Below are 288358 nucleotides of genomic sequence, written 5' to 3'. Positions count from 1 at the left end.
CTGGGTGGGTTACTCTTCGAAGGGTCAGTGTGGACTTGTTGGGCCAATGGCCTTTTTCCACGCTGTAGATAATCTAATATCTACATCATGCACAATTAGGTTAGTACTTCCCAGTTTATTTCCACATATCTCCCCAAATGATAGTAACAACTCTTTCAGGTCATTTCAATTTTTCTCAGGAAGGTAATTCAATAACTTATCCCAATTTTTGACAACTTCCTCATTATCCAATTTGATTTGAGGAATGTCCAATTCAGAATCCTCTGAACTTGGTTCTTCCTTTTGTGCTGTAATCATGGACACCTTCTCCTCTTGCTTTCCTTTCTTATCAAAATACCTTTTAAACATATTCACATGACACACTCTGTGAGATTTCTTCCTGTCTTAAGTAGTTCACCTCACTCAATTTCCTTTTGATTTGATAAGGTCCATTAAAACTTGCTTTGAAAGATTCACCTGTTACTGGAAACAAAACAAATGCCTTTCCCCAATAGCAAAATTGTGAAATGGTGATTTGTTGTCAGCTGTGATACATTTAAGTGGCTGTCTAGCCAACTCCCCAGCTCTATTTAATTGTTCCCTAAAATTTGACACACAGTCCAAATGGGTGGAATCTAAATTCTGACTTACTAATTTCTCCTTTATCAATTTTAACGGTCCTCTCACTTCTTGCCCAAAAGCTAATCCAAATGGACTGAATTTGGTCAATTCATTTGGTGCATCTTTGATTGCAAAAACTACAAATGGAAACTCCTTTATCTCAATCATCTGAATAGTCTTGTCTATAAGCCCTCAACATGATCTTTAATGTTTGATGGCACCTTTCTAGCGCTCTTTATGATTCTAGATGGTATGCAATATATTTGAATTGATTTATTCCTAAGCTGTCCATAACTTCCTTGAATAGTTTAGATGTGAAGTTTGACCCTTGATCCGACTATATCTCTATTGGTAGTCCATATCTTGCAAAAAATGTGAGTAATTCTTCTACAATCTTTTTAGCTGTGATATTGCATAATGGGACAGCCTCTGGAAATCCAGTCGATACATCCAATATTGTTAACAAATACTGATTTCCATTTTTTTTGAGCTAGGGGACTTATGCAATCAATTAAGACTCTTGTAAAATGTTCCTCAAATGTTCAAAGAGGTATTAAAGGTTTAGGTTTTATTACTGCCTGTGGTTTTTCATTTACCTGACATGTATAACATGTCTAGAAAACTTCAACTACATCCTTTGTGAAATAAGGCCAGTAAAAATGTCTTTTTATTTTAGCTTATGTTTTACTCACTCTGAAATGATCTCAAATGGTAGCTCATGCAATACCTCCTTTCTATACCCCATTGGCAAGACAATTTGATGAATTTCTGCCCATTTCTCATCTACTTGAATATGTGATGGTCTCCATATCTTCATTAAGACATCATTTTTCAGGTAATAACACTCAGGGATCCATTCAAATTCCACCTGTGTATATGCCTTTTGCTTTAAATTTTCATCTTTCTGCTGCAACTCAATCAGTTTTACAGATCTAAAGATATTTGCATGATTATCTATTTGCTCCTGTTTTATCTCAATCATCTATTCAAGCAAAGTCTCTGCAAATACCATTTCAGCTCTCTTATCTGTCCCCTTTGATTGTTCCTGTTTCAACTGGTGACTTTGTGACCTCGTTGCTACACAATCAGGGAAGATTTCCCAATAAGAGTCTTGAATTGCTTCAGTTGCTGAGTTTCCATGGGCTTGTCAACTTCAGTAGGTGGCACACCTACCAGTGCATCAGCTATATCATTCACAAGGACAAAGTATATTAATGGAGCCGAGAGTTTGTCCAGTATTCCTACCACAAATTCTCCACTCTTTTCTGGACACTCCAAACTCACTTTCCATAATTGAGCGCTATTTGTCTCACCATGAATTCCTGTTATCAGTATCTTTTCTGGCAATAATGTAGGAGTACATACCTCCTAGTCCTTCATCATCTCAAGCTGATAGGATCCTGTGTCCCTTAATATTGTAACCTCTTTACCTGCTACTCCTGGCCTATGTGAATAAACTTTACCTTTGCAGATACAATTTCTAAGCAGATCCAGCACTTCCTCCTTAACCAACCTCTGATTAGCTTGTACAGTCTGGTGCAGCTTTCTAGCTTCCACTGTGCTTTCTGTAATTATTCCAACAAAACTCCCAGACTTGTTCTTTTTTCCTACGTCTGGTGTTTTCCTAGCCCACACTGTGATTTCATGTGGCCTACTTCATTACAATGAAAACACCAGAGCTTTTTGCCTTCTTTGTCCCCTTCAAGGGTTTCCTTTTTACCCTGAGGTAAGTTATCCATATGATGGTCACTGAGATATACCTTTCCCTTTCCACATGAGGATTTCTCTTTTCCCTAACTTCTTTCCTTCCTGGACTGAAATTGATTCTGGAAGCCAAACCGTGTTTGATGGACCAACTCATAATCATCAACCACTTCAGCTGCTAACCTTGTTGTTTTAACTCGCTGCTCTTCCATGCTAAGCTTACATTCAGCCTTCATCCCAATCCTTTTAAACTGACTTTGCTTTCTAATGTCATTTCCTGAAGTTCAAACTCTCTCTCTTTTTCTTTCTCTTCTGCTAAAGTCATTCATTCTTTTTCTTTCTCTTCTGTTTTAATCAAACGTTTCCTTATGTCTCGCTTCTAACTCAAACTGTTTCATTTGCAATTGAATTCTTGCCATCTCTGCAGATCATAATGGTGTTTCCAGCCAATTTAAATGCTGCACTACTGCTGAAATCACCTGATCTTTCCTCACATTATGAGGTAGCTTCAATCCCAGTTTGTCTATTACCTCCCGCAGCTTGGTCTTATTTGCCATTCGTAAAACTCCCAAGGTCACTTCTTCCACCTCCAGAACCTTCTTAGTGACTGAAAGAGCCATTGCTATCCGAACACTGTTTAAACCAATCAAATCAATACCCAAAATAAAATACGCTAACGCTTACCACTCGCTGTTTAAATCCCACAAAGAGCTCCCAATCTGTTATGGACCAGGCATGATGCCTCAAAACTGTCTTAAGCAGGTAGCCCAGGCTATAACTTTGCTATTTGTTTTTGGTAAGTGTACAGTGGATAGTCCCGGAGTGAATCAGCTGGTCCGACTGCCAAGTTTTAAACAAACAGAATTTATCTACAAAATTGCAGAGTGAAACACAAAGAACAGAAAACAGAATACCAGACAACTTATCCTATCCAAACCCGACAGACTATCCTCACTTAATTATGCTGTTCCAAAGACACTTGCAACAATCCCCATAAACAGACCCCTCAGCACAAAGATTAAAAATGACACAAAAAGTTTACAGGTTTCAAGTCAGAGAAGAGAGTTCAGCAGCCTTTTTCACACATCCCGTGCTGCAACTAACTCTTATTAAACGAAGGCTAGCTACAGAGCTAGCTGGGCACTCCCCCTTGATTATATCTGATTTTTTTAAAGACCTAAGGCCTTAGGCCAGAGGCATTATCTGTTAGGGGTAAACAAAAAGGCCCCACTGCACCATTCAAACTTCAGACATGATAGAACCTTGGGTCATTTCAAACATCTCTGAAAAAAACCAAGGGCAATCTAACCTTGTCAAAGGAACAAGTTATCACAAGGGTTTCAATTCACGTGGCCATTTTTAAAGAATTATGCACAAAGTTGTACCATTGAGTCTGTATTATTTACCTGTGTTTCTTCTACCAAAATACATGACCTCACATTTTTCTGTACTGAATTTCATCTGCCAGGTGTCTGCCCATTTGGTTAAGTTGTCAATGTGCCCCTGAAGTCGCTCAGCATTCTCCTCACAATTCATTGTTCTCCTTAGCTGAGCATCACCTGAAAATTTAGTGATTTTGCCTTCAACACTCATCTCCCAATCATTTATGTAAATGAAAAACGGCAAGAGTCCCAACACCAATCCCTGGGGAACACCAGTTTCAACTGGTCTCCAGTCTGAGAAATGCCCTTCTCTACATACCATCTGTTTCCCATCTTTTAGCCAACTTCTAATCCTTGCTGCCAAGAATCCATCAATCCCAAATATTTCTAATTTGCTACCCATACTCCCATGTGGAACTGTATCAAAGGTTTTCTGAAGCTTCAGACTCCATAGCACTACCGTCATCTACTGCCTGTGTCACTTCATCAAAGAACTCAATTAAATTTGTCAGACATGACCTTACCTTGACAAAGGCACCCTGGCAGGCTAGTATTAACTTAGTTTTCACTCAGTGTATGAAGACCTATGCCCGAAACGTCGACTACCCTGCTCCTCGGATGCTGCTTTTCCAGCACCACACTCTCAACTCTGATCTCCAGTATGTGCAGTCTTCACTTCCTCCTGTCAGTTTTCCCACTACTGATATCAAGCTGACAGGTACGTAGTTTCCTAGATTATCTTTTGCTCCTTTCTTAAACAACGATATCACATTTGCAATCCTCTAGTCCCCTGGGACTAATCCTGTGTTCAGAGAAGCCTGGAAAATTTCTGCCAATGGCTCTGTGATTTGCCGTCCTACCTCTAAAGGCATTGGATGGGTATTTGAATAGGAAGGGTTTGGAGGGATATGGGCCGGGTGCTGGCAGGTGGGACTAGATTGGGTTGGGATAACTGGTCGGCATGGATGGGTTGAAGGGTCTTTTTCCATGCTGCCCATGTCTATGACTCTATGACCCTGTCAGCAATCTAGGATGCATCCCATCTGGGCCTGGTGACTTCGCTTCCTGAAGCGCCAGCCTTTTCAGCAACTCTTCTTTATCTATCATCGTCCTGCTCAGTTGCTCAACACCCATATTTTGAATTGTGCTATTGTCATGACTTTCAAATTTGGTAAAGACAGAAGCAAATTACTTATTTCAGGACTGTCATATCCTTTGCTTCAGTGAGTAGCTTACTCTGCTTTCTCCTTATAGGCCACACTGATCTTTTATTATTAATATATTTGAAGAACATTTCCTTTTTTTTTAGTGCCACCTGCCAGCCTTTTCTCATGCTTCCTTTTAGCTTTTCTTATTCCAGCCTTAGCCTCTCTCCTACAGTTGAGATGCTCTTCCTGATTTCTATTGCTATTATTATTCTGGGATGCATCATATACCCCCTTTTCCTTCCTTATTTTCTCATCAATATCCTTAGTCATCAAGGGTACTCTAGCTTTGGATGACCCACATTTTGTAGAAGTTTTTTTTTTAAATTATGAGTGGTCTGGACAGGAAGGATAGGGAGAAACTGCTTTCACTCATTAATAGATTGAGAACCAGTGTTTTGCAAAGGAAGCAAAAGCAAGATGACAAGAATAACTTTCTCACCCAGCAAGTAGTTAGAATCCGGAATGAAGTGCCTGTGTATTCAGACAGCCAGTGCAGACATAATGGACCTCCTTCTTCTCAATTCTGTGACCTGTGAAGTGACATGTAGATACAAATTGTTCCACTCCTGGCAGACGCTTGTTCCCCAGAGAGTATTAGTGAACAAGATAGGTATTTACCATGATGTCATAGTTACAATCAGACTGGTTTCAGATTCATTAGTGAATTTCAAATTTCTCCATCAAGAGCTGGTCAGCTTAAAAGCAGTACATTAACTCTGAAAAGGCCATACAATCCATTTACTTCATCAGATCCAAGGCAAATTTATAAATAAGGGATACCGATCTTTAAATGCCAGGTTCAGGATAAACTGGAACATTGTCATTTGGCTTCCATCTAGTGAATGGTAGAACATGCTCAAGTGGCTGAATGTCCTCCTCCTATTCCAATGTTGCTATCTGGGAACAAGCGTGTTCAGAGAAGTTAGTCACAGTTTGTAGCTGAGCGGCTGCTATAGCAGAAGCTGCTCCAGGCAACAAATCATGCTGTGAGCAGACTCCAGGCAGCTATGCCAGGCAAAATGCTTGGAAGGAATTGATCTTTCAGTGCTGTCGAAAGTGGGGTGAAGGAAGCTTATAAATGGTAGCTATTTGATGTGGCTGAGACAGATTGAGGCTTTAAAAATCTCAGCATCAGCTCAGTGAAGTTAGCTGTTGATAAAAGCTGAAACCATGCTGGCTTTTAGACACTTGTGAGCAATCTCAGGAGTACTGAGGAACGTAGACTCTGCGGAAGAGATTGTACTACCAAGATGTGTAGTCAATGAGGCAGACCAGATCAAAGAGGTTTATGAGGGAGTTCTGAAACCAGATCTTTGAAGGCAAAAAAATGACAATCACGTGTCAAAGCTTTCATGAAATTTGCTTATTCACAGTGTCACTGTTGTCTGGGTAGGTTGCAAAAACAGCTTGTGAGATCTGTATTAACTACATCTGCTACTTGATGTGCTCTTTGATGTGTTAGGCCACAATGAATAGTGTTAGGTAAGGGGTAAATGTAGGGATATGGGTGGGTTGCGCTTCGGCGGGTCGGTGTGGACTTGTTGGGCCGAAGGGCCTGTCTCCACACTGTAATGTAATCTAATCAAAGTAATCTAATCTAATCTGAATGCATGAACTCATATTACCTGATAATTCTTCATGTTAGTGTATAAGCTGCTTAAATATTCTGAATTGTTATACTTTTCTAATCTTGAAAAGTAAAGATATGTTTGTTTGTTTAAAAAATGTGGAACCATGTGGCTTTATTCTTTTAGTAAGTACCTGGTGTAGTGATTATAATGAGGTCAGCTAGCATAGAATATGAGTTCCCTGATTGGGGCTGTTAATTTGGTCCAATCAGGGAGCTCCAGCTGACATATAAACAGGTAGTGTTAGAGATGCTGACTCTGAATGAGGCAGTTCTAAAGTCAAGGTCTGTTCATATATTAATAAAGGGTACCTTGGTGATTGATACCAGTGAAGTTATTTCATCCAGGATCCAAACTTTGCTTTCGACAAAAAGGAAGGTACATGTCGATAATTAGTTCATTACATTAATGGTGTGGTCTTATCCTGGATCATAACTAAAATCAGGGAAGGTCATTAACTTATTTTATTCTGGAGACATCAAATTTGTTGTCTCCAATTACAGGATGCAAAATTCAACTCCTTCACAACTGTTTTTATTGACTCTTTGAGTGGCACTCTAATAATGGCACCTGTGTCATGAGTGCAAAGATGGAGCGTCTGCTGAGTTTGTGGAGAGTTGGCAGACTGTAACGGCAGTCAGCATGTAACATTAATTTAACATCAGTATTGCCATTTGCAAGCATAAAGCTCTAGCAAAGCTATTTTTCAAACACACACCTCTGAACAGAGCCAGTGGCAGGAGTGTTCACCCCAAACAGATCTATGGAAAGGGATCATCAACTACTTGCCGAGTTGCTTATTGGCTTGTGATGGCTGATATTGCGATTACTATAGAATTTTTTAATCTGAGAATTATTTTAAAGTTGACAGAGAATGGAATGTGATGCTGGAATTTTCCCTGACTTCATGGATTCTGTGTCACACATATGCTCCCAGATTTGGGTGAAGTAGCAGGCATTTCCCTTGGGCTAGAGTATGATGCCTTAGTAGAGTTGATCCAAGGGACTTCGTAGCCTCCTGTGGATAGATCACATCTCTCTAGCTCCAACAATAATACATCCAGCACAGCATCGGGCTGTCTAACAAGGTGGCCAAGTAATTCATTCTCCTTCCAACCCAGAATTTCCCACAAGCATTTCAGGATGTATTCACTTTTAAGGCTGACTTTGTATTCCAGGCCAGCTTGAAGTGAATCTTGCCTCGTACAAAGCTGGTCCCCCTGCTGAGGAGTGCAGCTACTCAACTGAGTATTTAGCTCTGGCTGCGTGCAGCAATCATGCAAATTAACAGGCAGGCATGTAGTTGGCGGGTTTCCCGTGGTGGATGCAATAGCCGAAGATTAATCATTCATTGCGATCGCTGTGCACATTTTCATGGACTATCAATTTTTTTCCTGTGTGTAGTAAAACACAGGGGGAGGCCGTTTGGCCCATTGCAGTTTTGCTTATCATGGCAAGAGCGTAACCCCATGCTCCAGCTTCATCCCCATAACTCTGCAAATGAGTTCCCTTCAGTAACACGCACACCAGACAGGGAGCAGTGGACAACGATCAGGTTCAGGAATCTTGCTTTTCCTTCAGTTTGTTTTGTCAAGTATTCTCACCATTCTTATCCTGACTGAGATTCACAAACACAATATGAACTAGCAATTGAATCTGCCACTTTAATGGTATCTAAACATCTTACAAACCATCATGCCATTCTGGATAAAGGAGAAGGATCTAGGGCTGATTTTCCAGGAATTCCGCTCTGCCTCAGAGGTGTGGCATCTGGGCCACATCTGATTTGGTCCAGAATTATTTTGATACTCTCCCAAGTTCTGGGGATGGACTAATTCTAATACTTCCTCAGCTTGCACCAGGAGAGTTGCGAAATAGGTGCCATTCCTGAAAGCTCAGCAGGACCTTGACGTAACAACCAGCCAATTGCATGGATGAAGGCAGTGATCCCCAGTGGTGTGAGATTTGAAAAGAAATGCATCAATGCATACTGGAAATGTAAAGGGGAAAAACCTTTCCAAGCTGTTCCCTCCATCTATTGATTTTGGGGTGGTTAACCATGCTTACAATCAACTAGGAGAAAGTGAGGACTGCAAATGCTGGAGATCAGAGTTGATAGTGCAGTGCTGGAAAAGCACAGCACGTCAGGCAGCATCCAAGGAGCAGGAGAATCAACGTTTTGGGCATAAGTTCTTCATCAGGAATGAATGAAGTCAACTATCTGAAATATAGCTTCAACAGGGACAAAAACCACGTATACTAACAAGGGTAGGCTAAGATCATCACCAGAATTTCCTCAAAGTTGGCAATGGAAGAAGGGGGCTGGGTATCAAAGTCACCTATGTCACCTATATCACTGGATATTAAAGTCCAGTAAACAACCCGTCTGAGTTGCTCCTTCCTTGTTTGTTCTTTGGGAACTTCCTTGGTGTGGTTTAGGGATGAACATGACCGGAACATTTCTTAAACTCCTGAAAGACATCTACGAGGTGCAGTTAGACAATTTGTATGATGTAGACAGTATATTACAATTCTGAAGTAACACTCTTTAAGTTTCCAACTGATGGAATGCACTGCCACCTAATGGACAGCAGAAAGAAATGGACAACATCCTGATTAAATAATAAAGGAATGAAATATGTGTTACATTGAATTGTGGAATGAAAAAAGGGTTACAGCACCGAAGAAGCTCATTTGGCCCATTGAGTATGCGTTGGCTCTCTTTAAAGAAAACTTTATGAGCTCACTCTCCATTTGGCAGCATAAGATAAAAGTGAAATGTTTCACTATATCTTCTATCATTCCATTGTGTTTGTAAATGAAGGAATAAAGAGGTTTTTTGAAGAATGTATCTTCTTTCAATGATTAACTGAGGTGATTTTATACCTGTTTAACAGTTATCTTATCATTAATATCTAGGAAACATCTGTAATAAACACAGAATAAACGATAGAAATACACAAGAAGTTAGTCAGCACCTGCCAGAAGAAGAAAGGGAAGCATTACATTGGAATTAATTGGTTCAGAGTGGGAAAATTCCTTCACAAATTTAACTAAAATGAAAAGAAGTGAGTATATCAGTAGGTGGAGACCAAAAGTTTAAATGTGTTAACTGTTTTAATAAGTTTGCAATGAACAGATTTAAAAGCTTATTGACAGATGCAGTTGTCTCCCATTTTATTAGTTGAAACTTTATTGCTGGAACAGCACAGCAGGTCAGGCAGCATCCAGGGAACAGGAGATTCGACGTTTCGGGCACAGGCCCTTCTTCAGGAATGAGCAGAGAGTGTTCAGCAGGAGAAGATAAAAGGTAGGGAGGAGGGACTTGGAGGAGGGGCGTTGGAAATGTGATAGGTGGAAAGAGGTCAAGGTGAGGGTGATAGGTCGGAGTAGGATGGAGGCGGAGAGGTCAAGAAGAAGACTGCAGGTCAGGAAGGCGGTGCCGGGCTGGAGGGATTCGGCTGAGACAAGGTGGGGGGAGGGGGGATGAAGAAACTGGTGAAGTCCAAGTTCATCCCCTGTGGTTGGAGGGTTCCCAGTCGGAAGATAAGACGCTCCTCCTCCGACCGTCGCGTTGTTGTGGTTTGGCGGTGGATGAGTCCAATGACCTGCATATCTTCGGTGGAGTGGGAGGGGGAGTTGAAATGCTGTGCTACAGGGTGGTTGGGTTGGTTCGTCCGGGTGGCCCAGAGGTGCTCTCTGAATCGCTCCGCAAGTAGGCGGCCTGTCTCCCCAATATAGAGGAGGCCACACCGGCTGCAGCGGATGCAGTAGATGATGTGGGTGGAGGTGCAGGTGAATCTGTGGCGGATATGGAAGTTTCCTTTGGGGCCTTGGAGAGAAGTGAGGGGGGAGGTGTGGGCGCAAGTGTTGCACCTCCTGCGGTTGCAAGGGAAGGTGCCGGGAGTGGAGGTTGGGTCGGTGGGGGGTGTGGATCTGACAAGGGAGTCGCGGAGGGAGTGGTCTCTACGGAAAACTGATAGGGGAGGGGAGGGAAATATATCCTTGGTGCTGGGGTCTGTTTGGAGGTGGCGGAAGTGACGGCGGATGATGCGCTGTACATGGAGATTGGTGGGGTGGTAGGTGAGGACCAGTGGGGTTCTGTCCTGGTGGCGGTTGGAGGGGCGGGTCTCAAGGGCGGAGGAGCGGGAAGTGGAGGAGATGCGGTGGAGGGCACCGTCGACCACGTCGGGGGGGAAATTGCGGTCCTTGAAGAAGGAGGCCATCTGTGTTGTACGTATTTTGAACTGGTCCTCCTGGGAGCAGATGCGACGGAGACGAAGGAATTGGGAGAATGGGATGGCGTTTTTACAGGGGGCAGGATGGGAGGAGGTGTAGTCCAGGTAGCTGTGGGAGTCGGTTGGTTTGTAGTAGATGTCTGTGTTGATTCGGTCGCCTGAGATAGAAACAGAAAGGTCTAGGAAGGGGAGGGAGGAGTCCGAGACTGTCCAGGTGAATTTGAGGTCGGGGTGGAAGGTGTTAGTGTAGTGGATGAACTGTTCAACCTCCCCGTGGGAGCACGAGGTAGTGCCGATATAGTCATCAATGTAGCGAAGGAAAAGATGGGGGGTGGGGCCAGTGTAATTGCGGAATTACACTTCCGCAATTACACTGGCCCCACCCCCCATCTTTTCCTTCGCTATATTGATGACTGTATCGGCGCTACCTCGTGCTCCCACGAGGAGGTTGAACAGTTCATCCACTACACTAACACCTTCCACCCCGACCTCAAATTCACCTGGACAGTCTCGGACTCCTCCCTCCCCTTCCTAGACCTTTCTGTTTCTATCTCAGGCGACCGAATCAACACGGACATCTACTACAAACCAACCGACTCCCACAGCTACCTGGACTACACCTCCTCCCATCCTGCCCCCTGTAAAAACGCCATCCCATTCTCCCAATTCCTTCGTCTCCGCCGCATCTGCTCCCAGGAGGACCAGTTCAAAATACGTACAACACAGATGGCCTCCTTCTTCAAGGACCGCAATTTCCCCCCCGATGTGGTCGACGGTGCCCTCCACCGCATCTCCTCCACTTCCCGCTCCTCCGCCCTTGAGCCCCGCCCCTCCAACCGCCACCAGGACAGAACCCCACTGGTCCTCACCTACCACCCCACCAATCTCCATGTACAGCGCATCATCCGCCGTCACTTCCGCCACCTCCAAACAGACCCCAGCACCAAGGATATATTTCCCTCCCCTCCCCTATCAGCTTTCCGTAGAAACCACTCCCTCCGCGACTCCCTTGTCAGATCCACACCCCCCACCGACCCAACCTCCACTCCCGGCACCTTCCCTTGCAACCGCAGGAGGTGCAACACTTGCGCCCACACCTCCCCCCTCACTTCTCTCCAAGGCCCCAAAGGAAACTTCCATATCCGCCACAGATTCACCTGCACCTCCACCCACATCATCTACTGCATCCGCTGCAGCCGGTGTGGCCTCCTCTATATTGGGGAGACAGGCCGCCTACTTGCGGAGCGATTCAGAGAGCACCTCTGGGCCACCCTGACGAACCAACCCAACCACCCTGTAGCACAGCATTTCAACTCCCCCTCCCACTCCACCGAAGATATGCAGGTCATTGGACTCATCCACCGCCAAACCACAACAACGCGACGGTCGGAGGAGGAGCGTCTTATCTTCCGACTGGGAACCCTCCAACCACAGGGGATGAACTTGGACTTCACCAGTTTCTTCATCCCCCCTCCCCCCACCTTGTCTCAGCCGAATCCCTCCAGCCCGGCACCGCCTTCCTGACCTGCAGTCTTCTTCTTGACCTCTCCGCCTCCATCCTACTCCGACCTATCACCCTCACCTTGACCTCTTTCCACCTATCACATTTCCAACGCCCCTCCTCCAAGTCCCTCCTCCCTACCTTTTATCTTCTCCTGCTGAACACTCTCTGCTCATTCCTGAAGAAGGGCCTGTGCCCGAAACGTCGAATCTCCTGTTCCCTGGATGCTGCCTGACCTGCTGTGCTGTTCCAGCAATAAAGTTTCAACTTTGATCTCCAGCATCTGCAGACCTCACTTTCTCCTCTCCCATTTTATTAGTCATCCATGCAAAATAAGCTTTGTTTCTCTATATATTCCACCATGTCCCTGCTTCCACCATGTGTCCTCCACACAATTTTAATTTCCATCGTTTACTCTTTCCATGTCCTCCTCTCAAAGTATCTCTTATTGGTATCTCTGCAATTTCCATGCTGTACTCTATGACTCTATGACTTATTCTGTTCGTAAGACTCAAAATAATATATTTTGTGTGAGAAATGAGTAGGAGAGGATAAAAGAGGTGGATCTACCTATAGTGGTGGAGTGATATCATGAACCACAAGATTAAATATTACATGACATCAGGTTATAGTCCAATATATCAGGCAGCTAGTTGGGGAGGATGCATAGGATACAAAATTTATAAGTAAAAGATCAAAGTGTCATACAACTGATGCGAAGCATTAGACAACCCCAGATGGCTGTTAAGTCTTTAATCACTTAGAATGGAGATGCAGATTCCGATTGATTAATGTGTAAATCCCAGAATTTCTTTCAATTCTCTGCCCCAAGATAACTTCAGGTTTTATCAGTATATATCAGATTGTGTGTTTTTTGAATAAAATAGAATGTACCTGTAAATACAAATCTGCAATGGTAAATTCACACCATAGACGTGTGTGTGTGTGTGTGTGTGTGTCTGTGTGTGTGTGTGTGTCTGTGTGTGTGTGTGTGTGTGTGTGTGTGAAGGGGAGAGAGAGAGAGTGTACGTCGTGTGTGTGTGTGTGTGTGTGTGAAGGGGAGAGAGAGAGAGTGTACGTGTGTGTGTGTGTGTGTGTGTGTGTGAAGGGGAGAGAGAGAGTGTACGTGTGTGTGTGTGTGTGTCTGTGTGTGTGTGTGTGTCTGTGTGTGTGTGTGTGTGTGTGTGTGAAGGGGAGAGAGAGAGAGTGTACGTGTGTGTGTGTGTGTCTGTGTGTGTGTGTGTGTGTGAAGGGGAGAGAGAGAGAGTGTACGTGTGTGTGTCTGCATGTGAAGGGGAGAGAGAGAGAGAGAGAGAGAGAGTGTACATGTGTGTGTGTGTGTGAAGGGGAGAGAGAGAGAGTGTACATGTGTGTGTGTGTGTCTGCATGTGAAGGGGAGAGAGAGAGAGAGAGTGTGTACGTGTGTGTGCATCTGTATGAGAAAGAGCATGTGTACAAGAGTGGGTCCATGTGAGTGTGTTTGTGTGTGAGAGTGCATGTGTATGTGTACTTGTGTGTGAGAAAGTTTGGTGTGGTGGGGTCACCTGTAGTGTGACATGAACCCAAGATCCTCGTTGAAGCCATCGCTGAGAAAACAGCTAATTGTTGAAGGGGTTTGATGAGTATTTATGATCTTTAAAGTAAAAGTAAAGATCTCTAGTCATTTTCTCTCTTTTTCTTAAAAATTGCATGTGAAACATAAGATTGATACTGGTGTGAAAAGAGATTAATAACAATAAAACGCAAAGCACAAGAAGATTAGAGTAATAAACTTATAATTGCTCCTGGAACTAGTCTCCCTCTCAGATTAGGTCATTCAAATTAGCTCTGTGGTCAGGGACAATGGAGTGTGATTGCACATGGAGCAGATACGGACACCCTGCAGGGGTTTTGGTGGGTGGGGGTTTGGGGAATGTCGAGGGAAGGGGGCATAACATTTGTAGTACTAAGGATAATCTCCAAGAATCCTTAGATTTTGTAAAAGTGAGTGCTACATTACACTAAGCCACAATTTTTGTTTCCAGGTGGGTGCACGGAAGCAGGAGAATGGCTTGCCGCTGTGAACTCGATCTTTGAAACTGGTTAACTCAGCTTAGCATTTCGGTGTGAAAGGGTTTGTAGGCTGGTCTGAAAACCCAGGACGGTGATGCGAGAAGACCTGAAGAAGAAGCCTAGTGTGGCACATATTATAACTGGCCTGGGGTTTCTGGCACTCTGTTCAAATTTGAAATATAAGTATTAAATCATAAAACATCCCTTTTGCAATCACACAATAGGTGCCATTTATGCCAAATCATCTGCTGACTTCTCTCAGGTCTCCATACCTTCCCAGTCCAAGTAGCCATCTCTTGGCTCTTTGTAGCCTTTATGTCAACTCATGCTAACCCATACACTCACCAACCTTCCTTTCCTCTTTCATCTACCATACTAATTAAGCAAGTATCCACCAAGGGCAATACACTGATGAGAAAAAAATGATGTAAGTGTACTTGCACTCCTTTGAAAAGTAGCACTCTCAGTCATAAAAGTACCTTACCATTTGGCAAACCCCAACTTCTAATTCAGCAACCTCCACATTGAAAACTGGAAAGATAGGCAGCTATCTTCAAAGCTGAGGGTGTGGAGCTGGCAATTCTCCCATCTCTGTGCACCGGATCCAAGAACAAAATATCATGGCCTCAAAGTCTCCTGGAGTAACCTTCTACCAAAGCAATTTATCAGAGCTTTGTCCCTTAATCTTTGAAACAAATGTGTATCTTGTGAACTGAAATGCAGGCTTTCCATCAACAGGAAGCTAATGGTTGCTCAGTGGTTAGCACTGCTGCCTCGCAGTGCCAGGGACCCCGATTCGATTCCAGCCTCTGGAAACTGATTGTGTGGAGTTTGCACTTTCTCCCTGTGTCTGTGTAGGTTTCCTCCAGGTGTTCCGGTTTCCTCCCACAGTCCAAAGATGTGCAGGTCAGGTGAATTGGCCATGCTAAATTGCCCATAGAGTTAGGTGCTTTAGTCAGAGGGAAATGGGTCTGGGTGGGTTTCTCTTCAGAGGATCGATGTGGCCTAGTTGGGCTGAAATGCCTGTTTCCACACTGTAGGGAATCTAATCTAATAGAATCTAAATATTTCAGTACAATACTAGAGGAAAGGCAAACTTCCCTATTTCATTGACTTTTTGCAGTTAAAGGACAAAGTTGCATTTTTGTAAAATTTGATTGTGATCTTTGTTTTTCTGAGAAACGCTTTCAATGTTTATGAGAACATATACAAATTTAAACAGATCCATTCCACGCCTCACAGCATCGTTTGTGGTTTTTGTTGAAATGCAGGGAAATCTGATGCATAATTTGTGCACTGCAGGTTCCATAAATAAGAGGAATGGTCAGATATTATTTTAATGTTGTTGATTCGGGGATAACTATTAGCTCGGACATCAGAGGAATTCCTTGCAATTCTTCAAATAGGACAATGAGATCTTCTCTATACAAGTGAGGCCACAATTTAGCATCTTAATTGAAAGATAGCATCGCTAATGTGCAGCAAAAATGCATTGAAATGCAACTTAAATTATGCATGGTCAAGACTTTGGAGTATCACTTGAACTTAAATACTTTCTGACTAAAGGAAGAGACAACTATTAAGCATTTGGAGAATCACAGAATCCCTACAATATAGAAAGAGGCCATTTGGCCCATCAAGTCTGTACTGATCCTCCATAGAGCATACCACCCAGACTCAGTCCCCCTACCCAATACATATAACCTGGCATTTACCATGGTTAATCTACCTAGTCTGCACGTCTCTGAACTCAATGGGGAGATTTACCATGACCAGTCCACCCAACCTGTACATCTTTGGACTGTAGGAGGAGACTGGAGCACCTGGAGGAAACCCACGCAGACACGGGGAGAATGTGCAAACTCAACACAGACAGCCACCCGAGGCTGGAGGCGAGCCTGGCTGCCCACTAATCACGGTGGCTAATCACTGAGCCACCATGCCTTCCAAAAAAAAAGCTTATTGCTGTCACCAAGTCAACAGCATTAACACAACAAACAAAGATAGCTGAATCACAGAGACGCCCACTTAACAGCCTCATGCCAACACAGCTGGTATGAACCCAAGACAAATAGAGGAATTGTTACACAGAAAACTCGCAAAGCAAACCCATTTCAGCTGAGTCCCTGGTTCAGGGCCCTGGCATCAGGAAGTGGGGATGCCGCAGAAAGTTACCACATCCCTCCACCCTTGCAACTGAATCACGTCTTCCTCTCCTCTGTACAATTTATATCCTGCCCTCATTTCGCTGACGCCAGGCTTTCTCGATGGTCCTGGGCCTCTCCCCAGTTGCATTGCTGGCAGCTGCCATTACTACCTCTGACCCAACCTGCAAGTTGCCAGCCTCTGATTACCTGGCAGCTCCCCCGTGGGTGGAATTTTCTCAGGAAGGCTTACCTCTGGCCTTTTTCAATTTCAATACATTTGAATACATAAAGGAGGCTCCCACCAGCTCTCTGGCCCCTCGTCACCTCAATTAAATACCACCCAAGATGTTTTTGACAGTGCTCATATCCTGCATTTCATCTTTTGTAATGCCTATGTTTATGCATTGAAGTCTCATGAAGTAAATCCATCCTCCTAGCCATTAACTGTTGTTGCCATCAGTTCCTTGAAATCTGGTTTCCTGGGCTGCAGGATCTGAGCCATAAGTATACATCTCTCCTTCAAGAGCAGACAGTGCACAATGCCAAGGAACACCAGGCTACATCTGGTATTTGACACCCCATGAAGAAGAATTAATGGCTCTAATTGACTTCTACTCTAGCCTGGCAGTTGAAGATGGAAGTGAGGATATTTGTACCCTGAGTAAGCAATTTTTTTTCATGTTACAACGCACTATTCACTGCCTAGCACCTTGCTTATATCTACAAAGTAGTCAATTATGACAGAGGTCTGCTCAAGCGTGCCACAGTTAACTACACTGCTAAATCACTGCAGCTGTTACAGGCTAGACTACAGCAGAGAAAGATGTTGAAGACCAAGATTAGCAGTTCCGAGGGGATACAGAAAGCATAGATAAGCACCCAGAAACCTAAGGAAAACTGTAGAAATATTTGGTGCCAGTAGAGAGGCTAATGAGTGCACCTCATACTCAGTGTTACCTGGCACTCCTCCAGAAAAACACTCCGTTAACCGTCTGTTTTGGCACCTGTGTGCCCAAGAGCTCATGTCAAAGGTTTGACACGTGTCATGTTGATCACAGAACTCCCTCAATGAAGTACTGTTTCTATTACGCTAAGCTTTTGCAGTAGCCGAGGACTTCATCTGTTGCAAAGGATATGTCGGTGTCCCTAAGTGCTGATGTTATAATTCATGGTATGAGGTAAAGGCTTTGAGGAGTATTGGTTTCATATTGATCAATGAGACTTGGTGAGATACAACCATTGTTTGATGGCCTGAAATTTTCAAATAGCAATATTGTGAATGTGATGAGAGGAATGCACTGATAATCGAGCCCACTATCCTGCAATCTTACCCTAATTTGGGTAAGAATATAGGGGGCATGGTTAACACGTTTGCCAATGATACCAAAATTGGTGGTATAGTGGACAGAGAAGAAGGTTATCTAAGAATATAACAGGATCTTTATCAGTGGGGCCAGTAGGTCAAGGAGTGGCAGATAAAGTTTAATTTAGATAAATGTGAGATTAGATAAGATCACTTACAGTGTGGAAACAGGCCCTTTGGCCCAACAAGTCCACACTGACCCACCGAAGAGCAACCCACCCAGACCCATTCCCCTACCCCTATATTTACATCTTCACCTAACACTACGGGCAATTTAGCATGGCCAATTCACCTAACCTGCACATTATTGGACTGTGGGAGGAAACCGGAGCACCCGGAGGAAACCCACACAGGCACGTGGAGAATGTGCTAACTCCACGCAGACAGTTGCCTGAGGCGGGAATTGAACCCAGGTCTCTAGCGCTGTGAGGCAGCAGTGCTAACCACTGAGCCACCATGCCACCCATGATGTTGCATTTTGGTAAGACAAATCAGGGCAGTACTTATACAGTTAATGGGGAGTCTTGTCAAATATAGAGCCCAAGGGATACAGGTGCATAGTTCTTTGAAAGTAACATCACGGGTAGACAGGGGGTGGTGAAAAAGGTTTACAGCATGCTTGCTTTCATCCATCAGATTATTGAGTACAGAAGTTGGGATGCCTTGTTACAGCTGTACAAGACATCAGTAAGGCCACATTAGGCGTACTATGTACAATTCTGGGTGCCCTGCTGTAGGAAGGATGTTGTTAAACTGAAAAGGGTGCAAAAAGGATTTCCAGGGATGATACCGAGACAGGAAGGCTTGAGTTGTAAGGAGAGGCTGGACAGACTAGGACATTTTTTCCCTGAAGCATAGGAAACTGAAGGGTGACCTTTGAGAGGTTTATAAAATCAAAAAGAGCATAGATAAGGTGAATAGCCAAGGTCTTTTTTCCTGTGTTGGGAAGTCCAAAACTACAGGGCGTAGGTTTACAGTGAGAGGGGAAAGATTTAAATGGACCTGAGGGGCAGCTCTTTGACACAGAGGGTTGTGCATGCATGAAATGAGCTGCCAGAGGAAGTGGTAGAGGGAGGTACAGTTACAACATTTAAAATATACATATATAGGAATGGTTTAAAGAGATATGGGCCAAACGCAGGCAAATGGGACTCTTCCGTTTAGGAAACCTGGTTGGCATGGATGAGTTAGACTGAAGGGTCCTATCACTCTATAACTCTAAAACCAAGTGGCAAATGCTTGTTAGCATCTAAACTATGGTCTGGCAATAAAAATGGGTGGCACAGTGGTTAGCACTGCTGCCTCACAGTGCCAGAGACCTGGGTTCAATTCCTGCCTCAGGCAACTGTCTGTTTGGAGTTTGCACATTCTCCCCGTGTCTGCGTGGGTTTCCTCCGGGTGCTCCGGTTTCCTCCCACAGTCCAAAAGATGTGCAGGTTAGGTGAATTGGCTGTGCTAAATTGCCCATAGTGTTAAGTGTAGGGGAATGGGTCTGGGTGGGTTGCTCTTCGGAGGGTTGGTGTGGACTTGTTGGGCCAAAGGGCCTGTTTCCACATTGTAAGTAATCTAATCTAACTTGATGCCCTTAATCATAAGCACAATCACACAACACAAAAAGGCACCAGTCTCTGCAGAGATGGTATTTTATTTACAAAGTCAGAAGGACAAAACATCGTTGTTGGCTCAGGGTCTGAAGACAAAAGACAGAATGAGATGAGTTCTCCTGGTCCACTGGGGTTTTTAACAATGAAATTGAAATACTGACTGCTGTAGACTGATAGAGGAACATCAGTTCTGATTGCAGTCAACCTGGATCCAAGTGTCTGGAAAGTTCAAGTTTTCAATCTTTACAAGGCAACCAAAATCATTGTTATTTGGAAACTTTATCATGTTCTCAGAAATGACTATTGAGAAAAGGAGAGTTTTGCAACTTCTGAGGTGCCTTCCTTACTGACTACTTAGGTTCAGGAAAATACAAAACTGCATCTTGAAAGATGTCCCTCAACAGTAGCATGGAGATGCCATTGTCTTTTCATAAAGGTTTTCCAGTCATTTAATGACCATAAATCCCTCTTCTTACACCCTTGAATGTTTTGCTTGGTTTGCTCAAACGTTACCTACTTTTTCTGTAAAAAGCCAGTGGCTTACTTCATTTGACTTCATTCCATGTGTAATAATCACGGGTGATGTTATTACTGATTAAGGTAGGTAAAAACAATGACTGCAGATGCAGGAAACCAGATTCTGGATTAGTGGTGCTGGAAGAGCACAGCAGTTCAGGCAGCATCCGAGGAGCAGTAAAATTGACGTTTCGGACAAAAGCCCTTCATCAGGAATAAAGGCGGACAGCCTGAAGCATGGAGAGATAAGCTAGAGGAGGGTGGGGGTGGGGAGAAAGTAGCATAGAGTACAATAGGTGAGTGGGGGAGGGGATGAAGGTGATAGGTCGGGGGCGGGGGGAGGGTGGAGTGGATAGGTGGAAAAGAAGATAGGCAGGTCGGACAAGTCTGGACAAGTCATGGGGACAGTGCTGAACTGGAAGTTTGGAACTAGGGTGAGGTGGGGGAAGGGGAAATGAGGAAACTGTTGAAGTCCACATTGATGCCCTGGGGTTGAAGTGTTCCGAGGCGGAAGATGAGGCGTTCTTCCTCCAGGCGTCTGGTGGTGAGGGAGCAGCAATGAAGGAGGCCCAGGACCTCCATGTCCTCAGCAGAGTGGGAGGGGGAGTTGAAATGTTGGGCCACAGGGCGGTGTGGTTGATTGGTGCAGGTGTCCCGGAGATGTTCCCTAAAGCGCTCTGCTAGGAGGCGTCCTGTCTCCCCAATGTAGAGGAGACCGCATCGGGAGCAACGGATACAATAAATGATATTGGTGGATGTGCAGGTAAAACTTTGATGGATATGGAAGGCTCCTTTAGGGCCTTGGATGGAGGTGGGGAAGAGGTGTGGGTGCAGGTTTTGCAGTTCCTGCGGTGGCAGGGGAAGGTGCCAGGATGGGAGGGTGGGTTGTAGGGGGGCGTGGACCTGACCGGGTAGTCACGGAGGGAACGGCCTTTGCGGAAGGCGGAAAGGGGTGGGGAGGGAAATATATCCCTGGTGGTGGGGTCTGTTTGGCGGTGGCGGAAATATCAGCGGATGATTTGGTTTATGCGAAGGTTGGTAGGGTGGAAGGTGAGCACCGGGGGCATTCTGTCCTTATTATGGTTGGAGGGGTGGGGTCTGAGGGCGGAGGTGCGGGATGTGGACGAGATGTGTTAGAGGGCATCTTTAACCACGTGCGAAGGGAAATTGCGGTCTCTAAAGAAGGAGGCCATCTGGTGTGTTCTGTGGTGGAACTGGTCCTCCTGGGAGCAGATATGGCGGAGGCGGAGGAATTGGGAATACGGGATGGCATTTTTGCAAGAGGTAGGGTGGGAAGAGTATTACTGATTAAGTCAGTTATCAGAGTGAAATCTGACTTGATAGAGTTATTTTAAAATGAATGTGCAATTTTTCACTGAAACATAAGCAAACAAGTCTGCAGATTAATTTTAACAATAAAACAAGAGCTTATCACACATTAGAAATAACAATAAAATAAACCAAATTATCTAAATATGACACAGGTAGAAAGATTTCGAAACACATGGCAAAACAAAATACCATCGACTCCCCAACACAATTTCAGTTAATCAAAAATCTGAGAAGTTTTTGTTTGCTATCTGTAAGTTTGACTTCACTGATTCTTTTCAAGTTCCTGTCTTGTGAATACTTTTCCTTGAACATTCGCACAACTAAGAGTTCAGACTTTCTCAGACTTACAATAACCTGTTGGTTTAACCAACAAAACACTCCTGGTCTGGAACTTTAACAAGCTACACTCTTTCATTGAGGTAACTTATTTCCTCAACCGCTCTGAACAACCTCTGTTTCCTAGGAGAGGTAAATACTTGTATTTGACTTCTGCCAGGATCGCTTCAAACTGCTGAAAAGTTTGCCAATTTCAGGATATTCTTTCAGCTGAAATCAATCCTTGATTTTTCTAAATCAAAAAAACAACAAACTGATCTGTTCCTATGTCTTTTTTTTTCTGTTCTGTTGCAAATAGCCACAATATAAAGAATTTTAATTAACGCTCCAGAACAATTATTTTAACTATCGGCTGTCTGTCGCACACACAGATTTAAAATCATGGCTCTTTAGAGACTAACCTAGTTAATTTTTAACCTAGTTAATTTTTAACCTAGTTAATTTTTAAACTCCTTGACAAAAAAGGCCAATACCCACGTGCCAACCTTTAAAAGTTATATGTATAAATCACACCATTTTCGTAACATCTCATGAAACCTAAATGGTAAACCATTTTCAATTCAGAAAATATCCAAATCACTCTTCAACTTCCATTTTTTCACATGGAATTTAAATACAAATATATATTCCCAACAGTAGTGTTCCATTCTGCTATAAAATGTGCTGATTGAATCTGACTTTCGGGTATCTACCTTTTGTTTTGCTTTCAGTCTTGAGTTCCCAGCAGCTCTCTGGCATCCTTGGTCTGCCAGCTACCTAATTGCCAAATGGTGAAACACACAATTTGTTTCCACAAATCATGGAATGCCAGGCTCATGTTGTACAGCATCTTCAAGATTATCCAATTAGCTTTTTTTGAGTATCATTAAAACAGTAAGTCTTGATGAGTGTAAGACTAAAAACTTCAACTTCTAGTCCCCTTTCAGCAATGAAAAGAGCAATGAAAGTTTTAAAATCTGATGCAATCCAGACATTCTTACGGTCTTTTAGGAGAAAGTGAGGACTGCAGATGCTGGAGACCAGAGTTGAAAAATGTGGTGCTGGAAAAACACAGCAGGCCAGGCAGCATCCGAGGAGCAGGAGAATCAACGTTTTGGGCATAAGCCCTTCTTCAGGAATGAGGCTGGTGTGCCAGGTGGGCTGAGATAAAAGGTAGGGGGGAGGGAATTTGGGGGAGGGGCGCTGGGAATACAATAGGTGGAAGGAGGTGAAGGTGAGGGTGATGGGCCGGAGAGGTCAGGAACAAGATTGCAGGTCAAGAGGGCGGTGCTGAATCTGGGGGTTGGGACTGAGATAGGTGGGGGGAGGGGAAATGAGGAAGCTGGAGAAATCTACATTCATCCCTTGTGGTTGGAGGGTTCCTAGACGGAAGATGAGGCGCTCTTCCTCCAGGCGTCGTGTGGTCAGGGTCTGGCGATGGAGGAGGCCAAGGACCTGCATGTCCTTGGAGGAGTGGGAGGGGGAGTTAAAGTGTTCAGCCACCGGTTGGTTGGTTGGTGCGGGTGTCCCTGAAATGTTCCGCAAGTAGGCGGCCTGTCTCCCCGATGTAGAGGAGACCACATCGGGTGTAACGGATACAGTAAATGATGTGTGTGGAGGTACAGGTGAATTTGTGACGGATATGGAAGGATCCATTGGGGCCTTGGAGGGAGGTGAGTGGGGAGGTGTGGGCGCAAGTTTTGCACTTCTTGCGATTGCAGGGGAAGGTGCCAGGAGTGGAGGTTGGGTTGGTGGGGTGTGTGGACCTGACGAGGGAGTCCCGGAGGGAGTGGTCTCTCCGGAATGCTGATAGGGGTGGGGAGAGAAATATATCCTTGGTGGTGGGGTCTGTTTGGAGGTGGCGGAAATGACGAAGGATGATACGATGTATCCGGAGGTTGGTGGGGTGGAAGGTGAGGACCAGTGGGGTTCTGTCCTGGTGGCGATTGGAGGGGTGGGGTTCAAGGACGGAGGTGCGGGAAGTGGAGGAGATGCGGTGGAGAGCATCATCGACCACGTCGGAGGGGAAATTGCGGTCTTTGAAGAAGGAGGCCAATTGGGTTGTTCGGTATTGGAATTGGTCCTCTTGGGAGCAGATGCGGCGGAGGCGGAGGAATTGGGAATATGGGATGGCGATTTTACAGGGGGCAGAGTGGGAGGAGGTGTAATCTAGGTAGCTGTGGGAGTCAGTCGGTTTATAGTAAATGTCTGTGTTGATGTCAAGGTTGCCCGAGATAGAAATGGAGAGGTCTTGGAAGGGGAGGGAGTCTGAGATGGTCCAGGGCAGAGGAGATGACCTCAGGGTTGCAGTGAGAGAGAGAGAGAGACTCACTGAGATTCTTGTGGAGAGAGGAGGAGAACTTCTTCAAGGTAGGCACCCTTGCAAGATGATTCGCAGTAAGGTTAAAATCAACTAGGCAAAAGTGAGGACTGCAGATGCTGGAAACCAGAGTTTAGATCAGAGTGGTGCTGGAAAAGCACAGCAGGTCAGGCAGCATCTGAGGAACAGGAAGATCAATGTTTTGGGCAAACGTCCTTCGTCAGGAATGGAGGCAGGGAGCCTCCAGGGTGGAGAGATAAATGGGATGGGTGGGGTGATGGGGAAAAGGTAACAATGAGTACAATAGGTGAATGGGGGTGGGGATGAAGGTGATAGGTCACAGGGAAGGGTGGAGAGGATAGGTGGTGAGCCAAGTGCTGGGAAATAGGACTAAATTAGGTTAGGATTTCTGGTCAGCATGGACAAGTTTCCATGCTCTACGTCTCTATGACTATGACTCTATGTGTTAATGTAACAATCCTCCAGCAAGAAATGTCATGGGGCATATGACTAACAAATATTTCTAGGCACCCACATGGCTTTCTTGCCTTTAGTTTAAAGTATTGCAGAATTTTTGGTTAACGTGTCAAGTAAAAACAGATTTCTACTGACATTTCTGTTCTGTATCAAAATCCAGAAAGGAATAGCTAAGGTTCTTTGCATTCTGTCAATGCATTCTTTCTGAACAAATCTTCCTCAGCATTAATTATAATGAACTACAGGAGAGCTAGGGTGTAATACCTATCATGAGGTATAATATTATGCTGATAAAAATTGGCAGATCAACCCAAAAGCAATGAGGTGTGAAGAATGACTTAAGAGATCAGGGATTAACCTTCACACATCAGCCCAAAGCAATCCTTATAAGCATCAACCATGGACATTTCAATAGGCAGAATAGATAGTGGTTCCGTCAACTTATCCAATCTGTTCAGCTGCCAGTAATTTCATGGTACTTTAGTTTAGTGGAGTTTAAATGAGTCTTCCCACATTTCTAATGCAATGCTTCCAGGTAATTAACTAAAACTGAAGACAAAATTTGTAAGTTATTCTTAATGCTCACTGGCTCAAATCTGCTTATTTGAAGATTGTACCAGTGAAAGAAAAAGCTCGTCATTATTTATTAAAGCAAAATTTATCATCAAAAATGAGGAATCAAGGTAAAACACTAGAATGTGAGTCAATGTCAAATTCTAAATTTGATTGTAGAGCTAAGTATGGAGAACGATGGTTCAATAATGCATGACCTACCATGATGAGCTGCAGGGACCAATCTAATTCTATGAAAGGAAGCCAACCAGAAATGAGTAATGTGCGTTACAAAGAAGGATTGATCAGTTTTGCTTGATTTAATTTTGGAAGGGTTGAAAATGAGAACAAATTTGCAGAATGCTCCAGAGCTGATGAAAAGAGTTGGAGGACTTGCTCCCTCCCCCAGTGGCAGGAAGGGTTCTTCAAGGCATTCCTGATGAAGGGATTATGCCCGAACTGTTGATTCTCCTGCTCATTGGATGGTGCCTGACCTGCTGTGCTTTACTAGCGCCATCATTTTCGACTTCTTCAGGGCACTGGAGAACTCAACAGAACAAATGGCAGGGCATTTCTGAACCATCCATCAGCAGGTCAAAACGGCACAATTTCTATCACATGTCCGACCCCAACTCAGCACTTTCAAATTCCAGATTCCTAACTCTCACTAGTAGACATTGTCTATTCTCTTATAATGTAATCATAATTTAAATTCCTAATCATAAATAATAAGGTGGAGAAATATATCTTTCAGCAAATAATGAATAGTCATTCAGATTTCTTTTATTCATTTACAGAATATGGAGAAAGTGGTACTCGGAACTGACAGCCAGACTACTGCGACCCCTAGGACTCATAACGGCACACAAACCAACAGCCACGCTCAGACAACAACTCACCAGAACGAAGGACCCGATACCCAACATGAGCAAAACGAATGTAGTGTACAAAATACCATGCAAGGACTGCACTAAACACTATATGGGACAAACAGGAAGACAGCTAACAATCCGCATACATGAACATCAACTAGCCACGAAACGACACGACCAGCTATCCTTAGTAGCCACACACGCAGACAACAAGCAACATGAATTCGACTGCGACAACAAGGGCTTTTGCCCGAAACGTCGATTTTGCCTGTCCTCGGATGCTGCCTGAATTGCTGTGCTCTTCCAGCACCACTGATCCAGACTACTATCATAGGGCAAGCCAGACAGAGAACAGCCAGGGAATTCCTAGAGGCATGGCATTCATCCACAAACTCCATCAACAAACACATCGACCTGGACCCAATATACCAACCACTACAGCGGACAGCTGAAACTGACAACCGGAAGTGGCAGGGACAGACCACTATAAACACCGGAGGAAACATCAAAGAAGCGCTTCGCAGGAGGCTCCCAAGCACTGATGATGTCGCCTAGCCAGGGGACGAAACGTTTGCAACAAAAACTTCCAGCTCGGCGAACAGAACCACAACAACGAGCACCCGAGCTACAAATCTTCGCACAAACTTTGAACATTGGTGTCCCTATGCATTTTCTGCCTTTGACCTTCTCAATGGTAGAGGTCACAGGTTTGAAAGGAATTGGCTGCAGTGCATCATATAGATGGTACATACTGCTGCTCCAGTGCGTCAGTAGTGAAGGGATAGAATGTTGAAAGGTAGTGGAGAGGGTGCCAATCAAACAGACTGCTTTGACCTAGATGGTGTTAAACATCTTGAGCATTGCTGAAGCTACACTTATCTAGGCAAGTGGAGAGCATTCTATCACCGTTCTGACTTGTGCCTTGTCGACAAAGGACGGGATTTGAGTGCTATGTCCCCTAACATCACAACACCAGAACAGCACAATAAATGTCTCAATGACTTGTAGAGAGCAGCTATGGTAAGACAGTGGTTCTCTTTTTAATTTAATGAACTTTAAATGAAATTTAAATGAGCATCATTGTTGAAATCATCAGAATTCTTGAAGAATATGAGAAACCGCACACAGTCATTGTAGTTTGTATAATGTGTCATTTGTGATGTTAAGGGACATAGCACTCAACTGTAGACTGGAAAATCCAATGTGATGGTCTTTTTTTTAATGTATTCATTCACAGGATGAGGGCATTGCTGGCTAGGCCAGCATTAATGCCTATCCCTAATTAACCAGAGGGCAGTTAAGAGTCAATGACATTGCTGTGGGTCTGAAGTCACATGTAGGCCAGACCAGGTAAGGATGGCAGTTTCCTTCCCTGAAGGACATTAGTGAACCAGCTGGGCTTTTCCAAAAATCAACAACAGATTTATGGTCATCATTCGACTCTTAATTCCAGATTTTTAAAAGTTGTATTCAAATTCCACCCTCTGCCATGGCGGGATTCGAACCCAGGTTCCCCAGGCATTGAATGAGGAACAGTGAGAAAGGTCCGACAGCATTTTTGAAGACTTTGGAATGAAAGGAAAGAGTGGATTAGGGTATTAGTGGGATAGAATAAATTGGGTTTCTAGGTAAAGCACTCAGAAAGAGGGCAGTTAGAAATACGCACCTTAAATATAACACATAGCTTTATTTATATGATTGTTAAAAAGTTACCTCTTAATTATTTTAGATAAGACATAAAGCTATTGCTAATCATTTGATCACAAAGTTAAAAATCACACAACACCAGGTTATAGTCCAACGGGTTTAAATGGAAGCACTAGCTTTTGGAGCGCCACTCACCTGATGAAGGAACAGCGCTTCTGAAAGGTAGTGCTTCCAATTAAACCTGTTGGACTATAACCTGGTGTTGTGTGATTTTTAACTTTGTATACCCCAGTTCAACACCGGCATCTCCAAATCATGACTACATTTGACTACAGCTGAAAATGTGTTGCTGGAAAAGCACAGCAGGTCAGGCAGCATCCAAGGAACAGGAGAATCGACGTTTCGGGCATAAGCCCTTCTTTCAGGCTTATGCCCGAAACGTCGATTCTCCTGTTCCTTGGATGCTGCCTGACCTGCTGCGCTTTTCCAGCAACACATTTTCAGCTCTGATCTCCAGCATCTGCAGCCCTCACTTTCTCTCGTACATTTGACGACAGACTGCTAAAAAATCTTTTAATTGGATAATGCTGCCCTCTGGTGTTATTCACTGAAATTGCACTTTATACCATGTCAAAGCTTTGTACAGCAAAAAGGCAGAGATTTGGTAACAGAGCACTTGGTCCAATCAATCAATACATTCCTTCTTTGCAAGAAAGTTTCTGGGTTTAAAATGTAGAATTCTATTTTTGCCAACTATATTTTGCATGGTTTCTTCTGCAGCTCTTCCTGACATAATTCAGAACTCTTATTTGCTCTCCAAAATGGCTGAGCGATCCAATTTGTTGTAACCAAAACCACTGAATAATTTTGAAAAGGGATAAAACCAGACAGATGACATCAGTCTAGTCTTGATCATCAGTAAAATATTCGAGGTGTCATCAACAGTGCTATCAAGCAGCAACTGCTCAGCAATAACCTGCTCAGTTTGGGTTCCTCCAGGCCCACTCAGCTCCTGACCTCATTACAGCCTTGGTTCAACCATTGACAAAAGAGCTGAATTCCAGAGGTAAGGTGAGAGTGGCAGTCCTTGACATCATGGGCTACATTTGACCTGGTGTGATATCAAGAAGCCTTAGCAAAACTGGAATCAATGGGTATTGGGGGGCGGGGAGGGGGGAGTTCTGTTGGTTGGAGTCATACCTTGCTCATAGGAAGATCGTTGTGGCAGTTACCTGTCAACCATCTCAGCTCCTTGACATTTCTCCTCAGGCTGGTGTCCTAGGTCCAACCATCTTCAGCTGCTTCATCAATGACCTTCCCTCCACCATAAGGTCAGAACTGGGGATTGTACAATATTCAGCACCATTTGTAACTCCTTAAGTACTGACACAGTCCATGTTCAAATGCAACTAAATCAGGCCAATATCCAGGCTTGGGCAAACAAGTGGCATGTAACATTTGTGTCACACAACTGCCTGGTAATGACTATTTTCAATAGGAAACAATCTAACTATCACCCCTTGATATTGAATGGTGTAACCATCACTGAATCCCCCACTATCAACAACTAGTAACCAGTGGCTACAAGAGCAGGTCAGAGGTTATGAATACTGAAACAAGTAACTCACCTCCTGGCTCTCCAAAGCTTGTTCACTGTCCACAAGTTACAAGTCAGGAATGTGATGGATAATGCCCACTTGTCTGCAACAGCTGCAACAACCCTCGTGAAACTTGACACCATCCAAGAAAAAGCAGCTTGCATGATTATCAGAAAATCCATAAGCATCCACTGCCTCTACCATCGATACTTGGTAGCAGCAGTGTGCCCAAGATGCACTGCAGAAATTCATCAAACATCCTTCAACAGCACCTTCCAAACCCACAACCACTTCCATCCAGAAGGACAGGGGCAGCAGAAACATGGGCATACCACCATCTGCACATTCCCCTCTAAACCACTTACCTTCCTGACTTGTAATTCCATCACTGTCTCTGGGTCAACATCCTGGAATTCCCTCCCAAAGGGCCTGGTGGGACAATCTACAGTGCGTAAACTGCAGCAGTTCAAGAAGACTGCTCACCATCACCTACGAGGGACGGGAAATAAGTGCTGGTGAACCAACAACACCTACATCCTATGAGTGAATTAAAAAAAGGCCAGGGTCCTGACCTAGGAACGAGAAATGACAATACCAAACATAATCTTGTTGAGTGTGCAAATTCATCCTTCGTAACATAGCCAGTTTATGCAAATTTCGGAGAGCTGTCCCACATTCCTGAAGAAGGGCCCGAAATGTCGATTCTCCTGTTCCCTGGATGCTGCCTGACTTGCTGCGCTTTTCCAGCAACACATTTTCAGCTCTGATCTCCAGCATCTGCAGACCTCACTTTCTCCCCACAGACTCATCAAGCTTGGGCGGCACGGTGGCACAGTGATTAGCACTGCTGCCTCACAGCGCCAGAGACCTGGGTTCAATTCCCGCCTCAGGCGACTGACTGTGTGGAGTTTGCACGTTCTCCCCGTGTCTGCGTGAGTTTCCTCCGGGTGCTCCGGTTTCCTCCCACAGTCCAAAGATGTGCAGGTCAGGTGAATTGGCCATGCTAAATTGCCTGTAGTGTTAGGTAAGGGGTGAATGTAGGGGTATGGGTGGGTTGCGCTTCGGCGGGTCGGTGTGGACTTGTTGGGCCGAAGGGCCTGTTTCCACACTGTAAGTAATCTAATCTAATTCTAAAGCTTGACATGATCATACTTACAATGTTGTATCTTACAGATCATGTCCCAGACTATACCATCACCATCCCCACAGCAATGAAGGCAGCACTGTGATATACAAGCAGGAGAGAGTTGCCTTGAGAATCCTTAACATTGACTCTGGATCTTGTGAACTCTCATGCCACCAGTTCAAATATGGGCAAGGAAATTTCCTGCTGCATACAAAGTACTGTCTGCATGTCAGCTGTTGAATCAGTACTCTTCCATATTGAACATCATTTGGCAGAAGAACTGAGGGTGGCAAGGGCATGAATATACTCTGGGGCAACTGTGGTAGTAGCACCACTACTGACTGAACTAGTTGAATCCAAAATGACATAGCTGCCAGGCTGTTCTGCTAAATCAGTAAAAATACTCCTCACATACCTGAATGAGTGCAGCTCCAACAGGACTGAAGAAACTGAACACAGTCCAAAACGATCAAGCCCATTTGATTGACACCACATCCACAAATATTCATTCTGGCTCCCTTTGGTGCACAGTGTCAGCAGTGTGTACAATCTACAAGATACTCCGCAGAAATGTGAGACAGCTTCTTACCCAGCAATACCGAGCCCATGACTATTACTATCTAGAAGGGCAAGGGCAACAGATACTTAACAATTCTCCCACTTGCAAATTCCTCTCCAAAGCACACACACCATCCTGTCCCTTCAGTGTCCCTTCAGTGTTGCTGGGTTAAAGTCCTGGAGATCTCTCCCTAAGAGCATTGTGGATGGGCCAGCACCAAATCACAGAAGGAAGCCATTCAATCTATCATGCCTGAACTGGCTTAATTATCTGGCTGGTTCCATTATCTAGCCAATCTTATGTCTTTTCCCCATAGCCCTGCACACCATTACAATTAAAAAAAATCCATTAATCTATTGAATGCCTCGATTGAACTTGCCTCAACCAGGTTTCCAGGCAGTCCATTCCATCCTCTAACAGCTCACTGTGTGAAAAAGCTTTTCCTCACATCACCCTTGCATCTTTTGGACATCACTTTAAACTGGGTGTCACTGTCAAATGGACAGCAGCAGTTCAAAAGACGGCTCACCACCAGCTTCTCAAGGGCTACTATAGATGGACAGTAAAACACTAGCCCAGCCAGTGATGCCCACATCTCATTAATGAATGAAAAATAATATTTAACCTCTCTTTTAGAAGTTCCCATCCTTAAAAGGCAATGCTTGCAGATTCTTTAAATATTTTTAAGGCAGAGGTCGATAGATTCTTGATGACCGGGGGATGCAAGATTATCAGGGATATACAGGAATATAGAGTTGAGGTTAACATGAGATCAGCCATGTTTTTATTGAATGGTAGGGCAGCCTTCAAGGGCCGAATGGCCTACCGTTCTTCCTTGTTCTTACTTCCGTGAGCAGAATCTGATTTGGAGAGGCATTGCCATAGAAAAGGCACCAGTTAGGTGAAGACTGAAAGCTGACTGTCAAGTTTTGTTTAAATTTTAATCCAGGCAGGTGGACTCTGATTGATCAAGGCATTACCCTGAGAAATCAACCAGAGAATGGCAGCCACCTATCTTGTTAAGATGAGACAGGGCAGTGTGTCCATGTGTTCGGTCTGCAAAATACATGGCAATGAGTATTATTGCATCTATCTTACAGTGTGTGCAAACATGCCACACTGTGAGCCTCACTTACAATATTAAGTTAGTAAGAAGTATAGAATCATCTAAGGTTCTTTGGCCCATTGAATCTACACTGTTTGCCGGCATAATTTATTGCACAATCGAGATTATTTAGCAAATGGTATTCACTAATGCAATAATGTCCGATGTTAGCCACTGTGTTTGAAGTTTTGCAAACACAGGTTGCTTTGGTCAGTGTTAACATTCCAGGTCCAGATAACCCTTCCTCAGAATAGTTCTGAGGAAAGATCACTGGACCTAAAACATTAACTCTGATTTCTCTTCACAGATGCTGCCAGACCTGCTGAGCTTTTCCAGCAATTTCTGTTTTTGTTTCTGATTTACAGCATCCACAGTTCTTTCAGTTTTTGCTTTGGTCAGCACCTCGGTTGTTGTGAGCAGCTGAAGAGACATGCCAATGATACAACCCACCAGTTTTTGGATTGGTGCTAGAATCACACTGCTACTGAAATCCATGTACCACATTACTTATTGATGTGATAGCAGAACATCTTTTTGGCCTGGCAATGGCATCCTGTTAGCAACAAGCCTTACCCTTCCAGGTAATCTGAGCAGATTGGGCATTTTTCAGGATCATGAGTAACAGCGTTAGACTCATTCATACACTTGCGTCATATCCAGCAAGAAATAATCTGACCCAAGCCACAGTGTGGCACACTTGGCCACTATTCCATTGGAAGTTCATTCCACGCATTGATCACATTGTTCAAAAGGACTCAGTACTTGTTCATTGGGTCTTGATTCAGAAAGGGTGGTGAGAGGAGTCGGGGTTGCTGAGGTCCATATCCTGCTCTTTTGCCTGTTCATCCCCCATACCCCATTGTCACTACGTCACATGTTTTCACTCAGCTATGGTGCATTATCATGTTCTTGCTGTTGTGCCACTGAAACATTTTTTACTGTTATGTTTAGACACTCTTGCATTTTCTTTTGTTGCAGGTGACCTTTTACTATTCAGCAAGTTATTTTATTAGTTTTCATATGTTTGTGTTCTCATCACAGTGATGTTCCTTGAACTTTAAAACCAAGGAATGACACAGAATCTAATATCGAATCTTTGTTCCAATTACCCTTTTAATGTTTACATTCCTACAGACATTGAATAAGCCATTTTTTCCTCTTCATATATCTTTTAATATGCTTGTTATCAAGGATCGTGTCTGCTTACTGTGTTCTTGTTTCATTTGGCAATGTATTTGATCATATATGTTCAACATTATACTTTTAATGTGAATTGTGAGCCTGCCATTCAACAGATATCCTCATTCTATTTAATTTAGTGATTAGCTCAATACATGGTTGTTCAAGATCCTCTTCAAGTCACTCTGCTTCCTCGACTCGTCCATTTCCCTGCAGTCACACAAATGTCTTCTATCCCTATCCCTACTATGAGGGGAAGATGAAAGGTCATCAATGATAGCAACATAAAGGTTGAGGGGATGCTCTCTGACAGAGGCTACAAGTCGCTCACAAGAACTTGATGCTGAAACTTTGCTATCTGTGATCCAAATATCAACTGTGCAATAACAATACCAAATGCTTGCCACCATATGAAGAGTGGGAAGAGTAAATCATTATTCTTCTGTTCAGCAGTGGTGTACTCTTTGCATTTGATGCCCTGATAGGGGCAATTGCATGAATTATGCATCTCCTGAATCACCCATCTAGCATCAAATTGTCACTAGATCAGCCGATCATTATTGAAGAACGAACATGAAAAATTTCAGCCTCAAACTAACATGGCCAATGCATACCTTGCAATATTTGCTTCCTTTGCATGTCAGCTAAACAAATCCAATCAGATGCTAATTTAAAAGTGCAACTTGGGCTTGGCATTTCTAGCTCACATTTCAGAGCTAATATTGAAAGACAATGCTTTGGAGCTGCCACACTCGCACACTGGGCTGTAAATATGAAAGGACATGGATTATGGCATTTACATGGAGAAGCAAGCAAAAGTAACAATAAATAATAAAGAATGGCTTATGTGTTCAATGCTTCTTTAATGACATGATAACAGGTTGACCAGTTTAAAGTTGGAATGTTAGTGAGTGCATAGATCAAAATTAGGTATGTGCGCCTTGCACATGAATATAATATAGTATTACAAGATTAGACATATTGTGTATACTTTAGTCTGTCTCAACCATATATGATCAATGTAATTATTTATTCTTTAATATATTTTAATAGCTTCATCATTATGGTTTTCTTTTCATATTTTTGCTGAACCAGGACTAGATATAGTTCAGAAAGTGCAGAAAAGAAAATTAGAAAAGCCTTGAGGACACTGTTGAGAATTTAAGTCAGAGACACCTCCCTTGTTAATTATACAAATTATGGACAAGGATTAATGGTTGATGCAAATCCATTATTTAAGTAGATAAAAAAGAGGCATTTTTTGACATTAGTGTGGTGAATAGGAACAGAGCTGTATACGTGAATGATTTCACTTTGTGAATACATGTAAACTGAATAAACATTGACTTCTAATCCCCTCCTTCAGCGAACAGCTGTTAGACATTTAACACCCCACATCTCCATTTATCCAAATTTCTTGAAGAGTTGTTTTGATTGTAATTACACTCCGTGAGGAAGTAACTCTCAGTACAAACCTGTGATCAAGATCTTGCCATACCACAGAGTTGTATCCTACCCCTCCTGTGACACAGTGCACTGACCTTTTGATATAGTTTGAATTTTCTGAATACTTTTTGAGGTTAGCTTGCTTTGACCACACTCTCCTACTGATGGATGGGTTTCAAGTTTGCTCATATATAATATAAATATATCGATCATGGTGGCTCTGTGATTAGCACTGCTGCCTCACAGCACCAGGGTCCCAGGTTCAATTCCAGCCTTGGGTGACTGTCTGTGTGGAGTTTGCACATTCCCCCCATATCTGTGTGGGTTTCCTCCGGGTGCTCTGGTCTCCTGCCACAGTCCAAAGATGTGCAGGTCAGGTGAATTGGCCATGCTACATTATCCATAGTGTTAGGCGCATTAGTCAGAGGGAAATGGGTCTGGGTGGGTTACTCTTCGGAGGGTCAGTGTGGACTTGTTGGGCCAAAGGGCCTGTTTCCACACTGTAAGTAATCTAATCATATAACTATACTATAATCTTCAATACTCTACCCTTAAATAGCTTCTGAACTTCACTCGTCTCTAAATTTGTTCATGCTATCTATATGATCAGAATCCCATCTCTCGACCTTTTATTTGAACTCTGGGATCCTGATCTGTCTTACTATTTTCCATCGAGTTTTTTGGCATTCTAATGACTATGTCAGCAGACTTACTATGCCCATTCACATCATCATTTTGGCTGCTTGATCAGATTCCCAGTCATCACTTCAATTTCCACTTTTTTATTTCTTTTTTAACCTCTTTCCTCTTTATTCCACCTGAACTCCTCTGCTCTATTGTTACTCATCATGTCTCAGTTACTCTGACCCCCCAAATCCTAGGCCACCCATTCAGTGCACCTTGTGTATTCCCGCTGTCTTACCATCATCCTTACCTTGACTCACTGTTAGGTAAGCCTGCAGCTTCCTATACTGTGTCTCTCAGCATCTTCAGAAGGGGTTGTGAAGACCCAATGTGTTTGTAACTTCAACTGCACATTATACCCTCTCATGAACTTCATGTTAGGGCTAATCATGCTAACTTTAACCGCACCTCACTCAGCCCATTAGGAGCTGTCCCAATATGACTGTAGATTAGTAAACTGTATTATTAAGGGATTAACTCAGAAATATCATGGATAAGTGAAGATCAAGGACAATATAATGAAACCAAAGTATGATAAAGAAAAGAAGAGTAAAGTTAACACCAAAAGAGTAACTTTAAGACTGCATAATTAAGAAAGTAAGTGAGCAGACATGGTGAAGTAAGTTTAAGACATGGCAGCTCAGATCAGTCAATTGGAATGTGTGACCTGTAATATGTGGGAAGACACCAACCTACTGGTGTCCTATATGGTCACATGTGCAGAAAGTGCTCCCAGCTGCAGAAACTTGATCTCCAAGATTTGGAAATTTGGTTGAAATTTATTGACACAATTCTCTCAAAACGATGCCTCCCTATTTTCCACGTTATTGAAAAGATACTCACCAAACATACAAACCCTTTGTAGCTATAAAAGCAAACTATCTTTACTTATCTCTGTGCCTTGCCTGCAGCCTTTGACATGGTTGATCATATTATTCACCTCCAACACTTCTCCACTGTCATCCAGATGGGCAGGATCACACACTCCGAGTTACATAGTCAGAGTACCTGAAATGGCTTCCCTCTTGCTTCAGGACAGTGATCTCTGCAAAGTTTCATTTCTTGCTCCCCCCGCCCCCCCAACCTTTGGCTATCCATTCTGTTAGTTTTAAACCCAGGCTAAGGATACATACTTTTATCTCATCACTGTTACTGAATAACCAGACTACTTGCCGAATATGTGGTACTGCACAAGCAAACATTACCACTGATTAATTATTAGTAAGACCGAAGCCAATTTGTACAATCCCTACCATGAACTGTTCTCCAGCTATCAATTCCATTCCCTTCCCTTATAACTTTCTGAATCCAAAACTGAGTGTTTGCAACCTCAGTGTCACTTTAACCCAAATGCCAGTGCCATCATCATGATAGGCTAAATTCAACTAAAACAATGCCTGACTGCTCCCTATCTGAGGAGAAAGTGAGGGCTGCAGATGCTGGAGATCAGAGCTGAAAATGTGTTGCTGGAAAAGCGCAGCAGGTCAGGCAGCATCCAAGGAACAGGAGAATCGACTTTTCGGGCATAAGCCCTGAAGAAGGGCTTATGCCCGAAACGTCGATTCTCCTGCTCCCTATCTGAGCTCATTTGCTGCTAAAATCCAAATCCATGCCTTTTTTATTTATTCAGCAATATAAACCTTGCTGGCTGGCAAAGCTTTATGGCCATCCCTGCTTATCCTTGAAAAGGTAGCCTTCCTTACCCACTGTCATCCATTGGTCTAGATAGATCTCCAGTGCTGTGGGGGAGGGAGTCCAGAATTTTGACCCAACAGCACTGAAGGAAGAGCAATTATTTTCATTACTATTTTGTACTCCTATAATTCTGGCCTCTTCAGGAGCCATGATTGTAAGTGTTTCACTTTGGTGGCCATGCCTAAAGCTAGCGAGATACTAAGTTCTTGAATCCTTTTTGCCTCCCTATTTATATTTCAAGACTTGGATAGCCAGAATTTTAATAAGTGAGGGTTACAGAGAAAAGGCTGGAAAATGGAGTGGAGAATTATCAGATCAGCGATTGTCTTATTGTATAACAGAGCAGACATGTTGAGCTGAAATAGTCTACATCTGATCAAATACCTTATGGTCTTATTTCTCTTTATTCCTATAACATGTTCTTTAAAGCTCACCTCTTTGGCCAAGCTTTTGGTCACCTCTACTAAAATATCTTTACATGGCATATTCCACATTTTGTACCAAACATTCTTGCAAAGTGTCTTGGAAGATTTAATTACAATAAATTTTCTCTATAAATAAATGTCTTCTGGTTGTTATTGAAAGATGCGACATGAACCAAAGACAATGCTGGGAATAAAATGTATAATATTCATTGAAGATACACAATGTTAATTGCATTATGGCAATTCTGAAATGCTAACCATAAATTATGCCACAAGAACAATTGAGAAAACTACAGGGAAACAAGTGCAATTAAAAAGTAAAAAAAGAGAGTAACTGAAAACAAAGACCGCAAAACTTACATGGACTTTTTTCTGGTCTCCTGGAATAGTTATAATACAATGTTTAGAAGAACTGCACAAGATTACAGAAACAAAATATTTCAAATTGTTATTTAAAATTGTGCAATTAATGCTACAGTCCAAATTTTTCAAGACATCTAAGAAGAGGAATCATTGAATATTGGTGGATAGATTACTGTAATAAATATGTGCAACAGCAAAGCAAAAAGCTAACTGGGTGCACAACTAGTGGAATATAAAGCACATTTCAAAAAATGATCTTTCGGCTGCATAGGCCATTAAACAATCACATATAGAGCATTATGCACAAATCTAAGCACAGTCATAGAAATATCCAGACACTGAAAAGAGCACAAATAGTAACATCCTAAGGTATCTGGAATGTGAGGAGAGGGTAAAAAGCCTGGAAACATTTAATCAAGGGAGGAAAAAAGGCTTGAATAGTATACTATTGAGACATTCAGGATTATTAAGGAAATGGTAAAGACAATTTTAAAATTTCTGCAAACGTTAGAAGCAACATGAAGCTTAGAAGAGATCAGGTTTAATACCTTTATGTAGGGGTTGGTTGCATGCAAGGAATGTATTACCCAGAAAGAAAATGGGGGAAAAAAGTGAGAAATTTTAAAGGAGAGTTGGATAGAAATGAAATGGGCCTTAGAAGGGTAGTGTGGTTTTTAGGAATAGTAGTTACTGTCTTTTCAGCCCGATACCTTTTAAAGTAGCTTTTTGCTATGATATTAGCATTAGGTTCAGTGCCATGCTGTGTTGTAGCCTTTAGGAATGATTACTCCAACAGAATTGCTAGTTTCCTGCATCTGCCTGGATTCTGCAGCTTCATGGAAGTCTGATATGGTATTATTTCACTATCAACATTTATGCTAAAAAGGTTCTAGAGCAGCAACAATTCCATTCCAAACATACAAATAATCAAAATGGTACACTGGGCAAGAGTTTCTATCCGAATTTTAAAATTACTAACCAAGACATTTATTGGAATTTTGTCATATTTATTACTTTTAAATAAATTCATTCCACACTCATGCATTTTGGCGATACAAAAGATGTCCATTCATACTTACACATGCGCTTATAATTCGATTTTAAATTAGTTGCTATCCAATAGAAATCACTAGCCAGCCAAAGACTTACAGCAACACTGTTTTAGATACCTTGACTAATTTTGTAGAACATGCCTTTCAGATACATAAATATACTTTGTATCTATGCAATAACTTGTCTGGTCTTTCTACATGTGACTCCAGACCCACAGCTATGTGGTTGATTCTTAAGTGCTCTCTAGGCAATTAATTGTGGGCAATAAATGCTGGCCTAGTTAGCAAAACCCACATTCTATGAACAAATAAAAAGAAAATTCAGTCAACCCCGCTGACTCGAACGTTCTTAGCTCTGTACTATCCTACAGCCCTACACACCAGCTCAGATATATATGTTTTTCTAAATTCTGATCTCTTGATCATTCCTGATTTTCACTTCATTTTTGAGACCCATGCTTAGAGGTTGTCAGCTTTGCATTTCCCTCCATAAACCTTACTTCCTTACTATATATCCCGTATTTGGTGAATTCTTTTCAATCTATTAGTTTGGCCATGATTTTGGTCATCACTTCTAAGATCTCTTCAGATGAAGTTGTATTACATTTTGCTCGATAATGCTCTTATTAAGTACCTAGGGGTGGTTTATTACATTCAAGGTGTCATCTTATTAGGAGTTGGTGTTGATGCACTCATAGGGATTATGACCTGTTAGTCTATTTTTTATCATTCCATCTTGTCAACAAATGGACAGAAAGATTAAAATATATGGTCATACAGGTAAATATTAATACCGCATATCCTTTATTGACATTGAAAACTCTTCTATTATTCATGAACCAGAAATTAGTAGCACCTAGTTCATAATAAGGCATGTTCAGCTAGTGATTAAAATATTGAATAACAGCTCTACTGTTGCAATAAATAATTAAATATTTTATATTTAATAAACAAATATACATGAATAAAAGTTTCAGAAAATAAAAATCTGTTAAATGTACATGTAAAAATGATTAAAATCCTCAATAATGGGTATGTACATTTGTGAAAGGTTAATTAGCATATACATTGATAAGCTTTGGCACTAATTCAAACCTTAAATACAATTTGTTGGCTCTATAGCTCAATCATGTTCATTTTTACATAGATAATAAGCATGCAAATCTATTCATTTCATATCATTTTCTCTATTATAACAATGGTTCCTCACATATTTTGTTAGTGTTTCTCTGGAGTACTTGAATTTGATTTCGAGAATTTCGCAGTCATGTTCCCCTCTGGTTGGGACCAGTCCACACGCTTTTATAACAAGGTGCGTTGAGGGCTGAAGGTTATGCCCGCATATCCCATAATGAAACCAAAAAAGAACTACGTTACTTTTAAATATCTGTTCCCCCTACTCCAGCGATGCACAGCCATGCTACGACGTGTTAAGTTTCATTCTCTGACAAAATTAAGCCTCACATTTTTCTCGTTCTATCAACTCACGTTCAATGCGGTTACCAGGAATCCAATCCACAAACAGAATTCACTTACAATACATGCAGACATGGACAGCCTGCATCCGTACGGTATTAAACCCGACAATGCAGTTAGATAGAATCGAGTGGCAATTTTCCTCTTAGATTCAGGCAATATATCATTAAGCAGCAGTGTATATAGCAATTCCGTTCAGCACTTTCTGCACCCGGTATGTTAAAAACAAAAGATTTTTTATCGTGTTATCTGTCAGCCAACTTTGCAATGCCCCTGATTTTCAACGCCAGTACTTAATCTGTGATGGGGTGACCCAGCTAAAAAATGTATCAAAAAGTATAACACGCCATGCAGTATCATTAGAGGACTATTTTGTATTTGATGCAACAGCATGCTCCGGCAGAAACAATTAATTCACGTTCAAAAATGCCTCTCAGGGAAAATTCGAAGTCTTGTGGTACGCTACAGGACATCCACACAGCGGAATGTCGATATTCCTAAAGGCAATGGCTTTAGGGACTGGGGTATGGGCAATTCCTTGATGCTAGCTGGGAATCTAGACGGTGGAAGGCATTTTAAAATGCCCTGCATCGAGATGAGGAATAAAGTGGCGGGTGCTTTCCCGCAGAGGTAGTTGTATTTCTCCTCCCCCAGAAGCCCATTCCACTCAGTCGGGTTGTCCTCCAGAGCCCTCTTCATTTTGAACTGCAGACTGGACATGAACAGCAGCAGCTGGTCGATGCAGAGCCTCTTGGACTCGACGTTGATCTTTGACACCCGGAGTTGCTCCAGGATGACATCGAGAGGGGTCAGCCCCTTGCTGTCCACGATCTTGGGCGAGGCGCCGCTGCCCAGTAACATGAGCACAGTCTCGGCCCTGAGCAGCTCACACGCCAAGTGCAAAGGGGTCTTGCCGTCCTCGATGTGGAAGCAGCCTTTCCTGTTGATGTAGGACTTGAAGCCCGGCAGTTGGTGGGTTATCTTCAGGATCAGCCCAAGGATGTCCTTGCGGTCATACCTGACCGCCATGGCGAGGTGAGGGGCCGAGGAAGGGCAACAGCAGAAGCGATCCCCGGGCACCTCCAAGGCCTCGTCCGGGTAATGGCTTAGCAGGTATTGGGCGTACGGGAGGTGATTGTGTACCACTGCGTACAGGAGGGCCTCTGAAGGCGAGTAAGTGCGGAGGGTGGTGCTGTCTTCCCAGTAAAACGATTCCATCGTCCTCATGTCCTCTAGCATCCAGACGGGCTTGCGGTCTCTAACTGCCTGGTAAAACATATAGGAGAGGAACTTACACTGTCTTTCATCGTCCTGGCTGGAAGCTGAGTTGCTGCACATCCTACAGGGAGAGGTGCCAGCTAAAGTTGTCCACTCACAGATTGCCAGATGGTCTCCTTATCCCTTTGCTCCCCCTCAATTTTTTTTTCCCCCAAAAAAGATTCACTCCTTACGCGAACCCAAGGGTCAAACCTGTCCAGTGCATTTTCACCGCAGTCTTCTGCAACAGTCTCGTCCGTCCAACAGGGCTCAGGAGCTCAACGGGATGGACCTTCCCGGAGAAATCGGCGAGGGGGCAGCGGCTGGGGGGGGGGGGGGGGGTAAAGAGAAACAAGCGCTCCGAGACTGCAGTGGGACTCAGACGGAGCTGCATTGGAGCCGGTGGGAGGCACTGAGGGAGCGAGGCTGACGGTAGGGGAGGGGGAATACAGCAAGGCAAGGGCGCCTGTCTCTCTCTCTCTCGCCGCTAGCGCCGCTCATCTGGCGTGCAGGCGCCGCTCGGTGGTCCGCAGCGCGGGCTCACGGCTCGCTCTCCTCCGCCTCTGGGAGCGATCCGCCTGGCCGGGCAGACCCGGGGCCACCAGGTTGAGGGTGCAAGTGACCCCCCGGCGCCACAGCAGACACGATGGGCAGAAATAAAGGGACAGGGGCAGGCGAAAGTGACACCGGATAGCCGGCACCGAATAGGAAAGCATAATGTGCAGAGAAGGTCAACGGGAAAATGAAGAGGCCAGCGAGCAGAGGAAGGAAAGATAATGCAACGGGGGTGAAATTGAGAGGGAGGGGGGTCAAAAAAAAGGAAATTAAATGTATGTTAAAATGCAGAGACAGGTTGTACAGAGAGATATACAAGAGGAGGGAGGGGGCGGGTAATTATTAAGGGGAAATTGTCCCTGAAGCTTTATATGAATGAAGTGATGTAACAAAAGGACATGACATAACTGGGCAGATTAAAATTAGTTGCTATTGGATGCGTAGCACAGAGAGACCCAGTTGCAATATATCTGAATATCATCTCTCTGGCTGGTGCTGCCCTTAGCGCCATGCCTGGCTTTTCCCAATGTTGAGGAAAAAAAATCCCAAAGAAATGCAGTTTCAACATTCACTGTTGTCTGACAAACGTCAGCGTTATTGATAGCGTGTGTCACAGCCTCCCCGGGGTGAAAAGTCACCGCGTTTACTTTAAAAGGGGCGCAGCGTGAAGGACCCCACAAGGTTGGAAAGTGACTGAGAAATCAAACACACACAGGCGCTGGTCAGCGTGAGCGGGGGGGCTGCTCATTCAGGGTAATTTAGGGTTCTCGCCAGTTTGTGCATCTTCAGTCCCCGCCCAACGCTTAAAACACGCACAGACATACACGCAGACAGACAGACACACACAGACAAACACACATACACACAGAGACACACACAGACAAACAAACACAGGGAGGAATTAAAAATGTAATTTTCAGTGAGGAACACAGATCACAGAGCCGGATATTCCGGGGAACGGCAATCTCACGCAGCGTCAACTCCGGATTTCTTTTTGTGTGAAAAGGAGATAGCTCCTCATTTCTGAGGAGATTGAGCTTCATGGCGCCCCCAGAATGCAGGCTGGGCGGGGGTTGGGGACATATCCGATCTGACAGAGGAAGGAAGACCACGCCCGTCTTCACAGCAGGCAGCTGCCTTGTTCCGACATCGAGCAATGATCCTACAGCCACTTTGACAGCTGCTGTCAAACTGGAGCTACACAAGGCCACTGTAATGTTAGGGTCCTGGAAGGGGAGGCAGCCAGGTAAGGGGGAGGGGGGGGGGGCAATAGCTGGCGAGGGTGCCAGGGTTAAGATGAGTAGAGGGTATGATACCAGACAAGTGGGGAGCAGGGGACCATCTGGTTAAGATGCCAGTCGGATGGGGAGGGTAATGTGCTAGGTGTGTAAGATCAAAGTCGAAAAGTGCGGTGCTGGAAAAGCGCAGCAGATCGGGTAGCATCCGAGGAGCAGGAGAATCGACATTTCTCTCCTGGACCTCAGATGCTGCCTGACCTGCTGTGCTTTTCCAGCACCACACTTTCGACTCTAACCTCCAGCATCTGCAGTCCTGACTTTCTCTCACGTGTGTTGGATGCTATGCAGAAAGGATGGCAAGGTGCAAAGCGACAAGTGATGCCGCATTAAGCAGAGGTTGGAGCGGGTGGGAGAAATCCAGTTCTGCGGTGTGAGGAGAGGGTGGTTGGGAGTGTTGTGGTTGGGTGGGGGCGGTGTGTGTTGGGTCAGAATGGGTTCTTTTAGGGAACTGTTCCCCAGTCAGGTCAGGTTCTGTGGGGTGCAGGGGTGGTGGGTGGGGGAGGCCAGGTCGGGTCCGACAGGGAGAAGGGTTTGCTGGGTTGGGTCTGGCAGGAGGAAAGGGGTGTTAGATCAAGTCCATCAGAGGAAGGGGATTTGTCAGGTTGGATCTGCCGGGGGATGAGAGTCAGGGTCAGGTCAGGCGATGGATGGAGTGGGGGCATTGTACAGTCAGGTCCAGTGGTAGAGGGTCTCTGCCAGCCTGGCAGGGAGGAGTGGGGGAAGGGAATCAGATCCTGGGTGGGGGTTGGGGTAAACAGAGAGGGGTTGGGTCCTAGGTTTGAGGCTGGGTTGTCAGGTTGGGGTCTCTGATGCTGTAAACAGTCTGAAGAAGATGTAGTTGTATTTGTGTGTGGAGGGTGAAGTTAAGTAAAGGATCAGTTTAATAGCTACTCCTGAGTTAGACTATGTATTCAATAGTCTAACTTTTTCTGAGTAACTACTTTACTTAATCAGAACCATCTAAAATCTCTGACTTAAATGGAGACTTTCAGAGGTTTCCAAGTGTAGAGGAATTACCTAGTGGCAAAGTCAATTTCATGGGCAGTTGATTTGGGGGCTGCCATGATGGGGGATTTGCAGGGTCTCCATGCCCAACTCCTATCTTCATTGACAAAACAACTGCTTGACCAACAGAAAGTCCAGGCCAATGTTTTGACATTTCTCTCCTGGACCTCAGATGCTGCCTGACCTGCTGTGCTTTTCCAGCACCACACTTTCGACTCTAACCTCCAGCATCTGCAGTCCTGACTTTCTCTCTTGTGTGTTGGATGCTATGCAGAAAGGGTGGCAAGGTGCAAAGTGACAAGTGATTATTCACCGCATCAGCCTGGAACCTGGGCTTTACTGTAAAACTAACCAGCCCCAGATATAAAAGCAAAATACTGTAGATGCTGGAGATCTGAAATAAAAAGAGTGTGGAGAAGTTCAGCAGATCTGGTAGTATCTGCAGAGAAAGAAACAAACGTTAATGTTTTGAATCCAATGTTGCTCTCTTGGAACTCAAAATTACATCCCCAGATATTGCCGGTTTCCAACAATTATGCATTTCAAGTAATCTCTTCAAATTGAGTATGTTTCTATTTGTAAAAAGGCAATACCAGACAGCTCCTGAAAAATTAAAACATTTAATTTACAAAGCACCTTCCAGCATACATAAATTAAACTAATACATGGTTTGGTATAGTCCTTTTAAAAATCACTTTTAGTTCATTAATATCAGGTTATTCAATTATGAATGCTTATTAAAAATACAATTTTTACTAGTAAAGCTGCAGTAGTTTATTACTTTTTAGTAGACCCAAGCACTATCTTTTCGTGTTGTACAGCACAGAAACAGGTCCTTCAGTCTGACCAGTCCATACTGACCATTATGCTAGCAGTGAATCAATTATACTCTGTCAAACTGCCTGATTGCACTGGTTCGATAGAGAAAGAAATGTTTACAATTATGCAGACAAGTGGAGTCTTGGAAAATCAGTGCCATTTTAAGCACACTGGCAATTGCTTCAAAAACATAATTGTACCTCATGTCATTGAAGCTTTGATGCACAGTTCTCTCTGCAGCAGCTCACTGCCTCTTCTATTTCCAGCTCCAACTCCACCTGTACAGTCCCAGTTCTACTGCCTGCCTCTATACTCCCTGCTATATTGCATTTGAGGATTGATGTACAAATTCCCATCATGATCATTGAGATCCCCTGCCTGTGGTAACAAGTCATTGACCTTCAGTTCTTTGAAGACCTACCTTGATGCTGTTTCACATTGTTAAAAAACAAAATATTGTGAATGTCAGAAATCTAAAATCATAATGACAAAACTGCTGGAAATACTCAACAGCTCTGGCAGCATCTCTCTGCATGGATGTTACTAGATGTTGTAAGTATTTCCAGGACTTACTGTTTTTATTTCATCACAGTGTTTACATGGCAGTGAAAATTGGCTCCAGGATAAAGGCAATCTGTCTCACTATACACTTATTTACACAGGCCTCCCAATGAAATTGGCCCATCTCTTATCCAACAGTGACACTCTAGTGTCTAATAGTTCCAATCATCCCTAAAGGCTTTTGTAAAGTTCCTAATTGTAGGGAACAAAAACCTTGCAAGAATGGCTTGCCGGTTTTCCTTTGCCATTCTATTAAAATGGGATGATATTCTCTGATCAATATTTTGTTAATATTGCATACAGGAAAGTCCAATGTACTAATATACACTGGTTGGAACTCTGAACCACATCACATTCACAATGTGGATTTGAAGCATTGCTCACATTCACTCAGAACAAGAGATTTTAATTGCTTGACTTCAGATGATTAAATTTGAAGGAATTGAGAGTATAGAAAGAGAGAAATCATTTCAATTCTGTTTGGGAAGAAACCATCTAAAACAAAGGGGAGAATTTTAAAATTGGAGCTGGCTCATTCAGAGTTGATGTTTGGCTACACTACTTTACACAAAGGGTGTGGTAATTAGGAAATCAGTCCCTCAAAAATCTGATGAGGCCAGTACATTTGAAGTTACAAGAGTGGGATTTTTTTATACAAACTACTAAGGGCAAAGAACCAAAGCATAATGAGTTTAATGCAGATCAATCATGTTGTAATGAAATGTCTCAACATACTTGAATTTCTAAATGTTTCCATGTTTTTTCCTGTGTTCCTAAGGTCTAATAAGGCCCCATCATTTATTTTGCATATAAAACCCAAATTTTAATTACAAAAATATTGCAGTTTTTTTTCAATGAAATGATTTACAATTTGTATAAAATTCAAGGATACTTCAACTCTACTTGCTGAACATCAATCTCTTACAGACATGGAGATGTATAGCATGGAAACAGACCCTTCAGTCCAACCCGTTCATGCCGACCAGATATCCTAGCCTAATCTAGTCCCATTTGCCAGCACTTGACCCATATCCCGCAAAGCCTTTGGATATGTCTGAAAGCCTTAATTGAAACTCTCGCTTTTGGGCTGCTTTTGCATTCTTAATCATATTCAGATCATTTTCATCAAACATCCAATTGATCAGAACAACTTCATGAATAAAATGTAGCTTTACTATCCACTGGACGAATTCTTTCACCATGAATGCTTCAGGATATAGTTCCACTTGGCTGCTAAAATCCAGCGATGTCAACTTGTAAAGACCGCCAGTTTCGTTTGTTCTCAGGGCTTCAAAAAATGCTATCCAGCCTTTGGTCGTCACCAAATTCTGTGCAAGGTCCAAGCACTGTAGGTTTTCCAGATGTCCACTGGTTACCAGGGAAGCTAAGCAAAATAAATTTTAAAATGTATAAGGTAAAGTCAGAAACCTACTGGTCATCTAAAACCAAAATAGATAATAATGACTTACACTGACTTCTGGTTCAGCAATGCCTCAATTTTAAAATTCTCCTCCTTGCTCTGAGATCCCACCATGGCCTCAGCCAATCTTTACAGCCTCCTCCTAGCACTATAACCCTTCGAGACATTGGCACTTCTCCAATTTTGGCCTCTTATAAATTCCCCATTTTAATTGCTTCACCATTCATACTGCCAAAGCACTGGAACGCCACTTACTTTAGTTAACAATTATCGTACTAGCTCTTTCAATATTTGAGGTTTTTTTGACATTGATTCATGACACACAGCAGTTTAGATCTTTAAAACTTGTAACAGGAACTTAGGTAATGCTTATTTAACTCACTCAGTATCAAAAGGTCCTTATCGTTCAGATTCCATTTCTGCAGACCTAACTTGGTCATATTGGTTAGGCTTTTGAGTTGGTTCACCAGTTTTTCAAAACAAGTATTGACGTTGGACCCAAAAGGCAGCATCAGCACCTTTAAACCCAGTACAACTGTTATCTGATCAACTGCAGGAAGAAAAGAACAGTTACGATTATGTCACAAATCTCCTATCCAGAAAAACATTTCATTCATCTTGTACATTTCAGGTATCACACCTCAAGACATCAATCTATGCAGTATTAATAATCTGCATTTTTAAAAAAAAACAGAAAGAAAGGAAATATTTTGATGATTTCCTGCTTGCTTTCATGACACAGTTTCTCTCCAATGGTTTGAGTCAGAAGTTCACAAACAGCTAAATATCTTGAAAACTTTCAGTCCGCATTTATATGGCAAAGGAGTGGAAAGTGGGACTAACTGGAGTGTTCTTCAAAGGAGACAAAACAGGTTCAATGGGCTGAATGGTCTCCTCCGGTGTAGCACTAGTCTATAATACTGTAATTCTAAAGTAGTCTCCAGTTGACCTCAAGATAAGTCTATTTTGACCACTTCCTACATGAAGAAGCTGCGCTTGGGCTTTAAACAAACAAAAGCTTTAAGCAAACTCAGTTAAACAACAAGAGCCCAGGTCTTCTGATTACCACTGCAACAGATATGACTAACAATAATCTCACTAAAGATTGCTCACTTCCCTGTAAGTAATTTTTGCAACTAGACTCCTTAATCTGACCTGTGTCCAGATCCTTCCATTGTAGGAAAGCAACAAGGAATCCACTGATTCCAAGATCAGTGTTGGTGGCCAAGGAACACTCCTTTTTAATGGCATGAGCTGCCATATTCCAGTAAGGCCTCAAAGCCACTTTAACAGCTACTGAGAGAATTAGTGTGTGTGAGAAAGTGGGTGAGGGAGTAATGTGGTTGTGGGTTAGGGGTAGGGTGCAAAGTGGATTAATGGTTAAGGTGCCAGGTGAGTAAAGGGGTAAAGTGGCAGCTGGTGAGGGTTAGGTTGCAAGTAGGTAAGGGGAAGTATGGCAGGTGGATGAGGATGAAGGGTGCCAAGTGGCAAACACATTAGCATGCCAGTCGGTGCCAGATAGCTAAGTGGATAGAGTGGCAGGTGGGTACAATGGAAGGGTGCCTGGTGGGTAAGGGGATCAGCTGCCTGGTAGATGAGGGAATCATTTGCCACGTAAGTGGGTAAGGGGGTCAGCTGTAGCTGGGTGGATAAGTGGATGAGATGTCAGATGGGTATAGAGATATTATGTCAAATGGGCTGGAGAAGATGAAAGGTGGCAGGTGAGAAGGGTGACAGGTAGGTGAGAGGGTAGCATGACAAGTAAATGGGTGGGAGGGTAAAGTGGATCAGGCATTCGGGAATGGTCAAGTCTTTGGCTTCGATGCATGGGTGTCTAGATTAGGGAAGTATCAGGTAGTGTAGTGGGTCAGTTGGTCTATTTGGGAGGAGTGGGCTGGTAGAGTTGAGTGTCTGTAATTGGACAGGAGGTGGGTGGGTGTTTAGAGCAGGACGGAGAGGACAGGGGTCAGTTGGGTTTCATGTCTACAGGAAGATTGTCCAAGATGTGGAGTGGGTAGTGTTTAGGTGCCTGTGGGGATTTGTCCAGTGGGGTTGATGTGAGTGTTCGGGTAAGTTTGTGTGACGGGGGTTGGGGGGGGGAATAGGATGTTGGTTAGAGTGATTGGGCAGAGTCAGTGTGAATGATTGGGGGGGGGGGGGGGGGCGGTCTTTGTGAGTGATTGGTGAGGGTCAGTGTGAATGATGGGAAGGATCAGTGTGAGTAATTGGGCAAAGGAGAAGGGGGAGGAGTCTGAGAGTTTAGTCCAAGAGCTAATTTTATAGTTAACTTGGAGTTTTAAACCTTCTAACATTTCCTAGCTTACTGTTAAGGTGAGTACATCAGAACTTTCCAAAACTTTCAACTCAAGAACTGGAACTTCTTTGGAGACTTCAGACCCTGTATAATTGTCCAACAGAAGTTTAAACTTCCTGGGCAATTGTTACATCATCAGGCGACATAATCTCCGAGAAGTCTGGATGTGTACCTTACAGGGTATGTCCAACCATTGATTATCTGGAGAGCTGACCATCTGGGCCATTCCTGACTTAGACTCATCAATATCACAGGCAATTAGCCACCAAATTAAAACTGTGACAAATTAATCCATCTTGGTTACCTAGTATAGTGACTGCATCAATGGCTTCCTCTTCGAGGTTATTTCCTGATAGATCAAGGACTTCCAACTTTTCCAACTTGTGCAGGTTTTGAGCTGCCAAGTAAAAGACAGAATGCAATAACAATAAACAGAATATCTTCCACAAAAGAAGAACAATTTATATTGTAGGGAGTTGTCTAAATAGCTCTCTGCTCAATTTCATTTACATTGTCTACTATCGTTAAGTCAAAGTAAATCTACAGAAAATATTGCCTTTTACTTTGCAGGTTAACACCTGGAGAATGGTCACGACCCATGCAGTGAGAATGCTGCTGTACCCAGTCAGAGTTGCCAATTTAAGGAGGGGAGGATGGTATTAAAAGATGAGGTTGAAGTGAAAGCCTCTGGAGTTCCTCTCGTCAGTCTTCTTTGAAGGGCAATACAGAAATAGGTTGGGAAATGCAATAACAGCAGATAGTGTGATATAGTGTTGATGCCAATGGACCAATTACCTTGGCAGTTGGCGGAATTTAAATTTAATAAAATCTGGAATTGAAAGCTAGTCTCAGTAATGGCAACCTTGAAACAACTACCGATTGTTGTAAAGACCCAGCTGTTTCACTGATACAGTTAGAGATGGGCAACAAATGCTGCCTTTGCTGGCGATGACCCATGTCATGAAAGGATTAAAAGTATATATAAATACCAAGTGTTCTGATGGCACTTCCAGTCAGACAGCAGCTGGCCAGTTTAATTTCATGGAGGCTGCAGATGCCACTGCTTAATTCAGTGACAAGTTGCTCGATACCATTGCCAAGTCCTGTCAGCTGGGATAGATGGAACACTGAGATATTGCTGAAGTTCTTCAGGCTTTCGGCTGGTTTTGTGTTAAGAAAAAGGAAAATACAAAGTAAAGAAGAAACAACACCTTGCAAGCAAAAGACAACTGTAAAACTGCCTGTAATTGAACAATCCCATTAAACGTTTTTCTCAATTTATTTCTACAAAAAACATTTTCAATATTAACAGCCCAACTTATAAGCCTCAGTTCTCACATTGCATGTGAATTCAGCAGGAAGAAGCTGAAGTGGTAGGTTGTGATGCTTATGTAGATGAGCCTTGTCAAAATGTTGGACATGGTAGAGCCTGCATAAACATAGAACATGGAACATTACAGCGCAGTACAGGCCCTTCGGTCCTCAATGTTGCGCCGACCTATGGAACCAATCTGAACAATATCTAACCTACACTATACCATTCTCGTCCATATTCCTATCCAATGACCATTTAAATGCCCTTAAAGTTAGCGAATTTACTACTGTTGCAGGCAGTGCATTCCATGCCTCTACTACTCTCGGAGTAAAGAAACTACCTCTGACATCTGTCCTATAACTATCACCCCTCAATTTAAAGCTATGTCCCCTCATGCTAGCCATCGCCATCCGAGGAAAAAGGCTTTCACTGTCCAACCTAGCTAATCCTCTGATAATCTTATATATCTCAATTAAGTCATCTCTCAACCTAATTAAAACAGCCTCAAGTCCCGCAGCCTTTCCTCATAAGACCTTCCTTCCATACCAGGCAACATCCTAGTAAATCTGCTCTGAACCCTTTCTGAAGCTCCCACATCCTTCCTATAATGCAGTGACCAGAACTGTGTGCAATACTACAAATGTGGCTGCACCAGAGTTTTGTATGCTGCAGCATAATCTCATGGTTCCGAAACTCAATTCTTCTACCAATAAAAGCTAACACACCGTATGCCTTCTTAACAACCCTATCAACTTGGGTGACAACTTTCAAGGATCTATATACCTGGACACAGAGATCTCTCTGCTCATCTACATGACCAAGAATCTTACCATTAGCCCAGTACTCTGCATTCCTGTTACTCCTACCAAAGTGAATCACCTCACACTTTTCCGCATTAAACTCCATTTCACACCTCTCAGCACAGCTCTGCAGCTTATCTATGTCTCTCTATAACTTACAACATCCTTCGTCACTATCCACAACTTTACTGACCTTAGTGTCATCCGCAAATTTACTAACCCATTGTTCTATGCCCTCATTTAGGTCATTTGTAAAAATGACGAACAACAGTGGCCCAAAACAGATCCTTGCGGTACCCCACTAGTAATTGACCTCTAGGATGAACATTTCCCATCAACCATCACTCTCTGTCTTCTTTCAGCTTGCCAATTTCTGATCCAAACCGCTAAATCACCCTCAATCCCATGCCTCCGTATTTTGTGCAATAGCCTACTGTAGGGAACCTTATCAAATGCCTATTGAAATCCATATACACCACATCAACTGCTTTACCCTCATCCACTTGTTTGGTTGCCTTCTCAAAGTACTCAAAAAGGTTTGTGAGGCACGACCTACTCTTCACAAAACTGTGTTGACTATCCCTAATCAACTTCTACCAATAAAAGCTAACACACCGTATGCCTTCTTAACAACCCTATCAACTTGGGTGACAACTTTCTAGATGATTATAAATCCTATCTCTTATAACCCTTTCCAACACCTTACCCACAACTGAAGTAAGGCTTGCAGGTCTATAATTTCCAGGGTTGTCTCTACTCCCCTTCTTGATCAAGGGGACAACGTTTGCTATCCTCCAGCCTTCTGCACTATTCCTGTAGACAATGACGACATAAAGATCAAAGCCAAAGGTTCGGTATCTCCTCCCTGGCTTCCCAGAGAATCCTAGGATAAATCCCAGCCGTCCCAGGGGACTTACCTATTTTTACACTTTCCAGAATTGCTAACACCTCCTCCTTGTGCACCTCAATCCCATCTAATCTAGTAGCCTGTATCTCAGTATTCTCCTCGACCACATTTTCTTTTTCTAGTGTGAATACTGACGAAAGGTATTCATTTAGCACTTCCCCTATCTTCTCTGATTCCACACATTACTTCCCACTACTGCACTTGATTGGCCCTAATCTTACTCTAGTCATTTTTGTATTCCTGATATACCTACAAAACGCCTAAGGGTTTTCCTTGATCCTATTTGCCAAAGACTTCTCATGTCCCCTCCTGGCTCTTCTTAGCTCTCTGTTTAGGTCTTTCCTGGCTACCTTGTAACCCTCAAGCACCCTAACTGAGCCTTCACATCTCATCTTAACATAAGCCTTCTTCCTCTTGACAAGAGATTCAACTTCCTTAGTAAACAACGACTCCCCCACTCGACAACTTCCTCTCTGCCTGACACTAGAAAAAGACAATGTGGTCGAGAACAGTATACTATTCCTGAGCTTCAGCATCTTTTACAGTTTAGCAAGAAGCTTCATTTAATCATTACTAAGAAGTCTGGCCTGAGGTCTGCTCAGAACCCAAAGAAACTATCCGAAAACATAATCAAACAAGAGCTGAGGCCAATGACCAACCAACCTGATCTTGGCACTGCACGGCCTGGAAAATTTCAATTCCCTGACTTGAATTGAATTGAACAATAATCCATATTGACTTTCCTGAATTTTCCCTTGAAAACAGCTGATAGCAGGTGGCAGGATTAGATTAGATTACTTACAGTGTGGAAACAGGCCCTTCGGCCCAACAAGTCCACACCGACCCGCCGAAGCGCAATCCACCCAGACCCATTCCCTTACATTTAGCCCTTCACCTAACACTACGGGCAATTTAGCATGGCCAATTCACCCAACCTGCACATCTTTGGATTGTGGGAGGAAACCGGAGCACCCGGAGGAAACCCACGCAGACACAGGGAGAATGTGCAAACTCCACACAGTCACCTGAGGTGGGAACTGAACCTGGGTCTCTGGCGCTGTGAGGCAGCAGTGCTAACCACTGTGCTGCCCACCTACAATGATGTTGCTGCTGCTTCAGTTTAGTTTGCAGTCAGATCCTAATTATTGCAATTGGAGCCCAATATGCACCTTTAAAGAAGGACCCATTGCGTTCAGGTGGGTGCCTCTTTGGTGCTTGCAAAAATGGGTTAAGACCGGAATCTGTGGAAATGCAGCCCTGGCTCAGCAGTTAAGACTGGCAATGATTTTAACTGCACATCTCAGTCGGTTTCCATCAGATCTGAAGCATAATATAATTTTATACAAGTTAGGTTCTGATGATGGGAGAAATAGATTGAAAAAGATCAGATGCTCATGGGACACAAGTAAGTGTATCACTTTAACTTTTCACAAAAGTATCAAAATGCTACCATCAGATCCACTGCCAGGAATGCATTAGAATGGAAGTTCAAGAAGTAGGTTGAATCAATGCTGACCCTATGTTGCCCATTTTACCCTATCACTGGTATCTTGCTGCTGTGATAGTCTGGGATTGTTTCCTGTGAAACTAACAAAAGGCTGAAGAATGGAATTGTGGAAGTACTTGAAATGGATACTTGATACTCAGGGAGGAGTCGGACATAACACTTGGAGCAAAGGGGAACAAAGAATATTGGGGCAAAGCAGGAACAGGCTATTGAGTTGGATGATTGGGCATGATCATGGAGCAGACTCAAGAGGGCAGACTGGCCCACTCCTGCCCCTCTCTTCTATTATTTTTCAATATCTGTCTCAAACTGATGGAATATTAAGAATGATAGAGCAGAAAATGTAGTCTGTCAAAGCAGTAAGCTAACTGGCTGAAAGCCTTGGCTTTCTTCAGTTTGATCTACATTGTGATTTCTGACTTCAGCAAAAGATCCATTGCGTTTCGCTGTTGCTCTACTGTTAGGTAGGTCTCAATGTCATCAAATCACATAGGATTTCACCACTTTATGCCGCTATCTACAGCTTTGTAGGTTGCAACTTCTATAATAAACACACCAAATCTTGTCACAACTATTCCATAGTTGAGAGTGTGGTGCTGGAAAAGCACAGCAGGTCAGGCAGCATCCGAGGAGCAGGAAAATCAACGTTTTGGGCATAATATGTCGATTCTCCTGCTCCTCGGATGCTGCCTGACCTGCTGTGCTTTTCCAGCACCACACTCTCAACTTTGACCTCCAGCTGACTGCAGTCCTCACTTTCTCCTCCACAACTATTCCATAGAAAACGATGTGCAATTAAATCACGTTGAAACATCTTTTAAGTCGCTAATGAGTTATATGTAGGAAGGAACTGCAGACATTATTTGACAATTTGAATTATTCTGTTTGATTGAGAAGAACTAACACAGGTTTAACCTGTTCTTATGCATCAGTTAGGACTTCAGTCCACAATTAATAGACTGATAAACATAATCTATTGACAAACACCACTCATGTATGCTCATTCTGAGATAGTTTGATACCAGCTGTGTACATGAATGGTGTCTCTTCCAGAGACAGACAAGATGGCCTAGGAGTGCCAACTTTAGACATTTTGAATGTTATCGTATTTGCTGACAGTTGTAATATCTAGCACATGCAAAACTGGGTCATTGTTGACTATTCTATTGTGACACATCACATTTGATTTTAAAAATAAAGTTTTGAACTGGTAAAACAGCACTAAAACTAATGGGCAGGATAACTGCAAAATATTCCATATATCATTCAAACCAATTCTATAAAAACAGTACCTATTGTTTTAATGTCACCATCATTCATTTTCACATTTTCTAGCACTAGCTTTTCAATGTTTTTCAAACAATGTATCCCATAAATGAATCCTCCTGAAAGAGAAAGTGGGAAGAAAAATATAAGAAATATTTCCAATAGTGCAGACACTTTATCTTATGCCTTTCTTACACTCAAATTGCTTATAAGCTACAATAGTTAATACTTAATATCAAAGATCATATGAATAAAATCAATTCTATCAATTACAACATTTCAGCCAACTGGTATTTACATTGTCATATACAGTATCTAGAAAGTAACTTTGCAGTTTGCAATTTGCAAACTAGATGTTCATGGATATTCTTAAGTTATTAAGGGGAAAAACATCTTGCTGTAACTGCATCCTAAACTTATTCCTATTTATGATCAGATACCTGCTGCAAGGTGCTCACACATGGATATTGGAATAGGGAAGAATGTTCAATAATTGGAATGCTTTACTGAAACAGGAACATTAAGAATAGTCACTTCTAAAGGAAGCAGAATTGCTAGTACCCTTGGATCTATACCCAGACATGCATTAGTATCAGTGCAATAATTACCTTTCTGTGGACTTACCATTTCTTTGCTCTGTTTGGAGATCAGTCAGGTACAATGTTTTTAATTGAGTCATCTTTACTATTTGTTGTTCATCTTTCTCTGTTAATGGTGTGGATTCAATCACCAGATCCTGAACATTCCGTGCACATGTACTCAGAATTTTATGAAGTTTTCCTGTAATTCCCGCACTCTTGCTTATATATAAAATTAAAGATGAAGCAGAACAACAGATTTTACCAATGCATTTGATCTCCCTTGGTTTTAATCCTGGAAAATCTCTCAAAGTGATTTGCAGTGTGTTAAAGGACTGATTCCAGGGTGTTTCATAGAAGAGTTTAATAGCAGGCTCGGGTATGAGTGCCTGAGTTACATTCTGCAGTTGATTTTCACTCTCAGTTTTCTTCATTTCATTTACACTTGAAGAAGCAGAGTTTCCAAAAAACTCAAGTTTAATTAGACTTAAAGCTCTTAAACAGATTGGCAAATGTTCAAAAAAGTAGAAGAGGTAATCTGGTATAAAATGGGAATTGATATGGAGTGTTTTGTCCTGCAGGAAAGTTTCAAACTCTGCAGCCAGGGCAGATTCAGATCGACTTTCATAGATAAATGTCAGGCCACGCTCAACAAGAGTGTTCATATTTAGGAGTTTAAGTCTCTCTACTTCCTCTGAACTTTGCATGCGGGTTTCTACATTCACACCCTCTTCGTTGTCATCAAGGAATTGCAGAAGTGTTCCATGGTCCTTAACACTTACAATGTACTTGATTACTTCAGCAGCAGCATCTTTGGATGATCCACATGTATACAGAAGTAGATTCTGGTATTTGAAGGTGATGTCTGAGATCGTCCTTATTTTCTGCAAATATATCTGCCCTTTGGAAACCTCTGTTGCTGAGCTTGATGTTATCAGTTCATGCAGCCTCCTGCCTGCAGTGTACTCCTGAAAGGATTTGTGAAAGAATCTGTAAACTGGTTTCAGTCTCTGGGCACCATACTTATTCAGGAGGCCTGCTGCCAACAGCAGCCTTTCCTCTTTCTGAGAAGACAAGTCCTCTATGGTAAAATCGAACTTGGACTTAAAGATTCCATCCAAAGCCAAGTCTCCACAATGTTTTATGCTCTCAATGATATATTCTTCTGGCAAGTCCCTGGTTTTGTATTGATTTTTATTGATCATTAGCTTGTGCAAGGTTTGGAACAGTGCTGTTTGTGTCTTTGGAATGAAGTCATCATCTCCCATCTGAATGGCACACGCGATCACTACAAAGAGTGGAGTCTTCATCATCTCCTTCATAGTACTTGATTGCTCAAGTTGAATCAATAAACTGTTGGCCAAGTATTCCTCAAGGACATTTTCAATCAGCATTTGTGCACTGCTGTAACTTAGGTCTCCTATTTTCACCAGGAGATCGGCGTAGCTTCGAACCTGACTCAGGGCCTCAGTTCGTGTTGTTAAAACCACGGAGTGCTTGTACTGAGCATTCTTTGTGAAGAGCCTAGCAGTCTCGGGGTAATCATGGGGCTTAAATTCATCAAAACCATCCAAGCAAAAGAGCACTTTTCGCTCCAGCGTCTCTATGATTTTCATGAATGTTGCATTATCCAGGCCATACGGTTCCCTAAGCAGCTGTTCACAGATGCTTTCATACAGTCCCTTCTGCATACTCCTGAGGCTAATAAAGAAAACTAATTTAAAACCATTGAGTGAGGAGTGTTTCCTGGAAGCCCAGAGAGATGCGATTCTCTTCAGAACAGTTGTTTTGCCTTTTCCAGCTTCACCTTCAATCACTGTTAAGTCTTTCAGTTCACCCAAAAGGTCCTGGAACTGTAGTTGGTCTGTTATGCGGTTGCTTGTGTTTTTTTTCCAGAACACAGCATCTGAGAACGTGGTTTCCAGATCAAAAATTATGTCTATTTCCTCACCAAGGGGATGGAACTTCTGAAAAGCTGAAGATAGATAAAGTCTCCGTAAATCTTCAGCAATCATTTCAACGTCCTTCTCTGTGTATGTTTGGACATCTTCAGAGACAAAATGGAAAAGATTAACTGAAGTTTTACTTTGTTTGCAGGCAATTGAGTACATTGTAAAATAATAAGGAGAGATTGACTTTGTTTTCTACGTGCAGTGACATTCCATATACATTAATGAAAATTGCCTCTTTCAATGTTTATAGCGAATGATTCTTGTGTTTGCTAAAAATGTTGCACTGATGAAGCTGATTTGCCCAAACTCATTTAGGATACCGGTGTATAAAGTAATTCCTTCTAAACTTTTAGATGGGCATTACAGGTAATATGGAAAAGGCTGAAGTTAGAGTTGCAAAATAGACAGGGAGGAATATTCATTTGTCAAGATCTGGGACAGGGAGAGAGGCCAGTGCAGGAAATTCTCTTGGCTCCCCTGGAAAAAAGTCAAAATAGGTGAGGAGAGTCCCTTCCCACTGGACAATGGATAAAAGGCATTATAGAAGGATGGAGTAGTCCACTGTCTCAAATGGTGTAGACACATTGAGAAAGATGATGGGTGATGCATCACAAATGCCAATTGTAACTTTGAATATGGTTATTTTACTGCTGAAGATTGGTGGGAAAGGTAGCCATGGATGTGTTAGAGAGCTGAAAGGAGGAAGGTTTTGTAATACACTGGGATGTGAGGTCAGAAGTTCGGCTCAGAGTCAAACCAAGGTTGTGAAAGCTATGGCAAATATACAGGATATGACTCAGTTAGTTGTACAAAGGAAATAGCAGGGATGAGATGTTCTAAAATTTGTCAAAATTGTTCCTAATTTTGAACATGTCAAAAAGGCCATCTCTTAATCTTCTCTGCTCCAAGGAGAAAAGTCCAATTGTTCCAATACTCCCTTGTATCTAAAATCCCTCATTTGTGGTATCATTCGAGTTAATATCCTTTGCGGTCTCTCCAGGGCTTTAACATGCTTTTTTTAAATAAAGTGTCCAGATCACACCACTCCAAATGTGATCTGGCCAATGATTTGTTGAGGTGCAGCGTGATCTCCTTGCTTTTATACTCTGTGCCTCTATTTCTAAACTCAAGGATCCACACAAGTCTTCTTAATAAGTGTCTCAATTTGCCTGACCACCTCAGAGATTTGTGCACTTCAACCCCAAGGTCTCTTTGCTCCTGCATTCCCCTCATGTTATACCATGGAACCTGTATTTTCTCTCCATGTTTCTTCTACCCAAATGCATTAACTCCGATTTCTCTGCATTGAATTTCACCTGCCAGATACCTGTCAATTTGTCAGTGTCCCTTTGAAGTCACTATTCTCCGTGGCTTAGTATCATCTGCAGGTTTTGAGATTTTGCAACCATTTTGTTGCTCACTGTCAACACTCAAGCCTTCCCTCACTTCCTTTTCCCCATTCCCCGTCTTCTCTCGTTTGCCTCCACTGGTATTTCCAAAACTATGCCCACCATGACTACTACCATCTTCCCCCATCTTACAAGGTTTGAACTTGTGCTTGGGCACTGGCTTAGACATTGGGATTACTCATCCAGTGACATTACCGATATGCTACTTTCCAAAGAAAACTAAATAATTAATAAGCATAAAAATAGAGCTGAAACTAGGGACGATAAAATTAACAATTTTTCATATAAAATATGCTCTCACTCACTTGTCCATTTCAGGTCCTCAAAGAGATACTGGTCGTAGCACTTGAGGTAGTCCAAAAATAGGTTGCAAGCAGCTGTCCCTTTGTTCTCAATGTACCCAAGAATTACCCTGGCTTTTTCCTGAGACAGCAATGTTCCCAGAATCAAATCTTTCTCTTCAGTGTTGAGAACTCCTTTGCTGTAAAGTTTATCAACCATCTGGTCGATTACCTGTCTTCCCATTCTTTGAACCAGTTCAGAACGTCTCTCTCGAATGAAATCCACTGAAAAATGATTGACAAGGATGGCACAAGGTTAGAAAGGGATACGTAAATGGTGCACTTATTTGTAGGAGGTAGAACCTATTACTTAGTAGTTATTACAGTCAAATTGTTGCTCAAGATAATGGAGGGACTTTTGTGGAGTCATGAAGACTCAGCAAAGCTTTAAAAATGACAAGCAGGGACCTAAATACAGAAATCCTGTCCCATTTCTGACAAATCTAATTTTATTGGTAGGGACGAGGGCTTGACTCACAGGAAGAAAACCTGAACTTAGCAGTGATTTGGAGGTGCCAGTGTTGGACTGGGGTGTACAAAGTTAAAAATCAGACAACACCAGGTTATAATCCAACAGGTTTATATGGATATACTTGCTTTCGGAGCGCTGCTCCTTCATCAGTTGGTCGTGGAGAATAAGATTGAAAGACATAGTATCTATAGCAAAGTTAACATTGTGATGTAACTGAAATTATATATTGAAAAAGACCTGGATTGTTTAAGTCTCTCATCTTTTAGAATGGGCTTGTTGGTTTCATGTTCTTTCATATGTAATAAACAAGCTGGATCTTTTTCAATATATAATTTCAGTTACATCACACTGTAAAATTTTGCTATAAATTCTGTGTCCTACAACCACCTAATGAAGGAACAACACTCCAAAAGCTAGTGCTTCCAAATAACCTGTTGGACTATACCCTGGTGTTGTGTAATTTTTAACTTCAAATTTAGCAGGGCTATTTAAGTTTAGTGCTGAGGCCCTTCACCCACAACGTAGGAGTATTGAGTTGATGGAATAGAGATAAATGTTTTTGAATGGCAGAAAATAGCTTTATAACTGTCACTACCTAAATCCTCTGTTCTTTAAAGTTTAAGACACTGACTGCAGCTGTGTCTAAGAGTTAAAGAGTCCGCTAGACTGCATTGATTGATAGGTCATCTGCTGTGGATTAGTAAAACAATTGGTTGTAAGGTTTCCATAGAATATTTTTATTGATAGTTCCCAAAGGCCTTATTGTTCCATTATGAATGCTTGGCAAAGTCTCAAAATCTATGATTATCTGAGCATGGAGTTATGAATTCATATTTTGACAGTTTAAATAAGCCATGAAAAATTAGTTAACAGACGTTCACCTTCTTTTAGAAAAACTTACCCATTTGAAGGAGATGTACAAACTGCTCTCTGAATGGGAATGTTCACACACTCAGGTAAACACCACTACTTAACAATGTAGGACATTAGATTGTTCGAAGTTTGTTTTTGTTCATCTTCATGTGGCTCCTGTGATCTACCTATGTATATACTGGGTAAGTGGCCATGGAGGTGAGTTGGGAGGGGCTGAGGCGCCAGGAGATGGATTGAGAATTGAGGGATTGCGAGAGGCGACATTAACAGCTTCTGAAACAACTTGGATAACTATTCAGAGAATCAGCCTGCTTCAGCCCTCAACCACACCCAGGGTTTCCTACACTCTGTTTCTGACGTCGGTGAATCCAATTCCATTCTTCTCCTAAACTGACATGCACATGCTTCAGGCTACATTGTAGGTCTAGCACATTGAAAAATGGCCACACTCAAGCTACCTGCTTTAGCCCTTGAAATGAGTTACCGATTGCACAAAAATAAACTGGATTATATATATTTTTTCTGTGTATGCATGTGTAATAGACAGTTGTGGAGTATGCTCAAATGAGATGAATGACATATTGGATGATCCAATATGCTGATAATATTTTTAGAATGGACCTTGATACAAAACGTACACTGATGAAATATCCTGTCAGGATTCACCTATTCTCTAGACAGAAGTCACAGTTATAATCCAACAGGTTTGTTTGAAATCACAAGCTGAAGGAGCACTGCTCCTTCGTCAGATTAAGTGACTTCATCAGACTTCACCTGACAAAGGAGCAGCATTCCAAAAGTTTGTGATTTCAAATAAATCTGTTGGACTATAACCTGGTGTCGTGTGACTTCTGATCTTGTCTACCCCAGTCCAACACCCGCACCTCCACATCATACCGTCTGAAGTGTTAGAGCGGAGAATCGCATAAAGCTGAACCTTTAAGATGTAAGAGCAGAAGTAGGCCATTCAGCCCATCAAGTCTGCTCTGACATTCAGTGAGGTCATGTCTGATCTGATTATCCTCTGCACCACTTTCCTGCCTTTTCCCTACAACTCTCGATTCCTTTACTGATTAAAATCTGTCTACTTCCAACTTAACAACCCAGCCTCAACAGCCCTCTGCCCTAAAGAATTCCATAGATTCACTGCTTTTTGAGAAAATAAAGTTCCTCCTCATCTCTATTTTTAATAGGTGATCCCTTATTCTGAGATTCTGCCATCTGGTCCTTTACTCTCCCACTGGAAAGATGGAATCCCACCCAAATCAGATATAAAGGAGGTACTCTGAATCTAAAAAGGCATAGGAGTCCGACAGCCCTCATTACTATATTAAAGGGAGTTCAGTGCCTTACTAACCTGATTGCTTTATGCTTCTTCAGAAGCACTCCAACCCACATTATGTTTTGCCTTTCATCTACAGTAAGGCATTAATGGGAAGCAACACAAAATATGGTCTCCTAATTCTGGGATCTTCTGAGAAGACGATTGTGGACATAAAGAGCGATGATCACAGAGCTGAAAAAATGGATGTCCTTACAGCTAATGTCAGAATGATACATTGCATACAAGTACTTACTGGTCTCTCTTAGTCACTGAAGACCTATTGATAAGTTGATGATGTCATGACAGAAGAGCTGTATCTGAAAAATAAGACAATATGTAAGCTTGAAAGTATCACAACGCAACTGATTCTTAACCAACTATCAAATGCATTGGAATGTTTAATTCTTGAATTATAATGTTGGAGTTTCAGAATCTTCATCAGTCCTAACAACAAACTCCACTAGGCTCTAGAGATAGCTCAGTTGGTAAATGCACTGTTAAGTCATAATGGAAACAAGAAGAATTATTTATATTTGCATTAATATAGTGCTTTTATTGTAGTAAAATCTTCTAAGATAAACAAAAGTAACACAGAGCGATATAAGGACATATTATGCAACCTGCACAAAATCTTTCATAAAATAAAATTCCATAAAATTTCCATTACCAAATTAAAGTATTTGATGACTGTCTTTTTTCTTTCCAATAGAATAAAGCTGTTCTGTATTTGAAACTTTATATAAGCATTGTATGTCTATAACCAATAACCTCAGTTACTCAGAAAACTATCAGGTTTTACAAAGATTTTGAGTTCCGTGAAAGTGGTTATGGGACCATTGGCTTTTAAAATAAAATTTTTAAAAAACGGTACTAGCCCAGCCCCCCAAAAACAATTACATTTATTTCCTTGATCATATAAGCAATCTGCTTTTCAACATCGCAGTGGTTTTGAAATTATGCATTTCCACTTCTGCGTATGTTTTTCCACTTCCTGTGCAAACTGCAGTTCAAGGTTCTGCAAAACTTCACTTTTTTTCTTCAAATGGTGCCTTACTGCATTGGATTTGGCACGCAGAGTTAGGTCACTGGTACATTATGCAACTTCTGTTTTATCATCTATGGTATATTGTAATATCTGTGTGATTTGAAGCTTTTTTTGAACAATGCACTTCCCTCGCCAACTACTTCGTATTTTTCTCCTTTTACTTGGCAGCTTCTTCTTTCATGTGGGCTTCCTATTGCTGGCTTGCATTACCAGCTATGTTCAAAACTCTCTAGTGGCTATTACATTGCAGATAATATAGTTCTTAGTCACTTTCAATCTATGTTTTTTGAGAATGTTCACTCCACTGATGCCTGGCAACGTGGTATGGAAAAGAACAAATCTATTGCAGATCATAAATGCTAGTATTTTTTACTCTCCTTTCAATGCAAAGTAGAAGATGTCCTGTCAGCATGCCTGCTGAAAGGTACAAATTGAGTGGCCCTGCCTCACTTCTGTAGTTGCCCACTGGCTGCAGGAACTCCTTAAAGATCATGTCATAATGATGAACATCGACATGGCTGGCATCCATAGGCAACTTCAAACATGTTAAATGCAGTGGCTGAAATGCAAGCAGGGACAGGATTTAACCCAGTTGGTGTGTGGACCTGAGGATAATAGTTGGGTGAATACTTGTTCCCCAGTAATATCTTACATATGCTTATGAGGGATTGCCTAACCTTCCTGCTTAAACTGTAGTATATCTCTGTGACTCAATTTTTTTTCTGTCTTTTCATAGAAGATAACAAGCTCTTGACATCAAATCCCATTTCCACTTTTGAGATTTTTGTGAGGCCGTTCTTCTTCATGACATTGATTCTGTTCAGTGTTACAGCTGTATTTGTATCAGGAAATATATTCTCTTTCATGATGTCCTCCGGTTCTTCCTTACTTTGGAAGAGAAGTGGACTCGTTGGGACATCAATCCGATACATTAAAGGGCCCGAATTCACTTGTGACAGAGATGAAAAATTTTCCCTTTCCTTATAACAGTGGATCCTTTCATACTTTGTGTGCTGAGATAGATATATATTTAATTGGTAAGGGTGAGAATGATCGAATTAGCCGTGATCTAGTTGAACAGTAGAGCAGATTCAATGGGTTGAATGGCCTGCTTATGCTCTTGCATCTTATGGTCTTGGTTTCTTCACACACTGGTTCATACTCCTTCATATTTGGTTTGGTAATTCCCCCATTTTTGGCGGCCTCACCATACTTGCTGTATGACCACTGATATTTCAAAACGCCTCTGCCTATATTATGAAAGGAATTCTAATGAATTTGTGATTGGTTGATTGTCTTCAGCCTGACAGGAAATTCTTCAAACTGACTGCAGATGCTGTGGAAAATCTCTTCCAATTGTCAACCAGAAGCAAGATGCCCAGAATCCATTATGCACGATATGTATGTGCTGCAAGTGCCTACTTTTAAGAATTTCTCTACCTTCTGTTTCTTCACATCTACACAAAAGAGTCATGAAGTTAGAAGTTATAAAAGTGAATCAGAAAATAATTAATAAAGGCTAACAATTGATAAAATTCACAAACACCTTAACTTTTGAGTGTTAAGTCAGGGTACCATCCATGTTGATCAACAAAGTTTCAGTGGGTTCCCTGTTTAATATCAGAGCAAGTGAGTTTTGACTACAGACATGCAGCATCATTTCAGACACCATCTCCTGCACCAGGTATTAGTTCCGCTATGTGTAACCTTCACTTGGAGGTCGCCACTGATGATGTTACCTAGCCAGGTAATGAAACGTCTGGATATCAAACCTACAGCTCAGCGAAGAAGGGCTTATGCCCGAAACGTCGATTCTCCTGTTCCTTTGATGCTGCCTGACCTGCTGCGCTTTTCCAGCAATACATTTTTAAGCTACAGCTCAGCGAGCAAACTTACACTCTATGTGTAACCTTGTTTACCACTCTTTGATTCTGAAGAAAGCATATGCTTAATTCTCCAATGAGCCTTCCATCTTCACAAAAATCAGCAACTGAAACCAACATATGAGCACATCTCTTTCACACGACACAAACAAGAGAGAAGAGACTGGCGAATCTAGCCTTTGACTGTTGTTTGGAAATCTCAAAGACAGCTCATTGGAGATGGCTACAGGTGGGTTCAGTCAAATGGAGAAGGAAACCTTGTACTAAATTAACAGACATTGTGAAATAAAGCAAACAGTTACAGGGTTGCAAACATTGGAAAAACATTGAAAAGGTAGATACTTGACCCACAGTCAGAAAATTCATATAAAATCATATAAAGTCTTTGTAAAAGTCCATGCCTCGTCAATGGCTTTGTACACATTTTCAGAAAAAAACTCCAAAGTTTACATTTACAAAGTTCATGACTTTCCCAGGTTTTACAATATTGACAGGCACCCTGCACACAGTCTAGTGAAACAGTCTGTAAACTTCCACATTTAATTATTGGTCTCTATTCCGTTAGCTGATCTCAATCAATGTGGCAACAGAGGGTCTGAAAACAGGAGATAGCAAACTTGTGTAAAACACTGGGAGAGAAGGACAGAGATGCATTGGATGTGAACAATCTGAGTTAACTAAGATATTATAAATAAATTCTGCATTTGAACAAGAGTTAGGATCACTTTCTTCAGTGTTGTGTTGCAAAAATGCATGAAAGCCACCAATAAGTGCTGATGATGGGCATACTTGGCCCTTAGAAATAGTCAGGTGTATAGGCAGGATTCTGAAATGTGGTTAGGAATATAGGTAAAGTAATAAGTCATTCAGAACCTCAAGCCTGTTCTGCCATTCAATTGGAACAAGGGTGATCTTTATCTGAACTCTATTTGCCTTAACTCTGCAATCCTTAATAGCCCTATCAAAGAACCATCAATTTCATTTCAGGGATTTTCAATTGACCAAGCTTCAAAAGCATTTTTTTCAATGGGGAAGGAGAACCAGAATTTTATTACCCTTTGTGTGACAAAATGCTTTCTGATATCATCAATCAATACCCAAAGTCAAATTTTAAGCTAATGACCAATGTTCCAGACTTTGCATCACAGTCAATAGTTTGTCTCTATCCTTAATCAAATCCTTTAATCACCTTAAAATCTTAATTAGATCACTTCATAACCTTCTATGATACAATACAGTACAGCACAGGAACAGGTCCTTCGACCCACCAAGCCTGTACCAATTCCTATTCCTTATTTAGACTTGTTATTTATTGCCCATATATGGTTTCTATCCCTCTTTACACTTCCAGTTCATGTGTTTATTAAGATACGTCTTAAACATAGCTAACATGCCTCCTTCCACCACCTCCACTAGCAATGAATTCCAGGTAGCCACCACCCTCTGTGTGAAGAATCGTTCCCTCTATTTCTCCCCTAAACATTCTTCCTCTCCCCTTGAATCTGTCCCCTCTTGTAGTTGACCCTTCTGCCCTGGGAAAAAGCCTCTGACTGTACACCTGATCTATTGTAAATCTGCGTCAGGTCGCCCCACAGCCTCTGTTATACCAGTGAAAACCTCTCCTCATAACTGAAACCCTCCAGACCAGGGAACATCCTGGTAAACCTTCTCGGCACTCTCTCCAAAGTATCCACAACCTTCTGATAGTGTAGCAACCAGAACTGTATGAAAAATTCCAAATGTAACCAAACTAAAATTTTGTACAGCTGTAACTTAACTTGCCAACTTTGATATTCAATACCCCGTACGATGAAGGCAAGTGTGCTATATGCCTTCTTGATCACCTGATCCACCAATGTTGCCACTTTCTATTTCAAGGAAGTGCGTGTTTATTTAATTGATCCATGTAATTCACTCGCTTTAGCACACTAGAATGCCTTAGATTGAAAACACTCTAAGATATGGAATGGAAATGAATTGAAACTTAGGTGGTGTAGCTCATGATCACTAACAGTTTGAACACTGATCTCATGATGTTGCTTTCTATTCACATATGGTGCTGTATCAATTAAAGGGCCTCTTATACCTTGCTGAGCTCCATCAATGATACCCTGGGAAAGTTAGCCAACCAGAATACTGCCACATGTTGTGAATTCAAGTCCATGGCATGTAGGTCCACTTTCAAACAATGCATATGACACACACTTTGGGCAGCAGATTTGGATTCATTGTTGATAACTAGCTTTCTTGTTCAACATCCCATTCTCCATTTTCTCTAATTAGCAACTCATCCAAAATTGACTCCCAAAAATGTATCCCTCATCAAGTCCTACTGACCCTCCTAACCCCTCTGGCCAATTGTGGCCTCAATGGTCTAAGTCAGAATTCTTTAAAGTGTCTTCATTGCTTTCTGCCCGCTCATGTTTGAAAGCTCATTCATCCTACCTCAGGAGAAATTCCAGGATTGGCAGAATTGATATTTTACGATGATAAAGAGTCTTCTTGTCAATATTGCTGACAGCAATCTATGTCAGAGTTCGTAGCAGCCACAACCCCAGAGAATGAAATCCCTGCGATAGCCTTGGTTCGTGGGTGCTCAACATTGACCCAATGATCGCGTGCTAATTGTGGCATTGCTGATGATCTATGATTAAGACTTCCCTGTTTACAAAATAGAGGCTGTTTTGGAGGCCTTGAGCACCTCAGGCTGACTGCACTCTTTGTGGGGTCTGGACCAAGTTGATGTCCTCTGCAGCTGGATATAAGGTCAGTACTGAGCATCTTTAACCTGTTAAACAATTGTTTTATCATTGCCTTGGCTCCCACAACAGAAATTAAAGGTTGATGCTTGGAAGATATTAGTCTAAATATTAGGACTCTGCAATGGAACACTGGAGATCCTAAAACTGGAAACTGCCTCTTCAAGGAGATCTGGAAAGGCATAAAAGAGTTCCTCATGTCAGCTGAAAATTTTGGAGAGACATCTTCAATGCCTAGATAACTAACTTAACTGCCAACCAGCTGACCTTTGGAGAGACTAAATCTAGAATCAAAAGAATCCCTACAGTGTGGAAACAGGCCCTTCGACCCAACAAGTCCACACCAACCCCCCCAGAGTAACCCACTCAAACCCATTCCCCTACCCTAATATAATAAACCACTGACTAATGCACCTAACCTACACATCCCTGAACACTATGGGCAATTAAGCATGGCCAATTCACCTGACCTGCACATCTTTGGATTGTGGGAGGAAACCAGAGCAAACCCATCCAGACGTGGGGAGAACGTGCAAACCCCATACAGTCGCCCGAGGTTCGAATTGAACCCAAGTCTCTGGCACTGGTGCTAACTGCTGAGCCACCACGCTGCCCCATGGTACTTTTCTGCATATCTGTAGAGTTGCTGCGGAACTAAAAACAGCTTGACACTAATATAGTGCCATTGACCGTCAAATGTCTGAAGGCATTTCACAGGAGTATTATCAAAGAGAATTTGACCCTGAACCATGTGAGGGGATATACAATCAGACAACCAAAAACAAAGCAGCTGTAAAGATGAAAGCAAGATGGAGAACTGAAGAAAGTGATGGATGGAATTCAGAGCATAAAGCCCTGGCACTGAATCCACAGTCACTAATGGTGGAGGACTTAAAATCAGCGACATGCAGGAGGCTAGAATTAGACAGCAATGATATTTCGGAGGTTTGTAGTGCTGAATGGCAGCATTTTCCTATGAGGAGAGATTGTGGAAACTGGGCCTACATTCTTCAGAAGTTCCAAGATTGAGAGATGATCTAATTGAAATCTGCAAAGTTCTGACAGAATGCCGGAGAGGACACATGCAACACGGATGTTTCCCCTAGATGGGGAAAGTGGGTTCTAAAACCAGAGGGAACTGGCTCAGAATGAAAAGAAAACCTTTGAAGACTGAGATGAGGAGGCCAGTGAATCTCTGGAATTCTCATTCCCAGGGGGCTGTGCACACTCAATAGTTGGCTCAGTTCAAGGCAGCAATTGGTAATTTTTAGATACTAATGATATCAAAGGATATTTGCATAGCCACTGGAAAATGGCTTAGAGGTTCTAGCCAGGATCTAGAATGGTGGAGCAGGGCTGAATGGTCTACTCCTGTTCCAATATTTCAACAACCGGAAATCTCTGCAGCACAGCAGTTAGCACTGCAGCCTCATAGTGCCAGGGACTTGGTTCAATTCCAGCCTCAGATGACTATCTGTGGCAAGGTTGCATAATCGCCCTGTGTCTGCGTGTGTTTCCTCCCACAATCCAAAGGTGTGCAGGTTAGGTGAATTAACTAGGCTAATTTGCTCATAGTTGCTCAGGAATGTTTAGGTTAGATGCGATGATTTGGAGATGCTGGGGTGGACAAAGTTAAAAATCACACAACACCAGACTATTGTCCAACAGCTTTATTTGGAAGCACTAGCTTTTGGAGCACTGCCTAGTGAAAGCTAGTGCTTCCAAATAAACCTGTTGGACTATAACCTGGTGTTGTATAATTTTTAATTAGGTTAGGTGCATTAGTCAGGGGAAATGTAGAGTGATAGGATAAGGTAATGAATCTGAGTAGGATGTTCTGTGGCGGGTCGGTGGATTCGTTGGGCCAAATGGCCTGCTTCCACACATTCGGGATTCTATGATTGAAACTTTTAGATTAGATTAGATTAGATTAGATTACTTACTGTGTGGAAACAGGCCCTTCAGCCCAACAAGTCCACACCCCCCGCCGAAGCGCAACCCACCCATACCCCTACATTTATCTCTTACCTAACACTACGGGCAATTTTCGTGGCCAATTCACCTAACCTGCACATCTTTTGGACTGTGGGAGGAAACCGGAGCATCCGGAGGAAACCCACGCAGACACGGGGAGAACGTGCAAACTCCACACGGTCAGTCAGTCGCCTGAGGCGGGAATTGAAGCCGGGTCTCCGGCGCTGTGAGGCAGCAGTGCTAGCCACCGTGCCGCCCTTTAACTTGGTTAATATTTGTAGGCAATTGCAAGTGAGGTGAACGCTGACAACCCAAGCTCATAGGAAAATCTGGCCATAAATTCACATGAATGAATAAATAAATATGGCACTGAGCCTGCTAGAGCACCCTTCCCACAGAATTTTCGTGAAGGTCCCACCTTGAGGACACTGCTGTTTTATATCCAGCTTTTCAGAATTGGAAACAGGGCCGGCCGACTGATTTCTGTGAGGGGTGGGGGGTGGGATGGGGGTGGGGTGGGGTGGGGGGTGGGATGGGGGTGGGGGGTGGGATGGGGTCATGGGGGGGGTGGGGGGGGGTGGGATGGGGGTGGGGGTTGGGGGGAGGGATGGGGGGGGAGATGGGGGGGTGGGGGGAGGGAGATGGGGGGGAGGAGATGGGGGGGGAGATGGGGGGGGGGGGGAGATGGGGGGGGGGGGGGAGATGGGGGGGGGGGGGAGATGGGGGGGGGGAGGAGAGTGGAGAGGAGGTCTACTCTGCACAACAGTCCCTGAAGGCGACAAATCCAACTGCATTGTTGGACAAGGGAGAGAGAGGAAAAACAAAGCGGGAGCCTCTCGGCAGTGTGCCGACTTTAAGCAAGCGAGAAACAAAACGCGGCGGTAAACCTCGAGCACTCGGGAAGAGTTTGGGTTACTTAATGAGCTTCAGTGTGATTCAGGAAAGTTTGTGGGGGTCAAGCAAACAGGAAGTGACTGAAGGAGAATGTTCTCACCTTATGACCTGTTCATTCCCGCGGAGTTGGCAGCCAGGGTCTGTCCCTTTTCAATGTGCAGCCGATGTGCTCACCCCGTCCAATCTCTATCTCTCCCTTCTCCGCTCCTTCAAGTCAGATCAGAAAGATCCTTTCCTCTGCGTGCACGTGACCAGAAATAGTTTGGAAGCCACCAAGAGAGCGTTACACAGGGAAGTGTACAAGTTACAAACATAAAAGTTACAACTTGCAGACCCTCATTCTTTCTAAAAGCATTAAGTGTTGTATCTGCATCGCTGTAGGTTCGGTGCAGCATTGGAACAGTTGGCCTTTATCGAATTTCGTGTTGATGTGGAGATGCAATTGTTGGTCTGCGGTGAACAAGGTCAGAAGTCACAAGACAACAGGTTATAGTCCAACAGGTTTATTTGAAATCGCAAGCTTTCGAAGCACTGCTGCTTCACCTGACGAGGGAGCAGAGCTCCGAAAAGTTGTGATTTCAAATAAACCTGTTGGACCATAACCTGATGTCGTGTGCCTTCTGAATTTCGTATTGGATTATGTCAGAGCAATAAAGGTTATATCAGGACCAGTGTTTGAAAGCACCAGGATCGGTACTGGATTATTTTAGGTCGAAACTGGATTTTATCATTTCTGAGGAAGAGTCACTGGACCCGAAACGTTCATTCGGGTAAACGTTCTCTCCAAAGATGTTGCCAGACCTGCTGAGCTTTTCCAGCAATTTCTGATTTGGTTTCTGATTTACAACATCCGCAGTTCTTTCTTTTTTTTATTTTATCAGCGTTGGGTTTTACGAGGGTTGGTGCCGACTATTTCAGGATCTGTGCTAATTATGTTAGGTTCTCTGTTGAATTATATCAGCATCTGTTCTGAATTACATCAGGATCAATGCTGGATTATATCAGGATTTGTGACAATAATAAATCATTCATTCATGAATTACATCAGGATTTGTGCTGGATTGAATTGGGGCTGGATTAAATCAGGATGGCTGTGTTGGATTGTATGGGAATTAAAACTGGATTATGTTAGGGTCAATGATGGATTATATCAGGTCAATATGGGATTATATCAATATGGGAAAAAATACGAGGTCTTAGAAACGTTTTTTGATGGATTGTTTCAGGATCAGCTCTGGAATCATTCATCATGATCTCCAACGTTTCAATGCCACTATCTTCTGAACATGAAAGACAATATTCGAAACATTCACCCCTTTAAGCTGAAACCCCTGTGATTGACCAGTACTGGATACCAGATGCAGCTGTCATTGGAAACCAGTAGTGTTTTTATAACCTGGACTGGGATAAAATGTGGGATTAGAATAGGCAGCTAGTTTATTCAGCCAGTGTGGATATGATGGGCTAAATGGCCTCTTTTACTGCTGTAATTTTTCTACAGTTCTACCTAGAGATGCGACCCCTTCAAGATTTTCTTGGAGTCTTCAGGAATGAAGTGATCTCACGGAAATGCTGCAAATGATCGAGGAGAAAAATCATACAAAATGTTCACTTTTCTCATTGCAGCAAATTAATTTTTTCAGGAGTCAAAGAGACCATCAGTGCCCACTTTCCCTTTATTGGTATTTGTACTGCATTGTTACGTTCTGTGGGGTCATGACCTCCCTAGACCTCCCTCCTCACTTGTCCTTGCATTGTTGCCAACTCTCCAAGAAATCCAAGTACAACAGTTTAACAAGTTGAAGTGTTTTGGAATGTAAAAAATGAATGAGAAAACGTGAGAATGAGAGAAATAAAAGGAAGAGTATTATAAAGGAGCAGGCGAATAGACAAGGGGAATGTGAAGGCAATAGAAGTGAATGAGATAAAACAATACAATAGTTTGGCACTATGGGGTGAAGCAGGAGATCTGAAGGGAGATTTACATGATAAAGGATGGGAAAAATAGTAAGATGATTCATCTCAGGCTATTTACAATTACAGTAGTCCCTGCATATCCCTGGGGCATATGTCCCAAGACCAACAGCGGATGTCCGAAACCACGGATAGTAGTTTATTTAAATTCATTTAAATGGGAAATTTACCTCCCCGGCAGCCTCCTGGTGCCTGATTCTGGAATGTTGCACGCAATATTTTTGGGCAGGGGCAAACCGCGGGTAACTGAAATCCCGGAAGCCGGGAAGCCGATTCCATGGATACAGTGGTTGCCCTGCATTTATATGGTATTCAGCAGCTGACCTAAGCATGGCAGTGCTACATGTATTATGATCCCAGTTATGAAATACTGGACCAGGGATTATTGTTAGGATAGTGCATAGAACATTACAGCTCAGTAGAGGCCCTTCAGCCCTCGATGTTGTGCTGACCTGTGAAATTAATAGATGCCCACGCTGATTGATGATGTCACTTCCGCCCCCATCATGGCCACTCTCACAACCACTTCCGCTCCTCACAATTCCTCATGCATCACATGTGACATCACTTCCGCCCGCACATCATCGCTAATGCCACATGCTCAGTGACCTCCGCCACCCCTACTGCCGTGGTCACCACCACTTCCGCCCCCACCAGCGCCACTCACCTGCATTCTGCTGACACGCCCCCCACAGACCCCACTGTCATCACTATCCCCACCCCCCAGATCCCCGAGGGGAACACTACCCCTGCTCATGACTCCACCCCCATTCCCCCACCACCACACCCACACCAGTAACAGGTTCCACCCCCACTCTCAGCTCCACACCCACACCAGATCCCAGCTCCCAGCCTTGCTGAGTTTTCACCATCCCTCCAGACCTCCCCCTCACTGAGGACGAACGATCAGTCCTTAGCAAAAGACTCACCTTCATCCCCCTCCGTCCACGCATCAATGAATTTAATACACGCCGTGATGTCGAACAATTCTTCCGTCGCCTCCGCCTCCGAGCTTACTTTCACAATCAGGATTCCCACCACCTTCCGAGGACCCCTTCGCCCACCTCCAACACACTGCATCCACCTGGACACCCCGCACTGGCCTATTACATGCCCTCGACCTCTTCATTTCCAACTGCCGCCAAGACATTAACCGCCTCAACCTGTCGACCACCCCTCCCCCACTCCAACCTCTCACCCTCACAATGCGCAGCCCTCCAATTCCTCTGCTCCAATCCCAACCTCACCATCAAGCCAGCGGATAAAGGGGGCACAGTGGTAGTCTGGCGCACTGACCTCTACACCGCTGAAGCCAAACGCCAACTCGAGGACAACTCTTCCTACCGCCCCCTTGACCATGACCCCACCCCCCATCACCAAACCATCATCTCCCAGACCATACAGAACCTCATCATCTCAGGAGATCTCCCACCCACAGCTTCCAACCTCATAGTCCGGGAACCCCGCACTGCCCGGTTCTACCTCCTTCCCAAGATCCACAAGCCTGACCACCCTGGCCGACCCATTGTCTTAGCATGCTCCTGCCCCACTGAACTCATCTCTACCTACCTCGACACTGTCCTATCCCCCCCAAGTCCAGGAACTCCCACATACATTCGAGACACCACTCACACCCTCCACCTCCTCCAAGACATCCATTGCCCCGGCCCCCAACGCCTCATCTTCACCATGGATATCCAATCCCTCTACACCTCCATCCGTCATGACCAGGGCCTCCAACCCCTCCTTGTTTTCTTCTCCAGACGTCCCCAACAGTACCCTTCCACCGACACTCTCATTCGTTTGGCTGAACTGGTCCTCACCCTTAACAATTTCTCCTTTGAATCCTCCCACTTCCTCCAGACCAAAGGGGTAGCCATGGGCACACGTATGGGTCCCAGCTATGCCTGTCTCTTTGTTGGCTACGTAGAACAGTTGATCTTCCGTAATTACACCGGCACCACTCCCCACCTCTTCCTCCGCTACATTGATGACTGCATTGGCGCCACCTCGTGCTCCCGCGAGGAGGTTGAGCAATTCATCAACTTCACCAACACATTCCACCCTGACCTTAAATTTACCTGGACCATCTCTGACACCTCCCTCCCCTTCCTGGACCTCTCCATCTCCATTAATGACGACCGACTTGACACTGACATTTTTTACAAACCCACCGACTCCCACAGCTACCTGGATTACACCTCTTCCCACCCTACCTCTTGCAAAAATGCCATCCCCGTATTCCCAATTCCTCTGCCTCCGCCGTATCTGCTCCCAGGAGGACCAGTTCCACCACAGAACACAACAGATGGCCTCTTTCTTTAGAGACCGCAATTTCCCTTCCCATGTGGTTAAAGATGCCCTCCAACGCATCTCGTCCACATCCCGCACCTCCGCCCTCAGACCCCACCCCTCCAACCGTAGCAAGGACAGAACGCCCCTGGTACTCACCTTCCACCCTACCAACCTTCGCATAAACCAAATCATCCGCCGACATTTCCGCCACCTCCAAAAAGACCCCACCAGCAGGGATATATTTCCCTCCCCACCCCTTTCCGCCTTCCGCAAAGACCGTTCCCTCCGTGACTACCTGGTCAGGTCCACGCACCCCTACAACACACCCTCCGATCCTGGCACCTTCCCCTGCCACCGCAGGAACTGTAAAACCTGCGCCCACACCTCCTCCCTCACCTCTATCCATCTAGGAACCATCCGCCTAGGAACCCTCCAACCACACGGGATGAATGTAGATTTCTCCAGCTTCCTCATTTCCCCTTCCCCCACTTTATCTCAGTCCCAATCCCCGGATTCAGCACCGCCCTCTTGACCTACAATCTTCTTCCCGACCTCTCCGCCCCCACCCCCTCTCCGGCCTATCATCCTCACCCTCACCTCCTTCAACCTATCGTATTCCCAGCGCCCCTCCCCCAAATTCCCTCCCCCCACTACCCTTTATCTCAGCCCATTTGGCACACCAGCCTCATTCCTGAGGGAGGGCTTATGCCCGAAACGTCGATTCTCCTGCTCCTTGGATGCTGCCTGGCCTGCTGTGTTTTTCCAGCACCACATTTTTCAACTCTGGTCTCCAGCATCTGCAGTCCTCACTTCTTCCAGCTTGGAATTGTGAACAAGATACAGAGTAAACAAGTCAGGAGCTGTGTCTGTTCTCTGCAGCAAAATCCACTTCAGATCTGAGGAAAACCAATGTATTTTTCCTTTGGCAGTTTCTCCAAGTTGCGATTCTTGACAAATAAGACAGAGTAGATTAGAAGTATGAACACAGGTCCTCCTGTGTCCCCTGCAAATGAGTGAAAGCTTCTGGAGAAGAAAGATGCAGCAATCTAACTAGCACAAGATCATAAGAATCCTCCCGTGTTGCCACAAAATTGCTTTCCCAGTCTTTGTCAATGTCCATAATACCCATGCTTTTTTCTGGCTGTGTCTGCCTGCATATGTGTAGGGGAGAGTTTACAAGGGAATTAGAGTTCTAATTACTAAGCCGATGGCTCATAATTGTGTATCCTTCATTTTTGAACAACTCTGAACTCTACTCACCACAGGCTGTTCCCACGGAGTGTGGCTCCGTATAGTTGGAAGATTCCCACGCTCAACTGTATGTGGAGCCAGCAACCTGAATGTTCCTTGCACTCAATCTGGCCATAATTACCTCCCCCTTGGCCAGCTCCATTGCCCACTCTCCCGGCCACAATGTATCACCAATCCAGCTATCGATTCGGTTTGCCCTGAAGTCCATTCCAACCCCTGCTGCCACCACCACCTCGCTGCACATCCAGAATCACATAGATTTGTGGACAACAATACATAGAAAGGCATGGATAATGATTACCAGAAGGGGAAGAAAACTGGGAAAGAGAACACCAAATATTTCTTCATTGGAAGCCAGAGGAAACTAAAGTAATTAAAAATTCAAATTACACCAACTCTTCAGGTCACAGTGTTCTATGCCACTAGGTGTCACTGGTGGATTTGGCACGGAGCTTGACTTTATCAACCCAATTTAAAGTCGAGAGATTATAAATATAGCACAGCAATCAGACTTCTAAATTTCAATGAAAGTCGTGGTGTTTTCTGGACACCAACAGTGGTGTTAAAACAACAGCACATCAATTGGAACACATGGTTCAACAAAAAGTGCCTGGCTCCCATTTTAACTACATGCCTGTTGTGAAGTTAGGTTATAACCTAAGAACATTTTAAAAATTGATAATTCTCAAGATGATTACACCTACTGATTGAAGTTTATTGACTTTTAAAACTTTCACATTTATATTTTCATGTTGATGTCTCACATTGTTTCAAAAGGGGTGGCACAGTGCTTCATGGGTTAGCACTGCTGCCTCACAACACCAGTGACCCAGATTTGATTGCAGCCTCGGGCGATTGTATGTGTGGAGTAGGCACATTCGCCCCATGTCTGCGTGGGTTTTCTCTAGGTACTCCAGTCTCCTCTCACAGTCCAAAGATGTGCAGTTTAGGTGAATTGATCAAGCTAAATTGGCCGTAGTGTTCAGGGATATGTAGGTTAGGTGCATTAGTCAAGGCTGAATATAGAGTGATAGGGTAGGGGAACGGGTCTGGGTGGGTTACTCTTCAGAGGGTCAGTGTAGACTTGTTTGGCCAAATAGCCTGTTTCCACACTGCAGGGATTCTATGATATCAGGTGGGAACATATTCCTTATAAGGACTATAAAAAGTTAACAAGGAATTGACAAGTAGGATGAGTTTTGAGAAGTAGGATGAGTTTTATATGTATCTGAAGGTTTCAGAATTCAAATAAAAGGTTATGACTCCATCCTAAATAGAGTTTTTCAAAAACGCTTTCTTGTTCCTCTTTCCAAGACTGGATATTCTAACGGCTTTATTCCAACTTAAGTTTCACACTTAAGGTATTAACAATTCTTGTTTTCATCTCAACCAGTTAAAACATTGCTTATGATGGCATCACTTGACCCTTAGTGCTCTGATAATTCTTTATACATGTTTAAAATGTATTTCAAACAATGAATACAAAGAAAACTTATTTGTATGAAGATAGGAAACAGTCGTGTTGTTTCTCAGCCTAAATTATTTATTCAAACCATTTTTACTCTCAAAGTACATTTTTTACTTTGAATTCCTCCATCTCTGTTACTAGCTGAAGGAAGAGAGACATATTGGAACTGAACTGTTTCCATCTACGTCCACAAACATGTTCCTTTTTCCTTAAGGTGGAAAGTGATGGGAATGAGTATTTAGAAATAGCAGATATTCAATTTTTAATTCAAATAATTCCCTCAGCTTTTGGGACATCCTGACACAGGCAGGTCCTCCTAACTCTGCCAACTAGTTTTTTTTAATATATTTTTCTTCAAAGATACATCATTATATTACATTTCAGTAACAGATTGCTATTTACATATGTTTTACATGAAACACTCACAGCGAAGTACAAAACAATGGGACTTAAACTACAGCAGTTACAGATTTTGAAAATGATCAATACTCCACCAAACTACATATCGTGATTTAAATAGGAAAACAGATAGACATTTGACCACCAATCAAGATATAAATATTTCTCACAAATTTTCACATGAAAAATATACACCACTCACATTAATCTAATTGCCATACATTGGCTGTACTTAATTGTGCAGGTATTATACGCACTAAAGATTGTGACAAAATTGATAGTCGCATTTTTCTTGAGTCTTTTGTTGGGTTTGACTATTTTGAATCTGGGTAAAAGTCTCAAATTTATGTTGCAACTTACTTTCTCCATATGTGGTGAACTGTTACAAAATTAAGTAGGCTGTTTTTGAAACTTCTGAAATGTTACTTACTTCCATAGTTCCACATGAAGAACATACATAATTTGTTCCAAGGGAGCTGAACTCCACAATTGCTTAGTCAACATGTATGGTGACAGTGCAAGTTTTCACCATCACAAAACAGTGCACTGTCTTTTTGTGGTTAACAGTTAGACTTGTGGCATTCTTTCCTGCAGCATTTTGGGAATAAGCCTGGCCAACGGGGGAATGAGTCTGATGGGAACTCAATGCTAGTCACAACAATTGTGTTGTTCTGTATCACTGGCAAGTACAGATGGATTTAGAACAGAAAGAGAAACGTAAGCAATGTGGTCCATCCTCTCTAGCACTCACCCAACAAGAAGGGATTAAGTCTGTTCAGTATAAATGGGGTGTGGTATATTTGGTTTGAACTGCTTCTCTGTTTTTTTTTAGATATTCTGATTTTTTTTTAAACCTGTAAATTTTGTTCCATTCTCCTTAATCATTTGGTGGTAAAGTGTCCATTCCAAGTGCTTTATCTAAATCAAGCTCAGCACTTTTTTTGTTTACAGCAGAGATCCTGAACATTCAGCTGTGTGAAATGGGATTTGTTTATTAGCTGATGGAAGGACAAGACCTCTCTTGCGAAGAATGTTAACTATCTAACGATAACCTTCCTATGCCTCTCTGTGAATCGACTTGTGCTGAGCACAGAAATTCTTTATTAAGGCAGAATCAGGAATGTGCTGACAGATGTAATGAGAACTTCAACAAAACACAGGGTTCCCTTCCAGATCAATAGCAGCAGTATATGTAGGTAGTATTTCCAAAAAAAAGCACAAAGGCATCTCGGAGTTGAGTCCAGTTCGTGCTTTCAGTATTCAGTTGAGGGTTCTATGCTGATGATATTTTGTAGACCATATTTCCATCATTTTTTTGGAGAGCATCCACAGTTGTTTACGTTCCTGGAGAAACCACTCATGTATTTGGCTAAGTCACAGACAGTTGTTTCTGATTTCCCACTATGTCGTATGATACTTCTCAGAGAGTAGCCACATCTTGAAAAATTACATCTCATTTGTTTACCTGTGAGATTCCAATAGTCACAATAAAGAAAACAGCAATTCAGGCAGCATCCGAGGACAGGCAAAATCGATGTTTCGGGCAAAAGCCCTTCATCAGGAATAAAGGCAGAGAGCCTGAAGCGTGGAGAGATAAGCTAGAGGAGGGTGGGGGTGGGGATAGAGTAGCGTAGAGTACAATAGGTCAGTGGGGGAGGAGATGAAGGTGATAGGTCAGGGAGGAGATGGTGGAGTGGATAGGTGGAAAAGGAGCTGGGCAGGTCGGACAAGTCCGGACAAGTCAAGGGGATCGTGTTGCTGGAGGTTAGAAACTAGGATGAGGTGGGGGAAGGGGAAATGAGGAAGCTGTTGAAATCCACATTGATGTCCTGGGGTTGAAGTGTTCCGAGGCGGAAGATGAGGCGTTCTTCTTCCATGCGTCTGGTGGTGAGGGAGCGGCGGTGGAGGAGGCCCAGCACCTCCATATCCTCGGCAGAGTGGGAGGGAGAGTTGAAATGTTGAGCCACGGGGCGGTTTGGTTGATTGGTGCGGGTGTCTCGGACGCACCAATCAACCAAACCGCCCCGTGGCTCAACATTTCAACTCCCCCTCCCACTCTGCAGAGGATATGGAGGTGCTGGGCCTCCTCCACCGCCGCTCCCTCACCACCAGACGCATGGAAGAAGAACGCCTCATCTTCCGCCTCGGAACACTTCAACCCCAGGACATCAATGTGGATTTCAACAGCTTCCTCATTTCCCCTTCCCCCACCTCATCCTAGTTTCTAACCTCCAGCAACACGATCCCCTTGACTTGTCCGGACTTGTCCGACCTGCCCAGCTCCTTTTCCACCTATCCACTCCACCATCTCCTCCCTGACCTATCACCTTCATCTCCTCCCCCACTGACCTATTGTACTCTACGCTACTCTATCCCCACCCCCATCCTCCTCTAGCTTATCTCTCCACGCTTCAGGCTCTCTGCCTTTATTCCTGGTGGAGGGCTTTTGCCCGAAACATCGATTTTGCCTGTCTTCGGATGCTGCCTGAATTGCTGTGCTCTTCCAGCACCACTGATCCAGAATCTGGTTTCCAGCATCTGCAATCATTGTTTTTACCACAATAAAGAAAACGTCTATTCATCTCAGTTATTCCATTTTCTTCTCTAAACCAAATCTCATGGTTTCTTCAGCTTGTTGGCTGCACAGCATCCTAGGCAGAAACAGTAACTTCTTCCAAAATGTTCAGTCCAATTTGTACTTACTGGATAGTCAAGGTAATCTTATGATCTTCATTGAACATTATAAAGCCTAGCGTCAGTTGCAAAGTTTTTACTGCATTATCCATTAATTTATTCACTTTTATCTAGTTAGTAAGTACTTTTTTAGGATAATGTATGTTAGATTTGTAACCACATTTTTCGAAAGTCTGATTGCCACCATTCTACATTAATGCCTCACATTGCAGTGTTGCATCAATTTAAAAATAATGGTCATGATAATAAAATACCGTTCATTGAACTGTTCACTATTGATGCATGCTTGCGTGCTGTAAGGGTGACTAAAAGAATTCCAGTAATTATATTGTCACAATTCAGCAAACTCTGTTCACCAAAATGTTAATTTGATTAATTCCACAAGAATTGAATTAATTATTTTTGATCTTAAGTCTCCGCCTTTTAGGAAGAATGTACATTATTGCCATCTAACTGCATGAAACTTATGTATGATTCACATCACAGAAGATAACAATCAAGTCTATGAAATTATAGCTTCTTTTCCTACCATATCTTTACTGCAAATCTATCCTCAAAAACATATTTGTAGATAACAGACATAACAGCAACAATGAGTTCCACAGTAACTTTACTTCAACTGAGCCACATGATTTCAACTAAATTACAACTATGTAGTCCCTTTATCCTACATAGAACATATTCAGTTGTTCTCTTCAACCCTAAAAGAGCCAATGTCATGGAGGAACCATGTTTGCAACATCTTCTATTTTCAAAGCATGACGTAGGTTGGTGGAGTAGGAGTGGCATTGAAAATGTGGCAAGTCTTAATCGGATTGAGAGTGGCAATCTTCGATTCCTGTAAAGTAAAAATATGGGTTGAGATTAAAGCTTTGAAATTACTTAAGCATATTTTTAGAAACATTCCAAAATACTTATTAAAAATTGTAGCCATTGTTTGTGTTCGTAAGGATGAGGAACTTTTGATGATGAAATATCTTTATGCATAGCCACCACTTGGCTATGTGTGAAGTTAGGTTTAATGTAACCAGGTATATAATAAAGTACCAAATCATGGATAAGTGTGAGAATTCTATAGTTTATAGCACTAGCTCTTATTACCTCTGCAAGTAATATTGCCACCCTTCCGATTAATAATACTACAGCACTGGAAATGGGTGACCTTTGTGATGAAGAGAATGATCCATGGGGAATTATGTACGGAGGGATAATTGGATTAAAAGGGCACTTCCTTGCTGGAGGAAGAAGATTAATCATACTCTGGCTAGGTCTACCCTGGAGAGTTAAGAGTACACCAACACCAAACTAATCTCATTTACTTGCATTTGGTCCATTTGGAGCATTTTAAATGCTCATCCAGGTGCTTCTTAAATGTGGCAAAAGTATCAGCCTCAACCACTAGCAGCATATTCTATGTATCTACCATGCTCTGGGTGAAAAAAAATTCTCAGATCTCCTCTAAACCACTCGCTCATCTTAAACTTATGGAAGAAATTCTCATGATCTACTCCATCAATGCATTTCATAATTTGGTATACCTCAAATCAATTCCATCTTCCCCAGGCTCCTTTGCTCCAAAGAAAACAAACTCAATCTATCCATCTTTCCTCATAATTAATTTTTTTCACTCCAGGCAACATCCTGGTGAATCTCCTATGCACCCTCTCTAGTGCAATCAAGTTCTTCCGATAGTGTGGTGACCAGAACGATGCACAATACTCTGTGGCCTAACTAATGTTTTAGAAAGTTGTAACAAAATGTCCTTGCTCCTTTATGCTATGTCCCAGCTAATAAAGGCAAGCATCACATAGGCCTCAAAACCACCCTGTCTTGCTGACAGTTTCAGCGATCTATGTACTTATACACCAGGGTCCCTTTGTTCCTCAGTGTTCCCTAGGGACCTCCCTAAAGTATGCATCCTTGCACTTATCAGGATTAAATTCCATCTGCCTTTGCTCTGCCCAATTTTCCAGCTGATCAATATCAGACTGTAGCCTGAGACCATCCTCCTCACTATCAAAATCATCACCAATTTTCAGGTCACCTGCAAACTTACTAATTATACTTTCTACATTCAAGTTGCTAATATACATAACAAACAGCAAGAGTCCCAGCATCGAACTCTGTGGTACATTGCTGGTCACTGGCTTCCAATTAAGAAAAACAACTCTTCACCATTTGGCTCCATTTCTAAGCCAGTTTTTGATCTGGTTTGCCAACTTGCCTTGGATTCTGTGAGCTCTTACCTTTTGATCTAGCCTTCTGTGGTACTTTTTCAAACATATAAACCACAACAACTACACTACCCTCAATACCTTTTGAAAAAAATGCTCAAATTTGTTAGACAGGATCTCACTAAACAAATCCATGTTGACTATTTTAGTTAATCCCTGCCTTCCAACTATTGATTATTCCTGTTGTTCAGTATTTATCCCACTAATTTATCCCACTGATGTCAGAAAAACTGATCTATAATTATCTGGCCTATCTCTGCCACCCTTCTTGAAAAAAGGAAGTACATTGGCTATCCTCCAGTCAGCAAACTATTAAGTATATTCCTGGCAGATATATTTAAGAGGGAAATCAGGAGGGTAAAAAGGGGATATGAGATATCATTGGCAAATAGGATTAAGGAGATCCAAAGGGTTTTTTACAAATACATTAATGACAAAAGGGTCACTAGGGAGAGAACAGGGCCCCTCAAAGATCAGCGAGACAGCCTTTGTATGGAGCCGCAGGAGATGGGGGAGCGTTGACTGTGGAGAAGAGCATGGAAGATATAGAATGTGGGGAAATAGATGGTGACATCTTGAAAAATGTCCATATAACAGAGGAGGAAGTGCTGGATGTCTTGAAATGGATTAAAGGTGGATAAATCCTCAGGGCCTGATCAGGTGTGCCCTAGAACTCTGTGGGAAGCTAGGGAAGTGATTGTTGGGCCCCTTGCTGAGATATTTGTATCATTGATAGTCACAGGTGTGGTACCAGAAAACTTGAGGTTGGCGAGCGTGGTACCATTATTTAAGAAAGATGGTAAGGACAAGACAGGGAACTATAGACAGGTGAGCCTGTTGGTGGTGAGCAAGTTGTTGGCAGGATTCCTGAGGGACAGGATTTACAAGTATTTGGAAAGGCAAGGACTTATTAGGGAGAGTTAGCATGGCTTTGTGTGTGGGAAATCATGTCTCACAAACTTGGTTGAGTTTTTTGAAAAATTAAAAAGGAGGATTGATGAGGACAGAGTGGTGGACATGATCTATATGGACTTCAGTAAGGCGTTTGACAAGGTTCCCCACGGGAGACTGGTTAGCAAGGTTAGATCTCAGAATACAGGGAGAACTAGCTATTTGGATACAGAACTGACTCAAAGTTAGAAGACAGAGGGTGGTGGTGGAGGGTTGTTTTTCAGACTGGAGGCCTGTGACCAGTGGAGTGCCACAAAGATCGGTGCTGGGTCCACTATTTGTTGTCATTTATTTAAATGATTTGGATATGAACATAAGAGGTATAGTTAGTAAGTTTGCAGATGAAAGCAAAAGTTGGGGTGTAGTCGACAGAGAAGAAGATTACCTCAGATTACAATGGGATCTTGATCAGACAGGCCAATGGGCTGAGGAGTGACAGATGGAGTTAACTTAGATAAATGCAAGGTGCTGCATTTTGGGAAAGCAAATCTTAGCAGAACATATGCACATAATGGTAAGGTCCTAGTGAGTGTTGCTGAACAAAGAGACCTTGGAATGCAGATTTATAGCTCCTTGAAAGTTGAGTCGCAGATGGATAAGATAGTGAAGAAGTCATTTGGTATGCTTTCCTTTGTTGGTCAGAATATTGAGGCTCGGAGTTGAGAGGTCATTTTGCTGCTGTACAGGATGTTGGTTCGGCGACTTTTGGAATATTGCACGCAATTCTGGTCTCCTTCCTATTGGAAGGATATTGTGAAACTTTAAAAGGTTCAGAAAAGATTTACGAGGATGTTGCCAGGGTTGGAGGATTTCAGCTATAGGAAGAGGCTGGATAAGCTGGGGGTGTTTCCCTGGAGCGTCGGAGGCTGAGGGGGTGACCTTATAGAGGTTTTTAAAATCATGAGGGGCATGGATAGGATAAATAGACAAAGTCTTTTCTCTGGGATGGGCGAGTCCAGAACTACTGGGCATAGGTTTAGGTTGAGAGGGAAAAGATATAAAAGGGACCTAAGGGGCAACTTTTTCACGCAGAGGGTGGTGCATGTATGGAAGGAGTTGCCACAGGAAGTGGTGGAGGCTGGTACAATTGCAACATTTAAAAGACATCTGGATGCGTATATGAATAGGAAGGGGTTTGAGGGATATGGGCCAAGTGCTGGCAAGCAGGACTAGATTAGGTTGGAATATCTGTTCGGCATGGATGAGTTGGACCAAAGGGTCTGTTTCTGTGCTATACATCTCTATGACTCTATGACCCTAATGATCTCCTCCATTGAATGCAGGAAATCAATCCTGTCTGAGTCTGCAGAGATGACACATAGAGACTGTTCATTTAAGTGACCAACCTTGTGAATCTGCTTAAATGTATTCCTGCAGGTATACTCTGTGCCAGAACCACTGAAGTGCAAAGTTTCTGAATATTTTGGTAAAGTCATTGAGATCAGTTTATTTTTGGAGGATTGGGGTCAACATTTTACAAGAAAAGAGAAGGCTACAACAACGCACCATGTCCATCAATATCTGGAAAGAAAAATGGCAAATCCTCACAAAAAAAAACAAACAACATGCAAACATCACAGCTGGGCTAGAGAAACTTATTGCAATGACAACTGAAAGGCTAGTTTGTCTTTGTTTGAAGTTCTAAGAAAAGTCCACACTCAAATACTAACCTGACTTTTTACAAAGCAGCGAGTGTGGACCTGGAATTGTGATATATTTTCAGTATTTAATGTTTTTCGTGATCATCTGAATGTTAGTTAAGGTTTAATGTTAAGAAAAAGATGGTGGTTCCATCAACTCTCAGCTAACACTGAAGAAATGAAACTTGAAATATAATTTGCACTGGTTAGATTATGCTCTTAATGAGAGACTACTTCAAGTATCAGTATTAGTTCAGCGGCAGCAGTGTTGTGTTGAAATCAGAACATTTTGGATACACATTAAACTCCAGACAATTGACAAAACTCATCTGGCACTTGACAGCAGAACAGAGGCCACATTTGACCCCAGGAGGATGCAAAAGATCCATTGTTATAATTTTAAAAAATGTGGGGAGTGTGGACCTGGAACGAAGCAGCACTTTTATCACAAAATATCCTCCTTGTCAATACACCATGCCCAGATGGCACCCTGCTTGTCCAATGCATTATTAGTTTGATTCTCTCACTCACCATAGGTGGACTACTCACCACTGCTGGAATTTCCTGGAGTCCTTGGCATTGTTAGCATATTTAAAGGCCACTGTGCACTCGGTCAAGCATGGCAGCCCAGAGCCGCCCTGCATGGTCATAACCTTTGCTCCAGCCATTGCAGAGAGTGGGGATAAAAAGGTCTTTCTCAGAATGGCAGCCAGTGACAAGTGGTGTTCCGCAAGGCTCAGTGTTGGGACCACAACTTTTCACTTTATACATTAACAATCTAGATGTAGGAACCAAGGGCATTCTGGTGAAGTTTGCAGAAGCTACAAAGATAGGTAAAGGGACTGGTAGCATTGAGGTGGTGGGGAGGATGCAGAAGGATTTAGACAGGTTAGGAGAATGGGCAAAGAAGTAGCTGAAGGAGTACAACGTAGGAAAGTATGAGGTCATGCACCTTGGTAGGAAGAATCGAGGATGGACTATTTTCTAAGTGGGGAGAAAATTCAGAAGTCTGAAGGGCAAAGACACTTTGGAGTTCTAGTCCAGGATTCTCTCAAGGTAAATTTGCAGGTTGTGTTAGGGAGACAACTGCAATGATGACATTTATTTTGAGAGGACTTGAATATAAAAACAGGGATGTAAGTCTGAGGCTCTTTAAGGCTTGGGTCAGACCACATTTGGAGTACTGTGTGCAGTTTTGGGCCCCATATCTTATGAAAAATTTACAGGTACTGGAGCGTGTTCAGAGGAGGTTCATGAGAATGGTCTAAGGAATGAAACACTTAACATATGAGGAATGTTTGAGGACTCTGGATCTATGCTCGATGGAGTTTAGAAAGATGAGGGGGGATCTAATTGAAACTTATAGTACTGAATGGCCTGGATAGAGTAGATGTTGGGAAGATGTTTCCATTGGTAGGACAGACAAGGACTCAAGGACACAGCCTTAGGACAGAGATAAGTAGAAACCTCTTCAGCCAGGGAGTGATGAATCTATGGAATTCATTGCCACAGAAGGTTGTAGAGGCTAGGTAATTGAGTATATTTAAAACTGAGATAGATAGGTTCTTGATTGTCAAGGGGATAAAGGGTTAAGAGAGAAAGCAGGAAAATGGGGTTGAGAAACTTTTCAGCCATGGTTGAATGCTGGAGCAGACTTGTTAGGCTGAATGGCTTAATTTCTGCTCCTATGTCTTATGGGGGAAGACAAGGGGAAATTGGTGCCCAATTTTGCAGATAGGAACTAGGATGTCCTAGTGAATGGGTTGGAGAGGAAGACTATCATCTTGCCCCTGGGTTGGCAAGATGCCAAGACACCAGACCTGGCCAACCTGGTCTGAAATGGCCACCTGGGTCAGTGCAGTCTTTGAAGCATAGAGAAACACTCAGCAAAGCTACAAAAAGGTAAGTGACATCTCTGCTTTGTCAGGGTAAGTGCAACCACCTTCTCTCTGTTATCTCATATTTAGCCAATCTTTGATACTGCACCCATCTCCCACCAGGCTCATGCTCTGCCACTTTTAGTGTTGCATACAACATCTTCCCTCAATCACCCTAAAACCCGAACCATACACCCTATTTGCCCTTCTCTTTGGACAGTCACCAAGACGTTTGCCATTTACCCCCAACTGCACCAACACTAACAGCTCAGATGTGCACTTGTCTCAATTCATCCCTTCCTTTCTCATTACAGGACAAAACTTGCCCTGTGGAGATATGGCCTCCCTAACCATTATTGTCCCGAGCTCTCAAGCCCTTAATATCAGAGGCTTCTCACAACTTACCTTGTTAAAATCCCCTGAATGAAAAGTATTTCCCTCAACTTGATTAAGGACTACTCCCTTTAGACTTTGAAATATGGCTGCTCAGTTAAAGATCAGACAATTTCTTTGTTGCATATACAGTAGGCATATACAGTGGGTGTCAAAGTGTGGTTCTGGAAAAGCACAGCGGGTCAGGCATCATCTAAGGATCAGGAGAGTCCTGATGAAGGGCTTATGCCCAAAAGGGTGGCTCTCCTGCTCCTCAGATGCTGCCTGACTTGCTGTGCTTTTCCAGTCCCACATTTTTCAAATCTGATCTCCAACATCTGCAGTCCTCACTTTCTCTCGTATGCAGTGAGTGTGAGGTAAACATAGCACTCTACCATACAGCAACAGTCCATCCATTTGACAGATATGTGCTGACAGTTGTGACAAGCTGCTTGCCTTTGTGTCTGCCCTGAAAGTCAAGGCAAACAGAAATACTCTGTGCCTTTAAGCTTTGGCCAAGAGGTCAAAGCGTAAAAAGGCAAGGGCAGACAAATGATTATGTGAGCAACAAAATAGCCACCAAATGAGCAAGCAGTAAGACAACAAGTGAGACAGCCCTGAGATGCCGAGTCCAACCTGAGAGTTGGGTGCCCGTCCCTACATACAAAATGTTCTGGCAGCAGCATTAAAATGAGGTACCAGCCCACTCTGAAGTGCCACATTGAAGTGCAGGAACACACTGTACATGAATCACATGGAGTGCACCCTGAGATTTTGGTGATGTTTGACCAAAATGGAGATCTGGAGGAACAAGTGAGGAGCTAAAGTTGCCAAACAACTGCTCTGACTTTCAAGTCAGGAATTCTTGGCAACTAGTTTCTATCAGGCGGGTGGGAAGATGGGAAACTGTGCATTATTAAGGTGAGATTGAGTACTAATGAGAGTGATAGTGATATTCCTGATGAAGGGCTTTTGCCCAAAATGTCGATTCTCCTGCTCCTCAGATGCTGCCTAACATGCTGTGATTTTCCAGCATGACACTCTCGACTCTAATCTCCAGTCTTTGCTTTTGCCCTGTCTGAAATTCAAAGTGAGGTTAACTGACTAATTGAGTTTTCTTTCATGAGAAAACAGAAGAGAATTGAGGTGGATAATACAGTTGTCGTGGTACAGATTATTTTGCAAAAAATGTGTCTGATGAAGTACCACATAAAATGATTTGCCAACAAAGTTGAAGCTAAAGGGAGCATCCTGGACAAAAACTATCAGGTAACAGACAACTGCAGTGAATGGCTGATTCTCAGACTGGAAGTGGGTTTAAAATGGCCTTCCAAAGACTGGTTATTAGGATCATTGATCTTCTTGATATAAGTTAATGATCTAGACTTGAACATACATAATTTTAAAAGTTACGGATGACAAAATGTGGAAGTAGAATTAATCTTGAAGAAAATTTAGATACGCTAAAGACATAGGCAGACATGTGGAAAATGAATTTCAATGGAAAGAAGTGTGTAGTGATAAATGTTGGAAGGAAGGAAGAATGAAGAGAAACGATGTAAAAAGATACAGGAACAGTGGGACCTGAGATATATATGTACAAATCATTGAAGGTGACAATCCAGGTTGAGCAAATGGTGAAAAAGACCAACAGGATCATTTGTTCTTTTTTGCATTGTGATGGTCTGTGCTTTAAACTTAAAAGTGCATTGTGGCCAGTTTTCGAGTGATATTGAACATTCCCCCTCCCCTGTATGCCATGACGTGTAAGAAATTCCAACAAAACAAGATTCAGAAAAAAACAACATTTAACATAAGTAAATCAATGCTGATGCAAAGTGGTTCAGAGTTCAACCCAATACAAAATGTGTAGCTTGGTCTGTGTGCAGTGTTGTCCAAACTGAATTTGATCCAAATAATTTGAAACTGTTTCAACAAACAAGAAAGGCTTACAGTTAAGGCCTGGAGGTCAGTGTTGAGTGGTGTCCTGCAGGGGTCTGTTCTTGGGCCTCTGCTCTTTGTGGTTTTTTATAAATGACTCGAATGAGGAAGTTGAGGGATGGGTTAGTAAGTTTGCAGATGACACACAGGTTGGAGGTGCCATCGATAATATCGAGGGCTATTGCAGGCTGCAGTACGACATAGACAGGATGCAGCACTGGGCTGAGAAATGGAAAATGGAGTTCAACCTGGATAAATGCGAAGTGATGCATTTTGGAAGGTCGTACTTGAATGCTGAATATAGGATTAAAGACAGGATTCTTGGCAGTGTGGAGGAACAGAGGGATCTGGGTGAGCAAGTACATAGATCCCTCAAAGTTGCCACCCAAGTGGATAGGGTTGTTAAGAAAGCATATGGTGTTTTGGCTTTCATTAACAGGGGGATCGGGTTTAAGAGCCGCGGGGTTTTGCTGCAGCTCTACAAGACCCTGTGAGACCACACTTGGAATATTGTGTCCAGTTCTGGTTGCCCTACTATAGGAAAGATACAGAGGCTTTGGAGAGGGTGCAAACTAGGTTTACCAGGATGCTCCCTGAACTGGAGGGCTTGTTGTATGAAGAGAGGTTGACTAACCTCGGACTTTTCTCTCTGGGGAGAAGGAGAAAGAGAGGTGACTTCATCAAGGTATATAAGGTAATGAGAGGCATGGATAGAGTCAATAGCCAGAGACCTTTCCCCAGGGCAGGACTGACTGGCATGAGTGGTCATAGTTTTAAGATATTAGGAGAAAGATATAGAGGAGACATCAGAGGTAGGTTCTTTATGCAGAGAGTTGTGAATACATGAAATGCGTTGCCAGCGGTGGGGGTGGAAGCAGAGTCATTCGGGACATTTAAGCAACTGCTGGACATGCATCCAGACAGCAATGAATTGAGGGTTGCAGAGGTTAGGTTATTTTATTTTAGATTAGGATTAATCCTCGGCACGACATCGTCGGCCGAAGGGCCTGTTCTGTGCTGTACATTTCTATGTTCTGTGTTCTATGTTTAAAATAGAGACAAAGTTCAGGCGCAGTTGGAATATTGTGCCCAGTTGTAGAGAACATACCTTTGGAAAGATGTGAAAGCTTGAGAGACAGCGGAGAAAAGATTTACAAAAATCATTCCAATGTTGTGACCCTCCCAAAACCATGTCAGCATGACCTCTTCCTGTGGCTCACTTACCAAACCGTAGGCTCGCTCTTCCCTCTATTACCCTCCCCTTAGCAATCTTCTGCACTGTAACATTTTTATGATCGTGTGTGTCCTAGTCAATATTAATACCCCAACTAATTTCATGCCTTATTGCATGTAAACTAGCCATCAATTTTCTCACATTACAATTGTGGCTACACTTTAAAAATAGTTCATCAATTGTAATATATTTCAAGATGACCACAGGCATGAAAAGGTGCTTTTTCAGTGCAAGGAGTTTTTTTCCCTGCAGGCAGCTTAAAATCACTTTAGTAAATTCAAGTTGGGCAACTTTGCACACCAGTATGCTCCACAATTTGAATTGGGGTGCACTCTAAACCACTTTCTATCATTGATTGTGCTTATATTTTAAATGTTTTGTTTTCTCTGAATCTCCTTTCACAGGCATAGCTGGAACACCATAGCTTGCAGGCAGAAGAATGTTTAGTATCACTCTAAAACTGGCTGTGAAGGTACACACACTTTCTAATTGTAAAGCACAGATTATCCAAGTCTTTAAAGACATGTCAACTGGTTTGGAGTCTGGAATATTTGGTTTAAAGTCAGCAAGTAGCTTTGACATGTTGGTATCATGAACTGCCTGCAAATACACACTCTGAGAAACAAACAATTTTTTTTGATTATTTCACTCCTGCTTATTACTCAGAATCACTGACCTTCTTAAAATTTGCAAAGACTTTCCTTTCTCCTGCAAAAAGGTTATGGAGTGAGTCATGACCAACACCTTTTTCTGAACTAATGGAAATGCCTTCAAATGGGTCCACCTGGAATAAAGGATTGATCTACGGGGAAGATAATACATTAACAAATACAATGGAACAAATACCTCAGCCCCAGTAGATACCTTATCCTAGAGGTTTAATTGTAGTCTTCAAGCTTTGCATCTTACTGTATTTACACTTCATTTTCTCATGATTTCAGGAAATAAAATACCCATGAACTGTTAAGTTGCCTGTGAAAATGTTGCAACTTTTCGATACTGATTGCTTTTATTTTAGTCTTAAAGGACACTTTAAGCCGATCTTTTCTGGTATGGAAATGTGAGCTGTCCTAATAGTGATGACTGTGGGCCATTGGGATAGCATTTCACTTAAGGTGGCCAATTAGGAGGCACTTGTCGGGACTTGACATCCATTGAAGACAATGGAGATTGATCTTTTTTAATCAGCCAGTCAGGCGGACTCTGGCAAGTGGCAGGCGACCTCTTCAAAGTGGCACCTTCACTGAAAGGGGATTGACATTTTAAATGGATCACCTCTCCATAGGCCATGGAGTGGCCATAATAGATGGCCTTCCCTGGGAACCTGTTAGGAGACTACTAGGGTTTACTTCACTGTCTGCCCAGGCAGAGATGGTCCCTCCTTACACCAGTAAATTGCAGGTGGGCAAAGCAAAGCAGCCCTTTCACATCTCATGAGGCTGCCCAGTGAGCATCGATGACAAAAGGCTCTGCCATTGTTATATGCAGGAAGACATTAGACTCTCCTCCACCTCCATTTTACCAATCCTCCCACCTCCCAGCCTGTCACCATGGAGCTGGTAAAACTCAGTTCTTTATGTCATCATTTACATCTACCTCATTTGTTCTTGAAGGCATGAATATGAAGTAAGTTATACAATAAGTCTAAGCACATTGTGTTATTTAAAATTTGATCGATCTCATGCATAGACATTGCGATCCAAAAGAACAACGCCAAAATTAACTCAATGTTGAATAGTCTTTGCCTTCATTTTATTCAATTGCAAATCCCAAAGACAGCTAATTATTCCCAACAAACCAGAGCAGGTTAGCATAATGGAAGGAATGGACAATCCCAATTTGTGGGACCCCTTGGGGCAAGCAGCAGCTATAACTGAGTCCTCTTACACCCCCCCCCCCCCCCACCCAAACAAGCCCAGAACCTTCCAAGAGGTCACCAGTATCAGTTTGGTGGTTTCCACACATAAAAGCAGCCCCTCCTGATAGTGGTAAGGTGCTAGTGGAGGTGAGAATTGGCCCTGAAATGCTTCACTTGGCCACAGAATGGGCATCAGCTTTGCTTTGCTGCCACTAATTGAAGACAGTCAATGCCTACACAGTCATGGCTTGAAACAATGTTTCAGTTTTTTCAAGTCATGCTTACAAAGTGTCAATTTTCAATAGTTTCTCAAGAGATTTTGGAAGCAGTCTTTGCACCTGAATCTGAGAGGATCAGTCAGCAAGAAAAGTGGAGTGGGTACCTGCCCAGTCTACACTTTTTAGCAATTAATAAATGCTGGAGCTCAGTTAGCCAATATTTTTAAAAGGATCAACAAAGTCCAGAAGCTTACATATTGTCCTTCCAGTCTGGCCTTTCTGATCAACTAACTGTCAGAGCTGCTCATGCTGATAAAATGCAGTGTGCCCAGATGTGAGGCATCAGACAAAACAGTGTATTAAATCTTTAGCCCTGAACATCAACACATCATTGATCTGATGTTTACAATGGTGAACTGTAGCCTAACAAAGTGTTGCTACTGGAGGTTTCAGAAGATCCAATTGCAAAGACGTTGAGATGTGCTGTGACTTTCAGGGTGCTCAACTCCGTTTAGTGAGGAGATTTGGAGGACAGTAATGTTTAAGACTTTTATTGGTGAAATGCAACTGAAGATAACACAGCTCCTCAGAGAGGCACGAGTAAGCTGCACTGCAGCTCTACAGAAGAGCCTCTCCTTTAGGTTTCCTTTTACTCATGAAAAATAAATGTTATTTTTTGCTGAATCAATATTTAAATTGACACACAAGGTTCTAAAAACTTAAGAGCATATAAAAAGAATCAATGCTTTGATATTTCCAAAAAAATTTATTGAAGACACAAAAAGACTTCATTTAAAACAAATCTCCAGTTTAATATTTATTATTGGTGCCTCAGTTGCTTTACGTGCATTTTAGATTTGCAACTAATGCTCTAAATTCTAATTAGGGCTTTAGCTGCAAATATAAAATGAGTGTAAAGCAATACAATCATCAGCTTATCAAGTATATCATTACTTTTACAGAGAAATAAAAGGGATCAACTTACAGTATACACAGGGAGAGCTCGAAATACAGCACCCATTGCTCTAGTGCCTGATATGGAATTTTCTATTGGTTTTGATTTCAGCTGTTTAGAATCAAACAAAAGTGAATCATTCAGCGCACCTTAGTTCATTGTTGTTTACTAAGCTAACAACACGTCCGAATGGTTGGAAATTGAATGATGAGTGAAAGCAATTAGATCATTTAACAAAAGAACATATGAAAAGAACTATTGAAGATTTGACTGGATGCCCACAGCTTCAGAGAATAAGGTCCTCATTAAGCCATTATTTTTTGAGGTATCCAGGATTGGCAATGAAATCTGCCATTGGTTCCAAGAATTGCTTCTTGAGTTTACAGCAGCAGTAATATTATAGGGATAACAAATTGTATTGATGGGCTGATTAACATCATTGGGATTTAAAATATTTATTTAAAAAATACTTGCAATAAAATTTTCTTTAAATAAACTTGCAATAAACTTCTCTTTAAATTACTTAACGGGGAAGATATTGCTTCATGAAGATTTCTTAACTTTTGGGTCTTTCCAACAACTTGGTTGAGGTCACATACAATTGAGGGATCAAAACAGCAGCTACATGGTGTAGTTTTGCGTCAGCTGGTGGTTACTATCATGAGTTGGAAGAGAGAAAGAGAAGCATTTTTTTCTAATGCCATATTATGTAAATTTGTTGAACCAAGGTATCATTTTCAGTAGGATTCCAGTTGGACCGATGAAATCAAAACCTTAAGCTTAGTAAGAGTTAGCTATTTAAAGTTATGATTCGGAGATGCCGGTGTTGGACTGGGGTGTACAAAGTTAAAAATCACACAACACCAGGTTATAGTCCAACAGGTTATAGACAATCACCTGATGAAGGAGCGTCACTCCGAAAGATAGTGTGCTTCCAATAAAACCTGTTGGACTATAACCTGGTGCTGTGTGATTTTTAACTATTTAAAGTTGCTTGTCAAGGTCCTATCAATTATGTCTGGTCCTAGCTGATCCAAATTAATGATAATTAATTATAATTTTCATACTTATCTGGAACCCCTGCAGTGAAAAACCTACCTCCCATCATGAGGGTTCTTGTGGAGCAACGGTAGTGTCCCTACCTCTAGACCAGAAGTTCTGTATTCAAGTCCCACCTGCAGTAACATCTCAAAACAGGTTGATGAGAAAATATCTATAACTCCCAGCAGATGGCTCTTGTGGTACAGTGGTAGTGTCCCCTCTTCTGAGCCAGGAGACCTGGGCTTACTTCAAATCCAACTTCCTTCAAAGGTGTGTCATAACATCTCTCAACGGGTTGATTAAAAATGCCTAAAACTCCCAGCTTGTAGGACTGTTATAGCATTTAGGTGGTGTCCATAACCAGAAGGCCCATGTTCAAGTGCCACCCACTCCAAGGATGTGTTCTAATACCTGAACTAGTTGATTCAAAAATAGACTTCTGACAAAGTAAGCAGGACATGAAGTTAGCAGGAAGTGGCTGCCCTATTGCTAAAATAAGCTACAAACCAGAGGGAACTGCCTGTGGAACTGGGGTAAACTTGAAGGTAGCAATTGAGGAATGGAGTCTAGCAAAGTCTCCAATTGCTGAGACCTGAGGTTCAGAGACTTTCCTGAAAGAAGTGGAGGTGAACTTACATTGTATTATATCAAAAGTATTAATTCCTACCCTCGGTATAGTCACGGATTGAAAGAATTTCTTATCATGATCCATGTCAAGAACCTTCCGTTCTTGTGTTAACTTTAAGTCATATTCTTCCCGATCAAATGGCTTCCATCTAATTAAGAAATAATTTAAAAGAAATGAGATGAATACTATTCATTTATCATCCAAACAGATTAAAATGAAGGAGTATAGTACATCCAGTGAACACTGTAAATGCAGTCAATTATATTGAACAAAATAAAGAGAACTAAGACCTGGGGGCTTTAAAAATGTTTTCTGTCTGGCAGCAAAGCAAATGTATATTTTCCTGTGATGTAATATCCAAATGTAATAATGATTGATGGGTTAGCATTTGCATCCACTAGAAATGAATCAGGTGATCCTGTCATCATTTTCAGGATGAACCGAGATTTTAGTCCTTGTAACTTTGAAGAGATACATCACAGACAGTGTCAGAGATGAGGAAGTATGCTGAAAATATGTGCATTTAATGGCTGCCGCTAAATGCACACAAAGGTAGTTACAGCGAAGGCAAAGATCCTAAGACTATTGCAAGCCAGCCAGTACACTAACTACAATTGCATTGCTTCAAACAAATTAGGTACAAATTACAGGTCTTTCTGAAGTGCTGCTTCCTCCACTCTACTGCACCTATTTGCAAAGTACATCGCAAAGAATCATAGAATCCCTACAGTGTGGAAAAAGGCCATTGAGTTTGCATCGAACCCCTGAAGAGCATCCCATCCAGAACCCCATCCAAGCTCTGTACCCCCACATTTACCATGACACTCCACCTGACTTCCAAATCCCCAGACATGGGGCAATTTAGCTTGACAAATCCACCTAATCTGTACATCCCGAGACACTATGGGCAATTTAACACAATTCAGCCACCAAACCTGCACGTCTTTGGACTGTGGGAGGAAACTGCTGCACCAGGAGGAAACACACGCAGACACATGGAGGAGATAAATAACATTCTGAAAATTTGAAGGAACATAGACTCTAGTGAGAGAAACTGAAGGAAATCAGTCTTAGTCAGGAAATGGTGTTGGGAAAATTAATGGGATTGAAGGCTGCAAAGTCCCCAGGACGCGATAATCTACATCCCACAGCACTTAAGGAAGTGACCCTAATGAATGCATTGGTGATCATCATTCAAGATTTCATAAACATCGTAAGATCTCCTATGAACTGGTGGATAGCTAATGCAACCCCACTGTTTAAAAAAAGGGGCAGAGAGAAAATAAGGATTATAAACCAATTAGCCTGACATCACTAGATAAAATAAAAAATTTAACAGTAGAACACTTGGAAAACAGTGACACAATTGGGCAGAGTCAGCATGGATTTACAAAAAGGAAATCATGTTTGACAAATATACTGGAAATTTTAAAGGATGTAATAATTAGAGCCAATAAGGGGAAGATTCTAGATTTGATTTATTTGGGCTTTCAGATGGTTTCAAAGAGCCCTGTATAAGAGATCAGCGTGTAAAATTAAAGTGCCTGGGATGGGGGTACACACAGGGATAAAGAACTGGCTGGCAGACAGGAAACAAAGAGAATGAATAAATGGGTCATTTCCCTTGTGGCAGCCAGTGCCTTGTGTGATACTGCAGGGATCAGTGCTAGCATCTCAGCTGGTCGCAACATATATTAATGATTTAGATAAAAGGACTAAGTGTAATAGCTCCAAGTTTGCAGACAACACAAAGCTAGGTGGGATGGTGAACTGTCAGGTGGATGCAGAGACCCCTCAATGTGATTTATTCAAGCTGAGTGAGTGAGCACATGCATGGTAGACTAAGGATAATGTGGATAAATACAAGGTTGTCCATTTTGATAGCAAAAACAGGAAAGCAGATTACGTTCTGAATGATGATGGATTTGGAAAGGAGGAAGTGCAACGAGACTTGGGTGTCAGACCTGCTGAGTTTCTCCAGCAATTTTTGTATGACTGTCATGTTTGTCTATTTAACTTTGCTTCTTGCTTTTACTGGCTGTAATGTAACTATTTTTCTTCATTTCTCTATTTTTTAACTCAGGATTGTACCTAAGATGGCGCTGTAAGTGGTGACATATAAACTTTTCACTGTATTCAATTGGGTACATGTGACAATAAAGCTAATTCAATTCAGTTCTATTTGTTTATTTCAGGGCAAATGGTATATTGGCCTTCATAGTGAGAGGATTTGAGTACAGGACCAGAGTAGACTTGCTACAATTATACAGGACCTTGGTGAGATTACATCTGGAATAGTGTGTACAGTTTGGGTCTCCATGTCTGAGGAAGAATGTTCTGGATGTTCAGTGAGTGGAAGAAGGCTTACCAGACTGATTCCTGGGATGGCAGGACTGATGTATGAGAAGAGGATAAATCAGTTAGGATTATATTAGCTGGAATTCAGAAAAATGAGGGGCAATGTGACGGAAATCTATGCAATTCTAACAGGACGAGGCAGTATAAATGCAGGAAGGATATTTCTGATTACTGGGGAGTCCACAACCGGGGTCACAGTCTCAGAATACAGAATAAACCATGTAGGACCAGATGAGAAAATAATGTCTTCACCCAGAGAATGGAGAGGCTGGGGAGTTTTCTGCCACAGGAAGTGCTTGAGGCCAAGTGCTTGAGTGAAAGTGAGGACGACAGATGCTGGAGATTAGAGTCAAAGAGTGAGGTGCTGGAAAAGCACAGCAGGTCAGGCAGCATCTGAGGAGCAGGAGAATCGACATTTTGGGCAAAAGTCCTTCATCAGGAATGAGGGTGGGAGCCTCGAGGGTAGAGAGATAAATGTGAGGGGGGGTGAGGCTGGGGGAAGGAAGCTGAGAGAGCAATAGGTGGATGGAGATGAGGATAAAAGTGATAGGTTGGAGGGGAGAGTGGAGTGGGTAGGTGGAAAGGAAGATGGATAGGCGGGACAAGTCATGAGGGCAGTGCTGAGCTGGAAGGTTGGAACTGGAATAAGGTATGGGGAGAGGAAAAGAGGAAACTGGTGAAGTCCGCATTGTTGCCATGGGGTTGGAGGGTCCCGAGGCAGAAGATGAGGCATTCTTCCTCCAGGTGTTGGGTGGTAAGGGACTGGCGATGGAGGAGGTCCAGGTCCTGCATGTCCTCTGCTGAGTGGGAGGGGGAGTTGAAGTGTTTGGTCAAGGGGCAGTGGGATGATTGGTGCAGGTGTCCTGGAGATGTTCTCTGAAACGCTCTGTGAGTAGGCTTTCTATCTCTCCAATGTAGAGAAGACCACATCGGGATCAATGGACACAGTAAATGACATGTGTGGAAGTGCAGGTGAAACTATGATGGAAGTGGAAGGCTCCTTTGGGGCCTTGGATGGAGGTGAGGGGGGAGGTATGGGTGCAGGTTTTACGATTCCTGGGGCGGCAGGGCAAGGTGCCGGGAGAGGAGGGTGGGTTGTTGGGGGCACGTGGACCTGACAAGGTAATCACAGAGGGAATGGTCTTTATGGAAAGCAGATAGGGATGGGGTGGGAAATATATTTCTGGTGGTGAGGTCCGTTTGTCGGTGGCGGAAATGGCGGAGGATGATGTGATGTATATGGAGGTTGGTGGGGTGGAAGTTGGGACCGGGGGGTTCTGTCCTTGTTGTGGTTGGAGGAGTGGGGTTCAAGGGCAGAGGTGCGGGATATGGATGATATGTGCTGGAGGGCATCATCACCCATGTGAGAGGGGAAATTGTGATCTCTAAAGAAGCAGGCCATCTGTTGTGTTCTGTGGTGGAACTGGTCTTCCTGGGAGCAGACGAGGCAGAGGTGGAGGAATTGGGAATAAGGGATCGCATTTTTGCAGGAGGTAGGGTGGGAGGAGGTGTAATCCAGGTAGCTGTGAGAGTCAGTAGGTTTGTAGAAGATGTCAGTTTTGAGTTGGTCACCATTGATGGAAATGGAGAGGTCCAGGAAGGGGAGGGAGGTGTCAGAGATGGTTCAGGTGAATTTAAGGTCAGGCTGGTATGTGTTGTTGAAGTTGATGAACTGTTCAACCTTCTTGTGGGTGCACGAGGTGGTACCAATACAGTCAACAATGTAGCAATGGAAAAGGTGTGGAGTGGTGCCAGTATAACTATGGAAGATAGACTGTTCCATGTAGCAGACAAAGAGACAGACGTGGCTGGGGCCCATGCAGGTGCCCATGTCTACCCTTTTCGTCTGGAGGAAGTGGGAGGATTCAAAGGAGAAATTGTTGAGTTGGATGATCAGCCATATTGATGGCAGAGTAGGCTTGAAGGTTTGAATTAACCTACTCCTGCTTTTATTTTCCATGTATATTAGAATCTTCGAACTCTATGCAAGAACGGTTTGAGACCATTAGTCCAATCTAATGAAGACTTGTGTGAGATTACAGGTGTGACTTTTTAAAGTTCTAGCGATCATCACAAATTGGTAAGTGTAGTTTGGCTGTGGTTCAATTGTGTTTGAAAACGAATGTCTCTTGGATTTGATGTCCATACTACAGTGATGAAACATTGATTGTGTATTCATCTTAGTCTTCATTGTGGATGTAGAGATTTGGTATGTCAGCTGAATGCCCAAACCTGTGTGCAATATTCATGGGTATGTATAACAGTGCTGGAGTCACTGGTCAAAGCCTGTGTACTTAATGTAATGCTCATAAGTACTTAATTGAGGCAAGTCCTTGCTCTTAATTCCAGCACATATTTGCCAAATTGGCTCTAAATTCACATTTCTGTCCAAAAGATTTCATTAAGTGCTTCCTTGGTGGTTCTATTGTTTCATTGAAAGTTGTTACCAAAGGTTTAGAGGTAGTAAAGAACAGCTTTGAGTATTGAGTGTATTCACCATAATCTGTAGGGCGGTGAAAAGGGTCTCACTAATGCAGGTAACTCTCAGCATAAATTAATTTGCACAAAACTGTGTAAATGGCTAATGCAGATGTTGAGTAGTGAAGGAGTCAGCACAAACCCTTTGCAAAAGACAGTGAATGGGGCTGCATTGTTGAGCTGAGTGTCAGAGTGGAGACAGAAATTTCAATAAAGTTTTGGGATTCTCCAGGGTTCTGATCTCAGCCTGTTCTTACCAATGAATTTCTAATGTCAGAATGAAGGACTAAGGTTGTTCAATTTGCCAATATATTATTCTTTATGTGCCCAGACATTGATAAAGTGCAGACGCAACAAATAAACATATTCAGAAAATCGAAGATCACAGACTGAGAGAGCAGTAGCAACATGATAATTATAAGCTCAGTTATCAAACTGAGACATGTTAACCAGCATATAACGAGTACAAAGGTGCAGATTTCAGTTATCAAGGGGCTGAATATTTGTAGTGAACTGTTAGAGTCTAACATTTAGATGTTTGAAAGAGCCTGTTATACAACAGTACAGTTCAAAATCAGATGAAATGTAGCAACACTTAAATCATTTTAACCACTAAGATATTAAATAATGGATCACCGAAATCACACTAATTACTGGAAGACATGGAAATTGGACAGGACTTGAAAGTGAGTTAGTGGATCATGACTCAGGATTATTTTGTGCTTATTTTGCCCTTCGGATCTAGTCAAGCTCCAACTCTGGTTATGCAATGGTAGTAAGGTACAGTCAGCTTTAAACTTGCTGAGTGCTTACACATCTAGGTAGGCACAAATTCCCGAGAAGCTAGTAGGAGTTAAAGTTAAAGCTTGTCTGCACCTCGTAATGGGAGGTATACGGCAGCAGGTGCCAACTTATCCTGTTTCTGGAAAGAGTGGCACACAGTGACAGTGTCCAGGTTCTAGGATGCCAGCCAACACTACACTTTTGTGCAGGAGCTGGAAGGGAGGAAAGAGGCCCTCTACCCACAGGTGACCACACAGGAGGCACATCTGACAAACATTGTGAAGGCATATTGGACAAGAAACTGTTCATAAAGGTAACAGAAGGTTTAATGTCGGAGATTGTCTTAAGGTCCACCTAATCGGATGATGCCATACTGGCTTGGATGAGAATTACATAGAGCAGCATAGAATCTTGTAGAATGCAGACTTTTATTCTCAAGTTTCCCCACAGTCTTAGCAACAATGCACATCTTACTGATATAAATTTGCACCTGATTGCTTTCATACAATAAACTACGTAGTGGCCTGGATATTCCTAATAATAGCAATCACAGTCAAATTGCAGTTCTTCCCTTTTGTAGTATAGGACAGATAGGGGAAGTCCATCTCGGTCACTTTTTTATGGCAGTAGATGTCATATTCTGTGATTTAAATTTCCAGCAGTGCAATCAGACACTTTGCCAGCTCCTGTAAAAGGGCAAATATCAAGGTATGTTGGCTAAGAAGGAAAGGCCTAATTAAGTAGGGTTCCTGGTAAGTAGGGTTCCTGCTGAGTAGGGTTCCTATTAAGTAAGATGCCAGCTGTGTGTAATGCCAGGGTGCCCAGTAATTTACGGAGTGCTTAGAGCAGGGTGGTAGGGGTCCCAGGTTCAGTAATGGGGATGGGAGATAATGTCACACATGTGGAATGTGGGGATGTGTGAACTCAGGTCTGGGGAGCAGAGGGAAGAGTTTCAAATCTGATGAGAAGATGGTTAGTTGCTGAATGTTAAGTGGGGTGGAACTGTGTTGGGTTGGGGGCAGCTATCAGGGGTCTGGAGTGTTATAGTGTTATAATGGGCCAGTGCAGTATAGTTGGGAGTTATCAGTGATGAGTTGGGGTAATGGTCATATTAGTAAATGACCAGGATGTAGACTTGGTATCTACAGACTCTCTCAGATGTAGTGGAATTGCACATCAGAAAATTCAGATACACAGCAAATACTGAGTCAACTGTATGTCCTGATGAACAACTTCAGTCTGCACTGCTCCAATGACTATCTGGCCATTGCAAACCTGGCCCAGTGTTTAACACATTAAGATTCACCTGATGACAGCATCCCAACCCAACAGTGTGTGGCATCCTAAAAAATGCAACACACTCCGTGGTAGTTAATGCAACAAGAGTTTCCATGGGCATCTGAACTGAGTGCTGCATGAAGTTAAGTGACTTCACTTGAGTGGTTGATGTCAGTAGATGTATCTACAAATACTACATCTTATCAACTGCACCAACAGCTTCAGATTTTCTGGATGCTCTCTGGATGTGTCCAAACGCCTGAGCTAAAACAACATCTGACACAGCTAACGCCACAACTGTGCATGTATGCTGTGGATGCAACTTTGGGAGGAAAAATAGTACTTATGCCAAGAATCTAGACGTGACACTGCCAAGCTTTGTGGCCAGTATTGCTTTATTTCTTTGTGTTTTACTTCAACTACACAGGAGGATCACATCTAATACTATGCAACTCTTTTCAGAATATTAGGCATTAATATACTTCAGACTTCATATGCATAACAAAAGGTGCAAAATAATTACATATCAACAAATCTGAACTTGCCTTATAGTTTTCATGTTAAAATGGTATGTTTTCTGTAGTGTACCATGTACAATTTTGTGCAACTAAATTCAAGTCATAAATGCAACCTCACCTTTCCCAATCCAATTTCAAGGGATAATCCAACTGGTCAGTCTTGTCTGATTTGTTTGACTGGCTTTCCACAGGTGCTTCAATTATGTCAGATGGTAAAACAAACTTACTGGGGTTCATTAATACCAAAGAGCTATGTTGTCCAAAATATCCAATGTAATGCCCATTTGGTGAGTACCAAACCCTGTGTAACAATAAAATAGACAGACACAATATCTTTATTTTGTAAGTCAGACTTGCAGCATGGGTTGCCATCTCATGGCATCTCACATGAGGGTGACAAAATTGACAGGGCTCAGGCTCATGCCACAATTCACCACATAACAAGTTCTTAAAATCAGCTGTACTTGAACAGGGAATCAAAGGGCTGAGCAGAACAGAGGGTTACGAAGAAGTGAAAGGCATCAAGATGTACAGCAGTGCAGTAGAATATGTAGCAAGGAGTTTCACCTCTTTGATCTTGCTTACTGGTACCATCCATGCACTAACCAGATCTCTTCCTTCTCCCTATAATCTGCTACAGGAAGAATATTATTAAATTGGAAAGGATACAGTGAAGATTTACAATGATGTTACTGGGACTGGAGGGTTTGGATTATAAGGAGAAGCCAGATAGGCTGGTACTTCTCTCTCTGGAGCGTAGGAGGTTGAGGGTTGATCTTACAGAGGTTTATAAATTCATGAGGGATAGAGATAAGGTGAATAGCAAAGGTCTTTTCCCTTGAAAGGTGAGTTGAAAACTAGGAAGCTCATTTTTAAGGTGAGACAGAAAAGATTTATAAAGGGCCTAAGGGGCAATGTTTTCACACAGAGGGTAGTGCGTATATGGAATAAACTGCCAGAGGAAGTGGTAGATGCAGGTACAGTTACAGCTTTTAGAAGACATCTGGACAGATAGATAAGTAGAAAAGAGATTTGGGCCAAAAGCAGACAAATGAGAGTTGTTTAGTTTGGGAAACCTGGTCAGCATGGACAGGTTGGACCAAAGGCTCTGTTTCCATGCTATATGACTCTATGACCCTAATTTGTAGCTGTTGCAGCTGTCTGTAGCAGCCAAGTTGTTACTCAGTATCTTGTCACTCAAGAACAAGCCTATAACTTTCATTCTCTTAGTTCTCCAACCAGGTATTTCTGCACCTACCAGTAGAAAAGCTAGCCTGAGTCATGTTATCATAGAAATCCTACAGAGTGGAAGCAGGCTATTCAACCCATCAAGTCCACAATGACCCTCCAAAGAGCATCCCACCCCGACCATTCCTGTAATTATCTATTCCCAATGGTTAATCCACTTGGCCTGCACAACCCTGGTCACTATAGGAAGTTTAGCATGGCTAATCCACACCACCCGCACATCTTTGGACTGGGGGAAGAAGCCAGAGCACCCAATGGAAACCCATGCAGACATGGAGAGAATTTGCAAACTCCACACAGGCAATTGTCTGAGGCTGGAATTGAACATAGGTGCTGCCTTTCCCAATACACTACACCCTTGGTTACCTGAACAGAAAGAAGAGCAATAATAGGTACAGGAACACCTGGACTTAAGAAAAAAAATTCTTATTACGAAAGAACACTGAGGGCCGAAGGGCCTGTACTGCACTGTAATGTTCTAAAGGCATACCAGGGAGTGAGAAATTTGACAGACCTATATTTTTTAATAGCTTAGTACATTTTTCTAGTGAAGGTTAAAAAGAAGACGCAGTATAACGTGCCATAGTTAATGGGGCAAGTCACTTACTACATCACTTCCACTTTTATACCTTTCAAGGGTTCCTATAATGAGCATCATTACAAGTGTACAAGCCTATACGAAAACTGAGTGCAGAACTAGGAGGACTTCATACAAAATATATATAATAATATGGCAAGCTTTTAAACTTAATAGACAGATGTGACAGAAGCAGTCTGATGGAAATGTAAGACAGAAAACTGTCAAGGAAGTAAGTACTACACCTTTAGAAAATGCTTACCACCCACATAACATTAAATTAAAACCAGTTGATCTCCCAACAAGTCAAAATAGATGATGATGATAAAGTATAGTCCTTAGTTGTAGATTTAAAAGACAGAAAATATTTGAATCAGTGGAGTTAAAATTTTGTCATAATTTTAAAGCTATTCTATCCCATTTCTATATTTTTTGATTTTATATAATCACAATCAAAAGTAAAAGTGAAACTTTAAACAATAGAGTTGTTTGTCTTTTTCTTTCCAAGTGCTACAAGCTATTCAGATCAGAAATGTAAATTGAGCTGCCAAAATACTATTCCTGGCAAGAAGATGTGATTTTGCAACTACAATTAGTTCACTAATGTCGTTTCAGGAAGGAAAACCATTATTTGGTCCCAGTCTGATCCATATGCAATTGCATATGCACACAATATATTTGTTACTAACCTGTCTCTGAATTGGATTATTGCATCAAACTGCCTGCAACATTTCTGGAGGAAGGTTTCTCATGAGTATTTAGGATTGGATATAAATGCTAGAAATTCCTGCCCACAGCACAGGAATAATTACCAAAAAGGACACAGACTTCAGACATTTTCAAGTCAGTACAGAAATGTCCAGACTTAAGATAGAAAGTTATGCATGAAGAATAACATGACATGCTTAAACAGCTTAACCTGATAACAGAAATAATTAGCCTATCAAATAAAAGGTACAAGGGCTGACCAGTTGTAAAATTTCAACAAAGCTCTATGTACTTCCAACCTTTTTATACCTGATTGAACAATCTATGGATGCAGTAACAGCAACATTTGCCTCCTCCACATGGAACAGACTCACTATTTGGAAATTATGGGCTCTCCAGCTAACTAGGCGATTGACAGAATCCTACAGAAATAGAGTAAATGTGATCAACATGACTTCAAAACATGACTTCATTGACATTAAGAAAACAATATGTAAAGATGTCAGTATCTTTGTTTCTTGTTTAATTGTATATTGATATGTTTCATTGTTACTTCCCACACTGTGTTACAAGTCAAATACATGCACATTGCTGTTATTTTCTTGTGCCTTTGCATTACCTGAGGTTTAATACCACTCTGATAAGCACCCACCATGATTTTAACCACAAAAGAAAAATCAATGGCAAACTTGTGGCAGTGACAATACTCTACCCGTTCAGTTGATCAAGTCAGCAGCTACTTTGCTTTCATTCCTAACATCCTCAGCTCAGCTAAGGCCTCAAATTCCTTCGAAAGGTTTCCATTCCTGATTGATATTTTGTAATGAACAATCGATGAAGTAAATATTGAACTTAACTGTGAGCCCATCAACACTGGGTGAACATCAGAGTATATTTAGAACAGTGGAATGAAAGGCTGATATGAGTCAGCCCAGGCAAAATAACTCAAGCGAATAACAGAAAGAGAGACTTTTAAATAGTATATTTAAATAGTGCTTTTGGCAATGTACAAACAAATCAAATGTTATTGCAGAAATGTCTAATGTCCACAAGGAAGGTTCATGCATATGAGAAAATTTCATTTAGCAAGTGTCTATATTTCTGTTTCAGGTAAGTATAAAATCATAAAAGCCCCTGCTATACAAATAGTCTTTGGAAAATACTAATTTGACTTTGAATAAACTGACATTTTGTTAAATGTTGCAAATGACAAGAGAGTTGCAACTTTATATTTCTATTATAAATGAAAGTGTGAGTATTTAGGACTGAATAATGCAGCAAGAAATGTTTGATTCATGTACGTGAATCTTGTTCAATGATTACTGTGATCAGAGAGTATTTCACAAAGTTTAACTTCATGAAAGGTTATTACTTCTCTCAGGATATTCAATTGGGAAGAGGTAGTTTGCCACTTGTTAGATTATCTTCCTTCTCAATCAATAAAAAATTCTCATAGAACCAATATTACTTTCTATTTCCTTAACAGTATTGCAATTAAATGATGAAACATACCTTATTTAATGAGTATGGATCACCTAGAAAGGCTGCAATATCCCAAATTATTACGTATCCTCCTGCATGAGAAAACAAACTATTTGAGGTGTGCATTTTAAATGCATTGGTGAAGCCTAATTCTCTATTTTGTCAAACTATTGCTAGCCAGATCTCTCAACTATCTGTCAACCGGATATAATATTGAATTAGGTAGTTTTTGGAGCTCATCTTCCCAAAGTCTGTTTTTAAAAATGATTAATTTCATTAAGAAAAGAAGGTTCTTAACTTTATCCCCTTGTGGTGTGCATTTTTGCCTCAACTCTTCACCAAGAAAAGAAACTACCAGCAGTATATGCGGGAATGGTTAGCGAGGGTAACACGGTGACTCAGTGTTTAGAACTGCTGCCTCACAATGCCAGTGACCCAGGTTTGAGTTCAGCCTCAGGTGACTATCTGTATGGAGTTTGCACATTCTCCCCGTGCTGCCTGGGTTTCCCACTGATGCTCCAGTTTCCTCCATAGTCCAAAGTTATGTAGATTAGGTGGATTGGCCATACTGCAATTGTCAACAGTGTTCAGGAATGTGTAGGCTAGGTGGATCAATCATGGTAAATGTGTGGTTATGGGATGCTGGATCTGGGTGGGATGCTCTTTGGACAGTCGGTGCAGACTCGATGGGCTTAATGGCCTTCTTCCAGACCATAGAGCTTCTATGATTCTAGGATATATTTATGATGTGGAGGTGCTGGTGTTGGACTGAGGCAGACAAAGTCAGAAGTCACACGACACTAGTTATAGTCCAACAGGTTTATTTGAAATCACAAGCTTTGTGAAGGAGCAGGGGGCTGAAAGCTTGTGATTTCAAATAAACCTGTTGAACTAGAACCTGGTGTTGTGCGACTTTGCAGGATATATATAAAATAATGATACTTTGGTATGTGCCTGGGCAATTTTAACTCCAGAGACATAAAATATTTGATTAATGATGGTCGTTGCTTGCTGAATCCTGCTATAATTCAGGTATACCATAAAAATTTCTGGAGTGATTCCCAAGGGACTATTTCCTGTTTTTTCTGATATCCTGTAAGTTTTCAGCTTTTGGTAGATGGGATATATTCCATGCTAAGCTGATTGTGGCCTCAACTTCATTTTCTAGTGTCTTGCCTCAAAGTCGGTGAAACCTTTGTCAATCAAAATACTATCTAATTCAGCCTTCACCACTTTACATTATCATTTAACAGAATCTGGTAGGGATGCCTGACACAAAATAGAACTAGAGAACTAGTGATGAGTACATGTTAATTAAGGGATAATTTGGTGAGATGGAGATCTTTTGGCTCAGTGGTAGTTTCTCTACCTCTAAGCCAGGAGGACTCAGATTAAGTCACACCTATTCCAGAGATGTGTAACATTGCTGAATTATAAAAACAAAAACTTGATAAGAACTCGAGTGGAATATATGCATGCATGGGAACAAGTAATCAGTGTGTTGAGTTTTGTGATGTGTAAGTTGGGACAAAAGTCTATGCACAAAAGTTGCCTGAAGCCTGTCTGATTGGTATTTAATTGAAGAGTATGGTGCTGGAAAAGCACAGCAGGTCAGGCAGCATCCGAGGAGCAGGAGAAGCAGCCCTTCCTGATGAAGGGCTTTAGTCCAAAATATCGATTCCCCTGCTCCTCACATGCTGCCTGACTTGCTGTGCTTTTCCGCACCATACTCTCGACTCTGATGTCCAGCATCGGCAGTCCTCACTTTCTCCTGATTGATATTTAACCTCTGGTGTTTAACAAAAACCATATAATCTTCCTTGAGAAACCCTTCAACAGTTATATACACTAATTAAAACATATTCAAAAACATAACTTGCTTTAGCTCACACAAAATTTATCTATCTTCTTCACCGATGAACCTTTGGTTGATAAATTTACTGGTTTCATTGGCATCATTGAGCTTGATCGTGTTCCATTATCCTGAGAGGTATTTCTTTCAGATAAGTTAAAGTATTCTTTACGTGAGTTTGACTTATTCTTGCGTATAACCCATTTGCCACTTTGCCTCTAATTTACCTCACAGCCTTCTTTTAACTTTCCAAACGAATGTCTACTATTTGGATGATACTGGTTTTAAAGATGTTCCACTAATCTAAGGTAATTGTAATAGGTAATAATTGTTAGCAACTCCTGCAGCTTAAGAGTAAATTAAGAACAGGAAACTACAAACATTATAAAAGAGTTAGCGAGTTTTGAGAAGATTTGTAGCTCAGGTTGATGTTTTGAATGAAGGTTTGCTCGCTGAGCTGAAAGGTTCATTTCCAGATGTTTCATTACCTTACTAGGTAACACCTTCAGTGGACTTCATGCAAAGCAATGCTGAAAATTCCTGCTTTCTATTTATATGTTTGGGTTTCTTTGGGTTGGTGATGTCATTTCCTGTGGTGATGTCATTTCCTGTGGTGAAGTCCTATACCATGTATTCATAAAGAATGGGTATCCAAAGAACACAGTCTGTCGATTTCTCAGCAACAAAACCAAACAAGCAGACAAAACACGTCCAGGAACCCTAACCACTCTCTCCTACATCAAAGACATCTCAGAAATGACTGCCAGACTACTCAAACCCCTTGGCATCATGGTAGCCCACAAACCTACCAACACACTAAATCAGCAGCTAATGAACTTGAAAGACCCTATATAGACAATGATCAAAACTAACGTCATTTACAAAATACCGTGCAAGGACTGTAACAAACACTACATTGGACAAACAGGCAGAAAACAAGTCACCAGGTTACATGAACACCAACTAGCCACAAAAAGACACAACCCTCTTTCACTAGTATCCTCACATACAGATGAGGAAGGACACCACTTTGACTGGGACAATACATCTATCCTAGGACAAGCCAACAAAGACACGGATGAGAATTCCTAGAAGCATGGCATTCCAACTGGAACTCTATCAACAAACACATCGAGTTAGACCCCATCTACCACCCCCTGAGAAAAGGAACAGGAAGTGACTTTACCACAGGAAATGACATTACCGACCCAAAGAAACCCAAACATATAAATAGAAAGCAGGAATTTTCAGCATTGCCTCACATGAGGTCCACTGAAGGTGTTACCTAGTACGGTACTGAAATGTCTGGAAATGAACCTTTCAGCTCAGTGAACAAATCTACATCCAAAACATTATAAAATAATTTTAAACAGAGCAGCTTTCCTATTCATATAGTAGGGTTTCTGACTCCAGTGTGGCCTGGCTGAGCAAAACTTGCTCTGGGCTTCACCAACCAGACACCTTGACCCTGACAGAAAGTCTGTTAGACAGTAGGAAGTGTAGAGTAAAACATTGGCCTCAAGGGAAACGAGAAGGGGAACACAATAATCTGTCCATAACTCAGCTGGACCATGGATGTGGCCATCCTGCTGAATTAAATTACTGAAATGCATTAGAAATATAATCTTCCATTTGCTACTATCAGTCAAGTAGATAAATAAGCTGGCTGGCTCCTGGGGTGAAAAATCACCAAAAAGAGTTCTGTGCCAGGGATCAATGGTGACAGTCTCCAATAATTGATTGAGATTAGCCTTTGATGGGGAGAGGGATGGGAGAACAGTGACTACCGAGAAGTAGAGGCAGTCTTTAGCAAGCACGAGGGAAAGATCATGGCTAGGGATTATGGTCGGGGACATTTGGCAACCATGATGGAAAAGGAAAGCCACATAGACATGTTAAGATGTCTTTGATAGTAGAAAGCACTAGTGAGCTGCAACTTGCAGCTCCCAGCTCCATTCATGGCTAGGTTACCCAGACCTTGAGAAACGTAGTTACTAAATATAAATCCAACTCAGAGCAGAACAGGAATTCTCATTGAAATATGATAATAAAGTTTGGCATGTCTCAAAAATGGAACATGAGAATGTTTTGGACCCACCTCAGAAGGAGCCATAGCCCTCTACAATGTGGGCTAAAGTATTGCATTCTGACTTTTGATGTTTAACTGTGCCTTTGCCCCCAGTCCTCTTCTGTCCAACATGTGGGATCATGGTGGTGGCTGGTGATAGTACCAAGGTCAACATTTCTGTCACCACCTAAACTTGAGACAGGTTGATGACTTGGACAAAAAGAATTTGTTTAAGACAAATATAGCAGGTAATTCCCTCAATAAAGAAAACTGCTATTAAACATATAATCCACTTACTCTGATTGCCAGCCAATAGTAGAGCTGCAATATCATCTACAAAGACTGCGGTGATAGGACTAGAAAACTGTATAGTAGGCATGATTTTCACCAATTGGTTGCCCTATAAAGAGAGAAAGGGGAACAATAGAGTTTTGTATCATACCGTATGAGTGCACCAAAACTCTGACCTCCAACTCACAGAAGGCCAAGGGCATTGAAGAACTGCAAACATTACATTATCCTTCATTTCATTGGATACACATAACCATTACTTTGTTGCTACTCAGTCTAAATCCTGGAATTGTCCACCTCCTGGTACTGTGAGAATGCCTTCCCTACGTAGATAACAGCAGCTTCAGAAAAAGGACCCACACCACCACCTCAAAGGGTACCAATGTTTGTCAGTAAAATGCAAGTCTTGTGGCAAGAGCCACCAGTTGATAATTTCTTGTTTTGATAGACCTTACACTGCAGGTACCCCGTCTGTATGCGGCCTTGGGAGTTCCCACCCTTTTCTTCTGTAAGGTGAGTGGGTGTTGACAGGGATAGTTGGCATATGCCCCCCACACATCAGGACTCTCAAGTGGATTTTCTGACTGCTGTGTGGAATGGGGCTGGGATACATAAATATACCATGAAAGTAGTGAAAATCAGGTGAACTGCCCTTGAGCCGGGAAGGATGAGGATATCAAGCACTTGTCCGTCACTGAAAACCAAAGACATTGACCAGCAATTTAAGAAGAGCTATATTCCTTTATGAAGGTCTGTATGAGGGGGCCAGACTTCCAGACTGTCAACTATTCAATTTTGGTCACATTTTTCCGTTCTCATTTTATTGTTCGCACGGAAAATTCCAAACAGAAATTCCTTTCAGATTCATTGAACATTCATTACAAATTACTAAATAATGACAAAGAGAAAAGGTTACTCTGTGACAGAAAGACACCTTTAATTAAGTATTTAAAGTATTCCAATATGATAGAATAATCAGTCAGTGCTCCAAAGATGCGAGCTTCATTCTGGAATCAACACATGCTGATTGCACAATTTTATTTTAGTTGTCACATCATGCATCGGATTTGGCCAAAGATTAAGTGGACCAAGATATATGCAGTGGTTACCAGAATATATCAGAGCCTGAAAATTCTGTGGTGAGTGACTAACCTCCTGACGTAGCACAGACTGCTTGCAAGTCACAAGTTAGAATTATGGTGGAATACACTTCGCCGGCCTGGATGAGTGCATCTTCAACATCATTCAGGACAAAGCAACACATTTAGCTGACTGCCAACCTACAATCTTAAACATTCACTCCATCCCCCACAGCAACAATGTACACCATTTACAAGGTGCACTGCAGTTACTCGTGAAGGCTGCTTTATTGACAGCATCTTCCAAACCTGTGACCTCTAATAATCCGAAGAACAAGGGCAGAATGGAAACACCCTCATAGAACTGTAGATGGTGCTGTTGCACCAAATATTTAGAACTGACTCCCATAGCACTGACAAATGAGGAAATGAACTGCGAAGGTACTCATGGGAAACAAGCAAGTTAAATTCTCCAAATAATGAAACCTCTCCCACATCACAGGACATTTATCCATACATAGAGTAAGCACAGGACTTGAAACGTTATATCATTTTCCAGATGTGGGATTGGCATCCAAAGGGTTGTTTTCCTGGAAGTGATAGGCAGCCAGTCAGGGACATAAAAGGCCAATTCAGGCCTACTTGTCAATAGCCTGTCAAGCACTTTCTCAAATAAACTATTCCCCACCCACCACCCCTTCACCCTGTCTCCATTGAATGCATAACCCAAAGGGGCCAGGATGTGGCCTCCCAGCAGTAGACTATGTAGCCAGTGCCCCAAGTAGGCTTTCAGGCAGCTGTAAGCTGAAGGTGGCCCCTCCACAATAATGGGCTGACTGCTGAAGACAACTTTATCTCAGAAACTTTAAAATTTGCTGAACAGGTGCCTCAGAGTTGGAGATGTTCTCTTGCTCTTAGCTCAACTGCAGGATGGAAGACCTTCTAAGGTGATGTGCCTCCACTTGGCCCTCTCACGTCAGAAGCCTGCCTGCCACCATTACTTGGAGATTCAGCTCACCCTGTGAACTCTTAACTCATCAATTCAGGAAAAGCCCCTGCCTCTCCACCGCCGGGACGTTTGAAGGCAAACTGCTGGGTGACTTTCGAAGATTTGGGGCAACAAATCTCATAAACTCGAGTCAGTAACCTCCCTACTGCCAACCCATCCATTCCCAGATCTGACCCAAATTTTATGGGGACCGTGGAGGCATTGAATAGATCACTTTTCCTTGGGCATAACCAAACCTTTAAGTCAGTGAAGGGCTTCATCCCAGCTTAGTGGCAGGTGATGAGAAGCCCCATAGCTTTAGCTACAATTTGCTTTTACTTGTGCAGCATTACCAAAGGGGAGCACTTATTGCATGGCTACCCAGATGCACTATACTGATGGGGCTTCCAGTTTTGCATCTACCACATGTTCCACCTTAACAGTATGTCTGAAAGTGAAGGCAACACCATTAACAGCAAAACCATGACAGAGAGAGGAAATGACAGTAAGAAAGTAGCAACAGCACCTGAAACAATGACTGACTCCCTCAGTGCTGAATCCAGAGGCATTCTAATGAATGTTTCAGCTAGAATGGGGCAGGTTTTCCAATGGCCAGATGGTCACCTATCCAATGTAGATAAAGACTGTGCAGAATCCCCCGTGTAGCAGATTCTGAAGAAATTGCGAGGAAATTGAATTTTCCCCTGGGAAATTCCTCTATGCTGGAACCCTCTGAAAATCTCTATTTAATTCAGATACTCTGGATGGCTCTGAGGAAATGAAGTAATATGTTATTCTGGAAAATTTGGGTTGAATCTGACAGCAGTGAGGTGGGTCCTTAAATACATAGTCTAACTCCTGAATAACTATTCAATATCCCACAGGGAACCCAATTACAACTGTCCCAGGAATCAGGATGCCCCTTTCCCTTCCCACCCAAATGGATCAGACCCATTCCCATCCTCTCCCACCTCAAGAGATTTGACAATCCTACCCCAGAATACAGAATCTCCCCACCCCAGGACCCAACATATCTTGTCCCGGGACCCAACGTATCCATCTGCCAGACCCAATCACTGACACATACTGCTGCCCTGACCCACCTAACAACCATTTTCTGACCCGAGCCAATCTCCGCATCCCACTGGGCCCCATCTGACCACTCTCCTGCCAAATCTGAGCCCTCCACCAGAACCAGCACCCATTCTTCCCACCCCTTCAATGGACCCAATTCCTGCAGCTCACACTGACATAAAACCTCACGTGGCCCTCTTGTCCCCCTATCCATTTGGAACCCTATTCCCTCCTCATGGTATCCTATCCTCTTGGTACTCTACCCAGCTCACATCCTATCCCTAATCAAAGTGCCACCCTACTTAGCTGACACCCTACCAACCTGGCACCCTACTTACCATGCACTAACTCCCTATGCATCTGGCACTCTGCCCTTACAGCATCCTAAAATTCTGACCCGAAAGATTCTCCCCATGTCTGCGTGGGTTTCCTCTGGGCATTCTGTTTTCCTCCCACAGTGCAAAGATGTGCAAGTTAGGTAGTTTGGCCTAAATTCTCCCGTCGTGTCCAGGATACACAGGCTAGGGGGTTAGCCATGGTAAAGGTCAGATTGCGGGGATAAGATGGGATGCTTTTCGGAGGGTTCTGCAGACTCGTATGAGCCGACTGATCTCTTTCTGCACTGTAGGGATGCAATGACAACACACTTACCTGATGTAATAACTCTTTGACAGCTGTTGTTAAAGTGGCTATATGGGCCTTCAAATTTCAGAACACAGCAGCTGACTATTGACAGATTTCCTTAATATGACAATTCCACTCTCTGAAAGAACTATTAGAATGAACATGTAGGGAACCTGAGTAGAATCTGTGCAACAATTCCACTCATCAGGAAAATCTGGTCCATCATTTCACTACATAACAAACCACATCTGTCAAAGAAGTATACCCAAACGACCTTGTCCGAAAAGTTCCTGTTCAGTTAATTCAGCACAATTTATCATCTTCTTGAATAAAATATTAATGTAAAGACAATTGTTTTAAATCATGAGGGGTTTAACAGAACACAGGAGGAGGAACTGTTCTCACTTGTAAAGAAGATCAAGGGGTGGCATGGTGGCTCAGTTGTTTAGAACTGGCTCAATTCCAACCTCAGGTGATTGTCTGTGTGAAGTCTGCACATTCTCCCCGTGTCTGTGTGGGTTTCCTTGGAGTGCTCTGGTTTCCTCCCACAGTCCAAAGATGTGCACATTAGGTGGATTAGTCATCTAAATTGCCCATAGAATCTGGGGATGTGCAGGTTAGGTGGACTGGCCATGCTAAATTGCCCATAGAGTCCAGGGATGTGCAGGCTACATGGGTTAGCCATGGGAGAATACAGGGTTACAGGGATAGGGTGTGGCTAGGTGGAATGCTCTTTGGAGGGTTGGTATGGACTTGATGAGCTGAATGGTCTGCTTCCACACTGTTGGGACAGTTTTCTAATAATTTGCAAAAGAAGCAAATGTGATAATGAGAGAAAAAAACGTGTTCACACAGTGAGTAGTTAGGGTCTGTAATGCACTAGCTGGGAATGGGGTAGAGGCATGTTCAACTGAAACATTCAAGGTGGCATTATTTGATGCTTTGAACAGAGACAATGACTCACGTTGAGAAGGGAGGAGAACAGTACTAAGTCATAATGCTATTTCAGATGCTGGACTGAATGGCCTCCATCTGTACTGTAACAATTCTAAGATTCTGTGAAGATGCATCAACCAATGAAGGATGGCAAACCTTAATTGTTCTTTATCTAACCATGAGTACCACTTATCGAGTTATGACCCCAACACCATTGAGGTCACTCCCACATTTTAGGCCTGATTTAATTTATCATCTTGTGTGGCCACTTGCCCTAACGCACTCCATCCCACATTCCTCCCTAGAACTACAGTTTAATAGCTGTCCTGCAACAGTTGAACACTGGAAACAGTGTTAATTGCTTTAAGGCAAAATATTTACTCCAATCTTGAAACAAAGCTCCATCTTGGAGAGGTACTGAGCAATTCAATTGGCCAGCTGGCAGCAACAGCCACTGCTGGATCGAAAGACAATTGTACTGAGACAGGACCTGAGCTAAACCTGGGTATTGCCAGGGCCAGAGCAGTTGGCCCCGCTGAGACGGGTGAGGTGGTTGGGGGCGGGAACAGGTCTTGAGAGGCCGAAGAGGAAGTTAACAGGAGATGTATCCTATGGACTGAGTGGGGTGCTTCTGATGGGCCCAGGAAATTACAAATTTTAGAGTTCCAGTGCTGTACTCAGAGACTGCGTGACTATGATACTCCTGGTGCTGTTGCTATTCTTGGAAATTAGATAAAGCAAGACCATGCCTGACCGAGTGGTCAGATATAAACTTTACTTAGACAATGTCCTTCCACTTCAAGACAGTCTTATATGTTTCAGGAAAAAAATCTATCTCATAACCACTGCATCCTGACATTAGTGGGCGGCACGGTGGCACAGCAGTTAGCACTGCTGCCTCACAGCGCCAGAGACCCGGGTTCAATTCCCGACTCAGGCGACTGACTGTGTGGAGTTTGGACGTTCTCCCCGTGTCTGCGTGGGTTTCCTCCGGGTGCTCCGGTTTCCGCCCACAGTCCAAAGATGTGCAGGTCAGGTGAATTGGCCATGCTAAATTGCCCGGAGTGTTAGGTAAGGGGTAAATGTATGGGTGGGTTGCGCTTTGGCGGGTCGGTGTGGACTTGTTGGGCCCAAGGGCCTGTTTCCACACTGTAATGTAATCTAATCTAATCTAAATTATCCTGACTGATTATCTCTGAAAGAAGGATCAAAAATAGTACACAACTAATTCACTTGGGAAGACATTAAACTGTGCTCACTTTGACAAATGGGAGGATTACTAAAAGTCAGTAATGTAGATATACTTTTATTGTCCCTTTATTTCTGAACTCACAAAGGTTGGTCCCAGCGATTACATAAATAAAGGGACAATAGCTTGATGGTAAGGGAGACGGTTCTTTACATCTTCTTTAATTATGAACAAAACAGGCAAGCATCTCTTTCAGTTATAAGGCTCCAAACCAACAATGACAGCTATACCATAAATCAATAATTGTTACACATAATATTCAGGATCAGGCTGGAAGTTCAGGTAAACCCAAAAAAGCAGACTTGATTTAATCAATATGAATTTCTACTTGAAAAAGTATCTTCATGGAACTTTTGATTCACTTTAACATTTGTAAGCCCATTGGATATCAAAATTATGCATAATACTTTACAAAGTCCAGCAGTGGGCAAAGCAGGAGCATGCATTCCGTAAATTTTTGGCTACAGATTCTTAATTCAACAGTTAAATAGTTTACATTTTTAATATTACCTCCATGCTCCAGAATTGAATGGAACCATCCTGATGTGCAGATAACAGAATGGGCTGAGGTTGTATAACCGGAAATGTTGGCAGGTTAAAATCCTCAGGTGGGGCTATCGTTGATGTTCCATCAAACTCTACCAATTAAAAAAGGAAGTTAATCAGAATGTCAGTTTCTAATGCAGAGAGTGTATTAGCATAACATTTAGAAATACATAACATGATCAAGCAAAGTGAGCATGGCTTCATGAGGGGAAATTATACCTAACAAATTTATTAAAGTTCTTTAAGGAGATAACAAGCAAGATAGAAAAGGGGAAGCAGTAGATGTAATGTGTTTGGATTTTCAGAAGATGTTTGGTGAGGTATCACACATTAGGTTACTTAATGACGTAAGAGTTCTTGGTGTTAGAGGTAGTATTTTGGCTTGGTTAGAGGATTGGCTAACCAAAAGAAGATAGAGAATTGAGATCAGGAGGGAATTTTCAGGCTGGCAGCCTGTAACTTATAGAGTACCACAGGAATCAGTGCTGGGGCCCCAATTATTTTTAATACATAATAATGATTTGGATGAGGAAGGTGAATGTACTTTTGTCAAGTTTGCAGGTTCCACAAAAGTTGGTGGGAAGGCGAGTGGTGGGGATGACACAATGCTCCAAATCAGCAATGACAGATATGTCATAAATCAATAATTGTTACACACAGTATTCAGGGTCAGGCTGGATGTTCGGTAAACCCAAAATAGCAGACATGATTTAATCAATGTGAATTGTTTTACTTGAAAATGTACCTTCATGGAATTTTTGATTACCTTTAACATTAACAGAATGGTCTACTCCTACTCTTAGTTTCAATATGGCTTGAAAGTTCAAAGCATTGCCTTAGGAAAAGTTTACATCCCTGACTGAGTTGGATTTGAACCAAACCCCAGAACAATCATTTCACCAATCACAAACACAGTATTTCTTCCCAGTATTCAGGATCCGTGGAATGCCATAGCCCATTGTCTCAAGCTCAGCAAAAGGCATGTGTTAGGAGTGCAGCTTTTAACTGGACAAAGTTAAAAATCACACTATAACAGATTATAGTCCAACAGTTTTATCTGGAAGTACTAGCTTTCAAAGCACTGCTCCTTCATCAGGTAACTGTGGAGCAAGATCATAAGACACAGAATTTAAAGCAAAAGATTACAGTGTCATGCTGAAATGATATACTGAATAAGCCTAGATTGTTGTTAAGTCATTCATCTTTTAGAATGGTTTCCAGGTCTTGGTTCATTAATATGTAAATCCCAGAACTTCTTTTAAGTCACATTCTCCAGATAACTTAAGGTTTTATTAAAAAAAGGTGACATCTCAACTCAGACAATGCATTGTATGTGTAAGGTAGGGTCTGTCTGTATCCCAATCTTGAGTCAGACTGGTTCTATTTCCAAAGTGGAATTTACAAAATATTACATGGATTGATTGCCTGCAGATTGTGTACTTTTTGACCAAAATAGAAAGTATCTGTAAATATAATCCTGCAAATGCAAATACTCCATCACACTCACAGACACACTTTACTAAGCATGCACACACACAAACACACACTTTCTCACACATACTCACAATCACACTCTCACTCTCTCTGTCTCTCATGCACGCGCGCATGCATGCACACACACACATATAAGTCTGTGGGGTGAATTTGTATTTTGAGATTTACAGTTGCAGATACGTTCTATTTTGTTCAAAAAGTACACAATCTGCAGGCAGTCAATGCAGACAGTTAATCCATGTAATATTTTATAGCTTCTAGTTGATCTGCTTGTATTGCTCGCAAGGCAACACCTTTCACTGTGTCTCGGTATACGTGACAATAAATTCAATTCAGTATAAATTCCTACTTTGGAAACACAACCGAGGGTGATAGAGTCATAGAGATGTACAACATGGAAACAGATCCTTCGGTCCAACCCATCCATGCCGACCAGATATCCCAATGCAATCTAGCCCCACCTGCCAGCATCTGGCCCATATCCCTCCAAACCCTTCCTAAACATATACCCATCCAAATGCATCTTAAATGTTGCAATTGTACCAGCCTCCACCACTTCCTTTGGCAACTCATTCCATACACGCACCATCCTCTGTGTGAAAAACTTCCCCCTTAGGTCTCTTTTATATCTTTCCCTGCTCATCCTAAACCTATGCCCTCTAGTTCTGGACTTTCTGACCCCAGGGAAAAGACTTTGTCTATTTACCCTATCCATGCCCCTCATAATTTTGTAAACCTATATAAGGTCACCCCTCAGCCTCCGACACTCTAGGGAATACAGCCCCTTTTCCTGTTCAGCTTCTCCCTATAGCTCAAATCCTCCAACCCTGGCAATATCCTTATAAATCTTTTCTGAGCCCTTTCAAGTTTCACAACATCTTTCCGATAGGAAGGAGACCAGAACTGCACGCAATATTCCAACAGTGGCCTAACCAATGTCCTATACAGCCGCAACATGACCTCCCAACTCCTGTACTCAATACTCTGACCAATAAAGGAAAGCATACCGAACGCCTTCTTCACTATCCTATCTATCTGTGACTTCACTTTCAAGGAGCTATGAACCTGCACTCCAAGGTCTCTTTGTTCAGCAGCACTCCCTAGGACCTTACCATTAAGTGTTTAAGTCCTGCTAAGATTTGCTTTCCCAAAATGCAGCACCTCATATTTATCTGAATTAAACTCCATCTGCCACTTCTCAGCCCATTGGCCCATCTGGTCAAGATCCTGTTGTAATCTGAGGTAACCCCCTTTGCTATTCACTACATCTCCAATCTTGGTGTCATCTGCAAATTTACTAACTGTACCACTTATGCTCACATCCAAATCATTTATGTAAATGAAAAAATGTAGAGGACCCAGCACCAATCCTTGTGGTACTCCACTGGCCACAGGCCTCCAGTCTGAAAAACAACCCCCCACCACCACCCTCTGTCTTCTACCTTTGAGCCAGTTCTGTATCCAAATGGCTAGTTCTCCCTGTATTCTGTGAGATCTAACCTAGCTAATCAGTCTCCCATGGGGAACCTTGTCGAACGCCTGACTGAAGTCCATATAGATCACATCTACTGCTCTGTCCTCATCAATCTTCTTTGTTACCTCTTCAAAAAACTCAATCAAGTTTGTGAGATATGATTTCCCACGCACAAAGCCATGTTGACTATTCCTAATCAGTCCTTGCCTTTCCAAATACATGTACATCCTGTGCCTCAGGATTCCCTCCAACAACTTGCCCACCACCGATGTCAGGCTCACTGGTCTATTATTCCCTGGCTTGTGTTTATCGCCCTTCTTAAACAGTGGCACCATGTTTGCCAACCTCCTGTCTTCCAGCATCTCACCTGTGACAATCAATGATACAAATATCTCAGCAAGAGGCCCAGCAATCACTTCTCTAGCTTCCCACAGAGTTCTAGGGTACACCTGATCAGGTCCTTTTACCCGTTTGAAGACATCCAGCACTTGCTCCTCTGTAATCTGGACATTTTGCAAGATGTCACCATCTATTTCCCTACAACCTATGTCTTCCATATCCTTCTCCACAGTGAATACCGATGCAAAATACTCGTTTAGTATCTCCCCCATTTTCTGTGGCTCCACACAAAGGCCGCCTTGCTGATCGTTGAGAGGCCCTATTCTCTCCCTAGTTATCCTTTTGTCCTAATGGAATGAGCTGCCAGAGGAAGTGGTGGATGCTGATACAGTTACAACATTTAAAAGGCAACTGGATGGGTATGTGAATCGGAAGGGTATAGAGGCTTATAGGCCAAATGTTGGCAATGGGACTATATTAATTTAGGATACCTGGTCAGCATGGACAAGTTGGATGGAAGGGTCTGTTTCTGTGCTGTACATCTTTATGACTCCTTGACTCTAAGAGTTATACCTGACTCAAAATGTTAACACGAATGCTGCCAGACCTGTTGAGTTTCCCCAGGGTCCTCTCTATTTGCTTCAGTATTAGCCTTCACTGTGCATGTATTAGGAGAGCAACCATAAATTGATAATACTCAGGGCACATAGGTAACAAGGCTGACACTTCATTGCACACACAACTGCATATTCTTTCACCTATCACTGCTTAAGAACTAAGCCACACAGCTTACCCAGTCTTAGCCAAGTCCCATTTTCCAACCCTAAGTCGGTGCAACTTTACCCAATATCCATTATCACCTTGCATCTTCCCATTATTCAACATGGGATGATCACATATTGGAACATCTTCAAACGGTTCAAAGCATTAACTTTTATTCAAAACAGCAAAAGCAAACAAAAAAATTAAGAGAGGCTGCATTTACCTCTGGAAAAAGAGAGAGACTGTTTGCCTTTAAATGCCAATATGTCCACAGTCAATGAATGATCTCTTCGTCCAGCTTCCAGCTACTAGAACTAAGTGTTAATCAAAGCCTGTCTAGCGTCTTGCACTTTATACTGCTGGACTCTATCACGCTGAAGCTGATGGTCTTCCTCTACAATGTCCTCATCTTCCTCTCTCTCGACTCTTTGCCTGTTACAGTTATGCATGGTACAGCACACTAGGTTTATATGGGCACACTCCATCAAGCTGCACAGCCTCTCCTGTCAAAGCCATGTTGATAAGTCCCCTCCCACAGTATTCCATGCCCACCACTATCATCTCTCCTCTTCAAATGTTGAACTCCCCCCTTCATCATTCTTGACTTTTGCTTTCCTGGTTGCTGCTTCCAATATTAATTTCCTAACTATTAAGTTCTGAATTTCTTGACCACAGCAGGGTCCCCGACACTTCCCATGACTGTCACTGAACTAACACTGAGGAAAGACCAAGGCCCAATCCTCTGACCAATTTCAATAGACAGTCTCATCTGATGAGTGACCAGACACTTGACTGAATTGGGTGCAGCACGGTGATCTGGCAGGAGCAGTCAGAAAGGTGATTGTCTGCTTCAAATTAAAATGGGTAGCTACAACTTTAATGGACTAGAGATGTGCCATAATGATATGGTGAGGCTCGTACATGTCAGATACTAATGTCTATGGATGCGTTGGGGTGGTGGTGGTGGCCGGGGAGGGGACACTTGAAGTTGCTGTTCATGGAGCATTCCTTGAGATGTTGGTGTCAAGGGTCTAAAGTTACAAGTGACAAGCTCGAGTTGCCAGGTAACCGTGCCGACTCTGGGAATTCTTAGCATCTAGTTTCTGTCCAGCTGCTGGGTAATTGAGAAGCTGTATATTAATGAGGTGAGACTAGTAATTATGAGCTGTAAATGTATGCTCATGCATACAAATGGGCCTCTCACTGCTCACTAGTGAGAATCGCATCTCGCCATTCATTGGAAAATTGAACTTTTGTTTTTGATGGTGAGAAACTATCTCAAGTGATTTACCCCAACCTTATTCTCAGGGTTGGAAGCATTCTGTCACATGTTGCCAATGCATCAGCTTGTAGATGACTAACCCAGTGATATTACTATTGCATCATCATTATTCCATGGGAAAGATAGTCTAGCAGTAACCTAACTGTAAAGCTGTCTTCCACCTACTACATTAGGGAGACAGGCCACCTACTTGCGGAACGTTGCAGAGAACACCCCTGGGACACCTGTAGCAACCAACCCAACCGCCCCGTGGCTGAACACTTTAACTCCCCCTCCCACTCCGCCTAGAACATGCAGGTCCTTGGCCTCCTCCATCGCCAGACCATGGCAACACGACGCCTGGAGGAAGAGTGCCTCATCTTCCACCTAGGAACCCTCCAACCACAAGGGATGAATGCAGATTTCTCCAACTTCCTCATTTCCCCTCGCCCCCACCTTGTCTCAGTCCCAACCCTCGAACTCAGCACCACCTTCCTAACCTGCAATCTTCTTCCTGACCTCTCCGCCCCCCACCCCCTCTCCGGCCTATCAGCCTCACCTTAACCTCCTTCCACCTATCGCATTCCCAATGCCCCTCCCCCAAGTCCCTCTTCCCTACCTTTTATCTTAGCCTGCTTGGCACACCTTCCTCATTCCTGAAGAAAGGCTTATGCCTGAAACGTCGATTCTCCTGCTCCTTGGATGCTGCCTGACCTGCTGCGCTTTTCCAGCAACACATTTTTCAGCTCTGATCTCCAGCATCTGCAGTCCTCACTTTTTCCACCTACTACATGAAAGCAACCCATTACTGTTGCGAGACAGAGGATTCCTCTTAAATTTGTTGCACCCCTGCTACCTAGAACTGCCCTTCACTTAATTTTCCCCTGGCACTGGTTTCCCTCACTCTTGCTGTTTAGAATTGTAGAAAAAAGGTACATACTCTTTTTCTAATTAGGTGCCTATGCTAGTTAATGATTAGTGAAAAATTGTTTCTTAATAGATTCGCATTCAGTTTGGAAACTGTATAGGGAAGCTTTTAATTACATCATTAATTTTAATATCATCTTAATAATCTAATTTATTTAAATAATTCATTTATTTGTCCATTTTACTTTCATGCATGTTGAATGTATAATTTCCTTGATGTATTTTCATAGCAAAATATTTTTCCCATTAAAAAATGGATTGTTAAGCTTGTCATTGGAGTGTATGAAATTTATTATTGTAATGATTCTTGTTTCTAACATTCATTTCCTAATGAAGAAAAAGTCATCAAAGTGTTTAAGAAAACTAAATGGGAATCATAGTAGTTGTGCAGAAAAGGGAGATATTTAATGTACGCTGGACTTCTTTCTGAATGAGCAAGATAAAAAACACTGCTGGAGACAGAAAATGAACCTAAGCAAATGAGAAAATGAAAAATAGGGAATATCTGGGCCATATAAATCACACCACGTGGTTTAAGGCGAAGATGAAAGGATCAATGGAATAGATTGGAAAATAGTTGTTTTTAAAGGTTACCTTGGCAAGAAAAGAGGTAGAACAAGAGTGGGAAGGTCATGTTTAACCAAATTTACTGAACTCTGTGAAGTAACATGAAGAACAGACAAGGATAATGCAACAAATACCACATCATTTTAATTTCAAAGCATTCCAAATTATTTCTAATTATAAATTAGACATGCAATTAAGGATTGTGGATTTAGGAGGCAAATAGAAAAGTGGCCATCAAGTTGGTGACGAAGCATAAAGCAGGAAGTAGTCATCAGGGGAAGAAATTTCAGCTGGCAAAGGCAGGAATTGCTGTTCCATATGATCAGAGTTCTACCAGTGATAGTCAGAATTCACTTTAATTATTAGGATTTGGAAATCAGAGGTAAATGAAGTTATGGGTGACCTCTAATTGGATCTGTGTTTAAAAAGGAGGTAACATTAAGAAATGAATAATTAACTGGTGGAATGGAAAATGTAATTTGCAAGTTAGTTTCAATATAGATAAGTGTGAGATATTACACTTTGAAATGGAAAATATGCTGAGGGGAAAGTAAGTATAAATGGAAACAGTGACACAATGTAGCAGTACAAATCTTTTAAAATATTAAATATCACCACAGGTTCATACGGCCATAAATATGCAAATAAAGCAATAAAGTTCATTTCTAGAGAATAAAAAATTGAAAATGTTCATTACACTCATTTAGAACTCTATGCACAATTTTGGGACTGTATTTTCACCAGATGATGGGGGTGGAAATGGGGTCAGGCATGTCAAAAAATTTGATTTTCTTGCACTAATTTTAAATTTGCAGTTTCTTCTTGACTCATCACTATTTTAGTACAGCTTTTTTGCAGGTTGTAACTGTAAAGTGGCCTTCTGAAATCAGAATAGCTAATGCAAAGCCTATTGGAAATTTGAGTATTCTAGCTGCTACCACCACCCCACTATTTCTGTGAGCTGGTAAGATATTTTACACCTAAAAGAAATCCTCCTCTCACGGGGGAGTTAGTGATCACTTGTAATCCAGATGAGGATTCAGGAATATTCTCAAAGTTAAGATATTTTGAAAACTTCAATGTCCCGATCAGATTTTGTAAAGTCGATTTAATTTAATGTAGTGATTCATCATATGGTACTGTCCTAAAAAGCCATCTCAAGCATGGCATTGTTTATGTGGAGAGATGCATAAAAGCACTCTTCTTATTGGGACAATTGCTCTTATGCATTCAAAATTTAAGAAGAAAGGAGTTGCATCTCTAACTTATTAATTTTAAAGGATGCAAACCTTGCTAAAACTGATAAGTACTTTCAGTAGCTTTCAGTTTAAGGGGGAAAAAAAACCTCCTGAGCTGATTGACAGAATGCCTGATGTAATCTTTAAAATGTTGACCTGGCTTTTAGTTTCAATGGACTCCATAGTTTACATCTCCTGGGCTTTGTTTTGGGAGCTGAGCCCATTAGGAAAACATAGCCAAGTTGTCAAAGTAGCTACAAAAGGTATCCCAAAGGCTAATTGTGATCATAGTTTGGTTGACAATTTTAAGTTATTAAACACACCTTTGATGTGATAAGTGAATAAGTGTGTTTATTTTTTACTACAAAACGACCACTTGTGGGTAGTATGTTTAGCAACATTTTTTCTGTACAAAAGATAAGCTGATTAGACTGCCAATATGTTTACCTGTTCAAAGTCAATTTCAGAGGCATTCTGAAGTCTTTCTGAAGTCTTATGATACTGAGTGAGTAGCTGTTGTGAATACAAGGGGATGGAGGGTGGGTGAAGTGATCATGGTAAGGGCATGGCAAGTATGAAGGGAGTATTTGAAAGGGCATGCAAAATTTGAGGAGGCACAGAGGAGTAGGAGAGCTGTAAAGTTGGACCAGGATTATGGAGAGCATGGGGGGAAGCACTTGGGGCATTAGCAGTCATTGAAGGAGAATGTGAGGGATGATTGTGGCCGTTTAGTTCATGGTGGAGGGAAAAGTACTGGGTAAGAACAGTAATACTTGAAAATGAAAATACTGAAACTCTGTTCTGCGATATAGGGAACATTTTGGACCAGTATGTGTCATTTTCAAGTTTTACTGATTTCTCCTTCTGGAGAGGGATAAATGAGCAGGTGTTCTCTTGGGTATTGTGAAAGGGTCTGACTCAGGTTTTGCACTGATCTCCACATTGTAGAAAAGATGTACTGGAGCTATTGGAAAAACTACAAAATAGATTTACAAGAAACTGTGGGTTTATGCTTATCAGAAAAGATAAAATGAGCGGGACTCTTTTCTCTTGAAAATAGAAAGCCAAGGCATGATATATTAGAGATCTTCAAAACTGTTATGGAGCTTAATAAGGCAGAAATAAGAGATGGTATTGTCATGCTGTCAGACATCCAAAATTCAGAGTCATTAAAATGAAGTCATCATAGACTTAAGGCAAAGCTAAATAAGTATGTGGAGCTAGGATTCAATGAGTTCATGGGGAAGCATGCCACCAGTACAAAGCAGTTAGGATATCTATATTTTTAATATGCATGTTATATTCAGACATGTTATAAAATATCTCTGAAGAAGGTAGGAATTGAACCTGGGCTTTCTGACCCAGAAATATGGACAATACTACTGTACCACAAGACCTCAGTATAGGTTGGCAAGTAAGCTGTACAAACCCATTGCCATTTTATTTAATAGACCACCTGGTTAATTAGGTTCATATAAATAATTTGCTTCATCATTGAATAATTGAGAAATCATTAAGAAATTTTAATGCACCAACAAATAAACTGATGTTACTACTAACCTGATGGACTATATTCAGAAGGTGCAGAACTATCAGTGAACTACACAAAAAAAAGTTAGAATGTTGAAATTTCTAGCTCTGTGACAATGCAATTATTTACAAATCAATGGGTTCACAAACTGACTAAAAACTAAATAACCAAATGGTTTGAAAATTAAAATTAAGAAATATTTACTTTGTACTTAACTGATGTATCTTTGTCTAATTATTTTTGTTTAATCCTTTTAAAAGACATGTAGAAGTCCCTAATCAACTTTAAGCATTCAAGTCCATATTGTTTAAATTGGATAATCTGCATAGTTCACTGTCATTTGAAATTATGATCACATTTCTTTGATAATTTCAAGAGATATGTAAATCAGATAAATAATAGAGATTAATCAAAGTTCACTCCAAGAATACAGCCGGATCCCTGATAAATTAACAAATAAGATTGGTTCATTCTTAAATCTGCAGGACATTTGGAGAATGATACAGCATGAATGAGTTAAGACGGTCTGTTATGCTGGTGTCATTTACCTGTTTTTTAATTCACAGATTCACAGATTGCCACTGGGAAAGTGATGTCTTCTTGTACTGCCACAGTCCTTGTGCAGGGGGCAGATCCCCATTGCTGTTAGCGAGTAAGTTTTAGGATCTTGCCCAAAAACACCAGAGGAAAGGTTATATATTTCCAAGTCAGAATGGTGATTGACTTGGAGAGGAACCTACAGGTAGTGTTCCCATGTGTACGCTTTCCTTCTCCTTCTAAATGGAAGTGGTCCTGTGTTTGGAAGGTACAATCTAAGGAGGTGTGGTGAATCTCTACATTGCTTTGTGTAAATCGTACACACTACTACTATTGAATGTTGGTGGTGGAAGGAGTGCATGTTTATGGATGTAGTGCCAATTAAATGAGCTGCTTTGTCCTGGATTGTGTGTTGTTGGTGTTGTACTCACCCAGGCAACGGGGTAGTATTCCATTACATTCTTGACTTGTATTTTGTAGATAGTGGACAGGCTTTGGGATGTCAAGTGGTGAATTGCTCACTGCAGGATTCCTAGCCTCTCACCTGCTCCCATAGCCACTGTATTTATATGTCTAGTCCAGTTCAGTTTCTAAACCATGATAATGTCCAGGATTCAGTGATGATAATGAAATTGAACATCAATGGGCGAAGGTTAGATTATCTCTTATTGTAGATGGTTATTGACTGGCATTTGTGTAGCATGGATGTTATTTGTCACTTGTCAGCCCAAGAATGGATATTGTTCAGGTCTAGCTTTATTTGGACATGGACTGCTTCAATATCTGAGGAGTTGTAAATGGTAAATCATCAATGAGCATTCCTACTTTGACCTTACAATGGAGGAAAGGTGATTGACGAGGCAGCTGAAGACGGTTGGGCCGAGGACACTATCCTGAGGAATTCCTGCAGAGATGTTCTGGAGATGAGAATGACTGACCACCACAACAACATTAGTCGTCCTTTGTGCCAGATATGAATCCAATCGGCGGAGAATTTTCCCCCAGATTCCCACTGGCTCCACGTTTGCTTGGGCTCCTTGGATGGCACACTTGGTGAAATGCAGCCTGAATGTCAAGGGTAGTCACTCTCACTACATCTCTGGAATTCAATTCTTTTGTCCATGTCAACACCAAGGCTGTAATGACGTTAAGAGCAGAATGGCTCCGGAAGCACCCAGGTTGGACATCAGTGAGTAGGTTAATGCTGAGCAGGTGACACCTGATAGCATTATTGATGACACCTTTTAGCACATTACTGATAATCACAGTAGACGAATAGGATAGTAATTTATGGGTTGGATGTCCTGCTTTTTGAATACAGTCACAGAATTGGACGGTATGGAAACAGACCGTTCGGTCCATCTAGTCCAATCCGACCAACTAAAGTAGTCCCACCTTCTTGCGTTTGGCCTAATCCTCTCCAAATCTTTCCTATTCATGTACTTCATGTCCCAGCCTATCCAGCCTATTTTTATAACTCAGACCTTTCATTCCCGACAACACCTGAGTAAATCTTTTCTGACCTCTTTCCAATAATATAATCGTATTCCAATAGCAGGGAATAACTGCAATCACTACTCCAGAAGTGGCCTCACAACTTCCTACAAACTCAACATGATGTTCCAATGCCTCGATTATCCACAGGATTCTGGTGGGCAGTATTTCGTTCGGTTAATCGAACTCTGGATAATAGAATGCTGGATAACGTAGTTTAGCGAAGCATCGGGACCTTGCAATCTTCCTGGATATTCTGATGTTTGGATAATTGAATGCCGGATAATCAAGGTCCCGTTGTACTCAACATTCTGAGCGATGAAGGCAAGCATGCTAATGCCTTCCTAACCACTCTGTCCATCAGTAATGCAACTTTCAAAAAAACTACATACCTGAACCCTTAGATTTCTTTGTTCAGCAGCTCTACCCATAGCATTATCATTAACTATATAAGTCCTACCCTTATTCCTTTTACCAAAATGCAAAACCTCACATTTATCCAAATTATAATCCATCTGCCACTCCTCAGCCTGTTGGCCCAATTGATCACGATTCCTTCATAATCTTAGATAACTTTCTTCATTGTCCACTATAACCACCAATTTTAGTGTCATCTGCAAACTTACTAACCATGCCTTTTAAATTCTCATCCAAATTGTTATATAAATGACAAATAACAGTGGACCCAGCGTTGATCCCTGTGAACATCACTGCTCACAGGCCTCCAGTCCAAAAACCAACCCTCCACCACAACCCTCTGTTTCCTACATCAAGCTAATTTTATATTCTGATTGGCAAATTCTCCCTGAATCCCTTATGTTCTATCTTTACTGATCAGTCTACCATGTGGAACCCTGTCAAAGGCTTTACTAACGTCCATGTAGCCAAGGTCTACAGTTTTCCTTTCATCTATCTTTTTGGTTACATCCTTAAAAAATTCAATCAAGTTTGTGAGACACAACTTCCCCTACACAGAGCCATGCTGATTGTCCATAAACAAGTCCCTGCCTCTCTAAAAGCATGTTAGTCCTATTCCTCAGAATCCCCTCCAAAAACTTATCCACCACTGATGTCAGACTCAGTGGTTGACAATTCCCTGGGATCACCATACCTGGGCAAATTTCCTCATTGTTGGGTAGATGCCAGTGGCGTAGCTGTACTGGAACAGCTTGGCTACGGGGGCAGCAAGTCATCAGTACTATTGCTGGAATGTTGTCAGGTCCTTTCCATATCCAGTGTGTCTAATTGTTTCTTGATAACACATGGAGTGAATAAAATTAGCTGAAGACTGGCATCTGTGAGGCTGAGGAGTTCTGGAGGACGACTCTTATTACAGGTGTACCTTTAGGAGATAGTTCCATCCATATTCAAGGTGGAATGTGAAAAAGTCAAGCAACTTCTAAGATAGAATAAACATTAGCCATAATAATTGCTACATTCTATTTTATATTCCCGGAAGTTTCTTCACCTAGCAGAAGATCAATATGAAATCTCACCACGGCTTATTTTGCTTGGATTAGTTAAAATTGAAAAAAAAATAAACAGCTCAGGGCAAGGCCTGCAAATGATTGAGATTGTAAGTGATACAAACCAAAACTGCTGAAGGAAAAGTTGTCATGAGAGATTATGGTTTTGTGTCCAGTAGAAGGATCAATTTGACAGAAAAGGATAGAAGTCAGGGGATTGCTGTTCAGCCCCAAACAAGTGTATGTATAGGATCACTGTGTTCCAGACTCAAAACACAAATAGGTTTGATGCTGATTTTAGTGTTAAATATTTTCCTTTCATGACCTTGCTCTTCTCACTGTGCTTTTGTTGGTTATCATCTATTTGGCATGAATTTCACAGTGACAAAGTATAGATAAAGGTTTCTGCAAAGATGGAGGCACAGAAAAGTGAATTTATGAAAGTGGACACCCCGAGACAGTGATAGGGCCAAACATAGTATCCACGGTGTGGGCAGAGGAAGTCATGTCTTAAGTACGACTGGATGTCAGCAAACATTACAGAATTGTGGGGGCGTTCAACGAGGTGGTGTAAATGTGCTGTGTCTTGATGGAGAGCTGACTCCACATGCATGATATCACCAAGGCACAACCTATTGAATAGGGTACCAAGAATAGATTCTTGAAGTGATGGTGTGGGGATAGGGAGGGAAAAACTTAATAGAATACATTTTGTATATCTTTATTCAAGAAAATCTGGCTCATTATCATTCAGAAAGTAAACAGAATCTTTGCAGAGCTACAAATATAATGATTCACATAAGACCGACCTTAAACATGAAGCTGAATTTTGACACTTTGTTTAAAAGAGTACTTGAAGATTGTGATTGAAATGTTGGACTTGCCCTATGGGGAAACAAATCAGATCATAAAACAGAACAGACAACTACTAGAATGTATTTTAAAAATCACAGTTGTAACTTGGGATTTTGAATCATTTTCTGATCTAGCTTTTCATTGTTTACAATGAGAACAAAATGGTTTTTGAACTGAAATCTATCATGAGTGAGCTCTCTTGCAGCAATTCTTTGCTGTTCACCTCATTATATATACTCCACTCCTCTATGGAATTGCTCATCACTGCTGGAACCTTGTTAAGATTTGCATTGCTGGTACCATATTTAAAGCCCAGCTGTGCACTTGCTCATTGCTGCCAGCCACACCTAGCCCTTTACAGATCATAAGGGGAAATAAATAGACAGCTTATTAGAGCACACAGTTGCCACAGAAGCTCACATTCATTGAGGTGTTGCTATTTCACATCAACACCTTTCTGATCAAATAATATTGTGAACTGCAGCTAATAGAATCAAGCTATGAAGCCCACATGTCCTTCGTCTTTCTTAGGACCATTTCTAAGGGAGTGCTACTCTTTCTCAAATGCTCAGTGTAGCAGAACATGTCATTGTATAACCAGGGCTCACCACACATTGAAGTTAAATCTGCACTTGCTTTTAGGAACAAAGAGGAGCTAGTTACCTATAGAGAAACAACAACTATACAGTCAATGGATGATGAATAAAATGATGGTTTCATACTTGTTATGCTAATGTTGCATCACTTGATCATGTTGAAGGTAATGTTTCTTCTACTCAATGTCCTCATCTTCCTCCTTGGAAGTCTGTTGATGCTTTCCCAACTCTTCAGTGGCTGTCAAATCTCCTCTTTGCTTGCTCCTTTGCGCAGGAAACAAGAGGCAGTGCATACTCTTGACTGTCTGCAAGGCCATCCCAAATGCTATCATTAGAACTTCATCTTTTGGAGTCCATTTTGCCTGCTCCATGATGGTCCTGCCAGAAGAAAAGGCTGCACTGTATGTCTGCTCAGCCTCTGTCAGGATATTGCATAACGGAGTCATCAGGTCATCAGCCATGGTTACATAAAGTAGCCATTCGCTCCCAGTAACCATCCTTGTTAGTATTTAATGCTCAAAATGAAGCAGAAACATTAGACTTGTGAAGGACATGTCAGTACCCAAAGCACCTGACACAGTCTTCAAAGATGTACCAATGATCACAGATGACCTGTAATCAACAGAAGGAACCCTTTTGTGTGGATGAAGTCAGTTGCATCATTTTGTGCCACTCTCTACACAGCACACGAAGAAGAAACAAGAGTCGGCCACTCAGCCCCTTGAGCCTGCTCCACCATTCAATAAGGTCATGGCTGATCAGATTTTAACCACAACTCTACATTCCTTCATCTCCCTAATGAGCTTCATCTCCTTGGTAATCACGAATCTACTACCTCTGCCTTAAAGATATTCAAAGATTCTGCATCCACTGGCTTTTGAATAGGGAATTCCAAAGACTCAACCCTCCAAGAGTAAAAATATTTCCTCATCTCTGCTTTAAATGGCACCTGTTTATTTTTAAACTATGACCCCTAATTCTAGATTCTCCCAAAACAGGAAACATGATTTCCACATCTACCTGATCAAGTTCTCTTCAGATCTTAAATATTTCAATCAAGCCTAGCCTTTCCTCATAAGGTAATCCACTCATTCTAGGACTGTCTAGTAAACCTTCTCTGATCTGAACTGTTTCCAGTGCATTAACATCTTTCTGTAAGTGCGGTGTCCAGTACTTTACACAATTTTCCAGATGCAGTCTCACCAATGTGGGGTATGGCTGCTTCATGACCTCCCAACTCCTGTATCCAATTACTCTCACAATAAGCCATAACATTCTATGAGCATTCCTTATTGCTTGCTGGGCCTGTATTCTGTCATTGCATCAAACTGTTAGAATTCCCTCCCGAAAAGCATTGTGGGTCGAGCTACAACATATAGACTGCAGCCCATTCTCCAGTAACATCACTTACTGGTGAGAGCTATGTCTCAATGTCTGGGACACAGTTGGAAAATACAATGTTTTGTTCTTGACATTGAGAAAGGTCTTGCTTGACATCTTCCATGATTATCCCAAATTTCCTCCCTGTTTAGTTTAGGGTCTGGGAATAATCCATCAACTGTTTTTATGCAAAGCTTAAGTGAAGTCTTATTCGTAACAGCATGGTGTGCTTTCATTTCATGACATAGAAGCTAGTATTGAGTGCATGGACAGGATCCAAGAATAGCCATTAAACTGATAACAAGATGAATGGCACCTACATTCCATGATTGGATTAGGGAACTATGGACTTTTACGATAAAAAAGCAAAGAATTCAAAGAGATTTAGAGTCATAGAGTCATAGAGATGTACAGCATGGAAACAGACCCTTCGGTCCAACCTGTCCATGCCGACCAGATATCCAAACCCAATCTAGTCCCACTTGCCAGCACCCAGCCCATATCCCTCCAAACCCTTCCTATTCATACACCCATACAAATGCCTCTTAAATGTTGCAATTGTACCAGCCTCCACCACATCCTCTGGCAGCTCATTCCATACACGTACCATCCTCTGTGTGAAAAGGTTGCCCCTTAGTTCTCTTTTATATCTTTCCCCTCTCACCCTAAACCTATGCCCTCTAGTTCTGGACTCCCTGACCCCAGGGAAAAGATTGTCTATTTATCCTATCCATGCCCTTCATAATTTTGCAAACCTCTATGAGGTCACTTCTTAGCCTCCAACGCTCCAGGAAAAACAGCCCCAGCCTGTTCAGCCTCTCCCTGTAGCTCAAATCCTCCAACCCTGGCAACATCCTTGTAAATCTTTTCTGAACCCTTTCAAGTTTCACAACATTTTTCCGATAGGAAGGAGACCAGAACTGCACGCAATATTCCAACAGTGGCCTAACCAATGTCCTGTATAGCCGCAACATGACCTCCCAACTCCTGTACTCAATACTCTGACCAATAAAGGAAAGCATACCGAACGCCTTCTTCACTATCCTATCTATCTGTGACTTCACTTTCAAGGAGCTATGAACCTGCACTCCAAGGTCTCTTTGTTCAGCAGCACTCCCTAGGACCTTACCATTAAGTGTTTAAGTCCTGCTAAGATTTGCTTTCCCAAAATGCAGCACCTCATATTTATCTGAATTAAACTCCATCTGCCACTTCTTAGCCCTTGGCCCATCTGGTCAAGATCCTGTTGTAATCTGAGGTAACCCCCTTTGCTATCCACTACATCTCCAATCTTGGTGTCATCTGCAAATTTACTAACTGTACCACTTATTCTCGCATCCAAATCATTTATGTAAATGAAAAAATGTAGAGGACCCAGCACCGATCCTTGTGGTACTCCACTGGCCACAGGCCTCCAGTCTGAAAAACAACCCCCCACCACCACCCTCTGTCTTCTACCTTTGAGCCAGTTCTGAATCCAAATGGCCAGTTCTCCCTGTATTCCGTGAGATCTAACCTTGCTAATCAGTCTCCCATGGGGAACCTTGTCGAACGCCTTACTGAAGTCCATATAGATCACGAGGAGAAAGTGAGGTCTGCAGATGCTGGAGATCAGAGATGGAAATGTGTTGCTGGAAAAGCGCAGCAGGTCAGGCAGCATCTAGGGAACAGGAGAATTGACGTTTCGGGCATAAGCCCTTCTTCAGGAAGGGCTTCCTGAAGAAGGGCTTATGCCCGAAACGTCAATTCTCCTGTTCCCTAGATGCTGCCTGACCTGCTGCGCTTTTCCAGCAACACATTTCCATCCATATAGATCACACCTACTGATCTGTCTTCATCAATCTTCTTTGTTACCTCTTCAAAAAACTCAATCAAATTTGTGAGATATGATTTCCCAAGCCATGTTGACTATCCCTAATCAGTCCTTGCCTTTCCAGATACATGTACATCCTTTGCCTCAGGATTCCCTCCAACAACCGATGTCAGGCTCACTGGTCTATTGTTCCCTGGCTTGTGTTTATCGCCCTTCTTAAACAGTGGCACCATGTTTGCCAACCTCCAGTCTTCCGGCACCTCACCTGTGATGATTGATGATACAAATATCTCAGCAAGAGGCCCAGCAATTACTTCTCTAGCTTCCCACAGAGTTCTCGGGTACACCTGATCAGGTCCTGGGGATTCATCCACCTCTAATTGTTTCATGACATCCAGCACTTCCTCCTCTGTGATCTGGACATTTTGCAAGATGTCACCATCTATTTCCCTACAGTCTATATCTTCTATATCCTTTTCCACAGTAAATACTGATGCAAGATATTCATTTAGTATCTCTCCCATTTTCTGTGGCTCCACACAAAGGCCGCCTTGCTGATCTTTGAGAGGCCCTATTCTCTCCCTAGTTAACCTTTTGTCCTTAATATATTTGTAAAAACCCTTTGGATTCTCCTTAATTCTATTTGCCAAAGCTATCTCATGTCCCCGTTTTGCCCTCCTGATTTCCCTCTTAAGTATACTCCTACTTCCTTTATACTCTTCTAAGGATTCACTCGATCTATCCTGTCTATACCTGACATATGCTTCCTTCTTTTTCTTAACCAAACCCTCAATTTCATTAGTCATCCAGCATTCCCTATACCTACCAGCCTTCCCTTTCACCCTGACAGGAATATACATTCTGTGGATTCTTGTTATCTCATTTCTGAAGGCTTCCCATTTTCCAGCTGTCCCTTTACCTGCGAACATCTGCCTCCAATCAGCTTTCAAAAGTTCTTGCCTAATACCATCAAAATTGGCCTTTCTCCAATTTAGAACTTTAACTTTTAGATCTGGTCCATCCTTTTCCATCACTATTTTAAAACAAATAGAATTATGGTCACTGGCCCCAAAGTGCTCCCCCACTAACACCTCAGTCACCTGCCCTGCCTTATTTCCCAAGAGTAGGTCAAGTTTTGCACCTTCTCTAGTAGGTGCATCCACATACTGAATCAGAAAATTGTCTTGTATACACTTAAGAAATTGCTCTCCATCCAAACCTTTGATTGAAATCTTTAAAACAGTGACAGGATTCGATCATCATAATTATGTTTTATAGTCCAATAATGTTTTCAGAAAACATTGTTAAAAGCCACTGCTTTTTGTCCAGAAGTTCTTGACAGCGAGTTTTGAGAAGATTTGTAGCTCAGGTTGAGGTGCTGGATGTAGGTTTGCTCGCTGAGCTGGAAGGTTCAATTTCTGACGTTTCATCACCATACTAGGTAACATCATCAATGACCCTTCAAATGAAGCACTGGTTATATAGCTCGCTTTCTATTTATGTGTTTTGGTTTACTTGGTTGGTGACGTCATTTCCTATTCTTTTTCTCAGGGAGTAGTAAATGGGATCCAAGTCAATGTGTTTGTTGATAGAGTTCTAGTTGGAATGCCATGCTTCTAGGAATTCTCATGTATGTTTGGCTTGTCCTAGGATGGATATGTTGTCCCAGTCAAAGTGGTGTCCTTTGTCATCCATATGTAAGGATACTAGTGAGAGTGGACCATGTCCTTTTGTGGCTAGTTGATGTTCATGTATTCTGGTGGCTAGTTTTCTGCTTGTTTATCAATGAAGTGTTTGTTAAGTTCTTGCAAGGTATTTTGTAAATGACATTAGTTGTTTTTTGAATCTGAAGTGGTTGAATCTGACTGTATCTGCATGAGTAGCAGCAAACATGTCTTTGACAAACCTGTTTAGGGCAGCACAGTGGTTCAGTGGTTAGCACTGCTGCCTCACACATCCAAGGACCCGGGTTCAATTCCAGCCTTGGGGTAAATGTCTACGCGGAGTTTGCACTGTCTCGTTAGTCTGTGGGGCTTTTGTTCTGGATGTTCTGATTTCCTTTCGCAGTACAAAAATGCTGAAAATGTGTTGCTGGAAAAGCGCAGCAGGTCAGGCAGCATCCAAGGAACAGGAGAATCGATGTTTCGGGCATAAGCCCTTCTTCAGGAACCTGAAACGTCGATTCTCCTGTTCCTTGGATGCTACCTGACCTGCTGCGCTTTTCCAGCAACACATTTTCAGCTCTGATCTCCAGCATCTGCAGCCCTCACTTTCTCCTCGAAGACAGTACAAAAATGCACAGGTTTAGTGGGTTGGCCATGCTATGTTTCCCACAGTGTTTAGGAATGTGAGGGCTAGATGGATTAACCTTGGTAACTGTGGGAATATGGGGATAGTGGAGGAGACTGGGTCTGCATGGGATACTCTTTAGAGTGTTGATGCAGATACAATGGTTGAATGATCTCTTTCAGCAGTGTAGGAATTCTATGATTCTACAAGTCACTTTATTACACTACTGCCAGTTTATTATAGATGACAGAGAAACATGCACAAATATATAAAAACTGTCATGCAAGAGTTAAGAAAGTTCCTTGATGACTCATTCTGAGAATAAATTTGAGATTGACCAAAATTCAAAATAGGCTTCGGAGGCTATATACAGTACATTTGATCCAATGTTCCCAAACATTTCTAACTTACAGACAGTTGTGAGGCACAAGTTCTTGAATAACATACTGCATTAGTCACTAACGAAAAAGACCACAGTGAGGAGGTAAGCTATCACTGGAATGCCAATAATTTAGAAAGAATATATCCTAATTGTTGCATAGGCATGCAGGGTAAGTGGTCATCTTGTTAAGAATGATTCAAAAGGTAAGCTGCCTAGACAAACAGAGATTCTATTTTGAACTGTTCAGGAGAACACACCTCCCAGTACAGAGAGTGTGAAGTAAAGGATGGTGAAAGACCTCTTAAAACAACTTCTAGTATGCTGCAAAGTAACTGGGTAGCTAAAAGTGCTTTATACCTGCAGAACCGGAAGCCAGGAAATGTCTGTCTCTCTTCCAAGTTCTGCCGTTTTGTTCGTGTACCTGTACACAAGAATTCACGCTATCCAACCACAGAAGCCATCACAGTTTCTGGATCCAACTCCAAGGTTCAAACACTTCACTTCAGAACACAATCTGAACTAATACCCTCTCATGGTATACCACAAAAAGTTATTGGACTTTCCATTTATAAGTATCCATTTGCTTTATTGGTACCTGTTTTAGTCCTGAGAGTAGTGTATATTTGTAGCGGATTGTTACTATTTGTAAACTTAGATTTGAAAGTAGAGGGATGATGAATTTTAGTTCTGTGAAGGTAACTTATTTTTTACAAAGGTCAGAAAGTCACTTACATTTGAACTCAAGACAGTTGATCCAAGAAAAAGTGTGACATAAGTTAAAAGACTCAATTAGCTTTCTGGGAGGTCAATTGCACAATGTTTACAATGCTGAGTTTTATGACCTACATCAAAACAAATGAGATGCCACTAGCTGTTTGAGATCAGGTGAAGAAGAGAAGTCATGAAAGCTGAAGGACAGTGTTTTGTTTGTGAAAATCTCCAAACTGAGTATTGTATAAAAGCCTCCAGACTGTGAGAACTGGCAAGAAATCCAGGCTGTCAAGACTGGAAAGAAGTCTCAGGCAATCAGAGCTGTAATGATGTGTTGAGGCCAACAGAGCTGGAAAGATGTCTCTTGGCCATCAGAACTAGAGAAGATAATATGACGAATAATTGTAAAATTAACAAAAGAGTGACTCTTCCCTGGGATTGAGTGACTGCAAAGAATGTTGCTGGGAAAAGGGTGGCAATGCCTTATATAGAACATAGCTTAATTGTTGCATTGATATTTTCCTGCTGTTTATGTTAAAATCTTTCTAAATTGTCATATATATAACCTTTGTGTAATAAACTTGAACTGGTTTACTAAAAGCATGTTTGCAGCCTTGTCTGAATATGTTCAGTGACAGATCATTATGCTAATCAAACTGCAAAACTAAAAGTTTATGGTTTATGAAATCAGATTTCATTCTAGAGTCTGACTTGTCCAATACTACCATCAACTGTGATTTTGAAAGAGTCAGGCTCTTGGCAAGAAGAGAATTTGTTAAATTTAATTAGGATCTTTTAACGAAATTAGTTTTTTGAGGACTGGACATACTAAAGAGTTAAGGTAGAGTTTAATTATACAGATTACTTTACTCTGTATGTACATACGACTCTGAAATTTCCAGTTGTTTGCCATTTCAATTAAATGACCATGCTCTCACGTTAACATTTCTCTCCTGGGTCTGCTACAACATTACAATGAAGCACAGTGCAATCTTGATAAACAATGCCTCATTTTCTGCTTAGAGATCTAGATAGTCAACAAATCTGCAAAGGGAGATTCCAACATCAAAATCTCATATAGTTCCATTGGATCTCAAAGCTACAATCATACAATCAATCATTTAACAGGCAAAAACAATATCATTGTAGATGCTATGTCAAGAGCAACTAAGAAACAAAATGAATGCCAAAATCACATGGACTTGGAGAGAAAAATATTTCTTATGGTAATCTTTGTACTTAATGTAAATATATTATTACAGTTAATCCACGTACAAAGCCAATGATTGAGGTAATGGCTAGAACTCTCAAAAGTAGCAAGATTGTGGAATGTTTGGACTTCTACATGCACTAAGCTTCAATCAATTTTGATTTTGCAAGGTATGTGTCAGAAAAGAACATCAATAGAGATAGTGCACAAGAGCAGAAGCTGAGGCAGGTACAAGGAGCACTAAACCAAATAGTCTGTGTACAATAAGTACCGTCAAGCTGCAATAAAGGACACATTGAACCAAAGAATGGTGAAAACATTTCACACTGTCAATCTCATGGAAAACATCGCACCATCCAAACTGTTTGTGAACTTCAAATTACCTGTGCTCAAAAAAAACTAGTGACTATTCATTACTGTCCACGTAGAAAAGTACCAACATAAGCTTCCTGCACATTCTGATCATGACATGTACACAAATGGGAAGTTATAATAAAACATACAAATATAAACTTTAAGCATATCATCGTTCATCAATTCCATGTGCAGAATCAATAGCTATTGGGTGCAAAATACAATTAATGTACTTGCAGATGTTTGGACTGTAGACTCTGCTGGGCCAGTAATTGCAGGTGTACAGTACCAGTGTACTGTGATCTCACATTAGTCACAATCAATGGAGTCAGTTAAACATCGGAGAAACAACAGAAACTGCAGCAGACGATTTGCAGACCTGAACATGAAAGGACACCACCTTCTTCTGAATCGGTGAGTTGAAATCTCAGCTCTCTGCTGTGGGAAAACAAATTGAAGTTCAAAAGGAAAAGACTTCAAAATAATTTGATCTTGAAAACAGCATCTTTGAGATAATGAATTCTTTAGAGGTTACCTCTATACAGCTCTCGAAGATGAATGATGAGCTGAAGGATAAAGGAAGGAAATAAGATGAATCACAAGTTCTGTATTATCAATCCCATGAAAATATTAAAGATAAACCGAAAGAAGTGCGAATCAGAAACAAAAACAGAAGTTGCTGGAAAAGCTCAGCAGGTCTGGCAGCATCTGTGAAGGAAATCCGAGTTAATATTTTGGCTCCCCCTTCCTCAATGAAAGTATTAGTGGTTTAGAGGACGATACTGAGCAATTCAAATCTAAAACAGTTCAGGCCCAAAATGAGCAGGTACATCGACCTGAACTCAAAGTGATGCTCAAGAAAAACAACACATTTGTAAGAACAGCTGGAGATACACAGTGCACACAATAACACACTACAAATCAATACTGAGTCATATGTTTCAGAAGCAAATGGTGGAAGAAGTCAAGCAAGTCATAGAGACAATCAAACTCCACTGAAGCAACTATAAAATGGAAAATATCCAGGCTTCAAAGAAATCAAAAGAGAAAATGATTGTGAGTGGCTGGATAGTTAATAAAGCAAGTTACGAAGGGGAAAAGTATACTGGAACAAAAGCAGGTGAAAACTTTGATAGAATTGGAAAAATCCAGACTGCAAAACCAAATGTTTCTAACTGAGCAGGAACTGCTTAAGGAACAAAACATGAATTGCCAAGAAGATTTGAACAACTCAGTTTAGCTTCAGAAATTAGATCAGTCAGTGGTAATCTGGCAGTAGTGCATCAAGTTAGTATAATTCTGGAATAGCAACTTCAGTACAAATAAGAAAATCATGTCAATACAAACAGGAACAACAGACACATCCTAGGACAGGCAAAACAGACAGACACGACAATTCTTAGAGGCATGGCATTCTAACCAGAACTCCACCAATAAACACAATGACTTAGATCCCATGTACCTTCCCTTGAAAAGAAGAACCCGGAGATGACATCACCTACCTTCAGAAACCAGGACCTATCAATAGAGAGGCAGGACATACCACCAGCACTTCACCGCAGACTCTCACTGATAAATGTTACCTAGTCATGGTGACAAAATGTCTGAAAACAAATCTTTCAGCTCAGTGAGCTAACATACATACCTAACAACAGACAATGTCACTGATGCCAATAAGCAATCATTGGCACCTCCAAACTAAGTCAGAGCCACAAAATCTGGACCGTCAGTAAATTACCTATACTTCACAGAGACTCAACAGCTTATTGTAAGTAAATTAACTGTGTGTTGGAAAGCAGGAAGTTATTTTTTCTATATCTTTAAGGTGTGTATGTAGTGCTGGACTCTGCATAGTCAGTCTGTTGTGGGGTTGCAAGCTTCACACGTGGAAACCAGTTGGCTTGCTGTAATGCCTGATTCATAGCTTGCAATGTATGTTGCTATTTTAAATATACTAACCTATGATTTAGTTCCTGATGAAACGTTCATACTAGAACATTACAATTAACATGGCACAATGAGTACAATGGGATGAATGGCTTCCTTCTGCACTATAAAACTCTGTGAACAACAGGACAGCTAACTTTGACACTTGCCGAGAACACACAGGAATTTTATATGGGCTTTCAATTGGCTTGAGGTGAGCTTCTGGCTCCATCGATGAATAAATCCTGCATCTGTGAGTTGCCAGGCAATCAAATGATTGGCATTTAATATCCATGGTGGGAGCAGCCATCACTATCTTGGTCCCAATTTCACCCTCTTTCCCTGTCTCTGAGTGTCACCATGCCGTTGGTGACATACAATTCATCCTGTAACAACGAAGGCATTGATGTTACAGAATCAATGCATCTTTAGCAGTGCAAAATCTGTTCATAACATTTGGGTATAAACTATCATAATTAATGATCACTGCTATATTTAATTAAAATATAGCAATTGAATATCTGGAAAAATCAGACTATGATACACTTTCCCATAGCTTCTTGTACTTTTTCAACAAATGCATATCATATAGTTTTTGCATGTTTTCACTGAAAAAGTAAATGACTTGTTAAAACAATTAAATTATAAGAAATAGAGGAGCAAAAAATGGATGTCATTTCATTCTTCTTGCACAGGAACTTAGAACATGGCATCAAAAGTTAAGGACAACAAAGGGTTGAATTTGTACAAAAGAAAGCAGATTGGCAATTAACTGAAAAAAATCTTTCATTTATGTACAAGCAATTTTCTGTGATACAAGCTAAAATTATTAAGAAGAGTTTTGAAGTAATTGGCATATTTACCCAGTAATTTCTATCTCATTAATTTGCAGTTTGAGGGGTACAAATTTGACTATTTTAACCATGGGTGACTTGACATCATGCATCAATTCCTGATCTTTAACTTCATCTCGTGTTTCTGTAATTCGATCTTCATTAAACCTAGAATTCAATGCAAATAAATATTGGTAATACCACATGTAATGAAATCTTTCTCACATTAGGAAATCGTGCCTCCCAAGTGTGCATGTTGAGGAATCATGTTTCTTTCTCTGATTTAAAATTCATAGAATCATTATAACACAGAAGGCCATTTGGCACATCATGGTTGTGCTGTCCCTCCTAAAGTCTAATTCATGTACTGCCATTCATCTGCCCTCTCCCCACATCCATACACATTCCTCCTTTTTAGATACTTGGAATATTTAGGAAGTGGAGAAAGATTTACAACACATGAGACCTCTCTGTCCATCATGTCTGAAAATCACCAGCCTAACTCTATTTCCAGTACTTGGCCCATGTCCCTCGAGGAAATGAGAATTCAGGAACATATGTAGTTGCCTGCTAAATGAGTTAAAGTTTTGATTATCCTAAATAATTCACAAGAAGCCAACTACCGCCACCTGATTCCACAGGGAAATCTACGCACCCATTCTGAACTTGCCTTCTGCCACTTGCCTGATCTAAGACCATCCCTATTGCTACTCACTCATTACTTCACATCATATTTCGTCATGTAAATCTCAATGTGCCTCAAACAAACTTACAAACCTTTGAATCAATTGGATATTAATACATTTATTTTATTTCAGCAGGATAAGATGTCCTACTGCAGTAAATGGATGATGAGGATAGATGCAAAATGGAGCTTCTTCACAAAAAACACAGCATTCTGGAGAAATCAGTTATTTCTACTGGAACAGATCCTCCAATTTATCACACTACCTGTGAATGTCACTTGTTTTAAACAGTGTTCTGAAAATATTCACAGCTTTCAGCAATTCCTAGTTTCTTGTGCAGGTCCTTCCCTCAGCAGTGAAAATTGTTGGAAACTGCATCTGAATTCTACCTATTTGACAGGATCCCAATTTTAAATTAATCAGTGCCAAATATAAGTTATCATGTGAGTCGCTCAGGACCTGGGCAGAGTCAAGATAACAATAACTATCATGCAGCTGCAAATGGAACAGAAAGACTTGAAACAATCTTAACCTTTCCATGGACTGGGTGGAAACTGGTTGAAACCTGGCAAGAAATTTTCACAGGGAGTAAAACAGCCATGATGTGTTTACCTAACAGTCCAAGTTGGTTAACAATATATCCAGGTAGAAAGTATTTCCTTCTCCTACCCGATCACAGATTGATTGCTGTCCCATGCAAAACCTTATGTTGTTTATGCGACGTTAATATGTCCTCATGTCTTTGTCTTAAATTAGTGTCAACCTCCTCTTATAATTCATGAGAACTGACTAATCTCCAAAGTCTCATTTTTAAAAGATTTGGGTAAATCTTTGAATATTCAACAACTGAAGAAACTTTGCTTACACTTGCAAGAGGGATGCCATATCTAAATTCCATATCATGATTAAATTGAGCCATCCAACAGCTAGCAAATTTTCATCATTGATGTTTATTAAATCAATGCCACTTAGTGCTGTGTCGGTCAGTTCATTCTGCAATAATGCAAAACAAATGATTACAATTTGATGAACTGACATGCAGGCTAAACAACATATATAATTAATATGCAATAGCTAATAGATTTATTGCAAGGAATGAAAAATGGTAAGCAATGGAACAGTAGGAATGAAATTGGAATTCACTCTGCTCATTTCTTCAGCGCAAAATAGGAGAGTGACTTAAAAGTGTACATCACCTGTCAAATGTGCCTGCAACACACAAGGAACATGCTGATTGCCACAGTGGTTAGCATACTCCTTAGTTGTCCTGTGTATCAGCTGAAATGAATGTTACTGCCTATGCAAATAGTGAACCTTCTATCACTGCTTTTGTGTAACAGAAGTTTCCCTTTATGTCTAACAATAGCATGTGTTGTGCTGGTTGCAATCAATGTCTTCAGGAACAATCAAGCCAGCAAAGTATTCACAGGTAATGAAAATGGGTGAATGGGGGAGTAAGGGGTAGTTGCTCACCACCAACAAGTAAAATATTACTGAACTTGGGACTAGAAAGAGGAGGTGCTCCTCTGCATTGCTCTATATTGAAATTATAGGCCGTTACCTATTTCTCCCTCCTACTTCTTTCCCTGACAAACCACAGGACCAGTGCAGCATCCAAAAATGGCCAACCTTCATCCTTGCTTGAACTGATGCACTGTCTTTGGAATGCAGCGAGCCTCTCCTGCCTGCTGGTCTTATTCACATGACAGGCCTATTTTATATGGTACATTGATTTCAGTGTAGGTGAGGAGGCAGTGATATCACTGCACTAATAATCCAGAACTCCAGGCCAAAATTCTGGGGGCATGGGTTCAAATCCCACCAGTCCAGATAGTGAAACATGAATTCAAGTTAAAAAAGAAAATCCTCTTGAATGTGGAGGTGGCCCATGGCAATCATGTACCCATTGTCAACACTAATGTCTTTTCGGGAACAAATTCTTCCAAGCTTACCTGGTCCGGCCTATATATGATTCAGGGCCAACAGCAATGTTGTTGAATCTTATCTGTCCCCTGAGCAATTAGAGATGATCAATAAATGCTGTGAATGAATATTTTTAAAAGTACTGATTTTGAATACCACTCCTGAAACATGACCAATTTCTACTCGTGCCTTAAAATTCTGTTTATAGCTGTAAAGGCTTGGAGTAAGAAGCTGAGACCTATAACATGTGGAGTTCTACTCTCAGAATGTTTTATAATTCTGTACAGATGATTCCTATCCAATATTACACATTAATTTGTCCCAAAATGCATATGACAATGCCACTAATGTATTTATATGATAAGATGACAAAACATCAAAAGTATTACAGTTACCTCCTTTCCAGCATGTAATTCTGCACTGAGAAATTGTAATTCCTTCCTCCTGGCTAAACTGCTTCTGTTATATATTGTAGTGATTATATCTGGAAATTCTGCTAGAATGGTTAGATTCGGTTCATCTGATGCATCCTTTGGGGAAATGAGACTGTTAGGAACTGAATGCATTGTATTAATGGTTCTCTGCTTGTTTATTTAATGAAGCTTCACGAGAGTATGCCATTCTGAAGCTGAATTTGCTTGTAAGATGTGTAAATATCAAAATAAATCCAGTCCCAGCTATTAGAACTAAATGTTGCCATATTCTATCCAGATTCTAGTCACTCAGGAGTACAGGCGCCTGAGATACCTGAAGAAATTGCTGTTGTTGCAACTGGTTATTGCAGGAAGATGCATCTAGAACTAAACTTTCAACCAAGTACCCTGTATAGCCATTCCTCCCTATCCCTGAAGGTTCTCTTCCTGAGAACCCCTGCAAATTATGAAATTCATGAGTGCACAGCTCATGAAAAATAAGTTGAAAATGGTTAAAAATATTGTGGATCCACAACTTTTGCCCACGGGTGTTGATTTTTGGTCTTATTTACTTTTTGGCGTGGATAGGCAAATTCATGATACATAATTTTGCAAATACAGAGGGTTTACTGTATGAAGAGTCATAGACTCCCTACAGCATGGAAGGAAGCCATTTGGCCTATCATGTTTGTGCTGACCCTCTGAAGAACATCCCATGAAACCCAGCCCCTTACCCTATCCCCATAACTCCACATTTACCATGACCAATCGACCTAACCAGCACATCTTTTGACAGTGGGATGAAACCAGATACCCAGTGGAAACCCACACAAACATGGGAGGAACGTGCAAACTTCACAAGACAGTCAACCAGGGCTGAAATCGAACCAGGGACCCTGACGCTGTGATGCTGACCACCATGCTACAATGACGCAGTGGGTTTATTTTCTTTTTACAGAAATGACTTATTTACACATGAGGCTGAATACTCTAATGCCCAGAGGTGAGTGTAAAACTACATTTCTTGGCAGTGTGCTGGTGCCTATTATCTACTCACCTCCACAAGTGTTTTCATGAAGGAGGGAGCTGTGGAATTTAATGGGTTTCAGTGGGATGTTTCCTGGGGCTTGTGTCAAGTCTCCAGACAGTCAAGCAGTGACTGGGTCAGTAGTAGTTGCAATGTGGGGTGGGTGTGCTTCATAAATATCTTTGGACTTTTTTTATGTATATCACACTTCTACTTTTTTGTTGAAAGCAATGATGGCCTTGTGTGAATATGTAACATGACTGATGTCCATGGTAACCACATTGTAAAGTAAATCTTATGACCTATGAAGCCAAGTTTCATTCCAGAATTACCATCAGGTGGGATCATAACATCAGTGTGTACTATCCATGACAGAAAAGGGAATTGGAGAGAGGATTTCTGTTGTCAATGTAGGAAGCACAATGTAGCCTGCTTTTATGCAGATCATTCAGATTAGATGCTTAGCATTGCAGGGAAAGCTTCACAACAAGTTTCCTCTCAAGGTCTGAGAGCTGTTCTCCAAGACCTCTCAAACAATTAAGAATGAAGCAGAGAATGGTCAAGCACTGAAAGCACTGTCAAAGGTGGCCCAGCTATTACACAGCCACCTGTAAAGTACAATTGAATTTACTTCCACTGTACTTTCAGATACTGTATACTGCTGAGCAAAAGACAATTCTCAACTCTCAGCTTGCAGCTTTATCAATTAGTTTACATGGTTTCCTCTGTTCCGTGGGCCTCCAGCCAGTGTAAACAGATTCTCCCATTCAACTCTATCAAATTTAGCATCAATTTGAACACTCTATTAAACTTTCCTTCACCTTCTCTGTACTAAAGAAAACAATTCGTCATTTTCTAATCTCTTTTGATATTTACATGTCAATTATTTTACATGTTGCATGTAACAGATCTTTATATCTTCATGTCATACAGGGAAGCTAAATAAATACTGTGGTAAATTCTAGAAACCTGAAGAATTTTGATCTTGTTTTTCCAACCAAAAGCAAGCACTATTTGCGGGTTGCCATAGTTCATAAAGTACAGCTGTGAAATGCGATGATCTTCTTCAGTGTTTTCTGTGGTCGGAGGAATGACTTTAACTTTCTCTCCGGTATAAAGCTCCCAAGTTATAATTGAGCCTGTGGTCAAAGGAGAATGGAAACAATAGGCATGTTGTATGAAGTGCAAAATGAATACAAACCATTTTACACTGAGACTTCCTGAGATCAAAACCAAAGAAACATTTATGTAGTGTTTCAATGAAGAAAAATGACATCACAGAGACAAATGCATGTGGGATGGTGGTTTGTTTTTATTGAGCAACAAGTGGTGAGGTTGACTTTAAAAAAGAAGGAACTGTATAAACAACAGCCACTAAGGTGGGCAGGCTGAATAATTTGCTGGAAATGGTGTCAAGAAAGTACATTTGGATGCCGTGCATCTAAAGAGCTCACGGACAGCCTGAAGGCAGAAGGGTATAAAAATAGAAAACAATACACGTTTATGGTTGGAGCAGACGGGAACTTTGGGGATGAGTAGCAGAAGCAACTGACATAATGCTCTCTAGGTTAAAACAAATTCTAAGTTTCTCGTCTTTATGTTTGACATAAAGATACACTAAAAAGAAACTCTACATATATTTCTGGTTTAAACTTTGAAATATTCCATCGCAGGTATATCTGTTTTCATAAAGAACATTGCTGTTCTTTAAGATGGATGTCACAGGACACCTGACTTGTAGAACTGCATGTTGGTCAAGCTTCTGGAAGCCCAAGGCTTGTATAAGAGTTATTATAATTGTTGGATGTACATATATTGAAAAGGAGAGGATGAAAAAAAGGGAGAGGAGTGTTATGTATTTGGTTGGGATTGTGTTGCCCCTTTAAGAGGCAAGTCAGGTGTGGAGACAGGAGCTAGGGGGAGAGTCTAGGACTAACTATGGAGTCCAAATAAAGTATTGCCTTTTCAAGTTTACGCTCCGTCTACCTCGTGTTCTACTTCTGGTTAAAATTGGCAACGAGGGTGGGGTTTCAGCCACAAACTGTGGGCAATGCTTTTTTTTACAGCAGGCACTTGTGCTGCTGACAGAGCACAGACTGCTAACCTCCATTTGTGGCCCATATACGGGAACACTGTCAATGGCTGTGGCATGCCTGCAGAGGTGGGCACTGGCTATGTCAACCCACTCACAAGATATCAGATACTAGCAGTCAAAGAAGCACAACAATGCAGATGCTTTGTCAATGTTACCACGACTGGGAAAAAGGATTTTCCCAACTGTACCCTGAAAATGATGCACTTTTCCCAGATAAAAACACCAATATGAGTGAGTTGGGGCCTGAATGTTTTTTGGAATGACTTGGTCTGAAGCCTAGTGGTGGACTTAGTCTTGAGGGAAAGGACTTGTCATAGAAGCAGCCCAGAATTACTGACCTTAACTGTCCAGCAGGTGGGAGCTTTTCATATCGGACGGATGTTTATTATGAAGAATGAGAGTTGTTATTCCTCCCCTGTTAATGGGAAATCTGTTGGAACAAGTGCACAAAGGGCAGCCCAGCGTGGTGCGAATGAACGAAATAGCCAGGAGCTACTTTTAGTGGTTAAAGGTGGATTCCCAGAGAGAGTAAAAATGGGATCATACGAGACTTACATTTTCAAAAGGTCCCATTGTCACCCCTTCACCTATGAGAATGGCCTCAATTAACATTGCAGCATATTCACATTGATTTCATAGGATCAGTAGGGGGACATATGTTACTTGTGGTCATGGATATCCATTCCAAGTGGCCCAAGGTGGTGGACATGAAATCGGTATTAGGTACAATGATAGACTAACTATGAATTATTTGCCAGGTTCGCAAACCCCAAACAAGTCATGAGTGATAATCATCCAGTTGGTGGCACAAAAGCTCGAGGAATACCTGGAAAATCACAGAGTCCGACATGTCAGATAGGCTCTGTATCACCCTACGACAAACAGCCAGGCAGAGAGATTTACACAAACCTTGAAGCAGACCTTAAAGGCTTCAAAAGGGAAGTGGCTGCCAGGATGATGAATCAAAAAGTTCCTCAGCATATATAGGAACATGCCACAGCAATGACCCACTCTTTGCCAGCATCCTTAATGTTCAACTACCAGCTGAAAACCAAATTTGACTTACTTCAGCCAGAAGAGACCAGAGAGGTGGTAGAACAAAATCAAGAAGGATAAATGGTCAGATGGGTGGGAAACTCACGGTTGAGGGTATTCTGAAGAGGGAAATACAGCAACAAATTTGTGCAAGGTTCCACAAAAAGCAATGAAATTGTATAAAAATATGATATGGTCATCAATCATTGTTGGGTGAAGAATAGACATTAGCTAAGACAATGGAGGAACTCCCTGTTCTTTGAATAAAGCCATGGGATCTTTTGTCCTTACAGATTAGGGAGTATGTTGGTTTATACCTCATCTGAAAGATCACACATTTGAAAGGGCAGTACCTACTCAGCACCTCTTAGAAAGGTCAGTCAAGAGGAACAAGGAAGAGGATTTAAGGAAATAATTACTGGTGGCATAAAGTCACTGGCAACATCTTGTTCTTGATAGTTCTGGAACAATGAAGACTATTGATTAGAGCAGGGTAATGCCTAATCATTCTTTATGCAGTTCCCGAATACCTGCCCCGAAATAAAAACAGGCTTGGCAGCACCTGCGGGTGAAAGCAGAACTAATATTTCAAGTCTGGTGACTTCATCAGAACTGATAGCTAGGAAAATGTAATATTTATTTTTGCTGAAGATGAGATTGGGAGTTGAGGGGATGGGAGGAGGTGAGACAGAGACAGAGACAGAGACAGAGACAGAAGGAGTGGGAAGACAAGGAGATTATTGAGAGTAGGCGAGGAAAGGAGAAAAGCTAAAAAAGTGATAATCAGTTCTGAAAGTCGGAGAGAATGGGCCGGCTGTGTTGAACTCAATCTGGCCAGGGTGCAGTGTGGGTTAAAAAGTGGAAGGTTGGAATTGGGGTCTAATGTTATTGATCCCAGTCTAGTGGCTTCAGGGTCCCGAAGCAGAAGATGAGATGCTGTTCTTCGAACTTGCGCTGAGGTTCACCTGAGTGCCACAGTAGGTCTGAGACAGAAATGTTGGCATGGGAATGTGGTGGTGTATTGAAGTGGCAGGCAACTGGAAGCTCAGGGTCACTTTTGTGTATTGTGTTCTGCAAAGTGATCATTTAGTCTGCCATTTGTCTCCCCAGTGTAGAGTAGACCAAATGGTGTGAGGCCTTGGATAGTGAGGCAAGAGGACGTAAACAGACAGGTGTCACACCTTCTCCAACTGCATGGGAAAATGTCATGGAGTTGTGGGGAGGTGTTGGAAATAAAGAAGCAGTGGAGGAGGGATAGATTTGTCTAGATATGCTCAAACCTGAAGACATTGGGCTGAGGGAGTATAAATCATAGTCATTCCCAGGAGATGGCAAACACCTCCTCATGAGTGAATGTGGATTCAATGAGGAAAATCAGGAAATGGTGATTTGATGAACCTGAAGGAGTCTTGGCAGGTGAGCTAACTGGAATCGGAAAACGTTTGCAAGATTAGCCCCTAACAAATAATAAATGCTGGCCTAACCAGTGAAGCTCATGTCCTGTGAATAAATAAAAAAAGATGTATAAAGCAGAAAGGTCAGCAATAGAGATGATGGGAAAAGTTAAGGGGTTATGGTTCAGGTTTTCTTTCACAGTAAATGAAAAAATACCCTAAATCAAAAATAGCTTTAAAAAGCCTCACCATCAGCTGCTCCAGTAATGAGATGCATTCCTCTCTGATCCACTGCTCCAGCTGTCACTTCTATACCATGTCCATGGGGATGCTCAATTTGATAGAGTTTCTCTCCAGTTTGCACTTCCCATACCTGAAAAAAAACACCCAAAGCGCTTACTTATTGCTACTTATCTCAAGGCCAAATGCAAACTCAAATAATCCTGTAATGAATATATAGATTTGGAGCAGAATTAGACCATTTGGCCCCTTGAGATAGCTCTCTCTGTCTAAGTTACTGCCCAGCCTTCAGGACAACATCGACCACAACACCGTACAACCGTGTTATGGCAGCCGTTGCAAGATGTGTCAGAGTGTCGACATGGATACCACCATTACACGTGGGGATGCCTCCCACCATGTGTGCGGTAGGTATTCATGTGATCTGGCCAACGTTGTCTGTCTCCAGGTTGCCCTGAGGCTTGGTACATTGGCAAGACCAAGCAGATGCTACGACAATAGATGAATAGACACCACAGAACAATCACCAGGCAAGGGTGTTCCCTTCCAGTCGGGGAACACTTCAGCGGTTCAGGACATTCAGGTGACCAGCCTCCAAGGCAGACTTTGGGATACGCAATAACACAAAGTGGCCGAGCAGAGGCTGACAGCGAAGTTCGGTACCCATGGGGATTCCCTCAACTGGGAGCCTGAATTCATATCACACGACAGGTGGCCCCATTACACCACACACACACACACTTTCTCTCTCAAATGCATTCACATACACCCCCCCCCACCACACACACACTCACACCCTCTCACAGTCTTATACCTCATCAAGCTTATAAACTTTCTCACATGCCCTCACACCCACACATACATACACTCACTCCGTCTCTCCTGCACGCACACACAGATAAGTTTATGGGGTGAATCTGTATTTGCAGAATTATATTTTATTTTGCTCAAAAATATGCATAACCTACAGTCAACCCATGTAAGATTCCCTAAATCCCACTTTAGAAATAGAACCAGTCTGACTCAAGATTGGGACACACAGACAGACTTTAACCTCATCTTTAATGCATTATCTGAGCTGAGATGACACATTTTGTTAGAAAACCTGAAGTTATCTTGAGAATGTGACTTCAAAGGAGTTCTAGGATTTGCATAATAATGAACCAAAACTAGCAAACCCATTCTAAAAAATGAAAGACTTAATCTACAGAGTTTTGCTAGTGATATCCAACATCTGTAGTTCTTTTGATTTTTGTCAGGAGTATCAGCCTGAAGGAGATAGCCAGATTAGGAATATCAGTAGCAAAAACAGAAATTGCTGGAAAAGCCATTCTGAAGAAGAGTCACTTGAGCCGAAATGATTTCTCTCCACATATGTTGCCAGACCTGCTGAGCTTTTCCAGCAATTTCTAGCTTTGCTTCTGATACTCCTAATCTGGCTTCCTCCTTCAAGCTGCTTAATACACAAAGATTATCAACCACATTGACTCACATCATTCTACATTGTGACAAGTAATACAGGGGCGTTCCCCTTACAATAAGTGATTGTGGGACAATCGAATATAATAGCTGAGAGGAGACTGAAATGGCATTGTCATCTGTTATGGAATGCCAAATCAAAAGGTCACAAGAAATAAGAATAGATGTAGGGCATTCATACCTTCCAGTCTCTTTTGCCATTTAATAAACTCATAGCTGATCTGTTTGTGGCCCTGTTATTCTCCCTGTAGCTCTTGACAACATTGTAGATCAAAAGCAAATTACTGCGGATGCTGGAATCTGAAACCAAAAGAGAAAATGCTGGAAAATTTCAGCAGGTCTGGCAGCATCTGTAAGGAGAGAAAAAAGAGCTGACGTTTCGAATCTAACTGAGCCTTTGTCAAAGCTTTGACAAAGGGTCAGTTAGACTCGAAACGTCAGCTCTTTTTTCTCTCCTTACAGATGCTGCCAGACCTGCTGAAATTTTCCAGCATTTTCTCTTTTGGTTTCAGATCAAAATCTGTCCATCTCATTTCAGTCTTAATTGGGTGACACTTCTCTTCTAAACGATGTTGCTTAGTCTAGAGTACCCGATGAGGTAAAGCATCCTTCAACATCTAACCTGCCAAGCTCCATCAGACTGTTCTCGGTTTTTAAACTCTAATGAGTACAGGGTCAACATACTAAACCTTTCTACGTAAGATTATTCCTTCGTCCCCCGAACCAGCCGAGTGAACATTCTTCTAACTGTTTCCAAAGCAAGCAGACCACACCCCCCCAGCTTAAAGAAGGAGATCCAAACTATACTATACACTGTACTACAAGTATAGTCTCCCAATGTCCTGTACAGGTTTAACAAAACATTCCTAATTTTAAACTCTGCTCCCTCTTGCAATAAAGGCCAATGTTCCATTCATCTCCCTAACAATTTGCTACATGTGCATGGTAAGTCTTTGTGATTCATATACTTGGGCAACTAAATTCATCAATACTGCAGCCTGTCTCCATTTAAGTAATATTCGGTTCTTCTGTTTCTCCTCTGAAAGTGGGCAATCATGCAGTTCCTCATACGATATTCCACATGCTAAATTTTTGCTCACTCAGTTAACTTATCTATGGCGCTTGAATCAAGGAAGAAAAATCAAGTGCCCTGCTGCTTAACTTCTCTGGGCTTCACTTATCCTTTCCCTTTTCATCCTCGACAGCTCCCTGTTCAGTGCCTTCACGATGCAATTTTTTTTGTCCAGTAGGACAGAATAGTTATTTCAAAGAGAAACTCAGTGAGTTCCCTTCCCCACCCATTCATTCCATTTTTTCCTCCTTACATTTGTGCAACCTGTTTTTGAGAAAGGCACAATGAAGGCAACGCTGTCGATAGAGGATTTGTGGATTACCAGAAGGCATTTGATTCAATGCCCGACAATAGAGTTGAGAAGAAAGTTGCATGTCACAGTGTAAAAGGTATAGAAGCAACATGGATATAAAATTGGCTGAGTGTTAGGAAACAGAGTAATAACATTTATTTTTGGATTTGAGGTAGGTTTGAAGTGGTATTCCCAAGGTGTCTGTATCAGGATCCTTGCTTTACTGATACATATCAATATCTTGGTGGACAGGGGACAGTTACAAAGTTTGTGGATGATATGAAAATTGCTTTAACTCTACACTGTGCAGGGGACAATGTGGAACTCTAAAAAGGATTCTTCAGAGTGGACAGATAAATGGCAGATGAGGTTCAATGCAGAGAAGTGTAAGGTGATGTACTTTGTAAGAAGACCACTGAAAGACAATATAAAATAGAGGGTACAATTCTAAAAGGGTGCAAGAGCAGAAGGACATAGGTGTATATGTGCACAGATCATTGAAGGTGGCAGGACACGCAGAGAAGATAGTTAATAAAGCACACAGTGTTCTCAGCTTTATTAACAGGCACATGGAGTACAAGAACAAGGAGGGTAATGCTGAACTTGTACTAAACTCTTATTGGAGCTCAGCTGGAGTATCATGGACAGCTGGGAGTACCACGTGATAGAAAAGATGTGAATGCAGAATTGATTTATGAGAGTGGTTCCCCGGAATGCGAAAATTCACTTCTGAGGATAGTCTGAAGAAGTTGGTACTGTTCTTCTTGGAGAGAAGAAGACTGAGAGGATATTTGAAAGCAGTTTCCATAACCATGAGAGGGCTGGATAGAGTAGATAAGGAGAAGCTATTCCACAGGTGCGTAAAAGAAACAAGAGAGGGCGTAGATTTAAAGTTAAGTGCAAAAGAAGCAAGGACGATGTAAGAAAAAGCTTCATCACACAGTGAGTAGTTCAGATATGAAATGCACTGCCTGGAAATGTGGTGGAAGCAGCTTTAATTGATGCATCCAAGAGGGCAAAGGTTAATTATTTCTGAAGAAATAGTGTGCAAAGGAGACAAAGCAGGAGATTAGCATTAAGTAATGATGCCCATTTGAACAACCAGTGTAGTCACAATGGGTTGTTGGTATCAATCCCTGATTAGGGCCATATCATATCCTGCCAACTGCCATTCCTGCAGGTCCTTAGATTTATCAGGATCAGTTACAGAGTTACAGCGTATGAGCCATTCAGCCACCTCAGGCCAGCTAAAGGAGACAGGCCATAAAGGAATACCCCCTGTGAAGAGGGCAGCATATGAGCCCATACCATACTCAATCAGTTTCTTTCCGCCATCATTTGGGCGCTCTGATAAGCCCAATACAAAAAGGTGTTATGCTGTATAGATCATTTTAGTCACCTTTACAGTGACAAACAGATATTGGTCTGAAATCCTTCCACTCTCAAAGTGAAACCCCCCCCAAAGTCACCAGTATCCATTGCATTCCTCTTCCTTAATCCTTGTCTGTTCCTTCACTGACCCGTTTACAGTTCATTCTATGGATCCAGTTGTCCTTGTACTTTCACAGCCATGGGAGTGGTCAGCAACACCTGAAATGGTATTTTCCATCTTGATTCCAACTTTGCCCAGTCCCAGTTCTTATCCTGTGTGCGACAACAATTCTGTGAATACTAATCTGAATCTGTATCTACCTCAATATCAGGGATGGAGCACATTCCAATTCCTAACCACTTTTTGTGTAACCGTTTATCCTCCTGTCACCTCTACGTTTCTGCCAGTTAATTTAAATTTACTTTAAAGTAACTTAAAACTTGGCCATGTGATTATTCATCTTTCATTCACTTTAAACGGTTTCTGTTTATTCTATTTAAATCCTTTAACATTTTACGTATCTCCATCAATTCCCTTTAAACTTCTTAGCTCTTAGGAGAGTAACTTCAGCTTCTCTGTGTTCTCTCTTCTCTGGAGCTATTCTAGTAAATGTATGGAGTCTCTCCCGAATCCTCTACAAAGTCTTCAGATCTCTCTGGCTCAGGATTTTGCCCGAAACATCAAATCTCCTGCTCCTCGGATGCTGCCAGACCTACTGTGCTTTTCTAACAACCCACTCTCGACTCATCACAGTGAGGTCGAACTGTTTTATTTGGGTTCAACAAAATCTCTTCGCTTTTGTACCTTATGCCTCTATTTACAAAATCCATCAAAAGCTAGGTTTCAGCATGATATATTTTACAATCACAGTTTTGTCAAACAATTGCATGCAACCTAGTCATTCATATTATGAATAGTGGCCACAGTGGGCAGCACTGGCACAATGTGTGATTCTGCATTATGTAACCAGCTCCATTTCTTTGAAGTTGGCCCTGTGTGAAAATATTTTTTTTGAGGGCTTTTCTCGAGATTTTCTTGAGGGTGACTTTACAATGCTCAGGGGCTACATTTCAGTTTTCCAGGGACTACTTTTTGATTCACACCAACTCAGTTAGTCAGTGATACAGTCATGAGGTAATAATAATTTCTACATTTGAATTGACATATGTGGTATTTGGATTCACACAGAGGCTAAATTAGAAGAGCTCATTAACAGCCTCAATTATAAACTCTCTATTCAGCTTAAAATCACAACATGGTAGAGCATGGTTTTGCGTGTGGGAAGTCTTGTCTTGCAAATCTGACTGAGTTTTTTGAAGAAGTTACTAAGAAGATAGATGAAGTCAAAGCGGTAGACATTGTCTACGTGGACTTCAGCAAGGCTTTCCATAAGGTCCCACATGGTAGACTAGTTAGTAAAAGCAGGAAGTATGGTTAGTAACTTTGCAGATTACACCAAAATTGGTGGTACAGTGCGTAGTGAAGAAGGTTATCTAAGATTATAAACAGATCTTGATCAGTTGGTCTAATGTACTGAGAACAGGCTGATGGAGTTTAATTTAGATAAATGCAAGGTGTTGCATTTTTGTAAGGCAAACCAGGAAAGGACCTATACAGTTTACTGGTTGGGCCCTAGAGTGTTTTGAATTGAGTGACCTCGGTTGCAAAATCATAGTTCTTTGGAAGTGGCAGGTAGACAGGGTGGTGAAAAAGGCATTTGGCACGTTTGCCTTCATTGGTGAGAGCATTAAGTATAAGAGCTGAAAATGTGTTGCTGGAAAAGCACAGCAGGTCAGGCAGCATCCAAGGAACAGGAGAATCGATGTTTCGGGCATAAGCCCTTCTTCAGGGCTTATGCCCGAAACGTCGATTCTCCTGTTCCTTGGATGCTGCCTGACCTGCTGCGCTTTTCCAGCAACACTTTCAGCTCTGATCTCCAGCATCTGCAGTCCTCACTTTCTCCATTAAGTATAAGAGTTGGGAGGTTATGTTGTGGCTGTACAGGATGTTGGTGAGACCATTTTTATATGAAGGCTGTTGTTTAAATAAGAGAAGGCTTAGAAAATATTTGCAAGAATGTTGCCAGGACTGGAGCATTTGAGTTATAAGGAGAGGCTGGTTAGGCTGGGATTTTTTTTCCCTGGAGCATAGGAGGCTGAGACTTAATGATATAGAATTTTATAAAATCATGAGGAACATAGATAAGATTCAGAACCATCCAATTTCTCTATTTTGTGTAGACTTTCATAGCATTCCAGATGTAGAACAATTGCCCAGTGGAAAATTCAATTTCATGGGCAATTCCTTCAGGAAGAGCTACAATGGAGATTCTGCAGTGTCCCCACGTTCAACACTGACATATGTCCGCATAATTACTGTACTGCCAGTAGAAAATCTGCCCTTTAGAAGTGGTTGTCCCTGTACCACAGTAAACCTTCAAACACTATCACAAAAAGAGGAATGGTGGCAGCATTCGTCCATCCACTGCTATAACACATGCTATTATACCACACACCAAACACCATGAGCTTTTATTTTATTTCATAACCATTTAAGCAGAAGCATGTTGAATACTTTTCAAAAATCCAAATATGCCAATCCTCTTAGCGTCCCTTTATCCTTGTTAAATAATTCTAATACATTTGTCAAGCAATGATTTCCCTTTCACAAAACCTTATTAACTCTGCCTGATTGTCTAACTATTCTGCTATCACTTCTTTAATTCTACCCCGTGTTAACCTGCCTGGTCGGCAGTTTCCAGCTTTCTGTATCTCGCTTTTCTAAAAAGAGATATTAACTTTGTGATTTTTCAATCCACTGATACTCTTCCAGAATCTGTGAAGTTTAGATTTAACCAATGCGACCATTTCTTCTGCTGTCACTCTATAGCTACTGTCAAGGGGATTATAAACTATTCCCCAAAGAGACTTATTTCCTTTATATTTATCTGCCTTAAAATCCTTTGAACTAAGATAGAATTTCTCACTATTGGGCAGTTCTCATTTTTGTTTGGCAGAGCTACCCAACCTTCTTTTCCTGTTGCAAACTCTCCGCACACCCAATATTTAATTTAAGCCACTCTTTGCACTCCTATTTTTATAATTCATCAGAACACTGGTCTGAGCATGACTCAAGTGAAGGCTATCCCACTGGTACAACTTCCTCTTTCCCAATGCAGGAGCCAATATTCAATGAAACAAAACCCATTTATTTCCTATCAAATTTTGACCCATGCATTCAACTCTTTGTCTGTACAGGCAGACAACCCTTTATCGGAAAACCTGAAATCCGAAAAGCTCTGAAATCCGAAGGTTTTTGCAATGAGTTTTTTTCTCATTAACAAGGTTGTTTGGCGTGTAAGTTAACCCAACTCAACACCCACTTGATGCGTGTTACTCAGATACGACATGTGGGGGCGTGGCCCAGCACTGGCAGGCCCCAATTCTGTTTCAGGGCCCATTTTACTCAGTGCGTCTGCTGTTTGGTAAGATTTTTAAAAATTTCACCATCAAGCTGTCACTTATTCTGAAATTCGAAAAATTCTGAATTCTGAAAACCAGCTGGACCCAAGCATCTCGGATAAAAGATTGTGTACCTGTATTCACCCTGTGCTAATTTCCTTGTGGTTCTGCCAAAGACAACACGTCCTACAGTTTCTTTTTTTAATTTAGCCACTATGTATATTACTTCTGCATAACTTCTTTATTAGCTTTATAATTAGCATCCACATTGACCATGACAACTAGATCCTTGCTTTTTCACTGCACTTTCCCTTCCAGCCCAAGGAGATGTCCTTAATGCAGAGGGGACACATGGTGAGGGAAGTAGTGAACATTGGGTTACCAAGAAGAAAAGGAAGTCTTATGATCAATTAGAAAGATGTGATAGCAAGAAGATTGAAGGGAGCAGGATTGGAAGAGAAATGAGTAACTGGCAGGAGATGATGCAGAAGCGGGATCAATCAGTATTGTGGCAATCCTGAGTATCATGCAAGAAGCCAAAAGAAAAAGGAGGGTGCAGAATAAATGCACTATAACAGCACTGCAAATCTCGAAGGTGTAAATTTCAATAAGGCAAACAAGGAACTATATAGTTTATTCAGGGAAAAATTCCAAGTCAAAATATGATGAGATGTGGATTGTGCTTTCTCAACTGGAAGTGGTCTGATCCTCCGAGGTATGGACAAACAAAATAGATAAGAAACAAACATGGAGAAACAGAGCCGATCTGGCAGAATCTGTGGTAAGAGAGAAAGAATTAACACTTTGAGACGAGTATGGTTCTTCTTAAGCAGTCTTCTTAACTTCTGAAGCAGCATCACACCAAATTCAAAACATCAACTCTGCTTCTCCCTCCATAGATGCTGCCTGACCTGCTGAGTTTCTCCAGGATTCCCAGTGTTTGTTTTAGATTTCCAGCATCTGCAGTATTTTATTTTTATTTGACTAAATAGTTAGGATACTCTGAGTATTACGGGCACCAGTCCTTAGAACCTTAACACTTGGGTTAGAAATTGACCTGCTGCTATGGACTTAAATGCCTGCCAGATGACAAAAGAAGCAAAATAGTTTTTTAAAGTACTTTTGAAAGAAACTGAATCTATTCACCTTATTCATGTCATACAGGTCTGCAAGATGTCATTGAAGCAGATACAGGAGTTCTTCACAGTGACAGGAAGAGGAAGAAAGAACTAACTAACACACAGCAATGCTGACATTATGCAGAGGCACATCAATAGTGGCACTCCATGCAAATGTAACATGATACACACTTACCTTAAGTACAGATTTACTGCAAATGGAGGCCAACTTGGTGTTCATTTTGCTATAGACTAGAACATTGATGGATTTTTCATGAGATAGGGGAACTAGCATGCTGTCTTGCACAGCAGACATGAGAGGTACAAGTTCTACTATGTTGGAACCTGCATAATCAAGCAAACACATGCATTAATTTACATGAACTTGCTATAGTTTGTATTAATAACAGTGGATTGGCTTATTTTTAGTGAATGTCTCCTGGTGTTATTAGTCAATTTATAATGGAGAGGGGTCTATCAGATATATACAGAATATTCCAGTATGTCATCCAACATGTGTAAACATAGTTCTACTATGTTGGAACCTGCATAATCAAACAAACACATGCATTAATTTACATGAACTTGATATAGTTTGTATTAATAACAGTGGATTGGCTTATTTTTAGTGAATGTCTCCTGGTGTTATTAGTCAATTCATAATGGAGAGGGGTCTATCAGATATATACAGAATATTCCAGTATGTCATCCAACATGTGTGAACATAGAAATAATGCTGAAGCAATTATCACCTATGGTCAATCCAAATGCATAATATTTTTCTGAACTACAGAGAGTTGGCCTAGGTCAAGATAGATCTCCAAGAAAAAAATCAAGTCAGTACAAGGTGCCAGTAGGTAGGATTATAAGGATTGCAAGATTTTAATTTGAGATCTTGGAGTAGAAACAAACAAACAATCATAAGGGCAATAAGAAATGGCGAAGAGTGGGAACTGGTGGAGAAACAAGAAAAGTATTTTTTAAAGTATTGAAAAATAGTGATTAAACCATGTGGACAGAACTAGTTGTTAAAAATATACCTGCTTTGTATATTTTATGGAATAGAAATAGGGACTTAATTTGTCCATTGTGGCTTCATAATGAGCACATAGTCAACACTTAGTATCAAACAATGATTAGCATTTTAATTTTTCACAATTAGATATGTCTTAAGACTTCTTCAGGCACAAAACTTTTCAAAGTTTAGATAGTTACAACTACATATGCATCGTGAAATATAATCACTTAATACATTTTAAATATCTAATTGTACTCAACTTGAAGACTGCAAAGATGTTGAAAGAAAACAGAGCTAATGTTTCAGGTCTGGTGACCCTTCTTCAAAATTTCAGTTCTGTTTTCTCTCCACAGGGGTTGCCAAACCTGCTGAGTTTTTCCAACAACTTCTATTTTATTTGCATCTGCAGTTCTTTGTTTTATTTTCTTGCAAAGATGTTTCTAAATTGATGTTTGATGTCCTACATTTGTTAAGCAGCCTTCTAACTGTCTCAAACAGAACTGCTCGACAGTAGTCAAAGGCTTGTCTGAAAAGTGAATCAGCCCTTTTGTCTCTTGGGTTTGACTCTATTTGTCTGCCATTTCCAAAAGTTGGAATCTTCAAATAATCCAAGCAGTAGTTGAAAATTATTGCCAATATTCCAACGACGGTGTTGTCATTACTTTTTGACATGTTATCACCCCTCCTTAGTTTAAATATTCTATGCCACTATTTCTACAACTTTACAGATTCCATATACTTACTTCACTGCTTTTCAAACAATTTTTCCTACTCTTTAGTGGTTTTAAATGTGAAGCATCAATGATACCCACATCTTTGATGTCTTAATATTAAATAGATCTTCCCAGTCTCCATACATAATAGCAGTAGAAGATGTTAAAATAGATTTCCAACCCATCCCTTTACCACTGGACAGGAGCTCTGGCACATTCTGCTCTGAACATTAAAAGCCCCATGTTGAGGAAGAGCATAGTACAAAGAGAAATGGGATTAAACTGAAACATGTCTGCTTTGCCTATTGAGGAGCAAGTCTGAAACTGGATGTAGTGGGATCCCAATATCCTTGGGATGGGGGTAAAATGAGGAGGATTAAATAAACTGTCCAGAGTCTGCAATTGGACCCACTGGTCTCCTGGTCAGGAGGAACTCAGGAGTGACACAGTGTCATAATTCTCGAAGGACCCCTAATCACAGTACCTAACAGCTGGTAGTTGTTACACAAGTTTAACAAGGTTTTATTTAGTTATTTGATGGTTTAATAAGGAAAGGAGCCGTGGTTTAATAAGGAATTGGAATCCCTTGTTAAATGGAAGAGGGCGGCCTATGTAAAGATGAGGCGTGAAGGTTCAATTGGGGCGATTGAGAGTTATAAGGTAGCCAGGAAGGACCTGAAGAGAGAGCTAAGAGCAGCAAGGAGGGGACATGAAAGGTCCTTAGTTGGTAGGATTAGGGAAAACCCTAAGGCTTTCTATAGGTATGTCAGGAATAAAAGAATGACTAGGGTAGGAATAGGGATTCTGGATCAGTGGTGCTGGAAGAGCACAGCAATTCAGGCAGCATCCGAGGACAGGCAAAATCGACGTTTCGGGCAAAAGCCCTTCATCAGGAATAAAGGCAGAGAGCCTGAAGCGTGGAGAGATAAGCTAGAGGAGGGTGGGGGTGGGGAGAGAGTGGCATAGAGTACCTGGGAGTTGCAGTGAGAGAGAGACTCCTAGGGTAGGAATAGGTCCAGTCAAGGATAGTAGTGGGAAGTTGCGTGTGGAGGCTGAAGAGATTGGGGAGACACTGAATGAATACTTTTCATCAGTATTCAATCAGGAACAGGACATTGTTGTCAATGTGAATATTGAGTCACAATTAAGTAGAATGGATGACTTTGAGGTATGTAGAGAAGAGGTGTTGGAAATTCTGGAAAGGGTGAAAATAGATAAGTCCCCTGCGCCTGATGGCATTTATCCTAGGATTCTCTGGGAAGCAAGGGAGGAGATTGCAGAGCCATTGGCCTTGATTTTTATGTCCTCGTTGTCTACAGGAGTAGTGCCAGAAGATTGGAGGCTAGCAAATGTGGTTCCCTTGTTCAAGAATGGGAGTAGGGATAACCCTAGTAACTATAGGCTGGTGAGTCTCACTTCTGTTGTGGGCAAAATCTTAGAGAGAATTGTAAGGGATAGGATTTATGAACATCTGGATAGGAATAATGTGATCAAGGATAGTCAGCATGGTTTTGTGAAGGGCAGGTCGTGCCTCACAAACCTTATTGAATTCTTTGAGAAGGTGACTAAGGAGGTGGACGAGGGGAAAGTGGTAGATGTGGTGTATATGGATTTTAGTAAGGCGTTTGATAAGGTTCCCCATGGTAGACTACTGCAAAAAATATGGAGGTATGGCATTGAGGGTGAGTTGGAGGTTTGGATTAGGAGTTGGCTGGCCGGAAGAAGACAGAGGGTAGTAGTTAATGGCAAAGTTTCATCTTGGAGTGCCGTCACTAGCGGTGTTCCGCAAGGATCTGTTTTGGGACCATTGCTGTTTGTCATTTTTATAAATGACCTGGAGGAGGGGTTAGAAGGGTGAGCAAGTTTGCGGATGATACGAAAGTTGGAGGAGTTGTAGACAGTGAGGAAGGACGTGGCAGGTTACAGCAGGATATAGAGAAGCTGCAGAACTGGGCAGAAAGGTGGCAAATGGAGTTCAATGTCGCTAAGTGTGAGGTGATTCACTTTGGTAAGAGTAACAAAAAGATGGGGTACTGGGCTAATGGTCGGATACTTGGTAGTGTGGATGAGCAGAGGGATCTTGGTGTCCATGTACACAGATCTCTGAAAGTTGCCACCCAGGTAAATAGTGTGGTGAAGAAGGCATATGGCGTACTGGCTTTTATTGGTAGAGGAATTGAGTTCCGGAGTACTGAGGTCATGTTGCAGTTGTATAAGACTCTGGTGCAGCCGCATCTGGAGTATTGTGTGCAGTTTTGGTCGCCATACTATAAGAAGGATGTGGAGGCACTGGAACAGGTGCAGAGGAGGTTTACCAGGATGTTGCCTGGTATGGTAGAAAGATCGTATGAGGAAAGGCTGAGGCACTTGGGGTTGTTTTCATTGGAGAAAAGAAGGTTTAGGGGTGACTTGATAGAGGTGTACAAGATGATTAGGGGTTTAGATAGGGTCGACAGTGAGAATCTTTTTCCACGTATGGAGTCAGCTATTACAAGTGGCATAGCTTTAAATTAAGGGGGGTAGGTATAGGACAGATGTTAGGGGTAGGTTCTTTACTCAGCGAGTTGTGAGTTCATGGAATGCCCTGCCAGTAGCATGGTGGACTCTCCCTCATTATGGGCATTTAAGCGGGCATTGGATAGGCATATGGAGGATAGTGGGCTAGTGTAGGTTAGGTGGGCTTGGATCGGCGCAACATCGAGGGCCGAAGGGCCTGTACTGCGCTGTATTCTTCTATGTTCTATGTTAGGACTATATGATAATTATCTAGATCTGCGATCTTTGTGTGAATCTCTATTAATCAAGCTTATGAATTCAACAATTTATGCAGTTGAATTCAGTTGTAATCTCACTGTGTATGTCCAAATGAATGATGTGATCACCCAGCTCTCGTAAACATTTGGCCTTCATGAAGAGCATGTCTTCAATGGAATGACACCCAACACCAACCCTTTGCATTTTTACCCATATGCAGATGATAGGTTTGCTATATTTGAACCTGCAAGTGAATATAAGACTTTCCTTTCACATCTTCACGTGCTCCCTTTCTTTGATATGCTAGATAAGAAATCAGCAAGGAGAACATCTCTACTACTGTCTACCATCAGCCAAACTTCATCGCTCAATATACAAACTGGGGTACCGATAGTTCCACACATTACAAGATTGGTCTTACCAACAATCTTGCAAATAGGGTCATCACTGTTCTCTCTAATCTGAGTGCTGTTTCAATGTTTGTGCATGGCAACCAGCACCAGCATGCCAATCGCAGCATTGATTTCCATTGCCATGGACAGGGCTCAGAGGCCCAGAACGTCCAGGATGAAATTGGATGGAATCCTAACTAGGAGGTGCATATTTGTAAGATGCAACTTAGTAAGTGAATATAGAAATGTGCAATGATTGTTTTGCAGTTCTATCCTGCATCAACTATCTTTCTGGAGAATAACAATTAATACCAATTTGCATTCAGCAAATGCAGAGATCTCTTCTCAAAAATGAAACTAGAGGGATAATTTGCATTTCTTCAAAGATGCTTGTATGTTGCAAGTTAATATTGGACATTTAGGCACTGAAACTGATTTTTCAAATTGACAATTCATTTGAATGGTAGGTCAATCATATGCATTTCAAGCAGTTGAAGTTCCCTACTAACAGTGTAAAGTTAGAAACTTGTTCCTGAACAAAACACCATTTGCCTCAAGTAATTTCCCTTATGAGAAGACAAATGTCCCAAATATGATTGTAGCTTTGGGGACAAGAATGTATGTACTGAGGAACCTGCCACCATAAATTCTAAACTAAACATGAACTGAAGTAGCCTGAATAATTCAATTGTCATATTGATCATCTGTATTTACTTGTTGATAAAACTTGATAACCTACCAGTTATTAATCTCTTATTTTTAGCATCAAAGATCATTATGTTGATATGCCGATCTCCTTTACGTTCACCCGTTGTGAAGACTTGCAACACAGCAAGTGTCTGAACATCCCAGACCCTGAACATCTTTGAGGAGGAGAGAAGGAAGCTGACATTAGTTACATTTCCAATTTAGTTTGGTTTGGGGTTGTAATCTTACACAAATAAAGTGCAAGAATAAAATCTAATCTAAATGCTATTATTAGAGCACTGTGGTTCATTGCAAACCCACTAGGGTGGACGCAGTACCTTATTGCTAGTAGTGAATCATTTTAAAAATATATAATCGGGATCATGCTGAACTTCAATTCTTTAAGTATTAAAGGTGCATGAGTCTTGAAGCCAACAGCTTCTACATCTAGTAATAAGTACAGCAGAGCAGTGATGCATGAAAATATTTAATCAACAATTGGTTATGTTTAGTACAGAAAAAAATAAATACAGGAGGTGTTTGCATTTCTAAATCAACTTAGTGAAACAACCTGGGACTCCCCCGGTATCACCATAACTTTGTTAACTATGGGTCTACCTGCAATTTTCTCACCAATCTGCAGGTTTGTTGATGTATGCAGCTTTCCAAGGTAAGACAGGCAACACCATGCTTCTTATATTGTAGCTGCACTCAGCTCCCAACTCCTAGCTTACCATAAACCTTGCCTTTTACTCATTTATGCACTGCTCAACTAATTGTAAACCCCTGCCCAGAATCCAAGGATGCAGCTTGGATGCAGTTATCAATAGAGTCTGGACGTCCAGAGCCATTAGTGTCCAAGTTATCACTGACCCAAATAACACATTAAATTGTTGTTTAATTATAGCATAGATTCCAGATTAGACATGCTTGTACCTTTAAGACATTCATATGACATCACACAATGTCACGTTCAAATATAAAAGGTGCTGAAGTATCTTTAGTCATGCTCTTTATGCAATGGAGGCAGTACAGTGTGATCAGTCAGACTACTATGTGTCGGTATTGCAAAGTATTATCAGTAAGCACAGAATCCAGACTATGTGTACATGCCTGTAATGCTATAGCCATGTAAATAGTTAGTACTGTTAATAAACTTCAAGATATCCAGTTCTTTATGGTGTACACTAAACAGACGATCATAGAAAAGCACAATCCGTATCAATAATGCTTGCTATCATCAATGTATGAATCATCCAACAACGTGAGATGAGAGAGATCCTATGAATTGTGCATCGCTATATGACAGTGAATGATCTCCAACATTCTAATGTTAGACTTGTGAAAACAGGGGTTTCCAAGCAATCAGCCATGAGTTTCATGTAATTGCACCCTTTATTAGACTCAAGGCTAAAAGATAAACAGCATCTTTGTGCAGGTGAATGAACAAGGATAAAAACGAATCAAAACATAAATGTACACATATTACAGAAAATCAAAACAAAAACTCATATGCAACAGGTAATGAATAACTTGCATGCGTATAGTGCCTTTCTTGACATTCCAAAGCACTACACAATTTGATCTATAGTTACTGTTGTAATGCATGGAAGCATAACTAGTACACAACAAGATCCCATAAACAATGATTTGGATGACTGGCTTATCTATTATGATGCTGCTAGCTGAGTAATAGATAGTGGCCTGAGAGTGGAGGCACTAACTCCATTCATTCCATCTGAGAGAGTAGCTGAGACCCCAGTTTAACATCTCATTCAAAAAAAAATATTTCACACGTTATGGCACTTCTCCACTGCTTTACGAGAATGTGGTTCTTGGGTCCTGGATATTCATGCTACAGTTTCCATTCTATTTTCTAACTCAAATATGAATACACACTTAGCAACAGCTATTCAAAACAAAACGAGAATAAAATGAAATAGTAACTTACCCCTTCAGTTGACAGGCTAATGATATGTTGATCTGTTTCATTGATTACTACATCAGTAATGATGCAGGTATGGCCGTATATCAATGCTTTTGGCTTGGCGAACATACTAGGATTCCAAAGGCGGAGAATTTTATCTTCTCCTAGACATGAAATGTGAGAAGTTCAAACCTCTGAATTGTAGATACTTGAATTTAAAATCTGCTTGAGCTGGGACACGGAGGAAAATTCCAATGTGGTCTGCTTATTTGATGACACCTCTCCAGCAGGACATGCAACTTGCGCATTGGTAAGATATACAAGAGGACACCTGGTGCTAAGCTGCCAATTCCACAGCTGTGCTTTTGAGTTCAAGAGCCTCTTTGTACACAAGTTAATGTAAAAATAAATAAATCAGTATGTTGACGGATTCTCTTGTATTTTTGCATTGCAGTTATTGCTTCACTGAGGGGCCACTTTTGGCTTTCATAAAACTGAATTCACCTAAACCTCTGCTGCCTGTATCCTAATTTGCACCAGGTTACGTTTATTCTTCAGCCTTGCACTCACTGATCTTCATCAGTTTCTGGTCCAGATTCACCACAATTCAAAAATTTGTTACTAAGATAGTAGTATTGGAAAAGTTAGCTTAACATATCATTGACTGAATATGTATCTACGTGAACATTGCTGAAAAAGTCAAATTTTGTCAAAGCTTTTTGTTTTGCATTTATCAGGGCAATGTGAACAAATACCAGGGTAAAGGAAAAACAAAATTGATACTGTATGAGGGGAGAGTACTGACAAGGTATTGCCCTGAAAAGTGAATGCCTTCTACCTATCACACAACTGAGTAATGTTGTACATGAATTTCAGCATCAGCATGATTCTAAGTATCACAACAACTCACAGACTGCAGTAAAAAGCATACTTCTTCAGCTGTTTGAAGCAGGTAAGGTACTGATCAGACCCAACAAGCCTGAGGCTGCAAAACATCAAAGGCAGTGCCACACAATATAAATGTTGTTATTCTGGAATTTCCAGCTAATTACCCTTATGAGTGCATGATGAAATTCTGTAACGAAATGCATATTCTCTCAAAAATACTTACGTTCTGTACTGCCAACTAACCACATTACATTTTATTGGACAGAATGCTTTGGAAGCATAGGAGACTAGCTGGAGCTGGACAAAATGTTGCAGGTGTAAAGAATGTGAGCTTCTCAACTGCAATCACTGATTTTACATTACGTTTTGAGACATTACATGATTGTGAATGTAATAAGCATATTAGATTTGCCTTGGTTGTGACAAACAGGAAAATATGCATGCAGAGTCCCCATGTCCTGCTGTACGGAGTGGTGCAGATGCAGGACTTCCTCTGCCGAAACCAGCAGTGGAGGCATATGTCACCAGATTGTGCCAACGAGGTGCAAGGTTGCCACCTGGGTCTGAGCAGTTTCAGCCATCTGGAAGAATGCACAGCATGTAGGAAGTAGATCAGGTCTGTACATAGGTACCTATGTCCCTTAGAAGGCACCTTGTAAACTTTTCACTATACTCATGTGAGTATCTGTGACAATAAAGCTAATTCAGTTCAATTTCCACTCTGCCATAAGTGACATCATCTTCTCTCTAATATCTCACACTCGCTATTTCTCTGTGACTGTGCCATATCTAACAATGCTCATGCTCAGCCACTCCCAAATCACATGCCACATCTTCTCTCACCAACCCAAAACCACTAATCCTGTGTGCTATCCACCACTAATCCTGTGTGCTATTCAATCGATTCCAGAAGTAATACCGGTGCTGCACAGTTTCATCTCCCATAATGCCTGACTTTTTCTCATTCCAGGAGGAAAACAACCCCCAACAGGGCACACAGAGTCAAGACAGATGGTTAGCTGCCTGATATTCAGCTGATCCTCTCTTACGTAGAGTGGACAGATTGACTGCACTGAGCAGGCCCTGGACTGGTATTAGAGGCTGCCCTTGACTTACCATGTCAGAAACCCTTGAGCAATGGCCACTGTCCTTGTCTGAATGGAGGACTGCTGACAATCATGACAAGCTTCACAGCTTTGTGTTAATTGTCAAGGCAAGGCAGCAATAATATGAGCTTTGTATCTCTGGCTGAGGGGCCAAAGTGCACAAAGGAAACGCAAGGCAATACAAGGCAGGATGCAGAGAGCATCCAGGAAGGATTCAGAGTGAGTGAGCATTAAGAAATTGAGCAGAGTCCAGTCCCCGAGCTGAGTGTGTGTCTCTGAGCACACAGAACTCTTGCTGTAGCATTACAATGATAGCTGCCAGTGCAGCCTCAGATGAAGCACTGACTTGCAAATGCATCTTAAAATTAATCAGAGATGTGCCGTGAGGGTTCTAAGAAGGTAGCACATACCAAGTGCCCATGTCCATGGATATCAGTGCACGTAGCTGGTTCTATACAGTCTAGCCTGACATATGGAGTTTGTTTGGAGCAAGTGGCGAGTTGAATCTGCTTTAAGTCTCTCAGGTGCCCTCGTTGAGTTTCTCCCCAGTATTGAGCTAGGTTAGTGGGTTTAGTAAGGTGTGAGGCTGAATATTAATCCCTGTTGATTGACAATTCAGTATTTGCCAGACTGCTTTTGAAAACCACAAAATATGCTGCTTCTGATGTCAACATGAGCCTTGCCACACTTGTTACTCAGACCCATAAAAGATATTTTCATTTTCCAAATGTGAAATAACAGCTTTGCATTTTGAGAATTGCAGCTTGTTATTTCAATTTCCATTTGCAGTTTATTCTTCTTTTCATCTTTATTTATGCAAAACTGTGTCACTTCTGCACCTTAATATGTGCAGAGACAAAGTGAAAATAAAATGTGGGCTTAAAATGCCAAACAGCAACAAGGTAAGGACACTGTACTTTCTAAGCTTGGAATCATCTAATAAATGCAAGATTGTAATTTTTGTTAAGCAAATAATCCAAGCCACAACTGAACATTGATCAAGTTGACAAAATGTGCATAATTCTTTAGATCACATTTTTAAGAGTGCACCAATATGTTCAAGGAGCAGTAAAGAATTTAGAAAGAAAACTTAATTTTGAACTTACCTCCTGTAACAATGGTATTTGCTTTCACACAATAATCAAATGCATTAACACCCCTTGGGATTGAAGCTGTTCTAATTGGCCTGCAATCAAGATAAAGAATATTGTCAACAGAGAGTAGCACTGCCATGCAATTTACAAAGCCGTAACAAATGCAAGGGTTTTGCTTTGTGGTTGAGTATATTTATCCTATAATAAAGGTCATGTAGGGTCATATTTAATACTCCTTTTGCCCCTTAACAGAGTTAGTGACAGGGGTGCATTTGATTAATTGAGAAGAGGGACGTCTCCTCTATACCAATTAAGACCACAGTGGGATTTCCTGCTCAATGCTAATTGATGTCCTTAAGTAGGCAATTAGTGCTTACCTTAAGGTGCCAAAGCAGGGAGGATCCAGAATATAGGAAGTACAAAAAGTAAAACCCATCAGGCTTACATCTGGCGATCCCTTGTTCGAAGGCATTAAGCTCCTGATCGAAGGACCCGGCATAAGAAAAGATCAGCCCCCACCTCACTTACCTCACAAACTCTCCTTTCTTTCTGCCATCATTCACTTTCATCAGTGGGTCCATCAGAGATTTCGGGCAGATGTAGCATTGGAAGGAGCCACCATTTCCCTGTGGTGTACTGCTGGACAGCCTTTGATTAGCAACCACCTCTTGGCAGACTGGATAAACTCCTTCAAGGTCTTAGATCCCTGTGAAGACCTGTTACTACTCAGCTGTGTGACTGCCTAATAGGCACTCAATTCAGTGTGTTTTTCCAAAACAAAAGGCATTGCCAGGTAGTTATCAACTCTCCAGTTAGTGAGTGAGACCTTGCCACCCATTCTCATTCAGATCTGCTCACTTCTTATATCTTCAAGCTCACAGGAAAGATGCAACCCTGCTCCCAGATCCATATAATTCCCCACTTTAGCTGTTGGTTCTGATTTAGCAATCTGTTGACAACTTTCTGCAGGTATACAGTCCACAAAAGCCACATTTGTAAAAGTTCCATCATTTGTTTTAAGCCCTACAACCTTCAGAGGTCTCAATAATTACTCATTTCAGACCTCAGCTACGTAGGCCCCAAGTTCTGGAACTCCCTTCCATAATTTCAGTTAGTAGACATAGGATTTAAGAAAATAAGTCAGCCATTTGGCCCATCGAATCTGCTCTGCCATTCAATAAGAATCATAGTTGATCTGATAATCCTCAACTACACATAACTCCTGATTCCTTTGTTGATTAAAAACGTATCACAACCATAAATATACTTAACAACAGCTCAGTAGCACTCTGTGGTGTAGATGCACTATCCTCTGGGAAAATAAATTCCTTTTCATCACCTTACTCCAAGACTATGCCCTCTACAACAGTAAGCAATCTCTCAGCATCTACCCATCAAGCCCCTAAGAATTTTATATGTCTAAATAATATTGTCTTTCATTCTTCTAAACACCAATGCGTTCAGGCCCAATCTATTAACCTCCCCTGATAGGAAAATCCCTCAGAATCAACCTAGTGAACCTTCATTGGACTTCCCCCAGTGCCAGTACATTTTTCCTTCGATAAAAGGACCAAACTGTTCACAGTTTTCTCGGTGTGGTTTAACTAGTGCCTTGTGTGGCTTTAGCAAAATTTCCCTTTTTATATATTCCATCCTCTTTGAAATAAAGACAAACCTTCAATTTGCTGTTCTGTTTATGTGCGGAACCTTTGTATTACTGTTTATGATTTATGCATGAGAGCCCCAGATCCTTTTGTAGTATAGCTTTCTGCAGCATTTCTCCATTTAAATTATATTCAGCTCCTTTATTATTCCTTTCAAAGTGTACAACCTCACATTTTCCAATATCCTATTCCATCATCTCAGTTTTTGTTCACTCACTTATCTTGATTATATCACTCCATGATGCTTTGTGTCATCCTTAACACTTGTCTTCCCATCTATTTTTTGGCATCTGCAAACTTGGTGATAATATGTTCACTGCCTTCATCCAAATCATTAATATTTACTGTAAAGCACTGATCTGTGTGGCACTCCATTACTTACAGGATGACATCCCGAAAACACCAGCTCTTATCCTAGCATTCTGTCTTCACTTAGATAGCCAAGATAGATTGACCACTGCCACCGAGAAGGACAAGGGGAGCAGGTACAGGTCGTTCTGCTATAATGTGCGTTTCGTTAATGTGAATTCACTGTAATCTGATTGACAAATTGGGGACACTGTTTCGATAGTGCAAACTTTTGGAGCGTATATTGGTTATAATGCAATTCTGGCCCCATTAGTTTAAATGGTGCTGCTATTACATGGTTTCTTGTAACACAGAATTGCATGAGAACGGAACTACACGTTATAGCAGAACCGACTGTATGTGGGAACACTGCCAATTGCAAGTTCCCCTCAAAGCTATCCACCATCCTAACTTGGAAGTATATTGCTGCTGTTTCAGTGTCATTGGATCAAAAAATGGAACTCCCCCAAATGGCATTGTAGATCGACCTACAGCACATGGACTCAAGCAACTGAAGTCAACTCAGCACCACCATCTCAAGGTCATCTATAAATGGGCAATGAGAGCTGTCCATGCCAGCAATGCCTAAATCCCAAGAGAGAATAAAAAATAAGTGCTGGGAATTAGCTAAGCATGCCTTACAATGTAAGGAAAGTACCATTCATTTTTCTGAGAGCAGTAAGGTGAATAGCAACAAGGACGAGTTAGACTGGGAGCGTCACTAAGGAGCAGAATTTTGAGATTGTTTCAATGTATGGGAGGAGTTGTCATGAAAGGTGAACTGCTTCAGGAATTCCAAAGGGCACAAAAATTGGATACAATGAGGTATATCCCAAAGATAGGACCGAAGAAACAAAGAGTAATCACACATATGTCTTAGGACAACGGTTGCGGCCAAAGTCACAAATTAGGAAATTAGGGTAGGCTGAGGGAGAAGTAGTGAGCAATAGTTGGCATTAAGGATTGAGGGGAATGTGATATAATAACTAGGGTTGCCATAGACTGCTTATACTTTTCATAACAGAATGGAGTGCCATATAACTTTTTCATAAGTTACCTTGTTGGTTCAAATATAAACATGGACAATGCCTGTAATAATGGTTTTCCTTATTACGGCTGACACTGTTGCTAGGGGCCTCAGTTCAAACCGATGTTGCAATTGGTAGTAGTTTTGTTTTTTTTTGTACACCCACCTGTGTTAGCGGCCTTTTCAGAGTCTAATATCTGGGAGAGTTTAATTTGACCATTCTTAAACCCATCTATAAAAATATTATGCAAATATTAAGAGAATAGGCTAAAACACAGTTTTAAGTGGGATACCAAACCCTTTTAAAGCAAGTCTTTGAATAGTTATGGGGACTTTCTAGCACTTTTACTGTCTGCTTTAACTGGATTTGGGGAGTCTTTCATAGCTCATATATACATACAAAATATATTTTTAAAAATCAGACTTTCTTTAGCTGCAGCTGTACTTTACTATTTTCCCTGGCTGCAGGGTGATTAGGAGAGACATGAATATTGCAGGAACTACTATTGAATCTCAAACAACATCAAGAGGAGTTGCTGCAGGAACAAAGACATGCATTGGTCCAAAAATGCCAACACAAAGGAGGTCTTATAGCATGTCTACTTGTCAAGGTTACCATGTCCCTAAATTTCAATACCACAGGCTTCAGCTGCAGCTGGGGACACAAACAACATCAATTAGTTTGCTCTCTGTGGTGTCAACATCTGGGATACCTTCTTCACAAGTTGCAGAACAAGACAGAATCATTGAAGTTGCATGACCCTGAAGAGGTTTTAAGCCCAAATTGTCCGGTTTTGAAAGCTTTTCAAGACACAATGGAATAGAGGAAGTAACTATGCATGAAGAATTGAAAAATCCCACCAAAAATCAATGAATGGATACAAATCAATATCTACAACATGAGGAAGAAAATAGTTCACACAGATTAAAATTTAATGCAGTAACTACAATACATAAAAAGGTTAGTTTTAATTTTTACAACTGATCGATCAATGATCTGATCTTAGGATGTGTTAATCTCACCATCTACTAAATCAGGAGATGGGTAATAAGTCAGAAACTCTGTACATAAACAATATTACTGCACAAAAGGTCTTCTACAAAAATACTTTTAAAACAAAATACTTATAATTATTAGGCCATTGCGTGTCAGTTCTGAGAATTTTTGCCTTATCTAGGAAAAGAATTTAAGCTATTACAATGCAATTTGAGAATTTTAAAAGTACTTGCATTCATGTGGTACCTTTTATGATCTCAGTACATCCAAATACACAGATTTTTCAAATGTTTCAAGCAACTTGAAAAAGGGCATTGTCATTATGCAAGACAAAAACAATAAATTCAAATTTCTGATATCCAAAATGTGGGCAGATGTTTATTCCTTTACTTCCAGCAAATTTTCTTCTGATCCATGGATTGATCCATATTTGAGGAAAGACATTCTGGCTATTGAGGGAGTACAGCATAGGTTCACGAGGTCAGTTCCCGGAATGGCGGAATTATCTTACGCTGAAAGATTGGAGCGACTGGGCTTGTATACGCTTGAGTTTAGAAGGCTGAGAGGGGATCTGATTGAGACGTATAAGATTATTAAAGGATTGGACACTCTGGAGGCAGGAAGCATGTTTCCGCTGACGGTTGAGTCCCAAACCAGAGGATACAGGACACAGTTTAAAAATAAGGAGTAGGCTAGCCTTAGAACTTAGAACAGAGTTGAGGAGAAACTTCTTCACCCAGAGACTGGTGGGTGTATGGAATACTCTGCCCCAGAAGGCTGTGGAGGCCAAGTCTCTGGATACTTTCAAGAAAGAGTTGGATAGAGCTCTTAAGGATAGTGGAATCAAGGGTTATGTGGATAAGGCAGGAACAGGATACTGATTGAGGATGATCAGCCATGATCATAATAAATGGTGGTGCTGGCTCGAAGGGCAGAATGGCCTACTCCTGCACCTATTGTCTATTGTCTATATTGTCTATTGACATTCCAAAAAAAAAAGTGAAAGACATTAAGTTGCATAAACTTGCCGAAAGTGAGGACTGCAAATGTTGGAGATTAGAGTGGAGTATGTGGTGCTGGAAAAGTACAGCAGGTCAGGCAGCATCCGAGAAGCAGGAAAATTGAGCTTTCGGGCAAAAGGCCTTTGAAGGGCTTTTGCCCAAAATGTCTATTTTCCTGCTTCTCGGATGCTGCCTGACGTGCTGTGCTTTTCCAGCACCACACTCTCGACTTGCATAAATTTGCACCCATTGAGTTTTTCTTTTATGCAAGATCCCACCTGAATAGATGCTAATATTTCTTTGAACAACAGCATTATCCTGATTAAATTTGCATCAGCTTTGGCAATTGAGGCCCGATATGCAATCTGAGCAGTGGCATCCGTTTTGTAAACAGAATTTGCCAAAAACATTGATCATGTAAGGCCCTTCAATGGAGTTTCAGCATCATTTTCAAGTCTTCAAGTGCTATCCCAAAGAAATAAAAACAACTGGTATGCATCAGGCTATCAGAAAGTGGTGTGGGCTGCTGCAGAAAAATCATACTTCCAGTGCTAGGGTCTGACTGTTTTAGCCAGATCGCGGGACATATTAATTCAAAAAGAGAATAATGGCCAAAGAGGGTGTTGAATTAGCGCCTCTTATCCTGACATATTCAGATGTATTTCTGAAAAATCTTGACATATTGCAGCATTTTCGTGGGATCACAAAACAGGCTTAACTCTGATAAGAAAGTCACATCTATGGCCATAGTTTGGCAGCTGTCGACACATTTCAATAGAAAGTACAGTTACATAATTCCACAAAGGATTAAATTTACAGCTTTGTGCATAAATGCTTGTAACTCACTGACAGTCTCCAAGCTTGCGTATGTCATCCAGGACCAGTGAATGCACGCTGTCTGGAGAACAGCACGCAAAACAGTTCAAATGTGCAAAGTACTTCACTCTCAATACCCAGCCATTGTGTAGTTTCCGACGTAGAATGGGGCTGGAAAAGAAAAAAAAAATTATAACTGAAGGACACTATGCAATTTGGAAAAGTTATTGTTCTTTAAATTTATGATGATGACACTTTTGTTTATCTTCGCAATCAGATAGTTACTTTAAGCACGTGTCTTAATCAGAAGATTTAAGTTCCACCTCAGAAGCTCCTGTGTAAAACAGTCCAGTCCAGCTGCAGTTGATTCACAGGTGTCATGTCTTGGATAATATATCAAACCAAGGTTGCATCTGCCCTCCCAGGTGGATATAAAGCATGTCATTGTCTTAAAGAAGACCCTGGAGTGGCATGGTGACCCAGTGGTTAGAACTGCTACCTCACAGCACCAAGGACCTGGGTTCAATTCCAGCATCAGGTGACTGTCTGTGTCAAGTTTGCACATTCTCCCTGTGTCTGCATGGATGTGCTCTGGCTTCCTCCCACAGTCACAAAGGTATGCAGGTTAGGTGAATTGGCCAAGCTAAATTGCCCATTGTATTCACGGATGTGTAGGTTAGTTGTGTTAGTCATGTGAAATGCAGTCTGGGTGGGTTACTCATCAGAAGGTCAGCATGGATTTGTTGGGCCAAATGGCCTGTTTCCACACTGTAGTGATTTTATGGTAGCTTTCCCTGATATCCATGCCAATATTAGTCTTCAAAATATAGCATGAAAGTAGATTTTTTGGTCACTGTGTTATGTGTAAACTGACTATTTCTAATTGAATCATGGGAGCTGGGCTTTACTGGTTGGCCAACATTTATTGTCCATCCCCAGCTGCCCTTGACAAAGCAGTGGCGAATTGCCTTCTTGAACCACTACAGTCCATGTGCTATAAGTTGACTCAAAATTTCTACAAGGGAGGAATTCCAGGATTTTGAAGGAATGGCAATTTATTTCCAAATGGTGAGTGGCTTGGAGAGCAATTTGCAGGGGGTGATATTCCCATTTATCTGTTGCTCTTGTCCTTCTGAATGGAAGTTCGTCTGGTTTGGAAGGTGCTGTCAAAAGATCATTGGTGAATTTCTGCAGTGCATCTTGTAGATATGCTCTGCTGCTACTGAGCTTCAATGGTGGAGGGAGTGGAAGCTTGTGGATATGGTTCGTAGTGTCAAGCTTCTTGAGTGTTGTTGTAGCTGCACCATCCAGTCAAGTGGGGAGTATTCCATCACAATCCTGACTTGTGCCTTGCGGATGGTAAACAGACTTTGAGTCACAAGAAGGTGAGTTATTCACCACAATATTCCTAGCCTCTGACCTGCTCTTGTATTTATGTAGCGAGCCCAGTTGACTTTCTGCTCAATGGTAACCCCAAGGATGTTGATAGCAGGGAATTCAGTGATGGTAACAACACTGAATATTAAGGGGTGGGGAGGGGGGTGGGAGTGGTTAGATTGTGTCTTATTGCAGATGGTCATTGCCTGGCATTTGTGTGGTGTGAATCTTTCTTGTCATTTGTCTCGGTCTTGTTGCATTTGAACATGGACTGCTTCAGTATCTGAGGAGTTGCGAATGGTGCTGAACACTGTGCGATCATCAACAAACATTCCCACTTCTGACATTATTATGGAGGGAAGGTCATTTATGCAGCAGCTGAAAATGGTTTGGCCAAGGACACTACCATGTAGAACTCTGCAGCGATGCCAGGTTGGAATAAGGTCAGGAGCTGAGTTGCCCTAGCAGAATTCAAACTGGACTTCAGTGAGCAGGTTGTTGCTGAACATGTGCTGCTCAAAAGTACTGTTGATGACACAACCCATCACTTTAGTGATGGTTGAGAGTAGACCAGTAATTGGCAGGGTTGGATTTGTCTTGCTTTTTGTATTCAGAATAGACCTTGGCAATTTACCACATCATCGGATTGATGCCAGTGTTGTAACTGTACAGAAAGGGATTGGTTAGGGGAGCGTCAAATTCTGTATAATTGCTGGAATATTGTCAAGGCCAATAGCCTTTGCACTCTCCACTGCCTCCAACCATTTCTTGATATCACATGCTGGTAACTGAGATGTTGGGGACCACTGGAGGAGGCCGAGATGGATCATCCACGTGGCACTTCAGGCTGAAAATTGTTGTAACTGCTTTATCCTTATGTTTTGCACTGCTGTCTTGAGCTCTTCCATCATTGAGGATGGGATACTTGTGGAGCCTCCTCCTCCAGTAAGTTATTTAATTGTCCATCATCATTCACAACTGGATGTGGCAGAGTAGGCCATTCAGCCCCTCAAACCTGTTTTACTATTCAATGTGGCCTTCTTCCGAATACCTGCCTTTGGCCCATATCCCTTAAAAGCTTTGCTTAAACAAAGTTTATCTTTGTCAGATTTAAAAATAATAATTAATGCATCATGCCATTGTGTACTTTCACAGTAGAAGTGCTTCCTAACCTTGTCCATTAACAGTCTGGCCTATTATGGACCAGGCCAGACCCCCTCAAAACATTTCAAGAAAGGAGCCCAGACCCTAACTTTGCTAGTTGTTTTAAGCAGGTGTAACACAGATATTCCAGGAGAGATACTACTGGTCAAATCACTTACATTTAGACAAAACAGAATTTATTTACAAGATTACCTGATTAAACACAAGCAAAAGAGAATAGAATACAGAATAACTTAACCGATCCAAAAACCCAATAGATTATCCCAACTTAACGATGCTGTTCCTAATACTTGCAACAATCCTCATAAACACCCCTTGGCAAAAGGAAAAATCAAACACACGGTTTTACAGGAGAGAAATGTCAGGGAGAGAGAGAGAGTACCAGCATGGACCTGCTTCTTTGGGTCCAGCAGTTTCACAACACTACTGCTAAAACTAAACCAAACTAGGGTAAAGCTGAGCTGGGGGAACTGGCCATTCCCCTTTTGTTGTACAAGTGTTTGTTTTAAAAGCTTGAAAGCCTTTTGCCTGAGGCAGTATTTGTTAGCTATAATCAAAGTAACCCTAGGGCGGCATGGTGGCTCAGTGATTAGCACTGCTGCCTCACAGCACCAGGGTCTCATGTTCGATTCCAGCCTCGGGTGACTGTCTGTGTGGAGTTTGCACATTCTCCCCGTGACTGCTTGGGTTTCCTCCGGGTGCTCCAGTTTCCTCCCACTGTCCAAAGATGTGCAGGTCAGGTGAACTGGCCATGCTAAATTGCCCATAGTGTTAGGTGCTTTAGTGAGAGGGAAATAGGTCTGGGTGGTTTACTCTTCGGAGGGTCGGTGTGGACTTGTTGGGCCGGAGGGCCTGTTTCTACACTGTAGGGAATCTAATCTAAAACCCATCTGTGCCCAGACATTTTGGAACCTCTGTTTTACAACTTCCTGAATAAAAAACAAGGACAACATAACCTTGTGAAAGGAGCAGCATCATCAGAGACCCCTAATTCTCAGATGATGCCATTAGTCCTAGGGTCCCCAAACAGTGGGAATAATTTACCTTTATTTAACCTGTACTTTCATGTTAATATCTTGAAATCTTTGATCAGATCACCTCTTAACCTTTTAAATTCTCGAGAAAATAAGCCTAATTTGTATAATCTACCTTCACAACATAACCCCTGAAGTCCAACTATTATTCTTATAAACCTGTAATGTACTCCCTCCAAAGCTAATACATCCTTCCTCAGCTGTGGTGCATAGATCTGCTCATAGTTAAGATTAAGGTCTAACCAAGGTTTTGTATAACTGCAGGATAACCTCTGCATCCTCATACTCCAGTCGTCTAGATACAAAAGGACCAAAGAGACAACTTTTTTCACACAGAGGGCAGTGCGTATATGAAATGAGGTGCCAGAGGAAGTGGTAGAGGCAACTTCAGTTACAACATTTAAAAGACATTTCGACAGATATATGGATAGAAAAGATTTGGGGCAAAATGGTTCAGTTCAGTTTAGGAAACCTGGTTGGGCCAAAGAGTCTGTTTCTATGCTGTACAACTTTATGACTTTATAAAGGCTAGCTTTCCATTAGCTTTCTTGATTATTTTCTGCATCTCTTTGTAACATTTTAAAGATCTGTGCACTTGAACCCCTAATTCTCTTTGGATATCGACTGCACTTAACTTCATGCTCTCTATAATGTACCCTGATCTATCTTTTCTCTGTCCAAAATGGAATACCTCCTATTTGCTTACATTGAACTCCATCTGCCAGTTTTGTCCATCCAGTTTGTCTATCAATATTCCTTTGTAATTTTATTCTATTATCTGCACTGTCTACAATGCCATGTAACTTTGTATCATCAGCAAATTTGGATATATGATGTTCTATGCCATTATCCAATTTGTAAATAAATAAAATGACTAATTGAGGCCTTTATACAGATCCTTACAGAACACCACAAGTCACATCCTGTCAATTTCAGTACGTACCATTATCCCTACTTTCTGTCACCTGCCACACAACCAATTTCCCAGCCACGTCAGTAATTTGCCCTTAATTCCACCGGCTTCTCCCTTAGTTAACAGTCTCTTATGTGGGACTTTATTAAATGCATTCTGGAAATCCATACACACAACATCCATAGGCATTAACCTGTGGATGGGAATAATGGTAACTCACCTAACTCACCTCTTCAAAAACATTCAATGAGGTTTGTCAGGCTTGAATCCATGCTGATAAGTTACACGTTGTAACATGGATTTATAATCAACACTACAGATGCTGCACAAAAAAACTTTGACTCTTTCAGAGGTTTAGCAATTGCCAGCAACTAAACCAACACTTCAGACAAATGAAAGCTATCCAAATATATGTGACAACCTACCGACGAAGAAGGCGTGGATCCAAGGCCTGGGATCGCAAAGCATCACTTTCCATGGATTTCTGGAAGTTGAGATCATCACTTCCCACAATTATTCGATTCAAAAACCCAGCATCATCGCCAATTAGTAAGCAATCTTCATCCCTATACTCAGGTAGGTTTACCGTACAGACACAGAGCATAATGTTTTTCATAGGTTTAAGAGTCAAAAAATTAGTCTGTTGAAAAATGTAAACATCAGTTCAAAGCTGTCAGTTTGTATATTTTTTAAAGAAATGGAAAAGAACAAGTTAGCATTTGACAATTGTGTTAAAATTATGTTTACCTTGTTTAATAAAATGCACAAGAGATCTTCATGCATATAATTTCACAAATGTTTTGTACACGCGACCACGTAAAATAAACAACAGATTTAAATATAAGAATGAGAATTTTAAACTTAAAGGTATGGGCAGACAAAGTTTGTCAAGGAGGACAGGAGTGGGAAGTGAGTGGTACTTGATACATGGCCTACATAGCAGAGTCTTGCTCGGGCAAGTGAATTTCTGAAACTGATGAGATGATGCAGGGAAAGATGGGAGCAATGTTACAGAAGTGAATGCAGCCAATATTTCTGTTGTAAACATGGGGCAAGAAACAGTCGTTTGTATGTGATCTGGTGTAGCCTAGAGACAGTTTTCAGGAGGAAAACATAACCTAATGATAGTGATAACAAAAATGATTGTCGGGGCGTGGGGGGAAGCGACAAATATTGTGACATTTGTTTTGGTAAGGGTGGACTCCTCAGGCCTGTAGGCCTAGTCTGCCAAAGAAAGTTATGTCTCATTTGATTTTGACACACTCAAAACCCACCATGTTATTCAGAGTGGACACTGATATTAGATGGGCAGATTTTGATCATGCGAATGCCCCCAATAATGCACATTTATCAGGATTGCAATATTGTTAGAATGTGATTATTTTCAGTTCTCTGATGTTTATTTATCATAACTTTACATAGAACATAGAAAAATACAGCGCAGTACAGGCCCTTTGGCCCTCGATGTTGCGCCGATCCAAGCCCACCTAACCTACACTAGCCCACTATCCTCCATATGCCTATCCAATGCCTGTTTAAATGCCCATAAAGAGGGAGAGTCCACCACTGCTACTGACAGGGCATTCCATTAGTGGAAAGCCCTTAGAAATACAGAAGATTAAGTAAACAGCAGGTTTTCATCAGCCCCTCCATTAATGTTATGGCAGACAAACCAGAGAAGCCTGCAGAAATACACTCCATATCTCCAGTACATAAATAATTAGAAAAACATAGTTACTTGCTTCGCATGTGCAAGGACAGAAGACAATCTGTTAGCTAAGAAAAAGAAAATATCCTGAAATGTACTGAAGTCTACAAGAGATATTTAGATGATTACTTTATATCAACAATGTTCTTCATGCCTGCCCAAGCTCGATACTGGTTCAGTTGGTAGGAAGGGTGTGTAGGCAACATAAATTAATACAAACCCGCCAACAAAGATGGTGCCATTGTAGTCTGGTGCATTTATTTTTACCTCATGGAGTCTCAATGCCAATTCTTCAACACGTTTTCTTACTTTCCCCTCGGCCATGCCCCCACATCCGAACATCAAGCAACTGTTTCCAAGATTGTCATTGATCTCATTCCCTCCAGAGATCTTAAATCACCCCGCACCCCACCTCCCCCCTCCCCTCCGCCTCCTACCTTATAGTTTCCCAACTCTGGACAGCCCACTTCTACCTCCTTCCCCAAATCCACAAGCCAGACTGCCCCAGTAGGTCCATCATATCAGCCTGTTCCTGCTCCATTGAATTCATTTCCTCCGATCTTGACTCCATCCTCTCTCTACTCATCCAGACCCTGCTCACATATATCGTGATTACTCTGATGCCTTCCACCATCTTGGCAATTTCCAGTTTCCTCTGCCTTAACTGCTTCCTGTTTACCATGCATGTCCAATCCCTCTATTCCTCCATTCCCCCCCCGGACGGTCTGCGAGTCTTGGCTTCATCCTTGATCAGAGGCCTGAATGATCTCCACTCTCCTCTGCCGGGCTGAACTTGTTCTTTCACTGAACAATTTCTCCTTTAATTCATCTCACTTTTCTCAAGTCAAAGGAGTGGCTACGGTCACCTGCTTGGGTCCCATTTATACCTGCCTCTTTACTGAGGATGTGGAACAATCCTGGTTCCAGTACTTCACTGGTCCGCTCCCACAACTCTTTATTTGGTACATCAACAACTGCTTCAGTACCACTTCATGCTCCTGTCAAGACCTTGAAACGTTTATTCATTTTGCCTCCAATTTCGACCCCTATAACTTTCACATCATTCATTTCTGGAATTTCCCTTCCTTTATTTGACCTCTCTGTCTCCATTTTGGGGAATAAACTGTCCATGGCCATCCACTAAAAAGCAATGCACTTCCATAGCTACCCTCATTGCAGGTCATCACACATCCTGTAAGGGCTCCATCCCATTCTCCCAGTTTCTTCACCCACGTAGCATCTGTTCAGATGCCGCCTCCCTCCGAAATAGCGCTGCTGATGTGACTTCCTTCTTCCATAACTTTGGCTTCCCACCCACTGTGGTTGACAGGCCCTTCAACCGCATCCCACCAATCACCCGCGTTTCCACCCTTGTACCCACCCCATCACTCACAACAGCATAATCAGGTCCCCCTTGGTCTCACAATTATCATCTCACCAGCCTTCGTATGGAAAGGATCATTCTCTGCCATTTCAGACAACTCCAGCAGAACACCACCAATAAACACATCTTCCCCCCACTGCCCTGTCTGCATTTTGCAGATATCGTTCCCTCCAGAACACCTTAGTCCATTCATCAACGGCTCACACCACTCCCTCCCATTCCCATGGCCCTTTCCCATGTAACTGCGGAAGGTGCAACACTTGCCCCTTCACCCCCTCCCTGCTCACTATCGAAGGGCCAAAACAGTCTTTCCAGATGAAGCAGCATTTCGCCTGTACCTTCTCCAATCCTGTGTGTTGTATTTGCTGCACTCAATGTGGCCTACTCCACATTGGAGAAACCAAACACAGACTGGGTGACTGCTTTGCAGAACACCTCTGGTGTCAGCATGACCTCAACCTTCCCGTAGCTGGTCATTTTGACACAGCGTCCTGCTCACCATGTTGCAGTGTTCCAGTGAATTGCTGCACAAACTGGAGGAACAATATCTCATCTTCAAACTGGGCACTTTACAAACTTCGGGAGTTAATATTGAGTTCAACCCTTTCAAATTGTGAACTCATTCCCATTTCTTCCCTTTCTTTTAGCTTTACTTGTTACATTCTCTGTCACCATGTCCTCTCTCCCCTTTCCCCAGCCCAGTGGGACTGTCTTTCATTCAAGTCTGGCAGTCAGACATACCATTGCTCTGCCATTCTTACATTCCGATCACCTAATCTGAACTATCAACACCCTTTTCTCCCTCAGCACTGTACACTACAGCGCCACACCCCCACCCCCCCACTCCCACTCCAAACTATAGCATAAGTGATAGTTTGGAAATGGCAAGGGCTGGCCAGTCTAAAATTTAACAAAACAACTGGTTCCAATTCGAAGGAAATGTGCTGGATCTTTTAACCAAGCCATCTCAGCCTCTGGCTGCCCTCGTGTTTGCCTCTGATCTGCTCCCTGGTGGTGGTGCAATAGACTGGAGCCTGCACCTGAAATCCCCACCACTGCAACAGTCCTTGAAGGATAAAACTTGGGTATGAGGGGCAAGTTTATTGAAATTTCCCACTACCCACTTCATTCGGGAAAATCCTGTCTTACATCAATAACAGGGTTCACTCTACAATGGAAATTGTTGCTTTTAATGTCTATTTCCATGCTCTTTCCTATAGCAAATAATATTTCTGCCAAATAGTCATTGAATTACATCTTCATTGTCTTAGCTTCAATATTCACTTGCGAAAATGCATTCTATATTCTAACGAAGGTTCACATGACTAAAAACATATTACCTCCCCACATGCTCCCAGTGTTTATTCTATGCTCACACTCACTTGTACAGATTCAATCAGTGGAAATAAACTTTCACTATTTATAATTTCAAATATGTTAATGCTTCTGTTGGATGCACTCTGAACCTTCTCTGCTCCAGAAGGCATAATTTGTCAGATCTGATCATAAATATGTCCTTTTATCAACAATATTATTCCAGTGAACCTAGGATACAATCCTGGCTGCCAAATCCTTTCTGTACCACAATGTCTTGTTCATATTCATAATCCTTTGTTGCTTTTGTAGTTAATGCCCTTGTGTGTATAAAAATAGAATTTCATTCGTCCCTTGAGTGGCCCTTGCACTTCCAATCTTATTTTTAGATGTCTGTGCATCTATACTCCTGGATCTCTTCAATCTTTCAATCCACTGAGAATTTGTTTTGTTAGACTTACTGCTATTCTCTGTCCTTGTGCTTAAAATAAACTGGTGATACATTTCATTGCCATTCTCTGTGCATTAGTAATGCCTGAAGAGCATAAAAATATGCTACTATGAAGGAATTAGGACAGAAAGTCATTTTTGAATCTGAAGGTACTCCCAGGTTTCTTCACAACTTCATGAAATCACTGAGTTCCCCTGAGTCTGATTTGCATATGACTCTTCATACCTGCACCGTTCACAGTTATAAACTCAAAACACGGGCTAACTGGTTGAACGTTGTACCATGTCTACCATGTCAACTCAAGCAGATAGAAGTTTGGAGTTGCTGATACAAAACAGTCGCTGTTGACCAAAATTTTGAAATCTTGAATAAAGATTTTTGGAAAACTGCTTTTTAAAGACTTTTTAATTCCAGTCTGTCCACAGATGCAGAGACCTGGTTACCACAAGATTAGACTACCACCAAAGGTTTGAAACACACCCACACACTCAACCACTTATCCAAAATCAGAGTTTCTAGGTGACAGGTAAAGCCCTAAGGGTTTCTGATTGTGTGCCGTCTTTAATATGGATGCTGAAGGATGCAGCAAAAGTTACATATGTAAAAATAGGAAGGATAGAATTAATGGCTCTATTTCTACTTAGTACTGGTAAATATGCATTGGGCCAAGCCACTCCTTGAGTGTTATTTCCTCTAGGATTCTATAAACAACTGAATACTCCATTCAATGGGCAAAACAATAAAGTTTACCTGGTTTTTAGTCTTTGGTTTATGATCCCATATAACAATACTTGTTTCAGTAACAGCTACAATTCGTTTTAACTGGCTAAGGTAATCACAGCCAGTCACTTGGGAAACATCCTACAAGAAAGTGAACAAATGCATAATATATCTACAAACAATCATAATCGAAAGTCAACAAAACATAATGGTTACTCATTCGTTGCCAGAGAACATAATCATTTCTTTCTAAATTAACTAGGATTCAAAAAAACAGATTTTGCATTTGCTGATCTGAAAATAATCCACAGCATTATTATTATGTAAGTGCTCAATCAGTTGAGATCTAGATGTTCAACCTTGCTTCAGCAGTAATACTCTTGCTTCAGAGTCAGGTAGTTGCCATAAAAAGTAAAAACTGATGTTCTGGCCTGATTAATTGGATATTAGTTATGATATTAGATGAAAAGCAGGGGATATCAGCCAACACTTAGCCCTCAAGCAATATTATTGAAAGAGTGATTATTATCATAAAAACATTAATGGGACATTGTCACGTACAAATTTGCTGGTGCTATAGTATTACTAAATTGTGGATACTCCAAAATGGCAGTCAAGTCCCAGGTGGACTGAGGAAGTACTTCTGGGATATTCTCAAGACCTCACTAATAGAGGGCGGCATTCCCACAGACACCTGGGAATCACTGGCCCAAGACCATCCAAAGTGGACAAGAAGGATCCGGGAAGGCATTAAGCATCTCGAGACTTGCCATTGGGAAAAAAAACGGAAGCCAGGAGAAAACAATGAAAGGCTCATAGTGCTACATCAGTGCCTCCATCCACCCCTTCCCGTGACCAGCACAAACCCCAAGTGTAACACAGCCCATGGTAGCCGTATTGGTCTATACAGCCACCTACAGACTCACCCTGAGGGTGGTGAAGGGGTATTGCGGGCCACGAACTGGGGAGGTTGGGGTCACGGATACAGTGTGCACTGCATCTGAGAATCAGTCAGCCCAGGGAGGGTGTGCCCAGTTTGTCCACGATCCAAGCCATCAGCAGTGAAGTCTGCATGTGTTTGTCTCAAGTTTCAATTGATCAGGATTGGGAGTATGGGACTTACGAAACTGCTGGCACTGACCCACCTGATGCTTCTGACTTTGACTTTGCTCCTGACACTCAAATGAATGCATTATTTGATTTGTCTCTGACCTTTGGCAAATGAACATGGACAAACTTGAAGATTGAGCAGGACTTAGCTATAATCACATTGCATCTAGGGTCTCCACCCAAACTATTTTTTATGTCAACAAAACATTTCCTCCTCTTATGTTCTTTTTGTACTGTAACTTAAAATTGGCACTTATTACTTTTTTAAGATTTAAATTATAATTTACTCTTATGTTACATCTTCACAATATCCATGAATCTCATTATACCACAGAAAAGGAAATTGCTGGAAAAACCCAGCAGGTCTGGCAGCATCTGTGGAGAGAAATCAGAGTTAGCATTTCGGGTCGAGAGATCTTTCCTCACTAGGAGTGATATAGGGGTTGTCAGGACATACAGAGGAGGAGTGGTGCTGGTTATAGGGAGAGGGGAGCATCATACACCAGCAGGAGAGGGAGTCTTGTGTTCTGGGGAGATGTATCTGGCAGGTGACATGGCAGGGTTAGATGGGGAGGGTGAAAGAGGTCTCATGGCTTGAGGGAGAATGCAGTTGTCGGTTCACAGAGGGAGAGGTTTCTGGGTGATGTCAGAGTCTGGGGGGTGCAAGGGTTCTGGCACAAGTCTAGTTGGGAGGGTAGGTGTGTGGTAAGTTATCCAGGAATTAGAATAGGATTTTTAGGTTTTTTTTAACTTCCCTAAAGGTAGCAAGTTGGCTCAGTGGTTAGCACTGCTGCCTCACAGCACCACGGATTCTACCCTTGGCTGACTATCTGTGAGAGTTTCATCCACATGATCCAGTTTCCTCCCACAGTCCATAGATGTCCGGGCGAAGTGGATTGGCCATGCTAAATTGCCCACAGTGGTGCAGGCTAAGTGGATTAACTATGGTAACTATGCGGGATGATAGGGTAGGGGGGCTAGGATGCTCTATAGAGGGTCAGTGTGGACTCAATGGGCCAAGAAGCCTGTTTCCACATTGTAAGGATTCTATGACAAGTCTTTACCTGTGAATTCTCTGATTTAGATGGATACTTTCAGATGGCTCCAAGTTCAGGGATTTAGCCAAGTGGAATCTTTAAATTCCTGGGCAATTCTCTTGGTATGTGTGACAATGGGCATTCTGTGGAGTCCAGATGTGTAACTCCCATTTATGTCATAGAAACAAATGTATTGCCATTGGAAGATTTGGACCCATATCTAAATAATGGATAATTTTGATTTGTATAAAATCAACATTAGAGTCTGTAACATAAACGGAGAGCTCGTGAAACACAGCAGATCTGGCAGCATCTGTAGAGAAAAAAACAGAGAACTGTTCTGACAAAGTGAGACGAGACTTGAAATGATAACTTTGTTTTCTCTCTATAAGTGCTGCTAGTCCTGCTGTGTTTCCACAACACTGTTTTTGTTTCAGATTTCCAGCATTCACAATTCTTTGTGCTTGTTAAAACCTGTAGCTGGCAACAGTTCTATTACAGACATGAAAGAGACAGTAGGTATTCCAGCAGATCTCCACTAACTACATATATGGCTGTTGTATTTCACTTCAGTGGAAACAGAAGGTACTCACACCAATGTCACTGAATGTTTGAAGCTTCATCTGGAAAACAGATCATAAACAGCAATGAAAACTCAAACTGATTGCCTACAAAGAATCACAAAAACACATTTCTATTTAAAATCTTTGCGTGTCGAGGGAAATATTAGTCATTTTAATATTAGTAATAGAAAAATTAATGGAATCTCTGCTAAGGGAAGAAATAGAGATCCATCTACTCAAATTAAAGGATAAGAATTACATCTATTATGAAAATCAGACAGTGAAGTCTTGCTTGACCAATGAGTTTTTGAAGAGGTAACAGAGAATAGACAATAATAATGCAATCGAAGTTGCATATCTAGTTTTCCACAAGGCCTTGATAAGTTGCCATATAATGGATTAATGTACAACATCGGAGTATGCAGTGCCATGGAACAAGCAGCCAAATGAATAGGTAGATGTCTGCAAAACAGAAAGTGGATAATAATGATAAAGGATATATACTCAGGAAGTGGATGGGAGTGTTCCACATGGATCAGCCTTGATCAGGTTTCACTCATGTTCATAATCTGCATTAATGATTTGTACTTTGAACTCAAATATACAGTTGTTAAACTTAAAATTAGCAACAGGATGACATAGATTGGGACTTGAAATTTGAAGGGCTTATGTCAATTGAAAAGAACAAGAAGCTAGGAAAAGATGAACAACTGCTCTGTTAGTTATTGATGGTATTAGCACAGCGAAGACAGGTTCAAGGCAGAAGTCACTTGTTGGAGTGTAGTGTTGGCCCCATAACAATAACCACATGGTAGGATGCAATATAAGTAAATAGTGGGAGCTTGTCAGAACAATATAATGTTAATCATAGGGAATTTTAATTTACACATAGATTGAGAAATATCAAATGGACAAAGGTAACCTAAATGAGGAGCTCAGACTTTCACACAGAAACAACGGGATGAATAGGCTCTTTCTGTGCCATTACCTTTCAATGCTTCTTATGTGTGAGGGATGGTTTCTTAAAACAGTACATTTTGGATGCAGCCAGAGAGCTGGCTATAATAGATGAGATATTGTGTAAAGAGAAAAGATTAATTAATAATCTCACAGCAAAGGCACTCTTACGCCAAGCACTCATAATATAACTGCATTTTACATTTAGTTTGAGGAGGGGAAGACAAGACTGGTATTTTGAATTAAAAATGTGGGCTTAAGGGTACAAAGGCAGAAAGTTAAGGTAAACTGGCAAAGTAGAATCAAAGAGTGCCTACAGTGCAGATAGAGGCCATTTGGCTCATTGAGTCTGCCCCGAACCTCTGCATCCCACCCACCCTATAACCTCTCATTTTACATGGTTAAGCACTAAGCATGAACACTACGGGGCAATTTAGCACAGCCAATCCACCTAAAATGCATGTATTTGGACTGTGGGAGGAAACTGGAGCACTCAGAAAAACCCATGGACAGAATGTGCAAGCTTCACACAGAGAGTTGCCCAAGGCTGGAATGAAACCTGGTTCCCTGGCACTGTGAGACACCAGTGCTAACCACTGTGTCACCATGCCACTCAGGTTAATTAGGTTAAAGCTCAGTTCAATAGAGGCTTCTCGTAGTGTACCAGAAAGTTTGGTGCGAGGTGCCTTGCTGTTTATGGTGTACATTAATGGTCTGGATATGAATGATTAGATTAGATTACTTTAGATTACATTACATTACTTTACAGTGTGGAAACAGACCCTTCGGGCCAACAAGTCCACACTGCCCCGCCGAAGCGCAAACCACCCATACCCCTACATTTATCCCTTACCTAACACTACGGGCAATTTAGCATGGCCAATTCACCTGACCTGCACATCTTTGGACTGTGGGAGGAAACCGGAGCACCCGAAGGAAACCCACGCAGACACGGGGAGAATGTGGAAACTCCACATAGTCAGTCTCCTGAGGCGGGAATTGAACCCGGGTCTCTGGTGCTGTGAGGCAGCAGTGCTAACCACTGTGCCACCATGCCGCCCACGGTGTAAGCAGTTTGTTCAGTAAGTTGGTATATGTTACGAAAAATGATAGTATGGTAAATAGCAAGGAAGAAATCTTCAAATTACTTAACAATATAGGTGGGCTGGTCAGGTAGACAGAACAAGGGTAAATAGAATTTAATCCTGAAGAGTGTGCGATCATGCATTTTGGGAAGAAGGGAGTATATAATGAATGATAGGATCGTAGGAAGTACAGAAGATCACAGGCATCTTGGTGCACTTGCCTGCAGATACCTCAAGGCAACAGGCAGGTGCATAAGTTGGTGAAGAAGGCATATGGGATACTTGTCTTTATTTATTGAGGTATTGAAGACAAGAACAAGGGAATTGTGGTGGACCTGTGTGTAGTTTTGGTCACCACACTATAGGATGGGTGTGATTACATTGAAATAGAGAAGGTATAGAGGAGATTCGCCAGGATCCTGGGCTGGAGAATTTCAGCTTTGAGGAGAGATTAAATAGGCTGGGTTTTCTTTTCTTAAAGCACAGAAGGCTGAGGGGGAACCCGATAGAGATGTACAAAATTATGGTAGATATTATGGCAGATAGAAAGTAACCTTCCCCTTTAGTGAAGGGATCAATAACAAGACGGCATAGACTAAGGTAGGAGTTTATGAGAGTCTAAGGAAGATTTATTTTTCCACACAGAAGGTGTTGAATATCTGGAACTCATTGTCTGAAAGGTGATAAAGGAGGGAACAATCACAACATTTAAGAAGTGCTTAGACGATCACTTAAAATGCCAAAGCACACAAGATTTCAGGCCCAATGGTGGAAAGTGGGACAACAATAGATAGGTACTTGATGATTAGTTCAAAGGGCTGAAGGACCTCCATCCATTCTGTAAAACACTGTTACTCTAAATGCAGTGGCCAACATTTAAGTGGATATTTCAGAATACACAGGTTAGGTATATGCCAAAGAGAAACAAAAAAAAATCCGAGGGAAGGATCCAACATCCATGTATAACTACAAATGTTAAAGATCATAACAAACTTAAAGAAAATGCATGGATTATGCAAAGATGGTGGCAATTCAAAAGACTGGTCAGAATAGAAAAAGAGCAAAGAATAACAAAAAGGTTAATAATGAGGAAAAGAAAATAAGAGTTTGGGAAAATGATGCTGGTAATATAAAAGTAGATAGTAAGTGTTTTACAGATACATAAAAATAGTTCACAAAGTGAGCATTGGTCCTATAGAAAATGAGTCTGAGGAATTAATAGAAAGTAAGGAGATGGCTTACAAATTACACAGATACTTTACATCAAAAGAAACATTAAAAATGCTGGAGAAACTCAATAGATCTGGCAGCATCTGTGAAGAAAGAAACAAAGTAAGTGTTTCGAGTCTTGTGTGACTTCTTCAGAACAGTTCAGAAACTTAACAGTCTCATCAGAGAAAAGGCTGTGGAAAAACTAATGGAATTGAAGGCTGTGCAATGTAATAATCTCTAGTGTTTGTGTGCTATATTAGCATGTATCAAGGATTGGTTGACTAACAGGAAAGAGTGTTGAGTTAAATGGGTAAATTTCGGAACGGAAAGTTATAACTAGTGGAGTGCCACAAGAATCAAAGATGGCTTTAAACAATTTGTGATGTACACTCATGACTTGGACACAGACCAACTTTTTTAGTGCCAAACTTGTTGATGATACAATGACAGAGAGCGAGCAAGTTGTGAAGAGGATACAAAGGGGAAAGGGATGCAAATAGATTTGGCGATTGGGAAAAAAATTGGCAGATTGAATTAAATGTGAAAACAAATGAAAAGTTCATTTCGGCAGGAAGCATAAAAATGAAGAATATTAATTAAATCATGAAGCACTGCAGAGGTAATTGGTTGTACTTGTTCTTTTTAAAATTCGTTCACAGAATGTGGGCATTTCTGACTAGGCTAGTGTTTAGAATTTGACTAGGCTAGTGTTTAGAATCATAGAGTCATAGAGCTAAACAGCTGAATGGAAACAGACCCTTCAGTTCGAATCATCCATGCTGACCAGATATCCTAAATGAATCTACTCCCATTTTCCAGCACTTGGCCCATATCCCTCAAACACCTTCCTATTCAATACCCAGCCTTTTAAATGTTGTAATTGTACCAGCCTCCACCATTTCCACTGGCAGCTCAGTTACTGCCCATTTCTAATTGTAGTGGGTCTGGAGTCACATCTAGACCAGACCAGATACGGATGGATATTAGTGAATCAGATGGGTTTTTCCCAACAATTGACGATGGATTCACGGTCATCATTAGACTTGTGATTCCATATTTTTATTGAATTCAAATTCCACCATCTGCCATGGCAGGATTTGAACCCAGGTTCACAGAAATTACTAAATGTTTAGCATGCAATAATAAAGCGTAATTGGGAAGGCGAATGACATGTTAGTTTTTATTGGAAGGGGATTGGAGTATAAAAGTTGTGAAGCCTTGTTACAACTATAAGGCTACTGGTGATATAACATTGAGAGTACTGTGTATAGTTTTGGGTCACTGAGCGTATTCAAAGCTGAGTTAGGTAGATATTTGAATGATAAAGGAGTTCAGGGCTATTGGGCAATAAAGTGGAGTTAGGTCACAATCTGCTTAGCCATGTATTTATTGAATGATGGAGCAAGCTCAAGGGGCTGAATGGCTCACTTCTGTTCCTTTTTTTATGATGTTATCCTTTATGTTCATATGAGGGAATGTTCATATAAAGGATGGAATTACGACACATCTGGATAGCAGTAACAGGATAGGTCAGAGTCAGCATGGATTTATGAAGGGAAATCATGCTTGACTAATCTTCTGGAATGTTTTGAGGATGTAACTCTGAAAATGGACAAGGGAGATCCAGTGGATGTAGTGTACCTGGACTTTCAGAAAGCCTTTGATAAAGTCCCAACATAGGAGGTTAGTGAGCAAAATTAGGGCACATGGTATTGGGGGCAAAGTACTGACTTGGATTGAAAATTGGTTGGCTGACAGGAAACAAAGAGTAGTGATAAACGGCTCCCTTGCGGAATGGCAGGCAGTGACCAGTGGGGTACCGCAGGAATCAGTGCTGGGACCACAGCCTTTTACAATATATAATAATGATATAGAAGATGGTATTAATAGTAACATTAGCAAATTTGCTGATGATACAAAGCTGGGTGGTAGGGTGAAATGTGAGGAGGATGTTAGGAGATTACAGGGTGACTTGGACAGGTTAGGCGAGTGGACAGATGCATGGCAGATGCAGTTTAATGTGGATAAATGTATGGTTATCCACTTTGGTAGCAAGAACAGGAAGGCAGATTACTACCTAAATGGAGTCAAGTTAGGTAAAGGGGCAGTACAAAGAGATCTGGGTGTTCTTGTCCACCTGTCAATGAAGGCAAGCATGCAGGTACAGCAGGAAGTGAAGAAAGCTAATAGCGTGCTGGCCTTCATATCAAGAGAGATCGAGCATAGAAGCGAAGAGGTTCTTCTGCAGCCGTACAGGGCTCTGGTGAGACCGTACCTGTAACATAAGTGTGCAGTTCTGGTCTCCAAATTTGAGGAAAGACATTCTCGCTATTGAGGGAGTGCAGCGTAGGCTCACGAGGTCAATTCCTGGAATGGCGGGACTATCTTATGTTGAAAGATTGGAGCGACTTGGCTTGTATACCCTTGAGTTTAGAAGACTGAGAGGGGATCTGATTAAGACATATAAGATTATTAAAGGATTGGACACTCTGGAGGCAGGAAACATGTTTCCGGTGATGGGTGAGTCCTGAACCAGAGGACACACCTTAAAAATAAGGGGTAGGCCATTTAGGACAGAGATGAGGAGAAACTTCTTCACCCAGAGAGTGGTGGGTGTGTGGAATGCTCTGCCCCAGAAGGCAGTGGAGGCCTAGTCTCTGGATTCATTTAAGAAAGAGTTGGATAGAGCTCTCAAGGATAGTGGAATCAAGGGTTATGGAGATAAGGCAGGAACAGGATACTGATTGAGGATGATCAGCCATGATCATAATGAATGGTGGTGCAGGCTCGAAGGGCAGAATGGCCTACTCCTGCACCTATTGTCTATTGTCTATTGAAAAGGGAAAAGAGGTTATACTGATAGAATTAAATGTAAAAGGATAAGAGGATAAATGCTGCCATAGATGAGAAAGGTCAAAGACTTATGTACTGTACGTTCCATGTAATTCAATGAAATCAATTACGAGAGAGATTTCTCAATAATTGCAGCTAAAAATAGACCAACTCAGATACCTTGTCTCATTAACAACATATTGATTATGAAGCAGTGGTGGTATTCTGACAAATTATTTCTATGTTGGAGTTAATATGCACTGCAGTTGCATTGAATGCACTTGCAGTTACATAATAGAAATGCTGTCGGTAGGTTCTGCCAACAGAAAACAGGAGAGAGTAAGAGATCCAAGAAATGGTGCAGAAGCCTGGATGAGGAATTAATGGATTCTGACAATTTCATTATTAAACTTTGGGTTCAAATTCCATTGAACAGCTATTTTAAGACAGTGGTTAAAGTGCTGCCAGAGGAGTGTTACCTGAGGTGTTGAACTGTCAGCTAAGAGTATTATTCAAAAGAATTTTTAATGAAGTATTAAAAATAGTTCATCCAAAATCAGCTGGATCACACAGAACATTAAAAAGAGCTAAGATGTTTAATGGTTTAATACAAAATGCTATGTTAGAAATTATTATTTAAAGTAGAAGTATTCATATTTTCAGTATCAAAGAAGTTTCTGCATTTTTTGAACAAACACAAGGAAAGATAATTCTTCTCAGTTGATTCATCCTATCCGTTCAGTCCCTTATCTGTCTTCCAGTACAATTATCATATTCTTCTGACCAATGTGCTACAATCACACAGCAATGTAAAATAATTGTTTGTAGAGAATAATGAACAAATTAGTTGCAACAATGTATTCAATAAGAAGGAAATATAAAACGGTTATAAAAAGTCAAAGAGGTAATGATAATTGACATCAATAATAATTAAAACATTCAGGCCCAATTTGAATATTTCTTTCACTCACGCTGACAATTATATGTGTCACACCTTAAAGGAAAAGATTTAATTTTTAATTGTTTGATTGAAAAAATTCCAATATCAGTTTCAAATTTATCATTTGTTAGTTTGTACCCTTAGGACTCAATTCTTGCAAAAACATTTGCAGAGAGCAAAAAATGCACTTGAGGCATAAAATCTTGAAGATCTGCCCTGGGACCTGGTCTCTGACTTTTCTCTCAGGTGGAAGGGAATAGAGGCTGGTTCAAATTTACATATCCAAGGTTGATTAAAGCAACTGCATATGTTAAAGTGCATATTCATGTCTCTTCTAGTGGGATTGTGGATGGTAGACCTGGTAGGCAATGTTCTCAAGATATTGGAGTTCTTTGGAGAGAATGTACCCTTTTGAAAAGGTAAGGTACCATGTTAGACGTGGTCCCAGGACTCTTCTTGGAGAGGCCAGGTGTTCTTGGAAGAGGCAAGGTACCCTTTTGTGGAATTCAGTTGCTCTTTGCAATTGTTAAGTGCAAACATGAATTCCCTTGAGCTGTCAAAGGAACCTGCCAAAGGGAGGAATCAAGGCAATCACATCTCCTGGCATTTAAAAATTTGAAAGAAAAACTCTTTGCAGTGTTAAAAAAATTGCTATTTTTATTATGTCTGTTGACATAAGCCTGAGAACTATTATTACAGGATTAACCCTGCATAACTGTTATTACTAGCTATCATTATTACAGTAGAATGCTTGACAATTCACATTTGACTGACATCTCCAAATGTGGCCTCCAAATGGAATCTTTGAGAAACACCAATGGGTTCAAACGATTGTTCATATGAGGCACTAAGCTTGAAAGGACGTTAAGTGTAGTGAACTACTTTTTATCGTTCTGCTCATGGTAGATATTAGTTGAATATTGGAGGAGAGCCAGATATACAATGGAATAATCAAACATAAATGCAAAATTGAAAAAAAAACTGTTGTTGAAGCATTCAGCAGATGAGCTGAGGCAGAGGCAGATATGGGAAATACCTTTATTCATTCACAGGATGTGGGCATTGCTGGCAAGACCAATCACTAATTGCTCTTGAGAAGGTGGTGGGGAGTTGCATTGTTGAATTTCTGCAGTCAATCAATGGGATAGGTGCATTCACAATGCTGTTACGAAAGGAGTTTCAAGATTTTGACCCAATGACAATAAAGGAACATACAGTGGTATGTGCCTTGAGGGGAACCTGCAGATAGTGATGTTCCCATGCTACTATTGTCCGATTTAGAGGTAGAGGCCACAGATTTGTAAGGTGTTGTTGAAGGAGATTTGGTGAATTGTTGTAGTGCATCTTATCTATGATACACACTTCTGCCACTGTTCAGTGGTACAGCAGTTGAATGTGTTAGATGTAGCGCCACATCAGGTTGCTTTGTCTTGGATGATGCCAAATTTATAAGTGTTATTGAAGGCAAGTGAAGAATATTCCACCATACTCTTAACATGTGCCTTGTTGATGATAGACAGGCATTGGGGAGACAAGCGTGTAATTACTTGCTGAAAAATCCCTACGTTTTGACCTGCTCTGTAGCCACAATATTTATTTGGCTGGTGCAGTTCAGATTGTGGCCAACGGTAATCCCCTAGATATTGATAGTGGGAGATTCAGGGTCATAATGCCATTGAATACCTAGGGGATGATTGTTGCATTCTCTCTTGTTCAACATGCTTGGCACTTGTGTGGCATAAATGTTAGTTCAAGCTGAATATTATGCAAGTCTTGTTCCATATGATTAGAGAACACTCAGCATGTGAGGATTGCTGCTGATCCAGGAAATCTTAATAGTGAATTGGATATATGGCTCAAAGTTCATCTCAGGGTCAAATGCAATTCAAAGATTGCAAATAATCTTGTTTAGCCTCAGGAGATTGCCAGGGAGAGCAATGAAGCCAATGACTTCATCTGAATATCAATGTTGGACAAAAAGTCTATAAGTTTAGAGACAGTGAACTGTTAAACATGATAGTGGTGAAATAGTGCTGAGTGGTATCTGCATATATATCGAGTCGTGGAGTCATACAGCATGGAAATTGACCCTTTGGTCCAACCAGTCTAAGCCAATCATAATCCCAAACTAAACTAGTCCCACCTGCCTGTTCCTGGCCCATATCCCTCCAAATTTTTCCTATATGTGGCAAGTGACATTGCTTTCAGATTTTGTCACCAAAGGTCAGCATCTATATGAGAAAAAAACTGGGAACCAACAATAGATGTTTGGGGATAGACATTAAAGATGAAATTGTACAGGCAAAAATGAAACTAGGAGAATACAATCCTAATTTGGAGATGTCGGTGCTGGACTGGGGTGTACAAAGTTATAAAATCACACAACACCAGGTTATAGTCCAACAGGTTTATTTGGAAGCACTGGCTTTCAGAGCGCTACTCCATCAGGTGGTTGTGGAGTTGAGGATTGTAAGACACAGAATTGATAGCAAATGTTTACAGTGTGATGTAACTGAAATTATATATTGACAAAGACCTGGATTGTTTGTTAAGTCCCTCATCTTTTAGAATGAACATGTTGGTTTAAAAGGCATTAGGTATATGAATAGGAAGTGATTGAAGGGATATGTGCTGGGTGCTGGCAGGTGGGACTAGATTGGGTTGGAATATCTGGTCGGCCTGGACTGAAGGGTCTGTTTCTGTGCTGTACATCTCTATTACTCTATGACACTATGCATAAATCGCAGAACATTTAAAAGTTACATTCTCAAGTGAATTTTAACAATTGCTGTTATGTCAGCCCAGATAATGCATTGAAGGTGTGAGGTGCCCTGTGTGAGGCTGTCTGTGCCCCAATGTTCAGACTGATTCTAATCTAAAAAATGGATTTACAGAATCTTACATGGATTCATGCAGTTTTTGAGCAAAGTAAAATGTAATTATGCAAGTACAAATTCACCCCACAAACTTATATGTGTAGGTAGGCATGTGGGTGTGTGTTGGCAGGGGGGGTGGGCAGGGTTTATGAATGTCTGTGAGAGAGTGTATATGTATGTGTATGAGTGTAAAGGGGTATATGTCTGTGAGAGGGTGCATGTGTGAGTGTGGGAGTGTATGTGTGAGCATATGAAAAAGGGTCTGCGTGAGTGTATGGGTCTGTAGGACAGTATGTGTATCTGTAGGAGTGTGTGTATGTAGGAGTGTCTGTGCTTCTCTATTCCTGATGAAGAGCTTTTGCCCGAAACATCAATTTTCCTGCTTCTCGGATGCTGCCTGACCTACTGTGCTTTTCCAGCACCACTCTAACCTAAACTCTGGTTTTCAGCATCTGCAGACCTCACTTTTGCCTAGGAGTGTCTGTGTGACTGTGTCGTGTGTGTGTGTGTGTGTGTGTGTGTGTATAGTGCAATGGGGTCGCCTGTAGTGTGACATGAACCTAAGGTCCTCGTTGAGGCCATCCCCATGAGTACTGAGCTTGACTATCAGCCTCTGCTCTGTCACTTTCCCTTGTTGCCTGTCCCGAAGTCTGCCTTGGAGGAGGATGGTCACCCGAAGGTCCAAGGTCGAATGTCCTGGACCGCTGAAGTGTTCTCCAACCAGGAGGGAACACTCCTATCTGTTGATTGTTGTGTGGTGTCCATACATCCATTGCTGTAGCCTCTGTTTGGCCTCGCCAATGTACCATGCCTCAGGGCATCCTTGCCCGCAGCGTATGAGATCAACAACTTTGGCTGAGTCACATGAGTACCTGCCACGTAAATGGCAGGAGGTGTCCCCACGCATAATGGTGGTATCCGTGTCGAAACTCTGACACGTCTTGCAGTGTCCACCGTGAAAAGGTTGTATTGTGTTGTCCTGAAAGCCGGGCAGTTTGCTGCAAACAATGATCTGTTTGAGGTTTGGTGGTTATTTAAACGTGAGAAGTGGAGGGCTGGGGAAGGTCTTGGTGAGAGGCTCATCCTCATTGATAATGTGTTGCAGGTCGCAATGAACATGGTGTAGTTTTTCGGCTCCTGGGAAGTACTGGACTACGAAGGGTCCCCTGTCAGTTGCACGAGTCTGTGTCCTGAGGAGGTCATTACAGTTTCTCGCTGTGGCACGTTGGAACTGGCGATCGATGAATTGAGCATCGTATCCCGTTCGTATGAGGGCACCCCGACTACTTCCAGGGTAGAGTTTCTAATCTACTGTTATCTCTGCATTATCTCCTTAAGTGTCTGATTATCAGTCTGTCACAAACTATCCTATGTTCTTTCAGTATTCCAGGATATATATTGTTGATCCCAGGTAATTATTATGAGTCCATTAAAGCTGTCTAGATTTTTCTTGTCATTTGTATGTGTTGGCTTATATCTGATCCATGTGCTTTTATAAATGGTACTTAAAAAGCTGCATTGTTAAGCTCAATAAACACTACCATTGATTGAATCTCCACAACTGGTTACTTCAGTACTGAAGATGACCGAAAATGCCCCTTTCTAGAGGTGAAGATAATTTATCAGAAGATAAGGCCTTTATGCCCGACAGATAAAAATCACCTAAAAGTAATTAATGTATTTTGCTAAAATTATGAGATGAAAATTAATAATGTGAACAGATGGTGCATTATTACAGATTAAATAGTGATTTGATAAAATACTGAATAATATGATAATGGAAAATATGCAATTAAACACATTGATGTGTATAAATACTGGAAATCACACTGACAACAGTCTATGCAGTTCTATCAGAATGTGAAAGATTCAATAAGTGAAAATTACACATAAATCATCAAGCCTTGACTAGTTTTATGACACAAGTGATATTTTAAACACATTCTGGAACATACTGTTAGTACTGGGCTAAATGATAAGAAAGTACAAATAGATATCACTTTTATTTAATTTACTGTTGAATGAAAAGTTCATTCATCTCCTTGCAAAAAAAATCTTTTTAATCACTTAGGCCTTTTGTTCTCCAATCTCATTTTTAAACAATAAAAGTTCCAGCACTAAAGATATTCCAGGTTGTTAGAGCACTCCTCAGAATTAACCTCAGGATTGATCATTAATAACTGTTCCAGATGATACTCTGAAAATTAGGTCTGGGAAAAAAAGATACTGAAATATTTTTGTTAAAAAATGACCCCAAAACAGAAATTTGAACTCATGCTGTTTTAATAAGAACATAAGAACTAGGAGCAGGAGTAGGCCATGCAGTAAGATCGTGGCTGATCTTTTCTTGGCCTCAGCTCCACTTACCCACCCTCTCACCATATTCCTTAATTCTTTTACTATTCAAAAAAGTATCTGTCTTAGCTTTAAAAACATTCAATGAGAAGCCTCAATTTTTTACTGGCCATAGATTCACAACCCTCTGGGTGAAGAAGTTCCTTCTCAATTCAGTCCTAAATCTGCTCTCCCCAATTCTGAGGCTATACCCTCTTGTCCTAGTTTCACCTGCTACTGGAAACATCCTCTCTACATTTATCTTATCTATTCGCATCATAATTTTATGTTTCTATAAGATCCCCTCTTATTCTTCTAAATTCCGATAAATATAATCCCAGTTTACTCAGCCTTTCATCATAAGCCAACCACTCAACTCCGGACTCAAGTGAGTGAACCACTTCTGCTCCCCTCTGTGGGTGTCAGTACATCCTTTTTCAATTAAGGAGACCAAAATTGCATACAGTACTCCAGGTATGGCCTCACCAGCACTCTGTTCAACTGCAACGTAACTTCCCTGCATTTAAACTCAATCCCTTTAGCATTTGCCTTCTTCATTACCTGTTGCACCTACAGACCAACCTTCTGTGATTCATGCACAAGCACACCCAGATCCCTCTGCACAGCAGCGTGCTGCAATGTTTTTACCTTTCAAATAATTGTCTTTTTACTGTTATTCCTATCAAAATGGATGACTTCACATTTGTCAACATTGTACTCCATCTGCCACTCGCTTAATTGATCTCTCTCCCTCTGCAGACTTTCACTGTCCTCTGCAGACTTTGCTCTGCCACTCATCAATATGTCAACTGCAAACTTTGACACACTACACGTGATCCCCAACTTCAAATCATCTATATAAGTTGTAAATAATTCCAGTCCCAATACTGATCCCTGAGGCACACCACTGGTCACTGATCACCAACCAGAAAAGCACGCATTTATCTCCACTCTTTACTTCCTGTTGGTTAACCCATCATCTACCTATACTAATAGATTGCCGGCAACACCATGCTTTTTTAAATTTTACACAGCAGCCTTTTGTGAGCACCTTGTTGAATGCCTTTTGGAAGTCTAGATACACTGGGTCCCCATTGTTGACCATGCTCGAAATGTTTTCATAGAATTCCAGTAATAGTTTTAAACATGACATATCTTTTATGAACCCATGGTGTGTCTGCCTAATTGAACGATTTCTATCTAGATGTCTTGCTATTTCTTCCTTGATGATAAATTCAAGCATTTTCCCACTACAGATGTTAAGCTAACTGGCCTATCATTCCCCATCCCTTGTCTACCTTCTTTTTTAAATAGTGGCGACACATTCACTATTTTCCAATCTGCTGGAACTGCCCCAGCGGGGCGGAAGTGGGTACTGCAGATGCTGGAGATTAAAGTCAAGATTAGAGTGGTGCTGAAAAAGCACCGCAGGTCAGTCAGCATCTGGCAAAAGTGCTTCATCAGGAATTGCCCCAGAGTCCAGAGAATTTTGGAAAATTACCACAAGCACATTTGCTATTTCTCCTGTCAGCTCATTTAGTACCTGGGATGCATTCCATCAGGGCCAGGAGACTTGTCTACCTTTAGCTCCAAACTCCAAACTTCCCCAACTTTTACATTGCCCAATTTTTAAAGGAAAATTATTATTTCCTCAGAGTCCAGCCTAATATTAATTGTATAAATATTCTTCAGAAGTGATGAATGATATTGAGATCAGCATTTTATTGGCTAATTTTGGCATATGCTGCACTTTCTACTAGAACCCCTTTAGTTAGTTTGTGAGGGTGCTTCTGCAACGCAGTTAGAAAGAAGTTCCTGGAATGTGATGCTGCGGCAATGAAGGTACAGTAACTATATAACCAAGGAAATGATACGGTTTTACAAAATCAGAATTAGTTCAGAATTGGCTAGGTTTTGCTTCCTCAAAAGGCTCTATTGATGGAGTGTTAGTGTCCCTACCTCTGGCCCTAAGCATCCTGAGTTCGAGTCCCATCTACTCCAGATGACATAGCATCCCTGAGTAGGAAAATAACACAAGTGTAGAAAGAAATAGTTAACGAGTTATTATTTTTGGGTGGCACGGTGGCTCAGTGGTTGGCACGGTGGCTCAGTGGTTGGCACTGCTGCCTCACAGCACCAGGGACTCTGGTTTGATTCCAGCCTCAGGCAATTGTTTGTGTGGAGTTTGCACATTCTCCCCGTGTCTGCGTGGGTTTCCTCCGGGTGCTCCAGTTTCCTCCCACAGTCCAAAGATGTGCAGGTCAGGTGAATTGGCCATGTCAAATTGCCCATAATGTTAGGTGCATTAGTCAGAGGGAAATGGGTCTGGGTGGGTTACTCTTCGAAGGGTCGGTGTGAACTTGTTGGGCCAAAGGGCCTATTTCCACACTGCAGAGAATCTAATCTAATCTAAAAAGGCAACACATAAACATGGACACTTCTACCCAATTTGTTTCTGTTGGAAAATGGTTTCCTCAAGTCTGTGTTTCTCAGTAGAATAACACAAATACTCTGCTTGTAGAATAATTTGCTTCAATAGGACAAATTCAATGCACCCCAATCAAATTATTTTTTCTTCTACTACACTATGATTTTACTTTTAAGTTCAATCTTTAATTTTAATTGCTCTAATCCTGATTGTCAGGTTACCTTGGTCATAAGGTCTGGAACATTTGCTCTACGCCTTTCTGCCCCTACCTCGCTTCCTTCCTTTTAGATATGCTATTAAAGCTATTGCTTTGACCAAGATGTTGGTAATTTGACCTGTCATCTTGTTATGCAATTCAGTGTCATCCTTTATTTTGTAATATTCCTTTGAAAGACCTGGAGATGGTTTATGATGCTAACGGTGCTAGATTAATATGTTGTTATTGTTATTGTTGGTATGGATGATCACTGATGCCACACTTTTTAACTGTCCAATAAATAATTTTTAAAAGTTTACACTTGTATTCTACTTACTTTTCCATGAATCTTAAGTTACCTGAGTTTGCAATATTAAAAAAATAATGATTCTCAGACTTACCTGGCTGTTATAAAGTAGAATAACCCCTTTTAATGTAGCTACTAACACATGATCAAGATGGTGCACATTAACCACACAGTGAATGTGATCATGTCTCCTTTTTAACTCTGTCAAAACAAAACACCAAATTCCAATTAGTACAAAGACCCAACAACGTCTTTTCTACATCAGGCAGCTAAGGAAATTTGGCATGACAACGAAACCCTTGCCAACTTTTATAGGTGCGCCATCAAGAGTGTTCTGTCTGGATGTATCACTACCTGGTATGGCAAATGTACCATTCAGGATTGCAGACGGTTACAGAGAGTGGTGAACTGGCAATCACAAAGGCCAACCTCCCATCCATTGAATTCATCTACCAGGCCTGCCGTCAAGGAAAGGCTGCCAGTATTCTCAAAGATTCATCCCATCCTGGCAATGTTTTTCTACAACCTCTACCATCAGGGAGAAGGTACAGAAGCCTGAACACACGCACCAGCCAGTTTCGAAACAGTTTCTACCCTACTGTTGTTAGAATACTGAATTGACTCACAAACTCTTAACATTCGCCTGTTCCTCTGTTTTAGCTTTTTGCCGCTGTTTACCTATAATTTACTCATCTATGCTACTTAACTCTGTGATCTGCCTGTTTTGCTCACAAGACAAAGCTTTTCACTGTGCCTCGTGACAATAAATTCAATTCAATTCAATTAGAACAATTTGCAAAAATTCCAAATTTCTCTATTTTATCTAGAAATAACTAACTGTCTTTTCTAATTAATGAATTTAATTAGTGAATTTTTGGAAATGATCTACTGTCTTGAAGGTAGTACTGCTAAGTGTTTTAGTGAATTTGACCGGTGCTTAGTCTTACTTAGGAGAGCTAGATTCTGGTCCTTTTAAGGGAGTTTTCAAATGTGGTGGTAATGCCGCCTGAATTCACACAGTTTGGGGTCTTGTGCTGGGTGGATGCAGAATGGTGCAGTAGAGAGATGTTGTTGTGATGTGTACCCCAACATCCAGAGAAAAATGTCCTGCTTTCCAACCAACTATTGAACAGTGATACGAGAATAGCATTAGTGAGTGGCATGAGGCCTGTCTGCACAAATTAGCATCTTTATGATGTAATCGCACCTCACTGGTATCCAGTTTTCCCACTCTCTCACCCACCAGGTATAAACTTGATGCTGACAATTCCCAATATGACAGCTGGAGACTCCAGCTTACTGCTTGCTCCTCTGGTACTCCATCAGTCACCAACACCTCAGGGCATGCTCCATGTCCAGCAACCACATCCAAAGCCCTGTCCACCAGGACCTATAGGTCCCTGTCAGGAAAGCAGGATGCCACTTTGCCTTTGTAGTGCAGGGTAGCTGCAGACTGCCAGTGTTTGACTGGGTGCATGGTTGGGCTTTAAAGGTGCTACGATTGGGGTGGCACAGTGGCTCAGTGGTTAGCATTGCTGCCTCGTAGCACCAGGGACCTGGGTTCAATTCCAGCTTTGGGGACAATCTGTGTGGAGTTTGCACATTTTCCCCATGACTGATGGGTTTCCTCCGGTGCTCTGGTTTCCTCCCACAGTCCAAAGACTTGCAAGTCAGGTGGATTGGCCATGCTAAATTGCCTGTAGTGTTAGGTTCATTAGTCAAAGGGAAATGGGTCTGAGTGGGTTACTCTTCAGAGGGTTGATGTGGACCTGTTAGGCCAAATGGCCTGTTTCCATATTGTAGGGAATCTAATCTAATCTCCTGGCAGCACAAAACCTGGCATTGGTCAGCAGTGTCATCTGCAGGGAGTGGGGCAACATGATGACAGGGATGTCATAAGAGTATGGTGCTCAGATTAAATTAGGTTATTTACACCGTGGAAACAGGCCCTTCTGCCCAACAAATCCACACCAACACTCTGAAGAGCAACCCACCCAGACCCATTCCCCTATATTTACCCCTTCACTCCGGTTTCTTCCCACAATCCAAAAATGTGCAGGTTAGGTGAATTGGCCATGCTAAATTACCCGCAGTGTTAGGTGAAGGGTTAAATGTAGGAGAATGGGTGGCGGGTCGGTGTGGACTTGTTGGGCCAAAGGGCCTGTTTTCACATTGTAAGTAATCTAAACCTAGCACAATGGGTAATTTACCATGGCCAATTCATCTGACCTGCACATCTTTGGACTGTGGGAGGAAACCAGAGCACCCAGAGGAAACCCACGCAGACCCGGGGAGAATGTGCAAACTTCACACAGACAGTTGCCTAAGGCAGGAATTGAACACCAGTCTCTGGCACTGTGAGGCAGCAGTGCTAACCATTATGCCACCATGCCACTGTGCCGATAATGCAATGAATTTGAGAAGATAGCATAAGTAAACAAGTTAGGGTACATGGAGAGGAAACCCTCTGTGAAACTCAACAAAATTGACATTTAGCCAACTTCTGATAAAATTCAGTCCTACATTTCAGACAGCTGAAAGATTCACTGATTCTCAACTCTCTTACAACTACCAATCAGAGGATAGAAAAGGGAAAGAACATTCACAGGCGGATGTTTAAAACTAAAAGTGTTCAGAGTCCATATCACTAACATTAATCATCACAATGAGTACAAATTTCACAAGAGAAAATCCTGCAAGTGAGAACTGCCATTGATAACTGTGATGATTACAAAGTGATGTAGATTCACCTGAAACTGGTACATAAATAACTATTGGAGATGTGGCACTTCTTGGGTACCGAGAATGCATCTTCTGTTAATTGGGATTTGGCAAGGCCCAAATAAACGATCATTATAGGGTACTCTTCAGTCAGAGGCACAGACAGGTGATTCTGCGGTCATGGGCAAGAATTCAGGATGGTGTGTTGCCTCTCTGATGTCAGGTTCAAGGATGTCTCAGAATGGTTGCAGCATATTGTCCACGGGGAGAGTGAGAAGCTGGAGGTTGTTGTACACATTGGTAAGAATGACATAAGTTAGTGAAAGGGTTAAGGTTTTTAGGTGGGAGGTTAAAAAGCAGAACCTCAAAGGTAGTAATCTCTGGATTACCGTCAGTGTCACGTCCTAGTGAGAGTAGGAATAGAAAGGTAGGGCAGATAAATCAGTGGCTGAGAAAATAGTGCCATTGGCAGGGATTCAGATCTTTGGATCATTAGGATCTATTCTGGGGCAGAAGAGATCTGTTCAAAAGGGACAGGATACACCTGAACTGGAGCAGGACCAATATCCTGGTGGGGAGATTTGCTGGGGGTGTGAGTGGAGTGGAGTCTAACTAGTAATGAGAATAGAGAGACAGATGAGGATGGTTCAGAATTTAAAGTGAGCAAGTTAATTAGACAAGAAAATGTGTTGCTGGAACAGCGCAGCAGGTCAGGCAGCATCCAGGGAACAGGAGAATCGACGTTTCGGGCATAAGCCCTTCTTCAAGTAGGCGGCCTGTCTCCCCTATATTGGGGAGACAGGCCGCCTACTTGCGGAGCGTTTCAGAGAACACCTCTGGGACACCCGGACCAACCAACCCAACACTTGTGGCTCAACACTTCAACTCCCCCTCCCACTCCACCAAGGATATGCAGGTCTTTGGACTCCTCCATCGCCAGACCACAACAACACGACGTTTGGAGGAAGAGCGCCTCATCTTCTGCCTAGGAACCCTCCAACCACAAGGGATGAACTCAGATTTCACCAGTTTCCTCATTTCCCCTCCCCCCATCTTGTTTCCGTCAAATCCATCGAACTCAGCACCGCCTTCCTAACCTGCAATCTTCTTCCTGACCTCTCCGCCCCCACCCCAGTCTGACCTATCACCCTCATCTTGACCTCTTTCCACCTATCGCATTTCCAATGCCCCTCTCCTAAGTCCCTCCTCCCTACCTTTTATCTTAGCCTGCTGGACACACTTTCCTCATTCCTGAAGAAGGGCTTATGCCCGAAACGTCGATTCTCCTGTTCCCAGGATGCTGCCTGACCTGCTGCGCTGTTCCAGCAACACATTTTCAACTCTGATCTCCAGCATCTGCAGACCTCACTTTCTCCTCAAAGTTAATCAGACAAGACAGGCAAGAACAAGTCAGAGAATGAGGTAACTCTGAAGAATTAAACTGTATTTATTTCAATGCAAGGAGTCTGACAAGTTGGATGAACTCAGGGCATGTTTGCAAACATGGGTGTGGGACATCATAGTTATTAGAGGAATGTGGCTGTGGGAGGGAAAAGGACTGGCAGCTCAGTGTTCTGAGGTTTAGATGTTATACATGTAGGAAAGATAGAAAGGGAGGCAAGAGAGAAGGGGTGGTGGCATTTTTGATTAGAGAAAACATTACTGCTGCACCTAGGATATTCCTTGAGGGATTGTTCAGTGAAGCTGTATGGTTGGAACTCAGAAATAAGAAAGGGATGATCACATTGATGGGATTGTACTACAGGCCCCCCAATAGACAATGGGAAACTGAGAAGCAAACTTACATAGGAATCTCAAATACATGTAAGAATAATAGTGGTGGATTTTAACTTTCCAAATATAGACTGAGACTGTGTTAAGGACTTTGGTAAATGTATTCAAGAAAAATTTCTTCATTAATATGTAGACACACCAACTAGCAAAGGAACAAAACTTGGTCTTCAGTTGGGAAATAAGGCAGGGCAAGTGACTGAAGTGTTAGTGGAATAGCACTTTGGGATCAGTGATTATAATTCTATTAGTTTTAAAATAGTTATGGAAAAGGATAGACCTTGTATAAAAGTTAAAATCTCTGAATTGGAATGAGGCCAATGTTGACAATATGAGCTGGGAAAGTTCAAAATCTGATTGGAGTAAACTGTTCACATGTAAAGGGATGAATAGCAAATAGGAGGCTTTCAAAAAGGAAGTAACAACAGTTCAGAAGCATTGTGTTAGGAATAGGGAACAATGGATTGTAACAATGCTGCTCTTTTAACAAGGTTACTCTGTCCTTGTTTTACTTTCAGAGAGGTCGTAAAAGACACATACTCAGAAGGTCTAAGTTGAAGGGTTTCAGGGCCAGATTGTTTATAGCTAACAGATATTGCCTCAGGAAAAGGCTTTCAAGACTTTAAAAAAAACACTTGCACAATGAAAAGGGAGTGGCCAGTTCTCCCAGCTCAGCTTTTCCCTGGGTTGGTTTGGGTTTTAGCATAGTAGTGTTCTGAAGCTGCTGAACTCAAAGAAGGAAGGGCCAGGCTGGTAATCTCTTGCTGATTTCTATCTGTAAGACCCTGGGTTGGTTTGGGTTTTAGCATAGTAGTGTTCTGAAGCTGCTGAACTCAAAGAAGGGCCAGACTGGTAATCTCTTGCTGATTTCTATCTGTAAGACCCTGGGTTTGATTTTACCTTTTGCACCGAGGGGTGTTTCTGGGGATTATTGCAAGTATTAGGGACAGTATCATTAAGTTGGGAGGATCTGTTGGGTTTTCAGATAGGTTAAGTTATTTGCATTCTGTTCCCTTTTGCTTGTGTTTCATTCAGTAATCTTGTAAATAAATTCTGTTTTGTTTAAAGCTAGCGATTTGTCCAACTGCATCCCTCCTGGAATATCCGTGTTATACCTGCTTAAAACAACGAGCAAAGTTAGGGCCTGGACCACTTTCATGAAATGTTTTGAGAGGTCTGGCCTGGTTCATAACAGGATGAATAAAAATATTGAGGCTCTGATGAAGAATAAGGAGGTGTGTCAGATATAGATAATTGGGATCAAGTGTATTTATTGAAGAATATAAGCAGTGAAGAGTATAAGCAGTGTAGGGGCAAGAGAGAAATCAGAAGGGCAAAAAGGTAATATGAGATAGCTTTGGCAGATAAGGCTAAGGATAATCCAAAGAGATTCTACAAGGACATTAAGAACAAAACAGTAACTAGATAGCGGGTAGGGTCTCTAAAAGATCAATGAGGTCATCTATGTTTGGAACTACATGAGATGGGAGAAATACTAAATGAATATTTTGTATCAGTATTTACTGTGGAGAAAGATATAGAGGCCAGGAAACTCAAGGAAATAAATATTGATGTCTTGGAAATAGTCGTCATTACTGAAGAGGAGGTGCTGGAGGTCTTAAAATAAACATGATAAAGTAGATAGAGAGTGAAGAAGGTATTTGGTATGCTTTCCTTTATTGATCAGAGCATTGAATGCAAATGTTGGGAGGTCATGTTGTGGCTGTACAGGACATTGGTTAGGCCACTGTTGGAATATTGTGTGCAATTCTGGTCTCCTTCCTGTCAGAAAGATGTTGTGAAATTTGAAAGGGTTCAGAAAAGATTTACAAGGATGTTGCCAGGGTTGGAGCATTTGAGTTACATGGAGAGGTTGAACAGGCTGGGGCTGTTTTCCTTGAGCGCCGGAGGCTGAGAGGTGACCTTATAGAGGTTTACAAAATCATGAGGGACATGGATAGGGTAAATAGACAAAGTTTTTCCTTTCTTTTTCCTGGAGGCATAGGTTTAGGGTGAGAGGGGAAAGATATAAAAGAGACCTAAACTTTTTCACGCAGAGGGTGGTACATGTGTGGAATGAGCTGTCAGAGGAAGTGGTGGAGGCTGGTACAATTGCAACATTTAAAAGGCATTTGGATGGTTATATGAAAAGGAAGGTTTTGGAGGGATATGGGCTGGGTGCTGGCAAGTGGGAATAGATTGGGTTGGGATAACTGGTCGGCATGGATGGGTTGAACCGAAGGGTCTGTTTCCGTGCTGCACATCTCTGTGACTCTATGACTGTAAGTATACCCCAGGACACTGTGGGAAGCTGGAGAAGAAATTGCGAGACTCTGTTGAGATATTTTTATTATCTACAGCCACGAGTGAGGTGCCAGAGGGTGGATAATGTTGAATCTTTATTTAAGACTCATAGAATCTCTACAGTGTGGAAACAGGCCATTCAGTCCATTCTGACCCTCCAAAGAACATCCAACCCAGACTCACCCCATCCCTGTAACACTGCATTTTCCATGGTTAATCCATCTAGCCTGTACATCTGTGGACAGTGGAGGAAACCCAAGGAGACATGGGGAGAATGGTCAAACTCCACACAGTCAGTCACCTGAAGATGGATTCAAACCCGGGCCCCTGGGGCTGTGGGTCATCAGTGCTGACCACAGAACTACCATGCCACCCTGAAAGAAAGGCCATAAGGAGAATCTTAGGATCTAGAGAACGGTGTTTTTAACATCAATGGTGGGTAAGTTGTTGGAGGGAATTCTGAGAGTTAGGATTTACATGCATTTGGAGAGGCAAATTCGGGATTAGGCACACTTTGCACGACTCTGTGCTTGGTAAATTGTGTCTCACAAACTCAATTGAATTTGTTATGGATATGACCAAAAAGGATAGGAAGGCAAAGTGACAGATGCTGTGTACATGAACTTTAGTAAAGCCTTTGACAAGGTTTCATATGGTAGACTGATCAATAAATTTAGATCACATGAGATTCAGGGAGAACTCACCAATTGGAGACCAATTGGCTTGATGATAGAAGGTAAAGGATGGTAGTGGTGGAGGGTTGTTTTTTTCAGACGGGAGGCCTGTGACCAGCAGTGTTACAGGGATTGGTGCTAGGTCCACTGTTGTTTGTCATTTACATAAACGATTTGGATGATACTTTAGGAAGCATGGTTAGTAAATTCACAGACAACACCAGAATTGGTGGCATAGTGAATGGTAAAGAAGGTAATCAAAGATTACAAAGAGATCTTGATCGCTGAGGCCAAAGGGCTAAGGGGTGGCAGATGGAGTTTAATTTGGCTAAATGTGAGATGTTGCACTTTGATAAGACAAACAAGAATAGGACTTATACAATTAATGGTAGGGCCTGAGGTAGTGTTGTCCAACAGAGAGAACTAAGGATTCAGGTAATAGATCTACGAAAGGTGCGTCACAGATAATCTTAGATCATTCAGTGTAGGTGTGTTGGGACATCATGTTGAGGTTGTTCAGGGCTTTAGTGAGGCCACTTTAGGAGTACTGTGTGTAGATTAGATTCCTTACAGTGTGGAAACAGGCCTTTCGGCCCAACAAGTCCACACCGACCCTCCGAAGAGTAACCCACCCAGACCCATTCCCCTATATTTACTCCTGACTAACGTACCTCACACTATGGGCAATTTAGCATAGCCAATTCACCTAACCTGCACATCTTTAGATTGTGGGAGGAAACTGGAGCACTCAGAGGTGGGGGAGAATGTGCAAACTCCACACAGACAGTCGCCAGAGGCAGGAATCGAACCCAGGTCCCTGGCACTGTGAGGCAGCAGTGCTAACCACTGAGCCACCGTGCCGTGTAGCTCTGGTTGCCTTGCTATTGGAAGGATTATTAAATTGGAGAGGGTTCAGAAAAGATTTAGAAAGATGTTGCTAGGAATGGAGAGTTTCACTTATAAGGAGAGGCTGGATAGGTCTCTTTATTCACTGCAGCAAAAGAGGTTGAGGGGTGACCTTTTTGAGGTTTATAAAGTCATGAGGAGCATAGATAAGGTGAATAGCAAAGGTCTTTGCCCTTGGCTGGGGGAATTCAAAACTTACAGTGAGAGGATAAAAGTTTAAAAGGGACTTGAGCAGCAATTTTTTCACACAAAGGGTGGTTCATAATGAACTGCCAGAGATGCAGGTATAGGTACAACATTTAAAAGACGTTAGGACAGGTACATGAATAGAAAAGGTTTAGAGGGATATGGGCCAAAACATGGTCAAATGGGATTAGTTTAGTTTGGGAAACTTGGTCAGCATGGACCAGCATCAGACTGAAGAGTCTGATCCCATGCTGTATGACCTTATGTCTGAATAAAGTTTCAACATAAAGTCAAGCTTTACAAAGTTTGCAAATGTGAAAATTAAAATGTGAAAATTACATTTTGCAATGCTTCAGCTGCTGATAGCTATGAGCATTGCAATGTACAGGCTAAGATCCTCGTTTTTCTCACTCATCTCTGCTGAGCTTGTTGATCTCAGCTGCTGAACTGAAAATATTGTCAGTATTTTACAGCAAGGACAAAATACAGATTCATTAAGCCCAGTTTTTTTTTCACGAAGATAGAAAATTCTCAAAAAACTGGCTGTTATACCAAGCTAGCTCAAAGAATATTGAGAAAATGCACAAACTCTAGTTGGCTACTTTACTCAGGAATGAAGAGAGTGATGCACTATCAGACATGTTCTGTTTCATATTCAATCTTAAACCAAGACGGCCATCTACCCTCTCTGACAGAGGCAAACGTTGCCATTTACTATTCCAAAGAGGTGGAAAAGAGTTCTGTCCTGTATACTTTCCAAGCTACCTCCAACCAACATTACTAAAATAGATTAGTTGACCAATATCCCATCATTGTTTGTGCACTCTTGCTGTGTGTAAATTCGTAGCAGCGTTTTATACAGCATTTCAGAGACATAGAAACATTGAAAGCAGGAGCAGATTTCAGCCACTCAGCCCTTTGAGCTTGCTCCAAAATTCAACGTAATCATGCTGATCATCCAACTCAGTACTCTGTTCCCACTTTCTCCCTTTGATCCCTTTCATTCTAATAACCAAATCTAACTCTGTCCTCCAAGCATGCCATGTTTTGGTCACTGTGGCAGAGAATTGCATAGGTTCAAAACACACTTGGGAAATGAATTTCTCCTCATCACAGTCCTATACCATATCTTTAAACTGGGACTCAGGGTTCTGGATCCCCGAGTCATCAGGAACATCCTTCCTGCATTTACCCTGTCCAGTCCTGTTCAAATTTTATAGCTTTCAATGAGATCCCCTTCCTCATTTTTCTGAATGCCAGTAAATATATTGCTAACTGATTAGCATCTTTTCATATTTCAATCCTGTCATTTCACAAATCAGTCTGGTAAACCTTTGTTACACTTCCTCCGTAGCCACAACATTCTTCCTCAGATAAGGAAACCAAACTGCACACAGTACTCCAGCTGTGGTCTCACAAAGGACCTGGACAATTGCAGCAAGACATCCCCGTTCCTATACTTGAATCCTCTTGCTGTGGAAGCCAACACACGATTTACTGTCTTCATCGCCTGCTGCACCTTCGTGTTTCCCTTTAGTGACTACTGTGAAAGGATACCTGGATGCCTTTCCTGATGAAGAGCTTATGCTGGAAACATTGACTGTCCTGCTCCTCGGATGCTGCCTGACTGTCTGTGCTTTTCCAGCACCACACTCTCAACTCAGATGTCTTTACATTTCCTCCATTTCCCATTCTATTGCAATCCAAATAATAATATGCCTTCCAACTGTTTTTGCTAAGCAAATGGTAACTCATATTTATTCACATTATACTTTATCTGCCATGCATTTGCCCACTCACCTTGCTTGTCCAGATCACACTGAAGTATCTCTGCATCTCCCTCACAACTCACTTTCCCACCAGCTCTGTGTAATCTGCAAACTTGGATTTATTACATTTACAGCACTAATCTAAATCAATAGTATATATTGTGAATAACTGGGGTGCAACACTGTGGTAACCCACTCGTCACCGACTGTCACTCGGAAAATTACCTTTTTATTCCTACTTTTTGTTTCTTGTCTGCAATAAGTTCACTCACCCCAATACCATGCCCTTTAATATTGCATTCTAATCTCTTATGTAGGACCTTATCAAAAGCCTTCTGAAAATCCAAGTAAACCACGTCCACTGCCTCAACACATTTAAACAAGGATGAATTGGCCGTACAGTGTTTTTTTTTTCCTTCATGCACAGCTTTCAGGTTTCTGCCTGTTTCACACCTTCCTTTTTTCCCACCCCTGACCATGACTAACTGAACTGCAGAGTAATTATTGTTAATGAAAACACTAAACCAGTGTCTAATTCAGTCTAATTTATTTATTATAAATGGCAAGTTGGGTTGTTACATTTAGCTATTTCTCAGTAGCAAAAGCCAAAATGTGTATAGACACAATTTAATAACTGTTTACATTTTATAGAAACCGTTGCATACCTTCTCTCATTTCAATATTTTGTCGCTTGGAAATCATGAATATCGGCAGGATGTCCATGATACTCTTTTCATCTGATGGAAAATATCCAAAAAGCTGCATGACAAAAAACATACGTGTTAACAATATACACGTTTCTCACCTACCATTTTTGTTCTGATGCATGGCTTGTAAAGCTGATAAAGATAGTTCAGATGATAAACATTTTATTTTTTCAAAACGAAAATGACAACTTATTGCAGCATTAATTCAGCTCAGTCCAAGCATAAAGTTCACAAAAGACTTCTCCACATTGCCGTAAGAAGCCCTCAATCTGTGTTACACATTATAACACCTGATTTGAATCATAGACAAAACAGCAGAGAGGAAAACCTATTGTTTTGGTTCAGGGTGTCTTTAAAGAACTGCTCAGTTTAGCCCCAGACTCCAGATTTTTCTGCAGAACTCAGCAAGTTAATTCCCTACAACCACATGAAAGATTGCTGTTTGAAATTCTTATGAAATCTGTTGCCACAACATTTGAGGGGGTGCATTGCCAAGCTTAGCAATATTTACTGTGAAAATAATTCTTTTTACATTTCCTCTAATTCTTTTGCCAATTATTTTAAACCTGTGTCCTCTGGTTAATTACCCATTGCCAAATGCACAGGTTTTCCATATTTATTCTTACCGAAACCCCCTGCAATTTAAAAAAATCTCAAATAGATCTCCCCTTTTATTCTACTGCGCTCAGGAGAACAGTCCTGGGTCCTCTAATCTCTCCAAATAACCAAAAATCTTCATGCAAAATGTCATCCAGATAAATAAAGCTCCTCTGTATCCTTTCCAATATGTTCCTAAATATGGTGCACTGTAGAAACTACAGTATATTTCCAAGTGTGGATGATGATTGGCCTGGAAAGTAACACCACCTTAGAAATCTGCTGTGATTACGCGTCTCAGTGACTAACGGTCAGGGATTTGCAAAGTTTGTTTTAATACATTCTTAAACCCCTCCATGGCCTCATTCTTCCCAATCTCACTAAACCTAGTGGCCTTCCAACACTGAGAACTCTACTCAATATTGCAGATGAAGCTGAACCAGTGTTTTATAGAGGTCTGACATAATTTCTTTGTCTTTGTCATCTATTGTCAATTGACTAAATCCAGCATCCTGTATAATTAATGGACTGTTCTCTCAAATTATCCTAGCACCTTCAATAACATGTATGCATATTCAATCCAATTCCTATTTCTGCTCCTGCACTAACAATAACTTTTGTTTCATAATGGACCAGTTAGTCATTGCAATGGTAGCATTGCGATAGTTGTGTACGAGGACCATGTGCATATGACATGATTGACTGCCTAGAATTACCCTGGAAGCTGAAACTCCCTGTGAGTAATTACCTAGTTCCAAACTCTAAGTTAGTGTCAGACGGACTTTGGAGAGCTTCAGCTGACAGCACTTAATATCTATCCCAGGAAATATTAGAGGAATTAAAACCGGCATTAATTCCTGGGTAACTATTATACTGATTTCACTCCCACCTTAACTCACCAAGATATCTGATGCCCAATACTCCAACTTGACAAGATTCATCCCTGACCTGATCCCACTAGGCTCAGCCACTGACTACACTCCCACCCTGTGTCGAGTCCTATGCTTGTCCCCACTGCACTCAACATGACTCTTGACTTCACCCAGACCTGGATGCGACTTGCACACTCACCTTGTCGGACCCGCCCCCATCCCAGCCCACCACTCCGAGCTCCCTTCCACCATTCACCAATACTTACCTCCTACTCTCAAGCCCAATGTTCCCCACCGCATGACCTGACTGGACTTCACTCAATTCGCTGGTTCCCAAGATGACACACCCATTGACTGGACCCACTCCATCAGTACTCAACTACCAACTCAACCCATCCCATCCCCAACCTACCCTAAGCACGCACCCACTGACCTGCTACCCTACCATTTCACCAACCTGCCACCCAGCTCCTCACCCAGTTGGCACCTTACTCCTTCATTAATCTTCCACCTCTTGCCTACCTGCCGTTATTTTTCTATGTTCTTCTGACCAAAGTAAAGCTTGTTTTTGGAAGGGGAATTGTAATTAAATGTCTGAGATGTGAGGTAATTTCTGAGGTAACATAGTGATTTATTATTTCTATAGGGATATGAGAGAGGTAACCAAAAGTCACAAATATAAGCTTATTGATGGGTGTGAGTGGGAAAAATCATCAGCTTGTGGTGTAGAGAACATACGCTTGCTGTAAGTAATCATTTTTATAATCATTTTTTTATATTTGGGTGTCAGAAGAAATGAGGACACATTGAGTTCCTAGTGAAGCAATATGCAAACCAGCTAAAAAGAAGTGAAACACAAAAGTGGTGTGAAAGGCTCAGGCACATTCAAGAATTCAGTATACTCCCAAGCTGTGTTGTTGGTTGTTCGAGTGAACAAAATCCCCAAGAGGCTGAACCATCAGGGAGAGGGAGAGTGGATTTGTAGAAATATGCTTTGTCAGTGTTGATCACATCCAGAGATTTCAGATGGAACAAAGCTGCCAGTGAAATCCACTCATGAGCTTAATCCAGTGAGTGGAAAAAGGGAGAGGCCCTGTGTACCGCAAGATTTTAAGATTTTGAAAAGTGCCCAAATTTGTGCTGAAAGTAAGACAGAAGGATTTGTGAAAGCAATCTTTCATTGCATTGACAAGTTAAAGGGAACTTCAATGCTTCTACTGAAAACTATTCTTTGCGTCAATTCAACCTTCTTTGATTTTGGTTTTGACTGTTACAATGGAAGTTTTAAAAAGTGGAATTTTGTCATTCCACTTTTTAACATTCCACAGACATTCATTTCTTTTCAAGTCACTGATCTCAACTCGAATTGTAACAGCTAACACAAGTTAATTTCTAATGGAAAAGATTAGAAAATCACAACAGCCATAAGTTAACATAAGGAATGCCTTGCTTTCTTAATAGTTGCAGTCGTGAGCCTCTAACCTGCTCCTGCTCAACCATTTTCATTCTGAGATTTTGGCTTGGCCCCTGTGAATCACTCTGCTGTGTGACTACTCCTCCCATAAAATACACAGAGTCACAGAGATTTACATCACAGAAACAGACCATTCGAACAACCAACAACACAGCTTGGGAGTATACTGAATTCTTGAAAGTGCCTGAGCCTTTCACACCACTTTTGTGTTTCATTTCTTTTTAGCTGGTTTGCATATTGCTTCACTAGGAACTTGTCCATGCCAACCAAATACCCGAACCTAATCTAGTCCCATCTGCCAGCACTTAGCCATATTTCTCTAAACCCTTCCTATTCATAGACCTATCCAGATGCCTTTTAAATGTTACAATTGTACCAGCCTCCACCACTTCTTCTGGCAGCTCATTTCATACACGTACCACTCTGTTAATGAAAACGTAGCCCCTTAGGTCTCTTTTATATCTTTCTCCTCTCACCCTAAACCTACGCCCTCTAGTTCTGGACTCCCCGACCCCAGGTAAAAGACCTTGTCTATTTATCCTATCCATGCCCCTCATGATTTTATAATCCTCAATAAGGTGACCCCTCAGCCTCCAACGCTCCAGGGAAAACAGCCCAGCCTGCTCAGCCTCTCTCTACAGCTCAAATCCTCCAACCCTGGCAACATCCTTGTAAATCTTTTCTGATACCTTTCAAGTTTCACAACATCCTTCCAATAGGATGGAGGCCAGAATTGCACGCAATATTCCAAAAATGGCCTAACAATGTCCTGTACAGCTGCAACATGACCTCCCAACTCCTATACTCAATGCTCTGACCAATAAGGGAAAGCATATCAAATGCTTTCTTCACTATCCTATCCACCTATGAATCAACGTTCAAGGGACTATGAACCTGCACTCCAAGGTCTCTTTGTTCAGCAACACTCCCTAGGACCTTACCATTAAGTGTATAAGTCCTGCTCTGATTTGCTTTTCCAAAATGCAACACCTCACATTTATCTAAATGAAATACTATCTGACACTTCTCAACCCATTGGCCCATCTGATCAAGATCCTGTTGTAATCTGAGGTAACCTTCTTTGCTGTCCTCTACAACTCCAATTTTTTGTCATCTGCAAACTTAATAACTGTTCACATGTTCCTATGTTCACATCCAAATCAATTTATATAAATGACAAAAAGTAGCGGACCCAGCACCGGTCCTTGTGGCACTCCACTGGTCACAGGCTTCAAGTCTGAAAAGCAATCCTCCACCACCAGCCTCTGTCTTCTACCTTTGAACCAGTTCTGTATCCAAATGGCTAGTTCTCCCTGTATTCCATGAGATCTAACCTTGCTCACCAGTCTCCCATGGGGAACTTTGTCGAGTGCCTTACTGAAGTCGATATATATCACATTCACAGCTCTGCCCCCAGCAATCTTCTTTGTTACTTCTTCAAGAAACTCAATCAAATTCATGAGACATGATTTCCTAGGCACAAAGCCATGTTGACTCTCCCTAATCAGTTTTTGCCTTTCTAAATACACGTAAATTGTGTCCCTCAGGATACCCTCCAACAACTTGCCCAGCACCAATATCAGGCTCACCGGTCTATAGTTCCCTTGCTTTTCCTTACCACCTTTCTGAAATATTGGTACCATGTTAGCCACCTCCAGTCTTCTGGTACCTCACCTGTGACTACTGATGATACAAATATCTCAGCAAGGGCCCAGCAATCACTTCCCAAGGTTCACACATAGTTCTGGAGTACACCTGATCAGGTCCTGGGGATTTATCCACTTTTATGCATTTCAAGACATCCAGCGCCCCCTAATTTTTAATATGGACATTTTTCAAGATGTCACTATCTAGTTCCACGCATTCTATATCTTCCATTTCCTTCTCCACAATAAACATTGATGCAAAATATTCTATTAGTATATCCCACATCTACTGTGGCTCCACAACTAGGCTGCCTTGCTGATCTTTGAGGGGCCCGATTCTCTCTCTGGTTACCCTTTTGTCCTTAATGTATTTTATAAAATCCCTTTGGATTCGCCTTAATTTTGTTTGCCAAAGCTATCATATGTCCCCTCTTTGCTGTCCTGATTTCCTTCTGAAGTATACTCCTATTGCCTTTATACTCTTCTAAGGATTCACTCGATCTCTGCTGTCTATGTCTGTCATATTCTTCCTTCTTTTTCTGAAGCAAAGTCTCAATTTCTTTAGTCACCCAGCATTCCCTACACCCACCAGCCTTTCCTTACATCCTAACAGGAATATACTATCTCTGGACTCTCGATATCTCATTTCTGAAAGCTGCCCATTTTCCAGCTGTCCCTTTATCTACGAACATCTGCCCCAAATCAGCTTTTGAAAGTGCTTGCCTGATACCGTCAAAATTAGCCTTCCTCCAACTTGGAACTTCAACTTTTCAATCTGGTCTATCATTTTCCATCACAATTTTAAAACTAATAGAATTATGGTCACTGGCCCCAAAGTGCTCCCCCACTGACACCTTAGTCACCTGCCCTGCCTTATTTCCCAAGAGTAGGTCATATTTTGCACCTTTTCTAGCAGGTACATCCACTTACTGAATCAGAAAATTTTCTTATACGCACTTAACATATTCCTTTCCATCTATACACTTAACACTATGGCAGTTCCAGTCTACGTATGGAAAGTTAAAATCCCCGACCATAACCACCCAATTATTCTTTCAGAAAACTGAAATCTCCTTACAAATTGATTTCTCAATTTCCCCCTGACTATTAGGAGGGGTATATAATACAATTCCAATAAGGTGATCATCCTTTTCTTATTTCTCAGTTCCACACAAATAACGTCCCTGGATGTATTCCCAGGAATATCCTCCCTAAGTACAGCTGTAATACTATCCCTTGTCAAAAATGCCACTCCCCCTCCTCTCCTGCCTCCCTTTCTGTCCTTTCTGTAGCATTTATATCCTGGAACATTAAGCTGCTAGCCCTGTCCATCCCTAAGCCATGTTCCTGTATTTGCTATGATATCCTAGTCCAATGTTCCTAACCATGCCCTGAGTTCATCTGCCTTCCCTGTTAGTCCTCTTGCATTGAAATAAATGCAGTTTAAATTATCAATTCTACCTTGTTCTCTGCTTTGTTCCTTCCTGCCCTGACTGCTTGACTTGCTCACTTTCACAACTGTACCAGACTCAGATTGATCTATTTCCTCAGTATCTTCCTGGATCCCACCCTGCCACCTTACTAGTTTAAATCCTCCCAAGTAGCTCTAGCAAATCTCCCTGCCAGTATATTAGCCCCCTTCCAATTCAGGTGCAATCCGTCCTTCTTGCACAGGTCACTTCTACTCTAGAAGAGGTTCCAATGATCCAAAAATGTGAATCCTTCTCCCATGCACCAGCTCTGCAGCCACACATTTATCTGCTCTATCCTCCTATTCCTACCCTCATTAGCTCGTAGTACTGGGAATAATCCAGATATTACTCCCTTGAAGACCTTCTTTTTAAATTCCTTCCCACCTGTCTATATTCTCCATTTAGAATCTCATCCTTTTCCCTTCCTATGTCGTTGGTTCCAATGTCTACAATGACATCGTGCTGGTCCCTCTCCCTTTGAGAACATTCTGCAAACTCTCTGAGACATCCTTGATCCTGTTACAAGGGAGGCAACACACCATTCTGATTTTTGCTGGTGGGTGCAGAAACGTTTGTCTGTGTCTCTGACTAGAGAGGCCCCTATCACAATTGATCGCTTGGATCCTGACATACCCCTCATTACATTAGAGCCTGTCTCAATACCAGAAACTTGGCTGTTTGTGCTGCATTCCCCTGAGAGTCCATCATCCCCTACATTTTCCAAAACAGCATATTTTTGAGATGGGGATAGCCACAGGAGAGTCCTGCACTGCCTGGCTACCCCTCCTACCCTTCCTGGCGTTAACCCATCTACCTGACCGTATCCGCGGCTTTTCTCCCTTCCTGTAACTGCCATCCATCACACCCCCTCGGTCTTGTAAATTCCTCATTGCCTCTAAATGTCGCTTCCACCAATATATGCGATCCAATAGGATTTGCAACCAAATGCACTTCCTGCAGACATAATCATCAGTAACATGGAAACTCTTCCTAAACTCACACATCCAACATGAAAAGCATATCACTCTACTAAAGTCCATCTTTGCTCCTTCACAATCTGCAGACCCAGAAAATAACACCGTCCTTATCCCCTAAAAACAGTGCTCCAGGCTTACTTTGTACATTTGTTTTATATTTTTAAAATTTAATCAAGAGACAGATTTCAATAAACCATATAATCAAGAAAGAACACATGCTATTCACTACTGTAGACTTATAGCAAGGTTACATGTTAAAAACTATGCACTTGTCTGTTCCTGTGCTGTGATCTCTCCCACACAGGTTCCTCCAAGGTCAGCTGTGAATTTTATTGTTTGTTCATTTTTCCTAGATGCACTCTGATGTCCAGGAATACATGAACTCAAATAGCAAAGGCAGTAACTGAGCAGATTCACTGCTGTGTCGGTTAGCAGTGTAGGTTTCTTTCTCGCTCTCTCATACACTCTGACCGTATGCTCAGCTGCCTTTTGTCTGTCTTTCTTCCTTTTAAAAGTGCTGTTATTTTGACTTTTTTTCCTCAAAGTTCCAAAACAATCCAACAGCATATCAACAGTAATTGCTGTTCCTGGAATTTGAGGAGATCACCTCCAACACCTAAAATATCTCAAAAAAGGAGCAGCTCTTACAGCCATCTGTTTTCTCACATTTTCTGTGTTACTGATATCCAGTTTGTAACTAAAAACATTATGTCAGGACATTTGTTCGGAAATAATGGAAGAAATAAAACCACATATCTTTAAATTGATCTCATAAATACCTTGGAAATAAAAGGCATAACAGCTTGAAAAAAATTAAAGTCACTTCTGCATAATGTAAAATGATATAAAAACTTACTTCACACCAGTCAATGGGTGTTGTCACGTCAATGTTAATCTTCTTAAAACATGCCTTTATGAACTCAGCTTTCAATTCATCATTAAATAGATCTTGCACGGTATCATAAAACTCATCGTAAGTCATTGGTTCTGGTGAAAAAACACATTGAAAGATATTTGTATGCATGATGTATGCACGAAACAGCTTGCAAATAAGTCATATTCTACAACTCTACCATTGGGGAGAAGGCACAGAAGCCTGAACACATGCACCAGCCGGATTCGAAACAGTTTCTTCCTACTGTTGTTAGAATACTGAATGAACCCACAAACTCTTAGCATTCACCTGTACCTGTGTTTTTGCTTTGCCGCTGTTTGTCTATTATTTACTTATCTATGCTATTTAACTATGTGATCGGTCTGTATAGCTTGCAAGACAAAGCTTTTCACTGTGCCTCGGTACATGTGACAATAAATTTAATTCAAATTCAAAGAAATTGTTAGCATAAAACTTGAGTATTACTTAGAAAAGAAGCTTTACATCTTGTACTGATCAGGACAAAATCACAAGAATACCAAATCTCGAAGGAAACAACAATTTATCTTGCATTAGAAGAGGATGCTGATTGATTGACAAGTGGACTGAGATTGGTATAATCGTTACCATTCAGAATGCACCAGGGAACAATGAGCTGAAAAGCTTTGTTTAAGTTCAAATCAAGCAAATTGAGTCTTAATGGTCATGACATTGTCATAAGAAATGCACCAGAAATTGATTGCTCCCCAAATTTTTGTTTAGTTAAAAAATGCACACTGCATGGTCATTGGAGAGGAGAGTGAGTGGTGAGGACACTGAAACGGTCAAAAAGCATCATCAAAAGGAGCAAGTGAAGTGAGGCTAAAGCAGATGAACCAGCAGTGGATTTGTGTGAGTCTCCGGAGCAACAGCAGAGGTTAAAAGAAGCAGTGAGAGCAGTGAAATCAAAGAAGGAGACAGACCAGCAGCCGCCCTGTGTGGGACTCTGGAGTGACGGACATGAGTTTGGATTAATTCCTGTCACAAAGAAAAGTGGCTTTGGTGTTTTGAGGTCAGCTATTGCAACTCCAGGAATTCCCAAAATAATGTCCTTGGCCAAACCATCTTCACCAGTGACCTTCCCTCCATCATAAAGTCCAAAATGGAGATGTTCACAGATGACATCATTATGTTCAACAGTATTCTTGGCTCCTCAAGTAGGCAAGCCCTGGACAGTAAGGTTGGGCTGAAAATTGGCAAGTAACATTTGTATCATGAAAGTGTCAAAAAATGACCGTCTTCAAAAAGAGAGATTCTAACTATTGCTCTTTGACATTCAATTGCATCATCATCACTGGGTGTTATCATTGACCAGAAACTGAACTGGACAGATCACCGTCCCTTGCTACCACAGCAGGTATAAACCTGCACCCACACCATCTCCTCACCTCCATCCCAAAGGATCCTTCCAAATCTGGCAGAGATTTTCTTGCACCTCCATACAAGTTATCTACTGTATCCATTGCTCTCAATGTGGTCTCCTCTACACTGGGGAGACAGAATGCCAATTTGAGGAATGTTTCAGAGAACATCTCTGGGACACAGGGGCTAAACAACCCCAACACCCTGCAGCCAAACATTTCAACTCCCCCTCCCAGTCCACCAAGGACTTGCAAGTCCTGAGCCTCCTCCACCACCAAAGTCTCGCCACCGGAAGCCTAGAGGAAGAATGTCTAATCTTACGCCTTGGGACTCTCCAACTACATGACATCAATGTCAATTTCACCATTTTCCTCATCTCCCCTCCCCCACCTCATCCCAGATCCAACCCTCCAACTCAACACCGCCCTCTTGAACTGTCCTAGCTGTCCATCTTCCTTCCCATCTATCCGCTCCACCCTCTGCTCCGAACTATCAGCATCACCCCCCACTTTCATCTACCTATTATATTCCCAGCCACCTCCCCTCCAGCCCCACGCCCCTCCCATTTAATTCTCAGCCCTCTTGGGCACTCCCACATTCCTGATTAAGAGCTGATGCTCGAAATGTCGACTCGCCTGCTGCTCGGATGCTGCCTGACCAGCTGTGCTTTTCCAACACCACACATTTTAACTCTGATCTCCAGCTTTTGCAGTCCTCATTTTCTCCATGAAAATAGTTTGGCTACAAAAGAAGGTCAGAGGCTAGAAACTAAGTAACTCACTTCCCCAAAGTTTGTCCATCATCTACAAGCAAAAGTCAGGATATTATGGAATAGCCTACATTTGCCTGGACGACTGCAGCAAAACTTAAGAAATTTGACACGAGCAAGGACAAAACTGCTGCTGGATTAGAACCATATCCAAGAATATTTTCTCCTTACACCATCACTGCTCAGTATTGCAGCTGCACATAGTATACTAATTCGGCTGCACCTGCACAAATGGACTGCAGTGGTTCAAGACGGCAGCTCACCACCTCCTTCTCAAGGTAAAAACAATGACTGCAGATGCTGGAAACCAGATTCTGGATCAATGGTGCTGGAAGAGCACAGCAGTTCAGGCAGCATCCGAGGAGCTTCAGCAAAATCGACGTTTCAGGCAAAAGCCCTTCATCAGGAATAAAGGCAGAGAGCCTGAAGCGTGAAGAGATAAGCTAGAGGAGGGTGGGGGTGGGGAGAGAGTAGCATAGAGTAGCTTCAGGGCAGAGGAAATGACCTGGGAGTTGCAGTGGGAGAGGGACTCCCTGAGATTCTTGTAGAGAGAGGAGGAAAACCTCTTTAAGGCAGGCATCCTTGCAAGAGGATTCGCCCTGAAGCTACTCTATCTACTCTCTCCCCACCCCCACCCTCCTCTAGCTTATCTCTCCACGCTTCAGGCTCTCTGCCTTTATTCCTGATGAAGGGCTTTTGCCCGAAAGGTCGATTTTGCTGAAGCTCCTTGGATGCTGCCTGAACCGCTGTGCTCTTCCAGCACCATTGATCCAGAACCTCCTTCTCAAGGGTAAGTAAGAATTGACAATCAATGCTGGCTCACACAGCAACACCTACACCCAATGTGTGAATAAATATAACAGCAACTCTATGCACAGCAAGCTCCCAAAACAGCAGTATGATAATAATTACACAACCTGTCTGGCAATGAATGCAAGATAAATATTGATCAGGGCATCAGGGATAACTTTGCTGTTCTTCTTTGACATAGTGCCATAGGATATTTAATTTCCACCTGAGGGGGCCTCAACTTAGCATTTCATCTGACAGATAATGCTGCCAACAGCAGTGTTAGCCTTGATGGTTAAACTCTCATAATCTGCTGACTCAGGTAGGAAAGCTCACCAACTGGGAGACAGTGAGGTCTGCTAATGCTAGAGATCAGAGTTGAGAGTGTGTTGCTGGAAAAGCATAACAGGTCAGGCAGCATCCGAGCTGCAGGAAAATCGAGAGCTCATGCCCGTGACATCAATTTTCCTGCTCCTCAGATGCTGCCTGACCTGCTGTGCTTTTCCAGCAACACACTCTCAACTCCAAGTTCACCAGATAGAACATAGAAGAATACAGCGCAGTACAGGCCCTTCGGCCCTCGATGTTGCGCCGATCCAAGCCCACCTAACCTACACTAGCCCACTGTCCTCCATATGCCTATCCAATGCCCGCTTAAATGCCCATAATGAGGGAGAGTCCACCACTGCTACTGGCAGGGCATTCCATGAACTCACGACTCGCTGAGTAAAGAACCTACCCCTAACATCTGTCCTATACCTACCCCCCCTTAATTTAAAGCTATGCCCCCTTGTAATAGCTGATTTCTTAAAATTTTCCAGCTACTACACTGCTGCCTATTAGATTAGATTAGATTACAGTGTGGAAACAGGCCCTTCGGCCCAACAAGTCCACATCGACCCGCCGAAGCGAAACCCACCCATACCCCTACATTTACCCCTTACCTAACACTACAGGCAATTTAGTATGGGCAATTCACCTGACCCTGCACATCTTTTGGATGGTGGGAGGAAACCGGAGCACCCGGAGGAAACCCACGCAGACACGGGGAGAACGTGCAAACTCCACACAGTCAGTCGCCTGGGCGGGAATTGAACCCGGGTCTCTGGCGCTGTGAGGCAGCAGTGCTAACCACTGTGCCATCGTGCCGCCCAAATGGCGGAGGTGAGGGAGATGGGGGAGGTGAGTACAAAACAGAAACACAAATCTCCACTCCAGCTCCCCCATTCTTAGAATCACGATGTAGGACAAAAATCTCCAGCACTGGCGACATAGGATGGCCTATAGCACCTAAGAACAAACAAATCTGAGTTGGTTTGAATGCAACAGGGGAGACAAGAGCTAATTGGAATGATTTCCATTCCACCAACATTATCAAAAATAAAAAGGAGACTAGACGAAAACATAGGTTCAAAAAGCAAGCCACAAAGAAAATCGGGCACCATTCGGAGATTGAAGCAGGATAATTGACAGGATAACACGAAGCTGGATGGACCGAATAGCACCGATCTGATTAGTCTCTTTTAAATGTTGCAGCATGTTGGGCTGATTGGGAGGGGACAACACCCAAGATCACAGAGGCACCTTCAACTTATTTGTATAAAATGCGAACAATTATGGGTGCCGTCACACAGCCATAATATATAGGAAATCGTGAAATTTCCATTCCCAGACTTCAGAGAGAAATCAGGTTAGCTCACCAAAATCTGGCATCCTTTTATTGCTATCAAGATTTCTTAGATTCTGCAGCATCACGGCGACCAGATTGTTGAATTGATCCAGGCGGTCCTTGAATATGTGCTCAATGAATGGATAGTCCAGGCCATGGCTTGCCAGATCTTGGATCGACATGTTGCACTGAATTTGTTGACCTGTCCTTTGTGGATTTTAAAGAAGGATGGTTACTCACACAATTTTCCTCCTTCCCACTATTCTCCTCTGAATAAAAAAATGTCTGTGGGGATTTAATGCAATAGAGGAGATTTGCAAGTTACGATGACACCAAATTTGAAGAGGCCATGTCCAAGGTGAGGGGCTCATTGACACACCTGAGCACAATAGCATGGCTCCAGGTATGGCCGCCTCCTGCTGTTGCCCGAGCAACCAGATACCTTTGATCCAATCACAGTGCAGCCTGCCCAAGCCAGCACCTGATTGTCACCTCGGCACCCTTTGTGATGTCAATCACTCCATCAGGTGAGTGCTTTGACCCTTTCCCCATTTCTAACAAGTTTCCCCAACACATTCCCCAGTGCAAACATCCTCAATGCGACCCTGCAAAGTAAGGTGACAAGATTTCCCTACCTCCTCCGCACTTTTAATGGTTTGCATTTCCAGTGATGGGCTTTGTTTGTAAACACGTAAACGGCTACATGGGCTATTACTTCTGTGGTCATTAAAGGGAAAGGAAAATACAAAAAGAAGTCACGGTAATTTAGATGGTGGCAAAGTGTGTGATATCAATTCTGGGTATTAAATTAATGGCAACATTCTCTCACACATAATGAGGTTATTACCACCCCCCCCCTCCCCAACCTTGGTCACCAGTGATTATAAAAACAACCATCCCGCTCACCTGGCCATCATCTAAATGCTTGTACTATCCCAAAAATATCCTGTGCAACAAATTTAAGACCATAAGAAATAGGAACAGGAGTTGGCTGCTTGGCCTCTTCATCCTGTTCTGCCATTCAATAGGATCATAGCTGATCTAACACACCTCATGTCCACTTTCCTGACATTTCCTTACATCACTTGACTCCCCTACTGTTCAAGAATCTATCTATCTCAGCCTTGCAAAAAACACAAGGAATGCGCCCCATTGCTCTCTGTGGCTAGAATTCCAAAGACTCACAACTCACAACTCTTTGAGAGAAGAAATTCTTCCTCATCTTAGTATTGCAAATTTGCCAGCAGTGCGTAGTGAGACTTACAAAAAGTTCTGAAATGAAGTGGCTGCAAACATTGCAGCAGTTATAGTTTGGTAGTTGTAGCTATCCTCTGTTCTTCCTGACCTGAGTACAAATCCAGCCTCAAAATTAGTTAAGAATAAATTATATTTATTTCCCTTCAAAGGGAAAGTAAGCCAAATAAATCGAAGTCTCCCTGGATGGTATAAGATATAATCGAGTTTTAGATGAAGGGAAAAAATGTGCTTGTGACAAATATAAAATGGTTAAGGTAATGAAAACTCAAGTCAAATGTGGCACATTCAAAGACAAAGTAAAGGGCAAACAAGAGAAGCAAAGAAAAATCATGAAAAGAGACTGTCAGCTAACATAAAAGTCCTCAATAGATATATAAACAGTAAAAGCAGGAGTGCATGTGAGCATAACATATTAATTGGAAACAGGAGTAGTCCTTTTGGCTTCCTCAAGCCTGCTCTGTGATTCAATAAGATCATAACTAATCTGATTGTGGCCTCATTCCTATTGGGCTGTTAAGGGGCTAAAAATGTGTGAAATTGAGACATTAAAATAAATTTTGCATCTGTGTTATCAAGGAAGAAGATGCAATCCATGACACACTAAAAGGAAGAATTAACAGACTCAAATCATTTAAAATAGAATAGGAGGAGATATTAAATTGGCTACCTATGCTTAAATTATGAAAAAATACCCAACATCAGGTTAAATAGATTCAAAGATTTTGAGGGAAATGATAATGGAAATTGTGATGGCTCTGGCCATGAATTTTCCAGTCTTCCTTAGGTATGGAAAAAAGCCAGAGGACTGGAAAATTGCAAATTAGGTGGTTGTGAAGACAAGCCCAGCAACCACAAATTAGTCAGTTTACCTTTAATGATGCGGAAACGTCTAGAAGCAATCATTAGTGCAAAATTAATACTTACTCTGGCAAATGCAGGTTAACTAAGGAAAGTCAGCATAGCATTTTAAAGGCTTGTTGACATTTTCCAAGGAGGTAATAGAGAGGGCTGATGAGGGAAATGCTATTGAAGTGATATCTGTGGATTTCGAAAAGGCATTTGATACAATACTGCACAAGGCCATAGAGTCATAGAGTTGTACAGTACGGAAACACACCCTTTGGTCCAAACAGTCAATGCCAACCATAATCCCAAACTAAACTAGTTTCACTTGCCTGTGCTTGGCCTATATACCTCCAAACCAATTTCTTATTTAAATGTCTTGTGAACAAAGTTCAGCTCATGGGGTAATATGGATTGGAGCAAAATGGAATCAAAATTGGCCAAGGGACAGGAAACAAAATACTGATTAAATAATATTTTTAAGACTGGAGAAAGATTTATATTGGAATTCTCCAAGAGTTTGGACCCTTGCTCTTCCTAATATCTATTAATGACCTTATCCTCGGTGTACAGAACACAATTTCAAAATTTGCAAATGACATAGAATTGGAAGCATTGGGAACTCTGAGGAGAACATGGTGTAGAACCATAAATAACTCAGTTAAAAATCACACAAAACCAGGTTATAGTCCAATAGATTTAATTGGAAGCACTAGCTTTCAGAGCGCTGCTCCTTCATCAGGTGCCTGATGAAGGAGTGACGCTCTAAAAGCTAATGCTTCCAATTAAACCTTTGGACTATAACCTGGTGTTGTGCGATTTTTAACTTTGTACACCCCAGTCCAACACTGGCATCTTTATTAATGACTTGGATGAGGAGATTGAAGGATGGGTTAGCAAGTTTGCAGACGACACAAAGGTTGGCGGTGTCACTGACAGTATAGAGGACTGTTGCAGGCTGCAGCGGGACATTGACAGGATGCAGAGATGGGCTGAGAGGTGGCAGATGGAGTGCACCATGGATAAATGCAAGGTGATGCATTTTGGAAGGTCGAACTTGAAAGTTGAGTACAGGATTAAAGACAGGATTCTTGGCAGTGTGAAGGAACAGCGGGATCTTGGTGTGCAGGTACATAGATCCCTTAAAATTGTCTCCCAGGTGGACAGGGTTGTTAAGAAAGCATATAGTGTTTTGGCTTTCATTAACAGGGGGATTGAGTTTAAGAGTCATGAGATCTTGTTGCAGCTCTATAAAATTTTGGTTAGACCGCACTTGGAATACTGTGTCCAGTTCTGATCGCCCTATTATACGAAAGATGTGGATGCTTTGGAGAGGATTCAGAGGAGGTTTACCAGGATGCTGCCTGGACTGGAGGGCTTATCTTACGAAGATAGGTTGACTGAGCTCGGACTTTTTTCATTGGATAAAAGAAGGAAGAGAGGGGACCTAATTGAGGTGTACAAGATAATGAGAGGCATAGATAGAGTTGATAGCCAGAAACTTTTTCCCAGGGCAGAAATTGTTAACACGAGGGGTCATAGTTTTAAGCTGTTTGGCGGAAAGTATAGAGGGGATGTCAGAGGCGGGTTCTTTGCGCAGAGAATTGTGAGAACATGGAATGCGTTGCCAGCAGCAGTTGTGGAAGCGAGGTCATTGGGGATATTTAAGAGACTGCTGGACATGCATATGGTCACAGAAATTTGGGAGTTCGTACATTAGGTTTACCTCACATGAGGATCAATGGTCGGCACAACATCGTGGGCTGAAGGGCCTGTTCTGTGCTGTACTGTTCTGTGTTCTATGTTCTATCTCCAAATCATAAATAACACAAACATGTTGATGGAAGAAGTGCCAGATGAAATTTATTACACAGAAATGTGCAGGTGATTCATTTTGCTAGCAAGGACATAGAAGGACTATATCAAATAAAGGTATAACTCTAAAATGGGTGCTGCAAAAGTAGAAGGACTTGGGTGTACATGTCTATTCATTGAAGGTGGTAGGATGGGTTGAGAGAATACTTAATAAACCATACAGTATCTGTGACTTTATATATAGAGGTTTGATAATATTGAATCATGGTATTTTCTACAGTGCAGAAAAGACCAATCAGGCCATCAGGTCTGCAGCAAACCTCCAACCATCCCACCCCGAGCCTAAACCCTATCCTTGTATCCTGCATAGGGTTTTTACCATGACTAACTCACCTAACCTGCACCTCACAGGGCAATTTTTAACATAATCAATCCACCTAACCTGCACATCTTTGGACCGTGGGAGGAAACCAGAGCACCCAAAGGAAACCCATACAGTCACAGGAAGAACATGCAAACTCCACACATAGTTCCTCAAGGCTGGAATCAAACATTGGCACTGTGAGTCAGCAGCGCTAACCACTGTGCCACTATAATCCATATAAACCACTAGTTTGGCCTCAGCTGGAGTACTGCATCCAGTTTTGGGTGCCAAAGTTCAGTGAAGAGGTGATGTCTTTGGAGAAAGTGCATAAAGGATTCAAGAGAACCGTTGCAGAAATGAGTGATTTCTGTTGGGAGAAGATGGGACTGTTTTCCTTGGAGAAGAGATGGCGAAGAGGAGATCTGATCAAAGTATTCAAAATTATGAAGGGACCTGGGCAGAGTGCATGTGATGAAACTGTTCCAATTCATGAAAGGATTGAGAATAAGAGGTCACAAAATTAAACTAACTGACAAAATAATTAAAAGTGACATTTCCTGCAGCAAATGGAACAAGATCTGGAATGCACTTCCTGAGAATGTGGTAGAGACAGTGTCAGTAAAAACATTCAAAATGCAATTAAACAGTGAAGGGAGAAGAATGTGGATGGGAGATATGGAAGATGCAGGGACATGGCACTCTGTGAATGGCTCTTTCAGAGGCTAGTGCAGGTGGGATGGGCTGAAGACCCTCTTTCTGCAAAGTACCATTTAAGGTTCCATTTCAATCCATCTGCATATAATTTACTATAAACAATTTTCAAACAACATATTTCAATAGGTAAAACAGTCAACAATAAGATTAATAATAATTTAATTTGTATGGACAAAAATAAAAACAGGAATTTCTGGAGAAACCAACTGGTCTGGCAGCATCTGCAGTATTTTTGTATCATATTAATTTGTACAGCATTTTCTTAACCAAATTACCTAGAATAATTGATAAGGGTGATTGAAGATGCATGAAAATGGTGTTGGCCTTAGTGCTGAGAATGGTACCGCAGACCTAATTTAGAAGATTGTGTGTTTAAACCAGGAAATGATTAAGAATGGAAATGTCGGTGGCTTCCATCTTTTGGAGCATGTGCATTGGCCAGAGGTCTGTCATCATAGAAACAGGACTGAGCCATTCAGACCATCAAGCCTGTTCTATCATCAAATTAGATCATAACTGATCATCCATTTAAATACCATTTTCCAACACAAACTCCCTTAATATTTTTATTTCCAGAAATCAGTTGACTTCTGTCTTGAAGATGTTCAATGATAGAACTTTTAATCTCCCTGAGGTAGACAATTCCAAAGACCTACCGTCCTCTAGGTGAAGAAATTTCTTCTTATCTCAGCCTGAAATGGTCTATCTCTTAACCTGAGACTATGCCCCTGTTTCCAGACTCAGTAGGCAGGCGAACACCTTAACGACATTCGTCCTATTATGCCCTGTAAGAATTTTGTGACAAATTATTTATGTTGTGTTGAATGAATAATTAAAATCACAACTTCATTTTGCATGCTCTATCATGCATCACTCAATCACCCCAAAACATACAGATGTCATTGCATTTGTAGTTTTGTCTCAGACCAGCTTATTGTATCCATTCATTTATCTGATATCAATATCCCTTATAGCCTGCATTATTTTATCTGCACCTCGCTCACATACTTGCGTGTGATTGCTAATTTGGAGAAAATCTGAGTTACATTACTTTGCTGTGGCTGCAACATGCTTGAGTGGAATTCACACAAGCTCAGATTTGGGTGGGCCTGACTTAGATTCGGCTTTGGCCTACCCAGGACCACTTGCCTGTGTGCAAGTTTAAACCACTGAAGTAATTATCTATAAAACTAGAATGCATGCCACGCATGCAGAGATCTGATCCACGGCATCAAATGGCTACAACAGGCTACAGGACGTATGCTTGCACAACTGACATCAGCAAGCTCGGGAGAAGGGTGCTGTCACGGCTGTGGGTGAAGGGGATGTGAAGTAAAGGCTGGAGCTGAGAGGGTGTCAGAGAGGCTGAGGGTAAGAGGGTGGCAAGGTAGAGGCTGTGGTCAGGGGGCCTTAGAGGATGGGAATGATGGGGCCAGCCAGACTGGAGGCAAGGGGCAAGTGGATGTGGAGCCTGGGGCAGATGAAGCAAAACTTCTCTTCCCAGCAGTGTCTAAAAAGTAAGTGTCTTTGGTGAGCTCTCCTTTGTCGCAATCACTCTGATGACACTTCCCTGCAGCAAATCACAAAATACATTAGAAATATAAACAAACCAATCTGGAAAACAAACAAAATAAGTGACTGTACTAACTTTCAACATGTCTGCTGCTTCCCATCACTTCTAAATGATGTTGGGCTTCTCTTCACACGTGTGCACACTTTGTGCCACCTAGAGGTGGTGTTTGCAGCATTCACAGCCTTAAACCATACTATAGAGACGCATGATTCAGGCTGACATCTGCTGTACCATTGAGGGAGGACTACACTTTTGGATAAGATATTTAATTATCAGTTGTCTATAACTGCAACAATAAACCTTTAGAATTTACTACCACAGTCTTGCATTGTATGCAATTTAAGTTCAACAAATACACAATTATTTTCTTCAGTCTAAAATCCCTTTATTATAATTTTAATGATGTACATAAATATTCCATGGCTGGAAGCAGTACTTTATGAGAAAATAACCACGAATGACGTTGGACCTGGTAACTCTGTCATCACATTTCACTTAATTCAAGGCATCCAATTTAGACAGGTCTGGTGATAGATTGTGACTTTTGAAATATTAGGGAAATTTTAGCCTGACTGGTAGACAGCATTTTAAACAAGGAAAACTTTACACTATGTTGAGAAGCTGGTACAAACTTGCCAACTTTCAGATTTACCTCATGTATTTATTTGCACCCCTGGGGTAGGTAGAGCTACAATAATGCTGAAAAGCAGGTGGTTGCATCTTCAACATTGGATTCTGGCTTTTACGACAATTGTGGGGATGGGGGAGGAGGGGGGTTGTGGGGGAGGTTGGGGGGAGGAGGTTCCTGAGCTGTCTGAAACACTTCAAGTTGAACAAGGAAGTAGGGATTAATTGGTTTGAGTGAGTGATGGGCTGGAAAGTTTTTAAATACTGAAATCTGACAATTATTCCCTTCCTTAGGTGAAAGGCATTTGTTCTCAGGCCTTATTGTGGAGCATGCTTTCACTGCTTTAGGTGTGATTTGCAACACTTTAAAGGACGTTTCTGCCACTTGGACATTCTTAGCTTCAATTTCCCAGCTATCAGTGACTTCTGTGGCATGGGAGCAGCCACTTATGCAGTTCTCATAGTTTGCTTTCTGATGAGGAATGAAAGGAGCAGCACCAGCAGCATGAGCAATAGATAGACCATAGAAACAGGAGAAGGCCATTCAGCCCAATGAACCTGACTCTACTCTTCAATTATATCAGGGATGATCATCTACCTTTTTTTTAGATTCCCTATAGTGTGGATACAGGCCCTTCGGCCCAACCAATGCAGGCAGACCCTCCGAAGAGTAACCCACCCAGACCCATTTCCCTCTGACTAATGCACCTAACACTATGGGCAATTTAGGATGACCAATTCACGTGGAATGCACATCTTTGGACTGTGGGAGGAAACCAGAGCACCCGGAAGAAACCCACGCAGACACGGGGAGAATGTGCAAACTCCATACTGACAGTCACCCGAGGCTGGAATTGTACCTGGGACCCTGGTGCTATGAGGCAGCAGTGCTAACCACAGAGCCACTGTGCCACCTCAAATGCCACATTCTAGCGCTATCTCCATATCATTTGATGTCATTAGTCTCCAGAAATCTATTGAACACGCTCAATGTTCAAGTTTCCAGAGCCCTCTGAGACACATAATTCCCAATACTTACCATCTTGAGTGAAGAACTTTCTCCTCATCTCTGCTTTAAAGGGGCTACCTTTTAACTGGAGATGACATCTTCTGGATGTAATTTCACCAGCCTTGGAAAGATCTTGTCTACATTCACTCTGTCTCATTCTTATAATTTTCAATTAGCTCTCTTCTTGTTCTTTGAAGCTCTAGAGAATATCGATACAAATTCTTCAATTTTCACTCACAGAACAATTCCGCCACCCCAGGGATAAGTCTAAGGTGCCACTTTGCACTCCCTCTATGGGAAAAAAACATCCTTCCTTCAATAAAGAAAATAAAATTGTAAGCGATACTGCAGGCGATGTCTCACCAAGGCTCTATACAATTGCAAGTGGATATTTGGGGTGGCGCAGTGGCTCAGTGGTTGGCACTGCAGCCTCACAGTACCAGGGACCTGGGTTTGATTCCAGCCTCAGGTGACTGACTGTGTGGTGTTTGCACATTCTCCCCGTGTTAGCGTGGGTTTCCTCCAGGTGCTCTGGTTTCCTCCCACAGTCACAAAGATGTGCAGGTCACATGGATTGGCCATGCTAAATTGTCCATAGTGTTAGGTACATTAGTCACAGGGAGATGGGTCTGGGTAGGTTGTTCTTTGGAGGGTTGGTGTTGGGCTGAAGGGCCTGTTTCCACACTGTAGGAAATCTGAGCTAATCTTTACTTCAGAACTCAAATCACCATGCAACGAAGGCTGACACATCACTTGGCTTACTAATTTCTTGCTGCACCCATGTGTTGTATGTTAGTTTTTAGTGACCCAGCCTGTCAGCATTTAAGAAACATTCTGTCTTTCTTGTTTTTCCAACTAAAGCGGATAATGTCACACTTATTCACATTATATTCCATCTTAGCTTGTCCAAGTCTCATTAAGCCGTTTTGCATGCTTCTAACAATTTAAGTTCCCACCCAGTTTTGTGTCGTCATCAAATTTGGAAGTATTACAGTTATGTCCAAATATTACATATTAAATAATATAAAAAATTACAACCAAACACTTTATTAAGTTTGTGAATAATTGTGGACCAGACATTATCCTTGTAGTATCCCATAGTAACAGTCTGCTATCCTGAGAAAAGCCCATTTGTCCCTAAACTGTGCATTTTGTCTATTAACCAATTCTCAGTCTATACTCATATATAACCCTGCAATTCAGTTTGATCTAATTTTATTTACTAACTTCTTGTGTGGAACTTTACCAAAAGCTTTCCGAAAATCTAAATATACCTTATCCATTGGTTCTCCTTTATCTGAGCCACAAGTTAAATTCTCAAAAAACTTCAACAAGTTCCTGTTCATAAATCCATGTTTGACTCTGCCTAGTCCTGCCATTCTTTTCTAACTTTCCAGTTATTGCATGCTCTCTTGGCACTGCATAGACATGATACACTCAAACTCAGGTACATTTCTCATGGATTGGACCAGGCTGCATCTCAGTGCTGCTCGCTCACTTCTCTTAGCATTCACTCACTTTGTGGCCACCTGGATACTTGCAGTATCCCTGCCTTGCCTGGAATTTTTGTGAATACTCCTCAGCAGCATTTTAAAAGCTCAAATTATCTCTGTCTTGCCTTGCTCCTTTATGTAAACAGAAAGCTTTGCTATGCTTGTTGGCCATGTTGGACATGTTGTTGTTTGGTGTAGTGCCTAATCAATCGCACACCTTCAGAGTCTGTTAGCAGTCCAGGCAGCAAATACTTTATATATGCATCGACTAATAGCAATGTCTCAAAATCAAAGGGGAGTAATCCTCGGTAAAGACAAAACAACAGCTGTCAGTCAGGGATCCCACCACAGTCATTAAACGGTAAAGTCTATTCACAGTCCAGGGACTTGAGCACAGTCACTCATTCAAGTGAGCAAGGTCAGGCACTGGACATTGGCACATGGTCAATCCTGAGGATCCAATGCAAACAATCAGGGGACTTGGTGATTGTCAGATTGACCTGCCTGGGAAGCAATCAGGCATCTCGTTCAGTCGTTGTTCGAGTCTGTCTGTCCAACTTAAATCAGGGATAGGGGTGTGGGGCAGCATCTGCTGAATGAACATCAGGGATATATTATGGAGGGGAAGGGACTCAATGCCAGGGATTGGAGGCAGCAACCCAGGATGCAAAAGTGACCAGACAGTGAAGAGGAATAATTCAACAAATAGGTGGAAGGAGCTGGTGATACTACCTGGCAGGACACGAGATGCTGCACGAGGATGGGTCATAGATGGTCACTAAGATCATGGCCTTGACAGAGTGCAGGAGGATGAGCAAGGAGTTGATATTAATTACATTTAAATAGCTACTTTTAAAATTGCCTTTCTAAATTTCAGCTACTTATGGACACTCCTTAATAGCAGTGTCTCTCCAATCAATGATTTTGTTATTCTGTAACATCACACTTTTAACTTTTTTTCCCAGGCCAAGAAGAGTGGAAACTGTCGTGTGCTACTGAGGGAGCCTTGCTCAATTTTCTTCCATTTTTTAAAAAAGCACCCAGTAACATGGTACAACAAAAGTTGCATTTATTTCAGATTCCCTAGATTATTCTCTCAAAAATATCTAAATCCATATAAGGGGACACTCTGAAATATAGATGCTGCAATATACTTAATCACTTTAGGAGTTCCTCTAGCTTCAGTTACCAATATTCAGACATAACACTTCAGATTCTAGAAGAAGCTGATTGAAGATATGGACCATTGCAGAGAGATCTCATTATGTTAAGACCCAGAAATGGATTAATAATTATTTGATATGGGCATTTCTATTGATGAGATTCAATAGTGTCCCTGCATGGAATCTTTACAAGAACTCATCTACTGCAAGGGCAATTCGGAGTCTCTGATGTGTCCACTTTTGTTGAAACTTATTAAGGGGCAGCAGAGATAACCATAGCTCCTATGGAGAAAACCCAAAGTCTCAGGATAATAATAATTGTCAACATTCATGGCTCATTTGAGGCCCACACAATTCAGGCCAAACGTTTACATCTATCTTTATGTAGAAGCCATGCCAACGTGGCTGCATAACACAATGTAATCAGATTATAAAGACACATTAAAGAGATAACATGCATAGCACATGGTAGTGAATCCTATCATACACAGCTGTGCACTAAAAGTTGCATTTTGTGCTTTGATTCAAAAGAAATTGAGCCAAACTTGACTATTTGAAGTGGGGAACAGAGTCTGGCTCCTAAAGGAAAACAGGAAACTATTTTATCTGATATAAGTGAAAATAATAAAAGTCCTTATGAATATTGGTGAGTCCTTGACAATAAGTATTTATGGTCCTGTTCCACAGCTTTCTCAGTTTGCTTGTTATCGATTCTTGACGTTATTTGTCCTGTTGGAAACATAGGATCGGAAGTAAACTTATTACCTGTTTTAGACTGCTCCTAATTTTATTAAATTTTATTTAACTGTATCACAACTCCATTAATCCATCCGAGCTCTATGTCTCTTGATACGTGTGCTCAACTAAAAATTCTATTGCCTCTGTCTGCTTTCTGTTTCTTGTATTCTTTCAGTTGCAGGTCCCTACTAATAGCAATATTGTGCAAGAAGCAGTGCTATTTCATGCTGCATAAATTCTCTGCCTGGGGGTGATTGGTAGACATGGTACCTTATTTGCTTTCAGTGCTCCCTTTCTGCTAACCTTGCCATCTGCTCCCTGTTATGTTACAGCCCAGAATTGTTCTGCACCCATTTTGCTGCAGTGCACAAACACACAATTTCACCAAACAATGCTATAACCCAATACGAGATTAGCAACTGATTTTGGCCTCTTTTACGATGGAGTGCAAAATGGGATGATAGGGTTGATGACTCTATTCATGCAAATTGCCATTGAAAGCTGAAATCATGGTGCATTCCTAATTTTTTATTATTTTTCACTGAATACTGAGCAAATTTTCTAATTCACCTTGGCACACAAGAAACATCTTAACAGGAAATGTAGTTCGCAATGCAAAGTCTATGATTAAAGCTTATATCAGCATTGCTCCTGGACAGGGGCCACTGAATAGCATTGCACGGAAAGATAAAACATAATGAGCTGCCTTCAATTTTAAATCCTTTGTCTGCATGAAATCATTGGAGGTGAATGGCTTTTGATAGCAGAAATCATACAAAGAATATTGCCACAGGGACTTTCTTTGTCCGTCCTACAACTATATTTATAGATACCTAATACTCTGATTGCGCCAATCATGCTTTGTAAAGCATTATTAACTTTATTTGTGCTGCACTGTAAGCACACGTTAATTGGAAAATAAGCTGCAAATGCTGGAACAAGATAACAGAAAACACTGAAAATACAAAGCAGTTGAGTCAGCATTTGTACAGAGAGAAAGGCTCACAACTGACTGCAAGCTTTTGTCTGAAAAGCAAGTACTTTAATAAGGCTGCTAGAAAGGAAGAGAAAGGGAAGGGCAGCAACTATCTGAATAACAGGGAGGAAATTATTATGTTAAATGATCTGCTCTTAACATGTTAAATTACCTGAGGTATGGGTTTGTGCTCTGAGCAACCCCAGGGAGGTGAAACAGCTTTTGTTTGAATGTTCATACTTCTCCAAGCTCCAGGAGAATAATTGAAGAAACTGTGAATGTTTTCTGAGTAAACTCCATGTTCAGGTCACTGGATAGATTGTACTGTCTGAACTCTCTACCCAATGGAGGGTCAATATTTTTATAAAGGGGAATGAGTCATGTCATAAACCAATTTAATATTAGAGATATTTGCTTTGCTGGAATGTGTTCTTTTTTATTTGGTTGTGGTAAGGGAGCACATCAACTAATTATGAAATTAGTTCATAATTTTTTACCAAAAACCAATGAAGAAATGGCAACATAGTTTCATGTCAGGAGGGTGTGTGGCTAAAGGGGAATTTGCAGGAAATGGAAATCCCATGTAAAGATTTTCCTTCTCCCTGTAGGCTGTCAGTTTGGGAGATGTAGTCAAAGGCATTACAGACACACACATTGGAAATGCACACACAGCTGTCACTATGGTGAAGAGTTTTGAATGAATTGCAAATAAAGTGGACCATTCTATCCTGGGTGGATTGAGCTTCTTGGAGCTGCATTCATCCAGGCATCTGCAAGTATTCCATCATTCAGACAACTCTGGGGAACCCTCTCTACTTGCACTTGTAATCATTGTGTTTAAACAACTGACTCAGTTCAGTTTCTGGCCAATGGTAACTCTCAAAAAGTTGGTGGTGGAGAACTCAGAAATGGTATTATCATTGAAAGTTAAAGCGAAGTAATTAGCTACTCTCTTCCCCTATGGCACTTGTGAGACACGAACGTTACTTATCATTCCAAACCTGAATATTTTGCAGGTGTTGTTATGTGTGGACATGGACTACTCTAGTATGTGATGGTTGGCACTGGACTAAGTAATCTATCATCATTGCCTCTCACTTGTTTGGCACAAATGTTTTCTTTAGTTATCGGATCATAGAGATCTACAGCATGGAAACAGACCCTTCAGCTCAACTTGCCCATGTCACCCAGTTTTCACTATCTGAACTAGTCCCATTTGCCTACATTTGGTCCATTTCTCTCCATACCTATCCCAGCCATGGTTCTTGAATGACAAAATTGCATTCGTTTTCACCACTCTCTGTGTGAAAAAATTGCCCCTCTGGACTATTTTGCATCTGTCCCCTCTCATTTTAATTCATACCTTCTAGTTTTTGGTTTCCCCTACCACGGAGAAAAGCTGTTGGCTACCTATATTATCTATGCCTCTTATGATTTTATATACCTCTATAATGTCACTCCTCAGTCTCCTACTCTCCAGTCAAAAAAGTCCCAGTCTATCCAACCTCTCCTTATAACTCATAACTCAAAACTTCCAGTCCAGGTAGCATCCTGGTAGATCTTTTCTGCAGTCTTTCTAATTTAATAATATCCTCTCTATAGTATGGTGACCAGAACTGTACACATTACTCCAAATGTAGCCTCAAAAAGATCTTATACAGCTGCAATAAGATGTCCTAACTCCGATACTCAATGCTCTGACTGATGAAAGCAAGCAGAGCTTTCTTCTATAATTGCATGTACATAATGTTTTTATAATAGTTATCCTGAATACAGTAATGGATCTCATCAAATGCAGCCAAGCTATGTGCTACTCTGCCAAAACTGCCTATTGCTCTAGGATCATCCCAGAGAGCACTGATTTTCCCCAGATCCTTTGATCCACTTCCAATTGACTCCTTAATTATTTTTTCTTCTATCCCCACCAGACTCACCAATGATTTGTGAGGCATAGATATCTTTGGCACTAAGATTAAGAGCATCCATTCAACTGCCTTGACCATATTTGTCTCCTGCCATTGCCCACCACCCTCACCTCCCAAGCCAAACCTCTGCCAGGGCTTCTCCATCCCCTCAATCCATGCTTACATGTTTAATCTCTCTTCATGCCTCCTTATAAGGCTTACTTCTTGCTGTCTTGATGCAATTCTCACTAATTCACTAACCACCAATAACTTCCCATCTGCCCTTGTACTTTTTGACATGGTCGATGTTTGCGATTGTTCAGGTACTTTTTATTTCCTTTTGAAAACTGCCATTTTCAATTCCTCCCCCTTCAAAAACATCCATCTGAACACCACTGTCATGGTAAACTGTCGAATGGTTTTCCACTTACAGCCTTACAGTAAAAGTCCTGAAAGTATTTAGATGCTGTAATAGGCTGGTGTTTATATATTTGTAAATTTGTACTCTCATCTTTGAAATTGAAGACATGTGAATGAAGATTGGATGTTGTCAAACTATGTATAAAAACTCACCAGGATTGCAAACAACATCACTAGGAAAAGCATGCCAGCTGCAGAAAAGAGGACAGACAATGAAGGCACAATTCGAGGGAGAGACATGAGCTGTTCAGTGCCGCAGAGACACAACCACAATAACTTATGTGAATAAGAGACTACTTTATCATTACACAGAGAAAATAGCCACAAGTGGGAACTTGTTTGCATTTTTTTTCAGGGTCATGGTCACTGGACATGGTCACATGAGGAACTTGATTAGCCTGACAATGGAATGTGTTTACCTGCCCATCCTTCTAATGAAACATCAGTACTGAAATTGTTTTGTACTGTTTGTAATAATGTGATAAATTGTACATCTGAGTAACAAACGTAACTGTAAGGTCTATACATATGTAAAGAAATCTTTGTTCATTGAACAGTTTCTTTTGAACTGTACCTCCATAACAATGCAGGTAGAATAAAGCCTTTGCCTTGTTTGTCACATAACCAACTCAGGGTCAAGTGTCAATTGAAACACTACAATACTTACCAACATGTTGACAGAAAATTGTGGTCTGTGTGTTAGATATCATTTTGGTGTATATTATGTCATCATGTGAACTTGCATTTGCTCTAAAATTATTAGCATCTTCATTTGATCATGGCTGTAGTGTAATGAATATTTTTACAATCCCAGTTCAGACTAACCATTCCATTTACTAAAAAGAACCTACAAACTTGGATATGTTCTGGACTGAAGACCATCAGAATGTGTCAAATAAATATTTCACCATTATATTTCAACTGAAGAAATGCATTCTGTTTATAAATGAATATTTATAATTCCAGTCCATCATTTATGTCATTGCTTTTTCAAGTTGATGATTATGCTTGTAGGAGCACTGGGCTGTGGAGGTGGTGGAAGAGTGTACATGAATACTGAACAGATTTGTAAAGAAATTGGTAAGAAATGATTTAGGAGAAATAGAAGTAAACATTTATTTTTGAAAATATGAGCCAATTAAGATTGTTTTCACAATAAGACATTGAGAATATGATCTGAAAATGTGTTGCTGGAAAAGCGCAGCAGGTCAGGTAGCATCCAGGGAACAGGAGAATCGACGTTTCGGGCATAAGCCCTTCTTCAGGAATGAGGAAAGTTTGTCCAGCAGGCTAAGATAAAAGGTAGGGAGGAGGGACTTGGGGGAGGGGCGTCGGAAATGTGATAGGTGGAAAGAGGTCAAGGTGAGGGTGATAGGTCAGACTGGGGTGGGGGGGCGGAGAGGTCGGGAAGAAGATTGCAGGTTAGGAAGGCGGTGCTGAATTTGATGGATTTGACTGAGACAGGGTTGGGGGAGGGGAAATGAGGAAACTGGTGAAATCTGAGTTCATCCCTTGTGGTTGGAGGGTTCCTAGCTGGAAGATGAGGCGTTCTTCCTCCAACCGTCGTTTTGTTGTGGTCTGACGATGGAGGAGTCCAAAGACCTGCATATCCTTGGTGGAGTGGGAGGGGGAATTGAAATGTTGAGCTACAGGGTGGTTGGGTTGGTTGGTCCGGGTGTCCCAGAGGTGTTCTCTGAAACGCTCCGCAAGTAGCCGGCCTGTCTCCCCAATATAGAGGAGGCCACATCGGGTGCAGAGGATGCAATAGATGATATGTGTGGAGGTGCAGGTGAATCTGTGGCGGATATGGAAGTTTCCTTTGGGGCCTTGGAGGGAGGTGAGGGGGGAGGTGTGGGCGCAAGTCTTGCACCTCCTGCAGTTGCAGGGAAAGGTGCCGGGAGTGGAGGTTGGGTTGGTGGGGGGTGTGGATCTGACGAGGGAGTCACGGAGGGAGTGGTCTTTACGGAATGCTGATAGGGGAGGGGAGGGAAATATATCCTTGGTGGTGGGTGCTGCCTGGATGCTGCCTGACCTGCTGCGCTTTTCCAGCAACACATTTTCAGCTCTGATCTCCAGCATCTGCAGCCCTCACTTTCTCCATTGAGAATATGATGACAACAGGCAACAACAAAGGTTTATCTATACTCTGTATAGAAGTTTTATGACATGTGCATATCTTCACACTCAAAGCATCACATTGCCACATTTATACCTGAATGTCTGGAATTTATTATTTTTGTAAAATAGCGAAATAGTTCAACAACCACAGAATGTAAAAACCAAGAAAAAGCGAATGGAAAAAAAAGTCTCATCTTAAATTTGCACTCAGTAAATAATTACTAATTTAACAAAGTAAAGGTTTAAAGTTGCCATAGTCTTATCAGACCACAGTGCTGCTCTCTGATGAGAGACAGAGAGATGACTACTGGTCATCACACCACAGAAGGGAGAAGTTGGGAAGGACAGTCCTTCATGCAACCTCAGCCTGTGCTGGAATTGAATCTGTTCTGTTACGTCACTCTACATTGCAAATCAGCAGTTCAGCCAACTGAGCTAACTGAATTTAAAGAAAACAGAAATATCAATAAAATTCATTTGATCAGTATTTTGGCTTGCGAATCCTCAGAAGAGAGTAATAAAATACAATTTCTAATAGCAAGAACATATAATCAATAAGTTTATATTATTAAATTTATCTGTAAAATTTAGCTGTTGTTCTTGCATACTTTTACTTGAATGTTTTTATTTGGAGACCTGCGCTTGTGTTAGACACAGGAAAATTGAGTTTAGTTGGTTCTCAAAGTTCCTGGGCATCAAACCAGTAGCAGACAATCGATAGGCAACAATAAAGCGATGGCCAGGATTTTGTATTAGTACTAGTGGAGAAATTGCCTGTATTCATTTTGATTATGCTTCAATCTGACAGCAATTTCAGGAGTCCAAATAACACATTAAATGCAGAAATCCACACATTACTGTCAATAATGTTACTCTTTTTCATTTGGAGCACTATTGAAGACGCATGGACTGCAATTAGATAGGAATCATTAAATAATGAAAATTTTCCCTTTTATCTGGAAGTCCTTTATAAAGAATTTTTCTTAAAAAAATTACAACTTGTTGAGTGAGGTGTAACGAGATTTTTGAACTACATTGTACGTTAAGAATAAGCACAAGTTTAAAAATCTAATTTTATGTTTGCAGATTATCAAATTTCTCCACTGTGATAAAATTAATTTTGAATAAATACTTTTCCAAAATGTTTCTTTATGAGACATCAGCATTTATTATGTGCATTTTTATAAATCTCTGTCATTTTATTTCCTACTTAGCCAAATATGACAACACTTCAAAGTGATTGGCAGCTAATCCTGCTTGATGACATCATTTTTTGCTGTGCTCATGGAGATCCTCTTGACTTGGCATCAAATTCCAACAGAAATCACAGAAGGGGAAATCCATGGTTCACATATCCCTAGATATTTACAGGCAGCTTCCTTCAAAGTCAATAGTGATACAATCTCTTCGCTGCTGACCACAAAATCCAGACCTCCATGTATAGAACATTCTTGATCACATTGATAGACTTGAGCTCTCAGAATTTAAGATAAATATGTCCTTTCTTTCATCAGAACTGGAGACTATAGAATCATAGCATTGGAGGCTATAAGAAAATTAACTGTGAGCTTAAAATCTTTGAATAACAGACTTGTTGTCAATCATTAAAAAATGTCATTTGAAGGACAATTTTGTCATTGAACAAACAATTATTTTCTTTTCCTCTGATACAGATTTGAATGTTGTACAAAGAAATACCATCCAAATGTGACTTTGGTTATTTTATTGTCTCCTTGACCACCTGTAGCTTTTAATTGCCAACTGGATTAATCAGTGTTCCATGTTTTTGTTGAATGTGCAATTCTACAGCCCTTTTTCCACTATTTGCATGAGATGCTCTGAAATCAATTTCTGGCTCCACTTCAATCTTACACTCCTGATGTTTGACCACTCAGAGAATAAAGCAGGTAACTAAATATGAAATTCTCATCCTGGATTGGTCTTTGGTCTTGCCAAGGTGGCCAGATGCAGTTGATCTGGCTGACAGAGTTCTGTTCCACAATATTATCCATAGCTAAATGGATATTGACAAGGAGTGCATGGTGATCACTGGTGCCCTCTGTGTCAGGTGGACACCACAGAGACAGGAGGTCACAGTAGGTAATAGGAATAACATTATTTTTGAAGTCATAAGTTTCCTTTGATTTTGTTTCACATTCTTTACTAATCATACCTCTTAAAAAGATAAGCACTCAAGCCTGTGGCCGGTAATATTGGGGTATCATAATGTCTCCTGAATGGTTGATTTAAAAAGGGATCCAGAAACTATGGTTAAAAATCCGATCCAATGAGGTGATGGGTTGAAGGGGGTGGGGATTGTTTAAAAATAAACACTGATTCCCAGAATTATTAAACAGGTAAACTTATACTTCCAGGTGCTTTAGATTAATATTACCATTTCACCACTATCCACTCTGTCTTTAGACATTTTAAATTTTAAGACTTAGTGCATTTACAATGGCAGAAGACTTATTTTGGGCACTAAGTCCAATTAGGAAAGGTAGTAAGCCAATTTTTCAAAATATTTTGAGATAGTCACTCAATATCATTTCCGTTTTATAATTATATTTAATCAACCCTCTTTAAACATGCTATGACACTCCTCCAGCTAGGTATTGCAAAGAACCAGACTTTCTGACCCAGAAGTAGTAACACCATCACTGTTCCACAAGATGCTCCACATGAAGTTTTATTTTTAAATCAGTCTGTTCAGATATGTTGTGACAGATGTTGAGTTCCAAAGAAAAGTCATATTGGACACAATATTTCACTTTGCCAGTAAAATATTTTGTTTTATTTATGTTATAGCTTACTTATGGGCCAGGAGGTCTAGGTTCAAGTCCCACCTGCCCCAGAAATGGGACACTACCACTGTGCCACCAGACCTCACAGCTTCCCTTTTATAGATATTTTATAATCAACCTGTTCATGATATACCTCCAGGGCATGTGGAACATGAACGAAGACCTTCTGGTCCAAAGATAGGGACATTACCACAGCACCCATAATACCTTAATAACAGTGAATGGAAATGTGTACAGACTTTGCACTAAATTAATGTACAAAGCTTTAGGACAGGTGAGTTTTGAACCCAGTCTTCCAGCTCAGAGGTGTGGAAATTACTACTGCATTACAAAACCCCTTAGTTTCCCTCCTATAAATGTTTTATTCAACTTCTTAGGACCCTGGAATGGAGCAGGATGGACCTTTATGCAGTGTGTGATATGCACATGGTCCTCAGGAATCCTTTGGTAAAGCATCAGTTGGTAAGGGCTGCACGGTAGCACAGGGTTCAATTCCTGTCTCAGGCAACTGTCTGTGTGGAGTTTGCGCATTCTCCCCATGTCTGTGTGGGTTTGCTCTGGTTTCCTCCCGCAGTGCAAAAATGTACAGGTTTGGTGAATTGGCCATGCAAAGGTGAAGGGGTCTGGTGGGTTGCTCTTGTGGACGGTCAGTGTGGACTTGTTGGGCTGAAGGGCCTGTTTCCACACTGTAGGGAATCTAATCAATGGATGACAGCTTTTGACTTTAATCAAATGCTTTAACATGTTATTACACACCTCCAGGGCCTGGAGAGGCAGGAATCCTGCCAGCTTTCTGTGAGAGCCCTGAGTTTCCATTTAATAGTTATTTGTTCAAACATGCTGTCGCATCTGTAATATTGGTGATTAAGATTTAACCCCGTTCTCTGACACATTACCACTAAGTCAAAAGAGCCCTCCTGGTATTCTGCGATGATCTCTCATCCAGGTCCCAAACAGACTGAAAGAATCTGCCTGGTTTCAGAGAACAGACAAGGTTAGGCGTTTTCAGACTGGTATGCCGAAAGCAGTTTTGTTTTTAGAGATATTTTTAAACAATCTATTCAGACGTGTTAGGACAACCTTAGAACAGGTTGAGTTTTGAATCCAAACTTTCTGGCCCAGATTAGGGGCATTAACACATGCCACAATAACTCTCAGATTCCCTTTTATATTTTTAGTTTATTTTGTTTATTGTTATGCCCATTGCAGTTTTAATTGGAAGTTTATGTTCTCAATTTTGGTTGACTAGTTGTTGTGAATGTAACTTTTACCCAATAAGGAACATGTGTGATTCTAGAAATTTCCATATCAGGACTGGGGATACCAAAAGTGCAAAGACATGCTAGGCACAAGTATATGTCACATACGTGCTAAAATGAATTTAATCAGTACATCTAATAAAGTGTTTTGGACATATGTTCAGAATAATTATTTAGACAACAGGAAAGCTGATAATTAACAGATCAATTAATGAATACGATCATTCGATTCTTCACCTATTAAGCATCACTTTTGCATTAGCAGGTAGCTAGTTTGTAAGGTGAATGAGGCGGTGGTACTATCAAATACTGATGCATTAAGGAGATTTAAAGCATGATGTATTACTGAGTAGCGAGCAATTCCTTGTTTTTTTTCAAAAAATACTAAAATCGCGCCCTTCCATTAGCGGTCCCGGGCAAATTGCAGTTCGAGACATCTGCACTCCCACCCCGTCAGTGACGTGAAAGTCCATGACGCTTTATTTTAAAACGAGGAATGACAGGGAGGCATTCTGAATCCACAAGAAGTGTCCTAATTAAGCGGCGCTCGGTTCGCTGCTGCCTGCAATCGGACGGTACAAAGCGGTGAGCACCAACAGCATCGGGCCATTTCTCGAATCCTCCCCGGGAGTTGATGTCCGGGGGGCGCTTCCATAGCATGCCGGAGCCGCCTGGCAGGCAATGATGAACCTGGTAAACAGTACCGCCGCCCGGGAGGAAATCCTCTTCAGTCCCAGTACCTACAAAGTTCTGGCAGCCAGCGTAGGAACCATCGGCGTTCTGGGCGTCTGCAACAACCTCCTGATGTTGCTGCTCTACTGCAAATTCAAGAGGCTGAAGACACCCACCAACCTGCTCCTGGTGAACATCAGCATCAGTGACTTATTGCTGTCAGTCTTTGGAGTTGTTTTCACCTTTGTCTCCTGCGTGAGAGGGCGATGGGTTTGGGATTCCGCCGCGTGTGTCTGGGACGGTTTCAGTAAGAGCTTATTTGGTGAGTACGGGGCAGAGAGACTTGAATCAGCCCCAGTTTTGTTAGACACCCAGTGCTTAATTCTCGTCGTTATCACACCCTCCCCTCACTCTCGGTTGTGTCCTGTTGTGTTTCCGTTTCCAAACGAGGCATCGAGAATGGTGTAGACAGCGGCCGTTCGGCCCGTTGTCTCCACGATTGCTCTTGGGTTTTCCTTTTTATTTGATCAATTTCACATTGAACGTGCTTGTTGTATTAAATCAAATACTAAAATATAAAAGTGTGTCATTCACAAATGACTTGGAGTCAAAGATGCCTTTTTGATTTTTTTTAATGTATTTTCCTCAATGATTCAATCGGAAGTAAGAATGGTATTATTTTTCCGGCTTACTGGGGGGAGTGGGAGCCTTGCTGCAGTTGATTTAAGGTCAGGAAGAAGACATTTGCCTTTTCTTTCCGCGTCCATATGAAGTCTCTACAAACCCGAATCTTCCGTGGCTTTTAACAAATACTTCAGCGATTTACGCTGTGACTGAATCTGTCCACATTAAGTCAGTACACCCAGGTATCTGGTGTTTTGTATTTGCAGAGGGCTGGGGCGTTAGGCAGTGGTCTCACGAGGTGATTGCACCGTGTGGAGTGGGTGCTTGTTGCGGGCGAGTCGGCCATTCAACCCTCTTTAAAGAGCTGTCTCAAGCTTAATTCACTCCAAATGAGAGGAGCGTGCACTTACATTCACCAGCCCAAGAATCAATTGAGTCAATTGCATGCACTCTCACTGTTTTGTAAACGATCACGTGGCATTGGGCAAGTTTTACAGCACAGGAAGAAGCACTTTGGGCCATCATGTCCGCACGATAATCAAGCATACATCTGTTCTAATTCGGCTTTTGGGCAACTTGACCCACAGCCTGCTCTGCTTGTGGCATTTTTTAATGTGCTCTTAAATATCTTGATCATTCCTGCTTCTACCAACTTTCTTAAGCAGCGTTTCAGAAACCCACAACTCTGATTTTTTTCCCCCTCTAATCCATTCTGTAAACTACTTGTTCCTTCAGACTGTGTGTGTGTGTGTGTGTGTGTGTGTGCACTGATTGGATATTGATCCCTCTACAATGGGAACACTTTTTTTCCTACCTGTCTACCCTGTGATTCTCAGAATGTTGTAACTTTAATCAGATGCCCCTTCTTCTCCCTGCCCCTTCATCTTCTTGCTCTAAGGAAAATAACCCCAATGTATCTGGTCTGTCCTTTGAATTGAACACTTGAGAAGCTTGACATCTAGAATCCATTCCTGCACCACTGATGCTGAGTAGAATCTACAAGATGCACTGTGTAAATTCACCAAAGATCCTGAGACAGCACCTTCCAAATCCATGACCATTTTGGAAGGACAATATGTGGGAACATCACCATCGAGGCAGTCACCATCCTGACTTGGAAATGTAATGTCGTTCCTTCAGTGTCTCTGGGTTAAAATTCAGGAATTCTCTCCCTAAGATCATTGTGGGTCAAACTATATGTAGACTGCAATGGTTCAAGAAGGCAGCTCACCACCACTTCTCAAGGGCAACTGGGGATGAGCAATAAATGCTGGCTCAGTCAGTGGTGTCCATGTCCCATGAGTTAACTTAAAAACAACATTGCTGCAGCCCAGGCAACGTCCTGGTGAAATGTAATTATATCCTTTCAATAGTGTGGCACACAGTACTGTAGCTGTGGACTAATTGCCATTATATACAGCTCAATGCCTTGACTAATAAAGGCATGTATCTCATATGCTGCTTTAACAATCTTCTCTGCATGCCCTGCTGCTTTCAAGAATTTATGGACAAATTATCAAGGTTCCTCTGCTCCTCTCCTTCCTAGATTCAACATGTCCTCCCTTGCCTTGTGAGTCTCTCAAAAAGCAACACCCCACAATTCTTTTTCCCAGAATTAAATTCTATTTGCTACTGTTCAGTCCATCTGGGTATTGATGTGTGATATCTCCAGTGACCTTTTTCTTAAGGGAGGGGTTGAAACTTTGTCTGATTATGCTCCTGCTAATAGCTCATTGCTGACTATGTAGGTTGGTGTATCCTGGAACAGACATTTACTTCCTTTTTATAGGTCAATGGTCAGAGAAGCAATTGACTCCTATGTGTACCTGAAAAATGTTCTTGAGCAAGTATCTGGTCACATGCAATTAGAGGAAAAATAGACTAGACCAGCAAAGGGAGGTTAAGAATAGAATGGGCGTTAAAACAAAAGGGAACCCGAACATCCATTGGTGTCATTAAAGTTGTAAAATGAAGGATGGCATCTTTTACAGACAGAGGGTAATTATATGCTTAGAGGTGCATAATAAGGCCAGAATACTTAATGTCTTGTCATTGACCTTTAGTAAGGGAAAAAAAGATGCTTCAGAAATAATGGTGGGTGTGCAAATGATGCAAGTGGAGTGAAACTGAGGGTGGACTTGGCTGGTCCAGATGACTTGTTATTTCAAGTTACCTAGAGTCATAGAAGAGCTTGCTATAATCCTTCAACCTTTTCTTCGATCTGACAGAGATGCCAGAGATTGGAGAGTGGCAAATACTCTCCAATCCCTTGTTCATGAAAATTTCTAGTATAATACAGGTGAGGTTACACGCAGGCAAGATCTTTTGAAACCAAAAGCAGAGAAAACCTTTAAAGTAACTCTGGTTTAAGATGAGCCAGCATGAATTTGTAGAAGGTAGATTGTATTAGATCAATGTAATTGAGTTTTTTTTTTTTGATTGAAGGAATTGGACTTAGTATTTTTAACAAAGTTCCATGAGATGAAATAAATTGGGGCTTGTGCATGGGAGGCTTGATGCCAGCTTGGTTTCAAAGAAATTGACTTAAGAACACAAATTTATTGTGCTAACTAGTTGGTTCTCTGTCTGGAGGATGGTAGACAGTGATGTACCCTCCAGATAGCCAAGTTGGCAGATGGTGGGTGTGATACTGATTAACTGCAACATAACATAAGGTAACAAATTTGGCAGCAAATTGACAGGTAGAACTTATTATGGATGTGTGTGAAGTGATGTACTTTTTTAAAGTAGGAAGTGGGGAAACAGCATTGAAAGTACAATTCTAAAGTGTGTGCAGAGCAGAGGGACTATGGGTGTATCTGAATAGACTTTCGAAATCTGGATGTAGAGAAAGAGTTTGCAAAACATGGTATTTTGGAGTTTGTTAAAATTTAAGGTAATGAGTACAAAAACAGGGAAATTATGCTTTTCTGGATATAAAGTTTTAGAGTATTGTGTTGCATTCTGATCCAATTTGGAAGAAAGGACTGCAGAGGGCACAGAGGAGATTTAATATCCACATGCATGTATAGGTGCAATATATTGTACACGGAGTAAAGGAGTGGGATTATTGGATTGACTGTCTTATTCTCCTTTTACATGTTTTAATTTCTGCTGACTTCCCTTTGCAGTGATAGACAATTATCTTAAAATTTTAAATTTGCATTTTATGATGTCAGAAACATTTCTTTGTTAAATCAATATCATTCTTAAATGTTACTTTACTTCAGTGCTGTAGCTGTGATTTGCATTAAAATTTGGATGAGCAGGATTTTTTTCTCTCTGGATCAATGCCAGCCAGACTAAAGTCCCTGGTAACTGGTCTCTGGACATAACTCTTACCACCACAGAACACACCAGATGACCTCCTTCTTTAGAGACTGTAATTTCCCTTTCCATGTGGTTAAAGATGCCCTCCAACGCATCTTGTCCACATCCCGCACCCCTGCCCTCAGACCCCACCCCTCCAACTGTAACAAGGACAGAACGCCCCTGGTGCTCACCTTCCACCCTACCAACCTTCGCATAAACCAAATCATCCTCCGATGTTTCCGCCACCTCCAAACAGACCCCACCACCAGGGATATATTTCCCTCCCCACCCCTTTCTGCCTTCTGCAAAGACCGTTCCTTCCGTGACTACCTGGTCAGGTCCATACCCCCCTACAACCCACCCTCCCATCTTGGCATCTTCCCCTGCCATTGCAAGAATTGCAAAACCTGCACCCACACCTCCTCCCTCACCTCCATCCAAGGCCCTAAAGGAGCCTTCCACATCCATCAAATTTTTACCTGTACATCCACCAATATCACTTAGTGTCTGTTGCTCCCAATGCAGTTTCCTCTACATTGGGGAGACTGGATGCCTCCTAGCAGAGTGCTTTAGGGAACATCTTTGGGACACCCACACCGCCCTGTGGCCCAACATTTCAACTCCCCCTCCCACTCTGCCGAGGACATGGAGGTCCTGGGCCTCCTTCACCGCTGCTCCCTCACCACCCGCGCCTGGAGGAAGAACGCCTCCTTTCTGCCTCGGAACACTTCAACCCCAGGGCATCAATGTGGACTTCAACAGTTTCCTCATTTTCCCCTTCCCCCACCTCACCCCAATTCCAAACTTCCAGCTTAACACTGTCCCCATGACTTGTCCTATCTGCCTATCTTCTTTTCCACCTATCCACTCCAACCTCCTCTCTGACCTATCACCTTCATCCCCTCCCCCACTCACCTATTGTACTCTATGCTACTTTCTCCCCACCCCCACCCTCCTCTCATTTATCTCTCCACCCTTCAGGCACCCTGCCTATAGTCCTGATGAAGGGCTTTTTCCCGAAACGTCGATTTTACTGCTCCTCGGATGCTGCCTGAACTGCTGTGCTTTTCCAGCACCACTAATCCAGAATCTGGTTTCCAGCATCTCCAGTCATTGTCTTTACCTTATCAACATTCCTGGCTACCACTTCAGACAACGTTTAAAGTACTTCTCAATTGAACAAACTTTCCTTTCCTGTTCAGTTCTGATAACAGAACTACTGTTTCCCAGTTCTGTAACATTGACCCACTCCACATCTGTTCACTGTTGAAACCAAATTTCATTATTATATTCCAGTCTTGACTCTACTACTGTTCCTAGTTGGCATCCACCCTGCATGTATTACGTTTTAATCGAATTCCATATCTCCTTTGCAATGTTCTCTCCTTTGATCCACTTTTTTTTTTGTAAAAGTTAGAGGTCCACTGTGCCTCTTTGAACAACCTCCTTTTCAATTTTCAAGTCTCTTTTGTGCCTTTTTCTTTGCTCTACCTCAAAGTTTCTCCAATCATTAGGACCTGCAGAATTCTCTTCTCCCAAAACCCTTCTCTGCTTTGAATTTGCCCATCAGTCAATATTACCATTGGTCAATTTGAAAGTTACTCCAGCAGCTGAGAGAAGTTTGCATAAGTATCCTTGTTGTGAAAGAAACTGCAGACTGGTCAATAGTTCAAAGAATTCATTGCATTCTCTTTTTTTACTCCCTGGATATTACTGCACCCTCTGGTGGCCTCGTTCTCATGCAGCTTTCCGATCCAATTTGCAACAAATTAATAGATCACAACTCCTATTTCAATGAATTTACAGGAAGCCAGGAAATAAATAATTGAGATTTCTGACTGACTTGCATTGGTCAGAACTCCTAACCAGGTGCTCGTGGGACAGAGTATTCTCATCAGGTATGATACAGTCTAGGTATCATGTGGTCAGGTGTGTAGCAGAATGTAAGGATGGATGAAGTGCTGCTGCTGTTGTTGGTCAATCAAGATGCTGCACAGAATATGTCCCTCAAAGAAGCAAATAAGGATATGATCCCGTTTCAGCAAAACCTTATTCTGGAATTGTATTTCTTTTCACGTGCATCAGGCTGCCAAATAAGCATCTTCAATGCCACAAATTATGCTGTTCAACTGTGCAATAATGTTGTAGAGAGCCTGGTTTTGTCTTGACGCCAGAGTGGATGGATGTGACGACTCCCAAAGAAGGCATTTGTCACCTTCCTACTTGATGCTCCACTGGGTAGAACATCATCTGCCAGCATCGACTGCAAATTTTGGTGCTGGACATGACACCCACACTCATTGACAGTGAAGCAAGTCTGAACGTCTTCAATGAAGTTGGGAGAGATGTTTGGTTTTATCAGTTGAGAGGTGTAGCCATTAGAAGCACACTTCCTCTGAAGTCTTTGTGGTACAGATGGTTTGTACACATTTGGGGCTGGTTCTATCTAGCAGCTCTGCCTCTTTCCTCTGTACTACCTCTTTTCTCTCAACACACTGGCCTCCAATCTTGCCATCCCAATAACAACGAGTGCCGAGATGTTCACTGCTATCAAAAGCCATAAGTAAACAGCAATTTCTGGTGAGCCAACTTGTTCTGAAGTCTGGAAATTGCTGTTTACTGCACTGCTGCTGGACCTTGAGCTGATTGATTTCTGACTGCTCCTCGCAAGTATAAAGCCTGTTCAGCAGTGCAATTTTTTTTTAAAAATGAATTAAATCATCTGCATTTGAGATCCTTGGTCCGAGTGGATGCAGAGAATGTACGGAGTTGACATCCGAGGAGAGTGAAGTTGTTGTGTGAAAATGAGTGGAGGTGCAGAGCCATGGGAGTTGTGGGTGAGCAGAGCTGAGAGTGATATGTTGCCTGAGGTACCCAAGAATTAATAATGAATGACAAAGACACTTTAAATGATTAATGCATTAACCACATAGTTTTTGTTTAAGCTGAAGGCAAGATCTTGAGGATCATGTCTTCAACTAGTGACATCAGAGGAGGCATTAATTTGCCAGAATCACACTTCACCATGAGGGTTCACCAATGTCCAATGGATCTATACAACAACCAAGAGAGCAAGTTCCTGCTGCAGCCGATTGAAAAGGAGGCAAATATTGTTCTAATTGTCTGTGCTACCCCACTGCCGACAAAATCCAGGTCACTTTTTCTTATTTTTTTCTTTGACTGAAGCTCCTCCACTGTGTTAGCATAAGGTTAAATGTCCATGAGAAAAGCCAATATCGCGCAAAAATGGGTTTGAACATCTGAATGTTAGGATCATAATCTTTTAAGGTAGGGGAGGGGCGGGCAGGCAAGCAGGCAATCAGTCAGACAGGAAATTAGTGTCTTTATCTGTAATCTTATTTTAATTGAAGTTGAAAATGTATTTAAATTCATGTCCTCTTCAGATCAGCAACTCCTGATTTCCACTTATCTGAAATGCTAGGGGGAGCTGTTATACTAGATAAAGTTGAGAAGGTGAATTACATTTTACGGAAATGTTCTCCATAGACAGTGGATTTTTTAAAAAATCACTTGTGAAAATTGTAATGAGAACAATGTTTTTATAACTGGATAAAATGTGCAATCAGAAACCTCTTCCACCAGTGCAAAATTAAGTCAGATTAATATTTTTATTCACTCAGATGTGGGCTATGGCTGTGCCCAGAATTTTATTGCCTGTCCCTAGTTGCCCTTGAGAAGGTGGTGGTGAGCTGCCTTCTTGAACTGCAACAGTCTACGTGCTGTAGTTTGGCCCACAGTACCCTTCAGGAGGGAATTTCAGAATTTTCAGTGTCACTGAAGGAACGGTGATTATATTTCCAAGTCAGGATGGTGAGTGGCTTGAAGGGGAACTTGCAGCTGGTGATATTCTCATTTATCTGCTTCCCCTTGTCCTTTTTAGATGAGTGGTCGTGGGTTTAGAAAGTGCTGTCTCAGGATCTTTGGTGAATTTCTGCAGTGCATCTTGTAGATCGTACACACTGCTACTGAGCATTGGTCGTGGAGGGAGTGGATGCTTGTGGAAGTAGTGCCAAACAATTTGGTTTTTTTTAAAAATCCTGGGTGGTATCAAGCGTCTTGTGTGTTATTGGGGATGCAATCATCCAGGCAAGTGGACAGTATTCCATCACACTCCTGACTTGTCTTGTAGATGGTGGACAGCCTTCAGGCAATCAGGAGATGAGTTATTCACTGCAGTGTTCCTCTGACCTGCTCTTGGAGCTACTGTTTGTTTGTGGTGAGTGCAATTGAGTTTTGGGTCAATGGTAAGCCATAGAATGTTAATAACAAGAAATTCAGTGATGGTAAAACCATTGAATGTTAGAGCAGTGGTTAGATTGTCTTATTGGAGGTGATCATTGCCTGGCATTTGTGTGGTGTGAGTGTTATTTGCCCTTAGTCAGCCCAAGGCTGGATATTCTCCAGATCGTGTTGCATTTGAACATGGACTGCTTCAATATCTGAGGAATTGTGAATAGTGCTGAAGAGTGCACTGCACAGCACAATTCAGTGAATATCCTCACTTCTGACCTTTATGATGGAAGGTCATTAAAGCAGCTGAAGATGGCAGGACTCTACCCTGAGGCACATCTGCTGAGATGTTCCAAAGCTGAGATGACTGACTTCCAACAACCACAACTATCTTCCTATGTGCCAGGTCTGACTCCAACCAGTGGAGAGTTTGCACATGGATTCCCGCTGAAATATGCTTTACTCTGGCTCCTCTGCTGCCACACTTGGTCAGATGCAGCCTTGATGTCAAGGGCTATCACACTCACCACACCTCTGGGATTCAGCTCCTTTGACCATGAAGTTGTAATGAAGCCATGAGCTGAATGGCCCTGGCAGAACTCAAGCTGGGCATCACTGAGCAGGTCTTGCTTGATAGCACTGTTAATGACCCCTTCCACCACTTTTACTGATGATTTGAGAGTAGATTGATGGGGTGGTAATTGCCCGGGTTGTATTTGTCCTTCTCTTTTTGTTTATTGGACATCTTTTCCACAATGATTTGTAGATGCCTGTATTAGCTCGATCCTGGAAGAGCTTCGATAGGGGAGCAGATTCTAGATTAGAGTGGTGCTGGAAAAGCACAGCAGTTCAGACAGCATCCGAGGTGCAGTAAAATCGACGTTTCGGGCAAAAGCCCTTCAGTATTCCTGATGAAGGGCTTTTGCCTGAAACGTCGTTGATTTTACTGTTCCTCGGATGCTGCCTGAACTGCTGTGCTTTCCCAGCACCACTCTAATCTAGAATCTGGTTTCCAGCATCTGCAGTCCTTTGTTTTACTTAGATAGGGGAGCAGCAAATTCTAGAGCACAAGTCTTCCGTACTGTTGCTAGAATATTGTCAGGGCCTATAGCCTTTGTATCCAGTATTTCTTGATGTCATGTGGAGTGAATCTAATTGGCTGCAGATTGATGTCTGGGCCGGTGACCACTGGAGGAGACCAAGATGAATCATCCACTTGGTGCCTCTTGCTGAAGCTTTCTGTGAGTGCTTAAGCCTTATCTTGTGGTCTGTTAGTCTCTTTCTGTAATCGAGGATGGAGATACTTGTGGAGCCATCTGTTCCAATGAGTTGTTCAATTGTCCACCACCATTCATGACTGGATGTGGAAAGTTTGCAGAGCTTGGATTTGTTCTGTTGTTTGTGGGATCGTTTAGCACTCCCTGTCACATACTGTTTGCTACGCAAGTAGTTCTGTTTTGATAGCTTTACCAGGTTGACACATCATTTTTTAAGTGTCTGTCTGGTGCTGCTCTTGGCATTCCCTCCTGTGATCTACGTTGAACCAGAGTTGATCCTCCCTCTTGATGTAACAGTTGAGCCAGAGGTATGCCAGGCCATTCGATTGTGCTGGAGTACAGTTCTGCTGTTGATGGTCATGCCCATCTTGAGTTGCTCAATCTGTTCGAAGTCAGTCTGTCTCCATTCAACACAGTGCCACACAACATAATAGAGGGTATTATCAATGTGGAGGCTTCTTGGAAGTTTCTTAAAATCAGATTTTCAGCATCTGGAAAACTAACAAAGTATTCTGAAAGCATTCAGCAGATCAGACAGGATTTGTGTGAGCAAAGCAGGGTTAACATTTTCAGGTTGCCCTTTGTCAGATTGGAAACATTTCCAATGTTAGAAACAAATTCAAATACTTAGAGGGAGCAAAGAAAGAAAAAAATCAGTGGAAGACAGGAATAATTACGTTATCAAGGAGTAATAGTATATGGCAGAAGATGTGGTCACCGGTCCAGAACAAAAATGGAGTTTGGAGGAGTAGAAAATGGCAATAGTGGATTAAAGTACCTTTCTACAGAATAAAATGGAATCCATGGTTATGATCTGATGTTCTTGAATCCTGTGTGAAGACTGAAATAGATAAAGCCTTCAAAACTCCACATAGAGTTCAATGACAGACTTGCTGTACATGCTAGTCAGAACCTAGAAAGGGCAAGTTATTGCTAGGCTGTTGGTGGTCATCTTATGAACAGAATAATGAAAAAGTCAATGTAATTGACCTGAGTTTGAAAAATGGGGCAAGGACAGAAGTTATTAATCCATTATCTGCTTTTTTTTTTCTCGTTTTAATTCAGTTTGTTTTTAATCAGAACTGTAATATTCTTTTTATAGTTTTTACACCTCTGTTAAACTATCTCTGAAGTTGCTAATGATTTGATGATCATTTCAACATTTTTTGGCTCCAATAAACTACAATTTGTGTATATGATTTTTAAGAGAAACCATAAAATTACTATCTAGCTAGAGCAATTCTACTCTAATTTTACTACTTATCTTTGCATTGTCCATATGGTAGGATGCTGTCTTAGCAAATGTTCTCTGGCTTGACAGCATTTTGTTTTTGTAAGGATGTTAAATACAGTCAACTCAAAACTGGATAACAAGAAGAGAGCTTGACTAATGTTTAATTCCTTTTTTTTCCCAGATCTGACTTAACAGAATTCAGAAACCATTTCTCCTTCCAGTAATGTAACTATGACTGAAGTTACCCTTTTTAAAAAAGGTTTAACCTATCTTTCTAATCATGTGATCAGAGATCTTATTACACACCACTGGAGCAGATGGGACTTAGAATTGTAGAAGTGTGGAAGCAGGCCCTTCAGCCCAACTACTCCATGCTGACCGTGTTCCCAAATGAAACTGGTCCCACCTGCCTTTGTTTGGCCCACATCCCTCCACCCTTTCTCATTCATGTACTTACTAAAATGTTTTTTAAACATTGCAGGTACAGTTACATCGACCACTTCCTCTGGAAGTTCATTTAAAAATGTTGCCTCTCATTGTCTTTTCAAACTTTCTTTTCTCACTTTCAAAAATATTGTGCATATTTTTAATTCCCCCACCCTAGAGAAAAGACATTTACATTACATTACAGTGTGGAAACAGGCCCTTCGGCCCAACAAGTCCACACCAACCCGCCGAAGCGTAACCCACCCATACCCCTACATTTACCCCTTACCTAACACTACAGGCAATTTAGCATGGCCAATTCACCTGACCTGCACAGGTTTGGACTGTGGCAGGAAACCGGAGCACCCGGAGGAAACCCATGCAGACACTGGGAGAACATGCAAACTCCACACAGTCAGTCGCCTGAGGTGGGAATTGAACCCTGGTCTCTGGCGCTGTGAGGCAGCAGTGCTAACCACTGTGCCACCGTGCTGCCCACAAGACATATGCCATTGACCTTATCTATACCCCTCATGATATTGTAAATCTCTAAGGTCACCCCTCAACCTCCTACGCTCCAGTGAAATAAGTCCCAGTCTACCCTTATAACTCTCATCCTCCAGTCCTGAGAATGCCCTGGTAAATCTTTTCTGAATCTTCTCCAATTTAATAATATCCTTCCTGGAGCAAGGAGACTGGAAATGTCCAAAATCTCACCAACATGATGTCCCAATTCCAGTACTCAGTGGTCTGAGCAATGAAGGCAAGCATGCTAAAGGCCTTCCTAACCAATCTGTCTACCTGTTATTGTCAACTCAAAGAATTATGTACCTGAACCCCTAGGTCACTCTGTCCTACAATACTGCCTAGGGCCCTACTTTTAATTGAATAAGTCTTGCCTTTTTGTTTAACCAAAAATGCAATACTTCACACTTATCACCTGCCACTTCTCTGCCCATTGACCGAATTGATCAAGATCTGCTCTGTAATCTTCCATAACCATCTTCACTGTCCACTGTGCCACCAAATTTGCTGTCATCTGCAAACTAACGAACTGTGTCTCCTATATTCTAATCCAGGTCATTGATGTCAAATGACAAACAACAACAGACCTAGTACTGATCCCTGTGGAACACCACTGGTCACAGGCCTCCAGTCTGAAAAGCAACCCCTCTCCACCACCCTCTATCTCTATCGTAAAGCCAATTTTATGTCCAATTGGCAAGCTCACCCCGAATCCTGATGTAACTTTTTTTTTTAACTAATTTAGTCTACCAGAACCTTTTTTAAGGCTTTACTAAAGTCCAAGTCAGCACCATCTACTGTTCTGTCCTCATCAACCTGACCCTCTGAATCCAGGGATAGGGACACTACCACTGCCACATGTGACATTAAGATCAGATACAGCTTCACAAAAAATGTTTATCCATTGCCTTTTTTAAAAAAAATTGATAGTGATTATGGGGAAGATAAGTTTTTTTTTCCCTTCCTGCTCTGAGCGAGCTAACCTTGCAATACAGTGCAAAGTCACCTTACTTAAATACTAACTCCCAAGAGCACATGGCATGATGTGATGGCTCTTACAATGTTATTTTGAAGTGGTTTTTTTGAATTTTTGAGATTCTGGCAAGGGCACATCAATTGCCCATTCCTAGCTTTCACAAAGGGTAGGCCATGGTTATTACAACTAGACTTTATATTGGTGGCATTCCTATAGTGATGTGCAGAGGACCAGCAACTCCCAAAGGGAACTGGAACAAAATTCCAAAAATAAAAAATTCAGTGAATTTTCAAGATACACTGAAGCATTTCACAGAATAACCCACAAACTTTAAGGTAACAATTATCTTCTAAAAGCCCTACCTTCTATTCCGCCTCCACCAGAAAAATTGCATAGAGTAATCTTTTTTAATTTCTAGAAATGAAAAATCTTCAATAAATGAAGGGGAGGAAGCTGTAAATCTTGTTTTATGGGTTTTGGTCTCCAACTAAAACTTATACAAATATGAAAGTCAGTAAACTAAGAAGCAGTGTTAATTGTTTTCAGCCTTTTTTTTTAAATGCTTGTAGACCGTCTTATCCTCTGTAACCTCTCACCCTGGTTATAATCTCTTCCATCAGGCAGAAAATACCAAAGTTTAAACAACAGGTTCAAGAACAGCTTCTTCCCCACTGTTATTAGACCTCTAACCAGACCTCTCAAAAATCAGATCCAGTGTTGATCTTGCTCTTTGTGCACCTCTTTTGCAGCCGTCAATTTGTACTCCTCACTCTGATCAATCACCCTATGGTCTTTGTATGTTATGAACTACCTGTACTACACAACCTTTCACTGTACTTGTGACATTAAATCCAAGATTAACTTACTGCCTCCATATGTTATTTAACTCCACAGGAATTTCATCAATAATGTCACTTGCAGTCCTAGCATATGAGCGCTACATCCGGGTGGTGAACGCAAAAGCAATTGACTTTTCCTGGGTTTGGCGTGCTATCACCTACATCTGGCTTTACTCGCTGGCCTGGTCCGGAGCACCATTAGTCGGTTGGAACAAATACTCTCTGGAGCTGCATAAGCTAGGTTGCTCAGTGAACTGGGACTCCAGGAACCCAAGTGATACCTCGTATGTTCTCCTCTTATTCCTTGGCTGTCTGCTTGTCCCTGTAGGTGTCATAGCTTACTGCTATGGAAATATTTTATATAGTATAAGAATGGTAGGTAAGACAAGTTGTTTTCTATCTTTCAAAGTATGCAATGTTTGTAAGGGAAAAGCCAAAGTGAACGCTGTAAAATGACCGAGCATGCTTTCAACGTGAAGTTGGTTTGTGCCAAATCAGGTCATCTTAAAGGGACATCTCAAAACCTGGGGAAAGGTTGCTTTGTTTCTCCAACATGATAAGTACTTCCTGAAAAAGACATGCACCTATCTCCATCTGCCATTTCTGGGACTGGGAATGCTTACTTGTGCCTGAAAATAAATTACTTAGCATCTTTTTGTGTACCTCCTAATGAGTGTGGTCCGAGTCCAGATATTTTTGATCATTCCTCGTAACTGCCTTGAGTATTCTATGAATGATGCTCACGGCAGCTGTCACCTCCCTGTTTGTACCTTTCTTATACAGTTAATGTTTTGCTTAATTAAATAAAAAGGAAGCATTTCATGCTTTTACACAACCTGTTGATGATATTGCTGGAAATATTGAACCTAGGAAGCCTCCAGGCCTACTAAAGTAAGTTGGGGTCAAGTGAGATATTTTAATTTTAAAAATCTCCATCCTTCTATCCCAAGCCATACACTTCTAGGTTTAATAAAGATGGGATGGGGGTGGCTAGCCAGTTTTCTCCCATGAGATGGGTTGTTTAATTAAATATTATGAGGCTGAAGTCTCTAAGCTAACCTGTATTTCATGTGTAATTCTGGCCTACCTTTTTTCCCAAGCCTTAGAACCTGACTGCCCTGATGTTGGCCTCAGCCCAATGAACTAAGTGTCATTGCAGCAATGTTAAGGGAGCAGCAAAGCACAGGAATACTTCCCTGACCTGCTGCTTCCAGCAACTTTGTTTTTTTTTCCCTCGATTGCTTCTTTCTCTGGAATTTGACGGCCTCCCCTCTAACTGTCCTCCACCACTTCCAAGTTTACATAAGCATCTAGCACCTTGCTTGTTGCTCTGGTCTGATTCAACTGCCACGCTGTCAGTCAGGTTGACTTTTGTGTGCTGGGGAGGAGGCAATTTTTTTTTTTCAAAAGAAAGTCCTATGTTGTGGAGCCAAAGTCAGTTGAAACTTCTCACTTAGCAATTCCACATCTATCAATCTCCAGGCTCATGTAATAGGCACCAGCATTTTAATGAACATTTGTGGCAAATGTTGTCTGGTTTTACAAACTCGCTTTCTATTTGCCCATCTGAAATCACTCTTCTTTACTCAGGGTTTATCAAGGATTGTAGGTTAGAGACCAGATGAATTCATTGAATGTCTATTATGTATGTATTTCAAAATTATTATGCAATGTTTTCTTGAAGAGGTAAATGTATCAGCAGAATGATTAATTATTCGGACGAGCCAGTGATAAAGGGTCTCCAAATTCCTAGATGAGAGAAGGTGTGGGGATCATAACCAGTATTCCCATTCAATCACTTGTTTTAATTGCCATATTTGAAAGTTTATTGGTGTTGTACATGACAAATAGATAATAGGAAACCTGTAAAACTATATAATTGATCGAAGTTAGAACAGTAGGGTGAAATCAGTAATTTTTGTTTTAAAATTTCTTAGAGTCTGCAAATGGGACTGCAGTGACATCATTATTCTGTTTAATGGGTTAAATTACTGCGTCTGGGCTAATAAGCCAGGGACACAAATTTCAATCCTGTCACAGCAACTGGTGAATTTACATTCATTTTAATTAAATCTGATACAGTTTGTTTTAAAACTTAAAAATCTTAATCAGTAATTGTTCTTCTAAAAAGCCATCTGAACTTTGAACCACCTTCAGGGCAGGAAATCTATAGATATTTACCTGGTTGGCCAAATATGATGGATCCGTAACTGCTGTCTGAAATGAGCCAGCAAGCCATTCAGTTCTATATAAATGCACACATTTATTGCCAGTTCCGCTAATATCTCAAAATCCAGGTTTTTAAAAAAACCTGGAGATATGGGATTGGGCTTGGTATGGCATGGGTGGGCAGGAGGAGAGAAGCATGAGAGAACTTGCCAGGTTAGTCCATTCCAAGGTATAACTGCTTATGATACCTCTTGTCTTTGCAGCTTCGAAATATTCAAGACCTTCAGTCAGTTCGACTTGCAAAGATAGTAACATATGAGAAGAATATGGCAAAGATGTGCTTCTTCATGATCACCATATTTTTGTTTTGTTGGGTGCCATATGCAATGTTGTCCTTCATGTTGGTTTATGGCTATGCCTCTAAGATTACTCCTACTGTAACCATAATTCTTTCACTACTTGCCAAGTCAAGCACAGCATATAATCATATCATTTACCTCTTCATGAGCAGAAAGGTATGTTGGTATATTTTTTTTCTTTTCTAACAATAGAAGTAACACCACCTCCAAATATTTTTGCATTCCGTTAATAATTCACTTTTTCCAGATTGTGGCTGTCTTACAGATTTACAAATGTTTAATCTGTTGACTCCTGGTTTATAAGTTAATAGTTTCTGCTGGAGTGGTTTTTTTTTAAAAAAAAAAGCTACAATTGGCCTTAGCACTGCTGCATTGCAAAATGGGAAATCAATCGGAATTACCTAGTGAGTGTTCTAAGAATAGTACTTTTTGATTGTGAATCTGAATTTGTAAACCTGTCTTTCGCCACATTGTTGGCTCGAATGGCCTGTTTCCACAAGTCCACACTGGCCCACTGAAGAGTAACCTACCCAGATCCATTCCTCTACACTATTACTCTAGATTTACCCCTGACTAATGCACCTAACCTACACATCTTTGGACTGTGGGAGGAAACCGGAGCACCCAGGACTAAACCCACACAGACACCGGGAGAATGTCCAAACTCCCCACAGTCGTCCGAGGCTGGAATTGAACCCAGCTCCCTGGTGGTGTGAGGCAGCAGTGCTAACCATTAAGCCACTGTGCTGCCCACTGTGCATTTTGCCAACCTTTTCAAAGGAAGACCTGCATGCTTTGAGACCAGGCTTGTGCAAATTATTTAATATTAATTTCACAAGCAACAAATGAGTATTCAAGTAAAAGATGTAATCAAATTAAGCTTCCCTTATCACAATGGGTTACTTTACATTTCTTCTTGGCTGAAGAGTAGACTAAACCTGTGTTCCTTTGCCCACTCGGTTTATGGCTAGTTGGATGGCTGTCCATTGACTTTTGGTGATTAGCCAGCAGAAGGTTAATAAGACCCACCATTTACTCATGCTCCACTAGAGGTGTAGGTTGTATTAGTTTGGGATGAGATAATAAAAGCCATTTGTCTCATCTTTCTGAAAATGACTTGAACCACAACATTCCAAACCTTGGAGTTAACTCTGGAACAGTGGACATTGCGTTGGGCACACCTTTTAAACTGCCTCCTAACCTTTTGTTGCCTAGACTCCCAATGACTATAAAGTACCAAAGGAATAGCCAGTAACATTCAGTTTGCAGTTGGGAGAGAAGCACATTGGGAAATTAATGTTCTCCTGTCCCTCTTTTCTACAAGGATTTCACGTCACCCATTATGTTTCTTGCAACACTGTACCATCTGCTAAGAGGCCATTGTTCATTGGTGGCTTCAACCGAGGTGTTGCAAGTGATGCAAAACTGGAGTATAACAACTAAATGAAATTGTTTCCTCAGCTGTTGTTTGGTGTATTTAATTTCCCAGCAAAGTTTTAATACTCACTTCGCGTTTTATACGAACGAGAGGAGGTCTCATTTGGTTATATAAGATAATAAAAAGGATTGACAAAAGTGGATGTTGGGTGGATGATTCCCCCTTGTGGGGAAATCTAGAACAAGAGGCCTTGGTCTTAAGCTAAGGAATGGCAAATTTCAAACCGATAAGGAGAAATTATTGCACATATGGTTGTGACCATGTGGCATTTACAACCTCATCCTGACACTGAATAAATTTTTGAGATGACTGACTTGACTTTTTTTTTAAATTGGTTATGGACTTTTTTTTAAACTTGGTTATGGGTTCAAGGGTTACGGGGAGTGGGCATGACAGTGGAGTTGAGGCCAGATGAGATCAGCCATGATCACATTAAATAAAGGACTGAGTTGCCAACTCCTAGTTCTTGTCTATGTAAAGTCTCCTAGAAAACAATTAGGGGAAGGAATGCTATATTTTTTTTTCACCTACTTGCCATTTGACTAATGTTCACAAAACCAAGCTGAAAATAAATAATGATCAATGTTTAAAATACTTTCTCTTTGTGACTCTTTACAGTATCGATGGTGTCTAATGCAATTGCTTTGCTCTCGCCTGATGAGAATTAAGTGGATAATAAAAGATCATGCTGTTCGAGTCCGCGGTGAGAAGCCAGGAAAACCTATCGTCTTGTCTGAAAAGGTTGCAGAGCGGCCTAAAAAGAGAGTGACTTTCAGTTCCTCCTCAATCATTTTTATCATAACTAGTGATGAAACTTGGGATATGGATAGCGCTGCTGATGACAATTCCACAAACCCAAATGTCATACAAGTGAGGCCATTAAAGTCAGAAAGAGCATAAAGCAAAAATAAAAGTAAATATTGTTGAACAGTGTGGGGTGAACTTTTCTTATAGTAAGCAGTGTCCTGTAAATATCACTGTCCATCATGCCATGGTTTCTGTAGCAGTTTACAGTAAATCCTTGAGGAAAAAGCAGTTATAAATTATATGACCCTTTTAAAGATCAGGTTATTTTTCTCCAATTCAGTTTTAATGTTATTTTTGCTATTTACAGAGACAGTTTTTTTAAAAAAAATTGTGATGTTTAAGTGTGGTGTTTTCAACATAGTCCTACATTTTGGAAGTAGGAAATTTACAAAATTCATAGCATTTTGTGGTACTACCTTTTATGAAACATCTTAAATTTGCTTTTGAGAGTAATAAGTTTATCTAGTGTAATATAATTCCTAATTATGCTTAAGGTTACTCCCTCCAGCAACACCACTCCATTATCAGTCAGGAATGTTATGGAGTGCACACCTGCTCCATCACTGTTCTTTCACAGAAAATGTAACCAACACTGTTTTCCCACTCTCTGCTTTTAATTTAAGTTACACAGTGGAATGGGAGATGATCTGATATCTCAATGCTTTGCGATGTTCCTCACCAGTCGCCTTTTTTCAAATTCTCCCTATACCAAGACTTTCACTAATAGTGGTGTGTTCTTGGACTCTATGCACTTGCTGTAAACTCAACATTCTATTTGCTACCTCACTGGGGAAAATATATTAAGAACTTGAAATTCAAAGTTGTCTTAATCTAAATTGTAAGAAGGCTGTTGGACTGTGAAAAGCTTGAGGCCAGGTATTTGCAGTCAATGGTGGAGCAAAGATGAGTGCCACTGACTTTGAAGTTATTCTTGTTGAAATCTAATGATCACACACAGTGGATTATCTCTCCTGTGCAGTGGTGCTGCAACTAATTCAAGTGTTCTTAAATGGGAAAGCTCAACAATGAAATTAGAATCTTGCAAGTTGGCCATCTGAACAGTCTGTTGCATTGACGGAGTTTCGTAGATTTCCAAACGGGAAGTAAAGACAGTAAAATAAACCAGTTAAATTTTATGTACGCAGCAGATTATGGATAGATGTATTCATGGGATGAAGGTAGAAACTAAAATATCTTAAACTATAACACAACACAATCTTTTCTTGAATTAAAAGTACTTAACGTTCACCATAAATGCAACTTTTTCAGGCTAGGTTTGTTATTGGATGTGAAGGTCAGACAGCATCTAAGAAGCAGGAGCGTTAACGTTTCGGGCTGAAACCCTTCGGCACGACTGATAAAGGGTTTCAGCCTTTCCTGCTTCTCAGATGCTTTCTAAAACAATGGTCCATTAAAAAGGTTGTAGGAATTAAAAATAATAGCGCTGGAAGTCAAATTGATAGTCTATTGTTATCACTAACTTAGTGTATCTAGCAAATGTTTGGACTTCTAAACTTCACTTTAGATCTGAACCACAGTATTTCTATCCATTCTTCCAGCTGACTCTGAGCATCCACCATCATACCCACATTTCCAAAGATGCTTTCCTTGGCTGGACCTCTTTTCATCACGTCTGGGGATTAGCCATGAAAATTGTTTCCCATTTTGCAATAAGATTGTATAACTCCAACCCTTGAAGATTTGTTTTTATTTTTAGAAGTGTCTAAATGGATACCATAAGGTTGCTGCCTTGGTTTGTTTTATTGGCTTTTCTTTTGCCTTTCATGTTTTTCCCATAGCTTGTCACATGTTAACAAGAAGTATGACCAGTGACTTAAATGCTGTCAGGATATATAAATGTAATAGCATTCAGCTAAAGAATAAAGGTCAGTACAGTCAGAAGTGTGGATTGTTGCACAGTGGCTGCAAGTTGGATTCTTGAGTAAAGGAGGGCCAGGCAAGGAATGCAGCTTTTGAAAACAAAACACTTGCTATGTTTGTCATAATAACAATGGACTATCAATTTGAATTCCATCATTTTATGGGCCATCATTTTAGAAGGTCAAAAAACATGGCCACATCAATCACCTGATCAGGCTGGGTAGAGCTCATGACATCACCAATTAATAAGGCACACTCTGAACTGAGATTAGCACATCATCAAAATGATTTTAAAAATCAGTCAGTCTCTGTTCTTGAAGTTTCTCATATTGGGATGAAAGAATTGCCTGCAGGTGATCTAGCTTGGAAAAAAATGGAGATGGAAATGTGTTGCTGGAAAAGCGCAGCAGGTCAGGCAGCATCTAGGGAACAGGAGAATCGACGTTTCGGGCATTAGCCCTTCTTCAGGAATGAGGAAAGTTGGTCCAGCAGGCTAAGATAAAAGGTAGGGAGGAGATGACCTGGGGGGTGCAGTGAGAGAGGGACTCACTGAAACCTTTGTAGAGGGAGAAAGGATGCCTTCCTTGAAGAAGCTCTCTTTCTCCCTCTACAAAGGTTTCAGTGAGTCCCTCTCTCACTGCACCCCCCAGGTCATCTCCTCCCTATCTTTTATCTTAGCCTGCTGGACCAACTTTCCTCATTCCTGAAGAAGGGCTAATGCCCGAAACGTCGATTCTCCTGTTCCCTAGATGCTGCCTGACCTGCTGCGCTTTTCCAGCAACACATTTCCATCTCTGATCTCCAGCATCTGCAGACCTCATTTTCTCCTGGAAAAAAATGGAGCCAGACATTGGAACATATAAATAAAATGTATTTCAGGCAATCACTTTTGAGCAGAGGAGGGAGCAATTTGATGAGAGAGCAGAACTGGAAAACCTGCATATACTTTCTCCATGTTTTTGATCTCAGTCTATTGAAAAACTGTGCTTGATGATCAAGGAAACTGAAGAAATATCCATTCACTGAAAACTTAATGATATCTGCAAATTGTCTCAGGATAAATCTAACTTCTCAAGGATTCCAAACAATTTTTAAATTGCATTTTTTTATTTTTTTTATAGTAGATACTTACCTTTTTAAAAACATTATAACTGTGTTTGTGTGCGTGCTTGATGTCACATTTAAATATTTCTTAGGGATTGATGTACTCGAATTCCTTTCTTTTGTTTACCATGTCATTAGCTCCTTAATTTTTAATTAGTGAGCATTTTAATTGAAGAGTAATGCAGTTGCGTGCTACAGAAAAATTTGAAATCTTTGTGGCTAATTAAGCAGGTCAAAATGAGGAGAATGATTCACCCGTCCTCGCCTGGTCAAATGAAGTTAGAAAAAGATAACCAAGTATGGACATTAGAAACAATGACCTTGTCCTGTCAAAAATGGAAGGAGGAATTGAGAGATTGAAGAGGAAGAGCAAGAATGAAAGCCAGGTGGGTGGGCAACATAGAGACATGGACTGAGGGATGCTTGAAAAAAGCTAGAGAAAAAGACAACGCCAATTACTGCACTAAGGCTGTGGTAACAACCAACTAACATTTATGTCAGGCTGGAAATTACAGATAACTACAATACTACAAAAAAATTGTGAGATTCAGATAAATGCAGGCAAGAGCTCTTCTGAATCTCCACAGATATTGCCAGATCTGCTTTATAATGCCAGCATAAAAAAAAAATGCTTTTAATTTCCAGCAGTCACATTTCTTCAAAGGAAATGGTGCACAAGGTCTTTTCTTGGTACATCTAACAAAATGTTAAATGCATTTATTACATTTTTATCAAGGGACAGAGGAAAACCAGGAATATTTCTTATCAGGATAGACTTTCACAAATTCATATTCCTGGCACTAGAGTTTCATGCTTCAGCTGTACACATTGTTATGATCCCAGCTGATGTTATTACTGGAGAAGTCAGAACCCAGATTGAAATCTTAAATGGGATGCAAAGCTTCTACATGCCAATACTCTATGGACAGTAGTTACACTTCAAAGGCTTGACTTTTCTTTTAAATGGAAGGTGATGGCGTATGCTTGCTTTCTGAGCATCTTTAAAAGTACCACTATAAATATTCTTTTCGTTTTTTTCTAAGGCTTTCCTAGCAATGGAGAGTAAAAATGCACCACCTGAGAAGATGCTTTGTGGACCTTTCGGTAATTGCCTGCAATGTATCACTAACTGAATGTGACAGCAGTTGCACCCTGTGCTGTTTATTTCAGTCTATTATTTTCTGAGCACAGCACAGATATATTGCCTAATATGACCATCACTTGGTTCCATCTGCCCTAGTGTTGCAGATGCTCAACAAATGAAGACTGTTTGAAGAACAGAACAAAGGACCTCTACAATGGTTGCTTGGTAATTTTATCCAAAGGAGTGGAAGTTGGAGTTTTCTACATCTTAAACCTTCAAGAAATCTACATTAGCATAAGATCATCCACATGACCGACACAAGACACCCCATCAAGGGCTCTACTCCCAGCTCCGAAACGGCAGGCGAGCCCCAAGTAGACCAAGAAAGCACTTCAGTGATACCCTCATGGCAGCATCCCTACAGACACCTGGGAACCACTGACCCAAGACTGCCCCAAGTGGAGGAAAAGCATACAGGAAGGCATTGAGCACCACTTGCCCTCAGGAAAAAAATTGAAACCAGGCAAAAACAGCGAAAGAAGCGCACTGCCACACCAACACCCCCAACCACCCCCTTCCCATGACCACCAGCTGTCCCAAGGGTAACAGAGCCAGCAGTAGCCACATCAGTCTGTATAGCCACCTACAGACCAATCCTGAGAGTAGAAGAGAGTCATCCTCATCTGCGAGGAACCGCTGATGATGATGATTTGCATAAGTATATATGAAGGATGTTTCGCTCTGGTTATGTTAATATTTCTTGCAATATAGATAATGGTCCTCCTATCCCATTCCCATGCATATAGAGCCAAGTGTCAATGGTGATCCTGCTTGTCAGTGGGAAATCGTATAATCCATGATTAACAAAAGGGGTTACCTAAAATAAGTTGCTGAATTTCCCAATCTATAAGAGAGTGATTTAATAATTGTGTTCATTATTCTATTAGTTGTGTAAATTAATACATCAATGTACAACAGCTGTGTGAACAGCACCAGCATATCACCGAGCTTCTTCAACAGCAGTCAGAATTGTCTTTTTTAGTACAATCATGTCTGGTGGGTTCTTTAATGTAAAAACTCAACGACTCTGCATCAACCTTGATTAATCTATAGTGAGTAGCGCAAAACTATACCAGTTATTACAGACTGTTGTCATTTGAGTCTTGAAACAAAGCATCCGATCTTTTGATAGATGAGAAGTGCTTCACAACATATCGTCATCTGAGACATTGTTCGAAACTTTGTCATGAAGGCCAAATCACAAGAGATATAAATTTTCTTGCAAATAACAAATGCATAAATTCCCTAATGCTATAAGGTACCATTATTTTATTCCTTATTCGTGGTGCTGCACACGCTTATTGATGACATGGCAGCTCAGCTTCATAATCTTCGAACACTTTAGGAGGAAGAAGATAGGCAGAGGGGAGCTGGCGGTTATTCAATGCACCTGAAGTGCCAAAGTTAGAGTGTGAGGAGTTAACAGATAGTGAACGTATAACAAGTGATCTCCCACCATGGAGTAATGGGGTCCAGACACAGAATGGCATCAGAGAACTGCGTCTTAACTGCAGATGTGAAAAGTATCTATTTAATAGTCCCTCATTCTTCAGTGCCTATATCAAATGGACAACATGTGTGCAGCACTGTTCAGTTGCTAAGGCTACATATGTGATTGTTGTTTAATAGGTAAAACTGAAGTGCTTTACAGCCGAGCATCAAGTTTATTCGCAGGGTCCAAACCTCTGCTGTGTTCAATAGCTCTACTGTGATTGGCAAATGCCATGAGATATAATGGGCCTTGGGACTAAACACCCTAATAATATGGAGTGAATATTAACCTTTCACCCCTATAATCAATAATGGGTTCCAGTAATTGTCGGTGTCCAGATTTAATAACAAAGTGCTTTCCCCGCCAACTGAATGAAACTATCCCAGAAAATATATTCTCTCTCTCTCACCTTAAAATGATGCATCATATTCAGTCTCATGACACTTATAATATATCCAGTCAGTTAAATTTTACCCACATTAAGCAGCAACATTAACCTAAATCATTAACTTAGTACTTTGAGCAGTGAGAAAAAGCTACCAGAAAAAATGAGTTAATGAGTCACAAGAAAAATTTAAAGTCTTTCTGGACCTTTTTTGGACGGTGAATCACATTTGTCACATTGAATATAAGATTTCTAACATGATGCAAAATTTAAATATTTTGCAATGACTGACATCGATTTTAATTTCTCCACCATCTCTTTGTTGTCAGATTATTGTCTGATATTCTGATAAGGATGTGCCACAATTTTCTCCAACTAAATGTTAGGGTGAAGTCATCACTGTTGGGCAGTGCCATAGATACTGTGCCATTGCCAGTAATCCCCTTCCTATCTACAGCCATCGTGGATGTGAGTGAGTCATTTCACAAACTCAAGTGTCCTATTCAACTTCATGTTGAGCAACTGATCCTATTGATAGTAAGGATTTTGTGAAACTTGAAAGGGTTCAGAAAAGATTTACAAGGATGTTGCTAGGGTGGGAGGGCTGGATCTAGGCTGGGGCTGTTTTCCCTGGAGCATCGGAGGCTGAGTGGTGAATTAAAGAACTCCTATGGTGTGAAAACAGGCCATTTGGCCCAACAAGTCCACACCAACCCTCCAAAAAGTAACCCACCTAGACCTATTCCCCTATCCTATTACTCTACATTTACCCCTGACTAATGCATCTAACTGCACACCCCTGAAACATACCGGCAATTTAGCATAGCCAATTCACCTAACCTGACTGTCTCTGTACAGTGGGAGGAAACTGGAGCACCCAGAGGAAACCCACACAGACATGGGGAGAATGTGCAAACTCCACACGGACAGCCGTCCAAGCCTGGAATTGAACCCGGCTGTCAGTGTTGACCACAGAACTGACAGGGCGAGTTTGAGCCAGAAACTAGTCAATCTTTGAAGAGCAGGGAAACACGAGTTAGTATAGTGTTATGAAGATGTGGGCGGCACGGTGGCACAGTGGTTAGCACTGCTGCTTCACAGCGCCAGAGACCCGGGTTCAATTCCCGCCTCAGGTGACTGACTGTGTGGAGTTTGCACGTTCTCCCCGTGTCTGCGTGGGTTTCCTCCGGGTGCTCCGGTTTCCTCCCACAGTCCAAAAGATGTGCAGGGTCAGGTGAATTGGCCATACTAAATTGCCCGTAGTGTTAGGTAAGGGGTAAATGTAGGGGTATGGGTGGGTTTCGCTTCGGCGGGTCGGTGTGGACTTGTTGGGCCGAAGGGCCTGTTTCCACACTGTAATCTAATCTAATCTAATTGCATTCAGAATGCAATTCCTGACACTTGCCTTTAAAGAGAGAAAATGTTAAGGTCTAGGCTAGCTTCTTAATATATTTTGAGGAGGTTTGGTCTGGTCCTTAACATTGGGGAAGTATAGTCCAATGGTTTGAAAAAAGATTTCATTCTGCTTGCTGTGCTTCTGATGGAGGTAAATTCATTCAGTATCCAATTTTGGTGATTGCAAACTAGACATCCACCCACTGTAATCAGGGTGAGGTCTAAGTATGTGAACAATTCTTACAAGCTGTCAGTGTTGACCACGGAACTGACAGGGCGAGTTTGAGCCAGAAACTAGTCAATCTTTGAAGAGCAGGGAAACACTAGTTAGTATAGTGTTATGAAGATGTGCTTGAACTGTACCTTAAAGAGAGTTAAAAGCTGGTAGAGCTACCTGATAGCACCAAATGTTCTCAATAAGATAACAATGTAACGCTTGGTCGAAAGCTAAAGTAGCTGGTTGCCTGGAAATGACAACGCAGATTTGAATTAGGCCAATCAGTTTAAATTGCACCCCTAAAAAAACCAAATTCCAATCAAGTTTGAATTGAGTATATTGACAATCTTAAAAGCCAATGACAATCCGATGCTGGGAGTATAAGACTGAGGAAAACTGAACAGTTGGGAGGAGAACTGCCAAGGCACCAACATGTAAAAAGACTGCCTGAAAAATAGCTCTCTTAAAAGGTACCTTTATCGATCAGTAATCTGTGAAGCAGATTCCCTGAGAAGAAGAAGACAGAAATTCACAGAAAACTGAAAGCTGCCTGTATTTTTTAATAAATATTTTTATTGAAAAGAGGTTTTCGGTTTTTTACAAAATTACAAAACTTGTACAAAATAGTATGACCACTGTTCAATATAATAGCAACAATAAAACAAAAAGAAAAAGCAAATAATCTACTCCACACACTACTAAAACACAAAAAAACTATAAAAACTACATTCAATAAATAACCAATAAGAAAGAAGAAGAAAAAAATAAACAGACAAAATAAAATTATATCAAGTTATGACAAGGTAGCTTAAGTTACATTCAATTAAATTACTACACTCAGCACACTCTCATCACAGCTCCCTAACACTGGGAGCATTAATGAATAGACCCATATTTATACGGGATTCTTCCTCCCAAAACCGACGGCACAAACCTCATGGCTAGACAAAGGCCCTGAGTAATATAGCAGGTATGTCTACATCGGTATAATTCAAAAAGGGCCACCATGTTCTGTAAAACAACTCCGTTTTCTAGTGTGCCATGCTCGTAAGGAAGTCCAGGGGGATGTGTTCCACAATTATTCTGTGCCAGCTCGAAAGTCCTAAGGATTCTTCGATGCCCAGCTCATTAAAATGATCTTCCTCATGCAGAAAGGGAGAATAGTAAAACAGTTTTTTCCCATGTACATCCAGGGAGGGAAGATTTGGAAAACCCAAGAGAAGGGACATCGGATTCAACCCAATCTCAGTTCCCAAAACCTTTGCGAAAGCACTCGCGGATTTTGTGGCATGTCCATAAACAATGGGTAAGAGTACCAACATCCGTTTTACACTTGGGGTACATTGGGGACGCTCTTGTCTTAAACTTAGCAAGCCGTTCTGGTGCCAGCTGGGCCCTATGGAGTACTTTCAGTTGAATAGCCTGAGTCCTATTACAAATAGAGACCTTCCTAACATTTTCCCAAATGTCCTCCCACATCTCTGAGAGGATTTCCACCCCTAACTCCTGAGTCCAGGTTTTATATAGTCATTCCATGTCCTCCAACATGTTACTACCTAGGAAGTGACAGAGAGTGCTAACCGAGGGGGTGCCTGCTGACCGGAGCACTCTCCTCTCCGTGTCCGATTTGTAAGGATTAACCATCAATGTGGTCTTTTTTTGTACAAAGTCTCTAACTTGGAAATATCGAAAGAGATCCTTCCTAAGTAGCCCAAACTTCTGACCTAGCTGTTCGAAGGACATCATGACCTCCCCATTGAATAGGTTTCTCAAACAGTGGATTCGTCTGGATTCCCAAAGCTTAAAGCCAGAGTCCATCAAATGTGGCTGAAATCCTAACATTTCCACATTGGAGTGAAAGGGGAGGTTTTTTGTAAATTGCCCTTGTCCTGCCGGATCATCCTCCAAGCTTTGACTGTGTTTAGGACAATCGGACTTTTACAGTGATCCATAGCAATTCTCATCTTGTCCATAAACAACAGGTTAATGAGGAGGCATTTTTCCTGAGAGGCCTCGATATCCAACCAGATTTATTATGGATCACAAGAAGCCCAATCAGCCACATAGGATAACAAGGAACTCAGTTGGTACTTCCTAAAGTCCGGAAAATCTAGATACCCCCACCCCCACCACCTTTTTGCGAAAGCTGCAATTTACCAGCTTAATAAGAAGTCACCTATGATGCCAAAGAACCAAGCCAGCTGTAAAGCCTGTGCAGCGCTTGCTTTGGCAGCATCAAAGGGAACATTCGCATGGGATATAATAAGCGAGGAAGAACATTCATCTTAACCAGAGCTATTCTGCCCAGCCAAGATATCGGAAGATCTTTTCAGCACCAAAGGTCCTGCCTAATTTTCTCTAACAACTGCCCATAATTGGCTTTATAAACTGATCAAAAACCGGGGTAATAAAACTACCTAAGTACAGAAAACGTCCCTGTGACCATTGAAATGGGAAACGGGTTCCATCCCCAAGGTTGGACATACTAGTAAGACCCTCCACAGGCAAGGCCTCTGATTTCATGAAATTAATTTTGTACCCTGAAAACAAACCAAATAAATTAACCACTTGTATTAATCAAGGCACAGATGTCATTGGATCAGTTAAAAAGAGAAGGACATCATCCGCATAAAGAATAATTTTATGCTTGTGATCCGTCCGAATTATATTGGGATCTGTCTGGATGGCTTCCGCCAGTGGCTCGATCACCAGTGTAAATAATAGTGGTGAGAGAGGGCACCCTTGATGACAGCCTCTGCTGACACTAAAACTATCTGATCTTATGCCATTAGTGAGCACCGCTGCTCTCGGGTCACCATAAAACACTGTCACCCTTTTGGCAAAAACCTCCCCAACACCAAACCGTACCTTGACATAAAAGAGGTACGGCCATTCCATTCGATCAAACGCTTTCTCTGCATCTAGGAAAACTACCAAACCCGATATCGCTCTTTGCTGACATACTTGAACCATAAATTAATACTCTTCTAATATTATTGGTGAACCTACAACCCTTAATAAACCCCATCTGGTCCTCCTTTACAATAAACAGCAATATCTCCTCCAGCCTTAATGCCAGCATTTTTGACAGGATTTTCAAATCCATATTCAATAACGATATAGGCCTGTACGAAGTACAATTTTTTGGGTCTTTCCCTTTCTTAAGGATGAGACAGATATTTGCTTCTCTCAAAGAGGATAGAAGGCTACCCTGACTGAATGAATAATTGTACATATCTAAGAGTGGCCCAGCCAGTCTATGTATAAACTCCTTATAGAACTCACATTGAAATCCATCTGGCCCGGGAACTTTACCATTCCGGAGCAGCCTCACCGCCTCCTGCACTTCCTGAATTGTCAAGGGGGCACTCAAAAAGGACACCTGCTCTGAGGTTACACCCGAAAGGTCCATTTTCTTCATTCTATCCTCACAGGCCTCCGTGTGATACAGCTCAAAATAAAACTTTCTAAATGTTGCATTATTCTTTTTGGCATTGTAAGTCAAAGTACCAGCACTCTCTGTAATAGATTGGGGAGCATTCTTCTTTCTGGCCAAGTACGCTAAATACCTACCTGGCTTATCACTGTACTCAAATAGTCTCTGTTTCACATTTAAGACCTCCCTCTTTGCTGTTTGGGTAAGTGCAGCATTCAAAGTAGCTCTGAGGGCTGTAATCCGCTGTAATTTAGTTATGGACAGCCTATCAACATATGCTGATTCAGCTGCCTTCAGGCTAGCCTCGAGCAGATGTTGCTGTTCTCCCCTTTGTTGCTTGCAGGTCGTAGAGTAAGGGATAATCAAACCCCACATAGAGGCCTTGGCAGTTTCCCACATCATCAACGGGTTACTGGCCATACCGTGGTTGATACCCCAAAACGTTTGAAACTCCTGTAAAAGGTATTCTATAAACTTACTATCTTTCAGGAGGAAAGGGTCCATATGCCAGTGCCAGGAATCCACATCACCACTTCCAACCTTAAACTCCATATACACTGTTGCGTGGTCAGAAACATCTATATTCCCTATTTTGCATGTTAATACCAAGTTCAAGAAGGTCGATGGCAAAAAAAAATGTCAAACCTGGTATGGCACTTGTGTGGGTTAGAATAAAAGGTAAAATTTCTAACCTTGGGGTGAAGACATCTCCATACATCCACCAGTTGCCTAAATTGCGGAGACATACCCGTAGGACTCCTAAGTATCCTGCCCACCTCGGGGTCAACAATGCGGTTGAAATCTCCCCCTATACTTGTATGACGTGCCCAAGGGCCATCAATCTGGAGAATGCATCCGTTACAAATTTAAAGGGATGTGCCGGGGGACAGTATACATTCAGAATCTCACACTCCTCTCCATGTATTAAAGCTTTAAGTATAATTAACCACCCGGACTCATCCTTTATTTGGCCTAGCATTTGAAATGGGAGTTTCTTCCAGATGAGAATGGCCACTCCTCTACTTTTCGAGATAAAAGATGAAGAAAACACCTGGCCTAATCCTCCCTGTTGCAACTTCAAATGCTCCTTATCATTTAAGTGTGTTTCCTGTAATAAGGCAACATCGACCTTTTTTTTCTAAGACTTGACAATATCTTTTGGTGAGTGACTCCCATTAACATTCCAGGTGGGCCATTTAAATGAAAGGCTAGCCATGATCGTCCAAGATCCCCTGGGAGGAAGAAACCCCTAGCGTGCCAAGTAAAAACCATAAACAGTTAACATAGATTTTAAAACACAACTTTTAAAACTACTAAATCAAAACCACTAACAACTGCTTCAAAAAAATAACAACATAAAGCATAACTAGAAGGAGACTTACCTCTTGTCCACAGGGGCACTCTTACTTCCCGATAATCCCACCATGACTCCTTCCAGCTGGAGCCGTGCTCTCGCCCCAGAAACCACAAAGTAAGAAAAACAACCAATATCTTATGACAAGAAAGTTAACAGTGGGGGCCCAACCTGTTCCTTCCATACTACAACCCTAGGCACTCCTGGCCTAACAACAACATAAAAAAACATATAAAATTATAATCCTGATATATATTGAAAGGAAAACCAAAATCACCCCTCAACAATCAGGTAAACCAAGCAAATTACAGACAAAAACAAAAAGAAGAAAAAAAGAGGGGAGGGAAAGGGGCAGAATAAAACAATTGTCCATATAATTCAGGCCAATCAGTCTATTTTAAAGTGTCAAAACGTGCTTTGCCTTTTCCATGGTTGAAATGCAGTATTGCCAGGTATTTCTTGGAATATTGAATATTCAGGTCCCTCAGACGCTTCTTTACCACATCAAAGGCCTTCCTCTTACAAATCATGACCGGGGAAAAGTCCTGAAACAACATGATTCATGATCCCTTGTACACCACAGCCTGGGCTTCCCAGTGCTCTAGAGGCTTTCAGCAACATTTGTTTGTGTCTATAATGCTGGAATCGCATTAGGACTGGGTGGGGGCTGGTCCGATCCGGGCCTGCACACTGTGACCCGGTGAGCCCACTCGACCTGCACCCAGCCTACCTCCGACTTCAGCTTCAGAAACTGTGGGAGCCATTGCTCCAAATAGCTGACAAGCTAGCCTTCTTCCTCCTGTTCGGGAAGCCCCAGCAACCAGATATTCTTCCGACAATCTCGATTTTTGAGGTCGCCGACCTGCTCCTCCAAGGCCCGCACTCAGCTTTCCAGGGCCTGAACCTGGCTTGTAGAAGATTCAGCCACGGTCTCAGAAGCCGGGGCACATTACTCCGCCCCTCCAACACGCTGCCCAAGACTCTGAATCTCCAGGTCATGCCTCTGCAGCATGACCAAGATCAATTCCCACCTGGCCCAGGACTCCTCCATCAATGCACCAATCCTATCTCAGGGTTTTACAAACCCTGAGATCAAGCTCTGCTCTGCAGGTAAGTCCTCAGGTGGGGGGGGGTCGCGGAGGCCAACACAACAGCTGCCGGTGTGTCCATTACTGTAGTGGCAGGCCCCTGCCTGCTGGAAGCTCCATGCTCCTTTTCCTTTGGTCATGTTTAAATGCACCAAATTGCTCAAGTCTGGTGCAAAGTGATTCTTGTAGTCGGGAAAAGACTATTTTTAGCAGTTTAAGAGGTGAAGGGAGGGTGGGTGCCCCACTTTGACTGGGTTCTGGGCAGAATTCAGCAAAAGCAGACCTACTGGGTCACCGCCATCTTGAAACCCCCAGCTTCCTGGTTTTGATATAAGGAGCATTGTTTTGTAAATCTAAATTGGGAGTTTTATTGCGCTAGTATAATAGAAGGTAAAAGATGGGTTAGAGGAAGGAATTGTAAGTTGTTGCTAGTTAATAATTCTCTGTTTTACTTTAAGAAATAAAGTTGCTAATTTTTACTTTAAGTAGTTCTTGGCCTATCGAACTTTCACAGATTGCTGCACGGGATAAATCTTTTCTGTGTTGCTGGTTTAAATTAAGCGGGGGGGGGGGGGGTTTAACCTATGTTGTAACAGTTTGGGGGCTCGGGTCCATGATTTGAACAGGTTTAGACAGATTTGAATACATTTAGGGGTACGAAAAATCCCAGCAGATTTAAAAACTTGCAGGTTAGCGTCCTAGAATAAAACATAAGTGAGACAATTTGTTTAATTTAAGTGGTTGATTAAATTAAAGGTGAGAGAAATGCCTCTTAAAATTGCTAAAGAAGTTCTGGGATTTGATGATGATTCTCAAATTTGCCAAGAAAGATTAGAAGGAAAGAAAAAGGCCATACTTTTAGAATTAGTAATTAAGTTAGATTTGGGTTTAACCAAAGACAAAAGTAAAACTGAAATTGTAAAGGAGATACTCAGACACTTAGGTGTGACAGAGAAACAGGCAAGTGCAGTAGAGGTAGAAAACTTAAATTGCAATGGAGGAAAATGGAGTTCGAAGATAAACAAAGAGAAAGAGAGAGGGAGAGAGAAGGAGAGAGGAAAAAGAGAGAGGGAGGTTCTTGGACAGCAAAGAGAGAGAGAAGAAAAGCAGAGAGAGAGGATAAAGAAAGAGAGAGAAAGGTGTTGGCTGAGCAAAAAGAGAGAATTTGAACTTGAGAAGTTGCGACTTTGTCAGCAAAGTCAAGTTAACAAGATGGGGATTAAAAGAGAAGGTAGTGATATATATATAAATGGGTCAAAAGTCTGCCACATTTTGATGAGAAAGATGTTGAAGCCTTCTTTCTTTCATTTGGCGAGGCAAATGGAATGATCTGGGTTTTATGGGTAATGCTCGTTCAGACTAAAATGGTCGGCAGAGCTAGTGAGGTATTTGCTGCACTGTCAGATTATGTGTCAAGAGATTATGGAGAGATTAAACAGGCTGTTTTAAATGCTTATGAATCAGTACCAGAAGCATGTAGACTTTGGTTAGAAACACAAAGAAGTAACAAGGTCAGACTTATGTTGAGTTCGAAAGAATTAAACATAGTCATTTTGATCGATGGGTGTGCGCTTAGAAAATAGATAGGACCTTTGAGGCTCTAAGAGAATTATTCTGCTGGAGGAGTTTAAACACTCACTTCCAGAGATGGTAAGAATTCACGTGGAGGAACAGAAAGTTCAGGAAGTGAGAAGGGCAGCAGAATTAACAGATGTTTGTACATAAGACAAGCTGAAGGCTAAAATTTTATCCTGTGAGGGATAGAAATTGGGAGAGGGGAATCCTACACTACTAAGCCAAGAGTAGAGAGCACTGGTAAGAATTTACCACAGGATAAAAAGAAACCCAAGAGGGTGGAAAGGAGGTGAAAGGTCTTGGGTGTTTTCACTGTAATGGAGTGGGACACAGAAGATTACAGTGCCGGTGGTTTCAAAAGGGCACTGCGAAAAGGTGTTTTCACTGCCAGAAGGTGGGGCACATAAAGTCACAGTGCTGGTTGTTAAAGAAAGGCGCTGTGGGAAAAGATGTCGTAAAAGAAGCTAAGCCAGTGGCATTAGTGAAGGTAGTAAAGGAGACCCCAAGAAGAACTGAGGAGCTGCAGGAGAGTGCACAGTCGAGGCAGGGGCTGGATATGGAGTTAGTACCTGATCTCTACAAAGAATTTGCCTCTACAGGTAAAATTTACTCAGAAAAAACAGGAGGAGAAGGACAAGAAGTTATAATTTTTATCTAACCAGTCACTGATAGTAAGGTGAGCGAATATGCACTCTTTCTGATCTGTTACCTGAGAGTGTGGTAATTGGTGGGATAGATGGACAGAAATATAGTGTTCCCCCATGTAAAATCAGGTTGGAGTACCAACTTAAGACTGGGGTAGTTACAGTGGGAGTGATTGACAGTGTGTCAGTTCCAGGAATTCAGTTTGTTCTTAGGAATGATCCAAGGTGGGAGTGACATCCCTTGTTGTGGAGAAGCTCAAGGAAGACCAAGAAAATTGTTGGGCCGAAGGGCCTGTTTCCACACTGTAATGCAATGTAATGTAAAATGAGTTAAAACAGAAATATCCTGGTATTTTTCCAGATTTTGTAGTAACCAGATCCCACTATATAAGTCACAGCATGAAGCAAAAAGTAAAGAGAAAGATGAAGGATTTGAGGTTCGGTTAGCTGATACCCTGTTTGACATAATGGTGCAGGAAAAACCTGTCCAGGCAGAGGGTTGGACTGACGTGTTTAGTCCTGAAAGACTGAGGGACTTGCAACAGAACGACATGATAAAAGATACATATGTGGATACCTACTCCGAAAAGGAGGCAAAGAATATTCCGGAGGGTTATTATCTGAAAGCTAAAATTCTAAGATGGAAATAGAGACCACGGCAGGTTAGTGCAGAGGAGAAATGGGCTGATATGCACCAGATTGTGTTGCCAGTAGCATACAGACAGGAGGTGTTACGCGTAGAACATGAACTACCTGTAGGAGGTCACCTAGGAAGACTCAGGCTCAGGTACAAAAACACTTTTATTGGCCTGGAATGCACAAGGATGTAGTTAACATTTGCCGTACATGCCATACATGCCAAATGGTAGGTAAGTCACAGGCGGTAGTAAAACCAGCATCTTTGTTGCCAATTCCTGCATTTGAAGAACCTGTCACGCGGGTTATCATTGATTGCGTAGGTTCCCTCCTGAGAACTATAAGTGGGAACCATTACTTGTTAACCAGAATGGATGTGTCTACCAGATTTCCAGAGGCAATTCCATTATGGAGTATCAAGGCAACAAGGATAGTAGAGGAGTTAGTAGCTTTCTTCACTTGATATGGGCTACCCAGAGAGATTCAGTCGGACCAAGGGACAAATTTTACTGCTAGGCTGTTTAAGGAGTTGATGGATAGCTTAGGTGTACAGCACTTTAAATCCAGTGCATATTATCCTGAATCCCAGGGAGCTTTAGAAAGGTGGTATCAGACCTTGAAGATCATGTTGACAGCATACGGTCAGGATTATCCGAATGATTGGGATAAAGGTATCCCATTCATATTTCTTGCGATTAGAAACGTCCCAAATGAATCTACTCAGTTCACTACCATTGAGTTAATATTCAGACATGAAATGAGAGGCCCTTTGAAATTAATTAAAGAAAAATCGACCGGACCAGGGTCGGAGGTCTCACACCTCGATTATGTATTAGAAGAGAAGGAGAGACTAAATCGAGACTTAATGCCTGGTTATTTGCAGTTACTTTTATGAGCTAAACAGCATCTAAAGAGTGAACAGTGGAGAATGAAGCAGGCCAGTGATAGGAGATCCCTTCAAAGCCAGGTTTAGTGGTCCCTATCAACTTGAGAAAAAGTTGAGTCAGGTGAACTATCTAGTAAAGATGCCAGATAGGAAAAATAGATATTGGGTATGTCACGTGAACATGTTGAAACCGTATTATACTAGAGAGAAAGGACTGGAGAAACAGGTGTTAGTTACTGCCCTGCAGAGTGAGGAATCAAATCCAGATGATGTGGATTTTGATGTGCATCAAAATAGATTTAAAAATGAAGAAGTTCTTGAGGAGTGGGATAGGTTAGTAAGCTATATGTCTCAGAAGCAAAGAGTGCAGTTGAAAGATTTGTTACTGCAGTATAAGGACATAACATAAGAATCAGATGGGGAGGATTAATGCTATCGTACATGAAGTAGACATAGGGAATACTGCTTCGATAGAACAATATCCCTTTCGGCTTAATCCTTTCAAAGCCAGACAGGTTCAGAAGGAGGTGGAGTGCATTCTTAACAAGGACATCATCGAACCATGCCAGAGTGAGCAGAATTCGTCAATCGTCTTAGTTCCCAAACTGGATGGGACGCAATGATTCTGCATGGATTATTGGAATGTCAATGCCGTTACAAAATGGACTCACATCTAATTCCTAGATTGGAGTACTGTATCAAGAGAGTTGGACAAGCCAGTTACATCACCAAGTTGGACTTAATGCCCGGTTATTGGCAGTTACCTTTATGAGAGACAGTGAAAGAAATCTTTGCATTTTTAACCCCAAATGGGCTAGATCAGTTTAAAGTGATGCCCTTTGGATTGAAGAACGCATCCGCCACATTCCAAAGACTCATGAACAGAGTTATGGCTGGATTAGCAAACTATGCAGTCTATTTGGACAATGTAGTGATCTTTAATAAGTCCTGGCAAGATCACATGGTACAGTTGGCAGAGCGTTTTGAATGACGATGAGAAGCAAAGCTCATGATAAACGTAACTAAAATGGAATTTGCGAAAGCAAAGGTGACGTTCTAGGGACATAACATCGGTCATGGAAGGTTGACCCCACAGAACCCAAAGAGGAAGGCCATTGAGGAATTTTCACAAGCAACCTCAAAGGAAGAGATGCTTCGATTCTTAGGACTCAGTGGATTCTATCAGAAGTTAGTTCCAAGCTTCAGGAGTGTAGTGGCACCATTAACCGATTTGCTGACGAACATAAAGTTCCAGTGGACAAAACAATACCAGGAGGCATTTGACCATTTGAAAGCCATATTAACCACCAAACCATTTTTAGCTACACCAAACTTTTCAAAACTTTTAAAGTCGCCATCGATGATAGTGACATTGGAGTAGGCGCTGTACTCCTCCAGGAAGATGAGGATGGGATTGAACTGCCAGTTGGTTACTTTTCGAAGAAGATCAACATTCACCAGAGGAAACACTTTAGAAATGAAAAGGAATTTTTGAGTTTGGTACTGGCCTTGCAACATTTTAATGTGTAGGCTATGAACAATGTGTCAGGGACAGTTGTGTGCACGGATCACAATCCGCTGACATTCTTAGAATGTTTTAAAGACAAGAATATGAGACTATTTCATTGGAGTCTTATGTTACAGACTTATAATTTAAAAATCATACATATTGCAGGTCGGAAGAATGTAATCACAGATGTGTTATCGTGGATTTAACTGATACAGTTTAGATGAGATTTGTCTTTATTTAATGTTATATCTAAATAGATAGATGGAAAGAAGTTAAGGTGAACTTAGATTAAAGTTATCTGTATGTTAGGGCAATGTATTTAAAAAGTAGAAGAAAAAAATGAAACCATCTTTTCGTTATGATTGTTCATTTTTTCTTAAGGGGGGAGGTGTTATGAAGATGTGGGTGCACTGTACCTTTAAGAGATTTAAAAGCTGGTAGACAGCACCAAGTGTTCTCAGTAAGGTAACAATGTTAAAAGGTTTTGAAAAGTTTGGTGTAGCTAATTTAGTTTTCGACCAAGTGTTACATTGCCTGGAAATGACAAAATAGATTCGAATTATGCCAATCAGTTTAAATTATACCAAAATACCAAATTCCAATCAAGTTTGAACTAAATATATTGATAAAACTTAAACGCCAATGACACAATCCAATGCTAGGAGTGTAAGACCGGGGAAAATTGAACAGTTGGGAGGAGAACTGCCAAGGCACCAGCATGTAAGAAGACTGCCTGAAAACTGGCT

General features: G+C 41.6%; 4 protein-coding genes across 4 annotated transcripts; 1 reads left to right on the top strand and 3 right to left on the bottom strand.

The window, feature by feature from the left end:
• Window positions 1-37478: 37478 nt before the first annotated feature.
• Window positions 37479-42791, bottom strand: LOC122552708 (ankyrin repeat domain-containing protein 9). The gene has a single exon (XM_043695596.2). The coding sequence runs from the start codon at window positions 41502-41504 to the stop codon at window positions 40629-40631; it is 876 nt and encodes a 291-aa protein (XP_043551531.1). The 5' UTR covers window positions 41505-42791; the 3' UTR covers window positions 37479-40628.
• Window positions 42792-44882: 2091 nt separating this feature from the next.
• LOC122552706 (NLR family CARD domain-containing protein 4-like) lies at window positions 44883-71141 on the bottom strand. Its single transcript, XM_043695593.2, has 9 exons — window positions 70795-71141; window positions 62393-62456; window positions 59435-59695; window positions 55815-57815; window positions 55217-55309; window positions 50385-50555; window positions 49700-49792; window positions 47464-47631; window positions 44883-47045 (listed from the first exon to the last, which is right to left on the bottom strand). Coding segments are annotated over exons 2-9 (3171 nt in total). The 5' UTR covers window positions 62394-62456; window positions 70795-71141; the 3' UTR covers window positions 44883-46662.
• A 22841-nt stretch (window positions 71142-93982) lies between these two features.
• LOC122553173 (WD repeat-containing protein 64-like) lies at window positions 93983-229061 on the bottom strand. The gene is made up of 25 exons (XM_087990995.1): window positions 228911-229061; window positions 224234-224364; window positions 216298-216391; window positions 205376-205482; window positions 190145-190174; window positions 187435-187545; window positions 182253-182467; window positions 177370-177510; window positions 171499-171578; window positions 168423-168562; window positions 166524-166647; window positions 161104-161252; window positions 152123-152246; window positions 148319-148488; window positions 146657-146779; window positions 144852-144979; window positions 143331-143468; window positions 113829-113880; window positions 111372-111474; window positions 107185-107246; window positions 105982-106094; window positions 103258-103440; window positions 95764-95872; window positions 94086-94166; window positions 93983-93994 (listed from the first exon to the last, which is right to left on the bottom strand). Exons 1-25 carry the CDS (start codon window positions 229059-229061, stop codon window positions 93983-93985), a joined length of 2871 nt encoding a protein of 956 aa, XP_087847121.1.
• A 21005-nt stretch (window positions 229062-250066) lies between these two features.
• opn3 (opsin 3) lies at window positions 250067-269017 on the top strand. Its single transcript, XM_043695591.2, has 4 exons — window positions 250067-250950; window positions 264148-264467; window positions 266525-266776; window positions 268677-269017. Exons 1-4 carry the CDS (start codon window positions 250638-250640, stop codon window positions 268956-268958), a joined length of 1167 nt encoding a protein of 388 aa, XP_043551526.1. The 5' UTR covers window positions 250067-250637; the 3' UTR covers window positions 268959-269017.
• The last annotated feature ends 19341 nt before the right edge of the window (window positions 269018-288358 follow it).

This window comes from Chiloscyllium plagiosum, unplaced genomic scaffold (genome assembly GCF_037043375.1).
Source record: "Chiloscyllium plagiosum isolate Xiang-an unplaced genomic scaffold, Cpla_swu_hap1 HiC_scaffold_10, whole genome shotgun sequence".
In the NCBI taxonomy this organism is placed as follows: Eukaryota; Metazoa; Chordata; class Chondrichthyes; order Orectolobiformes; family Hemiscylliidae; genus Chiloscyllium; species Chiloscyllium plagiosum.
This window is presented reverse-complemented; position numbering and strand designations above follow the sequence as displayed.

Excerpts from the sequence above, each read along its gene's own strand:
- LOC122552708 (XM_043695596.2), bottom strand. The coding sequence starts at position 41,504 with ATGTGCAGCAACTCAGCTTCCAGCCAGGACGATGAAAGACAGTGTAAG.
- LOC122553173 (XM_087990995.1), bottom strand. The coding sequence starts at position 229,061 with ATGTCGATCCAAGATCTGGCAAGCCATGGCCTGGACTATCCATTCATT. Across the intron at positions 171,579-177,369 it reads CGCAAGCTTGGAGACTGTCA|GCCAATTAGAACAGCTTCAA; the intron begins GTGAGTTACAAG and ends TCTTGATTGCAG. Across the intron at positions 103,441-105,981 it reads TCCATAGATTGTTCAATCAG|GGTTTGGTACTCACCAAATG; the intron begins GTATAAAAAGGT and ends ATTGTTACACAG.
- opn3 (XM_043695591.2), top strand. The coding sequence starts at position 250,638 with ATGATGAACCTGGTAAACAGTACCGCCGCCCGGGAGGAAATCCTCTTC. Across the intron at positions 264,468-266,524 it reads TTTTATATAGTATAAGAATG|CTTCGAAATATTCAAGACCT; the intron begins GTAGGTAAGACA and ends TTGTCTTTGCAG. Across the intron at positions 266,777-268,676 it reads ACCTCTTCATGAGCAGAAAG|TATCGATGGTGTCTAATGCA; the intron begins GTATGTTGGTAT and ends GACTCTTTACAG.
- LOC122552706 (XM_043695593.2), bottom strand. Across the intron at positions 57,816-59,434 it reads TGAGGACCTGAAATGGACAA|ATGTCCAAACATACACAGAG; the intron begins GTGAGTGAGAGC and ends TTGTCTCTGAAG. Across the intron at positions 47,046-47,463 it reads TAAGGACCTTTTGATACTGA|CTTCCCTGGTAACCAGTGGA; the intron begins GTGAGTTAAATA and ends TATTTTGCTTAG.